Genomic DNA, 288,358 nt, shown 5'->3' with positions numbered 1-288,358 from the left:
TATTACTATATGGGGGCATAGCAGGAGACATTATTCCTATATGGAGGGCACAGCAGGGGACATTATTACTATATGGAGGCACAGCAGGGGGCATTATTACTATGTGGGGGCACAGCAGGGGATCTTACATACAGGGGACAACCCACATACCTACTAACTTTACTAGACATGACACCAAAAAGTGGAATTACTACTGTTTGGAACCTTATGGGTGGGGGAAAAGGTTGGTGAAAAAGTGCGGAGCTTAAGATGTTTGTCTGGCAGGTTCTGAAAAGATGAATTGTGGCTGCAAAAAATCATCATGGTGGTCTAGGTCAAATGAAAAGGAAAGTGACGCTTCAGATCAAAGAAAACGATACCTCTCAGGGGCAGGGTTTGGGCATAAGTTGTGGTTTTGTGATCTCTTGAAAGAGTATTGGAGATTGATATATAGAAAGATTGAAGAAAAAGACTGGAGATGGAACCAACAATGGGGATACTGGGAAATATGTCAAAGATAAAAGTTAAGAAAGGTATAAGGAAAATCATACAGGGAAAGTCGTTTTATAGTCGTTTAATAAAAGTTAGAAAATGAATGGCACCCTCTGTTCTTAGTATAGGTAATTGAGAAAATTAGGTTAAAAAGATGAAAAACACCAATGATGTTTGTTTTTTTTTGCATTTTTTCGAACATAATTTGGTAACGAATAATGCCCCAAGGTAAAAAAAAAAAAAAAAAAAAAGGTTGGGAAATATGGCTCTAAGCCAGTGATAGTGAACCTATGACACGAGTAGACATAGTCGCTGACACGCGACTGCCAAAGCAGCCACGCGGCCTTACAGTGCGGCCTCACCACATTACGTATTCCCTGCCCCACGTACCGCCTGGACGCAGCTACTGTGACGTCACCCGGCACAGTAGCTACGTACGGCTGGCCGCAGCGGTGCTGCGCTCCCGCCCTGTCTTGCTCCTGTCTCCAGTGGCCACAGCCCACATCCTGGACCGCAGCAGTATTGTAAGTGTGTGTGGGGAGGGATGGGGGTCGGGGATGAGTCAGATGGGGTAGTGTGCGTGTGGGGGGATGGGGTTAGGTGGGGTAGTCTGTATGTGGGTAAGGGGGTCAGGTGGGGTAGTGTGTATTTGGGTAAGGGGGTCAGATGGGGTAAAGTGTGTGGGAATGGGGGTCAGGTAAAGTAGTTTGGGGGATGGGGTCAGGTGGGGTAGTGTGCATGTGTTTGTGTGGAAGGGTGAGGTCGGGTAGTTTATGGGGAGGGATGGGGGTCAGGTGGGGTTGTGTGTAAGGAAGTGTCAGGTAGGGTAGTGTGTGTGGAAGGGTGAGGTAGGGTAGTGTATGGGGAGGGATGGGGGTCAGGTGGGGTAGTGTGTGTGTGTGTGTGGTTTGACACTGCTCCGCTTCAAACTTCTCTCAGCAGCAAAACACAGCGCTATGCAGTGCTAAAGTCTTTTAGGAGAGGACTAGCCTACAGATAATCTCAACCCACGCCGTGGATTAGGAGTTACAAACGTGCAGGACAGTATCCACTACAAAAGCCAAAGAGCTAGGAACTGATCCGTGTGGAGCAAAGTTACTGGAAAGTCTATGAACTCCATCTCCCAGCACGAGTGTCAGCCAGGAAACCCTCAGCACTCTGTTCATCCCAGGTAACTAGGTCTGGGGCCTGTGTCACCCATTAGTACTGTTCAGCCAAAGCTAGTGGGCATGAGGTGGTGTCAATACACAGGCACAGGTTTTCTCATTCTTCTTCTTCTGAAAGTATTCTTATCTACACTCCAACATCCCAGCAGAGCACATTTCTACTTGGGTTGAGACTCTCACGGCACCCTGCTCTCCACTACGCTACCTCAGTACAACTCTACCAACTAAATCCTACTCAGCACTTATCCTGCAGATCTGGTGGTTCTATGTTCAAGTATGTATTGGAACTTTATTCAGTGTACCTCTCAGATGTATTACTTGTTGCATATTTGCCAATAGTAAAACCAGTCAACATCATATAAGGAGTCTGTGATTATTCACTACCACCTACACAGCATATACACCGCAACCTTGGGACACTTCCCCTTTCTGTGGGTGTCGGGTCCTACTATTCAGGAGGATCATTACACTGCTCTGGCCACTAGTGACTATACCCTCCGTGACTACACTATCCCAAGGGACCCGATAGCAACCCGACAGTACACTGACCACAGGGGAAAAGGGTACAACCGGCCTTACACCTTAAAAGCAGGCGTGCCATCACCCCTGTGTGCCCACCAGGCACTGGTGTCACGTGACAAAAACCTTAAGGTCCAGCTGTATCTCAGCCATCTGCAGTGTCCCAGAACATGCTGTCAGTTTCTCACTTTAAGTTACTTTTATTGCTATAGCCATGCCTGTCCTGGAAACTATATGCACTGCAACTGTTTACCGTGTAATCCCTATTACTCTCAGGTTCATGTGTATATCTTGTGTGCATAACTATGTGCAGTGGTATGCAAAGGCTGGTGATCACGTGACCGTGCCCCGTAACCATGGTTCCTCCAATGGCCGTCGAGCTTTGGCCAGGGGTTACCATGTGACTTCCTCTTACAAGTCAGTCTATTCCCTTCCCCAAAGGGGATAGGTTGTCTGTGTGAGTTCTGCCCTCTACCTCAGAGAGGACAGATGTGTCTCTGCGGCCCTCTTCACCTTTAGAAGAGTGGCTGGTGCTCTGCTGTAACAGTTCCTAGCTGTCCGCCTGCTCTAGTGCCTGGAGTATCCTCTCATCTGGGTGTCGTTCCGGACTCAATCTCCTCATCAACTCAAGATATTCACCGCAAGTATTATAATCCACCAAGCCTCACTATTCCTCTATCACTACTACTCCTATCATCCGGCACGCTTCACCTCTGCAGCCTATGCAGCACCACCTTTGCTCTGTCTGTTTAAACCTGCTATATACCCGGTTGCATCCGGAAGAGACTGTTGCTACCAGTTACCTCAGTTACAATAAACTTGTAACCACCGCTGTTACTGAACCCTGGCATTGGTGTCCCTTATCTGGTGTCCCGACTAGGTACAGCGAAGAATCGCATGCCCAGTATCCTGCATAGAACCGCAGACCGGACTACAGCTGTGCCACCCTCGTGCCAGTACCGTGACAACTCTATATCCTGCAGCTGCCCCGGTTCCTGCCTGCTAGTAACACCTGCACTGCGGAGTGGCCCTCACGGGTCAGGGCAAAGCACATCCACCATAGGAGTGGCGTCACACTTCCATCTAGCTAGTGACCGGACGTCCCACCGCTACAACATCATCATCTGGGGGCTCACCACACTGGCATCTCTTGCTAAAGACCATCACATACACAGAGGAGGATGCTGAACCAGGAGAGAGGAAGGCTAGGTGCTAGGTCCCCTACAGTAAGCAGCCATCTGTATAGATCACTGTATAGGATATATATTTATTTTTTTTGGGGGGAGGGGCGGGGAGGGGGTGTACAGGAGGTGTTCCAACAAAATTGTCATCCAGGGCCTCCACAAACCTTAATCCGGCCCTGGGCGCTAAGTGGGGAGCAACAGTAAAATGGCAATTTTTCTTTTTTTATGTATTAATTTAAGGCTACATTCACACAGAGCAAAAGGGGCGGATTACGCGAGGAAATATTTCCGCCTGAAATCAACCCCACCCGTTTTCCCCCCATATTTGCTCTGATTCAGCGCGTAATTTCCGCTTGTATTGCGCTTGTATTACGAGCTGAATACGCGCGTATTCCACGCTTAAACACAAAATCAGAGCCCCACTGATTTGTATAGGCTTCCGCTAGCGGAAGAATGAACATGTTCATTCTTCTGGTGGAAAGCGGATTAGCCGCGGAACGTTCAGCGCAGAAATTCCACCGTGTGAACTGCAGAGCAGAATTTCCATTCAACACAATGGAAATTAGCTCTGCACCTATTTTAACGGCTGAAATTTCAGCGCTGATTCAGCACAAAAATTCAGCTGCTTTTGCTCTGTGTGAACGAGCCCTAAGGGCCTGCAGTTTTTACTTGTGGTGGCTTGTGGCCCTATGGTTTAGGTGGTGCCACAATTTTAATGGTGCGGGTGTGCTAAAGTAACACAATCAGGTAGGAAGAGGAGGTAGGGAGGGCAGCATAAGGTGTCTTTGTACATAGTGGAAGTAGTGGAATCTTGTTCACATGTATAGAGTACCCATTTACTCATATAGTATATAGTATAGTATTAGCAGTCTACAGAATTCACCTCCCTGTAGCGGAGGTGAAGGGGCAGAGCACAAACTCCAGCGCGTGCCTGCCCCTTCGTTCTAGCGATCGGCGGGGTTCTCAGCAGCCAGACCCTGACTGATATGCACTTCTGACATGTCGCTATGACGTGTCAGAATTTTTTTTAAAATGATAGTTTCACTTTAATTTTTATTAGTAATACTATAATAAAATGAGAAACCAAGTGAAATTAAAACTGGGGATTCTGTATTTACCAGTCTCAAATATTTCTGCTTGACCAGCGGGTTGGAATAAAAATGAGATCTTTAAGTGTAGCTCTTAGTTGGGAAACATGAAGCTGTTACTCTTTGTTCGCATACATATTCGTCAGTACTAAAAGTTGACCACAAGGTGGCAGTATATCACTGTCCTTTGTAAGTGTGACTGCTTATTTAGTGTTAATACAGTTTATAAATTTCGATTGATTAAGCAAAGATGTATAGTTTGAATGATGTGCTGAGAAACAGTATTTAGGGATGTTATCACTGAGCAGTAAATTATTCTGTGATTCAATAGGTACCTAGACAAGGGAGAGAGAAAAAAGCCAGGCAGCAGCGCCTCGTTTGATACCGTACAAACAAGTCAGTTAAAAATGCAAGGTGCTGATGGGGTGCTCACCTTCAAGCCCCTTGGGCTTTATGCATATCACCCAAATGGGTACCAGGTCTTCAGAAGATGCCAGGATATGGCGATTCGGTGGAGAGTGCAGGGCTGCAAGCCAACTAGGATAGCCCAAACGGGATGCTCCCAAGTGGGGGCCCGTGGGAATAAGGCTAGTCTAGGTACAAAAATGGTGCACTGCTATTCTGATGAAGAGGACCTCTGTTCCTCGAAACGCGTAAATATTGTGCACTTTTAATAAATATTTTTACTTTATTCAGTCTCTATTTGGAGTCTTTTGGGCAGCGCTAACATTCATGGATTAGCCACGCACCATTTTTGTACCTAGACTAGCCTAAATAGGTGCCTGTCATAAAGACCTAGGGCACCCCTGTGATTGAGCCCTAAAAAGCATGCCACATCCAGTTTGGATTTTCTTTGACATTGCTGTAAACTGGTGACACACACAGTGGTTTATATTTAGATTGCACCAGATTTATCACACAGCGCTTCCTGCTTCCACCTTTGTCCGTGCCACGAACAGTCCAGAGTAGCAGCAAATACCCATAGAAAACCTGTTCTGCTTTGGGCAGTTCCTGACACAAACAGAGGTGGCAGTAAGGAGCACTGTCTCAGATCGGAAAAATACTTCCTGCAGGGGAGAACTTTCTGCAGGGCATACAGCAGCTGATATGGCTAGGACAAGATAAGCATTACAGCTCCTTGACATTTAGCAAAGCTTAATAGCTGCAGGGGACCTCATGTGATCCCAGAGCAGGTCCCCAGCAGTTACATGTCTGAACCTTTTACACAAGTTGATTATTGACCAGGAGCGTTGCTAGAAACAATCCCGCGGCCAATGATTGTCCCGTGTTAAAGTGACACTGATCAGCTGAGGACAGGGAAAACGTTCAATTCTCAGCTAATCGGGTCTTTAGAGCAGGCTTTCAAATTTTTCTTTGTCGGACACACATCTTCCTGTGTAAACAGGGTTATGTGCAGCCGGCAACGATAAAAAAAGCCCTGACAGCACAGATATGTGTACTGTATATTGGGTTCAGGGATATGTATATATCGGTGCTGTCAGTTTAAAGATCACAAGCAGCTTACTTATAATTCAGCACGTCTCCTTCAGTCCAGCTACATCTTTAGGCCCTGTTTTCTCCATCTATAAATAATTCTGGAGGAGGCGGGGCCTGAAGATACAGACAGCGGCCAAAAAGGAGGACAAGTGTTGGATCACAAGCAGTGCGGATGTAAGTATACACTGCTGCTTGTGATCTTTAAATTGACAGCACAGATACATCTATATCTGTGCTGTCAGTTTCCTGGGCTGCACAAACAATACAAAGATCATTCATGCAGCCTGGGCTCCTTGATTTGTGGTGCTGTGTAAAGACCCTTAGTCAGTGATTTCTGCTGTTACACCTATCACTGTGCTCCTATCTGTGTTTATAAAAAGGGCAGTGCTGGGAAATGACCTGTGCTTAACAGAAATTCTCAAGGTGGCCATACACCTTCAATAACTGATGGCCAAACAATCGGTCAGCCATCAGTTATCTCTCCCCTTCCTCCCCCATACACAGGAATGTTCGGCAAAGGAGTTATGTCTATCTCCACCAACATCATCTATCAGCAATCAGTCGGGAGAGACCCATACACCTTTTATAATATAGACAGTGAAATGGATCTAGAAGACATCACCACGTTTATGAACTCTCAGGTCAGATTCAATAAAACAAATGACAAGAATGAGGCATTCAATATTTTTAATTTACAAATAATCCGGCATCTCTCTTGATGATAGAGTTGCATCTCAAGAGCTTGGGATTTTCTTCCATCACACTTGGACGAACAACCACTTCTGACTGGACAGTCATAGCTGCATGGAAATCCAAGCTCCAGATACTGTACTGCTCAACCATCCTCTGGCTAAATTTACTGTAAGAAACATAGAAGTTTGTCAGCAGAAAAAGACCACATAGTCCGTCTAGTGCACCCATCTATTATTACCTTCATTATTAAGGGAGGATAGCTAAAAGTCTATCCCAGGCAGGTTTACATTTACTTACAGTACATTTGATAACTGCATGTGCTTGGAAGCTGTTCCAAGTATCTACTACTCTTTCAGAAAAGAAATATTTTCTCCTATTGTTTCTGATCTTTGCCCAACTAACCTCAGATTGTGTCCCCTTGTTCTTGTTTTCAATTTGTTATTAAGGGCCAAAGTCTCAGGAACGCCACAGACGCTTCCAGGAGTCATATGGGCCTTCCAGAACGCTGTTTCTCTCTTCAGCTCGCCATGAAAGAGGAACATTAAAAGATAGTTAGCTCTTTCAATAAGACACACTACAAATGTCACACAAACAGCCAAATCTACACTGCTAAATGTATTAATATGATATCATCTATTTACCCAAATGCATATATATGTATTAAAGGCAGGAATAGGTAAGAAAAGATAGGCAAGATAAAAGCCTTCACTTGTAGCTGATATTTTGCCCATAGAGAAAATTGACTTTCCCCAGATGTTGTGTGTTAACACATTTTTATTCTTTCAATGCATAATTTGAGAAAAATAAATACCACAGCTACCCATAGGGCATGATCATACACATCAGCTACACAATGGCTAATGGTAACAGTCTTTATCCTCAGGTAGCTTCTCATCATAGAAAGGTGGTCATCTCTCCCAGGTCTTCTTTGTTGTTCTATTTCTTTCTGGCTTCTGCCTCTTCTAGCAGAAAGACGTCCACAGCTACTTCTAGCACATGATCACAGACATAAGCCACAACTATCACAGATTATACACCATTCACATGTGCAATACTTGGAAGATAGTCTGTGGTGACAACAGTCTTTATCTTTAGCTGCCTTCTTGCCCTAAGAAGATGGTCATCTTTCCCAGGTCTTCTTTGCTGTTCATTTTTCTTTCTGGCCACTTCCTCTTCTTGTAGAAGGACGTCCATAGCTACTTCTAGCACATGATCACAGACATAAGCCACAACTATCACAGATTATACAACATTCACATGTGCAATATTTGGAAGATAGCCTGCGGTGACAAAAGTCTTGATCTTTCGCTGTCATCTTGCTCAAGGAGGGTGGTCATCTGTCCCAGGTCTTCTTTGTTGTTCCATTTCTTTCTGGCCACTTCCTCTTCGTGCAGAAAGTCATCCACAGCTACTTCTAGCACATGATCACAGACATAAGCCACAACTATCAAAGGTCATACAACATTCACATGCGCAATATTTGGAAGATAGCCTGTGGTGACAACAGTCTTCATCCATAGCTTGCTACTTGCCCAAGGAGGTTGTTCATCTGTCCCAGGTCTTCTTTGTTCTTCCATTTCTTTCTGCCCTCTGCCTCCCCTTGCAGAAAGACATCCACAGCTACTTCTAGCACATGATCACAGACATAAGCCACAACCATCACACATAATTCAACATCCACATGTGCATTATTTGGTAGAATGCCTGTGGTGACAAAAAGACTTCATCTTACACTGTCTTCTTGCCCAAGGAGGGTGGTCATCCTGTCCCAGGTCTTCATTATTGCTCCACTTTTTGGGCCACTGCTTCTTTTGCAGAAAGAAATCCACAGCTACTTCTAGCACATGATCACAGACGTAAGCTAAAACCATCACACATCATACAACATTCACATGCGCAATATTTGGAAGATAGTCTGTGGTGATAAAAGTCTTCAACTTCAGCTGCCTTCTTGCCCAATGAGGGTGTTTATCTGTCCCAGGTCATCTTTGTTGCTCTATTTCTTGTCTGTCCATGGCTTCTTCTTGCAGAAAGACATGTACATCTACTTCTAGCACATGATGCCATACATAATCCACAACTATCATACAACATCCACATGCGCAATATTTGGAAGATAGCCTGTGGTGACAACAGTCTTCATCTTTCGCTCTCTTCTTGCCCAAGGAGGGTGTTCATCTGTCCAAGGTCGTCTTTGTTCTTCCATTTCTTTCTTTCTGGCCTCTGCCTCTTCTTGCAGAAAGAAATCCACAGCTATTTCTAGCACATGATCACAGACATAACCACAACTATCACCAATCATACAACATTCACATGCGCAATATTTGGAAGATAGCCTGTGGTGACAACAGTTTTTATCTTTCGCTGTCTTCTCGCCCTAGAAAGGTGCTCATCTCTCCCAGGTCTTCTTTGCTGTCCTTTTTCTTTCTGGCCTCTGCCTCTTCTTGCACAAAGATGTCCACAGCTACTTCTAGCACATGATCACAGCCATAAGCCGCAACAATCATACACCATTCACATGTGCAATACTCTTTATCTTTAGCTGCCTTCTTGCCCTAAGAATATGGTCATCTCTCCCAGGTCTTCTTTGCTGTTCATTTTTCTTTCTGTCCGCTTCCTCTTCTTGTAGAAGGACGTCCACAGCTACTTCTAGCACATGATCACAGACATAAGCCACAACTATCAAAGATCATACAACATTCACATGTGCAATATTTGGAAAATAGCCTGTGGTGACAAATATCTTGATCTTTCACTGTCTTCTTGCCCAAGGAGGGTGGTCATCTGTCCCAAGTCTTCTTTGTTGTTCCATTTCTCTCTGGCCACTTCCTCTTCTTCCAGAAAGAAATCCACAGCTAGTTCTAGCACATGATGCCATACATAAGCCACAACTATCATACAACATCCACATGCGCAATATTTGGAAGATAGTCTGTGGTGACAACAGTCTTCATCTTTCGCTGGCTTCTTGCCCAAGGAGGGTGTTCATCTGTCCAAGGTCTTCTTTGTTGCTCCATTTCTCTCTGGCCACTTCCTCTTCTTGCAGAAAGTCATCCACAGCTATTTCTAGCACATGATCACAGACATAAGCCACAACTATCACACATCATACACCATTCACATGTGCAACATTTGGAAGATAGCCTGTGGTGGCAACAGTCTTCATCCATAGCTTGCTACTTGCCCAAGGAGGTTGTTCATCTGTTTGGTAGAATGTCTGTGGTGACAACAGTCTTCATCTTACACTGTCTTCTTGCCCAAGGAGGGTGGTCATCCTGTCCCAGGTCTTCTTTGTTCTTCAACTTCTTTCTGGCCTCTGCCTCTTCTTGCAGAAAGACATCCACAGCCACTTCTAGCACATGATCACAGACATAAGCCACAACTATCACAGATCATAAAACAATCACATGCGCAATATTTGGAAGATGGTCTGTGGTGACAACAGTTTTTATCTTTCGCTGTCTTCTCGCCCTAGAAAGGTGGTCAACTCTCCCAGGTCTTCTTTGCTGTCCATTTTTCTTTCTGGCCTCTGCCTCTTCTTGCAGAAAGATGTCCACAGCTACTTCTAGCACATGATCACAGCCATAAGCCCCAACTATCATACACCATTCACCATTCACATGTGCAATATTTGGAAGATAGCCATGGTGATAAATTATGAGTATGATATGAGTCTTCTCCTTTAGCTGTCCCAGGTCCTATTTATTCTCTGATGGGTACTTTAACAGTGTTCATCTCTAGCTGCCGCCCTGCCCTTAGTGTATAATAACTTACCCCAGGTCTTTTATTACATTCTTTTCTATTTTTCATTCCTCATAAAGCACTTATGCCTGGTGTCAACGAAAATTATAGTCTGTAAGCTCCAACGAGCAGGTCTCGTTTATACTTAGTATTTTTGTTATTTTTATTTATTATGTTCTTATTTATTCCAATTTAACTGTGTATTATGTACCTCTGTACTGTATGCATAGAAAAAAAAAAAAAGCGCTGCGGAATCTTGGCGCTATACAAATAAATTTATTATTATTATTATTCCTCCAGTACAGTGTTTAACATATAAGAATCCTAGATCGTGTGCCATGTTTAGTTGTGATATTGTATTTTGTTTTTCCAAATATTTTTTTTTTCTTTCTCCCAATCATAAGTTAAGTCATAAGGCAACAGTGTTTAGAACAGATTTGCCCAATCCCCCCTCTAGTAATGTTAGATAGACGTCACCTGTAGTCTTGGCCCCAGGATCATTCTCTCTCCTCAGTGTTCGACATCTTTGAAAAAAAAAAGAAGAAACATTTGTATCAAAACTGTTTAACAGAATTGTCGTCCCCATAGCAGCCAATCAGAGCCCAGCTTTCATTTTATAACATTATTTCCAGCAACCATTATCATTGAACGTCTGGTTTATCTCAGTGACCACTACATGTGTGTGTGTAACATGGGTATAAGAATAAATGTTATAATGGATGTGTCCATAACCATACCTGGTGTAATCCCAGTACAGCCATATCCAGTCACTGTGCAGAGCCATGGCGTCTGATCCCTGTAATAGAAAACAACATTATAGGGTGTAATCTTACCCATGCCCCTCCCCCATTGTCTTCATCACTTCATCACAGTCTGCATAAATAGACCCACCTGTATTGTAGGTCAGTGGTCTTCATCCTGTGGCGCTCCAGCATACACATGTAGGACGTTGTTCCAATCATGTCCCAGGAGGAGTTCTCTATGTAGCAGGAGATGGAGGACGCCCTGTGATGAATATTGTGCGGTGTAGTTTCTCTGATGGCAGCAAGTTGTGTATCTGATCCCTGATTCTTTGCTCCTTTAGATGTTGTCATGTCAACCAGAGGCATGGTGACATCGCTTTGTTTGTACTACTACTGTGGCAGCCAATCAGATTAGTGCTTATAGGTTTGACAATTAAAGCAATGATCTGATTGGTTGCTAGGTTAAATTGCTGTGCAGCCAATTAACTTAGTGCTTATTGGTTTCACAATTGAAGCAATGATCTGATTGGTTGTTAGGGTGAATGGCTGTGGCAGCCAATTAGATTAGTTATTATAGGTTTCACAATTGAAGCAATGATCTGTTTGGTTGCTGGCAATGTGGATACTTACCTGTCTGAATCCCTATTGCAAGAGCTGTCATCACCTGATGTCCTATGGGGGAAGGATCCTGGGCAATACAATGTAAATAGTAACAATTAGTGACAGTGTATCTTGCTGTGTAAGGCCCCATGTGTACAATGTGACTATGACAGCACATAATGGAACAGGGGAGACATCTCACTACTGGGGAGACCATTAATAACTGTCTACTAGTAAATCTGTGTTTTTTTTCTCCCATAGCAACCAACTAGAGCTGAACTTTCATCTTAACAAGCTCTGATTGGTTGCTATGGAAACAGGAAATGGAAAATAGTTTGGAGGGCGATGAGCAGCAGTCTCTATGGTGGGGTGCATGAGCAGCAGTCTATTTAGGGGGGGGATACGTGGCAGTATGTATCTGAGAGACGGCCATAAGGATCAGCCAATGTGAGAGGAAACGGTGGAAGCAGTGTATGAAGAGTGCGGTGTTTCGGTCGATTTTTTTGCATAGAAGCCTAGGAATCAAAGCCATAATAGTTGCAATGTGTAGATGTAAAAAAAAAAAAATGAAGTGAGCGAAACATACGTCAGGCTGTTGTGCCAGACGGAGAGTAAGGTTTCAGTGTTGGTTTATAGTGCTCACTTTCCTTTTTCTTTGTATGGCTGGATATGGACTGTTTATGTAGGGCTCTTTGTGGGATTTTTTCACAGTGATTACTAGTCTGAGATTGCCCACATGGGAGGGGATACATACAGTTCCCTTCTTGTAGCTGTACTTATTTTATCAGCTATTTAACAATATCCACCCTTACCACAGGTTATATATATTTTTCAGTACTTTTCTGTTACAGACTGCCATATAATAAGTTACCACTAGATGGTGGTGTTGTCTATACACTCACCATAATATACTAAATTGTACTACTTGTGTTATACAACACTGATTTCTTCCTCTCCCTCTGGTTTTTTGACGTTTGTGTCTATTCCATACATTACTTTTTATGTGCTTTTATCTAACGAACTTTAATATTTGAAATAAAGAATTTTTGTAATATTTCTATTTATCTGTTCGATTTTCTTGGATTTTGGTTGCATTATATGATACATGGTTGGCAGGACTTTTCTTGGGGCTGAATGTGTAGATGTAATCAGGGCCAAAGATTGTTTCTTTATCCTTTACACCGTATGTAAAGTGAGTTAGGCAGACTTGCTTACACAGCCTAGAGACTACATCATTTCTAGAAATAAATGGCAAATCCTGCCTTGTGGTAGTCAGGTCCCCAAACCAAACCACTTTCTATTTTTATACCTTAGCTGTTTTTATCCAGTGGACTTTTTTCCCTATTAGTGCGGGGAGTTTAGGGGACACACTACATGCGCTGTTACTATCTGGGCTCAATAATGTCAAACAGCGTCTCTATGAGAGGGCTCTCGCGCCTCCACTCTCCTCCGCTCAAAGAATTGACATTCTAGAGGGTGTGTCAGTGGCTTATCTGTACATATGTTAAGAGTGCCTCTGTGTAAGTCAGTGGTGTGTGTGTGTGTGTGTGTATATGGCTATGTTACCACAACATCTTTTTTGGCCTTTTTTTGGACAGCTGTAAATTTGGCACCAAAATGTGACTGGTTTATGAAAAGTTTGGTCATAATTTGCCTAAAACAGCTGTGTTCTGGTGTCAAAATTACAACCGTCCAAAACAACAGCAGTGAAGTGACCAAAAAAAGATATTGTGGGAACATAGCCTGTGTGTGTGTATGCATATGTGTGTACATGTGTGTCAGTGTGTGTGTTTGGGTGTTGGTCCCCACTATTTGGAGCCCTTTGATACTAGTGTATGTAACCCACTCTGTGTAACACTAGTATATCTAAGCCATGTTGTGTTGACCAGTGTAACTAAAAATAGAATTTTTTGCTTGGGGGAGGAGTGTGCTGGCATGGTTTGCTTATAGGGGGGCCCAGGCACATTTGTTATGTAGGGGCAGCCTCTGCCGCTGCTCTAAAAGATATTTTATCAATGAATCAGTGAATCAATAAAAAGAAATTCTACCCCCAGATAGCACCAATGAATAAACTATGCCCTCATATGGCTACAGAAACGGGAGAATAACTTTTGGATTTCTACAATGAAAAACAAAACGAAAATCACTGAAAGGACAGGAATTCTATAAATGAAGAGGTAAGATCTGTGTATTCGTGTAGGATGGGCCCCTGGAGTAAATTACGCCTTCTGTCATGCACATCTTAATATAATTCTAGGCCAGAGCAATCAGTTTAAAGTCACTTGGAAGCTGAGGTGGTGCCATGAATGTATAATGAAGCCGGGGTGACTCTTTTGACATTGCGGAGATGTGGCCAAAGGCAAATAAAATTGTGAATGAAAGTTCCATACTGAAGTCGTCAGAGCAGTGGAACATACCAACAAATACCCCCATCTATGCCTCCAGCTAGTTAGGCTAATAGTGTTTTTAGTCTTAATATGTATTATTATAAACAGCCAATGTTATTATTTCCCGGCTTTTTATTTTACAATGTGATATTCATGTATATTCAGGTATAAATAAGCATTGGGAGATTGGAAATACTGGAAATTATGCAGTGCCTCTGATGGAAAATATCATCACCTTATAGCTGATCAGCCATTTAATCTTTTAGGTTGGCTTCACACTGCCTTAAAATTTTGGGAAAACACCAATAAAAATGCCATGATGTTTTTTTTATTTTTTTTATTGTTTTAAAACGCCAGTGGCCTAATGTTAGCTGGAAGTCAACGGAAGTTTATGATCTGCCTAACACACAAGGTGTTTTTTTTGGGCTGCTTTTTTCTCTCCATTTCTGCTCCACTAAAAAAATGCCATAACTTATATGTATAGGTTTTTTAGTGGCACTTGTCTGTACAGAAAAAGCCACAGTCTGGTCCCCAGGGGGTTAACTTAACCCCCTGTGGGCTAGATTGTGGTCCATAGGGGGTGGATCCAGGGAGTTACAGTCTGATCCCCAGGGGGTTAAAGAAACCCCCTGTTGGCCAGACTGTGCTCTGTTGGGGGGGTAGGGGGTAGAGTTAACTTACCCTTCTGCAGCCACTGATTGGCTGAACAGAGACTTGTGCAGTGTCAGCTCAGCCAATCAGTGGCTGATGTAAGATTTCCCCCCATTTCAATAACCAAGCAGCAACAGCCTAGTAGTTCCAGGGTGGGAGGAGCCATCTATTTTGGCCTTCTCCAGCCTAATAATACCAGCCTGCCACTATCCACTCCAGGTGCACCAATTTTGATGCTCTGGATCCTTGGTGCGGTGAGTACTGGGGTAATAATGGGGAGGTTAGTGCTAGCCATTTTATACAGGCTAACAGTAAGTCCCAACTTATAATGGATGTCATCTATCAAATGGCTTCCACAACTAAGCCTGTAAAGTACAGAAATGAAGACAAGACACAATTGAAAATATGTTTTTTTCCAACCCCCCCATACCCCCTATTCTATAAAAAACAAACAAAAAAAACACACTGGTCATCAATGTAGTCAGATACCTGAAAAACAAAAGGGGAGACAAAAAACAGGTGTTCTGCCTCTTACAGTATGCAGTAGCTTTCCAGATGTTGTTTCCAAATAGTTTGGCACAGAAGGAGTCAAGTAAGGATGCATTGCCATACTGAACAATGTGGCCCCCAGGGGGTTAAGTGAGAAATGGGAACATCCATACTCAACTCTGATGTCTTCATTCTTCATCAGAGCACGGCACATTGACCATCAAGTTTGCCGGACTCTGGCTCTACAAATTAGCGATCAGTCAATCAGTGGCTGAGGCGGGACATCGCTGCAGCATCTGATTGGAGGAGGTGACACTGCAAAAGTCTTTGCTCAGCCATTGAGTAGCTGCAGCAGGGTCCCGGGACCGGGAGAAGACTTGGCTCGTAATCCAAGGCACCACTGTATTGGGATATTGTGGCCCCTTCATAACCTCTGTACTCAACAAGGATACATGGCACTGGGTTTTTAAACTGGCCACATCTTTATGCGATTTATCATTACAGGAACCAATGGTATGCCTGCAACAACCAAAGCTGGGGGCATGGATACCACCTCTAGGACTAATACCCTAATGGACAAGAAACTCTGGCAGCTCTTGCCAATAAATCTGTGGCAATATTAATTAAATATCAAAGGGAGTGATGTAGATAAGGCTGTGTTCACACATGTTGGCGTTTCATTGCAGTACTGTTGCAGTAAAGCAGCATCTTCACAGAACTGATGCAGTACTGCAATGAAACTACAATGTGTGAACGCAGTCTACTACTTTGCATCTGATACATTCCTATCTATCCACTAGGTGGCACTGTGGTATTGTTTATACATGAAGCTCTTTGCAGTCACTGAAGCTGGATGCTCACTTTGGGGGAAATTTATGAAGGTGAAAGTCTCTGCACAAAATGTTTTTGCAAAGCCCCATGCTACAGAAACCTTTATTACAATGCATGCATTTTTTTTAATAAATTCTATGGAGCAGACATGGGGTGGAGGGGGAGGGAATTCACAAAAGAGCAGTGTATGAAACGCTGCTCTTCAATCTAAACTGAATGAAAACTATTTAAATCAGCATCAGTCCTTTCCCCACTTACCTTAACGATCAAAGAAAAAGGCACAGAAAAAAGAAGCGATTCATCACGTTATTACTGTATAAAAAGACGTTAAATGTAGACGAAATGCTCTAGGCTATGTAACACTTAATGCATCATATGACAGCTTTGGTTGGACAGTAGATGTATGACAACAAACAGGGTGTAGAGCAGAGACAAATCACTTATAAGGTGATTAAACCTCCCCAAATGTTCATAACATTGATTATGTGTGTGGGGGGAAAGGGGGGGGGGTCTCATTGATAGCACAAGGGCGTAATATGGATTCTCTTAGGGTGTTTCTACCAGGTGGTTGGTGGCCGGGGGCGGGGGGGGGGGGGGGGTTAGTGGACGGAGTGGACGGTCTCTGCAAAGATCACCCTGCAGTACCGGACGGATGATCTTTCCCGCCGCAGAGTTCTGATCAGAACTCCCCACAGCACACTATGAAGCTTGCGGCCGCCGCCAATCGCTCCACAGTGTGCACTGACATGGTTTCCTATGGCCGCTATTGACTGAATAGCGGCCGCAGAAAACTGCCATGTCAGTTGTTTGCGGCGCCGCTAGGTATCCCGGCCATAGCGTATACTATGTGTATACGCTCCGGCCGGGATCCCATAGGCACCCAGCCAACATATTTTTTGGTATTTATACTCCCATTGTTGCAATCGGCAACATCGGCCGTATAAATACAAAAAAATATGTTGTGTGAACATAGCCTTACACTGCCTGTGGTTGTAATTCCAGGTGTAGCTGTGTGTGCACCTACTGTATATGCATAATTCCAAAATTAAGCACAGTACACAAATCCAATATTATGGCTGTGTTTCTAGTACACCTCAATTATCAATAGCCAAATCACAGAAAGGGGCGTAGGACATCTAAAATATAACTTTTAATTTATCTATGTTAAAAAGAACCCCACAGACCAACAAACCACAAAAAACACACATATGTGTAGCCACTATAATATATATACTGCTACTAACCAATATACCTTATACAACCTATTGGGTATGCCGTTCAGGTGCTTCGGAAAGTAGGGTTAGTAGCATTGAAAATACTCACCTCAGGGTAGGGACCAACTCACCCTGTTTTGCCCTATTAGGATGTTAGTGTATGGCACTACCCCTGCTCGCACAGGGTGGAGCGGAGCACTCGCCCTAATAAGGGCGACCCCTACCCTGATCTACCCCATGGTACACTCCCTATTACACCCTATATTATTAACCGCAGGTCCCTTACCTCCGATGCGTTTCCTCTGGGTTGCCGGAATCCTCAGGGAGGTGGGGGTGCATGAAGTGGGGGGGGGGGGAGACAATTGCTTAAGGGCTTAACAGCTACTGCAGTGGCAGGACGCCGCGTTGCCCTCTGTGCACTTTGCACAGAGTGTGTCCTATAGCAGTGTCTACAGGCAAAAAAAGCCACTGCTATAGGACACACTCTGTGCAGGGTAGGGGCACAGGGTAGGGGTCGCCCTTATTAGGGCGAGTGCCCCGCTCCACCCTGTGCGAGCAGGGGTAGTGCCATACACTAACATCCTAATAGGACAGAACAGGGTGAGTTGGTCCCTACCCTGACGTGAGTATTTTCAATGCTACTAACCCTACTTTCCGAAGCACCTGAACGGCATGCCCAATAGGTTGTATAAGGTATGTTGGTTAGTAGCAGTATATATATTATAGTGGCTACATATATGTGAGTTTTTTGTGGTTTGTTGGTCTGTGTATGTGGAGTTCTTTTTAATATAGATAAATTAAAAGTTATATTTTAGATGTCCTACACCCCTTTATGCATAATTTGAGTTGGATAATTTACCAACTTTCCACTAGAGGTCACCCTATTATTAGGTAAATATTCCTTGTGTAATGCAATGCCCATGGTCAAGTCTGACTTAAAGGCAACTTTCTCTGCTGTATAAAGCTGCACCAGACTTCTCTTTTAAATGATTTGGATTGCGAAGACCTTCCTTGTAAATACATTTTTTTTCAATATATCGAAAGCCAACACAACTCTCATAGGAATATACTGAGGGGTGGGGGCAGATACTAGTAGTTCACCTCCCCACTACCATGCTACTTGTGCATGAAGAAAGTAAGTATAACTGACTGTAAAAAGTGTTGATATTGTTTTCATGAATAATTTAGCAGCGTTTCAGGCTAGGCCCTTCTTCAGTCTGTAATGGGCAGAGAAGTAAAGTATCAGCATGTAATTTATGCAATTTTAGCACTGATCACCCAGCTAATATTTCTCTGAAACCTGACTCTGACTATAGTAATGCACTTACTCTCCACATAAATACATCGCACCCAGATCCTATAAGATGTATGTGACACATAAAAGTATTACAAATGACTAATACTGGAGTGCACAGGTCTGATGGTATCAGCTACTGGAGCTCCCAGTCTGTCGCTAACTACAATCCAGACAGAGATTCTTCTGATGTCAAAATGAAATTACTCACAGGAGTTATATCTCACAAGTTGCAGCTATATTTACCCAGCAATGAGAAGCATGCACAAGAAACAGGCACAAGAGCGCAGAACCACCATAGAATATATGACCAGTATCTGCTTACTAAATAACTTAAGAGGCTCGCATAGTATTCCCTAATTTACAATCAATAACCTGCTAAATCCATGGAATTGCAAGTATATCAAGTCACAGAGTACTCAAATTTCATCTGCCTATGTATTACATATCATTGTGTCACCCCCCAGAAAAAAAAAATTAACAGGGCTATAGGACTCGAGGCAGCTGAGGCTATCAGGTTATCTGGATGTGGTCGTGCTTATAGGGACTATGGTAAGGTAGTGCAGGATTTCCACAATCTATATTTGCTAGTTATCAAAGGGGCAGCATACAGTTGAGGCTATTCCTGCATGTTATCAGTCAACTAAATACCCAAAAAAGCAGCAATTATTTTTCATTATGATTGATTTGTGAAGGTCTTGATGTTGTATGAGAGACAGATGGGTTGGGGTAGAGAGTTCCAGAGTATGGGGGAGGTTCAGGCAAAATCTTGCAGGCAGTTGTGTGAGGTAGGAACTGGGGGATCGGAAGTTGCGTTGGTTAGGGATGGTATCAGGTTAGGGACAGGTTGTGGATGGCCTTGTATGTCATGGTCAGCAATTTAAAATGAATTTGTTGGGTAATAGGGAGTCAGTGAAGGGATCGGCAGAGGGGAGAGGCACAGGCTGAGCGAAGGGAAAAGGTGGATTAGTCGGGTTAAGGATAGACTGGAGGGGGGCAAGGGAGTTAGATGGAAAGCCAGAGAGGAAGATGTTGCAGTATTCCGAGTGGGAGATAATGAGAGCATGTACCAGCAGTTTTGTTGAGTGAGGGGGAGAAAAGAGCGGATTCAGGAAATGTTTTTTTGAGGTGAGGGTGGCAGGGTGGAGTCAAAGGTGACACCTAGGTAGCGGACTTCTTTTTACAATTCTTCATTTCATATGGAATTATCACTTGATCTTATATTTATTTATTTATTACTATGGTATTTATTTCTTTATCTATTATTTATTTATTTACTTTTTTCCTCACTTTATTTACAGAATTATCACTATTCTTATCCCTTCTAACAGATTCCTTTTTTAAGGGACTCCATGGAACTATGTAAGATGTATAGTCAAGAGCCAACCTTTAGCACTAAAAAAAACCTCAGTTGTATGGGGAATTCAAAAAGCTTTTCTTCTACCTAATGTTGTTGTAATGGATCCACCCTCTCCATAATACCCAGGTACATACCTGTACATGAGTCACTTTACAGCTTTTGTATGTTAGTATTGCACAGTAAACATTCCACCATCTTTGATATCTTCCTTACCTTTCTTTAAAAAAAATATATAACCTTTCCGTGACTGCAGTACAATAAGAAATCCAGCTATGGAATGGCACATGGTTTACTTATCACCTATTTCCATAATACAGGGTTGGGGAAGTGCATGTTAGAACACTCTTTGGTATGTCAGTGCCCATCACTTCTTCCCATTGTTGACTACGGATGCTGTTCAGTCATTTTACTCCCACATTGGTTTGAAGCTTAGATTTCATAGTAACTATGGCTTCAGACTCCTAAACGTTCTGGCCTAAAGCAGACATGACCTTTTCTGAAGAGCTTCAGCTCCTCCAACCCCCTGCGCCCACTCACATAGGTTGAGTTACAAACGGTCACAGCTGAGCTTGGGCGAGTCAACTATTTTCAATTAACAAAAAAAACCTACATGTGATTTGTAGCCTGGGCTTCCCTCTTTGTTTTCCTATACACATTGAACACCTCTAACTGTATACACAAACGTTACTCCTTCCCTCCACTTACTGTAATATAGTAGAGTAAATCTGTCTGTCCAGTTCAACCAATCATTGACCCTTCTCCAGAATCTAATTATTATAAGCTCTAATATTACACTCCAGAAATGAATGCTACTTTGTCAGAGTATTTTACACTTACTGCTCTTACAGTAAAGACTCCCTTTCTATGTTGATAGAGAAATCTTTATTCAGCCTGAGGTATAAATAGTTCTTTTAACTAAAAATCTTTTCGCTTTTTAAATTAAAATTAGAGATGAGCGAACCTCAAGCATGCTCGAGTCGATTCGAACCCGAACTTTCGGCATTTGATTAGCGGTGGCTGTTGAACTTGGATAAAGCCCTAAGGCTATGTGGAAAACATGGATATAGTCATTGGCTGTATCCATGTTTTCCAGACAACCTTAGAGCTTTATCCAAGTTCAGCAGCCCCAGCTAATCAAATACCGAACGTTCGGGTTCGGATCGTCTCGTCTCGGGTTCGGATTCGCTCATTTCTAATAAAAATCACAAATTTTTAGCACCTTTCTGTATACTGTAGTCCAGCCAATGCAGTTTTTGCCATTGAACACAGTCATTTCTATGCATGGTACTAACCAGCCATTTGCACAGTGGTAGAACTGAGCATCATGCACATCTCTGTCCCTTGGGATGCAATCCATGATCTTATTTGCCTTGGCAGCAGCTGCCTGACACTGGTTGCTGCAATTAACTTTACTGTCAATTAAAATTCCTAAGTCCTTTCCTTTTCAGTTTCACCCAGTGTTTTCCCATGTAGCGTTCAATGATGACTTCCCATGACCTTACATTTGTCTCTTCACTGTTGCAATTTTGAAAAATAGAACCTAAAAATGGCACTAAACGGTGAAAAATCAGCAAAACAAAAAACGCCATATGGGTTTAGAGTTTCATATGTCTATTAATTCCCAGATAAATAAATGGCATGCCTTGAATTTGGTGTTTTTTTTAATTTCCTTTAATTGGAAAATATATATATATATGGTTCAGCCTTTGGGTGCGTTCACACGTACAGGATCTGCAGCAGATTTTATGGCACAGATTTTAAGCTGCAGATTTGCTTTGAATCTGCAACTTCAAATCTGCATAATCAAATCTGCTGCAGATTCTGTACGTGTGAACCCACCCTTAGGCTATGTGCAGACTTAGTATGAGACCGGCCGTTCTGTGACCCGGCCGGGTCATGAAACGGCCGTTCTCAGAAAAGATCATTCTGGCCGGTACTGCAGTACTGGCCGGATGATCTTTAGCGCTGCAGAGTTCTGATGCGGGCGCATCCGTGCACGCCTGCATCAGAACTCCCCACTACACACTATAGAGTGTGCGGCCGGAGCCGCTTGCCTCATTGTGTGCACTGACAGGGTTTTCTGCAGCCTCTATTCAATGACATGTCAGTTTTCTACGCTAGGGATTCTGGACGGAGTGCATACTATGTGTATACACTCCGGCCGGGATTCCCTCGGCCTGCAGCACAACGTAAGTGCTGTACCAAGTGCTGTTACAACGGCCGTGATTTGTACGGAACTTACGTTGTGTGAACATGGCCTTAGGGTATAAAGATCTAATGTCAAACTGCACTTTTCCTGAAGCTGATTTGGCTGCCAGACTAGTTTATCACTCACATACCAAGTGCCCAGAAGGAGGAGCCAATTCACTTTATGCCAGCACAGAAAGGGCTGGGAGGTGAAGGCAAGGGAGGAGAGGTGCCAGACTTTGACACTTGAGCAGCTCAACTCCGCCTCCTTGACATTTGGCTAGGAAAAATATTACATTTTAAGCTTAGCACCCACCATCAGCCCCAGGAGAGGTACACTTTCCTTTTATACTCTAACAGCAATCTAATGGTGTCTTCAGCACCAAACAGAACTGTCAGGCTCCCTCTAATTACCAGTGTACTTTATCCCTTTGATTTTCATTTAATATTTCAAATTTCATTTTCTCTTCATCACCTTCTATAATTCCTTTCTCATTATTTTTTAGTTTGGTTTCATTTGATTTTCACCTGTTTCTAAGGGCCGTATTACATGGGCCATTTAATTGGTATAAGGAAGCACCGATCTACTATATCAGCTCTCACTTACTAAACCCATATATGGCCCGATAATCATGCAGCAAGGATTCTATATATATTTTGTTAGTGATGTCTGTGCAGCCCTTGTAAAGTGTAAAATAATAAACTATATATACCTCTTCATGCTCCCTGATGTGTCATCACTTGATTGCTGTCTTAATACACAGAGCCATGATCTGCTGAATCAAGCTGATTATTACTACTTGTAATAGGGCACTAACATTTTTTATTTCCATTAGTTCCAAAAAATGTAAAATCCTTTGATCCTTTCATAAAATGTTGAGTTTATTGTCTGTACTCTTTTGAAGACATTGTCATAGTCAGCAAGTTTAAAGGGAATCTGTCAGGACTCAGACCAAGCGAGCGGCCCGTGGCATGAAAATGGAAGCTGGAGGGAGTACGAATGGTGGCCGGCCACCACTGATTATTCATGGAGAAAAAGGAGGAGGACAGAGTGGTGAGGCGTGCAAGAGTACTCCCTCCCTTCAGGCTCCCTGCAGTCTCTGCCAGCCCTTGTGTTTCCAAACCTCTCCATTCCTGCTATAATGTGCCTGCCCTCACACTCAGCTATACACACTGCTGCTATAATGTGCCTGCCCTCACACTCAGCTATACACACTGCTGCTATAATGTGCCTGCCCTCACACTCAGCTATACACACTGCTGCTATAATGTGCCTGCACTCACACTCAGCTATACACACTCCTGCTATAATGTGCCTGCACTCACACTTAGCTATACACACTGCTGCTATAATGTGCCTGCACTTACACACAGCAATTCACACTGCTGTATACAGAAGTTTCTGTCACTCTCCTCCTGCACAGCTCTGTGATTCTCACTTCCTAATTGATCAATGCTGAAAACCCTCTCCCCTTCCCCATTGCTGTCATGTGACCACACAGACCTCTGACAGCAGCCCTGCTTCTATTCTAGCCTGTTGTACTACGCTACTGCATTATGGGGATCTGCAGTTCCATCCTGTATCTACAAACTGCTGCTGTTTTTTTTTCAGGTTTATGCACTTAACATTATACTCCACATGCTGATTGCTATACTGTACAGTAACTTATAATATTGCATATTCAGCTGTTTCTCATTGTTTCATTTTGTTTTACATGTTATTCAGAATAAAAAAATCATTATTTTGGGGTAGGGAGCCAATTTTCTGCATTTTAATGATTTTTATGGGAAAATTTGCCTTGATTTAAGAGTGATATGGAATACAAGCACGGTCCCGGAATAAATCATACTCGTAATCCAAGGTACCAAGGTATTTATTTTTAACAAATCTCCAGCCATAAAAAAAACATTTGTTGTAAAACCCCATTTAAGGGCCTTTCCAAGTTAATCAAACTTTACTTTGAAAAGTTCAGTGTTTTTGTGGTTCCTTGAAGTCTATTCTATTAGACTGCAAATTTATTGTATTATAAACACCATTTCCTAGGTGGACCCAACCTGCACATTATTTATTCTGTCAAATTTGTTGGTTAAAATCTCCCAGGGTGGGTCCTGCCCTAGCAAGTGACAATAATTATGTTAAGTTAGTTGGGAAAAAAATCACTTTCTCCATTTTTAGCAGGTACTTAAATCCCCCATACTAAGACTTCATTCATACCACCACTGTAATTATAATTATAAAAAAAAAAAAACATTATTAAACCACAGACAGCAGTGGTGCCTGCCCAGCAGACCTTAGTAACGTATAATGGGGTCTCTGGGGTTCTGTCATGGTATTTGTTGAATAATGCTGCATGCTGTTTTATTTTCCCCATCACATTTTACAAAACTTCTGACAGAGGCTTAGCACTAAAGTTTTTAATTAATAGGGACTTTTTGTTTTACCCCTTAGGGACTATTACTTGTACATGTATGCCCCTATAGCTACACCCCTAGTCCAGCACACAGCCAAGCCACATGCACAGACCTTAGTTGGCACACGGGGTCCTCATTGTTCTGTAATCCAGCAGTGTGTATGTGGCCTAACTTTAATGGCACATAAAGGGAGCCATTATAATATAGGTTAATGAATAACGGATAATCTTCAACTTGGCCTCTATTAAAAGTAAAGGAACTTCATTGACTTCATTATGAGAAGAAGCCAGGTTTAAGGTGATGGAAAAGTCATTCCTATGGCAACTGCACAACAGTCCAAGCCTTTGTTTTAAAATAGAAACGTATAGGTAAGATTTCATGCCCTTGAAATAGTTTGGGGTTTATGTAAGTTTTGGCATAGAAGGTCTTACTTCATGACACTTGGCTCCATAAGTTTTGGATTTGCCCTATTCTCCAAAAGAACATAAAGTGGCCTTAAACTCTTTTCATTAAAATAACAAGCCCTGTTGGTTTTCATATACAGTACTCCTGATTTCTGCCACGTCTCCACTGTACCATTGTTAAAGCTCCCTGGGCTATTGAACAGACGTCATGCATTATTTAATATGGCATGGCCTGACTATACTATAAAAATACATCAACAAGAGGTTTTTACTCAATAGGAAAGTGGGACTTGCATGAGATCTGACAAATAAAATCAGGGTCTGCGCTTCACAGATTTTCCTATATGAAATATAATATTACTGACATTGCTACCAAGAATTGTGACATCATAAATAATGTAATTGCCACTTTAAACACAGATGCTGATATATTACACATACTGTAGGTTGTTATAATTGTCTTATAATTTTACTAATCTTTGCTTTAGAGTCATTTAGGGTGGGTTAGGGATGCACAAACCCAGAGGTGATGGGACAGTTTCATCTTTTATAGCTCCCTTCCTCCACTGCAAGGGGGCACTATTTTTTTTTCTTCACAGTTCTTTCATAAAGTTATTTAATAAGCATACAGCATTAGTCATACTAAGCGTCCCCTAATGTCTATTCTAATGCATATTAGCCTTAGAATAGACATTAGACCTAGGGAAACCACCGCACTTATTTGTGCCCCTCTCTCTTTGCTTACCTTCCAAACGTATGTTAAGGTCCTTTTACGTGGCAGAATGTGGGGCCATTAATGGACCCAAACGAGCGCTCATTTTGCAGTGTCTCTATACAGCACATCTTTCAAGCAGCCGGGCCGCATGAATGATTACTGTATTGTTTGTGGACCTATTAACATTCATTTGTATCTTCTGTTTACACACAAAGAGGTGTGCAACAAATAACGATAAATTTTATTACTGTCCAAAAGATGTGAGCGGGCGTTTTCCCACTCATTGACTGATCGCTGGCAAATTATTGGCTGAATGAATGTTTATAGAAACACAGTTGCCAGTAATCGGCCCTGCCCTTAGTAAAAATAAGGCTGGGTTTACACTTCATACAAAGTTGTATAGTAAACGACAGTAAGCTGGGAGAATGGGATGAAATTCATTCCCATGTGCTGAACGTAGTCTATGCAAGTGTGAAAATACACAAAACAAGATGCGGTACCATTCTCACTGTGTGAATTTGCCCTTATAGAAACTAGTAACTTACACTCTGTGAGTCGTGCAAAAACATTAAACATTGTATTTTATGACTAGCAACTCTTACCTGAATCGTCCACTCACACTGAATACACTATCTCAGTGTGGCTTGGGGCCATACGTAACAGACGAGCAGATGGAGTGTCCGGTTTGCATGTGAACCTGGGGGGGGAGTTATGATTGCTCCCCTCCAAAGTGTGAGCACAAAAATCTTTTTTTTATCTTCTGTTCTATTATTGAATTGTGGCACGGGGCCCAAAGCTTACTCTTCAATTTTTTTTTTTTTTCTTCCCCTGTATTTCTATGCATGTACAATTTTTATGGGACTCAAATACAACATCGATCACGCAAAAAAACAGATAAAAAGTCAAATATGTCAAATGTGGTCACTACATACAAGACATTAAACCGAATGGATCTTGCGGGGGCACACTGGGATATATACTAGTATTCTCTTCTCCTGGCTTAGGGTCCTCTTAGATAAAGCGATTTTTGCTTTTTGCAGATTAACGATAAACGATCTGTCACAGCCGCGGCGGCGTCCCGCGTTCCGGGCCGCCGCCGCGACCGCTTCCTGCCCCATGCAGCAGCCGGTGTCCATAGTCGGGGACCCGGCGCTGCTATCACCTCGGCCCCGGGGGGCGCCTCACCTCTCCACGCTCCTGTCTCCCGCTGTGCCGGCCGGCGCGCGCGTCCCCGCCTCCTAGGGCGCGCGCGCGCCGGCTGTCTCAGATTTAAAGGGGCAGTGCGCTCTTAATTGGTAGTTGCACCTAATCACTCCCCTATAAATCCCAGCATGCCCTGTCCCCTGTGTTGGAGCCTCTACATGCTTCCCATAGCGTTTGGCCCAGCTCCCTGTTGTTCCTGATACCTGTCCGCTACCTGGTCCCTAGTCCTTGTTCCTGATTCCTGTCCGCTACCCAGTCCCTACTCCTAGTCCCTGGTTCCTGCTTCCCGTCTCTCTGCTGTTCCTGTGTCCAGCCTGTCACCTGCGGTACGCTTTCACGCCACTGTCAGTACCTGCTCCTGCCACGCCTCGCCTGCCGTCACCAGCAACCAAGCCAGGGATAGCGACCTGGGGGTCGCCTGCCGCAGCAAGTCCATCCCGCCTTGCGGCGGGCTCTGGTGAAAACCAGCGGCCCCTTAGACTCCGCTCCCTGGTGAGGTTTGTGCCATCGCTGGTGCCGGTCCAGTGGATCCACTACTCCGGGCGTTACACGATCACAAATGAGAATTTTTAGAAATGACCTGAAATCGTTCACCATAGCACACTGATCAAGTTGTTAGTTACCATTGTAATTACGATTGTTTACTCCATCTGATCCCAGCAAACGAACAAATGATATGCACAGTACATACACTAAATGATTAGTGAACCATTAAAGATGTGTACATACACCAAAAGATTAGCAAACGATTAGTGAACGAATAATGATGATTTTATTGTCAGCTCAAAAGATGTGTTTAAGGACACATGAACGATTTTTCGATTGTTGCCTGTATACACACAGAAAGATTATTGCTTAAATTCGATTGATTTAACGATTATTCACACAATAATTGCCCATATCATAGTGCCATTACCAACATAGACTACAAGATTTGCTGTGAATCAAGTGTGAGCTTCCTTATTGGTACTGATTGACTGCAAGATCAGACTACACAAGATTTGTTGTCTGTTTCCATGGAAACATAAAGGCCTGTATAGGACCTATAGACCTAAATGAGAAAAGAAATGAGAAAATGTCATTGTTATTTTTTTTCTTTTCATTTCCTTTTTTGCTTTTAGCTGCATTGTAAAAAAAAAGAAAAGTGGTTGAGAAGGTAGACATATTCTTTATCATTTGTGAGGCATGAACAATGTATCACTACCAAGCTGTATAAACATTGGGCTGGGCTGCAAATGATATCTATAACAGAGCTGTAGGTTTCCCATGGGTAATCTGGGCAGATAGCTTGTACAGGGTGATGATACACATTACTCTATGTACAATGTCTATACCTACTGTAGTACTCCCCAATTCCTCCCATACTTTACTTATGAGCTTTCTTTCTTTTCCCATAAAGAATAAGAAAAAATAGCAAATTCTATAAACATTCCATTCATCTATAGATATGTGGATTAGACCTATCTACAGGTTATAAGAGACAACCCTAGCTGCTATGTGATTGATGTGTGACACACCATGGTGGTATTACACCTCCCGAAGCTGTGGTTGACCAGACCAGCATAGCAGATTGATGCAGTCATGGCTACCTAGATCCATCTTTCTGTACGGCTCTGAGATAATGCACTATGAGACATGTCTAATGGAATGTATGGCCTGACTGACACCCGGCATGAAAGCCTTTTCTAATTGAAACCCCAATAATCTGCACTTACCAGCCATGAAAGCTTTAGGTAATTAGAGAATATTATCCAAAAACAACATTATAGGTCCTTGACCTTCCCAATCACGGCAAGCCATCACTCCTTCACCATAAGACCACTTATTCTGTTCACCGGTTACCATGGAAACTCTTATTTAAACCTGGGAAGTGCCTCCGATGGGCTCCAAAATCTAGACTTTGGGTTGTAATTGTAGCTATAAGAGGAATTATGCTTAGAATTAAAGACTCCTGTTATTATGGTTTTCCCATCAGCATGTAACTGAGGATAGCGTCTGATAAGATAACGTCCGGCTATCACATTTACTAGAGATATATTCTATAATAAGTGAAGCAAGGATTGAGAACTGGTAAATTAAACACTAGAACAATACATGTGCTGGTCAATTCTAATAAGACTATTCTCAGAGGTGTAAGGGAAAACATGGATTAATGTCTATATAATCTACTCATAGAGCTTTAAAAATATTTGTCTTTCTTTTTTTTTTAATAATTTATGACTTTATGAGTTTTTGGACTTTAGCACCAAGTACATTTTGTGAACCATTGCAAAACCCAGTGCAACGCTATGTAAAGGCACCCATACATATTAGATAAATGTCAATGAAACCCATCAACCTCAGTATGATTGAGAATGCAGGACATTAACTAAAATTTGGTAATAATTTCCCAAGTTAATAGGGGGACATCAGAGAGAGACTTGGGTAGAAAGCAGGACTGTCCCTCCAAAAGAGGAAGGTATGCATATAGTAGATATAGATATGCATATAGAAGGTTTGCATATAGTAGATATGAAGGTCACCTGACTCCCCTGTGATAGCAGATAGCAAGGAAAAGAAAGAGTAAGGGCGCTATTACACAAATCGATTATTGGTCATACTTGCCTGGTTACCGACTGTTCCGGCCCATAGTCGCTTGGTGTATTAAGGGTTATTGAAAGGTCACGATCAGTCTGCATGCATGATGTCGGCTGATCAAGATCTTTCAACAGACCTGCGCTCTCTCCTATGGGCCACCCGGGTGACCTAAAGAACTTCCAAGCAGCCCACACACACTCTTCCCTGCTCAATGTCTGTGAGGGTAATAAAACAGGCAGAGAGTGGGGAACAAGGACAGGTCGGCACTCGCTTTCTCCTCAACTTTGGTCTGTTTAATAAAGCCTTAAGGGTCCTTTTACATACAAAGATTTCTCAGCCGTGGGGGCACAAACGAGCACTGATCAGTAAGATCAGCAGCTGGTTTGCAGTGCTTTTACATGGCACTAGAAATCTGGCACATGGGCTGCATGAACAATCCTTGTATCACTCATGCAGCCCTGAAAACTGATAGCACGGATATGCTAGATCACGAGCAGTGTGGCTGGTAAGTATAGACTGCTGCTTGTGATCTGGAAACTGAAAGCACAGATATATACATATTCCAGATTCTGATATACATATCTGTGCATCAGTTTCTCTTTATTTTTCTGGGCTACACAAACCCTTTTACACGGGAAGATGTGCAGCCGATAAAGATTTTTGAGCATGGTCAAAAGATGCGATCAGCAATCACTCTTCGGCTGATCGCTGCTCTTTTACATGGCCCGATTATCTCTAGCGATGTTTTTGGCAAATATTTGGCCCGTTTAAAAGCCGCTTTCTTCCAGAAACAGCACCACTCTTGTTCTCAGTTTGGGTGTGGTTTTGCCCCTTTCATTGAAGGGAATAGTCTTGAACTGTAATTTCACACACAACACGTGCTGTAATGTAGCTGTGTTTTTCCAGTCCTGGATAACCCCATTTAAAAACCATGCAGCACTTTAAGAAATATGCAAATTTGTCTCAGCTAAAATTGAGCTGAAGTACCAGACTCAGCCTATTGGCAGGTGTGGCACTATTCCTAGAAGAAAGTAACGAGTTACTCTAACCCAAGGAAACCTTCCAGGTAATGCCCATAGCCTTGGCATGTATATTAAATGGACCACCTTCTAGGTTCAAACCTTAGGGCTGAACTGCCTAATGAACTTAATGTAGTGGCCACTGAATCCTGCAACAAAGACAAATGACTGTAGTCAATCCAATAGACGGCATCAATTAACCTTTCATGTTAGGTTTTTACATAATCTGTGTAAGCCCCCTTTCTCCTTTTACACTAGCTGTAGGTGGTCCTTGGCTCAGACAATAGGTTTTCATTGTTTCGGCCTTTTCAAATGGATTGTAAAAGTATGTGGCTAAATCATTTAGATCTTTTGTCAGTGCTGTCATATAAGGATAATGTAATGGTACGCCTCTCAGCTACCTTTACACAGGAGGAGAGTCCTGATTTTCAAGGTCCAACATGAAAGAGATTTAAATAAAACAGCTTAGGATGTCGGCACCCTGACAATCAACTATTAGTGGCCTAAGCTGTAGACAGACCAACAATTTTTCCCTGGAAAACCCCTTTAAGCAAAAGATTTCGATAATTTGTGAATCTTTCTGGAATCTTGGCACAGCCAATTTTCGGTTAGGTTCACACCACGTCTGGCTATGCTTTGCTAATGTTTTTTCCAAACTGATCAGTTAACAGATCCTTCGTTTTTCTATAGGGCCCATGTTTGACATGTTCCATGCATTCTGGTTTCATCCTGTTACACCATCCTATTTGATATCCTTTCTATTCAATGGAAGGATGGAAGATGGAAGATTGTGGTGTGAACCTATCCTAAATCAAATACAATGGCAAGATTTCATATATAAGTTACTTGTTTCCAATGCTACCAGCATCTTTGTTGGTTCAGGAACATTTAGTAGTCTGTCCAAAGCTTTTATTATGGGAAAGCAAATGAGGGCAAAATAACAATTAAGAGCAGACATTTAATACGCCAAGGTGTTCGAAAGTTAATTTAAAGGGGTTGTCTTCATTGCACTACTTTGCATTTAGTAGGTCCCACACACCATGGCTGACTAGAGGGGGGATGTATCCACTAATAAAATTAAGAATTACGCAGAACTTTTTGAGGTCAGAGGCTACCCTGCAACTGCACAACACAGTAGCATCCTTCAATGACAAGAGCTATGAATAATGGTTCTCTTAGCAAATAGTTCTCTCTCAAATAGAATATAATAGAATAATCTCTCTGAAAAGAATAAAGACAGAGGGCGCTCGGGGGCGAATCTTTTATGTTCACAGTTGTAATGCATTGGCATCGAGATGTATTTTCTATGCCGCTGGCCAGTTCATGTTTTGGATAATGGTGTCCTGGAATGGACAGCTGTGTGTAGGTAGAGCCACCTTCTTTACACATGGCTGTGTGTGGATCATAAGACACATTCATCTTCCATAAACTGCACTGACCATGATACAAGTGTGGGAGTGACTCGCATTATAGTCAGTATTTCAGACTTCCACATCTGATAGGCCTTGTTATGCATGACCATTGGTTCACTTCATAATGTGTTATGGCATTTTGCGGTACCTACTTTCATGACCATGCAGGATACTGATAGCAAGATGTGAAGCCATCATAGAAATAGACTATAATATTATGTTTCATGGAGTCCTATCTTAACGGTAAAATGCGGTAAAACTTTTGTTATATAACCCAACTGTATATCTGGTATTGATGTTGTATACCCTATATTTTTGTTACTTTTTGCTTTGACTAAAATTGTGTGGTTGGGTCCTCTGCTGGGTGCTGCCTGGTCCAGGCTGAGCAATGATATCATTATTAGCTGCTTTTGTTCACTTGTAAGCCACAGGCCTAAAGCAGCCTACAAGTGGGGATCATGGAGCAGACACAGACCACAGAAATGCTTTAATCCAGCGCTCATCTGGGGATCCAGGGAATGTTCCCTTCTAATTTTTTGTAATTGAATTAATAAATAATCCATATTTTCAGTTACTCTTTACTTTATATCCCTTAAAAATAAAAGTGCTAAACTTCTGAGCCCCGATACACAATCTTTATCAGAGTCCTCCATTCACCATGTGCCATTCATACTACAGGTGACAGAGGTTCAGGCCCAGGTTCAGTGGCTACACTCTTGCCGTAACCAATATGGCTGCTCATCTCTATTTCTCATACATAGACAACATGACAGCACGCTACTGAAGTTCTGCTGTCTTCCTGTTTCAGACCATTTCCTGATCATTGTTGACTGATGCCTTCCCTGACCTTATCACCCATGCCTGACCCTTTCTTATCTTGTAATTCAGTATCATATTACATGTCTGGTTTTGACACAGCTATTATTCTAGTCATTCTACACTGATCACACTAGACTGCCCATCCTCCTTATTGCTCTCATCTCATAATCCAGACTTGTTTGTTTCTCCTGTAAAGTTTACAGGAACCATGATATCAGAAATTAGACTTGTCCTGTCCTGTACTAAACAATGAAAACATAGGTGACTAAATATGCGGAGTGATGATGGTGTCCAACCTCAAGTAAACCTAGAAGTATCTGAGTAAAAAAAAATACCTAGGGCATGTTCACACGGCTCATAACTGCATGGTTTTTGATGTTGCTCGGACCTCTAAACTAAAATCCACACCCTGCTCCCATTCATGTTAATGGGAGATAGGGAACCAAACATAATGACACTTCTTATTCACACGGTTATGCACTGAAGCTCCCACTCAAGACAAAAGAAACTCATGGCTGCCTCATCCTGCTCACGACTCAAAGAGAGCAATGGCACAACACTGCAGTGGGTGCAGATTATGGCCATGTAAACTTGCTGTGTTCATACCCTCATCAGACACTTAGGGGCCTATTAGATGAAATGATTTTTAACACTAAAAGATCGCAAAAGAGATTGTTTATCGTTAAACTGAAATCGTTCACCACATTACAAAGACCGATAGTCCCAAGTAACGAACATTACTACAATCGTTATTTTGATCGTTTACTCCATCTTATCCCAGCAAATGAAGGAACGATGTGGAATTACACTGAACGATTAGTAAACAAATGCAGAATTGCCGGAAATGATTAACAATGATTTTGGTGTCAGCTCCAAACGATGTACAATTTCTGGTTGGTAGTTTGATCGTTGCCTGCATTTACACAAAACGATTATCGTTTAAATTCGAATTTGAATTATCGTTTTCATTTGCACGATAATTGTCCTGTGTAATAGGGCCCTTAATCCAACGCCTCCATTAGTAGTTCTGTCTTCTGTCACATTTAAAAGGAAGAATAACCCACCTTGCACCATTATTGTTCCTGTTAAAGTAACAGAAACCATAATGGAACCATTAGCCAATGGGATCCATTGGGCACTAGTGTCTGTTTAACCAATCTAGTACTGGCATCAAGGTTTGTGTTATAACAGAAATTATTATGGTGGTGTGAACAGAGCCTCTAGTGACACACATAGAAGATTAGCTTTTTTTCTATTGGTTATAAGAACAGGATTAAGAAGAAGATGTATTGCCTATCAGGGCTGTCGTTATGTGGAATGGTACCCTTTGCACGATTTTCTTTTGGTGCTTCCACCTCTTTACCTCTGTGTGACACTCCACAAAAATTATTATCAGACAAGAAAGAAGAACATACATCCTTTTGTTGCTCCATTGGGGAATCCAATCTCCAGTGCCAGCGCAGCTAGTCTTTATAATAAACACATTTTCTTAATAAACAAAAAGTGAGGACGTCACAACTCATTGCCTACATGCATCTAATTTATACCAGCCTCTACTTACATTAGCATTGTATCTGTATATAGTGTTAGGTTTATGTGAAGCAGACTGTGCCTTACAAATGCAGGAAGTCAAATAAGCAACCTTGAATGCATAAGAAGTCTGACTTATATTTTCCAAAAATGTATTCAGGATGTGTTCAGATCCCATCTATCAACCAAATCTACGAAGCAATTAGATCCAAACAGAGCAAGATCCAAACAGATCGAGAGAGCAAAGTATTTTATTAATAAACAAAACAGCTGATGTATATAAAATACTTACTTACTTACTAACGTGCCCCTCGACACACTGAGCACTCCTCTACTTTTGCATTAAGATTAAAGTTCAGTTCATAACATATCATTATGGGGACAGGACTCAGAGAGGTCCAAATCCTCTGCTTACCTTATATTGTGGTGTCCCACCACTGGTGTTTTTTCTCCCCTGAAGAAGGAGTTTCACTGGTGGAGGAAGTGCAGTTCAGTCTTATCCAGATTGTCAGAGAGGAAGGACACAAGAGACAACAGTCCCTGCGGAAGTTAAGCTGGACCCCTGTCAGGGACAAAAGTGCAGTCTAGTCTAGCCATGTGTGTGAACAGATGCAGCTAGAGACCAACAGTCCTTCTATAACTACCACTATATCTACTATGCAGTGGTAAGCACACCCAAGGGAAAGTAGTAACCAAGGAACACCTTGACCCACACTAGGAACACGTCTAAAAAGAGTAGGGCAGTACCCTGAACAAGAGCGGAACTAGCCCCGATAGAACAAAGCAGCCAGTACAGAAGGCCTACGTATCCTATCGCGTAATGCAGGTAAATGGGAAACCTCAGACACCTAGCTACACCCAGATAACCACGGCTGGGGCTTGTGCTACCCTACTGGGATGGGTTCTACGATACCAGGGGGCAGAAGGTGGTCAGACACAGTCTAAACACAAGTACAAGTAATGTTTCACGAAGATATCTACAGGTTCCGGCCAAGTACATAGCTACACTGGGTTAGGGCTCCTCTGGCAAACTCCTCTCCTCACCTCTACTTTCTACTCTACAAGCACCCCTACAACTACCTCTCTTGCTTCTCTCAAGCACCTCCTAAAGCACTCCAGTGTGTTAAGATTACTCTCTGTAAAACCGTGTTCTGTTATACCGAAAAGCTTTACAGTAAAGCTGTTATATTTTTATACTAAAGCAAGGGACTCTGTCATCTTCTATCCACACCTGCACCTATACAAACCATTGCACACTCTGGGTTATTTTGCCCCCTTCTGTGGGTAGCGGTACCAACAGTCCAGGAGGGTCATTTGCCACTCAGGACATGCCGTGACAAGAGCCCAAGAGACCAACAACCACACGGCAGATTACTGACCATTTAGATAACACTATCGGCCAGATACAAAACAGGTATCAACATCACACCTGTGTGCTGGACTAGCACTGGCGTCACGACAACTAACATCACCACAGAATTGGCGTCACGGGTTATCTCAACTACTGGCAAAGTACCACAATATGACAAAACTTCTATGACCACTGCTAGATGAAGTTGACTGCACATTTATACATCTATTGAACTCCCCTACACGATGCAGTAACCGCATGCATTAGCTTTGGGCAGTATCTGTAGTTCAACTGTACTTTATTTAGATGTCACAATTTCAAGAAGCAAAAACAACTAACTCAGTGTTTGGCCCCATTAGCTGACTGGTCTCATCTTGTTAGATATAGTCAGGAGAGATCTTATACATGCTGTTTTTTTAAGTGAATTTCTGTGGATCCAAAAGTGGGATAATGGGGTATATTGGGAGGGTTTCCAGGACCTCAAGTGGAACAACATTAAAAAATATACAAAGCTAAGAAGATCCTAGCCTAAAATTGGTAGGGAAAGTAGCCTCCGGAGGTACAAGAAGTAGTTGGGTGACTACTTATCTTGAGATAAGATATAAATTAAAAGGGGATAATTTCACAAATTTGATAAGCCATGCAGTTAGTGGCCCGAGAAATTTCTGACTACACAATTTATTTGTATTCAAATTGTGATCATGAATTGAGTCTGAAGCCTAAAGGCCCTATTACATACACAGATTATCTGAGATATTTTTTTATACCAAAGCCAGAAATGGTTTTGAAAAGAGGAGACATCTCAGTCTTTCCTTTATGTTCTGTTCTCTGTTTATAGTCTGTTTCTGGCTTTGGCTTCAATGATCTGTCAGTAGAGATGAGTGAACCTGGAGCATGCTCGAGTCCAACCGAACCCGAACTTTTGGCATTTGATTAGTGGTGGCTGCTGAACTTGGATAAAGCCCTAAGGCTATGTGGAAAACATGGATATAGTCATTGGCTGTATCCATGTTTTCCAGTCAACCTTAGAGCTTTATCCAAGTTCAGCAGCCCCCGCTAATCAAATGCCGAACGTTCGGGTTCGGATTGTCTCGTCTCGGGTTCGGATTCGCTCATTTCTAATAAAAATCTAAAATTTTTATCACCTTTCTGTATACTGTAGTCCAGCCAATGCAGTTTTTGCCATTGAACACAGTCATTTCTATGCATGGTACTAACCAGCCATTTGCACAGTGGTAGAACTGAGCATCATGCACATCTCTGTCCCTTGGGATGCAATCCATGATCTTATTTGCCTTGGCAGCAGCTGCCTGACACTGGTTGCTGCAATTAACTTTACTGTCAATTAAAATTCCTAAGTCCTTTCCTTTTCAGTTTCACCCAGTGTTTTCCCATGTAGCGTTCAATGATGACTTCCCATAACCTTACATTTGTCTCTTCACTGTTGCAATTTTGAAAAATAGAACCTAAAAATGGCACTAAACGGTGAAAAATCAGCAAAACAAAAAACGCCATATGGGTTTAGAGTTTCATATGTCTATTAATTCCCAGATAAATAAATGGCATGCCTTGAATTTGGTGTTTTTTTTAATTTCCTTTAATTGGAAAATATATATATATGGTTCAGCCTTTGGGTGCGTTCACACGTACAGGATCTGCAGCAGATTTTATGGCACAGATTTTAAGCTGCACATTTGCTTTGAATCTGCAACTTCAAATCTGCATAATCAAATCTGCTGCAGATTCTGTACGTGTGAACCCACCCTTAGGCTATGTGCAGACTTAGTATGAGACCGGCCGTTCTGTGACCCGGCCGTGTCATGAAACGGCCGTTCTCAGAAAAGATCATTCTGGCCGGTACTGCAGTACTGGCCGGATGATCTTTAACGCTGCAGAGTTCTGATGCGGGCGCATCCGTGCACGTCTGCATCAGAACTCCCCACTACACACTATAGAGTGTGCGGCCGAAGCCGCTTGCCTCATTGTGTGCATCGGGTTTGAGTCCATCCGAACCCGGTTCGCTCAGATAAATCTGTGTGTAATGGGGGGTGAGGGGTGGGGGTGTCATTGGATGATATTTTCAATGGTTGTGTTATGAATATGCCATTTTACATGATGTTTAATAAACCTTGTCTAATAAGATATAAGAGAAGCAGGTGCTTATATTCTTCACTTTCTGACTTGAAGGAGATGGACTCCATTCTAAGAGCCGTATTACACAGCCCAGTCATGCGCATAAACGAGTGATGATCTGCTAGATAGGTGCTCGTTTATTGAGCCAATTACACAGCTGAACTATCATGCAGCAAGGGCTGTATGGACATCATTAGGGATGTCCATGCTGCCCTTACCTGCCCTTACCTCTCCACAGATAAGATACATGAATAGCTGTCTGTTGCTGGATACAGCATCACGTTGTTCCCATATATATTTATATCAAACATCTTGATTTTTCATTCACACCTCACCTCATTTCCGAGCAGCTCCAACATGGACACATTCTAATATAGCCTATGACTTGTCTGTTGTAGGACTAATAGTTCCACATTGCTCTGGTGCCAGCTGCTGTTGGTTAAGCACTATCTGTACTTCTTGGTTTAATGGACAACTATTTTGGCAACAGAAATGTCCTAAAATGTCCGTAATTAGTTATCTGGCAATGAGATCAATATCAGCAGAGACAACGTGATTTATACCAAGGATAAACATTATACAACGTGTTCAAATAACATCCAAAGCGTTAATGGAGATGTAAGCGTGCAGCGTGCCAAGAAGTAAGGCTTAGTTCAGACCAGATTTCTTTTGCATCATAAATGCTGGACAGTACCTAGTACATGCACATTATATCTACAGGGCCCTGTGCACACAGTGTATGTCACAAAACACATCTTCTCCATAAACATTAGCAATAGTTCTGGACATGCATCTAATGTTACATCAAAGCCTGGCACATATGTTAGAATCAACTTGGGGCCCTATCACACGGAGCGATAATTGTCCAAACTGGGCTGATTCATCCGATTAATAGAGACCGTGTAATAGAGACAAAGATCAGCCGATGACCTCATCAGGTGTCAGGCGCGCATTGTTATGGCTGACGATTGAACAAAGAGTTAATACATTACCTGTCCACGCTCCTGGTCTTCTGTCCCGGACATTGATTGGCTGAGTGGCCTGTGAGCTCAGAGACCGATCTGCATGCCGGGACACATGCAGAGTGCAGGAGAAGACAGGCAGCATGGACAGGTGACGTATTAACTGTTTGGGCAAGGGCTGCACGGACATCGCTAACAATGTCCGTGCAGCCCTTGCTAAACAATTATTGGACCGTGTAATAGGCCCAGTAAATGAGAGCTGATTTAGCAGATCCTGCAATTATCAGGCCGTGTAGAGGTTCCATCCACAATTCTGTCAGATATAATTGCAGGTCTAAGCTATTAACAATTAAAGTGGTAACAAATGAAAAAATGTCACCACGTGGTATACAAGTAATATCAACCTCATGCAACCAAGCAGCCAGTTGCTACCATGCAGTGCATGAATTATCATTTATTTCAATGGCAAACTTGTAATCCCACAGTGGCTACTGTAGGGGCCCTGTGTGGTTAGCCGTGGCTTATCCCCACCGATAAAAGCTGATGCCAACATTGGATAAGCTGGATTTGCAGCGATTAGTTGATCAATATCCCAATTTTTTTTTTGTCTTTAAGAACCTTCTTATGTATATTTGTAGCATGCAGCTAAGTTTTCCGTGAAACCCAAAAAGCATGACGAAATAGGGCCTCCAACTTCTTTTATTTATTGCAAGCGTCTTGCTCTGCAGATTGGAAACACAAAGCCTGTGATGATAAACAGATATCTGGAAAGACGCCATAGTAACTGAGCTGTTCACTTAAACAGTGATTAAGCTGATGAAACCATCGCAGAAAACTGAGCTACTACTCATTACATAAGTGTGAATGCAGACAAAAGACAAGTAAACACGGCATTCGCAGGGCTTCACGCTTGATTTCACCCATTTGGGTTTTTTATTTTCTTAACTAAACAAGGCCTATCCCGGCTTGTAAACGTCATAGGGTTATATTTTGCTGCAGATATGTGGTGACGTGCGCTGTGCATGCGATAGAAATCTGGAGAACAAGACTTCTCTGGATATTGTCCCATGGTATATAAAACGTGTTGCAAAAATATCAGTTTCAATCGAGTCTACTATAGTTATGCTTCATGCACGTGATGGTATTACAGTTCTGTTTTGTACGGAGCCATAAAAGGGCCCCATAGAGGTGTATGTATCCATAACTAGATTGCCATATGTCTCTGGTATCACAAACAGGAGGGAATTTACTAAGTCCAGCATCTCACGCACTGGTTTGATCTTTGCACAACTTTGCACTACTTTTTTTATACACCAAAAATAGATGCATACTGGGTGATAAATTCACTGTAGGTTTTGTATTCCTGAGTAAGTCCATGCAGAGGCACCACTGGAAGCCACACAGCAGTGCGTAGGGCTATATAGCTCCATATTAGAGCTCCATATTAGGGGTACAGCAGTGTATAGAGCTATATAGCTCCATATTAGGGGTACAGCAGTGTATAGAGCTATATAGCTCCATATTAGGGGTACAGCAGTGTATAGAGCTATATAGCTCCATATTAGGGGTACAGCAGTGTATAGAGCTATATAGCTCCATATTAGGGGTACAGCAGTGTATAGAGCTATATAGCTCCATATTAGGGGTACAGCAGTGTATAGAGCTATATAGCTCCATATTAGAGGTACAGCAGTGTATAGAGCTATATAAATCCATATTAGGGGTACAGCAGTGTATAGAGCTATATAGCTCCATATTAGGGGTACAGCAGTGCATAGAGCTATATAGCTCCATATTAGGGGTACAGCAGTATATAGAGCTATAAAGCTCAATATTAGGGGGTACAACAGTGTATAGAGCTATATAGCTCCATATTAGAGGTACAGCAGTGTATAGAGCTATATAAATCCATATTAGGGGTACAGCAGTGTATAGAGCTATATAGCTACATATTAGAGGTACAGCAGTGTATAGAGCTATATAGCTCCATATTAGGGGTACAGCAGTGTATAGAGCTATATAGCTACATATTAGAGGTACAGCAGTGTATAGAGCTATATAGCTCCATATTAGGGGTACAGCAGTGTATAGAGCTATATAGCTCCATATTAGGGGTACAGCAGTATATAGAGCTATAAAGCTCAATATTAGGGGGTACAGCAGTGTATAGAGCTATATAGCTCCATATTAGAGGTACAGCAGTGTATAGAGCTATATAAATCCACATTAGGGGTACAGCAGTGTATAGAGCTATATAGCTCCATATTAGGGGTACAGCAGTGTATAGAGCTATATAGCTCCATATTAGGGGTACAGCAGTGTATAGAGCTGTATAGCTCCATATTAGGGGTACAGCAGTGCATAGAGCTATATAGCTCCATATTAGGGGTACAGCAGTATATAGAGCTATAAAGCTCCATATTAAGGGGTACAGCAGTGTATAGAGCTATATAGCTCCAAATTAGGGGTACAGCAGTATATAGAGCTATAAAGCTCCATATTAGGGGTACAGCAGTGTATAGAGCTATATAGCTCCATATTAGAGGTACAGCAGTGTATAGAGCTATATAAATCCATATTAGGGGTACAGCAGTGTATAGAGCTATATAGCTCCATATTAGGGGTACAGCAGTGTATAGCGCTATATAGCTTCTCATTAGTGAGCTGTACAATGACCTTATGTTGCAGCACATGCTTCATGCACATGGCTTAATTAAAAGGGAATGTGTCATCAGAAAATAACTTTTAAAATAACGTTTAAATAATGTTTTTATGTTAAACATATTTTTAAAGAATTTATTAATTTTACTATCCTTAGATTAGGATTATTATCCTGGAATATTGCAGTATTTGTTCTCACCACTGGGGAAAAAATTAAGCTGTGACTTAGGGCCCTATTCCACAGTAACGATAATCGGCCGGATCGGCCCCATTTGGTTATCGAAATAGAGAGAACGATCAGCCGATGATCGTGTCATCGGCTGATCGTTCATTTAGGGCCAGACCTAAAATCATTGTTCCCCCACAGCGCATCGCTACGGTTGAATAGCGGTGCACGGTGGGCGACCGACGATTTGAGAAGAAGAAGCAGCAGCAGCATACATTACCTGTCCAAGCTTCTTCTCCGCGCTGTCTTCATCCCCTGGTCCAGCGCGCTCTATCTTCAGAATGGCCAGTCAGCTGACAGGCCACACTCAGCCAATCACAGGCCGGGACCGCCGCGGCCTGTGATTGGCTGAGTGTGGCCTGTCAGCTGACCGGCCATTCTGAAGATAGAGCGCGCTGGACCCGGGGATGAAGACAGCGCGGAGAAGAAGCCTAGACAGGTAATGTATGATGCTGCAAGGGCTGCAAGGACATCGGTAACGATGTCCTTGCAGCCCTTGCTCAACGATCATCGGGCCATGGAATAGGCCCAGTAAACGAGCGGCGATCTAGCAGATCGCCGCTCGTTTACATCGTTGTTCGGGCCCTCCTCGGCCCATGGAATAGGACCCTAACTGTGGTTTCTGTGGTGATAAGAAGAGGCTGCTGGATAGTGATATGTACAGCATTGCAGCGTCATGTGACACCAGTACATAAAGGAGACAATAGCAGCTGCCAGTGGAAAGACCTCTTCACAGATCACAGAGTGCGCTCAGTTATGTTTCACATTCATCTCAGAAGGACAGACTGTCTATTGTTGTGTATGTCCATGAGTTTTGCTGTAAAGCATGTTACTTAATGCTGTTAAAACAGCTCAGGCAAGATGGCAGCACCCATAACATTGTACAAAAAGTGAATCAGAAAAAATTATAATCAGAAAATGGAAACAGATTAGAATAAAAGAAGTTTTAGTATCTGATTCTAATCAGTGAAAGAAAATGTAGGTGATAAATACCCTTTAAAGGGAAACTGTCAGCAAGAATAGCTACAACTGCCTGCAACACATAACGGGTGTGTTAATAATGATTCCTTATGTTTGTAAAGGCCTCCGAGAGTATACATTCGTGTATAGTAAACCTCTGTTTCAGCACTATATGTAAAGTAGTGCTAACAACTTATTGGGACAGGCATCTCATTGCTGTTATTACTACTCAATAGACATGATTGACAAGTTAGACTCTGCTTGTGTCATCCTTTTTTCTCATGAAATCTTGGGCATGCCCATAAAGATTAATTTGCTGAAAAAGCATGCATAAATAAAAGTATTTATAAATAGTAGTACACCTATTATATGTTGTGGACAGTTCTATCATGCTATTCCTGCTGACAGGTTCCCTTTGAGATCTAAATTTACTGAATGAAATCAGGGTCATACACTGTAGTTGTCGGCTGAGCTGAATAGAAAATCCTGGTGTATAATCTCCATAAAATTGATGCATTTTCTGCCTGACTCATCTGAATAAAGTCGGCCTTAGATGTTATGCTCTCAGGTAATAACTTAAATTTTTACAATAATCATCACCAATAATTGTCGTATTGAAACAATTACCTGCAAGTGATGGAAATTGTAGGCAGCATTAGACATCATTTCAGAAGCCCAATACAAGTCAACATGGCTTAAAGGGGTTATCCAGCGCTACAAAAACATGGCCCCTTTTGCACCACTCATGTCTCCAGTTCAGGTGTGGTTTGCAATTAAGTTCCATTTACTTTAATGGAACTGAGTTTCAAGACCCCCACCCAAACTGGAGACAAGAGTGGTGCAAAAGGGGCCATGTTTTTGTAGCGCTGGATAACCCCTTTAAATCCTATGCCTGCCACATCAGCTATAACAGGTGAGCACAAGGCACACACAAGAACCTTTGCACTACTCTCTAATAATGCTGTACTATGCTGTACTATATAAGTGAATACATATGGGAGTGCTTCTTTACCAGCATTTACATACAAATATATTTTACAGCAAGACCCATTGACATAGACAACATAGACTGGAGGGGACCCTATTCACTAGAATGGAAGCCGTTCCTGTGCTGTTTGTAGTGTAATCCTGTGTCAGGTAAGGCCATTTGGAGCACTGGGGGCGGAGATACCGCCTCTCTGAGCACTGATCCAACCCCGGCCGGCCTGCCCCTTTTAATTAATAGAAACAGATCACTGATCTCAGGGAGACCAGTCAAACGATAACACTGCCAGCTGCTAGTGAAAGTGTTCAATGCAGTGAAATCCTAGGTGCATTGCTCCCTGGGAAACATAAACATGCAAAAGAAGAGCCCGTGGAGTCTCATTGAAGATTCTTGAAACACAGGACTAGCCAGATATCCCTTCGGGAAGGACCCAGCCAAAGGGTGGCTTCTGTAAGGAAACCGCCAAAACCACCATATTAAGTGGCCCTATAAGTTAACGTAATGACAGGGGAAAAACCAAGGCCAGGTATCCATCCACATACAGCTGTTTCGGGGTGTTGCCCCTCATCAGTGTGGAGCAGGATTCTGGCTAGGGAGGAGCAATGCCCAGTAAAGCCATAAGAGAAACAGATCACTGATCTCAGGGGGACCAGCCAAATGATAACACTGCTTGCTGCTAGTGAAAGCGCTCAATGCAGTGAGATCCTAGGTGCATTGCCCCCTGGGAAACATGAACATGCAAAAGAAGAGCCCGTGGAGCCTCATTGAAGAGTCTCGAAACACAGGACATTTTATTTAATATCCACTGGTGTGTTTAAAGGGGAACGGTCAGCAGGTTAGATTATTCTAACCTGCTAATAGCTGCCTTTAGCGCATGGGGCGCTGAGGATGAGGGCAAGTCTCTTACATTTTTCCTGGGTGCCGTTCCTGTGCTGTTTGTAGTGTTATTCTGTGTCAGGTAAGGCCATTTGGAGCACTGGAGGTGGAGATACCGCCTCTCTGAGCACTGATCCAACCCCGGACGGCCTGCCCCTTTTAATTAATAGAAACAGATCACTGATCTCAGGGAGACCAGTCAAATGATAACACTGCCAGCTGCTAGTGAAAGTGCTCAATGCAGTGAAATCCTAGGTGCATTGCCCCCTGGGAAACATGAACATGCAAAAGAAGAGCCCGTGGAGTCTCATTGAAGAGTCTCGAAACACAGGACATTTGGACATTTGGAGGTGGACTGGATTGGTGCTCTAGGAGCGGTAGCTCCATCCCCAGTGCTCCAAACAGCCTTACTAGAGACAGGATTACACTACAAACAGCACGGGAATGGTGACAAGGATGAAAGTAAGAGGCATACCTTCCTTCTCAGTGACCCGTGCGCAATAGGGAGCTATCAGCAGGTTAGATTCCCCTGTTGAGCAGTCATCACGTACCCAACCTTAAAGGGGTTATCCAGCAATACAAAAACATGGCCACTTTTTTCCCCTACTGTTGTCTCCAGCTTGGGTAGGGTTTTGAGACTCAGTTCCATTGAAGTAAATGGAGCTTAATTGCAAACTGCACCTGAACTGGAGACAACAGTAGGGGGGAAAGTGGCCATGTTTCTGTAGCGCTGGATAACCCCTTTAATATATGTAAATACGTATATTCAGCTAAGATCTGCCAATATCTCTGTAGTAATATGTCTAGGCAGCATTACACTATCTTGAGCATCAATAGCTACAACACAAACCCTGTACACACAATATACATTTTCCACTTGATTTCTCATATGGAATTCCAGGTATGATTACCAATGTAAAAAAAAAACTCCTTGTCCTGTGCTCTGGCCTATCATTCATGCTGTCCGCCTGCTTCTCCCTAGGCTGCCTGTGTTTATTGCCTTATCAACCCCCTTTCCTGACACTTTTGATAACATAAGGGCAGCAATGCTTTGCATTTCTGATCTATCAGATCCTTGTAATAACAGGCAGCTCTCCTATAAACACCAGACAGCTGTCATAGAGCGCTCACACTTAATGGTATGTGATAAGAGTTATTCTCACACTAACAGCTACAGTACATGTTACAGAAACAAGCCTGAAATTTATCACTGTTAGATAGAAGAACTGGACCCAATTGTGTGGATTCCTTACACCATAATTCAATTTGTGCTAACACGTAAATGTTCTGCATAGCCAAGGAGAGAAGCAAGCCGCAGACAGAGAGCCCTGTCATTGGCTTATCTCACCAAGAACAATAGGCTTGATTGTTGAAACTCTATCATGCCTGACTCTTCTCTTGTTCTATTCATGCACGTCATCTGTTGTTGGAACCTACTCAAGGCTGAACCCACAAGCGGCAACTATAGTAGGTTTGAGGGAAACTTTAAAGGGAATGTGTCACCTAAATTTTGTGACTTAAATTCTTTTTTTCATTTTACATTTTGTACATTGTTATGGAGGCTGCATTATTGCCTGGGCTGTTCTTAGCACCATTTAGTGACATGCTTTTTAGCAAGACTCATGGACATAGATGACAATAGACAGGCTCTGTCCCCTTTTGCAGTGCCATTACATGACATGAGAAATCTATTACTGTATTGTTCTTGCAGCCTTGGAACTGAAAGCACAGTCTATACTTACCAGACTGCTTGTGATCCGGCATCTGGCTTCTCCAGTGCTCCGGCCACCAAGGAGTTGGGGCCTAAAGATGCAGCCAATAACTGTTGGACTGGAGAAGCCAGATACCAAATCACAAGAAGCCTGGTAAGTTTATACTAGTTTAATATGGGAACTGACAGCAGGGATATATGTAAATACATAATTCATTGGCCTCACATCCCCTGTTTACACAGGAAGATGTGTAGTAGATGCCGATAAATTTTAAAGGCTGCTTTGAACAGATGGTCTGCCGAGGAACGTCCTTGGCAGATCACTGTCACTTTTACACAGGCTGATTATTTCCTACAGGAGTGTTTCTTGCAACTCTCCTGATCAATAATCAGCCCGTGTAAAAGGCCCTTAAAGGAGAAGTCAGGCGAAAATTTTTCTTAAAGTATTGTATTGCCCACTAAAAGTTATACAAATCACTAATATACACTTATGGGAAATGCTTGTAAAATGCTTTTTTTCTCTGCACTTACTACTGCATCAAGGCTTCACTTCCTGGATAAAATGGTGATGTCACGACCCGACTCCCAGAGCTGTGCGGGCTGTGGCTGCTGGAGAGGATGATGGCGGGGGATGCTCAGTGTCCCTCCAGTGCCCTGTGTCCCTCAGTGTCCCCCTGCCATCATCCTCTCCAGCAGCCACAGCCTGCACTGCTCTGGGAGTCAGGTTGTGACATCACCATTTTATCCAGGAAGTGACATCACCATGTTATCCAGGAAGTGAAGCCTTGATACAGTAGTAAGTGCAGGGTAAAAAGCACTTTATAAGCATTTCCCGTAATAAGTGTATATTGGTGATTTGTATAACTTTTGGGGGGCAATACAATACTTTAATAAAAATTTTCGCTGGACTTCTCCTTTAAGGGCTTATCCCCATATCCAAAATTCTACGGACATGGGAAGCCCTGCAGTGTAACACCACCCCAAATCTTACAATCTTAATTAGTAGTTTTGCAAAATACAAATAGATAAAGTCCTGTATGAAAACATCTCCACAAGGGCTTTACTGGTATGACAAACCCTCGGACTATCAATTGCATTGACATGCTTTTCCGCAAGACTCATGGACATAGACGACAATAGACAGGCTCTCTGTCCCCTTTTGCAGTGCCATTACATGACATGAGAAATCTATTACTGTATTGACATGAGACATGAGAAATCATGACATGAGAAACATGAGAAATCAATTGCTATACAATATTTATCATCACTCCATCTAAGAAATAATAGTTTCATGGGCCTTAGACATGTCAGAGTACTACCAGGAGGAGGGGGTCACCATAGAGCTGTTCTGAATGAGTAAACACAGATGATTCTTCAGATGAATGCACTGGGACCGCTCTCCGACATACATACCTAACAAAGTTATTAAGGGTACAAACACACACAGCAGATACGCAGCAGATTTGATGCTAGTGCAGTTATTTAGATCTAATCTGCTGCGTATCTGCTGCGTATCGCAGCAGTAAATACGCAGCATATATGCCGTGTGTGTTTATACCCTAAATGTGTATGAAGTAATAAGTACAGTGTCCACATATAGGTATTCCTACGACCATTTTTGTGTTTTTAATCGTGCATATGAATAGTCCCAGTCTTACTAAGTGTTATTTGTTATCATGTGACACATGTAACGTTTTGTACCTTTAAAAGGGAGTACCTATGGAGTGGTGCTAGGGGCCGAGGGGAAGCTAGGAAATGTGTGCTAGTGCACAAAACAGTCCGTCACCCTTAAGTTTCAATCCCACAATTTCACTGATTAAATAAAGTTAATTGAATTGAACTCAAATCAGTGCTGTGTCTTTATGTCTTCGCTAATGAAAATAGGGTACAACAGCACAAACCAGGTAGATAAAGTGGATGCCCATCTCACCACAGCGGCCCAGGAGTGGTAATGAATCCAGCAAAAAGGGAAGGAGACAGCACGTCCAGATGAAATTCAGTGATTTAATAGCACAATGGTCTCCTTCTCTTTTTGCTTTATGTCTTGGCTAAGATATAAAATTGCACTATACTGTGTGTAATGAGTGAATATATAAGGTGAACAAACCACATACTTAAGTATATAAGTATACTTAAGTACATAAAGTGCAAATGTTTTGTGCTGTGCAACACCTAACATACTAGATAATGATGTGGAGTTGAATTCCGCTCAACCCATGCCTTACATCAGACAACACTGACTTCATTGCCATAATAAATCCTATTATTAATCACTTGGCCTCCTATTATGGGGCTTAGCACTGGTTAAGCAGGAGTGAAGGGTTTACTGACAGAGCCCTCGACCGACCCGCTTCATTGATTATCATTAGAAAGGGTGGGCTGGCTCGAGGATTGGCGCTATGGGGGCCGGGCAGTGCTCCTAACGGACTTACCAGACGAGGCAGCGCTGCGCGTTGGGAACTCTCTCTCCCTGTTGCCTCCAGGTACCCAGTTTGCAGGTCGTATTTTGTTCATATTACTGGTATCCTTGTTATATTGTATGTTTACAACACTGCAAACATATGTGTATATGCTTGATCCTGGGCCCTGGGCCCATTTGGGGAGTGTATATATATTTGTTCTTGGCAACATGGTGTGCTTATCCCATTACTTTGGGATGTGCATGAATTTATTGTCTGTTCTTAGTGTTTTTATTCAAGCAGTATAATAAATGAAGTTCTGTTTTCCATCTATTGGTGTGCACTAGAGATGAGCGAACCTGGAGCATGCTCGAGTCCATCTGAACCTGAACTTTCGGCATTTGATTAGCGGTGGCTGCTGAAGTTGGATAAAGCCCTAAGGCTATGTGGAAAACATGGATATAGTCATTGGCTGTATCCATGTTTTCCAGACAACCTTAGAGCTTTATCCAAGTTCAGCAGCCCCAGCTAATCAAGTACCGAACGTTCGGGTTCGGATGGACTCGAACCCGAACCTGGTTTGCTCATCTCTAGTGTGCACAGCATTAAGGCTCCGGGTTTTCTTCTTCTTTTTGATACATTTTCTTTAGTTCGGCACAAGAAAATGCCATGGCCATTGAGTAGGTTATTTGAACAGTGTCCATTATGAACTACAATTTCCTCTTGTATGTTCCTGAGAGACGTTCACTTTCCAGAACACATCCAGGATGAAATATTAGTGATTTTTATGTAAACCAACTGACCATAATATGACCATCTCATAAGAGTCCGCACCCCAGAAACATTAAATAAAAAAATCATCAAGCCTGCTGGGATTCCTTGACTCCAAATACAACAGCTGAAGTAGGAAGATTTCACAGATACTTAGTATAATGGTATTTCCACAGATACAGGAATTTAAATATCCTCCTCTTATGTCATATGGAAGATGTACAAATCAGAAAGACAAATTGGCTCAGACAGATGTGGTAAGAGCGGTAACAGATGTCAAAAGGAGAGGTTCCTTTCCCTGTGTGGGATTCTCTAATTACAGAAAGGTGCAGAATGGTGCTTCTTTCTGTCACCCTAGTACAAAGAAGAGATACCATTTTTTACACATTGGGCACCATTTATTGTATATATTTTACAAATTTTCTGCATGTTGGCTGGACCACACAAGAGTGTAGACATTGAACAAGTTCACTATTTGTAAAAGTTCATTAAAACACTCTGGATCCATATGATCTGCAAGTTGGAAAGGCAGGCACCCTTTGCAAATTTGGGTATCATGGACTGGAAATTTTTGGCTATGATATTGATTGTGTAGTTGTATGTCTGTAGGTAATTGTGTAGGGGCACCTTTTGTGTAATTTCCAGGTGGGTGTGTCACTATCTTAGGTTGCCATAGGGATGGATTATGTCATCGGCCTTAGACCTAGACACATGCCCAGGATTAACATCTGTGGCGACTCTTGGTTCCTTGCTCTACCAACCAAGTAATAGAGTCTTTTTTGCATATGATACAAGATTTTGCCTATACTTCATATTTGTGTACAATATGATGTCTAGACAAAGTTATATAAAGTTATAGTAATAGTAATCACTATATCACTGTGGAAACAAAAAGTTGACATAGTATGATTTAGCAGTATGGTATCTTATTGTGGGCACGTTGTATCCATAAAAGAGTGAGGGGTCAGATATAAAAGTCCACCCTTTTAGACCATGTTTCCACATGCCAATGAAAGCATGGATCCAACACCTTGGGGGAGATTTATGAAAGGGTGTAAATATACACACCAACCAATTACAGCTCAGATTTTATTCTACCAGAGCTGAAAGCTGAGCTGTGATTGGTTACTGTGGGCAGTTTACACGAGGTGTGTATTTACACCCTTTCATAAATCTCCCCCCTTGTCCTCATACACTCACCAATGGGCATGAAATGTTTCTGGGCTTTTAGGCAAAACTGCACAGCCATTGGTGAAAACATGGGGGCATGGTTTGGGTTGTGGTTGCATGCATTGACTGCCATGTGGGATTGGGCGATATTATAGTGCCGGTCTAAAGCCCCTATTCCACGGGATGACGAGAGGAGCAAACGAACGCTGCCAGCGATCGTTTGCTCCTCATTCCCCTCTCGCTGCTGCCGCTATTCCATGCGGCAGCAGCGAGCGGGTGAGTGCGGGAGGGGCCGCGGGGAGGTGCGGGGGGGCTGCCCAGGTGATCGCTAGATCGTCCGGGCAGCCCATAGAGGATAGTGGCGGTCTTCTGCCGCCGCTCCTATTCCTCGGAGCGACAGCAGCAGGTCGCTGCTATCCCAGTCGTTTGTCTTTCGACATGTTTGAAAGACAAACGACGCAGCGATCCACTGACATGAATAATGTCGGCTGATCGTTGCCTTCTATTGCACAGGGCGATTATGGGCCACAACGGACGATATCGGCCGAATACGGCCGATAATCGTTCTGTGAAATAGGGCCTTAAGTTTTTCTACAAACTGAGCTGGTGCTGTTTTTTTTTTTTTTGTCTTATGCTTAATCCTCTGTATCTGTCAGTGTATAGGGTACACTGTATCTGTCAGTGTATAGGGCACGCTGTATTGGTGGTAAAAACCTATAACGTACAGTATCGGTAACAGAATCAGCAATCTGCAGATGAAAACCCCCAACATGCTAATAATTCCATGTGATAATGTCTGCATCTTCTGTGTGATATTTGTAGATTCTCATTCACTTGACTGCTATTTTAATCTGCTGTAGATTTTACCTGTGAAAATCTATAGGTAAGAGCTAAAAAGTTTCCACCTTGTGAAATTCAGCCTACGCTCATACATCTTTTCCTCTATGGAGTCAGTAAAAGTCAGTCTTCACAGCCAAACACAGCATGCATATACTGCACAGGTAGGGTGGAGCTGTTTAATAGCAGGAAGCGTGGAGGTGAGTCGCCTTGAGTCATAGTGGTATTTTTCATGGACCTCATTACGTATGTTTACATACTGTTAAACAGGGATTGTGCACCGCCATGAATGTGTAGGGCCCACATTAATAAGAAAGATTTTCTTTTATCCAAGAATCAAACAGTCCATCACATAGCACATTCCAAAAGCAACTCCCTACATACCACACTCATGATGGGACTTACACACCTCCAAGACCCTAAGGATTTGATGGAGAAAAAAGACTGACTGACAGGGTAAATCCTAGGTGACATTTATTACATGAAATTCATCTTGGATGAAGTTTTGGAAACTCTTTTTTATTTTAAAACAACCCAAAACTTATGCTTGCACAGGACTGTTCTGTATCCTCGATCCACAAGATGGTGCTATCTTCTGCAGTCCCATAGACAGTGAGTGGAGTGGCAGTGCACACAAGTGAGGGCGACACAGGACCCCCCCTACAAGACATATATGTACTCCCAATTGGCCCAGTTGCCTACCTGCAGATTTTGGTGGGGCTTGACAACCATCTAATGTTTACAGGGCTCTGACGACTTTCTCCCTTTGGAAAGTGTAGGGTGAGAATGGGATTGGGAAATTAGATTTCATCATGCAGGGTAGTTATTCTTCTGCCAGAGGTGTCTGGTATGGACTTAGGGGGACATTTACAAAGGGTCCATAATAGATTTGCCCCTTCTCCCCGGCGTACGTCTGTCGCATGTCGCAAGGGGAGCTGGGAGGGCGTGGCCTCCTCCTGCCCCTCATTTATCATGATTTACGCCTGCTAGGAAGACTGAAAGCGGGTGGAGATTTGGTACGCCGGCCGCAGGTTCAGGCGCCCGACTATCCAGGATCACCTCTTAGTGAATTCGGCCAGGGAAAAGGGGGTGGGGCCTAAGTTAAATTCATAAATCCCCCCCTCCCTTAGTTTATTTTCTCCATTAAGAATACATGTATAATTGTTTGAGCCAATCAAGTACTCCACTTGTCTAAAGATTCCCATTCACCTTGCAGCGGGTTCGGCCATCAATATAGAGATATGGGAGAGATAAGCCACAGCCAGAACTCTCTGGCATCAGCTTGCCCCTCCCCACAAAGAACAAATAAACGTCCAGTCGTCAGTTATTGAAGTTTTATGGCCACCTTAAGCAGCAGTCACATTTAGGTTCTGCTTTAAGGCCCTATTCCACGGAACGATTATTGTTCCTAAACTTGCTCCAACGACAGCTCGTTAACGATAATCGCTTCGTGGAATTGGTGTAAACTAGCGAACGACAAAGGCGAAATCGTTATTCTGTCGTTCAAAATTGTTTTTCAGCATGTCGAAAAAAAGTCGTTGGTCTTTGAAAGATAATTCGCTTATCGGTTCGTAAAATTAGAAATCTTTCAGTCGTTCGTAAAAAGGTTTAAAAAAAGTAGGTGTGTCGTATGGTCATGATCACCCCGGCAAACGTTTTAAACGACCATGTAACGACCGCAAAATAATTGTTACACTACATATATCGTTCACGTTAAGTGTTATCGTTCACTAAAAAAAAACATTTAGTGATCGTTAACGAGCTGTCGTTGGAGCGAGTTTATGAACGATAATCGTTCCGTGGAATAGGGCCTTTAAACAAAACCAGGATACAGATTTTCAGGGATTACATAGGGTAATGTTTTACAGAGAACCCCTAGTTATATTAAAAAAGGATGTTTCTGATGGAAACCACTGACAACCTGTAAATTGTAGTTCCATGGTGAGAAACCAGAACATAGTCATTGTACAAGGTCAGAACAGAGCCCATGCAACACAATAAGAAAGCAGATGCATGGCAAAAAAATAAATAGTCCAAAGGGAGAGACAGTCTAGGTCAGATCCAAACTAACTAACATACACCCTAACAAAAGACCAGGAACCAAGGAGCCTTGTTTTTCAGGCAAGATGTAACAGCTCTGAGCAGGTTCATGTAGTCATAGGTATTTGGCTGTAGGCTGAGCACCAGGAACTGATATCCCCTGTCTCTTTAAGATGATGCTCAGTCAGTGAATAACACTATGGAGAGGTCAAAGGTGATGAAATAAGAAAAGGTACTGTAGGCAGTGCAGCCAGCATATGTTATGGCGCATTTCCCTAGGGCACTTATTTCTCTCCAAAAGCATATTGAAAATTCAATTGGATTTCTAGTGCACTTACAGGATACAGGTGTGAGATAAGGAAATTAGATTGTGAGCTCCATGGGCAAGGACTAATGTAAGATGATAATCTCTTTATAGCCCTGTACTATACAGATAAAGGAAAGATAATGGTCAGTCATGACGCAATATCCTGATCTCATGGCACACCATGCAGCTGGAGAAGCCTTGTTTTCTGATAGTATAATCCAGAAACATAGGTAACATAGGTAATAGCATTTCACTAGCTTATTCAATAACAGTTCTATTGGTGTGCATCTAGCCAATACAGTGCTGCAATATATTGTTGTTTTTTTATGGCCTCAGACCAGTTCAAAATGGCCTTCTGGGACCTTTTAATTGATGACCTTTCTTTAAGGATAGCTCAGGAATATTTAAGCAGTGGGGGTCCGACACAGGGCTATTCCAACAATCAGCTGTTCTACAGAGAAAATGTACTGTGAACAGAGCCAGAGGCCTGAAGTATATGGGAATTGAGCTGCAGACATCCAGCCTGGTGAGCTAAGCACATTGTCACACATATTGATGGCCTATCAATTAAAATGTGCCCCAAAAAATCCTTAAAAAATACAAGATAATCTCTTATCCGATCCCTGTCACTGCTGCACTAGTAGCGTCTAGTCCCCACTGATCAATGTTTCCTTGATTCACAAAAAAAGTGGTCAGTGCTTGTCTGAATGAGCATACTGTATATTATTTATATTCTTAAAGGGGGTATTAGAATGACATAGCTGCCTTGTACCAGAACCAGTGTCACTCCTGCACTCAGTTTGTGTGCAGTATTGCAGTTCTGCTCCACTAAAGTGAATGGAACCAAGCTGTAATAACCACACACAACCTGAGGACAAGTGTGGAGCTGTTTATAGAACAAAATAGCTGTTTTTAGAATCCTGGATAACACACCTCCAGAATAATGGTTGTAGTTGATAAAGTGGATATAAGCATAGGTGTCACATGCTATGTCCTTTCAGGACTAGAAAGTATCCCACATACACCTCTAATACATCTATAGCGGAAACAGTATGATCCAACACAGGGCAGGGAATTTTGGCTCTCCAGCTGTTGCAAAACTACAACTCCCATCATGGTTTTGGCTTTCCAGGCATGATGGGAGTTGTAGTTTTGCAACAGCTGGAGAGCCAAGGTTCCCTACTTCTGATCTAACAGACTGAAATCTAGCTGATCACAATCCACATGCTGCACAAAGGTGTAGTCACATTGTGGCATACAACTTCAATATTTGAGGGCAACAATCCAAACGCTGGATTGTGCATTGTGGTATGGTAATGTTTTCTCGTGACTTACAGATTTTTGTTTCTTTTTCTAAAAGGAAATATACCCAGAATTGTTTATATGGAAAAATAAAAAGAGAAGTAAAAAGCAACATGTGAATAGAGGTTTCCATACTTCCTTTACCCACATAAGTTATTTGTATATTGCTCATTAGTTTTGAAGGCCAAGTTCAAAATACAATCCCTACTTATGGAGCTGCTGTCATGGCCATGCGAAATGATTGTAAGGCTGGGGCTACATTGTGACTTTATCCGCAAGATGGGTCACATGACTAAAGATCTCCATGTTGCACTATTGCCTCTCAGGTCAGTGAATGGGTACATGTTGCGGTCCCCAAGTTGCCATGCCAGTGACCTGAGAGTCTCAATTAATCCTTATCGGGCGGACAGCCCTGTGTTCTCTAGGGGAAGGGGTAAACTGCAATCTCTGGCTGCAGCTTACCCCTTCCCATAGAGAACACAGGGTTCTCTATAAAAAAAAATCTTTCAAATCAACTGGTGGTGTAAATTGCCAGATATTTGTAATTTACTTCTTTTTTTTTTTTTTTTTAACTTGTTGTAGGCATAATTACATATAAACATTGTTGTACAGTAATATTTAGCCTAAAATACAGCAACTGTAGACGCAATTGCGTCATCACAAAACAAAATATATAAAACAATTTAAAAGGGGGGGTAAACATAGCAGAGAAATTGAGTCGTTATGTCATATAGCTAAGTATAATATTTCAATAACACAGGTTTACAAGTATATGTCATTTGATGTTGTTATTACCTTAAATTTTTATATCAAGGTGAATTGGTAATTCAGAAGCCAACGTTAGAGGGGATTGACACCAAGGATCCCATACTTTATTAAACTTTTTAGGGCACCGTCTATTTTTATATATAACTTTTTCGTATGCAGATATTTTATTTCTATTAAAAAAAATCTACAGTCTTTCTGTACATTTGAACTGCTGTATTTCCTGCAGGAAGTGGTGTATTCTTTCCAGTCTGAAACACTGCTCTCGGCTGCCACCTCTGTCCATGTCATGAACTGTCCAGAGCAGCAGCAAATGTCCATAGAAAACCTTTCTTGCTCCCAAGACCAGAAAGAATACACCACTTCCTGCAGGACATACAGCAGCTGATAAGTATGGGAAGACTTGAGATTTTTTAAATAGAATTAAATTACAGATCTCTGGCACTTTCTGGCACCAGATGATTTGAATGCTTTACCCCTTTAACTTTCCCAGGACAAAGGGGTCAGGCCATGATTTTCTATCACACCTGACCTCTATCTCCACCAACATCTTTCCGTGGATGGTCAGGAGAGCCCCACACACTTTATACTGATAGCTAAACCTACCTCGGGCAGCTGCATTCACATGTTCCGTGATCCGTGATGTTCCGGATCCGTGAGCACGGACAATTTTACAGACCATCGCTTTCTATTGGGCTATTCAGACATTCCTTGATTTCACGGATCCGTAATCCGTGCCGTTAAAAAATAGGACACGTCATTACTCGGAATTGATGCACGGAAAGGATTCCCCATAGAAATCAATGAGATCTGTGTTTTTCACGGATGTACACCAATGTGACATCCGTGTTCGTCCGTGAAATACACGGATGTGATGTAATCAATGTAATTTAAAATGCTTTAAAACAGATTTGTGAAAAAAAAAAAAAAAAACAACATTGATGCAAAACATGGATCACGGAGGTAGCTTTTAGACCACAATCCCGGACCAGGAAAAACACCGAACATGTGAATGCAGCCTAAGGTGAATGGGGACCTTTAGCTATGACCCAGTGCAATCTCATGGCAATATTAGGTTATGTGATCCCTGTTGCCCTATAAATCTCTGCAAAACCCTACCAGAGAAGCTTCCCTCCAATTTCCACTGTACTTCCTGCAGGATTAGCCCTATGTAAGATTGCAATGTTTTTCATGTTATAGCCATTCTGCATTGCATGTGGTTCACTGTATTGCTATGATGATGAATAAAGTCATTGGAGATCCTAATGCAATCCCATTGGCACTGACTGCTGCTGCTGCTGTACACAAGACTTAGACAGCTCTATCCATACAGGAGTGGAGGAGGGTCACACAAATGTAGCTATAGGGGGCGGGGAACAGGCTTCAGTGTGCAGGCAGCTCAGCTCAGGAGCAGTCCTGGGAGACACAAGGACAGCTGAGCATATACAGCCAGATCAGCAGCACATGGCCCAGGAGGCAGCAGCACATGGCACTGTAACCAGAAGCCTGCAGCAGCACCCCAGCCTGCCTCTGCCCCCAGCTCCCTGACTCTAGCAGCCAGCTCCCTCCTTGTATCAGCAGCAGCAGCAGCACATGGCATTGTAAGCAACCACAGTCAGCTTCCTGTCCATGGTTCTAGTTCTCTGCAGCTCCCAGGAATCATGTCATCTTCCTAGAGAGTTCCAGCCTGCTGCTCACTGTGCACTCTCTCTCCAACATGATGTCTTATGGAGTGGTGGATGTGTGTGTCCAGGATGTGCAGAAGAGGAGGAACCCCTCCAAACATTATGTGAGTACTAAGATAAATGTTGACAGCTCTGGGGTTGATTGTATTTAGAAACATAAAATGTGCATGGCCATATACATATACAGTGTATACAGATGGCATTGTGTCTTTAGATTGCTTACCATGTGACTGTATCCATTATTATGTAAATACACACATACACGCCTCTCCTTGTCCTTTGTTTTGTATGTACAGTATGTATTTAGTATTATATGTTTGTAGGAAGTACTTACTATATATGTGTTTGTGTTTTATTGTATCATATATTGTTAAACCTGCATTGGTGTAACGTTTGCATTGTGTCTTCCATAACAATTGGATGTAATCTTCTGAAATCCAGATGCTGAGTTGTGTCACATACTTTACCATATTGTAATCCTGGGATATGAATGGAAATCTGAAGGAATATAGGATTGCCATGTTCACCTATTAGAGGCAGTGGGGATGGGGCTAGCAATTCCTTTACTAGTTCCTGAGAACGGCCATGGGTGACCACAGATGAGAATGTGACTTGTTTACATAGCTATGTCCCCCACTTGTGACCGTAAAGACAAAATATGTATATAAAATCAATGTATGGGAAGAAAGACAGCTGCGTCCTCTTATGTGGTCTGGAAGATCAGCTGTTGGGTTCTGTATGTTACTGCCATATAGAACTCATTGCTTCCTACCAGTGGATTGCCCTTTATTTGTGTTTCGCACCAGTGAGTGAGGACAGGACTTCTGGGCTCCTCCCCAGCCAGTTGCTCTGGGTTGTAACAATTGATATAAAAGGATTATAAATGGAGCAGTAAGCTGCCCATTGGTTCCTCACTATGTGATCCTCTTTGCAACCTTTCCAGCTGCTCTTCATATATCAGGCTTGAAGTTTGTGACAGTTCGTGGCCGGAGGTTACAAATAAAGGAGTTTTATCTCCTTCCACTTCTACTTTCCTGATGCCAGGTCATTGTTATTTCAGTGAATGGGATTTATTGTACACACACTGGTATATGTATTCAAGTCACATCCTGGCATGCAACCGTGCACCAAATGTCCCATTTCCTAAATCACAAATATAATGCAGAGAGGAAGACAGGCATGGCTGTGTAAGATTGCATGCATATTGTTGGCTATGACTACAAAGCGGAATAACTGAGCTCTGTCCAACACTGCCTTATTATGTCGTGATAATGAAAGACTACACAAGGAAGCCTGGACGATGGACAAACGTGCTGTCAGGCAGTATGATGGGGGGATTTTTTATTATAGCAATGGCTTGTTAATATCTTGGATCATCTCATTTTTAATATAACCATAGAGAGGTGGGGAGTCCTGGGGAAATCTTTACGCCACAATAACCATTTCCTTGTAGCTTTACAGATATACAGTAGTTACCTACTAAGTGCTGTTTCCTTCATTTTGCTATACCCTATATATACTTCCATATATATATATATTTCCATATATACTTTATAAGTTTTCTTCTTCTGCATACAGACATGTTGAGGTCACTGCAGGCTTCCCTGTAATGTCAATGCCAGACCATCTAACGTCTGCATGAGCAGGTGGTTCTCTGTGGCCTGCAAACTATGGGACTCTTGTAAAGAAACTGGTGGAGTAGAATTTGGAACAGTCGTACATTACAACCCTAAGATTCCAATTCCATTTGTCCAGTGACATTTGGAAAAGTAAATGAATCTGGTTCCATTGCTATGGACAACTGGAAGACGCTTTGCTGATTACATAAGACAGGATGTGATCCCATTCTTGGCACTAGATATACAGCGGCTGGATGGAATCACATTACAACCATGTAAACACAGTTAGTATTTGAGCTACAATATATGGGCCCCCACTTCTACTAAACCTCACCTATGGTTCTTTCTGGGTAAAGCTAATTTGCATACTTTTTCCCCGATAGAACAAGTGCCCATCCATCCCTATAAGGTGCCTAAACACTTTATACTCTAGTCAGCTGATCCTGCCACCACTGCCGGGTGCAGGCAATTGTATAAGGTATATGGCAGCCTCTGGTCTCTCCCCCAACAGGTGTCAGTGAAGAGAAGGGTAGGGCATGCTGGATTTTCAGTGCCTGAAACTTTTCTTCTCAGATGGATGGACAGACAGCAGAGCAGTCTGGCTGCAGCTTACCCTTCCCCTCCCCATAGGGGACACATTAATATTTGGCTTTGCCAAATGTTTGTGTATGGAGACACTGGGAGGGATACCTGCCAAATAAATGTTTGGCCTACAGTCATTGAAGGTATATGACAGCCATCGATGGTGATTGCTTCTAGGGAAGAATACACCTTTAAGTCCGGGTATTTTGCAAATGCGGTAGCTAGCAGGGGGGAATTTGATAGCAAGTACCAACTTACCTGTTCCTGTGCCTGCAGTGAGTGGTGGGACCGGCCCTGGGACCACCTCTGGGCTCCGTAATTTCCACAGTGTCCATGTCACAACCCAGCTGATGGACGCCGCTCCACTCACTGATTGGCTGAGCGGTCAGTCCCATCATCTGGGACAGGCATTTTCCCCCTAGTTGTGACGTCATCACACCTTGGGGGAAAATGTCTTCCGGCAGAGGTCTTGAGGCTGGTCCTGACGCTCACCGTAGGCACAGGGAGAGGTAAGTTGGTACTCATTTTCAAATTACCCCCTGCCGGCTGCAGCATTTGCAAAATCCCTGAACTTCTCCTTTAATACACTTAATGGACTATGCCATAATATTGTTATAGAATCAGGAAAAATAGAACATGAGCCCATAGATTTTTATTGTTGACATTTTACAAATTTATACTATATGGGACTGTAATGTGGACAAATTCATGAGCCCCAAATTGCATCACATTCAACAACCTAGCCGAGTCATGTAAATTTACATATGATGTGATAATGATGTATATGGCACACACTCTAAAAGCTCAGTATTGCCAATATTGGTAGGTATGCCCTGTTGTGTGTCATACAATAGCTGTGTATGCAGGTAGCATGATAAAAAATGCATTGATTTAAGAAAATTCATCTCTGCTTCATCAGTTCATCATAAACGTTTGATACTATCAGTTATATTACATTGCTATGTCTGTTTCTAGCCCATGAGTCAAACTAGCAGTAAGGCTCAAAGTTCTGCCTCCGACCTATTTTCTTTTGTAGCCGTGCAGTGTATGTAAAACACTGAGTAAATAGCCAGAACCAGAGCAAACATTGCAGGTCTGCAGTATCTTCTCCTCTAAGGTTAACTGGCACCATATGGTTTGGTAAATCGGGATGTGACCTTATGTTTGAAGAGTTGTTACTCTAATAAAATGACATTGGATAAGACGGGTATTAAACCCAGAGCAAACACACCCTTATTATGGAACACAAGATAATCCAGCTGTAAAAAGGTGAATCTGCTATTATGAAGTCTTATCAAAGGTCTTGTTGTGTTGGTGGATGGTACAATTTACAGTTTGTTATTGAATAATGTTAGTTAAAGGAGACTTGTTCCAATCCTGAGTACCCCTTTAACTCAGTATAGGTGCTTCAAGCCTGGTGGTTGCAATAACATATATGCAGCTACACAGGTTCTCTGTAGAGGCATATTAGGCTTAGTGGTTACATCAACATAAATTGGTAGGGTATCTAATGTGATGTGAGTCCACTGCTGATTTCATAGAAAGATCTACCACGGATCTACATAAACTCTGTAGTAGTGGATTTGCATTTTCTGCTAACCTATTGAAGTCAATGGATAGCCAAATCTGCAGTCGATCTCCTACAGTGTGAAATCCCCAGTGCACATTTAAATATATCGATTTAGTGGTATACAGTTCTTAATAGACAGGTGCAGGCTGATGGTAATAGAGACACTGGGGGAGATTTATCAAACATGGTGTAAAGTGTAATTGGCTCAGTTGCCCCTAGCAACCAATCAGATTCCACCTTTCATTTTCCAAAGCGTCTGCGAGGAATGAAAAGTGGAATCTGATTGGTTGCTAGGGGCAACTGAGCCAGTTTCACTTTACACCATGTTTGATAAATCTCCCCGAAAAACTCTAACTCTTCTATATCGAGGCAAACTCCCTCTAGTCAGTGTCTCTTGTAACCTGGTATATAATTGCTGACTCACTACACAGTCACCAGTCTGCCTTATTCTGCAGATTACCAGTGTCCCAGCGCTATTCACATAGATGTCACTGATGTCTTGCATCTTGTTCAAGGAGTCTTGTAGCCTAGTTGTCACTGTGGCTATCCTTGGTGGGAATCACGCAGTCCAATCACACCATCCACACAGTTCATGGTTCTACTATATGCATTAGGCCTAACTATTCTAAACCATGCATTAGGGATCCACATTGCACTGTGTTTGATCCTTAGTATCTGCTTCCCTTTAAGTCTTTGCTTTGGATGCATCTGTTTACAAGCGAGCAACACGTATCTTCTCTCCCAGGGGGATGAGTCTCTGTAGGAGTTCTGTTTTGTGCTCTTTCCTTTGTATACAGGACAAAACGTGTTGTATACAAGGTAAATAACATAGAGGAAGGGACATCAGACATGTATAAAGAATGTGTGACGGGGGTGATAACAGCTGCCCCAGGGTTCATTACCAGTCAGTGTAGCTGTTTCTGGCAGGCTTAGGCTAGACGCTTTCCCTTCTTAGAATAATAGGAAAATCACTTGGTAATGGTTCTAATTGCTTCGTCAGCAAAAAATTGTTAAATCAAGGGGAATTTACACTCTTCTCCATTCAAAATCTAAGACCGAGATGAAGATACATAAATGCTTGCTCCAGCAGTCCCATATACTTTAAATAGAGCAGGAGGGTGCGTGTCCCTTTCATATGGGGAACATAAAAATATTTGGGAAATGGCTGTAAACATTGAGTGGTCAGATTTAGGCTTCATTCATGTCTATGTCGGAGGCTTCACATCTCTGTATATAACGCTATATGCAGTATTTTTTTTTTGATCTGTTGGAATCCCGCAAAATGACGACAGGAAACCTGATGGACCCTAAACCTGATAGGTTTGTCGGGTTCCATTGGTGGTTGCCATGCAGTGGCCTGGCCAGCTCCGTTTTTTGCTGCCAAACAGAATCTGTAGTAGGGCCTGAATGAAGCCTCCAATGCAGCTGGAAACTTAGCCTTATACTGTACATACAGGGCACCAGCTTGATTTAGAACAAGATGAATGTCCCTTAATCATCTGAGCCTTTAAGTACAAGTTCATACAACCTATCCTTTTGGGAAATGTAACATTGTCATCATTTTTAAAGAAGAACTGCGGCTAAACCTAAAAATCTGGTGCAAGGGGTGGGTGGAACATAATAAAGAATTTATACTTACCTGTCTCCCAGGTCCTTGCAGCGCAAAGTCAACAGCTCTCTGACAGCAGCACCCACTTCAGTTATGTCACATGCCAGCAAGTCACTGACTGGCTGAGCAGTTACTTCTCACCGGGATGGGATGATGCAGGAAGCCAAGGGAAACCGAAGTTGTTAGTAAGCTGCTGATACGATGTAACAGGGACTTGGTGGCAGGTAAGTATAAATTCTTTATTATGTTTTTCCATCCCTCTGCCTGCATTGGAATTTTAGATTTGGCCGGAGTTCCCATTCAAAACCCCCCTAATGCAGGACAGGGAGGGTAAATGCTGAATTTACTGTGGAAGCAAAGAATAAGAACAACCAAGTTCTGATTTAGAAAAATCAAAGCACCTCACTGGTTTTTGTGAATAGTCACACAAATTGCAAGGGTAGTTTCTTCTACTGAGCTCCCCTGCTTTATTCTCACCACATTGCTGATGTTTAGTATGGGGACTTGTGTCTACATCAACCACATCTAAGACAGAAACCAGACTGCTGTGCTACGCTGATACCAATTATACTAGTCTGCTTGTACTTCAGCCAAAAGTGTCATTTTCAGCATGGACAATTGCCTGACCACATGGAAAACCAATGGCTGACATTTTACAGACTATACATCTTCAATCCCTCGGACTATATGCAGTCTATTCTTGTGCTTTTTTGCTTGTTTTACAGATGTTAGGTGCTATTCTTTAAGATTTTTTGGCAACAGTGCCATACCTTATAAGACTGTGATTTGCAGATGTAGAACTGGACTGAGGACCTGTGTGCAATAACCTTGTTGGCATGAAGTCCTTATAGATCTGTATTGCAGAAGCAGCTTTAGGAAATGTCTATTGAATACATTTCATAGGGAATTGCATTGTAATGCTGCATCAAAAAATCACAATATTTATATTCAGTTTTGTGCTTTTGTTTGTCTACGTGAGAAGTTGTTACTCTATAGACTATAAAGCGCCTTTACAGAGATTGCATTGCAGTGCAACATTTCACGCCTTTGGACTTTATGGGTCTTCACTTTGAGGGTTGTCTGAATCTTGTACATTGTAACCCGCGAGTTATTTGCATCCCTATGAATATTGGGAACCACACCAACCACAATAGTTATAATACACTTGATCCAGCACATGAGTAGCATTTATCTCTTATAGGCTACATCACACTTGCTAGAATTATTATGTGTCCTGCAGATGAAAAACATACAGGGCATTATAGTATTATACTCGTGGGTGGGATATTAACAAATTTCATTTATAGGTGGAGAAAAATATCCTCACGCATCGTTTCCATCCCACTTCTATCAGTTTCTATATTGGAAAGTGGATTTCTTGGAGGGTTTTCCCACTGAATTTAATAAGGAAAAAAAATCCACGAATGTGAATCAAAATCTGTAAATCCAGATAAAAGATTAAAAATAAAATAAAATAAACACTCAACCTTACCAATCCTGTGGCACTCATGTGGCAATGCTTCCTTGGTCATCTGCTTGTCTCTACACCTAGGCCCCATCAATGACATGTCATGACTCGGGAGCACCATGCCATTGTTAAAGTGAGTGTACTTTAAAAAAAAAAAAAAAAATCTTTTTAATAAAGTGTCATTACTGTGTCAAACAGTTGACTCAGACATGCTAGGTAAAAGAGTTTAATAGGTTCCAAAAGAGTGGAAAATCTTTAAAGTTTTATTAGGTTCCCAAGTACATGTGAGGTACATTTCTACCCCTCAGAGTCTTTGTCCTGAGGGGTCAAAACCTAGTTCACATGCACTTGGGAATGTAATAAAACTTCTAAGATCTTCTGCTATTTTGGAGGCTGTTGAACTCTTTCACATTGCATGTTTCCAAAGCCTTTTCTCTCTGGTGTGCATCCATATGGATCCTTACTCAGTGGTACTGTTGGACCCCTTATGCTCTTAGTATGTCTCAGAGACATGTCAATAGTAATGATCAGCTGTCAGACCCCCCTCCCCCCAATCCCCAAAATGATACGAGAAAAGCACTTGGCTAGGCGTTTACTCCCAAGCTTGCTTCCCTATTACACAGAACGATCATCTCCCTTACTTGGCCAGTTACCCAAGCATGTCAGCGACAGTGTGTAACAGGAGCGACTGCAGCAGACCAACGCTGACTTCGGTGGGCAGCCCAAACAATTTAAGGATCGTTGGGGCAGCCCCTCCAGCTCCTCCCCGTTTGCTGTCTGTGCATGTCATAGCACAGGTAGCAAGTTGGAAACCACAGGTCCACACTTGCTTCCCCAGGAAAATCATGCCATATAATACGGCCTTTAGTCCAAGAAGCTCGTCTGGTGCCTTTACATGGAAAAGGCAGTAAGCTGCATGCTTTTCCAACTTGCTTTAGAGTTCGCTTGGGTCTCAACACTCAGACCCCAACCGAACAACAAAAAACATCTCTGCGACATGTCAGAGGCTTTATCTAATGACAGGAACACTTTAAACTTTCAGCTGTACTTTACTCTATTAAGAAGTGCTAAATTAAAGGAGGTCTCCAGGAATCATCACATCTTGAAACTAGATGACTTTGCAGTTTCTATACTTCTGATCCGTTAGGTTTGTGAAATTCCTTAGTCTGTTTGGGTTCACTGTTTATATATCCATGCACATTATGGATATACCCAGAAAACATAACAGAGATGAACTGCAGGATGCTGGGAACAGAAAGACCTTAAGAGACATATTTATGATGGTGTTTTCCATGACTCTACAATCCTTGGCCTTGATGTCTTAGAAGACAGCAGAATCAGCTCTTGGGTATTCTTAGTGTCAACCATTATACTGAATACCTACTGAGCAGATCAAAGGCTTTATCTAAACCTCATAGAAGTGGCAATGGCTCATTGTATGGATATAACTGGTGAATCATTATCTGGGGAAACCTATAATGAGGAAATAAATCTTTTTCTTGTCCAGTGATATGCAGGAAATGTCATGACTAACATATCTCTAAGTACATAGCGATGGCCCCAGGCTGGCTGGGAGGATTTGATATTGGCAAATAGGGCATGGCAATGAATGCGAGCTTTTGTGCCACATGCAGTTAGTTCATTGTCACATTGAAGGCTGACTGTCTGGAGTCTGAGTACACAGATGTTGATATAGCACATTACTTGTTCTATATTATAGACAGCCCTTTATGATTGTGCTCGTATAACTGTTCTACTACTTTTATTCTGCACATGTCTGCTCTGTAGATTTCTTACATACATAGATCCTTCTGTATATATAATAGTAACTTGTAAGCCTAATGCCTCAGGTTCCTGCCACGTACCAGCCCAACGCTAAAGCAGATTGGTATTAGATGACAGAAATAATCAGTTTTTAAGTGTGAGGTCCAGATATATACAGTGTAAAGATGCCCAAACTCTTTATGCCATAGTCAGCAGAACCCGATGCTGGCGGTATATTGCACCAACAGTATAAGGTGTATGGGGACCTCTCAAATCTCCACCAGTGGAAAGAAGGGTCGGACGCCCTGGATTAGCCAGTGCCAAAGCTGTCTGGCTGGCGCATACTCCTCTTCATAGAGAGCACATACATTTTTGGCATATCCAAATGTTCATGCGTATGGGAAGGAATTATTGTTTGCTGAACATTTCCTTCAGCATTACGACAGTTGTGATAGTTGCAGTTCTCAGTAGAGGCACATAAGCTTAGGGAAGGTGGAGCAATTTCTTAAAGAGATTGTCCTTTCCTTGCTCCCTAGTGGCTCACATCCTGCAGTTGTGGCTGTGTCGTCGGGGCAAGTTCTATGTTGCACTGCACACCATCACGGGTGGGTGTGTTTTTGGCAACATCAAGTGTTGAGCTGATCAGTCAAAATGTTGGGGTTCTGCAACGTTATCTGGACCTGAATGTTTAGTGTTTGATTGCCCACAGCTGGATGCAGCCCTGGGGCTGCCAGGAAAACATGGATGCAGCCTGTGTTTAGCTTTCAGAACTCCCTAGACTGTTCAGGTTCACATAACCCCAACATTTTGACAGATCCGCCTAACACTATCCACATGCCTGTCCTACCAACACAGTCTTCCATCTTCAAGCAGAGAGTAAGTTACAGGGCTGTGTTGGCACAGATCAGAAAGTGAGCCTCTGAGGGGCGTAGAGGTAGTAGAGGAAAGGTAATACTTTTTTCGGTCCACAAAGCAGTCTATGGACTCTAAGGGGCAGTGACCTCTTTTTCCCCCTTACAAGCTCTTCCATACTTGGGATGTAGTTAGACTGTTCGGCTTTGATATTATACCAGACTGCGTTGTTCTCCTGTGTAAGCAAGCACCCAGTGATCTGTATGAAGTGCTATTGAAGTGTCCCAGCTTTGGATGCATCCAGATCAGGGGTTGCCAACCTCATTATTTCTTCTTTTCTGGACAACCTATAAAAAGCAGCTAATATTTTTTCTAGACAAACTGAAAAACAGAAATGAATCATAGATTCACCAAATTCATGTCTCTCTAAATGTCTACAGAGCGGTGGCAACCCTTGTGCACATGAGTGACATATGCCTTTCAGTTCTACCAGAAGAGGGATGAAGTAGCTCAGAAACAGCATGATGCTTCTCATGTACATTGGATTCCTGTTGATATTTGTGGCCAGATGCTGCCGTCAGTTTTAAGTGATATGTTTAGGGATAGTCTGACAGCAGGGGTCAGACAGGCTGGATTGTAGCTCATCTGATACTTTGCTTATAAGCAGCATTATGTAGGATTGACATCCACCTTTTTCTACTGAAATCTTAGTGGCCTGATACTCCCCAGGAGTCCTTTAATTTAAATATAGTGGTGGCCATTGAAATGCCCAAAAAGTATTTTGTGCATTTAATTTATAGTCTGTGTTTATTGTAGTCGGAGTTATTTTAAGGCAGCAATGAGAAACCTTCGGCCCTCCAGCTGTTGCAAAACTACAATTCCCATTGGCTGTCCAGGCATGATGGGAATTGTAGTTTTGCAAAAGCAGGAGGGCCAAAGGTTCCCTATCCCTGGTTTAAGGGAACGCAAGGGTCCATCCCATATTCAAAAGTCCTGTGTTACTGCAGGGTAGTATTTTCGAGAATCAAGTGCATTGTGCTGGGTCTCTTCCCAAGACACTTACTGTATGTAGTTTACTTGTAAGATTTGAAGGGTCCCGGGGAGGAAGTGACATTCTTGCTGGCTGAATTGACCTATTTTAAGGAAACAGCTGCAGTTTTGGTATATTGTCTTTTATCTGCGCTCTCTACCATTTCCTGTTATTTGTAGACAATTATTCATAAATAAACAGAAGCCTGAAAGCAAAATCAAGTTTATTATTCTGGGATGAGAATTGATGTTGTTACATGTGCTAATAAAAGTTATACCATGTTTCCTAAGCTGCTAAACGACACAAAGTGCAGCTCTGTTACCTCCCAGGTGGGGCGCTATATTATTGAGGGATTCTCCTATAGAAGAAATACCGAATATGAGAAAACTCTGAGTGCCACAGTATGACTGTGTAGATGAGCCTGGGCTTTCCACCAGACTGATAAATGCTATTTGCCGGTGGTTTGCTTTGGTCCGAGCAGATGTTGCCTATAAATGAACCACTTCTTTACCCAAGTGTTATCCTGGCTGCGGGTCACTCGGCAGGCTGCACCCAGTCCTACGCCTTATGTTTACAAGTATTTATTTAATGGGAGTTTCAAGACATGAGCTTCCATTGAGGTCTCGAAAGTGAGAAAATGAGGTCAGTCTAGAGTTTGTTTCGATGATCGTGCTTACAGTTCCTGTATAGCCACAATTTATATTAAAGATCCATAGATGGTAGTTGTATGCAGCCTTGTTCAGTACCAGGACCCATAACCGTGATGAGGGGGAGAAACCCACGTTAATTTATACAACATTTTAAAGCTTTAATCCATGTTTACATTGTACGTAATTTGGTTGAGTTATTAGCTGGTTTTAGTTACCTTGTATTTTCTCCTTTTTTTGACCAGCTCTAATTTAAAATTCCCCACTTTTGTGCCACTGTACTTATCAAGAGGTGCAGGTTTCTTGAAAAATCCAGCATAGCGGAGGTCTCTGCGCAACAGGCTAAAAAATATACAGCAGCTCCGAGATAGGCAGCTCCTTTTTTTTGGCTGATCTTGGTGCAAATTTTGATACCCACTCGCAATGTCAGGCCCCCTCCCTGCCTCCTCCCCGCCCATATGGAGCACAAGGCGCAAACATGAAAAAAAGAGCGCACAGTTTTTGCACATAGGGAGGTCTTGCACAATCATTTATGTTTTTTTCCCAAGTTCAAGTTTTCTGTTACTAGAGTCCAACAAATGTTTGCAGAATTGGATCCACCGTATATGTATTTGTGGAATTCGGCCAATAATTGCTTGATGTAATAGGCCCTTAAGCCACCCCACAGGTATCTAGACTGATGCAAAACAACACTGTTGCTGCAAACATGCAAGATCTTGTATTGGCTATGGCTCATCTTCACTGTTGATGTTGGGAGGGGACTTTAGACTGACGTCTGACTCCGCCTCAAATGCCAGGTTTGACCGACATAAGTCTAAAGTGTATGGGGACCTTACAGTAATTGGGGATCACAATTACTGTACAGTTGCCAATAGTTTTATATGGCCAAAGGAGGTGATAGATTCCCTTTAACTATGATAAATTTGTTCCTATCATTTATTATACATGAGCTGTTTATAAAGTAGTCCAAGCTGGAGTCGGAAGTATGGGAAATAGAGGAGCTGGAAGTTTGGCTTACTGACTCCAGAGCTCTGGTTCCAGATACAGTCGCACATACAGACATCTCATGCGCCTGTATAAACTGATGGGACCCTTCCACTAAACAGTGGCTTACCCTTATGATAGATTACCAGTGTTGTTCTCCCAGAAAACATCTTTAACATCAACTGTGTTCTTTTCCCCATCAGGACAGCTCTTGTCTATTTGCAGTTATCGGGTATATGGCAGTCATAGTGCGGGGAGGGGGGGGGGGTAACCTAATTTACTTTTGAGGTAAACCTTTTTAGTCTCACTCCCCTGCTTTTATGTGCACATTAATTTACTGACTAATCATCCATAAATTCTGACATATCATAAATTTTGGTTCCCGGTGCACTTCTCTCAGCAGTCCTTATTAATGGCCGAAGACCACAGGGGAGACAACGTCTTTGGATTGCTTGACGATAGTCGGGGTCCCATGGAAGTGACCTGTTGCTCTGGCATGTATGACCTGTCTGCACTCTGTTTACGAGGAACAATCCTCTGCTTCATTGGCTCTTTGGGGAACGACGCTGTCGTAAATTCTCTCTGTTTGAGAGTAAATGTCACCATTCCATATTAAGAACAGTGCACCATTGTACAGTTCTGGAGAATGTCACTGCCTATCTAGAAACTGAACAATTGTACCATAAATATCCTATTTTCTAGGTTTGAGAGTTTGTAGAAATACCAGTGACATTCTGAATAAAGTCCTGAAGTGGATACTGTTAGAGAACATATTGGACAGTGCTGCTAGTGGGCTGTATATAGTTGTTTATATTGGGGATGACCACAGCTACGTCATTCTGAGTGTCGGTAGCCATGCCCAAATACTTTGCTCTGGCTCTGTATTAATCCAGAATATACATTAACTCCATATAAGGCCGCTTCACACACAAGAACATTTCAAACTACAGACAAACATTGAAAAGTCATTGTCCGGCTGACAGATTTCACTGCCAGCGAGGAACAGTTTTCTCTTTCCTGGATGCTGTCAGAGCAATGACTCTATCAAGGTCCAGAGAAAAGAATAGTGATTGTAGAGGAAAACACCATCCGTGAAGTGGAGCCCCAGTCATACCTACATGGCCCGCATTTGTAGTATATGATATGTTTTCATTCTTTTGAATTTGTTTGGCTGATGTTTGTTCTCAGAGAGAGAAGCAGCATCCTGGTGTTCTGCCGCTTTGTATACCCCCTGCCTTATAACTGGTTGGGGGTGGTAAATGGTAGTCAGATAGTTATCTAGAGACTGCTTTTAATCTCCATTGGTGACCAGAAGTATTTAATGCAACAAGTATAACATATTGTTTTTTTTTTACATTTTAGACTATGCATGACAGTTTTATGTTTAGGATTTCAGTTCAGGTTTATGCCAGGAGACATTGTCTTTCCTATTACATGAAAAACAAATGGCCTCATTGGCAACTATTACTACTATTACTATTAAGTCAATGTTGATTCACAAGGAGGCAGCACACAGTAAGGGTATATTCACACTGCGTAAAAGCCACGGAATCCACCTGCCTCAGTGTCCACCTGTGTCTCTATGGGAGGGCTTGTGTTCCCCCGCTTCCATAGCCTTCCGCTCAAAGAATGAACGTGTCATTTCTGCTACTTTAACTCAGTGGGAAAATACCCTTAGTAAGGGTATACAGACCTATGGAGGGTTTTATTAAATCAAGAAATGTAGAATATTGTCGGCAGAAAAAGACCACCTCATCTATTCTGCTAGTGGAAGGTAAACATGATACAAAGGTATAATATCCATGAAACATTTTACTAGGGTTCAGATGAAACAGACCAAATGTGTTTCAGCAATTGAAGACTCATAGATTGTCATATGCACCCAACTAAATGTAATAAAATGTACTTGTAAAGACGGCCCACTTTCAGGTCAGTGGTGGGGTCCTCTGTTAATCCAGAAGTTCGGGAACTTCATAGATATGTATATGCACGTTTCCCCCATTCACCGGGATTACACACATTATGGTCTCATTGCATCTCAGTTTCCAGGGAAACCCGAACTTCTGGATTAACTCAGGATCCCGCCGCAGATCTAAAGGTGGCCTGTCATGACAGGTGCACTTTGAAGGGGTATTCCAGGAAAAATAAACTTTCCACAGGATAGGGAAAAAGTAGGAGATTGAGGCAAGCCCCCAGCTTCTGTATTATGAATATAGCCGCATGTACAGCATGTGACCCGGCTCTATTTATTCCTATGGAGCGACAGAAAGAGTGCACAGGAAGAGTGCTGTACTCTGCTCTTTCCTCTGCTCCATAAGAATGAATAGAGAAGTGGGTCAAGTGCTATATATGTGTGGATAGGAGAAAAGTTTATTTTCATGGAATACCTCTTTAAGGAAACTGAAAACCCATTGATTGCGATATGCTGTCAGTAAGTAAACACAAGATTTCTTATTTCCCTAGTATTATTATCTCTGTGTAGCACATAATTCCTCTATATCAACTTGGCTATTATACACTTTGGGTCTCTGTTACAGATCACCTGAAATGAAGACCTCCTGCAGAGTGTGCACATATTTGTTTTATGGTACATTGTTCTGTATGTTTGTCTAGGTTATGACTGGATTAGTATTAACATAATGTGCATACCTGATGTTCTGGAAAAATAAAACACTATTGTAGCTACAGGATAAGGTGACTATAAACAGGTGGCATGGTGGAACACAAGGAGCTGCACCTTGTGCTTGACCCATTTGAGGCTGAAATAAACAAGTTGGTCTCCGCTGGGTGCTGATCTCTACTGGACGCTGGTCTCTATTGGATGCTGGTCTCTATTGGACGCTGATCTCTGTTGGACACTGGTCTCTATTGGACGCTGGTCTCTATTGGATGCTGGTCTCTATTGGACGCTGATCTCTGTTGGACACTGGTCTCTATTGGACGCTGGTCTCCATTGGACGCTAGTCTCTGTTGGATGCTGGTCTCCATTGGACACTGGTCTCCATTGGACGCTGGTCCCCATTAGATGCTGGTCTCCATTGGACACTGATCCCTATTGGATGCTGGTCTCCATTGGATGTGTCATTACAATATTCTGTTTTACTGTACAGCATTATCTGTGCAGGACACCTGCAAGACATCTCCAAGCATTACTTTGTAGTGAATTCAGATCTGTAATCTCTCTCCGCTCTAACAAAACAATGTCCAACTATTGTAACTTTTGTTTGTCTTTGCCTTTTGGATGCCAAGTTAAATGAGTTTATGAGAGTCCCTTGAATCTCCATAAATAAGAAAATAATAAAGTTCATAGTTCATTTTGAAAGTCTGCTCTTCGGTAGCTGCAGTTTACGATAATGTCATGTGATATAACACTTTATTATAGCGGAGATTTCTACATTGGATGGTGGAAATAAAACACAATTTTAAGGAAGAATATTACTTCATTATTTATAGCCCTTGATTTTTTTAATGAATAATTTATGGTATTACAAGACGTCTGCTTTAATCCTGCTTTAATTGCTGTAGGCCATATAACAGGGAATACGAGAATACAAATTTACTAGTCTTGTGCCATATTTTTTAAACAGTCATTCGGGAATATGTCATCAGAAAATTACTTCTTATTGTTATCAGGTTATTATGGAATATATATATATATATATATATATATATATATATATATATAGTTTTTACTAATTTAACATTATTATTATTTTTAAATTTATTTCATCTGATTACCATGACAGTTAGTATTACAGTGACACCAGGCAGCATCAATATATAGAAAACCCTGCATCCATCTTTCACAATAGGTGATGGTCACAGCTCCCCTCCTGCTTTTCCCAATACTGTTCAGTGGTCCCTCAACTTACAATGGCCTCAGATTACAACATTTTCAACATACAATGTTCCTTTCTGGATCATCATAACTTGAGACCAGACTCAACATACAATCCTACTGGCAGTCATGATCTGCGGCACATATGAATAACTAGATGATCAACCAATAGAAGGCTATTTTACTGGTAAAACCCCAGTATTACTGGAGTACATACACTGGTTGGTTATGTAGTATCTCCTCTCTACAGTACAGTGTGATACTACATGTCCTGTGCTGCTCTTTACCTGTGCCAGGATGTGATGCTCCTATGGGGACCAGGTGAGGGTGGCTTCATTTTATATTTCAGGGACTCTGTGATCTGTACAGGATCCTGGAAACACTCCAGCTCTCTACATAGAAAGCAATTTAAAGTCTTCAGTAGCTCCTTCTTATATTAGGACTTGCTTTATCCATATTATTTATCACCTTATTTTTCTTAAAATCTTTTTTCTTATTTTGGAATTACATTTTGGGGGTCACCATACCAGTTTAGAGTTTTGGTCTCAAGATACTATATTTTCAACATACAGTGGCCATCCTGGAACCAATTAATATTGTAACTTGAGGGACCACTGTATTAGGGAATTGTCCTTCAGCATTGCATATAGAGCAGCTAGTTTTGCATGATTAAAGACGCTGGTAACAATTACTAACATATTCGATGGTTTTTAGCTTTCAGCATTCCTCTTACAGGAAAAAAAAACGGTGAGAACTGTTTTGTTATAAATTTGCATTGACAGGCTATTTGTCAAGGAACCTTCTTTTGCTTTTAATCAGTTTTCAGGAAAATGGGTGTTTTCTTTGTAATAACCCTACATGGGTTTGAAGTTTATGAGTTTTGCCAAGTTTATTTTATGAGGCTGATGGAGCTGGAGCACTGAGAAGGTAACGGAATATCATTATAAACATAGCCAGGCCCTGGCGCTTAAGTTCAGTGCAGGACAAGGTACAGTTCTCCTAAATACACAATGAGATAAATCTTTAGGATACAGTAAAACTTCTCATGTATACAGTGGAAGTTCCAGAGTCCCATCTGCTCTGTAAAGATGTGAAAAAAAATCTGCTTTCTGTGACTTGTTTAATGGGGTCCATTGTGTTATGTTAATACGGCTGTAGTAAGGCCCTCTAGCATTCAGCTACTCTCTTTGGAGTCACTGGCAATATTAGCTGCCGGTTGTGGACTCTGCAGGGGGACGTTAGTATTACATACCTCCTGTTTAGAGTAATAGGTGACAGACTAATACACCAGTGTGGAATCTGCACTTTTCAGGGTTTTATTGCTCTAGCGATGTGTAAGAATCCCTTCTGGCTATAAAGTTGTAGTTTATATGCACCATAGTTCCCTATGATTGGTAAAATATGCCAGATGTATGTAGAAGATTTATCTGTTCATCAGAAAGGGGAAATAGAAGTAAAGCGAATCTGTCAGGTCCCTGGTGCCAGCCTCAGCACTTGATATGTGTTCTGACACTGTCCTCTTCTTTCTATGTCATGTTGCATAGAGCAAAAAAATAATGTACTCAGGTTGCATGGAGGGTTTGGGGAGCATGGGGATCTGTGTCTGGGCTCTGTGCAGAGAAGAGAGCCTGGGCTATGTACCTGCATGATTGCCGAAGATGATCCACACTGTTCCTCTAAGGTAAATTAAGGCTTTCTTCTAATCTCTCACTACCCATAAAGGTCAGGACAGCTGTCCTATGTGTAAATACCAGTGTACCTATTGCTATATGTATACAGTGCGGCAGTGTAATCTTCCCCTTTATCCTCCTTTTAGTTTCTCAGCATCAGCAACAGTAGCTGATGTAACCCTTTATTGCGGTTGTTTCCAGCTTTTTTGCTCACATAGTATCCTGCAAGCCCAGTGCATTAGTAACCACTATGATATAGCGTCAACTTAAATGGGTGAATTGCATGCAGTGTCGGACTGGGGTATCTGGGGCCCACCAGAGGAAATGATCCTGGGGGCCCACCAATGAAGAACCAGGGAGAAACATGTCAGTCAGTGTTTGTGCAGGTTCTAAAGCTGTGGACCCAGTGTAGGACCTCCGGTCCTCTGGTGGGCCAGTCCAACACTGATTTCATGGTCACCTGTGTTCACAGACAATGATTTATGGAAATGTTTCTGAGCCAATATAGTGATCTCCAGTACAGAATCCTGTCTGTTCCATCTGAGGGTCCATAGAAGCATCCAATACTCACTGTACCACTTTGCACACATGGATTTCTCCAAATGATAAATCTTTAGATGATATTATGCACTGTAGACATGCGATATTGATAGTCTTAGGAATTTTACTAGAGGAACATTTTTTTTCTTAAAGGGTTCCTGTCACCACATCCGCTGACCCCATCGAAGATGAATTCCACTAGGCAGTTAGGACTTTACTGAAGACGACCATGCCAAGGCGATAATGTGCAATTTAAATGGGGGGGGGGGGGTATTACCATCATGGTGTGGTCATCTTGATGGACACCTGAACATCTGTCTGCCAACTTAAATTGTTCCAAAATGTTTAGGGGCAGTTTTCCACAGATGGGCTGCTCCTGTGGTCCGCTTCTCGACAGGTCCCGCGCGCTCTAGCTTCAGAGTGGCCTGTCAGCTGACAGGCTGCTCAGCCAATCAGCCAATCACAGGCCGGGACCGCCGCGGCCTGTGATTGGCCGGGCGGCCTGTCAGCTGCCAGGCTGCTCTAAAGCTAGAGCGAGCGGGACCAGGGGAGAAGACCCCAGGAGCAGCCCTGGAACTTTGATAGGTAATGTGTATCGTCAGTCACCGGCCGCTCACCACTATTACACTTGCGGTGTGCGGTCAGCGCCCGATGTAAATAGGTCAGAACCTATATTAACGATCAGCCAATGATCGTTGTCATCGGCTGATCGTTGTATTTATTACATGGAGCGATAATCGGACGAATCGGGCCATGTAATAGTACCCTGAGTCTCTACTAGGCTCTTTATATCATGTTTCTTATTTTTTTTTATTAGTACCACTTATTTTTCTTAGGCTCTTGTCATCTCCATCCCAACATTTTTTGCTGCCATCGTGGTTACATTTGCCACGTCTCACCCTTACTATCTGATATGTGTTCTCTGCTCCGTGAGAGTTGCAGATCTTTGCATTGTGTTTGTATCTACATTTCACACAATATTTTTTTAAATTTGGGATATATATATATATTAGTCTTCATTTATTAGTATTCATTGGCTGATAAGTCTTAAATAAACCTCCTAATCCCTAGTTGTATTGAGTTTTCCTTTTAAGAAAAGTGTGTTCTGCAGTGTTGTTGAAGTTTATTTAGCGGTATAATTGTGCATATTGAAAGACAGAAGTAGCAGACTTCCATCTGTGGATACAATGACAATAAACATTTCCATCTGGCGGTGAGACAGACCAGGGTTTAACATGAGTATTGGAAATAAAACTTGGAATGGAAGGATGGGAATATGCTGCTTGATGAGAAGTATACTTTTCCCCTGAGTAGCAATCACTTTACAAAGGATGTGGCCAGTACGGGGGAGCACAACACAGCTGGACCACTGGGTAGTCAGTGATACTTTGTAACCTGAGATGACTCCCTTATCCACTAAGGTTTTCAGATCCCATTGATTCTGTATACTACTTCCTGAAATAGTGTTGGATTTGTGGAGTGTATCTGAGGAATTCAGATAGGATCGAGCTAGAAGACCTTCCAGGATCTTTTATTTAACTTTGTGCAAAATAATTATTTCCTATAATAACACTTTCATTTCCTTATGTTAATTGTCTTTTTTATTTAAAAAATTTCAAATGAGAAGGGTTTGATCCATTTCTGAGACTGCAGAAAATAGTATTATTATAGTGGTAAACCACGTTCAGTAGAGTCAATTGTATAAATAGAAGCATTTGTGGAAGCAGATTTTTTGGCTGGCTTTGTTGCTACTGTTACGTGCTGGTATAACAGCATGGAAATCTAAAAAAAAATCTACAGCTTGTCTGTCATGTGTGAATACACCCTCAGGCTATGTTCACTCTACGTGAGAGACCGGCTGTTCCGTGACCCGGTGGGGTGACGGAACGGCCGGTCTCTGCAAAGATCATCAGAACTCCACACAGCATACAATGAAGCAAGCGGCCGGAGCCACTCGCTTCATTGTGTGAACTGACAGGTCTTTCTGCGGGCGCAATTGCTGTTACAGAAAACTGACATGTCAGTTTTTTGCGGTGCCGTATGAGATCCCGGCCGGAGCGTATACTATGTGTGTACGCTCCGGACGGGATTTCATAGCAGTAAAGGCAGTGTTCCACACCGTACAAAGTACGGCCATTGTTGCTGATGTGAACATAGCCTATTACACGGGCTGACTACGGGCCGATCATTTTATTAAAAGAGCTCTGATCTGCTAGATCAGCGCTCGTTTACTGGACCTATTAAATGGCCCGATAATTGGGCAATAAGGGCTGTATGGACATTGTTATTCATGCAGCCCTTGCGCAAACACCTGATACCTCACCTGGTTCCAGTCTTCTCTCCTGTGCTTCACAGCTTCCCGATCCCTGCCACGCTCCCTGTGTTTGGCTGCGGGGCCTGTCAGCTGCCGCCGGGACCGGAAGGTGCGGAACACAGGAGAGAAGAGCGGGAGAAGTAAGGTATTAAGTGTTTGGCAATCGTCAGTCATTCGCCACGCATTGCTCTTACAAGTAGCGATGCGCGGTCAGCACCCGATGATTTTTGCGTGTTTCCCAATGTCAGTGAGCTAGCCAGGCCTTCTACCGGGAAGGAACAACCAAGTCAAGGGGGATCTTCAGTCAAGGAAATCACTTTCCAACAAACCACAGTAAAAAATAACATGACTTTAGAAATACCCAAGAAAGGCATCCATCCACAGACAGCTGTTTCAGGGTATTTGCCCCTCATCAGTGTGGAGGAGGATTTTGGCTAGTGGCAGCAATGCCTAGTAAATGCATTCAAAAGAATCAACACCGCAGAGACACCATCACGTTTCTCAACATCAGTGAATCTAGGAATCTTGGGAAATCAAATATGCAAAAATATTGCGGAGACACCATTTCATGTTTCTCAACATCAGTGAGCTAGCCAGACGAGGTGCTTGGGTAATCGCAGTCCTGCAGGTAAACCTATTGTCCACATGTATGAGGTCGACTAAAGAAATCTCAATATTTCAACTTCTCCATTTGAGTCCCTTTTCCTTTGAGTCCCCTTCTATAATATAGCCTAATCTAATTGGTACCTAACTGGTGTTAATTCGTAATATTTTGCCTTGATATGTTACAGAGGGGGTCTTTGAGCTCTCTTAGGCTTCATTGCTCACGTCCATGATCTAAGGAAGGGGAATTGTGATCTCCAGGTACCTTTTTTGTATTTCACATTACCTATCATTGGACCAATCCCTAGTGGGACTTCAGATACTGACCTGTGTGAAGACCACCATGGTGTTCTACTTGGAGTTTGAACTACTAACTGGTGGAGATGTGCTTGTGGGTGTTGTGGCTCTGGTTTCCACAATTCCAAAAGGTGAGTGGTGCCATTATACTCTATATGAGTTGCAAACTGGTTTTGACGATGCTACTCTACAAAAAGTCTTATTTTGTTTCTTTCCCGTTGCAAGTTAAAGACATAGCTGTACTTACATGACACCAACTCAAGAGCCAAGGTGAGGTAATGACTCCATTACACATTCTCTTTTGGATGGAACATTTTAACAATAGTCAATAAGGGATGACACTGTATGCAATGTGCTTACCTCAGTGTTAGTGATCGTGAGATGACAGCGCTATTGTTGTGCGGCTTCACTTGTGTATGATACTTCCTGAACAGCAAGGAAATCTCTGCATAGGCCATCACTACACAAGGTTGGCCGGATGAATAACTTATCACTCTCATTATCAGAGGGCATATGAGCATTCACATAGAAGTTATGTACATCTCATCACATTTTCCACTGAAGACCACCTTTAGGTTCATATTGCATACATGAAGGGAAATGGTGAGAGTGGATGTCATTCCTCCACTTGTTTATGAATCATCCATGGGTAATGTATCATTGTTTTGTCAGTTACTTTAATTTGTCCAGACCATTCGACTATGATGGAATGATGTGCTGTGAATGTGTGTTTCTGATTCCTTCCCAGTGATCTTCAACATTACATATGAAAGTATTCTCAATGCCAAAGGCAATGATTGTAGCTTCCATCGAGCAGTGCCGCTGTAGTCATGTTGTATAGAAAAATTATGATAGGAGTTACCTAACACTACTCTGAGCTTTAGGTGGCAGTTGTCTTAACCATACAGTTGCATACCTCTGCTATTGATTTATATGGCATGACACTGTATTAGAAAGCATAAAGGCCAGATCTGACTCCTATTAAGGTTAAGTTCCTATTACACAGGCCGATGATGGCCTGATCAGTATTGTAAACAAGCTCCAATTTGTTTACTGGGCCTATTACATGGCCTGATAATCATTTAGGAAAGGCTGCACAGACATTGTTAGCGATGTCCGTGCAGCCCTTGCCCGAACAGTTTACATTAACTGTCCACGTTCCTGGTGTTCTCCTGTTCTCTGCTCCCTGAAGCTGCAGCCGTGGGACTGGGGAAGAAGCAGAGCGCATGAGAACACTGGGAGCGCAGACAGGTAATATTACACATAGCGATGCACGGTCAGCAGCCGTTGAGTTTTAGGTCTGGACCTAAAGAAATGATCAGCCGATGATCATTTAATTGTCGTTATCTCTATTACACAGAGCGATAATCTTCTGAATCGGGCCGCTTATCGCTCTGTGTAATAGGGCCCTTACACAGATGTGGCTTTGACACAATGGATATTAAAGACCCAAACCACAAAACTGAATACAGAAAATACATATGTGAGTGTTTGGTTGCTTATAATCACATGGATGCAGACATTTGCAGAGAGTTGAGCCGAAGTTCAGAGTGTGGGAAAAAGTATCCACTCATCTTCCCTAGAGAGATAGAGAAACAAAGAAGAATACAGGAAGCATCATCTCTTAACGTCTGTATCTAAAGGCCCCCATAATATTCGAGAAAATTCATCCAAACTCAACGATTTCGCCAGGAGCGGACACCTCCCTTCTGAGTACGAGGGCCTCTCCTGATAGATAAAGTTGAGGGGAAAGAAGGCTAGGGCAGGTCTAATTTCAACACTAAGCTACGTGTTCTTCCTAGAGGTCAGCCATTGCCCGAGGTGGTTGGCTGCGGTTTAGGCTATGTTCATAAACAGTATTTTGAGTCTTTGAGACATAAAACAGCTGTTTTACTGGCTGAAAAAATATGAAAAGGCTTAAAAGAATTACAAAAACCAACAAAAGTGAAAAACAGCTAAGAATACAGACCAGTTGGCCTTTGGTCTATTTTTTCAGCCATTTTCTGAGCTTTAAAAATTTTTTTGTGGAAATATAGCCATATTCCAGTGAAACCACCTGTATATTCAGTCGCGTCAAGAATTCATGTGCATTGAGGGGTCGGGGAGGAACTGTTGTCAGGCTTGAGCCCAGCCATGCATATAAGATATTTGCTGGCTGGTATAACATAAGCATTCACATTTATTTCAGTGGTGTCAGGGAAATATATTTCTTCCAGTTTATCTCCTATTAGAACGAAGGCATAGACATGGTGAAATCCAGCATGAACAATCCTTGTTCTCCCTCAACCTCATTCCTCAGGGGACTATTTTTACACATTATATTGTCAGCCTATCCCTGCTAAACTATACGATTTTTAAAGGCTTTAATCTATTCCATATGGCCTATAGCCACCCCTTAGCCAAAACCCATAAAATACTCCAATAATATAAATAAGTTACAGGAATATTCCTTCTTTACAATCAATGTAATAAATGTCTGACTGTAGGGGAAACTATCTTCTGGCTCCCTTTTTTTAGAATAGACCCCAGGCTATGACATTATGCCATTACATTATAGCACATTATAGATGTGTGCTGCCGTACTGCTTGCCTTCACCTGCCACGTGCCATTCACAAACCAATGTCTTCTTATGTGGCGGAGGGGTTTATTTTCGGGCCCCCTCCGGTACCAACACCTAGGTGTGACTGCTACTACTGCGCCACCTATAGCTGCTATGCCCCAATTTATAGGTCATAAAGTAATCTGGTGGGAAAAATTTTCGAGCCAAAATCTAACTAATCTCGACCTGCCACATGTGTATTTAAAATATTCCTCGTCAATTTTTTTTTTTTTTAAGGAGCCGAAGTTTACTTCATTTTTGAGTTTAAGTGGCTATAAATTGTGGGCGCTGCGGCCTCCTCATTATTTGATATGCACGTTCCTCGGGTTTATGTTGTTTTATATAAGTACAATATGTATACAGCACTCATGATGTATGTTATGGCAAAATTATGTTCGAGAAGGTGTTTACTGGCTTTTAAAACTGTACTAGAAAGCCAAGATCAGCATAAAGGCAAACATGACGCGTTGGGCTGTGTGCCCTTCACACTTGATGAGCCTAATATACCCCAAATATCTCTGCTTTTACTTGTTGCTTTTGGCTCTAAGACCTGTAAAGACCAATAAACACCTTTTTAAGCCCGATTTTTCCTTAATTAACTTTTTAAGGTGTGTTCTTATAGTTTATTTGTGTTTAGTGTTTTTTCTTTACCTTTTTATGCTTGGCATCTGCTGAGATTCATGCCTTGGCACTTTATAAATGCTTGTTTTAGGGCTGAAAAACTCCTATTTAAGATGTCTAGCCTCTTTTGAGGATCTTTTTACAAGGCTGTACTGCTGCTTGCAGGACATAGTAGGTTATTTCTTTACCTGATGTAGTCCCAGACGAGCGACGGCTTGGATTCTAGTATTGCAGTACAATTTGGGCTTAGACTGGGATTGACGTAAAAGCTGTGTTGGATATCAGTGCTGTCTGGTGACTTGTCCTACTGGGCTCACCACATAGAGTATTCTTCTCTCTATATGGCATTATTATATGCTTCCTATCAGCTTATAGGCGTTAAGTATTTGTGCAGATCGTATGGCTGAAGAAAAGTAAAGGGGCTCCTCTGAGGTTTAAAGGGAATGTATCACTTAGATTTTTTTTTTTTTTTTACTTATTAGAGCCACATACAGAAACACGATCTATTTTTCTAATTGGTTTATAATTTCTGACTCTATTTTTTTATTTTATTGTTTTGTACATTATTATAGGGAACACCATCTAGCTTTAGATGTTTTACCAGCATTTAGAGATAAGCTTTACAGCAAAAACCCATGGGCATAGGCAATAATATACTGTGGCTGTCCCATTAACGTGAAAAGGAAAGGATTCTGGGCAAGCTCTGTGACCTTTTGCAGAGTTCAGTCCACAGGGAGGGGAGTTGTGAACATCGTTTATTGATGATGGATAGGCTATTAATGTTGAGTTCCTGAACAGTCATATTTAGCTGTTGGTTTATCACTTGTTCAGTTGACAACTTTTCCTAACGAAAATCTTGAAGCCCATTTACTGGTGAAAACACAGTTGTGATGTCACATTAGTTTACCTGTATTATGGTGGCCATATACCTTTAATAACTGATAGCCAAACAATCGTTTAACCATCAGTCATCTCTTCCGTCCTTCCCATTTGGCTGTGCCGAACATTTTTGTGTTCTATATGCAGAGAGGAGGGGTAAGCTGCTGCCAGAGAGCTCTCAGGCTGTGGCTTATCTCTCTTAGACCAAAGGGGTCAGGCGGTCATTTTCCATGACCCTTATAATGACACATTATCTGTTGTTTGTGATTTGGGAGAGCCCAATAACCCTATATTAACAGGCAAAACCCTCTGCGAGCAGGGAATTGACCGACTAAAGTATAAGGTGTATGGGGACCTTTACTTTCAATTAGGTAGCAGTTAGAGCTTAGAATGTATTAACCTGGAGCTTGGTCTGTTTAGCACAAAGAAGACTGCTTAGGCCAGATACAAGTATATCTACTTTTTATATATGAAACACAACTGCATAATAACTGCATAATACATAGGATACATGCCGATATTTTGTACAGTAATAGCACCAGCGTAATCTGATGTGCTGAAGTTGTAGTTTATAAACACCATCAGCAGTCCTATTGACCTTAGATTTGCGATGTGTATGGCTAGTTTTGGTCAGAAATGCTGCAATGAAGGATAATTTGTGGACATTAGGTGAAAAGGAGACATATATATATAAAAATGTGCAATATGCTGTCTAGGAAAAAACATCTTAGCTGATCCTTCCTGGATATAGACTTTGTGGAATTTGCTTGTTTAGGATGCAGCTTTGATGACCTTATACTTCCTGTCTTGAGACGTGCATTCTATGAAGATAATGGTTGCTATTTCCAGTGGTCATCTGCTCTTCTGCTAGCATGGCCATTCTCAAAAAAGATAACCTCAGCTTTTAAATGATTGTGCAAAAGGTCAGTGTGAGTGCATCACCTCCAATCATTGCACCATAGGTAAACAACTAGCCATTAAAGGTGCCTACCATTAATATACGGCAGGGGTTCTGGTCCTTAAAGGGGTATTCTGACTATTTTTTTCTTCTTTAATAAAGTTTACCTCTGTAATATAACTTTATTAAATAAAATGTAACTTTTTTTTTAACCTCTGCAAGGGGCTTCAACCTTCAAGAATATAGACAATCCTTTAGGAAAGTGTACATTCAGCCATATTGGTTGGGATTCTGCTTTCAATGAACTTTATTTACTAGTGCTTAATTTATTTTTTTTTCTTGTGTAATATATAGGGTCACTGAGCTTGTGTTTTACTACCGTTGTAATCTGCTACATACTCTCTGTATGCAAGCTTTTACTTCCTGGGAATATACATTAAGGAAGGGTAGATCCCATGAGACTATGGAGGATGAATGAGTGTTGGGGGAAGGGCGATCATGAGAAAAAGCAAGTTTCAGACACTTGTGTTGCTTTGATAAACCACAGACTGTTCGTGTATTTGTTATTGTCTGAGGCTTGATTAACAGAATTTGCTGTGGACAAAGATGGAGCACAGACATGGTTGCCCGCCATGTTTTTGCCATGATTAATATAATAAGTTAAAAAATAATAGCTAGCACTGTTACCGACAGCATTGGGGCCTGGGTTCATATGAGGCCGAGGACAACAAATGCGTGGAAAGTGTACATTCTCATCGAGTTGGCCTGGTTTCATCCCATGCTCTAAAAACATAATGATGGGTAATACTGTATAAGAAATAGTTAGTATTTCACTTTGCAGCACTGTAGATATTTTCCTGGATATGAAAACATTAGAGGCTTAACATCTGTCCTGACCTGACATAAAGTATATAGCTGTGGAGGATTACATACAATAGACTGAAAAACTTCTTGAGGGTTCGTCCACACTACGTGCCCCCCTGTGCTTCCACTTGAAGTTCCGCCATCCACCCAAAAAATAGACAGGTTCATTCTTTGGGAGGTCAGTAGAATCTACCTCAACATAAGTCTATGGGATGGGCAGATTTTCCGTAGTGTGGACGCACCCTAACAGTTTTGGTAGCCCAGCAGCTATTGGACCAGACTAGGGTGTTGTATGTTGGCTTAGGATTGCAGGTTAGGCTAGACTTTTACATCTGTATAGGATACATGCTGGTCCCACCTCTGGGACCAACACCTTTCTAAGGATCGAGGGTCCCCCAGTCCCAGTGGTTGCTACAACTGGAGGTGGCTGGGAAGCTACAAAATGGCCATACCAGCTGTTTTAGGCGGTTTGTATAACTTTAGTTGCTGTTAATAGAAGTTGCATAACAGCAAAGTAAACAGTTTCCATAATTCCATAGTAGTCCGGAAAATAGCATAGCTCGGTCTCTTTACGTAGCTCCCAATAACCTCTCTAGGAGTTATGGAAACTGCCTGTTTGGCAGTTTTTGGTTTCCCAACCATGTCCTCTGACCATTACCAGGCCCTCATTCTCAAGATGTGGAGACCACATCTAGAAGACATGTTTGGCATATCCTGTGGTTATACCAAAAATATCCCACTTTGGTCTTTACAAATTCATGATGATTATTTTTTAATTAGTTAAATTTATTACATTTAAATTTATTTCAAACCTGGCATCATTTTGCACATTCTTCTCGTGAACACCATATAACAGGCATGTCCAAACTTTTTTCGAAGAGTGCCAAATTTGATGAAGTGAACATGTGCGAGGGCCGACCATTTTACATGCTACATGCTATATGCTTTATAACACAGGCAGATAATAGCAAGCTGGATACCTGGGGGGCCGTAAAAGTTCGGAACGCGGGCCGCAAATGGCCCTCCGGCCGGACTTTGGACATGCCTGGTCTATAACAAAGCTTTTGTTATTTAGCTCTATAGCCCATGACTGTGCTGGTGGCCTCTATTCTTAAGCACAAGCTGCTCTTGTTTAAAGGTATTTCACCAGAGTGGAACAACATTTTGACTTGTGGTGTAATGTCATGTGATGTAGAAACGCATGCTTCTCTAAAGAAATGGCTACAATGCAATGGGAAAATCATAAAGAGATCTGTACATAGCTAGGAGAAGTCACTACCATAACATTGTTAGTGATTTGAGCAGGGTGACATATACAGTAGCCTATTACATGGGGATATTGACAGGATACTTGCACACTTGTTTGGTGGGCTGATGAGAAGCCACAAGGAAATTGTGTTCCCTGCAGCTGCCTTACAGTATTATGAGTTTATATTGTTGTAAATTGGGCAATTCCAGTTGACGTTTATTGCTGGCCACCACCTATGAGTAACCAGTATACTGCTATATAGAAAAAAAATCTCGTCTTCTCTGTTTGAGCAGTACAATTTGTGATATAGAAGAGTAACAGTTTATTAAGGTACATGAGTAAGGATTTTAAGATGAAGGAAAGTCCACAACCTGTCCCCTCCGTACATTTCTGACCTGATTTCCTGCTACCGTCCCTCACGCAACCTTTGATCCTCCAGTGACATCCGTCTGCGCTCCCCCCTTGTTCGTACCTCGCACAACCGCCTCCAAGACTTTGCCCCAGCCTCCCCCATACTCTGGAACTCACTACCCCGACACATCCGGCTCTCACCCACCATCAAGTCCTTCAAAAGTAACCTGAAAACCCATCTCTTCAAAATAGGCTACAACCTATAATTCTGCATCATGCTTGACTGGCTGCACTTTACCTCCTGTTTCTCTCCCCGTTCTTATAGATTGTAACCCCTCGCGGGCAGGGTCCTCTTCCCCCATGTACCAGCCTGTCTTTTCCCTTCATGTAATGTGTCCTGATCTTGTACTAGTCCTGCTTGTTACCCCTATCTATTGTATAGCGCTCTGGAATTAAGGGTGCTTTATAAATAAATAATAATAATAATAATAATAATAATAATAATAAGTGAACTTGAATGACATGGGAAAAAAGGATGTTTGGTTGTAAATATTTGATATATGTGACCTTCGAGTCTATGTTTTGTCACGTGCCAGCAAAGTTATTTATTGATTTTTATTGGCTGTTCTTACAATGTCACTATTGTATGTGGAGTTACATACAAAAGGAAACAAGAAACAAATGTGTGTTGTAGAGTTGTAGATGGCTTTGCTGTTAAAGGGGCATTCTAGTCCCAGAAAAAAAACTAAGAAAGTGAACCAGAATGATGTAAAAATAAATAAAAAGTACAATACTCACCTGTGCTGTTCCCCTGCAGCTGTCATTACAACATTTCTTGGTTCTTGACTTCTGCTTCTTAGGCTCCGTCTACACAGAGTAAAACTAGCGGAATTCTGCAGCGGAGAATCCCGCCAGCCTCCGTGTCATAATGACAGTCTATGGGAGGCTCACATGCTGCGTCTCTCTGCGATGAAGAATGAACATGTCCATTCTTTAGCGCAAAGAAAGGGGGCACGCGAGCCTCCCATAGACTGTCATTATGACACAGAGGCTGACGGGATTCCATGGTGGAGAACTCCACAGTGGAACTCCGCCAGTTTTATTCTCTGTGAACGGAGCCTTAGCTCCTGTGATGCGTTGAAGCCGCAAAAACTGCCTATTCAGCCAATCACTGATCACAGCAGTGACCTGTCTCACAGAGTGACTGTCTGGGTGGGCATTTTATGTGGAATCATTGGAACAGCTGCTGTGGGGTCATTAGGGGCAGGTGAGTATTGTCACTTTATATATTTTTTTTAATAAATAGTTTCTAGAATTTTCTGGTGCTGAAATACCCTTTTAAACATGGGCCAACAATGAAGCGTCACAGAGCTGTCTTGGATTTACTTCCTGACTCTGTGAACCAACTTCCAGACATGAAAAGTCTTCTGCATCGGTATTTGATGTGGTATTCTGTCATTGGAGTGACGACAAAGGTCATTGTGATCTGTGCATTCTGTTAACATTGAGTCCCCACATTTGGCAAATTCAATAACTCCTATTCTTTTTAATGCAAGACCAATTTGGGGCCTGCCTGGGTGTCCAGTACACATACTGATCAGTGTTTTATGACATGCTCAATGGGCATTTGTTTGGGACACTTTTAACCCCTTAACGACATCGGGCGTAAGTATACGCCCCCGCAGGGTGGGCTTTAACGCAAACGGGCGTATACTTACGCCCGATGTTTCCCCGATCGGTCGGGGAAGATGGCCTGCTATAATGTATAGCAGGCCATCTCTGCTCGTCGGCACGGGGGTGATTAACCCCTCCCGTGCCGACGATCGCTACTATATGCTGATCAATACAGATCAGCATATAGCAGCTAAATTCAGCTTTCCGGGTCATCGGTGACCCGGTGACCTGGAAAGCAATGGCGATTGGTGCTGTCCGAGATAGCACCAATCGCCATTAGTGTCCCCACCAAAGATGGCCGGCCCATCACGGCGATCATACTGTAAAAACACAGTTTTGCCGGGTTCTGCGCTAGGTAGCTGAGGGGTGCAGAACAGGTGTGTGTGGTGCAGGTGTACCATACTCGCCTGATCTGGGCGTCAAGAGCGAAGATCTGCGGTCCGCGCCGTCCTCGCGTCTTCTTCGCTTCACTTCCGGGTTCGGTCGTCCAGCGTTGGAAATCTTCGGAAACGCTCGGGTCCTCGGGTTCGGCGGGTCTCGGCAATCTCCGGCAGCGTCGCTCTAATGCCCCCTAGCGGCTGATCAGTGAATATCATTCACTGATCAGTTACTTTGGGTTAATAAGATTTTTTTTTTTTTCCACATTTTTTTTTCTTCTTGTGCCCTAACGCCGCTGAGTGCTGATCAGCATCGCACATAAGTGCGCCGCTGATCAGCAACTCCTCCATTTTGGCGTAGGGGTGTTTTTTCCCCCCTATATCCTACCGCCACTGTCTGCTGATAAGTGCCGCACATAAGTGCGGCATTTATCAGCAGCTCCTTTCTTGGCGTAGGGATATTTTTTCTTACAGTCAAAAAAACACGTAAAAAACACTACACTACACCACACTACATGGAATAAAGTTTTACACTACACTACATTACACATTTACATACCCCATATACCAATCCCCGTATAAAGATGGCCCCCAGGGTGTTTTCGGCATCAGAGGCATACGCTATTATTGCCTCCGACACCGAAAAAGCCAGTGAGGATAAATGGGGGGATCCTTCGTTCCTCCATTCATCCTCATCGTCCTCATCATCCAGTGACGTGTCTGGGGGTAGCGTAGCGTACGCTGCCTCCCAGACACGTCTTTTCCGCCAGAACCATCCCAATAAGAGATCACGGTATCGCGTGAAATTCTACAAACTCTGTGAGTGTACCTCAGGGTGCACTTACAGATATACGGTACGTGCACACTGCGGAATGGCGAAGGATAACCCTTTGTGCATTCCGCAGCTGGCACCCGCCGGCGGACTGATGGAGGCGCGCGTCTCCACCCGTGTCATAGACTCCATTCTATGCACGGGCGGTTTCCGTTGTCCGTCTAAAGAATGAACACGTTCATTCTTTGGACAGAGGGTGGAATCCGCCCGTGCATAGAATGGAGTGTGACACGAGAGGAGACGCGCGCCTCCATCAGTCCGCTGGTGGGTGCCAGCTGCGGAATGCACAAAGGGTTATCCTTCTCCATTCCGCAGTGTGCAGGTACCATTACAGTGTATGAAGGAAGGGACACCCGAATCCAGCCCCCAGATGCCCCCCCATCCTCGGAGTTAGTGGGGAGATCTTTGGGAACTGATCTTCCCACTGCTGGATAAAGGTTACCACCGGTACGGATAACTTTTATACCAGCACCCCCTCTTCCGGTCCCTCGCTGCCCGAGCTACTGTAGCTTGCGGCACGATCCGAAAATATCAGAGGCAGTAATAGAGCGCTAATATTTAGCAGCCATGAAGCGTACCCAGCGCTTCTGGATATGAAGGACCCCGTATCGCAACAGGACAACATTTTCCAGGTGACGTCCCCCACACTGGAAAACAGGAGACCCCAGAAGAAGCGCAGAGTGTGGTGTAACAGGGGGATCAGGAAGGAAGCCATTTTCCAGTGTGACACCTGTCCTGATCACCCCGGCCTCTGCATACTGGATCACTTCAAGGCTCACCACACATCATCGGAGTTCTACATTATCTAAATTCTGTCCCTTATTCCTATTTCAGGGGTCACGTTGATCCAGGGATTATTCTGACCTTATAAATTTATAATTGGCCTAATACCCCCAAATAAATTAGAATTGTCCCTTTTCCCCAGCTAAATAGGTATGGCCGCCATTCCCATTAGAGGATGCCATGATGCAATTACAAAGCCTCTGTGCGGCCAGGACAGTAGAAACCCCCCACAAGTGACCCCATTCTGGAAACTACACCCCTTAAGGAATCTAACGAGGGGGGCAGCGGGGATATGGCCCCCTGGTGACGGGCACATTTTTGGTGTGAAAATGAAAAAAATTTATTTTTTATTTTCACGGTACATGTTCCACATATGTGCCCGTCACCAGTGGGGTCCATATGCTCACTGTACCCCCTTGTTCGATTCCTTATGGGGCGTAGTTTCCAGAATGGGGTCACTTGTGGGGGGTTTCTACTGTCCTGGCAGCACAGAAGCTTTTTAATTGCGACATGGCCTCCATCCTCCATTCCAGCCTCTAAATGGCGCTCTGTCCCTTTGGTGGCTTGCCCTGTGCCCATATGGCACATTATGTCCACATGTGGGGTATTTTCGTACTCAGGGGAAATTACCCTACACGTTTTGTGTTCACTTTCTTTTTTAACCCCTTGTGGAAAAGGAAAAAAATCAAGGCTAGACTAACATATAGTGTAAAAAATGTTTAATTTTTACACTAAATTATTGGTCTTGTCTTGATTTTTTCATTTTCACAAGGGGTTAAAAGATAAAAAAAACACTAAATGTGTAGAGCAATTTCACCTGAGTACGGAAATACCCCACATGTGGACATAAAGCACCATGCGGGTGCAGGGTAAGCCTCCAAAAGGAAGGAGCGCCATTTGGCTTTTGGAGGCTGGATTGGATTTCGAGGGGCCATGTTGCATTCAAAAGGCCCCTGTGTTGCCAAGACAGTTGAACCCCCCCACAAGTGACCCCATTATGGAAACTACACCCCTCAGGGTATGTAACAAGGGGTGTAGTAAGCATATGGACCCCACTGGCGACGGGCACAAATGTGGAACAATATGGCGTGAAAATAAAATATTAAATTTTTTACACTATAATGTTGGTTTAGCCTTAAATTTTTCATTTTCACAAGAGGTTAAAAGAGAAAAAAACACACATAATGTGTAGAGCAATTTCCCCCGAGTGCGTAAATACCCCACATGTGGACATAAAGCGCCATGGTGCAGGGCAAGCCTCCGAAGGTAAGGAGCACCATTTGGATTTTGGTGGTTGGATTTGGCCAGAATGGATGATGAACGCCATGTCGCATTTACAGAGCCCTCGTGCTGCCAAAACACTGGAAACCCCCCACAAGTGACCCCATTCTGGAAACTACACCCATCAAGGAATCTAACAAAGGGTGCAGTGAGGATATGGACCCCTTGATGACGGGCACATTTGTGCCGTGAAAGTGAAAAAATGAAAATTTTCACTTTCACGTCACATTGTTCCACATTTGTGCCCGTCACCAGTGGGGTCCATATCCTCATTGCACCCCTTATTAGATTCCTTGAGGGGTGTAGTTTCCAGAATGGGGTCACTTGTGGGGGGTTTCCAGTGTTTTGGCAGCACGAGGGCTCTGTAAATGCGACATGACCCTTGAAATTCATTCCAGTAAAATACAGCTTCCAAAAGCCAATTGGCGCTCCTTCCCTTTGGAGGCTCGTCCTGCGCCCGCTTGGCACTTTATGTCCACATGTGGGGTATTTCCGTACTCGGGAGAAACTGCGCTACACGTTTGGTGTTTTTTCTTTCTTTTATCCCCTTGTAAAAATGAAGGCTAGAACAACATTTTAGTGTAAAAAAAAGAATTTTTCCTTTTTTACACCACATTGTTCTGAAAATCTGTGAAGCACCTGTGGGGTCCAAATGCTCACCGCACCCCTTGTTACATTCCTTGAGGGGTGTAGTTTTCTAAATGGTGTCCCTTTAGGGGTGTTTTTAATGTTTTGGCACCCCAGAGCCTCTGCCAACCTGAAGTGGTACGGTCAAAAATGACCAAATATAACGGAGGCGTTGAAATTCACTAGGCGCTCCCTTATATCTGAGGCTTGTGGTTGCGTCAAATAGCGCAATAGGGCCACATATGGGGTATTTCTATAAACTGCAGAAACGGGGCAATCAATATTGGGGTGCATTTCTCTGCTAATAGGTTTATCATTATGAAAGATATTGGATTACAATAAAATCTGAAAATAAAACAGAAAATAAAAATTTTCAAATTTCTTACACACTTAGCTTTTATTTCTGTGACTCCCCTAAAGGGTTAAAAAACTTTCTGGATGTGCTTTTGCAGAGTTTGGGGGGTGCAGTTTCTGAAATGGGGTGCTTTGTGGGGCTTTCTAACATACAGTCCCCTCAAATACACTTTAAGGCCAGGTTCAGACTATGTAACTGTGCGGCTGTATTTGCGGCTGTAATTGTGTGGCGGTATTTTTGGTGGTTTATGCGTACGCTGGAAAGTATAGGATATACGGCTGCACAGTGCACACTATGTATGAATCTACGGCCCGATCGTAAACGGACCCGTAAAAAATGAACAAGACCATTGTTTGCGGCTGGACATGCGGCCGAGGATTGACAGGCAGTCCGTACGGAGTACTTCAAAAATAGCCGGCAATGATGCCGAATGCCAATGCCTCTAATAGTTAATATATTAAATTAATAAAACACATTTTCGTTGTAATAAAGTCCCTTTCGTTGGTCAATAATTTAATTCTAACGAATCCATTATTTGGCAATTAAATATAGTGTTAAAATAAATAGATATATAAATAAATGTATATTTATATATATAATTATTTTTTGACAGTATATTTAATTGCACAATGATGGATTCGTTAGAATTAAATTATTGACCAACAAAACTGAATTTATTTAATCGAAAATGTGTTTAATTAATTAAATATTAATTAGTACAGGAAGCTCCATAAGCCGTTAATTCATATGCCGGCAATAGAGCTTTCTGTACTAATTATCACTTTACTTTAATGAAAACGTCAAATGTTTCTTCTAATTATGTTATCACAATAGCATTATTAGAAGAAACATTTAGAATTATATGTGCGCTCAGCTGATTGGCTGATCGGCTGAGCGCACATATAATAAGCCGGTCCGCAGCACAGTGACTTCATTGTGCTGCGGACCAGCGAAGAGGACACATCGGGGTGAGTATAGAGCTCTCCCCACCCCCTCCCCAGCACTGCACCCCTCTCAGCAAGGAAGGGGGGGGTCAGTTAACCCCTTCCTTGCTGGGATGGGTGCAGTCTGACATCAGTCTGGCCCCCAAGGGGTTAAGGGGGATGCAATACATCCTCCCTTAACCCCTTGGGGGCCAGACTGTAAGCAGCGATCTGTAAAGATGCTGCATACTGTAAGGTGCACAACACCGCTCACAATGATGGGTGTTGTGCTCCTGTTTGTGTGTTTTTTGTGTGTTTCTCCCTTTTTGTTTTTCAGATATCGGTATCCTGGGGATTACGTCGGATTCCGTGTACTACGTCGATGACCAGCGTTTTTTTTATGTTTTTTTTAAATAAAATGGTCAATGAGGGGTGTGGGGGTGTTTTTATTTGAATAACATTTTTTTTAAACTTGTGTCTTGTCTTTATTTCTTTACTTTATAGACTTAGTAGTGGAAGCCGTCTAATAGACGGAATCCATTACTAAGTTGGGGCCTAGTGTTAGCCGGTATAAAATGGCTAACACTAACCCCCCATTATTACCCCAGTACCCAATGCCACCAGGGGTACTGGGAAGAGCCGGGTGCCAGTGGTCCCGGAGCGTCAAAATTGGCGCTCCTGGACCGGGCGGCAGCAGGCTGGTAAGATTTAGGCTGGGGAGGGCCTAAACCAATGGCTCTTCCCACCCTGGTGTTACCAGGCTGCTGTCGTTTGGTTTTTAACCCGGCTGGTTATAAAAATAGGGGGGACCCTATGCGGGTTTTTTTTAAATAAATAAATAATTAAAAAAAACCGCATAGGGTCCCCCCTATTTTTATAACCAGCCGGGTTAAAAACCAAACGACAGCAGCCTGGTAACACCAGGGTGGGAAGAGCCATTGGTTTAGGCCCTCCCCAGCCTAAATCTTACCAGCCTGCTGCCGCCCGGTCCAGGAGCGCCAATTTTGACGCTCCGGGACCACTGGCACCCGGCTCTTTCCAGTACCCCTGGTGGCATTGGGTACTGGGGTAATAATGGGGGGTTAGTGTTAGCCATTTTATATGGCTAACACTAGGCCCCAACTTAGTAATGGATTCTGTCTATTAGACGGCTTCCACTACTAAGTCTATAAAGTAAAGAAATAAAGACAAGACACAAGTTAAAAAAATTTTTTATTCAAATAAAAACACCCCCAAACCCCTCATTGACCATTTTATTAAAAAAAAACATAAAAAAAACGCTGGTCATCGACGTAGTCCACAGAATCCGGCGTAATCCCCAGGATACCGATATCTGAAAAACAAAAAGGGAGAAACACACAAAAAACACACAAACAGGAGCACAACACCCATCATTGTGAGCGGTGTTGTGCACCTTACAGTAGGCAGCATCTTTGCAGATCGCTGCTTACAGTCTGGCCCCCAAGGGGTTAAGGGAGGATGTATTGCATCCCCCTTAACCCCTTGGGGGCCAGACTGATGTCAGACTGCACCCATCCCAGCAAGGAAGGGGTTAACTGACCCCCCCTTCCTTGCTGGGAGGGGTGCAGTGCTGGGGAGGGGGTGGGGAGAGCTCTATACTCACCCCGATGTGTCCTCTTCGCTGGTCCGCAGCACAATGAAGTCACTGTACTGCGGACCGGCTCATTATATGTGCGCTGAGCCGATCAGCCAATCAGCTGAGCGCACATATAATTCTAAATGTTTCTTCTAATAATGCTATTGTGATAACATAATTAGAAGAAACATTTGATGTTTTCATTAAAGTAAAGTGATGATTAGTACAGAATGCTCTTTTGCTGGCAATATGAATTAACGGCTTATGGAGCTTTCTGTATTAATTAATATTTAATTAATAAAACACATTTTCAATGAAATAAATTCAGTTTCGTTGGTCAATAATTTAATTCTAACGAATCCATCATTGTGCAATTAAATATACTGTCAAAAAATAAATATATATATATAAATATACATTTATTTATATATCTATTTATTTTAACAGTATATTTAATTGCAAAATGATGGATTAGTTTAAATTTAATTAGTGAACAACGAAAGGCACTTTATTACAACGAAAATGTGTTTTATTATTTTAATAGATTAACCATGAGAGACATCGGCATACTGCAGAGGATCGCAAACCCCGGTAATAGCAATTCATGTAAACTGTGTTCCCTGCTTTCCCAGATGCATCCAGAGGTGTTTGCATCACTTTCTTAAGATTTTATTTGTTATTTTTAGTTGAACCAGATTTCCAAGTAAATGACCATATGTTTTGAGCCGCATGTCTATTTTTTCCCACGGCCGGAGTTTCATCCGCACATTTACAGCCGCATAAAAAATACAGCCGCACAGTTACATAGTGTGAACCTAGCCTAAACCTGAACAGGTCCCTAAAAATATCTGATTTTGAAATTTTACTGAAAATTTGGAAAATTGCTGCTAATGTTTTAAGTTTTTTATTGTCTAAAAAAAATGAAATATAGTTTAATAAAAGCTACCAACATAAAGTAGACATGTTGCTAATGCTATTTAATATATAATTTATGTGGCATAACCATTTTCTGTATAAGCAGAAAGGTTTCAAAGTTGGAAAAATGCATTTTTTCACAATTTTTCACGTTATTTTGGTGTTTTTCATTAAGATTTGTTATCAGTATTGACTCCATTTTACCAGAAATGTAAAGTACAATATGTCACGAGAAAACAATCTCAGAATCGGCTGGATAGGTAAAAGCATCCCGAAGTTATTAATGAATAAAGTGACACTGGTCATATTAATAAAATTTGTCTCTGTCCTTAAGGCCATTTCAGGCTCTGTCCTTAAGGGGTTAAAGAGGACCCATGTCCTCCCCTGGCCTTCCTGGTTTAGTAAATACATGAATTCCCCATGAAATAACTATTCCTGAACCTCTTTTGTTATAGTTCTGTGCTGTGCCATTCCTACACATTAGGGCTATGTTCACACAACGTACATTTCTTTTAATCACGGCCATTGTTGCAAATTGCAACACCGACTGTGATTAATAGAAAATGTATGTTCCATTGAAGTCAGAGGATTTCCGGACAGAGCGTATACACATAGGGGGAGATTTATCAAACATGGTGTAAAGTGGAACTGGCTCAGTTGCCCCTAGCAACCAATCAGATTCCTTCTTTCATTTTCCAAAGATTCTGTGAGGAATGAAAAGTGGATTCTGATTGGTTGCTAGGGGCAACTGAGCCAGTTTCACTTGTTCACCATGTTTAAAAAAAAAATTCCCCCATAGTGTACACTCAGGCCAAGATTCCTAGCGGCCACAGACAAAACTGACATTTCATTTTTTTGTGGACGCTATTTATTGAATAGTGGACACAGAGAACCTGTCAGTTCACACAATGGTAGGTGCCACTCCATTGTAGGCTATGGTGAATTGGGATACGGGTACACATGGAGGTGCCCGCATCCCAATTCAACAGGAATAAAGTTCATCCGGCTAATACTGCAATACCGGCCGGGATGAACTTCACTGACATTGGCCGTTCTGTGATACGGCCGGGTCACAGAAAGGCCCGTGTCTTACTGTGTGGAACTCGGCCTTAATGTGTATGTTAGGACCTTTCCTGGGGTCCACATTAGATGTTTACTTGATGCAAAGAGGCTGCCAAAGTCGACAACAGGGCATTGTATGGCTGACAGTATACTAAAAGTACAGAGATCAGCGTCAGTAATGAAGTCTTTCATATAGAAGTCATGGAAAACTTGAGGCATAGCAATCCTCCTGGTCTGTAGTTGGTTACTGACACTTCAACACAATAACGTATCAGCACATGGCAAGTGATTATAAAAACTCGTTTTATAGTTTTGGCAAACTTTGGCAGTCAGTTTGCCAGGCTAACAAATACAGTACCAACAGCATGGAGTATCAGGACTGATGTGGTGCCAATGAGGTCCTGAATGTGTGCGCCAGAGAAATATTGGTAATTCGGAACAATTTTAGGCAGCAGAGCTAAGTGCAGGTCTTTTCATTCAGCTCTGTTCCAGGTTTTCTATTAACTTGGCAGAAATCTGTTGGAATGGAAGTGGTCGCCTGTTAACTTTGTATTACTTGGCCCTAACTCTGCAGTAATGGAATGAGTGCACCTGTGCATAGCAACAAATAAAACACACAATGGAATCAAAGGGGTTGTCCAGCGAAAATCTTTTTCTATCAAATCAGCTGGTTTCAGAAAGTTTATATAGATTTGTAATTTACTTCTATTTAAAAAATCTTGTCTTCCCATACTTATCAGCTGCTGTATGTCCTGCAGGAAATGTTTTATTTTCAGTCTCACACAGTGCTCTCTGCTGACATCTCTGGCCGAGACAGGAACTGTCCAGAGCAGCAGCAAATTCTCATAGAAAACTTTTCCTGCTCTGGACAGTTTCTGTGTCGGGCAGAGATGACAGCAGAGAACACTGTGTCAGACTGAAAAGAAAACACCACTTCCTGCAGGACAAACAGCAGCTGATAAGTATGGGAAGACTTGAGATTTGTAAATCGAAGTAAATTACAAATCTATTTAACTTTCTAAAACCAGTTGATTTGAAAGAAAAAATTTTGCTGGATAACCCCTTTAATATGTGAGTGTGTGTGTGTATACATATTGGGTTATGGATGGATCCACACATTCTAGTTGTGACTCCTATATGAGAAGGTCATTACACTATAGAACTGAAAACAAGGCAATCTTTCTATATATTTCTATGAATGTATAGAAATATAAAAAAATCTATCTTCTTAGCAAAGTCACTAAGAGGCTGGGCTGAAATGAATGGGGCCTGCTGCTATATGTATATTCTGGTGTCCCATTCTCAGCGGGATGCAGATCAATACCTGTGATAGTAAAAATGCAGTGTGAACCTAGCCTAATCCCAAATGCTGGAGTGATGAAAAGAATGCATGAATAATGAAGAAGACAGAACGTCCTTATACTATATATAGTTGTCTTTACAGCTCTGTTCACAATGCATCCTTATTAGTTTATATTTATAGCCTAGATAACAGTGCATTATTGTTTTCTTCTTTTAAAAATAGGCATCACATTATTTTTCTCCTTTTCATATTAATAAACCCTTGACATGTCATAGTGACAATGTTTATATCTGTTGGGTTTCCTGGTGCCGAGAGGCAACCGATCACCACAGCAAAGGGCTAGAAGCTAAAGTAGGAAAAATATTATTGTTCACTATTCTAGCCTCAATAAATTCTTCATGCGGTACTAGCATATAAATAGAGGCAATCGTTCAACAAGTATATGAGCAGGTGAAACCAGAGCCGTGTAAAATTTGATAATTCATACTGGCATCTGTGTGGACATAGATGAAGTACATTCATTAGCAAAACCATAATGCACCCACATAGAAATGTCAGATGGCTTCAAAGCTCAGTGTGCAAGTATATATAGAAACATAGAAAATTGTCGGCAGAAAAAGACCACTGGGTCCATCTAGTCTGCCCTATATCTCCAGGTGTGATCTGATTAGACTCTCGGGGGGACATTTCGCCTCTTTTCCCTGGAGGACGCCTGCTGTATCCCCCGCTCACACAATGGGCGGGCGGGGAGGGTGTGGCAAGATGGGGAGGAGGAGTGGCTTTCTCCCATGCCGCATTTATCATAATTTATCATGATCCTAATCTACACCAGCGCGCGCCTCTTAGTGAATCCGACGGGGGAAAAGGCCTAAGTTAAGGCTGGCATACTCATACACCGGTCTTCATAACCCCCCCACCCCCGGTCTTGCCACAATTGGGTGTAAAAGTGCTTAACCCGCTGCCCTACAAAAATGGAGATTGTTGAGTGCTGGGCATGCCCTACAACACACTCAAAGACAATTTGCCCAGTTAACAGACCTTTAGAGGGGTCCGTCGTCTAGTCCATTCTGATCAAGCTGTTAGGACATGAGATGTTGGGAGCATTGGTTACGTGAAGGTAGTCACACAAAGCAAACAGGCTATGGATGGCTTAGACCAGGGATGGGGATACTTTGGCCCTCCAGCAAAACTACAATTCCTAATGATGAGAATTGTAGATTTGCAACAGCTGGATGACTAAAGTTTCCCCATCCCTGGCTTAGACAAACCACCAGCAGAGAGAATTGTGTGATCCTGTGACAAACACGACAACTCCCACAGATTCCTTCTCTACTATCCATGCACAGGTAAAAAATTGGGCATCATGGCGCATATTATGCCATTGACAGCCATTTACCAACGTTTTCACTTACATAGGTTTCGTGATGAGACTGCCTCTGAAGGGAATTTCGGATCTAGCGATGGTGGGGATTGAGTATTCAGTATAGGGGTGAATACTTCATTCCTGCCCTTGCTGTGGAGCCACACACTGCCCCATGCTGGTGTAATAATCTGGGGGAAGCCATTGCATATGACTGACGAAGGACACTAGCAGCTCAAAGATATGTGCAGGACAGGGCCGTCTTACCCATTGGGCATGGTAGGCGGCTGCCCGGGGGCCCTTGCGTCCTAGGGGGCCCCTGCCTGCTGTGACAGCGGGCAGGGGCCCCCTAGGACGCAAGGGTCCCCGGGCAGCCGCCTACCATGCCCAATGGGTAAGACGGCCCTGCGCACTCCCCCTTCACCTTCTCTTGCGACCGCAAGCACTTTCTTGCTTGCGGTTGCAAGAGGAAATCTGGCCCCAGCTGATGCGTCGCTCCCAGGGGGATTCTCCGGGAGCGCACGCATCAGGAACCTAAGTGCGCGTCGCTGGGGCTTCCTGTACCGGAAGTCCCGGCCTGGGCGCACACTGAGCTTCCGGATGTGTGCGCTCCCTGAGAATCCCCCAGGGAGCGACGCATCAGCCGGGGGCAGAAGAGGAGAGGAAGCAGCGACGGGGGAGCGCTGGTAGGTGAGTTGGGTGTTTGTTTTTTTTATCTGCTGTGCAGGGGGGAGCCATCTATAAGGGGGGACACAGGGGGGAGCCATCTATAGGGGGGGATACAGGGGGGAGCCATCTATTGGGGGGATACAGGGGGGAGCCATCAATAGGGGGGATACAGGGGGAGCCATCTATATGAGGGGGGGGATACAGGGGGGAGCCATCTATAGGGGGGGATACAGGGGGGAGCCATCTATACGAGGGGGGGATACAGGGAGGAGCCATCTATACGAGGGGGGGGGATACAGGGGGAGCCATCTATAAGGGGGAATACGGGGGAGCCATCTATAGGGGGGGATACAGGGGGGAGCCATCTATAAGGGGGGGAATATGGGGGGAGCCATCTATACGGGGGGGGGATACAGGGGGGAGCCATCTATACGGGGGGGGATACAGGGGGAGCCATCTATAAGGGGGTAATACAGGGGGGAGCCATCTGTAGGGGGGGATACAGGGGGAGCCATCTATAAGGGGGGAATACAGGGGAGAGATCTATAAGGGGGTAATACAGGGGGGAGCCATCTATAAGGGGGTAATACAGGGGGGAGCCATCTATAAGGGGGTAATACAGGGGGGAGCCATCTATAAGGGGGTAATACAGGGGGAGCCATCTATAAGGGGGTAATACAGGGGGGAGCCATCTATACGGGGGGGTACAGGGGGAGCCATCTATAAGGGGGGGGATACAGGGGGGAGCCATCTATAAAGGGGGGGGATACAGGGGGGAGCCATCTATAAGGGGGGGGGGGGATACAGGGGGGAGCCATCTATAAGGGGGGGGATACAGGGGGGAGCCATCTATAAGGGGGTAATACAGGGGGAGCCATCTATAGGGGGGATACAGGGGGAGCTATCTATAAGGGGCCAATACAGATGTGCAGTGTGTAGAGAGATGAGGATGGTGACAGAGTGTGGAGCCTAATATGTCTGTCAGGCAGATTCTGTGGATTTGTGGCTCGGAGAAGTTCTCATAATGGCACAGGGCAAATGGAAAAGAAGATGAAAAGGGAAGAACTCCGATCAGAGAAGACGTCTCATGTGAGTCACTTGATGTATCTGCACTGTAATGTATATGGTGTACAGAACCTGTGTAGAGCTGGGTACCTCTATATGACTGGATGAGGTGATAGTGATCTGTGTACAGTGGATTAGTCAGTAGCAGCGGTGGTGTTAGTCAGTATGAGGTGCATATCGTGGTAAATACTTCAAATCAAAGTATTTTAGGAGTGATACCTTTATTGGCCAACAAAAAAACTGTTAGAGCTGTGAGCTTTCGGGATTCACAAGATCCCTTCGTCAGACAAGTTCACAAATGAATGACTTACAGAAACAGCACAACATTTTAGGGATGTTACAAGCCAGAAGGGAGAGACATCTGTGAATTGGGGAGGGGGGGGGGGTGAGGGGGTATATACATCACATAGATAAGCCAGGGCAATAAAAAGGACTTGTTGTAAATTAAAGGTTATTTGGAAGTCCAAGATTGTTGGTCAGTTCAGTCTTATCTGTGGAGTGTGTCCATGTAGTGGGTCATAAATCCAGGTGCCAGGTTTAATCCATGTGTTAATGATTGGAATGTTTTTATCAATTTGAATTCCCACACTTTCCTCTCTCTGTCACTCTGGAAGTGACCTTTGAGGACCATAACCCTTAAATCTGTTATTCTATGGTCCAGTCCTGAGAAATGTTGGCCTACAGGGGTGTTGAGACTTCTTTTTATTGTATGTCTATGTAAGTTCATTCTAGTTTGTAGTTTCTGTTTTGTTTCCCCAATGTAAATCCCTGTGGGGCATCGTGAACACTTTATCATGTAGACCACATTGGAGGATGTACATGAGAAAGCATTTGTGATTGTGTAGTCTCGCTGTGTGTTGGGGATGCGGATTGTGTTTGTTTGTAATATGTGGGGACATGTGCTGCATTTTCTGTTGTTGCAGGGGAAGGTGCCAGTCTCTGTTGTTGATGTCAGAGCGCTTTTTACAAGGAGGTTTCTTAAATTCGGGGGTTGTTTGAATGAAAGAAGAGGTAATTCTGGGAAAATCTCTTTCAGTCTGTTGTCCCTCTGGAATATTGGATGTAGTTCAGCAGCAATTTTTTTTTAGGATCTTCATATTAGGGTTATAGGTGACCACCAATGGCACCCGGCTGTTCTCCTCCTTCTGCTTATATTCCAGGAGGCTTTGTCTTGGAATTCTTTTGGCTCTGTGGATCTGTTCATCAATGGTTATTGGATGGTAGCCTTGTTTTAGGAATGTCTCTCTTAAAGATGATAGGTGGTGTTCTCTATCTTTATCATCAGAACAAATCCTAGTGTATCTGAGGGCTTGGCTATAGATGATGGACTTTTTTGTGTGGTTTGGATGGAAGCTGTTCCATTTTAAGTATGCTGGGTGGCCTGTAGGTTTTTTGTAGATTGATGTTTGTATGGTGTTGTTCTCTATAGATATGGTTGTGTCCAGGAAATGGATTTTGGATTTGGAGTAGCTGAGTGTGAGTTTGATGGTGGGATGGAAGTTATTAAAGTTGCTGTGGAAGGTAAGCAGTATCTGCAATGTATGGGAAGTGCTATGGGAAGCAAAATGTCTCCTCAATATGCCAATCTCTTCATGGCCAAATTGGAGGAGGAGTTCCTAAATACTTGTATGATCAAACCTCTAGCTTATTTCCGGTACATTGATGATTTACTCATCATTTGGACAGCATCGGAAGAGGAACTGCTTACCTTCCACAGCAACTTTAATAACTTCCATCCCACCATCAAACTCACACTCAGCTACTCCAAATCCAAAATCCATTTCCTGGACACAACCATATCTATAGAGAACAACACCATACAAACATCAATCTACAAAAAACCTACAGGCCACCCAGCATACTTAAAATGGAACAGCTTCCATCCAAACCACACAAAAAAGTCCATCATCTATAGCCAAGCCCTCAGATACACTAGGATTTGTTCTGATGATAAAGATAGAGAACACCACCTATCATCTTTAAGAGAGACATTCCTAAAACAAGGCTACCATCCAATAACCATTGATGAACAGATCCACAGAGCCAAAAGAATTCCAAGACAAAGCCTCCTGGAATATAAGCAGAAGGAGGAGAACAGCCGGGTGCCATTGGTGGTCACCTATAACCCTAATATGAAGATCCTAAAAAAAATTGCTGCTGAACTACATCCAATATTCCAGAGGGACAACAGACTGAAAGAGATTTTCCCAGAATTACCTCTTCTTTCATTCAAACAACCCCCGAATTTAAGAAACCTCCTTGTAAAAAGCGCTCTGACATCAACAACAGAGACTGGCACCTTCCCCTGCAACAACAGAAAATGCAGCACATGTCCCCACATATTACAAACAAACACAATCCGCATCCCCAACACACAGCGAGACTACACAATCACAAATGCTTTCTCATGTACATCCTCCAATGTGGTCTACATGATAAAGTGTTCACGATGCCCCACAGGGATTTACATTGGGGAAACAAAACAGAAACTACAAACTAGAATGAACTTACATAGACATACAATAAAAAGAAGTCTCAACACCCCTGTAGGCCAACATTTCTCAGGACTGGACCATAGAATAACAGATTTAAGGGTTATGGTCCTCAAAGGTCACTTCCAGAGTGACAGAGAGAGGAAAGTGTGGGAATTCAAATTGATAAAAACATTCCAATCATTAACACATGGATTAAACCTGGCACCTGGATTTATGACCCACTACATGGACACACTCCACAGATAAGACTGAACTGACCAACAATCTTGGACTTCCAAATAACCTTTAATTTACAACAAGTCCTTTTTATTGCCCTGGCTTATCTATGTGATGTATATACCCCCTCACCCCCCCCCCCTCCCCAATTCACAGATGTCTCTCCCTTCTGGCTTGTAACATCCCTAAAATGTTGTGCTGTTTCTGTAAGTCATTCATTTGTGAACTTGTCTGACGAAGGGATCTTGTGAATCCCGAAAGCTCACAGCTCTAACAGTTTTTTTGTTGGCCAATAAAGGTATCACTCCTAAAATACTTTGATTTGAAGTATTTACCACGATATGGATTTTTCTGGCTAACACGGTACCATACTATACATTTTTCAAGAATCAGTATGAGGTGGTAATATTTGTTGCTTGTTATCTGGCATATATATAGAGAAGGGCAAAACAACATGTCTCATATAGACAGAGGGGCAACACCATGACTATTATATATGAGAACCATGTTGTTTCCCTGTATGTATACTGTATAATACAATATACAGGGAAACAACATGGCTTATATATAGAGAAGGGCAAAACAACATGTCTCATATAGACAGAGGGGCAACAACATGACTATTATATTATATATGAACCATGTTGTTTCCCTGTATTCTGTATACAGGGAAACAACATGGTTCATATATAATGTAATAGTCATGTTGTTGCCTCTCTGTATATATGAGAGATGTTGTTTTGCCCTTCTCTATATATAAGCCATGTTGTTTCCCTGTATATTGTATTATACAGTATACATACAGGGAAACAACATGGTTCTCATATATAATAGTCATGTTGTTGCCCCTCTGTATATATGAGACATGTTGCACTGGTGTGACAATAAACCCTGCAGATTGCTGTTGGAATTGCTGTCTCCATTGCGTTTTTTGGATACTTTGAAGCCAAACCCGGTCTAGTTTGGTGAGGCACGCACGGTTATTTTTTGTTTTTGTGCTGCTGAAAGACTGTAATGTGAATTAAAGTTTATGTTAACAATAATTTGTATTTTTTATTGTACGTAATTGTACTGGCTAGGGGCGGGGTTGCAAAGATGGGGGGTTTTCATGGCTGCGGCCGCGGGGGGTGGGGCCCAATTCGCACCTCTGCCCAGGGGCCCATAATGCTGTTAAGACGGCCCTGGTGCAGGACATCCTGTGGCCACATGTGTTCATCTCATGGCTTCCAGCTGCAGGATAATGCTTGCCCACACACAGCTAGGATTTCCCAGGTATGTCTCCTCCAAAATGCAATAATTTCTTGGCATGCCAAGTTGTAAGATTTATTGCAAATTGAACATTTATGGTGATGCAGCATTGGAAACCTATGAGTGTGTTGGACTTACAGGCCCAGTTACAACATTGGTGGGCAAATGTGCTGCAGGATGCCATATGGAACCTGGATGTCCCATGTCTAGTCGTGTAAAGTTTCACTTGATTACAAAAATTCCTTCTTGGTTATTTTGTGTCAATTGTCTGCAGGCAATTCACCATTATAATAGCTGGTCACAAGTAAATTCTTCACAAAGTCGTACTGAATAGGTGAAATTGGAGCAGTGTCAAATTTGACAGGTTATAATGGTGTCTGGCATCTCTAGCAACAGATGGAATTTAAGGAGGCCTCCTGTTCAATAGATTAGCAGCAGATACATGATTTTCCTTATAGAGCTATGAAACACCTTGAGTTAAATATTGTATATTCCACATTTCTATGGTAATTGTCTTGTTACGAAGGTCTGGACGTTCCCTTTTGCCTGTTTTCTAATGGGTCTAGCAGAACCATAAGTAGATGAGAATAACGCAAGCCTTTCTTCTGTATTGGTCACTGGAGGAAGTGGCGTGATCTGTAGTATACATGGCTTTCTACTTTACAGAGACTACTTGTTAAAAAAAATAATCATAAAATCCCCAAAGTAGAGCAAATTATTTTTTATGGTATTGCTCTGGACATGACATATACATTTTATGTAGGAGCTATACATTCATTCCCTATAGGGATTTAAAAAGGTTATATCATTATAAGAAGTCTTTTATATCTATGTCTCTGGTGCCGGTTACTAGTCCTCTCCTATAGCAGCCGCCTTCCTGGGGTGCTAGTAATGGCTTCCCATACTCCAATACTCTTAATAGTAGGACCCAGCAGTAATCATAAATAACTGCTGGGATCAGGGGCGTAGCTAAAGTCTGATGGGCCCTGGTGCAAAATTTTAGCTTGGGGCCCCCCATCTCACCCGATCAGGCAAAGTCCTATCTAACGTTATATCCAATTACTCTAATGTGCCACCATGTTCTAATGCACTGTCACTGCCTCCACCTCATGTACTGCACTACTGCCCCCTATAGATAATGGACTGTACTGTGTCATTGTCTAATCATTGTATTCCAATCTTTGACTCTACAGCTGAAAAACTACAACTCTCATCATGAACTGTCAGTTGGAAACGATGGGGGTTGTAGTGCTGCAACCTGAAGAGCCACATGCTGCAAAACTACAACTCCCATTATAAACTGTCAGCAGGGCATGATGAAGTTTGAACTTCTGCAACCTGGAGAAGTCACCTGATATCACCTGCAGTCCTATGTAACACCACAGATAACAGTGATATCCCTCTGAGTACAGATAATGTAGTAGTCATCTGCAGTCCTATGTAACACCACAGATAACGCAGTGATATCTCTGAGTACAGATAATGTAGTAGATGTCACCTGCAGTCCTATGTAACACCACAGATAACACAGTGATATCTCTGAGTACAGATCATGTAGTAGATGTCCCCTGCAGTCCTATGTAACACCACAGATAACACAGTGATATATCTGAGTACAGATAATGTAGATGCAGCACAAGCTGGAGCTCAACGCGGTAAAGATACGGCCATAGGACATAGCTTGGGCCGCGAAGGCAGATGTCTGGAGGAGGGGGCGCTGGTACTTGCTGTCATCTGATTAGGTAAGAGGCCCAATCAGATGACAGCATGTGCCAGCGGGCGCAGCGGGACAGATTAGCGCAGTGCTTCCCAACCTTTTCCACCTCGGGGCACCCCTACTAAATGATGTTCTACAAAATAAGAAAACCGTCATACAGTGACTCACCGGTGATGTCTTCTTTGATCTGAGGCGTCACTTTCCCTTTTCCTCTTCATCCGGCCCAGTCCTCCATGATGATTCCTTCCAGATACGTTTCATCCCCTTAGAACCTGCGAGACAAACAATTTAGGCTCCGCACATTTCTAGCAACTTCCTTCCCTTCCTCCCTCCTGTAGGCTCCCATAGTAACGGCACTGTTTGGTGTAATGTGCAGTAAAGTGAGTAGGAATGTGGGATGTCCCCTGTATGTAGGATTCCCTGCTGTGCCCCCATGAGCTAATAATGGCCCCAGAGGTGCCGCCATACAATAATAATGCCCCCAGAGGTGCCCTCATGAGCTAATTATGCCCCCAGAGGTGCCCCCATGAACAAATAATGGCCCCAGAGGTGCCCTCATGAGCTAATAATGCCCCCAGAGGTGCCCTCATGAGCTAATAATGCCCCCAGAGGTGCCCCCATGGACTAATAATGTCCCTAGAGGTGCCCCCATGAACTAATAATTCCCCCAGAGGTGCCCCCATCAACTAATAATGCCCCCAGAGGTGCCCCCATGAGCTAATAATGCCCCCAGAGGTGCCCCATGAGCTAATAATGTCCCCAGAGGTGGCCCCCATGAACTAATAATGCTCCCAGAGGTGCCCCCATGAACTAATAATGCCTCCAGAGGTGCCCCCATGAACTAATAATGCCCCCAGAGTTGCCCCCTATGAAATAATAACGCCCCCAGAGGTGCCCCCATGAGCTAATAGTGCCCCCAGAGGTGCCCCCATGAACTAATAATGCCCCCAGAGGTGCCCCCATGAGCTAATAGTGCCCCCAGAGGTTCCCCCATCAACTAATAATGCCCCCAGAGGTGCCCCCATGAGCTAATAATGCCCCCAGAGTTGCCCCCATCAACTAATAATGCCCCCAGAGGTGCCCCCATGAGCTAATAATGCCCCCAGAGGTGCCCCATGAGCTAATAATGCCCCCAGAGGTGGCCCCCATGAACTAATAACGCCCACAGAGTTGCCCCCATGAGCTAATAGTGCCCCCAGAGGTGCCCCCATCAACTAATAATGCCCTCAGAGGTGCCCCCCATATACTAATAATGCCCCCAGAGGTGCCCCCATACAATAATGATGCCCCCAGAGGTGCCCCCAAGAACTAATAATGCCCCCAGAGGTGCCCCCATACAATAATAATGCCCCCAGAGGTGCCCTCAAGAACTAATCATGCCCCCAGAGGTGCCCCCATACAATAATAATGCCCCCAGAGGTGCCCCCATACAATAATAATGCCCCCAGAGGTGCCCCCCAAGAACTAATAATGCCCCCAGAGGTGCCCTCATACACTAATAATGCCCCCAGAGGTGCCCTCAATAACTAATAATGCCCCCAGAGGTGCCCCTAAAAAAACAAACATCCTACTCACCTAATCGGCGCTGTGTAGCTGCAGGCAGCAGCTCTTCTTCCTCCTCTTCGGGCTCTTGCGAGCCGCAGGGACGGGACTTCTGGCAGGCGTGATGACGTCACATCATCACCCCTGCCGGAGAGGTCACGGCCCGGCCTCCCATAGGCTGCTGGTATGAATTGCCGGCAGCCTATGGGAGAGAATACAGGAGGAGGACGCTGACAGGTCCTTCTCCTGTATTCTGATCGCTTTAATGTTCCGCCCACTCACTGTGCGGGCGGAACATCAAAGCGATCTGTGCATCCCGAGAAGCTGCGCGACCGCAGCTTCTCGGGATGCTTAAAGTGACAGTGTCACAAGTGGCAAGGGGGGGCCGTGCGGGCCCCCCTAGCGTAGGGGCCCGGTCGCCATGGCGACCCCTATAGCTACGCCACTGGCTGGGATGATTGTGGCAGATGAGATACGATATATGTAGATTTGACACTAAGGGTCCTATTACACGGAGCGATTTTCAACAATTAACGACTAACGATAAACGATCGCAAACGAGATTCTTTATTGTTAACTTGAAATCGTTCGCCATATTACACAGAACGATGGTCGTTATTACGATCGTTATTGCGATTGTTTATTCCTTCTGATCTCAGGAAGACAATGGGCAATGTGCTATTACACTGAACGATTAGTGAAAAAATGCGGAACTTGAGCGAACAAACATGGAATTACAGCGAACGATTAACGATAATTTTAGGTTTAGATCTAAATCAACGATCAATGATATACGAACGATTTTTCGATTGTTGCCTGCAATTACACAGAACGATTATTGTTTAAATGTGAACGATATAACGATTTTTTGCATGATAATCGTCCCATGTAATAGGGCCCTTTTAGGCTTACTGCGTAACAGATCGGCCGTTCCATGACCCAGACGGTTCACGAAATGAACAGTCTCTAAAGAGATCATCCCATACGGTACTGCGGTACCTGCTGGATGATCTTTGCAGCCACAGAGTTCTGATGCGGGCGCATCCGTGCGCGTCCGCATCAGAACTCCCCACTGCATACGATGGAGTGTGCGTCCGGAGCCGCTCGCTCCATAGTGTGCACTGACAGGGTTTTCTGCGTCCACTATTCACTGACTAGCGGGTGCAGAAAACTGACATGCCAGTTTTTTACGGCACCGCGAGAGATCCCAGTCGGAGCGTATACTATGTGTATATGCTCCGGCCGGGATTCCATTGAAGACAAGGCAACATATCTTTTTGTAAAAAGTACGGCTGTTGTTGCCGATTGCAACAACGGCCGTACTTTTACGAAAAGATTTGTTGTTTGAACATAGCCTAATAGAGTATATAGATCTCACATGTATGGATAGTGGCTTAGATTCATCAAAATCTTGTGTCTGTTCTACAAATTTAGGCTATGTTCACACTAAGTAAAACTATGGCCGTAGTTCTCGCCACAGAACTACGGCCGTAGTTTTGTGGTGTGGACAATGCCTTGTTTGCAATGGGATCCCAGCTGGAGCGTACACACATCGTATACGCTCTGGCCGGGATCTGTGCGGCACCGGAAAAAACTGACAGGTCAGTTTTCTGCGGCCGGAATTAAGTGAATTCCGGCCGCAGAAAGACCTGTCAGTTCACACAGCGAAGCGAGCGGCTCCGGCCGCTTGCTTAACTGTGGGCTATGGGAAGCTCTGATGCGGGCGCGTGCTGATGCGCCCGCATCAGAGCTCTGCGGCTGAAAGATCATCTGGCCGGTACTTAAGTACCGGCCGAGATGATCCGGCCAGAGACCGGCCTTTCCGTGACCCGGCCGGGGTCACGGAACGGCCGGTCTCATACGTAGTGTGAACATAGCCTAAAGGAGTAAAATGAGTTCCAAACAGTGGGTAAAATACTGTGTGTGATCCCAGTCTAAGTAGCAAGGTCTTTAAAGGGGTTATCCAGTGCTACAAAAACATGGCCACTTTCTTTCAGAGACCACATGACTTGTCTCCAGGTCAGGTGCGGTTTGCAATTAAGCTCCATTCACTTCAATGGAACTAAGCAGCAAAACCAAGCTGGAGACAAGAGTGGGGCTATCTCTGGAAGAAAGTGGCCATGTTTTTGTAGCGCTAGATAACCCCTTTAAAGATGTCCTACATAGTGGGTGAATGAAAAAAAGGGCACATGCCACTACTACTATGTAAAACAGTATGATAAATAGAAATAATAATATAAACATCATATAATACAACTAGTAGGGAGGCTGGAAAGAAGAAAGTTACTAAGAAGGCATTTTAGAATAGACAATGAAAACGCAGATACACTCCCCACTCCCACCCTCTCCAACTTTATTTGTACTAGAAGGTCCAGGAGGGAATGGGGGGTAGACATATCTAGAATGATAGGCCTTGTCAGTACAGGGATGGAAGCCCATGAGAGGGCATTTACTGCCAAGTCGGAGAACTTACTCTCTGCAGTCAGGGAACCTTGCCCTAGTTGGGGCACTGACTAGATAGTGGTCCTTCTGCAAGAAGAGCTGTAACACACTGGGTCTTAATAAAGTGTCTGAGCAGTTAAGAAACGGAGTTCCTCTTCCTTCCTTAGAGCCGCAGCTGCTGGTGCGAAGGAAACAAGCCTAGTGTTTATTTACACACGTGGATAATGGAAGTTCCGAGTTCTCAGGGCCTATTTTCTTATTGCTGATGTAATCCTTATTGTTGCTTGCCCAGATGATTTTCTTTTCAACCTTGTCCTCTATGTAATATTCTGATCTAAACATAAACACATATGCAGTATACTGGTGTGTGGGAGTGTGATGAATGGTGGTGGGGTGAGGTTTTTCTTATCAGCCCATGGTGTGTTCTCAGTGAAGAATCTTATGGCCTACGTAGTTCACAGGGATGGTGTGAGGAAAAAGAACTGTGTATTGCATCTCTCAGCACCTTCATATCAGGTTATTTTAGGCATGGATACAAGCTGCCTTTGATGTGGAAGGATCGACAAATGAATGGAGGGGGAAAAAGAATTGCTGGACCTCGCTATGCCAAATGAAGGTGCTTACAGAAGCCATAGGCAGCAACTAAACATCCTATAGAAATAAGTATTGTATTTATCTTATAGACTGTCTCCAAAGACTTTCTGGATATTCAATTAAGATCAATGTGGTCTTCCGTAAATAATGGCCATTTTATGCCAGGAAATTGAAATTGCATTGGATTTCCTTCATTTGCCAAGGGATTGTTCTTATATGAAGTTGCTACGGGTGGGATTCCATGATGTATTCTTTTACGGTACTTCAAAGATGGAACTTTCATTTACTTCAAAGATGGAATTTTCATTTAAATGTTGCATCACAATTTTAAATTGGTTTGTAAAATATTCCAAGACCTCCGAAGTTATATAGTTTATTCACAAGCTGCAGAATTTCCTAGAGCTATCCTGTTCCTAGGAATTGGGCTAGCAGAAATCTGTGTGCTTGCTACTGAAGCGACCCCATTTAGTTAAGTGCTTTGCCCTGCATGAATGCACCCTTATTGATTTAGTGACAACCAGTCAAATCCGAAGCTAAACTAATTGATAAGACTAATAGGGTAAACAAAAAATTCTTGCACCCATTTATTTTTTAATTTAGTACTTCTCAGGTATCATTTGCTGGGGACAAAGAAAGCAGCTACCTTCCAGCTGACATTTCCAATTGCCTATTATTAGCTGTGTGGTGCCGGATCCAAGTGTGAGATCCTTGTGATTACACCAAGACACAAACATGTCATATGGGTCTTTTTATAACACAGGGATTGGAATATCAGTTTCACTCCTCTTTTAGTCTAAGTAGTTACTTTTCATCTAGGTTTATATAGACCAGCAGGTTAAAGGGGATGTCCACTCAGGGTAATTGTTAAAGGTACAGACATTGGAAGCACGCTTGCTTAGATTTCACTTGGATTTCTGTAAGTTGCTTATAGATATAGACAAGTACTTTTCAATCCCTTCAGTTTTCCGATAGGGTCTTGATAGCTATATATCAGTATTTTTTTTATCTAGATGTTAAGCTAAAGCTAGAACAGGGTAAGAAATGAAGAAGTATTTGTGAGTGTATTTTGAAAAGTAAAGAGCCTTTATTACACTTATTTACATGATGTTCATTTTGCTACCTATTGACTTCAATGGGTCTGCAGGAAAATCTGCATATCTGCCACAATTGAGGACTTTCTGCAGACCCATTGAATTCAATGGGCTATAAAATGCACAGCAGCGTGACATGACACTTCTGAACCTACCCTGAACCTAACCTGCATTTAATTTATATATTTAAATAAACGCTGCAGAATCTGTTGGCGCTATACAAATAAATATTATTATTATTACCCTCAAAATATATCAATTTTATGTCTGTATGTCTGTTTTTCTTTCAATTACATTCAATTTATATATTATACACTACTTGAATTATTTACCACTAGGCCTAAAACTAAAGGCCCTATTACTCTAAATGAATATCAGCCTAACTTGGCCGATTACTGACCGTTCAGGCTGATAATCGTTTAGTGTGATAGGACATGTTGAAAGGCCTTGATCAACCGACATGCTTGATGACAGCTGATTGTAGTCTTTCAACATGTTGAAAGATCCTGATTTGTTCAGCAATGATATTCTGCCTGTCACTCTGTGTAATAGGGGTGGAGTCAGACCGCCTCTGACTTCAGTGGGCTGTCCAAGGATCTAAGGATCGTTCGAGCGACCCCTCTCGCTGCTCCCTGCTCGCTGTTTGTGCGTGTAGAAGCACTGTGCAGCAAGTTGGGAACGACGGAGAAGCTTAGGTGCTGGCTTCCCCTGGATTATCGTGCCATGTAATAAGGCCTTTAGCTGAGACTTCCTGTTCTGTTTGTGATTACAATGACAATAATAATGAGGCTGCTATAAAGTGATTTGTACAGGTGACACTTCAATAGACAAAGCTCACAGCTCAGTCTTCCCCTCCCTGACCACCTTAGAGGTCATATAGTATGCGCTATAATGTTGCCCATTCTTATCAAATTCACAGGCCTCTCCATTGTTGCCTAAGTCTGTGGGTTTGCTGTAAAGCATATCACAAAGTGCTGTTAAATACAGCTCAAACAAAATGGCTGCCCCCGTAATAATGTATAAAAAGGAATATGTATTATTATCTGACTTTTAACCTCCTTTAAGGGGTATTCTTATTATCAGAAGTTATCCCACATCCATAGGAATTGGTATAACAAGCTGTTTTTGTGATTGAGGTGATAGGGACCTCAGTGGTCGGATTTAGCTTTATATTACACTTTGTGCACCTGTTCCCCTTTTTGCCATGATTTGTCTTTTATATTGAGCGGCTGTTCTAAAAATAATTCTTTAATTAAATTGATAACCTCTTAAACCGGAGAGGCAATTAAGAGCTATTATAGCTTTTACTGCGGTTATGAAGCCAAGATAAATCCTTTGGAAATTGTGCTTGTAAGCCCCCGTGGTTGCTGTATTTTCCATAAAACACCTATGGATTCTGTGAGGTTTCCTTTCCATGGAGATGTCTTTAACTGATCCAAAGCTGTTTGAGAACTTAACAGGCTGAAAGTTTTACTTTTTAATCCCGCTTGGCTGGGATTCTGACCCCTGGAAACGCAGCCTGCGGCGTGTTTTTGGCAGAGTAAGGTTTTAATGATAGTAACAGTTTTGGAAACTATGTCATTTATTGGTTGCTAGATAGTTTGGTCAGATTTCTAGTCATTGTTTCGAGGGTTTGTTGTAAATATCTTTTTATTATAACCTGAAATGTCCATCTTCACCTTATGTCATCAAGTCTTTGGCAAATGTAAGGTATCTGACCATATTATTTTAGAAAGTTTAGCAGGACACACACTGTAGGTAAGTCCTCGGAACTCACCGACGGGTTATCCAGGATCCATTTGGCTTAGGGTACCATCAAAATACTATGTGAAAAAGGACATACTCACTTACATGGGTCCCCCAAAGATTGTTCCTGCCTCCAAGACTGACTCATCTCAGCCCACTCAGCCAATCACTGCAATGGTGTCTGCTGTCACTGCTGAGAAGAGTTTATCTTGGAAGCAGGAAATAGAATAACAAGCAGGTGACTTCATAGAGGAAGTTGCAGGGGAGTATGTTTTATTCATTTTCTTGCCATCCCTAGTGGAATAAAACTTTGCTTGTCCCATCTATTGCGTATTGCAGCCTTCTTACTGTGTCCAGACAATGGATAATGGGGGGAAGGGGGATAAGGCCTCTTACATTTCATCATTCTATCCTTTCAATAACTCGACCTATGTTATTGAATTGGGTGAAATAGCTGTGGGCCAAACAAGTAACTTCAGTTTTGGCCTGGAGTTTAGGGAATCTTCAGTAAGATTTGCCAAACCTGAATATGATGAATCGGTCTATAATGTATTTAATCATATAAAAGTCCTTTCACTTTCACAGTGTTCCGTTTCTATGGAGAAGTCTGGGGAATTGGAACAGTTGACAAATTTAAGGCTTTTTATATGATAGAAAGATAGCTGTATAGAAGCTGCCATGGTTCATACATCAAAATTTTCAAGAACTTTAAAGAGGTATTCCGGGGAAAAGTAGGAGATCGTGGGGGGTACAGAGGTTGGGCCCCCCGTGATCTCTCTATTGGGCCTCAGCTTCTGTTTAATGAATAGAGCTGTGGATACAGCACGTGACTCGCGGCTCTATTCATTCCTATGGAGCTGACGAAGACAGTACAGTGCTCTTCCGGTGTACTTGGCTCTTTCCGTCACTCCATAGGAATGAATAGGTCACATGCTCTATTCATAATACAGAAGCCCAATACAGAGATCGGGGGGCGGGGGGAGGGGACCTTGATGGGCGGTTTACAGAGGTCGGACCCCCCCATGATCACCTACTTGTTCCCTATCCCGTGGATAGGGGAAAAGTTGATTTTTCCTGGAATACCCCTTTAAAATTATAAACGTACACTGGAAAAAAACACTCTATCTGCCCAATGCATGTTCTTACAAATCCTCTCTGCCCCTATAATTCTGGACAGAGCGCCAGATTTTAGTAATGTTCTCACCAGGAACCAGGGATGATCTGCCCTATGGTAGAAAACACGTGATGTTTAGACCGAATCATCTTGTTGTGACAGCAGGAAGTATTCTTTACATAGCGACCGTCTTGTTGAGTATGTCCAGGGTCATGTTTCAAGACGTTAATAATTGATTTATGTGTATTTAGGGGAGTTACTTTTTTCTCCTCTTCTTTTTATATATCTGACATCTGTCATTGTACAGCAGCAGACACTGTTTCAGAGGGGCCTACACCAAATACCCACCAGCCATAAGCATGGAACCAGCCGGTCATATGTTACAACAGCTGCTACCAGATAAATCTGCTTATGTGTTCTCAATGCTGTGATCTCGTCAATACCTACATGAGCAAGCTATACTGTTACCGTTCCTCTGGTTGGGTAATTATGAGATTAGGGGTTTTTTAAGGTTCTGCAAAAACTGAAGCAAGTGTGCAAATAACCTTTATTATAGAATAAAAACAATTATATATTTATTACCAGTGTTTTCTTTCTGCCGCCTTTTTTAATGTCTGTAGGTTAAGGGCCCTTTTTCACAGGGCGTTTAGCATTTAAACTATAGGCTGATATTTCCCTGATATGTAAGGGTGTGTTCACACAGCCAGGTTTTTATTTACAGTTATTATATAGGTTATACAGGAAAAACTCAAAATTTTCTTATTTTCAAATGTGTTCCTGGATTCATTTCCATTAATTACTACTAAAAACCTGAATGTGTGAACATACCATGATAAGCACAGTGATCAGCAGACAATCAGATTGAAGATCAGCTGATTGCCTCATGACATGTCAAAAATCTTTGTTCGTCGGCTTCACATCACCCAGCATAACAGGGAATGTACGGCCGACAAATGATAGAAGAAAAGAGCCGTATAAACATTTGCTGGATCGTTCTGCGGGTACCATAATCAAGCCGTGTAATAGGCTCCTTATACGATAGGCTCCTTATATGAGCACCAGTCATTGAGGCATTGTTCACACATGCAGTAACACAAATAAAATGCCATGGGAATGCATCATCATCATTAATGAATAGCGCCCACATAAGGCAGGTGTGGCCTCCTCCCACGCCTCATTTATTATGATTTATGCCATGATCCAAATCTAATCAGGGGTATATTTAGTATGCCGGACGCAGGTCTTTATAAATCCCCCCCAGTATGTTCTACTTTTAGTCACATGGGAGTAGATTTTGTTTGGTTTTACAATATATGCAGTGTAGAATAACTTTTTTTTCTTCTGTCTTCCCACAGGTATATATCATAAAGGTAACTTGGTCGGATTCCACCCAACAAGTCATCTATAGAAGATACAGCAAGTTCTTCGATCTTCAGGTAAATTTGTTGGTTACAGTACTTAGATGAGGACTACACTACTCTGGGCTCTCCGGACCTCAAAAGGAAGTTGTCAGAGATGATGGGGAAAAATGTATAGGTGTACTGCATATCATCAGTGCTGGCACACTTTTCTGTCATTTGTCCACCTCAAGAAAGTCATTCCTTTAAGGTGGTACTGTTATTTGTACAATCTTTTCTCTGTTGTCTAGACATTTTGTATCACCACTGCGATCATGAGTTATAGTCAGCTTAGGAGCACAGAAGCGCGCTCCACACCTCGACCAACAGTCCACTCTCATAGTGGAAGATGGGTTCCATAGACCAGTACTTCTCCAACTGTGAGGCGCCCCGTAGTTGTTGGTGAGGCCCAGCTGGGGAGCCAGTTTTCACAAAAGTAACTATGATCTGCACAGTCCTCTTGCTGTTTGCAAAAACCTCCATTTTAGCAACATTATTTTATTTTGTACTTGCTTTATTAGCATATAGATCTTGGGAGATGGGTGAAAGGCATCTCTAGCATAATTTTTAGCTTTTAAATGGACTTTCACCACAGATGGTGAGACCCAGGCATCCTCTTGGTCAGTCTGGTGAGGCCCAGGCATTGCCTTGGTCTGTTGGGTGAGGCTCCAGTCGAAAAAGTTTGAGAAGCACTGGTATAGACTATAAGGGAACCCGACTGTTATAATCCCTCAGATTGGAGAGCCTGCCGGGGAGTGGAACGGGCTGCCATGTGCTTCATCAGGCTTTAACTTGTTATCGCAGCCTGGTGAACCCATGCAACACATGCCTGGATGACGTGACATAGTTTGTACAAAGGACAGTAACATTCTAAAGGGGTAGTTCACCAAACCTTTTTTTCTTTCAAATGAACTGGTGCCAGAAAGTACCAGACATTTGTAATTTACTTCTATTAAAAAATCTCAAGTCTTCCAGTAATTATCAGGTGCTGTATGTTCTGCGTACGTAGTGTATTCTTTCCAGTCTGATACAGTGCTCTCTGCTGCCACCTCTGTCCATGTCAGGAACTGTCCCGATCAGTAGCAACTCCCTATAGAAAACCTCTCATGCTCTCCAGACTAGAAAGAATACACCACTTCCTGCAGGATATACAGCAGCTGATAAGTATTGGAAGGCTTGAGATTTTTAATAGACATAAATTACAGATCTTTGTCACTTTCTGGCACCAGTTGATTTGAAAGAAAAACATTTTTTGGTTAATAACCCTTTTAAGGGACACCAAGCCTTTAAATTATGGAATAAAAAGAAAATGTAATCTATAAATCAGGGGTCTGTCTCCCCTTCCTCTGGTGGACCACCGATGGGGGGAGTTTTGTTATAGAGGGAGAGCATAGTGCTTTTTACATTGCTTCCGATCTTGCGCTAGTGGCAAGTGGCAGAATGTTTTGGATTATAGGCTTAAAGGAATTTCAATGGACATCTATGAATCTATAAAATGACTGTATCAGGCAAGCGCAATGGTGACCATTACTCTGACATATACAGCTGAATGGCTCTGTGTCAGATATTTCTTCTTGAAGACTTTGTTTCAGAGCTTGCTAGCCTGCACTGAAATAGGATGATGAGCGTTGTGATGTAGTTGTGCAGTTATGCTGTTAAAAATGGACTACATGTCCCACACTGCCCAATGAAGGGGTTAAAAAATAATGAAGAAAGTCGTGCGTTTTAGACACAGCCATTTCCTTTACAAATACCTAGTGAAGCCTATCTTTATATTAGCATGACTGAAGATTGTGTGGGCTTTTGTCAACACATTTAATACCCTGGATCCATTTTCTAGAATACGTTCACCCAGTCTCCTGGTCTTTCCTGGTAGATTTGAAAAACTTCTCATCAGGCCAGGCCTGTCAATGGGGTTAGTGTTATGGGCAGGAAACGTTGTCTCAGTATTGGAGAATAAGCCTTGAAAGCTTCTATTGATAAGTGAATAGGTGCCTAGCGTCAATGGAAGGCACCCACTGCTTTAATGTTTTGCCCTATATCGTATGGAGTGAAGTTAATTAAGCGTTCAGCGTTTAACCCTTTTTGGCACATCTGTATGTTATATTCAGCTGCGACTGACATTGTGAGGTCTGAGTTATATGACTGATCTGTGCATTGGGCAAACACTGGGGAATGGACTTAAAAGCTCGATTCTAGGGCATAAGGGAGAGTGTGGAATTTTACTAGGAAATGGTAAAAGAGTTCAGAATGGGAATCCGGATTACGGAATAGGCTTTGAAATGTCTAAGTGAGTGAATAGACCCTACCATGGGACTGTGTAGTTTGGTAGCTGTTATATATATATTTTTTCTTCTTTCTTTTTTCTTCTTCTTTCTGTTTATTTGTTGCATTGATGTGTCGGAAGCAGGAAAAATGGGCATGTGTAAGGATCTGTTTTAAGGATAGCATTGTGAGGGCTAGATCAATTGGTCAAAGTATCTCCAAAATAGAAGGTCTTATGCAGGGCCAGCGTCAGCACAGTGCTAACTTAAGCACAGTGCCTCCCGGGGCCCAGAGAGGGGCCCAGTGTTCTGATGTTTAGCCTGCTCACTGTAGTGTAGGGAGAGAGCTAAACATCAGAAGACAGAGAAAGAGGAGGACCTGTGAGCGACCTGCAGAGGGAGGGGGATGAAGGACCTGATCACATGACCTGCAGGTCCTAAAACTACAGTGTGGAGATCAGCTGGGCAGAGTCAGAGGGAGAAGACTGAGCTGTTAGTGCTGTGTGTGTGTGTCAGTCAATAAGTGTGTGTGTCAGTCTGATGTGTATGTCATTAAGTGTCTGTGTCAGTAATTTGTGTCAGTCAGTAAGTGTGTCAGTAAGTGTTTCTGTTAGTAATGTGTATGTCATTAAAGGGGTAGTGCGGCGCTAAACATTTATTCACAAAATAACACACATTACAAAGTTATACAACTTTGTAATGTGTGTTATGTATGTGAATGGCCCCCTTCCCCGTGTTCCCCCCACCCACGCTAGACCCGGAAGTGTGGTGCATTATACTTACCGCATTCGTGTCGACCCCCATCTGCCATCTTGTGACAATGACGTCATCTTCGGGAGGCCAGCCGGACCGCTCCATCCGTCCCTCATGCTGGCCCCCCTCTGGCGCGTCATCAGCTGCTCAGCCGCGATTGTTGTATAACTTTGTAATGTGTGTTATTTTGTGAATTAATGTGTAGCGCAGCACTACCCCTTTAAGTGTCTGTTTCATTAAGTGTGTGTGTCAATAAGTGTGTGTAAGTAATGTGTGTTAGTGTATGTTAGTGGTGTATCAAGTGATTGTGCATAGTGGATGGATGGATGATGGGCTCGCTGAGGTATTGCATTGCCCCCCAAAAGTTATACAAATCACCAATATACACTTATTACGGGAAATGCTCATAAAGTGCTTTTTCCCTGCACTTACTACTGCATCAAGACTTCACTTGATGTCACGACCCGACTCCCAGAGCTGTGCGGGCTGTGGCTGCTGGAGAGGATGATGGCAGGGGCACATGGAGGGACACAGGGCACTGGAGGGACACTGAGCATCCCCCTGCCATCATCCTCTCCAGCAGCCAAAGCCCGCACAGCTCTGGGAGTCGGGTTGTGACATCACCATTTTATCCAGGAAGTGACATCACCATTTTATCCAGGAAGTGACATCACCATTTTATCCAGGAAGTGTACATAGTTTATTATGCTTCTCCTATCCAGTGGCTTTTTTCATGTTTTGACTCCGGAGCACAAACTGCTATGTAAACAGGTATCTGTAAAGTGACAGGTCTGTTCTGTAGACACTTCTGCAACATAAAAATCAATTTTATACATCTGATCACAATGGAAACAGGTACAGAAATGGCTGCCACAAATCTGCAGCCTGTGATCTTACCTCTATCATACACTCTACAAGCTGATGTCTGCAGAATCTGCACTGCGTTCCTTCTAACTACACTCACATAGCGGGGAATGTTGACGCTTGTTTAGGGAGACATTAAATATATGAATCTATGCTAAATAAACATTTCATCATCACAGACATGCTGTAATGGTAATTTTTGATATTGTAATTTGCAATATTTAATAGTCCTGCTTAAACTTGCAGATTACATGTTCTTTTATGTTGGAGACTGGTAATTAGTTTTGATTTTTTTTTCTTTTTAATGTGTTTCTGTTGCATTCACTTGCCCATGCAATGTGCTTGGTTTTGTTAAGGTGGCCAATCTCTTCTGTGACTCCATAATAAAGACAGTATGTTTTCATAATGATAGAGAGGAAAGTGGTTGGCAGTCTCCCATTCATTTTCACTGGTGTTGCCCATTCCTTTCATACTCCATGAAGCCTTGGGTTTTTGTTGAGATCCTCACATTGTAGAATGACCATGCCAGCCAACCCCTGTATTCTTAGCTTCATCTAGGGCTCGAGTGTGCATCAGCTCTGCTCCATTGTGTGTTCGCATCAGCTTTTCTACATCGTGCCGCATCAGCTCTGCTACATCAAATGAAACAGACCAATCGTTGAGAAGTAAGGATGGTCCGAACCTGCCGAGGTTCGGCTTCGTATGAACCCGAACGCTCGGCATCAGATTCCCACTGTCTGGCCGCTCCATGCAGCGGGTGGATACAGCGGGAGGACCGCCTGGAAAACTGGGATACAGCCTTGAATTAGGCTGTATCCCAGTTTTCCAGGCGTACTCAGGGGGACTTGGTGAGTAAGACCAGCTAGGTTTGGGAGCTTTTCGTTTTTTAGCTCTTAGGAATACCCCTTTAAGCTAATAATATAATCTTAGGCTTGTGGACAATCTGCAGGTGATATTAAAGTGATCTAATAATTTGCCCTTCCTCTACAGCATATTGAATTTGCTAGCAAGAATGCAAAGTCATGACTTGAAACTATCATTTGTGATCATGGATGTTGATACCACTTTAGGTTGACTCTAAATTGGCCTAAAGCTAATATAACTAAAAAGTAGATGAATAATATCATCATACAACATCTCAGGACCACTATTTTCAAGTGGTGGAAATACTCTTTTATAATAGTTCATATGCAAAGCACTTTCATACTGGGGATTATCCCAGCCTGCTGTAAGAAGATTGCTACCCCATAACCATCACTTAGTAGTGTGTCGGTGCAGACTGCTCCTCGCATTCCGTTATAGGTTTCTTATAATAGGAGGGGTCACTAACATGTATTTAATTGTTTAGCCTTGAATGCAGACAGTATGATGCTATGTCCCGTACTCTGAACCGCAAAATCCTCTGGATCTGCACAGGATATTATGACTCAAGTCCAGTAACTGATCCCAGGTGTGGGAGATTCTGATTCACACTATATGTACTTTCTACTATTACGGAAACACATTCCCCCCCCCCCCCCCTTTATGATAGTGATGAAGTTCCTTCTTAAATTGTCACCATCACATGCTTGTTTAGAGGAATCCATGTTGCACACAGCTATTTTCTGCATCGTGGCGTTCTGTCTTTTGGGAATTGCATCCCCCTGAGATAAGAACTGGTGTGATATGTGCCGGGCCGTCATAAGTCACGTCAGTACCAGAAGCGTCAGTACCAGAAGCTTTCATGCTGTGACTAATAGAATCCATTATGTTTCTCGACACCTCAGGACCTGGACTTTTACATCATCAGTGTTTTACAATGTCCATTTAGGGGTAATTGTATGTTAATTCTGATGAGGAGGAAATTTCACTGACTCACACTAGGAAAATGGTTCAAAAGTTTAAAGGGACCTGGCACAGGGACAAGATGTGTTACATTGAAGGCAACGGGGAACACAGATGAATTAGAATGGCTGTACTAACAAAGCCCATAAAAGACTGCTGACAACCTGTAAGTGCTCACAAAACACATTTCCCCAGAGTTACAATTCCTTAAAGGGCTTAAAAAACATGGTTTCCTTCTTCCGGAAACAGCTCTATTCTTGTCCTCAGTTTGGGTGTGGTATTGCAGCTCTATTGAAGTTAATGGAATAAAATTGTAATACCACACACAACCTGAGAACAGGGGTGGCGCTGTGGCATATACTAAAGAAGCTATCTTTTTCAGCCTCCTCTAAGCCTGTGTTATCTCGCCTCCCTGTACAGCCAATCACCACAAGGAGGGGATTCTGGAACAAGTAGCAATGGGATAAGAAGATAACTCTGATCTGCGCCTATTCACACCAATCATTGACCCTGTGACATAATACCTAGACTGCAAAGAGTTTTCTCATCTTTTCTGATTATCTTGTAGCTATATGAAACAATAGGTTTAAGTAGCTGGTATGGACTCTGCAGTCTTCCTTTGGGAACACTGGATATATAAATGGCATCATGACCTATTATTTGCCATTCAGAAGGCAGCAATTACAGCACTTTTATTACAAGAAAGGAAATGCTTGCATGTGGTACAGAAAGTGAGTCTCCATTTACTTCTTGCCAAGCACCACCCCACCAGTCATCACTGCGTCCTGTGCTGTGTATTACTCTGATTCTTCAAGCCTCTTCCTGTAGGAGGTCCATGAGAGCAGGAAGCTCTCACACTGCACCGACTCAATGGCAGCAGTTTATTTTTTTTTTCCTTTCCTATTTATAATGGTTAGATTAGGACTGCTGACCTATGACGCTGTTCACAACCTTTTGCTTTCCAGACGCTATCTACAATTACCATACTTTGAAACATGAAAGGATACCTATCTATATCATTAGTACTAGTGGCCATGTGGTTTTGCAATGAAAAAGTTGCACAGCGCAATTTTGGCTGCATTGCAGATACATCTTTTTTTGCAGTTGGTTTGCTGATACTGTATATTTTATATTCATTGGCCACTGTATCACATCTTGTACTGATCGCTTTACTGGTCAGATTTTTCCTCAGAGAGGCGGAGATAGTGACAAGTTGTCAACTCACTGAGAGATAAGGTTACAGCTGTTGCCTGTTGAACATCAGTTGATGGGGACGAGAAAGCTGCTGAAGGGAAAGAGAGGGAGGGACACAAATACCGCTGCTGCTTATAGTAAAGACCCTATTACACCAACAGTTTTTTTTTAAACAAAATTTTTTATTAGCATCATGTTTATTAATAACAATAGACCCACATCAGGAAAATAGGTTTATATATTGGATTCATAACATTGTTATGTATACATGAGTCCGCATTGCAGATGCCCCTAAGTTACTCCGAACAGATGTTCTTTCTTCCTTCCTTCCTTCCTTCTTTTGTGCAGGAAAATAAAAACCTTCCTTCCTTCCTTCCTTCCTTCCTTCCTTCCTTCCTTCCTTCCTTCCTTCCTTCCTTCCTTCCTTCCTTCCTTCCTTCCTTCCTTCCTTCCTTCCTTCCTTCCTTCCTTCCTTCCTTCCTTCCTTCCTTCCTTCCTTCCTTCCTTCCTTCCTTCCTTCCTTCCTTCCTTCCTTCCTTCCTTCCTTCCTTCCTTCCTTCCTTCCTTCCTTCCTTCCTTCCTTCCTTCCTTCCTTCCTTCCTTCCTTCCTTCCTTCCTTCCTTCCTTCCTTCCTTCCTTCCTTCCTTCCTTCCTTCCTTCCTTCCTTCCTTCCTTCCTTCCTTCCTTCCTTCCTTCCTTCCTTCCTTCCTTCCTTCCTTCCTTCCTTCCTTCCTTCCTTCCTTCCTTCCTTCCTTCCTTCCTTCCTTCCTTCCTTCCTTCCTTCCTTCCTTCCTTCCTTCCTTCCTTCCTTCCTTCCTTCCTTCCTTCCTTCCTTCCTTCCTTCCTTCCTTCCTTCCTTCCTTCCTTCCTTCCTTCCTTCCTTCCTTCCTTCCTTCCTTCCTTCCTTCCTTCCTTCCTTCCTTCCTTCCTTCCTTCCTTCCTTCCTTCCTTCCTTCCTTCCTTCCTTCCTTCCTTCCTTCCTTCCTTCCTTCCTTCCTTCCTTCCTTCCTTCCTTCCTTCCTTCCTTCCTTCCTTCCTTCCTTCCTTCCTTCCTTCCTTCCTTCCTTCCTTCCTTCCTTCCTTCCTTCCTTCCTTCCTTCCTTCCTTCCTTCCTTCCTTCCTTCCTTCCTTCCTTCCTTCCTTCCTTCCTTCCTTCCTTCCTTCCTTCCTTCCTTCCTTCCTTCCTTCCTTCCTTCCTTCCTTCCTTCCTTCCTTCCTTCCTTCCTTCCTTCCTTCCTTCCTTCCTTCCTTCCTTCCTTCCTTCCTTCCTTCCTTCCTTCCTTCCTTCCTTCCTTCCTTCCTTCCTTCCTTCCTTCCTTCCTTCCTTCCTTCCTTCCTTCCTTCCTTCCTTCCTTCCTTCCTTCCTTCCTTCCTTCCTTCCTTCCTTCCTTCCTTCCTTCCTTCCTTCCTTCCTTCCTTCCTTCCTTCCTTCCTTCCTTCCTTCCTTCCTTCCTTCCTTCCTTCCTTCCTTCCTTCCTTCCTTCCTTCCTTCCTTCCTTCCTTCCTTCCTTCCTTCCTTCCTTCCTTCCTTCCTTCCTTCCTTCCTTCCTTCCTTCCTTCCTTCCTTCCTTCCTTCCTTCCTTCCTTCCTTCCTTCCTTCCTTCCTTCCTTCCTTCCTTCCTTCCTTCCTTCCTTCCTTCCTTCCTTCCTTCCTTCCTTCCTTCCTTCCTTCCTTCCTTCCTTCCTTCCTTCCTTCCTTCCTTCCTTCCTTCCTTCCTTCCTTCCTTCCTTCCTTCCTTCCTTCCTTCCTTCCTTCCTTCCTTCCTTCCTTCCTTCCTCCGACTTCAACTCCAACTTCAACTTTGAAGATTTCCTTAGTATTGCACAGGTGATATAATTATACTCAGTGCATCAGGTATTATCACATGAGTTATTTGTATGGGATATCCTCAAAACATGACCTGTTGGTGAGGCCTGAGGACTGGAATTGAGAAGCATGGATCTCGGGAACAATCCCTCGCCCATTTAACACTATGCATGATAGAAAGATCTCCTTCAATATCATACTATAATAAAATAACTTACAACATAGAAAACAAGAATGAGCCGGCTCTCAGCCGTCTTCTTTGTTACTTTCAGGACCCCCAAGGTTCCTACACCATCAGTTTATCTGACAAATTTTTCTAGTCAAAGCCAGAAATTGATTTGAAAATAGTAGAAATCTCAGTCCTTTCTTTATAACCTGATCTCTCTTTATAGTCTATCGTCTATAGTTTCTGGCTTTGGCTACAAAAATTTGTCAGATAATCTGTTGGTGTAATTGGGCCCTTAGGGTTCTCACGTGGCGTTAATAGCAAACCTTACAAATTGACCACAAGGGTATACTTCAAGGAAGGGTGCCCTAGGGCCTAACTTTCTCAGATGAGAATACCCCTTTAAATAGGGGCACAGCATTAATCTGTATCCACCTGCAACCCCCCCAAACCACTGGTACGGTTCATTAGCTCTCATGAAGTCCTTTCCTGGCATGGGACTCACATCTATCCTGGTGCTGCATCTAAAAAAATGTTTTTTAATGCAGGAGGAGCGGTGTCAAAGAGGCAGGGCCTAGAGCGTCAGTACTGTAGGCCTGTGGTAGCTCTCATGGCGGGGAGGAAAACCTGAGAGGCATTGCAGGCCTAGGGTACGGTGTTTTTCTAATCCTGCCTAACCCAACCCATTAACAGTTTGGTGTGCCATACTAATACATATAAAAACTAAACAAGAAGTGGTTTTATAACCCTTTATAGTGATGAGGATATTACACACTGTTTAGTGTTTTGTCTAGAAGAAGATTCCTTATGCTGAATAGTATATTGTCATCCAGGACAGAGATCTGTGTAACGTACCCTGCGGGTTTATCATCCATGCTCATGAGCTCCCATGAGAACTGTTAACATGATGTCACTTTTTCCATAGCATCTGCTCATTAAATACATTTTCAGAGCATACAGTAAATGCAGCCAGGCCTATATGCATCTCAGGGTGGGGGTGCACCATGACAAATATCCTGGTTCACTCCCAGTTTACAGTAAGGGATTATATTTTTGTGCCGTCCTAATCATGTCCTTGTTGTAGATTTACTTTCCTGTGGATTTGGCACAAGATTCGTACACAATGGCGCACGCCGCACTCTCTTATATACGTCACCAGAGATAATTCTGTATCTGAGCTGAGTCTGGCTGGGCCGGAAAGTTTCTGCATGTAAGAAGGAAAGCCCAGGAGTCTTAAAGGGAAAAGACCTTATTGTGTTTGAGTAAGGAGACGCGTCACATTGCGAGCACAGATAGGAGGGGCACCGCGGCACAAAGGAAGTTAGATCTCCGCCAAGTAATGATGCACACACATTAGTGTCAAACACATTTAGCTCCCTCCATTTACCACCTACAGTCTTTTCTTTCCTGCAGAACTCCTTTGCAGTTTTTGCATGGGATGATTGAAAAGCAGGGCGCTTGTTTTTAGTCTTTTTATTCTTATACCATGTGCAGTGGTTTCTATAACTCCATAAAAGACAATGGAATAATTGTAATGAGTTTTCTTTTTGTCTGTCTTTGCTCTGTTTATAGTTCTTGTTCCCATCTGTTTCAGTCAGTTGTGTCCACCCATGAAGTGAGTGTCCCTGTGCCTGGACTATAGTGTGCAGATATCAGGGACATAAAGGACTCTCTCATTACTGTTGGATGGATACTGGGATGAGAAAATTGTTACTGACACTAGATTAGAATGGCGGCTAACACTGTTGTGTAAATCAGGCGTAATTCCCGTCTGCCCCGGTGTGACTCTATGGTAGAGCGTGTGCTCCTCCGCTGCCGCCGCTTTCCGCTTACAGAAGTGACATGTCACCTCCTTGAGCGGAGAGCAGTGGCAGCAGAGGAGCGCACGCTCTACCATAGACAGGCTATGGCACACTGAGGCAGGCGGGAGTCCGTGGCAAAGAGTTCCGCTGCCAAATTCCACCTGATTTACTCAGTGTGCACATACTGTATGGGAGACATGTGTCTGGCACTACATTGGGTACACACTGTGTCTGGCACTACATTGGGTACACACTGTGTCTGGCACTGTATGGAAAACATACACCTGACATTGCTTTAGGTACACACTATGGCTGGCACTTTATGGACTATAATTTTTATACTCTGTGGGGGAGATTTATCAAACATGGTGTAAAGTGACACTGGCTCAGTTGCCCCTAGCAACCAATCAGATTCCACCTTTCATTCCTCACAGACTCTTTGGAAAATGAAAGGTGGAATCTGATTGGTTGCTAGGGGCAACTGAGCCAGTGTCACTTTACACCATGTTTGATAAATCTCCCCCTTCAGAGCCTTACTTTTTTTTGCCACAGTGTGTCTGTCAGACATTGTTCACACTGCATTCACAGTGACTGTGCCATATTCACTAGCATATATGCTTAATGTGTCCCCAGACCCCCTTTACCTGATAGAGGCCACACTAGTGTCATTTTGGCTTCTGGGTGTTATTCATCAAGGCTTGCTATTCATGCAGAGAGCTGTGCTATTCAATTCAGCAGCGTACAGTAAAAGAGCAATAGGTTTTTATGTGTTTTATGTGTAGGGGAATAACTACCACCATCCCCGCCATAATGACTGCTATGGGGCCCAGCCATTTCTAGTTACGCCCTTACATCAGAGAATTCCCTTATGTATAGCTGTGGCCGGCATGACGATATGCAGTGTGAACCCAGCCTTATAGTAACAACATCTCTATACAGTACCAGTGAATCTAGTGCAGATTGGCACAATGTCATATATTTACAGCTCAGCTAATTTTGCATTTTATAAATTGTCAAGGAGCTAACACACTTTTGGTTGATCACAATGTGGAAACGATGTATAGATAGTGTGATATAGGATTATGTGATGATGCTTCTTTGAAGCAGTTTAGTGTTCCTGGAAATAATGTAGGAATGTTGGCATGGACATGTGTAAGTGTGGAATAAGTGGTATTATAATAAGCATATCTAGTATGTGACCCCCCCCCCCCCCCCCTCCTCCTGAAGCTGGAAAGACTAATTTTATTCATCAGAGTAAAAACAACAACAAGTGGTTCCAGCTTCTAATATTGGTGCTGTGCTGCGGCCTCACCCTCTCCGATTATTTGCACAACATTACAGTTTATTAATTAGGTCCTGACAGATTCAGACACGATCAGCCCCTCCCTATCATCCAAGATGTTTGGCAGCTCAAGCATCTCCTAAATGGGATAGCAGAAGGAAACTACAAACAAGAAACCCTCCGCTGTCAGCATTGGGCTGCGGATGGCTGGGCCCACCAGAAGAAATGATGCTCCATCCACCCTCCATCTCTACAGAAAATGTGCACATTCACTTTTCTTTCCTTTGTTACCTTTGTCATTAAAGAGGTTGGTCACCCCAAAAAAAATATTTTCTTTCAAATCAACTGGTGCCAGAAAGTGCCAGAGATTTGTAATTTACTTCAATTAAAAAAATCTCAAGTCTTCCATTACTTATGAGCTGCTGGATGTCTTGCAGGAAGTGGTATTCTTTCTAGTCTAGAGAGCAGGGGAGGTTTTCTATGGGGATTTGCTGCTGCTCTGGACAGTTCCTGACATGGACAGAGGTGGCAGCAGAGAACACTGTGTAGGACTGGAAAGAATACAGCACTTCCTAACATCTAATGGTGAAGAAAAGGACTGGCAAGACATACACCAATAGCAAAGACTGTGTTTTTTTTTTAATTTGAATCCATGTAAAAAGGTGTATGCCTCCCCAGTTGTCCCACCTGTAGCAGCAATATTGTCTATTGCACCTACTGTTTTTTGATGAAGTGGTATGTTGTTTTTTTCCCTATCCATTATCCATGTAAAAGGATGCAGTGTATGGTTTCTTCTGTGAGGTCTATATCATACTATGTATATCATACTATATCCTTCTGTCAGCTCTATATCATACTCAGAGATCGAGTGTCAAGAAAGCCTTAAATGATTGACCAACAGTACAGAGGGTGAGTCTTGTATGCCAACAAACCAAGGCAGGGATGGGTGGGGGAGTGGGGAGGCATGCCTGCTGCGGCTTGGCAATGCCTCCTTGACACTTGAACTCTATATTATTTGGCATGTTTATAGGGGATGTAAACATCCCCCCCCAAAAAAAAAAAAAAAATCTTATATGCGATTTTTTATTTTTTAAATCGATAGCCGTAGTCTAAAAAATTGCAAAAGACTAAAAAAACTTAAAATTTTCACAGTTCCATGGCCTTATATTGCAGCATGTGTGTGCAGCTGGACTATTATATGCACTGACATGTTAGATTTATAGGTTCACTTTAAGACAGGTAATCACGTGTGATAGGTTGCCTATGTTTAGTCCATCATTTACTATGGTGAATGCAAATTGCTATTATGTGCGGGTGTTGTTTAGTATACTAACTGTTAGAAATGAAATCACACGTCTATTTTCATACCAAGCTAACGCCCTTATGAAGGTGTGGGATGTTCTATATCCGGTTCTACTTTCCAAAGTATGTGAATTGCCCAGGGTGTCACTAACTGTGATTTTGATGCATTCATTGATGTGGAATATACAGAAGGTTAGTTACCTGTGTAGCTCTGGATGAAAGACACAGCTGAGATGGATGATGGGTAGCAGAAGAGACAAAAGGCTTCATAACTAACAGTAGTGCTGGGTAATGCTGACATCACCAAGATGGGAGAGGTGCATAGACGTGCTCTGGCTAGGAAGAAGATGAAGGTTAGTGAATACTGGTATCCAGCGCGGATTTTAGCATAGTGAATGGCATAGGCCGAATGTTCTGTCTTTGAGGACATACAGTATGTACAGTACATGGCTGGATTAGGTGTCTGTGTTATATGGATCTTTATAGTATCACCTATCCACAGAGTAAGGGAAAGTATGTAATTGGAGGGGGTCTAACCATTAAGAACCCCACTCATTAGGAAACAAGGGTCCCTTCTCCCCCAAGTGAATGGAGCAGAAGCACTCATGCACGGCCATCGATCACTCTATTCACTATTGGACCACAAAAGATAAGCACCAACTTTATTGTAGCACACATAGGGATTCCATGTGCAGGATCTGTTTTGGCTATGTGCATAGACCTTTACTTGGGTTGACCTTTTACTACTAAAAATCTGAACCCAACATCAAGACTGTAGCATACTGCTCTAGATACATGTATTCTATGTGCATATAAACAATGATGCATTAGAAGGGACCTGGTTCTTAGTGTCTTTTTTCTAAAAATGTTGTACAAATGCCATGTATTTGGACTAGATGCACAATGTGTTGTCTTCATAGTCATCCGGTATGGGGAAGCTGGTCCTTTTTTTGAACTGCGTCCCGGTTCCCGTGTGCGGCGCCGTTCTATTCATGGTTACCAGGCTGGGGGTGAGGCACTGGAGGCAGGCCGGCCCCTTCATGACGCGCTCCATTAGAATCAATGGAGCTGCGTCATGCAGAGTGACTCCACTGGTGATACTCTCATTGTCATCCATTGTTTTGTGTTGGCTAAAAAAAACAAATATGTAAATGACCTGCTTGGTGCACTGGGATGTTCCCCAGGGCCTTGGTACATCAACCCAACCACCCGCCAGCTTCTGAGCTTGTGCATAAAGTAGTAACGTCTTCTTCCCCAGCCCATATCCCGCACTTGCAGTATTCCCAGCTCAGCTAACATAGGTATACATGTAGGGCATTCATTTAGCAAACTAGTCTTCTCCTGATATGCTGCTTTTTTCCTCAATTTGTTGACAGCCACTCTGCTCTAAAAGCAGAAGTTTGGCTGGTGTATATATATATATATATATATATATATATATATATATATAGTAGCTCTATACAGCTTTCAACAATGGGAGTGAAAGTGCGACCATATCAGGAGACAGAGGTAGGTTCGCTAACTGTGTTAGCTGAGATTGGAATACCCCTTTAAGTCAGAATGGATTTTCAGATTTTGAATTTGTAAAAAGAAAATATAAATATTACATAACATTTCATTCTGTAATAATTACATATAAGTCTAGACAAGCCTTTAATGGGCTCTACAGGTGGAGCCTTGATTTTAGGGTGTAAAAGTAATCAACGCTAATGTATCTACAGCAGTTACTATTAGTGCCTGATAGTACAGCTCACATTGTGTCACATTGACTAGTGCAGGTTGTGTACAAAGGCAAAAGAAACTGCTCTAACTGGGTGATGGATCATGCAGCTTTATGTGTACTAGCTTATTCTTTAGTAAGAGTATGTTCACACTGAGCAAATGCCCAAGCGAATACCCAGTGTCAGACGGCATTTTTATGGGAGAGCTTGCAGACCTCCGCTCTCCGCTTAAAGAATTGACATGTCAATTCTTTGAGCGGAGAGTGGAGGATAGCGAGCCCTCCCATAGAGATGCCGTCTGACACTGAAGCAGGTGGGATTCCGCCCCATTTTCTCAGTGTGAACATACCCTAAAGATTGCTGGACAATTTTAGAAATCTTGCAACCCAATAATTTACCCATGTCTCGCTAGCCACTGTTAGGCTATGTTCACACAACGTCAAAAATTGAGAAAAGGCGCCCGATTTTGTTATTTAAAAAAAACGCGATTTAACTGACTGCAATGGCAATGCATTGAAGTCAATGGGAAGACAGACGTCCAATGCACACAATGTATTGAATAATGGATGTTTTTGCCACGGACGGCAAAATAATGAACATGATCATTATTTTCGGACGTCTTTTGCAAACAGCGGACGTTTTTTATTAGTTGTTCGTTTATACTATTACATTCAATGGACTTTTCAATTAAGCCGCATCCAAAGGCCAATTAGTAACTCCAAACTAGAATAATGTACAAACATCAGTCATTACACTAAGATGAGGCCAGGCTGCTAAATAACGTCCGTTATTTTAGACTTAAAATAACGGACGTAATTTTACATCATTTTAAACGGAGCTGAAAAAACGTTTTGTGAACATAGCCTTAGGGAATATTGCCAAATGCAGTGCCTTCCAATTTTAAAGGAGCTGTACAGGATTGGAAAAAAATGGCTGCTTTCTTCCAAAAACAGCACCACACTTGTCGATAGATTGCCAGTGGTATTGCAGCTGGTCAGACAAGTATGGTCATTCATGGAAGGTAGCAGCCATGTCTTTCTAATGCTGAACAACCCCTTTAAGTAGTACAGTTACTTTATCTTTAAAGTTGTGTTCCTGGTTTTAGAATCTGTTAATCCTAAATTGTGACACAAATTTTTTTTTTTTTTTTTTTTTTTTACAATTAAGCAGATTTATCCCAAAAGCTTTTAAAAGGGAACATGTCATCCTGAAGGCTCGTCTGTCCGTAGGACCTTTGTGTTACTAATATTTAGATTCCCTTGGCATGATTTACGGCTCACATGATGGATAGAACTTCAAAGGCTTCACTCCTCCATGTGAACTCCGTTGTGCACCACTTGTGCAGGCAGGGAAGCTAGTGCTGAAACAGACATGATCGAAGCGCTGCACCTGTCTCAAGCAACGCACAGGGGGCCGGGTGGTCTACAGTTTTTAGTTTGCAGCTTCATATTGCAGGTTCTTGCCATTTGGATATGGTTTCTGGACTCCAAACTTGGCCAAAGCAAAGAGAAAATGATTTGCTTAGGAACAAATCTTACAGCTGGACCTTAACAATGAAACTCTTATTGTAGTGATCTCCAAGCTGTGGCGCTTATAGAACTACAACTCCCAGCATGCTACAGAACTACCACTCCTTTTTGACAGAATACACTCATATAGCAGAATTGTTAAAAACATAATGTTAAAAACATGGTTGAGGCACAGGGAGTAGTAGCAAACAGCACACTCCGCTCTGCTACATTTGTGTATACTACTGAGTGATGATTTTCCCACAGTTTTGTGCAAAAATTAATACTACCTATTTATTGGGTGGAATTGGGTCATGATGCAGCCATCTGGATATGGTTAGGCAGCATATGAAATTAATACAGGGTGGTTAACATCCATACATGATGTTACTGAGGTTTCTTAAGGATAAGGTTGCAATCCACCTTCATAAAAAATTGGAAACATTGTCAATTACTCTGCTTTTTAAGATCTTTTATTCTCATTTATTATTTGAAACAATCTGAGGAAATAATTCTTTCTTCATGTTGGTAGAATAGTTATATGTTATGATAATATGCCACTCTGATCTGGGGGAATGCGTTCTATACATTGCTAAGCCTGGGATGGCGTGACTAAAGACCAGCATATTGCACTGTGTCGGTTGACCTGCATTGTAGCTAAGGTAATTAAAGGGGTTGCACTTTGACCCAAATGTGGCATAAACCATGACTAGTTGCAAGAAATCCATCTTGAATGGGTTTTATTGAATTTTTGGGTCATGGTTGTGGCCACCTGTGGGACACAGTGAGACTCCATACACTTTTCATAGGTGTGTGGCAGCACAATTACTGCACTCTGAAACGGCGCTCTATAACGCTATAAAGTGTTTTTTTCCCTGCACTTACTACTGCATCAAGGCTTCACTTCCTGGATAACATGGTGATGTCACTTCTTGGATAACATGGTGATGTCCCTTCCTGGATAACATGGTGATGTCACGACCCGACTCCCAGAGCTATGCGGGCTGTGGCTGCTGGAGAGGATGATGGCAGAGGGACACTGAGGGACACAGGGCACTGGAGGGACACTGAGAATCCCCCTGCCATCATCCTCTCCAGCAGCCACAGCCTGCACAGCTCTGGGAGTTGGGTCGTGACATCACCATGTTATCCAGGAAATGAAGCCTTGATGCAGTAGTAAGTCCAGGGAAAAAAGCACTTTATAAGCATTTCCCGTAATAAGTGTATATTGATGACTTGTATAACTTTTGGGGGGCAATAACATTTTTTAAACTTTTCCTTTAAACCGTCAATTCTACCATAACCACATATTAAAGATCCAGGGTCATTTGACTGAAGTGGACAAGTTCTTTTAATGGTAAAAGTTATATAAGAAGTGTCAAAATGGGTTTAAACTCAGCCATTCTGATCCCTCTTTACCCAACAGTATGTAGGTGCCTCAGCTACCCAGTGTCTCTTACATCAGGGTGAGGAACTGCATTAGGGATATGTTAATATACAAACATTACCCCACATTGTGCTTTCCTGTCCTTGCTATATTTGAATGTGACATGTAGATAAATGTATAGAACCCATCTAAATTACCAGATTTTAACATAACATTCCTTACATTTGCTTTATCCCCAGTGGTAAGGGTGTACATACTAGAGGCAACATCTGTAGCTGCTATGAAGTCAGTAAAAGGTTTAGTTGGGGTTGGCTTTCTTCAATATAGTTAATATTTTCCAAAGACGTAATACTGTTGGCAAAGAAGATCATGTTGCCCTCTATTCTGCCAATGGGTGAAAATTGGGTGGGTGGGTACTAGTCCTTCTTATCCCATAAATATTGAGTCAAATGTTTTGAGCCAGATGCACATATAGGTTAGGTTCACACTATGTAAAAATGATGATGGCCATCTTTCATAAAAACGGCCCTCATTGCGCAATTAATGTCCGTTATTTAAAAAAATAAATTGCGCTATTTGCACAACGATGGCCATAGTGATGCATAGCCATATACTATATATATATATTATAGGAGAACCAATTTAAGTAGTCACTATTAGGGATGGTCCGAACCTGCCGAGGTTCGGGTTCGTATGAACCCGAACGCTCGGCAGCAGATTCCCGCTGTCTGCCCGCTCCGTGGAGCGGGCGGATACAGCGGGAGGAACCACTGGAAAACTGGGATACAGCCTATGGCTATGGCTGTATCCCAGTTTTCCAGGCGGTCCTCCTGCTGGAATCATTACCGAGGGTTCGTACCATCCCTAGTCACTATTAATCACACAACATAACATGATAGACAGTGGGCGTTTAACACATAACAATTATTTTTACCCGTCCCTGTCTTAGGATTACACGCAGGTGGGCAATATCAAAGTAGACAGAACTGTGGGGTCAATGAGGGCACTTGTTCATCTCAGTTCACATTCACACACAGCTATTTTTTACCAACTGTTCTTGACGTATAGACACTTTCCACTCATCATGGAGATGGGTTCACCTTTGTTCCTAAGCGGCAGAGATTTTTTTAAATGATACGGGCCATTCATCTGTCAGTATAATGAACCTCTGCATTCTCCCAAGTAACGTAATGTTAGGTCTAAATGGGAACACTATTCATGCCAGGAACACGCCTCAGCTCTGGGATGAAGACCTACAGCTGGAACTTATTCTATTTAAAAGGTTCAACCTGCTGACTGCTGTACAGCGCTCCCACGAGAATATTACAAGATATCTGTTACATGTGCAGCTGGACTTGTCTCCATACTGTAACTGATGAGGTTTCTTGAAACGCTTCTTAATCACAACCATTTTACGGCTCTACCTGAGGAGCTGATTTCACATTGACTTGCCATAAAATTGATACCATGTGAAGCAGGCTAGGAGGCCAGTTCGTTGGCGTGCCATGACACTCATGCCCAGCTGCTAGGGTTAATTTCCGAACACGGGTTGTCATGTCTATAAAAATGGTGACATATGTATAAAATTGTCTGCCACACTAGGAACAATGTGTTATATCTACATGACCACTTCCAGTAGTTACCAAGGCCTGTAAAAAAAATCTCAAAAATGTTGGATTAGAATTATTTTGGGAGTTTCTTTCATGTATATGTATAGATAAACAATTTCTTTTTTTAAACATTTCTCACTCACATAACCTTTCCAGGTTCCTCTCCAAAAGACAATAATGGAAGGTTACTTCACCAAGATCTTCAAATGTGAGCGTCAGACCACACAGCTTGTCTTAAGGGAGCCACCATGGTTTGCACAGCAGGAGGACTTAAACTCCCCAGTAGCAATTGATCCGAGTATTAGAAAGTAATAGTGTAGAAAAGAAAGGTATAGTGTAAATCCTATGGGAGGGACCTCCATGTAGCTAGATGTTAATAAATAGGTTGCCGCTTGCAGATCTATTCCAGGGGGCCCCAGAGAGTGCAGTTACAGATGTGGAACCGCTTACTGAAGACAATCCATTATTATGCGAATGATCTTTCTTTTCCCCATTACACAACTTTGTATACGTGCTGTCGTGCTCATTTGGACTCAACCTATAGCATGGGTGACCCTTAGCTGTCTGGGTCAAGACAATGCAAATCTACAAAACTGCCTTAGTTTAAGACTTGCTAAAAAGAATAGTAAAGAGAAGTGTCAGGATTATATTAGTATATATACTGTATGTAACAATGCCTAAAGGTGGTCGGCCATACGCCTTCAGAATATTACTTTATTGGATAACCATTTCTCCGAACTCCCCATACAGATGAATGTTTGAGACAGCCAAACATTCATGTATACTCAATGGAAAGAGGAGAGGTCTCTCTAAGGACATAAGTTAAAATTCAACATGCCTAACCCTTCTCTTCCCTTATATCATCTGTCGGGGGAGACTTGGGCCCCTCATACACTTTAGACAGCTGACTGCTCCTATTGAAGTCGGCAGGTTTGACAGACTTTTGTCATTTAGTTCTGAGTGACAGTACATATGGGCTACTGCAAAGATTTTAATTTGTTTTTGAAATTTAGGGTATGTACACACTATGTACCTGGTATACATTGGCATAATGGCAGAAAGGTATGCCATTCTGTACTGTCACATAATCACATATCCTATTCAATTCACACCAGTTAATATAAAAAAAAGGAAAAATTTGCCGGAGTACTAAGAATAACATCTGAGCTATACTAAGGGACACACTTGGTACATATTGTACATAAATATAGCATCAAAGGAGAAACTATCACAGCTTAAAGGGAACCTGTCACCCCTGTGCCCGGGGCAGAATCCACCCGACCCCCCCATAGAGCCCTCCATACTTACCCCCTCCTGCCGACCTGCTCCTGATGCAGTGATTTCCTTTGGACATCGGACCTATCTCAAATACTTTGCATATTGGGCGCGCAGGAGGGGTAAGTATGGGGCGCTCTATCAGGGGGTTTGATGGGTTCTGCCCCGGATGCGGGAGTGACAGCAAATCTGGGTGGCTTACCACTATAGAACAGGCTTAGAACTCTAGTGGAGGCCCAATTTGATGTGGAAACGTCCCTGCCCAGTCAACTAGGGGATTCCTGGTACACTGCTACACTGGTTGCACATACGGTGTGACCTACACTGGATCTTTATACTCTTTATCTTTATGAGGAAGTGCTGCTGGTGTCTATAATAAGAGGTAGAACTTACTTCTTACTTCTGCCCTAGTTACATAGACTAATTTACTCCACTTTAGACTGTAGAGTTCTGTGGGATATTTCATCATCACAGTTTTGGTCTTTCCCTTCGACGTCCTTCATAAAGTTCGATTATTTTTACTTTCTTTTGGAAAAATCCCAGTGCAAAGTCTTCTCTTCTTCCAGATTGCTTCCCCACGCAGCTGAGTTCCTGCCGATGGTCAGGAAAAGTAAGTTATCAGTCAGACTTTATTCGCTCCAACTTTAGAAACTGCATTGTGGTTTTTCCGCAAAATTAAAGCCAGAAGTACAAAGGCTTTTAAGGTAACTTTAAAATACTAGCGAGCTATTCTCTTTACATTTTGAAGGATTTACATCGCTCTGGCCTTTTTGTTTTTTAAGAAGTACCCGGTAACAAATTGCTTTCTCTTCCATCAGGAAGTAATAAAGACTTGGCCAAAGTCAAAATAAAATTACATTAGATATGGTAGGTTCAGTACAGTTCAAACCGAGGGATTATCTTCTGGTCATTGATGTAATGTCATATGAGATATTGGAGACTTTCAGGGTAGGCCTCCGGAGGGAAGCTAGGAAGAACTGAAGATTGTATGTTAATAACTTAAGACCTGCAGTACATCACAATCACTGTTTGGCTCTTATACAAAAGTTTAAATTAGTTTGCAACTGGATACAGACAAACTGTATTATGTTTGTAGCCAGAGTTCAGGTTAATGAAAAGAACAGAGATTTCATTGACTACCATTCATTTGTATAAAAAAACTATTAAAGCCAAGGCCTCTTCAACGAGAAATCCCCACAAAATGCCCTTGAATGAACTATGTAACTCCTGGGGCTTTGAATCGATAGCCTAAAGAGCCTTGAATTGATTTCCTTGAAGAGAACGTGTCATAAAAATATCAACTGTTGTCGAAATTTACTTTTTTTTTTTAAGCAAGTGCTAGAGAGGTGGAGGATAAAAGAGATAACATGCTCTTACACCCCCCCCCCCCACACACACTCCAGCGCTGGTGGCTTCATACTGACGCAATGGTTCCTGGGTCTTAGAAAGCAGCCGGGGACCCGGGTCTTGACACGTGAGGTCTGCTGAGCCAGTCAGCAACCGAGGTTGGACCCCACTACAGCCGCTGACTGGCTGAGCAGGCCTTACACGTCACGACCTGGGTCCCCGCTCAGCCCCGGAAGTGGAGCCGGAGTGGCAGTTTACTCTGGTAAGAGCATGCTATTTCTTTTATCCTCCCCTTCCCTAGCACTTGCTAAAAAAAAATACGCTGCTGTGCACTGATTGTCTGACGAGGAGCGACGGGAGCCGGGGGCTTCACATATCCGCAGCGTTGAGCAGTTAATGTAGTGCTCTGGGCCGGGGGCAGCCCTGGAGCATACATCACTAGCGCACTGATTGGCTGACCGCCAGGGGATGCTGGGAGGCCCCAAAGCAAGCAGGAGCCTGGAGCAGGTGATGAATGCTCCAGGCCGGGCTGCGGGGGTTAAAGGGGCCAGGTTACATATCCGCAGTGGAATGAAAATTCCGCTGCGGATATGTAACTCTATAGCCCTTCACACTACCAGCATTTTTTTTCAAATTTTGGGATGACATTTTGGGGGATTCAGAACCAATTACCAGTTTTCCTTAGAATTTTGGTCTCAACATGCAATATTTTCAACATACAATGGTCATCCTGGAACCAATTAACGGCGTATGTTGAAAGACCACTGTATAGATAAGACTGGGTTGGGCTATTCACAATAGCTGATACTCAGTGCATGGCCCAAAGGAGACGTGTGCCGCCCTGACGTACAAAAGCAGGAAGCCTCTTCTTTTGTACATACAAAGGTGTATTCCACTCAAACATAACTTTTCATATGTTTCTGCCCATGGTGAGACTAACAATTCATTCCATACTTGCTATTATCTATTCAGTCTCCTTCCCTAGTTCTGAGCTGCTGCTTTCTGCTAAAGACACAAAAAACTGTGTGTGACTTTTTCTCTCCCCCTCCTCCCCTCTCCCTTCTGAGATGGCTGATATAAACGAGTTTCTGGCAGGCTGTATCTGTAACTTTGTAGCTTCTTTGTAATGCTGGGAGGGTTAATCTGAGGTCAGGTTGCTGATGAACTACGAATATCCCTCTGGAAACTGGAGGAAGGAGACTGAATAGTTAATAAGTATAATAAGTATGTAATGAATTGTTAGTCTCACCATGGACAGCAACATATGAAAAGTTATGTTTGAGGGGAATACCCCTTTAAGTAATATGTTACTAAGTGTATGTACAGGCAAGAATTTACCTCCCTGGTCCTCTGTGAATGGTGATGCGTGCATCCATGTACATTCTTAAGGGGGGGGGCAAATATTTGCATCCCTAAAAGTTAGTCTCTGGACTGGCACTAAACCCCCACGACCCAATCCTGATCTGCAGACTGGTGGTTGGGGACCCCTGTTTTTAAAGGATCCTTATAATAGGACATCAGTATAAAAACAAGGGCCGATTTTCTGCTGCCTGTGGCGAATCCTGGCGCCCCCAGTGCCCACAGCGCCCTTTCACCCCCTCCAAGCCTATTGAAAATTATAAGTAAGTAATGCGTGTGTGCAGAAAACCTGCAGCTTATAGTATTAAGTGCACACACAATCCAGCTCCACCATAAATCACCCAGTTCTAGCACCTTCCATCCTTGGTGAGGACAAGACAGCAAAAGTTTCAAAGTTTCCAATTCCGCGAGTGTGTAACCAATTCTTTAGTCTTTATTGCTTCTCCAAAAATAAAAGCACCTGACATATACAAGAGTCACTGCATTGTGACTACACACAACTACCAATGCTTAATATGGGCCTTTGTGTCTCCATCAGTGATGTCTTTTTGGGAAAGGTATACCATCTCAAGGACGTGGCCAAAAATTTTGAAAAATTTCTCCACATTAAGGCTCTAAGTTGCAAAGCTGATCTGTCTCCACTCTTGGAGAACCAGCTTGATGTACAATATGCGACCCAGGGGTTGTATAAAATAGGAATGCTAGTCCTTTATTGTATGGATTGCAGTTACTAAAATGCTGTACGTATATGCTCCTTTTCTTTAATCCTAGACAGTGACTTTTTTGCTAGACAGCCTCTGATTTTTTGGATGTCAAAATGCTTTTTGTTAAGTCTTTGGCAGCTATTAGGTTATGAGGATATTATATATATTTTCTGGAGAAAAAAATGAATTTCTCAGCTTCTTATTTTTTCCAGTAGAACGCCATCTATTTGACATCTCATAATTCTTATAAATTGAAGGGGAATTTTCTTGATTTAAACCGGTTTTATAGATCCTTTTAACATCTTCCTAGTGAAATTCAATCTGTCTGTTCATGTGTTTTTGTCAGTTTATATATCCTTTATAGTAAATGGTTGGAGTAAAATTAGACCCCAGCTATTCTTGATGTTTCTGTAATGCTTATAACATATTATTGTGGTTTCACTGGGCTTTCCATTTTTACAAAGTACCTTCTTGCTGTTAGTATCAGCTTGGCAGCAGATAGAAAAAGATTAATCATATGATATCCATTCAGTTTAGTGTCATAGAGCAGGACTTTTCAGACTTTGTTAAAGTGGGCCACACCAGCCTCCATGATGGTGCTGGGGCCTCTCACTGAACAAATTCTACCAGGTAGCACAAAACACCTTCCCAAGTGAAGTGAATGGGATGGTACAACCAATTCTGAATGGATGGAGCTGTGTCTGGTAGAAAATTAAGAGGCCGTAGCACTTGACCGCAGTCACGTCACTAAGCTGATGGCCCAAAAACCCCTTTAAGTGTAAACCTGAGTGCTACCAAATAAAATCATTTACTATTACCTTCTCTTTCATTTTTTCTACCTTTCTTTCAAACCTTATGATCTATAGAAAAGAGAAGACCCTGCCAAGGTGCTCTTGGACTGTCCATTTATCAACCAACAGCCTGTAGGGTGCATTTGTAGGGATTAGAGATGAGTGGACCTCGAGCATGCTCAGGTTCGTCCAAACCCAAACAACCTGTATTTGATTACAAGCGGCTGTTGGAGTGGCAGTTGTATGCAGCCCTAAGACTGCCTGGAAAACATGGATACAGCCTATGGCCAACTCCAAAGGTGTTTCACATTGTCTGCACCAGGCTCAGGGCCAGCTGGATTTACTAAAAGGCATGCACCTCTTAAGCCCCTATTCTACGGGCCGACTGACAGGAGCAAACGCTATAAGCGCTCGTTTGCTCCTCGTTCCATGCGGCTATTTGATGTGGCAGCAGGGGCGGGTGAGTCCGAACAATGAACAATGTCGAACATGAACAAGGTCGGCTGATCGTTGCCTTCTATTCCATGGGACGTTGATTGGCCGAATACGGCCGATAATCTTTCCGTGGAATGGGGCCTTTCGGCTGGTAGTCTTAAATCTGTCTGGTAAATTGGGGCAGGGCTTTATAAGATTGGCATACTTATACACCAGTCTTGATAAATGTCCCCCTATATTTTTATAGATGCTCTTTGCTCCTGTGAACGAGGGATGCATGTTTATATATTAAATATTTGTTGATTTTCTTTTTCTTGCATGCATATCCTTATACATCTGGCTTCATTTATAGTGTACTTTGTTAGGATCCCATTGGCTAATGGCCAAAGCTGGATTGTGCGACTGGAAATAGCTGATGTGACATATATGAGTTTGTGACATAAGGGAGCTCACAGAGCTTGTACTTTTCATCTTTACCAGTATTAATGCAATAGCAACACTGTTTGTCTTCATGCTCGTAAAGAGACTATCCAACCTATAACCTCTGTGATGATCAGTGATCGGCACAGGGAATTATTGTTATTGGTTCAGTTGCAGCTTCTGTGCTTTTTCCTACCTTATGTCCCGCACTCTGCTCAGCCACTCACATAAAATGGGATCGGCGTGTCATCGGGAGGAGGTGACCGGAAGTGGAAGCGGTGAACGGGGGATTTGACAGCGGCAAAGCAGGGAGAGGGATGTTTGGCAGCATGACCTTTAATAACTTTGTAAACAACCATTAGATAAAGGCCAAATCAGACAGGCCAACTTACCTTGCAAGCTAGATCCGTCTTCACGCAGCCCTTTCCTTTAATCAACCACGTATCTCTTATTATACGTGGAGATTTGCGGCCGACAGAGGATAATCTTTTGACATGTTCAAAGCCATCGTTTAGCCGACGAACGCCCTGATTTAGCGGATAATCTCTCTGTAATATTAGCTGTCATCAGTTGTATCACCCTATTAGCTATCTAGCCATCTTCAATGTCCTCGTTTTGCTATCTGTATTGATGATATTACAACTGATGTGTTTAGGACCACACTAGCAGGACTGTTCCACTGTAAACAATATTCTGTACCCACCATTTGGAGCTGACTTTAGTTCTGTACATCTCCGACTCATATAAAGAATCCATTATTTATTTTTAAGCTTAGCCTTTTTTTAAAGGAAGTTTTTCTTGCTTAGAACTCCTGCCCAATGTCCTGTCCCAGGGCTAACAAAATAAAGTTTCCATCATGTATTATGTAGGTCTGTGTAAAAATACAACTTTTTATGTTTTTAGAATGGGCCGACATCTGTTCTTCTGAAGTGAAATGCAATTAGGTGGGTGGTCTAAGGTATACAGTATTCCTTACATTACTAGGCAAACAAGTGACCACCGGTAAAAGACTGGATAGACTTTTTCTTTACGACTTTTACCAAAGTTGGGCATAAATGGACTGTACAAGCCTAACAGCTTCCATACGATTGTGAGCTTTAATCAGTCCATTTATATTAGAATTAAATATCCTCAGATCCTGAAAATAACATTTTGGATGATTTCCAGCTAGTTTCGGACTAAAAATACACATAGGTAAATAAACTGAGGTCTAAGCAAAGAACATGTGTTAGGACAACCCCAGCAAAACATATTGGAGGCTTGTTTGACATCTGTAACTACCTAAAATCCTAATGTTTTTACAGCCAGAGACAACATGATGGAGATACAGGCTGACATTTCATTTGAGCGGGGTCAAGTTTGCAGCTTCAGATCAAGTGCAAGTCGATTGATATTTGTTCTTTTATCTCCGTCTCTAATAACATAAATAGACAGTGACATTTTCCTAGAGCCCTTTATGTTTAAAGGGATTGTCTAGGATAAAAAAAAAAAAAAAAACATGGCTGCTTGCTTATAGAAACAGTAGCACACCTGTCCATGGGTTGTGTGTTGTATGGCAGCTCAGCTTCACTTTAGTAAATGATGCTGGACCGGTGTGGCGTTGTCTTTGGAAGAAAGCAGCCATGTTCTTCTAAGGGCGCATTCAGACTATGCAATTCTCACGTACAACATCCCTCGGATTCCACCGCTCGCCCTCACGCGCTCCCCCTTGACTCTCCACAGATGCCAGAGACTCCATTCTATGCTCAGGCAGATTCCGCCGACCACCCAAAGTATTCACATCTCAATTCTTTGGGCGGATGGCAGAGTCTGCCTGAGCATAGAATGGAGTCTATGGCATGGACGGAGAGCCAAGCGGAATCCACAGAATGTTATCCGCGCGGATTACGTAGTGTGAATGCACCCTAATACCGGGTAACTCTTAAACATCAGAGAATTACAAATTTTTCTTGTGATTTTAGATTTTAGGGCAAATCCCAGAACTATGTACAATTTTGTCCATTCATTCTTTTTTCTAATTTTATCAATTTTCCATTGCAGATGCAAGTTTTGGATAAATTTCCTATTGAAGCAGGACAGAAAGATCCAAAACAAAGAATAATACCATTTCTCCCAGGTAAGACAAACATTCTGCGTATATGCCAGTCATACTGCATGTAACATAGCATGTAGCTATAGTCATAGTGCATATACAGTATACTAATACCAATGTCGTGGCCATAATGCCCCCTTTTTGGTACTATATTTTCCATGGTGATACCTTTGCATGTTTTATGTTCTCACATGCCTCTGTTCTCAATGGGGTTATCCTAAGAAATAAAGTGCGGTTGGATAGACCCTCACCAATCAATACTTATTTCCTATAGATAAGCAATAACTACATTTTTGATCAACCCCTTTAAAGTATATATATATATATATATATTTATAAAATTGTATTCCACTTACTTATATTTTTGTTTTGTGTGTTGTATCTTGTTGCGTTTCATTATATTTTTACGGCGCCCTAGATTTATTAAGGTGTGTAAAATAGTAATTAGAGTAGACTTCTCACAACAACCAATCACAGCTCAGCTTGTAACATGCCTGAGATGAAAGCTTAGCTGTGATTGGTTGCTGTGGGCAGTTTACACTAGTTTCTAGGTTACACTTTGATAAATCTGGGCCACAATCCATTTATCCTCTGTGTGAACTTCTATGGTTTCTCACAATCCAGGAGACATTGATGCATTGTGTAAATTACCCCCCTTCAGCTTCTAGTTTTGCACAGGTCACTGATGGTATATTTATAGGATCACTTGGTGATCAGTAGGGATATTGCTGGCATGGTGCCACTAATCCTCAGTGTATGGGCAATAACACAAGTTTAGCACTGAAAGCCTTCAATGTCTCTGCAGTGCTGCACAGCACGGGTCCCAGAGGTCACTCTCTGCTATAAATAATGTTTTGGCTCCCAATATCTGATTGTTCTCATTGTTTCAACATTTTCAACCTAGTAAATAAGCTTCAAATCCAATTAAGAATCCTTATTGTCCATCTCCTGTTCGGCGATTCACAAGCATATAACTTTGTTGTACAGGCTATATATATATATATATATATATATATATATATATATATATATTTATTTTTTCAGGCTGTGGACATTACAGATTTTATTTTACAAAAATTTTAGTATTTTTTTAAACCCTCTTTCCTATATACATCACTGCTGTAAGAGGGTCTTTGTTTTTCCAAAGTCTCTTGCACCAGGTCTGTGTCTGTCAGGTTATTGCATCGTTGCCTCCCTTTGTGACGTGAGCCTTTTTCCTCTTTTTGTGTGATTTTTCTCTCCACAGCACATGTCATTGGTGTGAATAGTCAGGATAACAGTCATTGGCATACAGGATTGAGAGTGCACACAACAATAGGTCTCCTCTCCTACCAGGCAGGACAAGGGCAGCTTTTGGCTGTGGATGTGGCACGTGTATTGATTTCAGTTAATATTACTAATTTTGTTGTTCCCCTCTATCTGAAAATGCCTAGAATTGCTGCCTTCAGTTGGGCTCTTCACTCCCCATCTTGATTCAACGTTCTGCAGGACCTATAGGCCAGAGTTAGGGTCCTACTAGACAAAGAGATTTTTAACAATAAACTATCGCAAACGAGATTGTTTATCGTTAATCTGAAGTTGTTCAACATATTACACAGTATGATATTCGTTAGTCTCTATTGTTACTATGATGGTTTACTCCATCTGATCAATGAACAATGTGGAATTACACTGAACGATTAGTTAGAATGTGGAATTACAGTGAATGAATATGGAATGAGGGTGGTATTACACGGGCCGAGCAGGGCCCGATAATACCTGTAAACGAGCGCCGATCTGCTAGATCGTTGCTCGTTTACTGGGCCTATTACACAGCCCGATAATCGTTTCAGAGCTGCAAGGACATCGTTACCGATGTCCTTGCAGCCCTTGCTAAACTGGCATACATTACATATCCACGTTCCAGGGCTGTTCCTGCCGTCCGCTTTTCTCCACGTCCCACGCGCGCTCTAGCTTTACAGCGGCCTGTCAGCTGATAGGCCGCTCAGCCAATCACAGGCCGGGACCGCCGCCGGGATTAGCTGACAGGCCGCTGTGAAGCTAGAGTGCGCGCGGGACCCGGGGAGAAGCGGACGGCAGGAGCAGCCCTGGAACGTGGATGGGTAATGTATATCGTTAGTCGACGCCCGTGCACCGCTATTACACGCAGCGGTGCACGGTCGGTGGCCGACAAAAATAGGTTCTAACCTATATCAACGATCAGCCGATGATCGTTGTCATCGGCTGATCGTTGCATTTATTACACGGAGTGATAATCGGCCGAATCGGGCCAATTCGGCCGATTATCGTTCCGTGTAATAGTACCCTTACAGCGAACGATTAACGATGATTTTAGAGTCAGATCTAAATCAACAATCAACGACACACAAACGATTATTCGATCGTTGCCTGCAATTATACAGGGCAATTATTGTTTAAATTTGAACGTTTTAATGATTTTTCGCATGATAATCGTCCCGTGTAATAGGGCCCTTAGTCTCCTATCACAGGTTGGATTGACCAATGATTTGAAGCAGTATGAATGTGGTCTATTATCCAGAAGCACTTATCCAGCTATGTCATTTGTACAGTGTGCGGCTTCATTTGTCAAATGCAGTTCAGAAAGTCATACAGAACTTGTTCTCAGAATAAAGTTCCATCAGGGACTAATACGTTGTTCTTGCCTCTAATTCTGCAGTTCTTTCCCACCAAAATCAACACAATCAGCCCTTGTCGGTGGGAATCCCCATAACACTGATGTCACTTGGCAGAGCTCAGCTTGGAAAGGTCCACTCCCTACTTTTTTTTTTTTTGACATCAGGCCAAGTAAAATCTGCAGATTGTGGTGTCAACAATGTTTAATTTTGTTATACTTGATGTCTCTAAAATTTTAAAGTTTTTAAAAGCTAACATTTTGATATAGCTACCTATATATATATAGCATACATTTCTCTCTCGTTTATGGTAACATCCCTTATTCTGACCATTTTTTATTATTTACATGCTGCATCTATTAAAAATCGTTGTTTTTATCAAGAAAACAGAGCACAGGCATTTGCCAACCTAATGCTCACCTATTCATACAGACAGCATTCTGTCTATACTATGTATGGACAGGTAGTTGTCAGTCAGCGGTGGATGGGGAGGGAGAAAATCAGTGCACTTTGCTTACTGTATATGTTTCTGTTTACACTGAACAAAACGGGCAGAATTCCACGTGAAGCCCATGCCTCGGACTCTGCTTGAAATCTCGCCTGCTTTACTGTCTTAATGTAATGCTTTGCATGCCTCTGCCCTCCGCCGTTCTCCAATCAAAGAATTGACAGAGCGGAGGTGCGCGAGACATCACGTTGAGACAGTGAGGCAGGCGGGATTTCGAGTGGAGCCCACGGCGCAGGAATTTTGCCTGTTTTGCTCAGTGTGAAGTATATAAGCTTAGGCCAGTTCACATCTGCATCGGATGCCGTGCTGGGTGCCTCTGACAGGTTCCATTAAAAATACCGGACAAAAACAGCGTATATATTTTTTGGACATACAGATGGCAGATGCAATGCCGTGAACCTGATATACCCACTCAGGTCAGTGAGATTAGTCAGGCACCAGTGGCGTCTGGTGTGTAAGGCCATGTTCACACAACGTAAGTAATACGTAATGTAATACACTCTGGCTGGGATCCCTATCGGCGATATGTCAGTTTTCTGCGTACGCTATTTATTGAATAGCGGCCGCAGAAAATCCTGTCAGTGCACACTATGGAGCGTGGGGTTCCGGCTGCACGCTCCATAGTGTGCAGTGGGGAGTTCTGATGCGGGCGTGCACTAATGCACCCTCATCAGAACTCTGCGGCGCTAAAGATCATCCGGCCGGTACTGCAGTTCCGTGACCCGGCCGGTCTCATACTTAGTAAGAACATAGCCTGACACTGTTTTTCACTGTTCTTACTTATTGAACAAGGAAGATGTGAACACCGCCTCAGTCAGCAAGATTGTGTCTGTCCATCACTTAAGAAAACATTTTATTAGTTCTCAGTGCAGAAATCTCTGTAATTCCAGAGGATTCACTTACTTTTTCTGCAACTGTATACTTTTATAACCACGAACTACAGCAAAGAACTGGATACGGGACTTCTGGTCCCTAGAGTCTTGTCATTTATTATAGTGGTTCTGGCACTGTGTTGGGTTTCTTGGGAAAGGATGTGGGGCTGATGTTTCAGTTCCACCAGTAATGCCCAGTAATCATTGATACTTCCAGTGTAGTTCTATATCGTCAACATAAAAGGGTTACTAGACCAAGTGATTCCAGAACGGGGGATTATGAACGCTGCCCGCTGTCGTCACTGTTGACATCGGATAGAGAGGATGTGACAGAAAACAACTGCAAGTATCTGGCATGGGACTGCTTAATAAACCTCTGTGTGTAATAAAATACGTGACTGGTATCTCTAGTCTTCTGGCCTATAATTGAAAACATTAGTATTTCGGTTAGTTGTGCAGAAGCTTGGAATAAATAACGTCTGCCATAGGAAATAGGAAGCTGACTTGCAACATCAAGTACGCACTCCTTTCCTCATCACTGTCATATGATTATTAGTAATTATTTATATTGGCTTCAGTATACAATGCTAATATACAATATAATATGGCACAATGATCACCAATGGAGCCCGACAGACTGTACTGGAGTTTATCTGCTTATGATGCAGATATGGGCTGAGCCTTGAGCATTCATTTTTTGGTCATGAACTTACAGTGACAATACCCCATCTTTGAAATGAAACCGACGGATCATTACCCATCTGGTTTCAGAAACTCCCATCAATCAGCCATGGTGGCTGTTCTGTAGCGGCCACTGCTGGTGAAATATGGTTTCGCATGGCGCTCATTCAATTGAATGGTCACCCATGTAATACAATATATGGAAGGACTGGGTTCGTTGGTCAGCCCTTTTACTTTGAAAATACTACATACAGCTTTCTAAAGGTTTGCAGGTAAAGAAAGAATCAGTACCACAAAGTGGTTTTCCATATTATTTTGTAGAGACATTTTCCTAGACAAACCCTAAGGACAAAAGTGGAGCATACGTAAAGTGAATCTATCAGCTGCAATTCATGTTCCAAACTGCTGACACTGTTAGATAGCTGTTAGGTCAATGAGACACATAGTACCATTCAAATATCATTCTGTGCTTCCAGAACCTACAAAAATGGTTCTATTCTCTTTTGCAAAGAGTCAATAAAGCTTTCCCAAGCCGCTGAATTGCTGAGGGCTGTAACTCTTCCTCATTTCCTTTCCCATCCCAATCCCTGCTTGTTTGACAGTCAGGGAGAAGCTGAGTCCCAAGCAGGGTCAGGAATGGAAGGGGGAGGGAGGAGGCATTGCAGCCCTCAGCAATTCATGAGATTGGGAAAGTCTCTTTGACACTTTGCCCAGTCTCTTTGACACTTTGCCCTGGAGAATAGAATCATTTTCCATGTTATGGAAGCACAGATGCATAAATGAAAGGTACCATGTGTCTTCCTGACTTAAAAGCTAACAATGTTGGTTTGGAACCTAAATCTAAGTTTTCCTTTAACCTTCTGCACCCATCCCACGAGTGTTCGGACTTCTTATACTGTCTATTTGCAAAATTTTTCCAAAATGTTCACGTAACATATTTGCCTCCTCATTCATATACTATTTTTCTATATGGATGATTGTTGATGGTCTTCATTTTACCCAAACTGATTCACTCTTCAACTCTTCTTTCCCTATAGACCTACTTATTCCTGCCATTTATGTTGACAATAGTAATTGATTCTAAGATTCATCGGAATGCGATCATTAACCCCTTCTGGCTCTCAACTACTGTACACTATTGTCCCCTCCATTTAGCATTTTTCCCGGATTCGTATAAATTTGTATATAGGATGAAACCTCTGCTTGCCAGAATGTGAACTTGATGTATATTGCAACATAGATCCATAATATACATGTGTACATGTGGTCTAGAAGGGTTTTTAGAGTTCTTGAAGATGTAGCAAAGTAGATACAAAGTTCAATAATGTGTATTTCCATAAGGCCGTCGTATCTCCTTCACCAGCAGCATGACGGAATTATAGGTAGAATAACATTTTCTTGGGTGTCATAAAATATAAAGAAATTCATTGACATTGTTGTTCCATTTATTTAAAATGTAATAATTTTTTAAATGGGTCAGAATAATAAAGCTGTGTGTGGCATGTCGGGTTTGCAGTGCCACACTGGAGAGACTTTGGGTCTTCACAGGAAAGAACCTCTTTTGCCAACGTTCTTGTTGATGTCACATTGAAGACAGGTTCCTTGGTTAGTTTAGGAGGTGTTGAGAGCACAGTGGTGCATTTAGTCTGGATTTCTCTATGTCTGCATTTATAGCCACAGACGACCTGGGGAAACACTCTGCTCCTTGTGGTCAGCAGAGCCGTAAATCAGCCAATTATAATGGACTTCTGATGTTCAGTCTACAGCCGGACTGGACAAATTGGGATTTGTTACTTACTGGAAAGTCCATCACTCATTCTCTTTGTTCCTTTGCTGTCACCCTGAATTCACTGACATTTTTGCAATGTGTTTTACACTTGAACCCCCCCCTCTTCTGTGTTCCATACAGTTTGACATTTGGGTCATTTGTCTATACATCTCATTATATAAGGTTAAATTGTTGTGTAATGATTGTTTATGCTGCTACGTTGTGTTTCAATCTCTGTTGTAGCTGAATGGGAACATCCTCATATCTACTATGTTTTTAAGTCCTGCAGAGAAACAGGATCCATTTAGGAAATTAATCAGATATAGTCTCTTTAAAGGAGAAGTCCGGCGAAAATTTTTATTAAAGTATTATATTGCCCCTCAAAAGTTGTACAAATCACCAATATACACTTATTACGGGTAATGCAAAGTGCTTCTTTCCCTGCACTTACTACTGCATCAAGGCTTCACTTCCTGGATAACATGGTGATGTCACTTCCTGGATAAAATGGTGATGTCACAACCTGACTCCCAGAGCTGTGCGGGCTGTGGCTGCTGGAGAGGATGATGGCAGGGGGACACTGAGGGACACAGGGCACTGGAGGGACACTGAGCATCCCTCTGCCATCATCCTCTCCAGCAGCCACAGCCCGCACAGCTCTGGGAGTCGGGTTGTAAAATCACCATTTTATCCAGGAAGTGACATCACTATTTTACCCAGGAAGTGATATCACCATTTTTATCCAGGAAGTGACATCACCATGTTATCCAGGAAGTGACATCACCATGTTATCCAGGAAGTGACATCACCATGTTATCCAGGAAGTGACATCACAATGTTATCCAGGAAATGAAGCCTTGATGCAGTAGTAAGTGCAGGGAAACAAGCACTTTATAAGCATTTCTCGTAATAAGTGTATATTGGTGATTTGTATATTTTTTTTTTTGGGGGGGGCGATACAATACTTTAATAAAAATTTTCACTGGACTTCTCCTTTAAAGGTCCCCGTTATGTTTTTGTTGGCCATACTTATAGTTCCCCCGACGTCCAGCTGACAGATGATATCAGGGATCTGCAGTGCATCTCCATTCAAGTGAATGGGACCTGGACAGCCAGGTGGCATGGGAGGGAAAAGGTGCCTGTACATCTTCAATGAACTGTCGGCCTAACAAGTGGCCAACTGTTATCTCTCCCGTCCTCCCCATACACACAGGTTCCCTATAGGCATGGGAGGGATAAACCATAGCCAGACAGCCCTGGCAGTGAGACATCACAGAGAACAAGGAGGCTGGGCAGTAAAAATCCATCATGCCTGAACACTGTTTCCACCAACATTATCTGACAGTGGAGATCTAGAAGGCCCCCATACACTTCATAGGATGCACACACTCCGCTATCCATCCATGTCAGTTCTTTGGGCGGATGGCAGATAGACATTCTATTGAATCAGTGGGACAGGCAGAACTTCAAGTGGAGTCTGCAGCACAAACTTTACTTGTGTTTCCGTGCTGATTCTGTAGTGTGAACATACCCTTACAATACTCTTATTTAAAACAACAACAAGAAAACCTTCCATATTCTTTATTTTCCCCTTTTGTTTTATGGCACAATAAATGTTCTCAAAATCTGCAACCTTTATATAATAAGTGTTATTTCTTAGCAGCTTCCCGTCCACAAGTCACTTCTTTTGCATTAGTTTTTATGAAGTTGTTATCGTTGTCCTCAGTTGGACCTTGTAATTATGAAGAGTTTCTCAGAGATTTCCTCTTGGGAATGATTTCCTTGGAACATCATACAAGCCATTTTAACCCGCAGCAAATGAAGGCACTCTCTTTAGTAGATGACAGGCTCACAGAGTGTCTTTTGAAAACCTTCTAGTTAAAAGAGAAGACGGACATTATTACTGGATGCCCCTCGTATAGCGGTCAAAAACCTATCTCCAGCTGACGCAAGCAAGTATTAAATATGATGCACGCTGTGTGTCTATTTTGTCAGGGCATATTTATTTTGGAGAGACACCGAAAATCTTAACATCCCAGCGAGTATTTCTTTTTTTTTTTATATATACTTTCGAAGTTCAAGCCAATGGCATGGGGCCATTTCTGAAGGCTGAGACCTCAGGTTTTCATCTAACCACCTCTGAATTTATTAGCCTAGGATATCCACAATTGCAATTGTAAACAAGATGAGTTATAGCCACTAGCTTCAAGTAGATAATTCATTCTCCACCTTTTTCGGAAAGTTCTTGTGTGGCCAAGTTAGGGTTTATTTTTACATAGCCTAGTTTGCTTGTATACTTTCTCCTAGGTACACTTAGAACTCAGTTTTCATGGCTTCAGGCAGAGCTAAACCTATGGGCTAGTGTTCAATAAGGTTCTTTCATGATCTGTAGCAGAATTTATAAATGTGGATTGCTTCTGTACAGCTATAGATAATAAGTATATGGCTTATATGTGTGGCCTTATCACCCTTTATATGTGTGGCTGACGTCCGTAATCTATGACAAGAGGATGCTGGAATAATCCCGATGTGCAGCCTGGAAGGGGGCTGTTGGCCCTGTTGACTTGAATGGGCAGGAAATAGTCATTTTTGTGACTACTTTCTGTCTATTTCCTGGACGTATATTTCTTTTGTGCAGGACTAAAAAGTTCATAAGACGACACTTTTGAGACCTGCACAGAAGGAGTTTACATCCAGGAAATGGACTACCTCCCGCCCATTCAAGTCAACGGGGCCATGAGCCCCACGCTGGGCTGCACATCGGTATCTTTTTCTCATAGCTCTTCTTGTGACCCTTCAAAGGAAATGTGTCATCCAAAAATGGCCCATGAAGTTTTTATATCATACCTATTTTTTAAAGAATTTTTGGTCACCACTAAAAGCCTAAAACTAAGACTTCCTGATCCTGGTAATAAGGAGGAGGCTGCTGGAAAGTCATCTGTACAGCATTACAGTAAAAAGTGACACCAAATGATAGAAAAGACAATAGGTAAAGGCCACAGCTCTGCTACCCCCTTGAATAAGTTATGTCACAGAGGTCGCAGAGCCCTCCTTTGCCATTTATGTAAATGTTGCCCTTGTCAATAGGGCTTGCTGTAAAGCAGGGGTCCTCAACTGGCGGACCGCAGTCCAAACCCGGACCGCGGAGGCCAGCTGTCCGGACCCCGGACCTCCCAACCACCCGGATCCAGCGGGACAATAATGTCCCGCTGTACCGGGACGGCCCCCATGTGTCCCCACCGCACTGTCCCCCCCCCCATAGGCGTACTGTCCTTAGATTTCAGTACGCCTGTGGGGCGGGGGGCAGTGTCTGGCAAGCCCCCGGCTGATACGCGCTCTCTGGGGACGTCCCGGGGATTCCCCAGGAGGTGGAATTTTTTGTCCAGGTGACATGTACAAGGGGGCCATCTATAGGGGGAGAGCACACAGGGGGGCTATATACTACAGAGGGGCTATATGGGAGGGGTAGAGCACACAGGGGGGCTATATATTACAGGGGGAGAGCACACAGGGGGGCTATATAACACAGGGGGGGGCTATATGGGAGGGGTAGAGCACACAGGGGGGCTATATAATACAGGGGGGCTATATAGGAGGGGGAGAGCACACCGGGGAGCTGTATACTACAGGGGGAGAGTACAGGGGGAGAGCCCTGTGTGTTACAGGGGGGTTATATACTACAGGGGGAGAGCACACAGGGGGGCAATATAATACAGGGGGGCTATATGGGAGGGGGAGAGTACAGGGGGGAGAGCACGAGGGGGCTATATACTACAGGGGGGCTATATGGTAGGGGGAGAGCACACAGGGGCTTTATACTACAAGGGGGCTATATGGGAGGGGGAGAGCACACAGGGGGGCTATATATTACAGGGGGAGAGCACACAGGGGGCTATATACTACAGGGGGGCTATATGGGAGGGGGAGAGCACACAGGGGCTTTATACTACAAGGGGGCTATATGGGAGGGGGATCTATATACTACAGGGGGAGAGCACACATGGGGCTATATACTACAGGGGAGAGCACACAGGGGGGCTATATAATACAGGGGGGCTATATGGGAGGGGAGAGCACACGGGGGGCTGTATACTACAGGGGGAGCTATATGGAAGGGGGAGAGCACACAGGGGGGCTATATACTACAGGGGGGCTATATGGGAGGGGAAGAGCGCACAGGGGGGCTATATGGGAGTGGAAGAGCATACAGGGGGGCTATATGGGAGGGGAAGAGCACACAAGGGGGCTATATACTACAGGGGGGAGCGCACAGGGGGGCTAAATACTTCAGGAGGGAGCAACAGGGGGGCTATATACTACTAGGGAAGTCACCCCCTTTGTACCTAATTTGAAAGGGCTGGTGAGAGAGAAAAAATGCCAGTTTTCACACTAATTAGCATCAATTCTGTATGTAAATAGTTAAACAATGCTTGTGAAAAGTAACAAAACACGTTTCGTACTGATGTTCAGCTCGGACCTTCACCTGACAATAGACCCCGGTAAGTGGACCTTCACTAAAAATTGTTGAGTACCCCTGCTGTAAAGCATATCTCTAAATGCTGTTATAAACTCAGTTCAGTCCAAATGGTCTGCCTAACACCAAAGTAATAAGTAAAAATGGATGGACTGTTGTAGATTGTGGTATTGGTGAAGGATGTCTGGTTTATAAAACATATTTTCTATTCTGAAGTAATAGTTGGGTTTCAATGTAGCCAATGAGTGGTACAGCTACAAAAAATATAAACAGCATATGTCTGGAGGACCCAATAGTAATTCATAGCAATAAGAACTGTGTAATGCTGTTTCCTCTTTGGTGGTCCGGCATAGAAATTGAACACTTGTTACAGGGTGCCACCAAAGGTTAGTGAACAAGCCCTTTAAGGGGAATATGTTGAAAGCTGTCAATAAAGTGAACAATTCTGTCAAAGTAGTTTTTAGTTATGTTGGCAGAACATTTGTAAAGTGCTGCGGAATCTGTTGCCGCTATATAAATAAAAAAATTATTATTATTATTTGCTTACCGTTGTAATCTGTGTCTAGAAAACCAAAAAGATCATTTTTAACCTCTGGATTTTCTGTTTTTAGGTTAGTTAGTTAGATAAAGCTATTTTTACAATATACTGTATACGCTAGAAGCTTTCCCGGAGCTATTTATGCAGAAGAATAACTCTGTTTGAGGGACTGTAAATTTGTAGATTTCACGTATAAGCAATTGAAGGCTGGGTTCACGTGTAGCATTTTGGTCAGTATATTAGCAAAACCAGTAGTGGGTCCAAAACACAGAAGGAGTTTCCATTATACTTTTCTCTGTGCTGGTTTTATACCTTGTTTTGGTTACAAATTCTGACCAAAGAAAGGACCACATACTGACCAAGATACTACATGAACCCATCATAAAGACTAGAGATGTGACTATATGATGGGAAGATACTGTTATCAGCAAGGACCAGAAGCCGTTAAAAGCTTTCTTTGATGATCCACTGCATGGACAGATTTTTTCCCAGAGTCCAGCATCACTGGAATCCATATACTGGTCCCTTTTCCAGGTCACTGTGCACAGAAATCCTGCCAGCTTATCTTGGGGCATCTCTGTTCTTAAACCTAATGAAGTGACCCAGTAATTTACCTCTTGTTAACCTTTCTTGGAATGCAATTCTGGATCCTATTTATTCCTGACAGCAGACACTTCTAAAAGTAGATCCCATTGTGTAAGTGCTCAGCAGTGGGCGGTTTACCCTCCAGGCCTTATTCACAGCTCACAAGTTCAGAGCAATAGAATTGGATGACGAATACATTTTATACATGCTGAGCTCTGTTAGAGCATTGTGGACAAAAACTCAATTGGGTAATGGATGTAAGACAACAGACAAATATTGGAGGGTGCCTGGTTCAAAAAGAATTCTCACCTCTAATGTGTTGCTTCATTAAACATAAACAATATTGAATATTAAGTCCTTTGTCCATGTGATACCTGGCAGGATGAATAGGGTTCTTCCAGTATATAGTAATTTACTTATTGTATAAGGCTATGTTCACACAACATATATTTTCGTAAAATTTATACAGATTTATACAGAAATATACATCCATTGCTGCCTAGAAATCCCGGGTGGAGTGTATACACATAGTATACGCTCCAGCCAGGATCTCTCACGGTGCCGCAAACAACTGACATGTCAGTTTTCTTAGGCCTTTATTCATTGAATAGCGGCCACAGAAAACCATGTCAGTGCACTCTATGGAACGAGCGGCTCCGGCCGCTTGCTCCGTAGTGTGCTGTAACGGAGTTCTGATGCGGGTGCACATGGATGCGCTCGCATCAGAACTCTGTGGCCGAAAAGATCATCCGGCCGTTACAATCTTTTCAGAGACCGGCCGTTCCGTGAATGGCCTAAGTAAGACAGGGCATACATACTGATTGTTGGTGAGCTCTGGGGAGCAGGATCTACCTCCTCACTCAGCCAGTGATTGGTCCTGCTCCCCAACGCTCATCTTAGAAGAAGGAAGATAAAAAGAAGAAGGGAATGGACATAGCGACTTCCCCCTCGATCAGCAGTATATATATATTTTCATACAGGGGCCAGAATACTCCTTTATTATAGAGCCTTATATGTCAAGGATACAAAGACTGTAAAGGCCCTAATACACATAGAATTATCGACCTTATTTGGGCAATTATTGGCCATTACGGGCAATAATCGCTTTGTGTAATAAAAGGCGATGATCAGCCAACATGCACGATGTTGCTGATAATTATCTTTCGTTGCCTTTCAACATGTTGAAAGATAAACGACCTTGATAGCAACGACCTGCTGCCGTCGCTCTGCGTAATCAGGAGCGGCGGCAGCTCACCGCCGCTATTTCCTTTGGGCTCCCCATACGATCCAAAGATCATCCAGGGAGCCCCCCTGCAGCTCCCTGTGGCCAAATTATTCGCTCCTGAATTACCCGCTCACTGTTGGAGCGCGTAATCGAGGAACGTGGAGCAAGCGAGCGCTGACCTGACAGGTTGGCGCTCGCTTGCTCCCGAAGATCGCCCCGTGTAATAGGGGCTTTATTCATAGAACATTTAGACAGACAAATTGCTCTGTTTTAGGTTAAAACATTATAAAATGTTTCTGGACTGGGCAGCCATTAATTGTCGGAAAACGTGCTTGCACATATATTGTTTGGCTTTAGTTATCTCATATATCTCATGATGTCTCCCAAGATTTCCCACCCTTGACCTGAGCGTAGCAGATGTTTCTCTCTGTATAAGAAGCAAAAATAGACCATTTAGTTCTCAGATACAGCTTGAGGGAGAAACGCTGAAAGATGCCAGTATCACAATGACATAAGGAGTGCCGGATCCTCAATGAGCACTGTATACTCAGAAGTGGATGGTGGTGGCCACATGACTTAACTCAAGGTTTGTGGTGAGGTCATCATCATGTGTATTTTAGTAAGACAAGACTAGACACTGTGCATTATAAGTGTTAAAGTGGGTTTCCGAAGTTAGAAAGAGGTCTTTTTTTTATTTTCTAGAAAAGGCGCCATTTATTCATGGGTATCTCAGATTTAAAGAGGTATTCCAGTCATAATCAGTGATCGTCTGGCCAATGAATAAGTAAAAAAAAAAAATTCTTGTTTGATAGGGGTCCAACCAGGACACTCACTAAGTGCTAGAATGGGTCTAGGAGGAGAATGAATGACACAGTGCTTGAGCTTGTATACTGCTGCTCTGAATCCAGCACACAGGTTCCCCTTCTCTAGTGATTATGGGGGTCCTAGCAGTCATATCTCCCCCCCCCTTACCTATCTAACTTTTATCAAATAACCAGTGGGAACCAGTGCTGTTTGTGGCCGAAATATCCCTTTTACCAAACAATGAGGTCTTCTCTGAGCAGCCCGAGAACAGATAATCTGTGCACCATAGTGATGTTATTTATGAACCTCAATACAGCACATTGACAGTTCTTATGGTTTTAAGACCTCAGCAGTTTTTTATACTCTTGGATCGAGGCCTTATGTCACAATCAGTCATCTGTTATTGTGACACGGATCTTAAGCAAATCAACTGGAGTAAGGCCAATGGCTGCCAAATGTTGTCTAGATAGATTATTTATTAGGGAAACTAATAGTGAATGCTTGTAGTAAACTGCAGAGCAAGGTTTACATTTATTACACGTTTATGATGGCATCAAATTAATGTCATAAAAGTAAGGTTGCAATCCACCCAGGTTTATTCCACCCAATCAGGATGAACTCTGTTATAATGCAGTCCAATGTAATCAGAAATAAACAATGCATCAGCAATAGACATTGGATCACATAACATTAGGATGAATTCTTTAATATTAACCAATGTTCTTTGATATGGTAAGTTATATTCCTTACTCCTTAAAGAGACTATTTACCCACAATCTAAGCCCCACCGCCTGTACCTTCAGATAGCTGATTTTAATCTAAGACCTGTCCAAGGGGTCCGTTCGGCAAGTGATGCAGTTATTGTCCTAAAAAACAACTTTTAAACTTGCAATCCGGTATCAAATTGGTGGGGCCTAGAGTACCCATGCCATAGGCCTGCACCACCTTTCTGTCTCTCCTCCTCACCCTCTTCACCAGTAGTAATGCCCCAGGAAGGATTTCTCCTAATCCTCACCTGTCGGAACACTGCACATGTGCTGGATAGTTACCTGTGCAGTGTTCAGACAGGTGATGAATAGGAGAAATCCTTCTAGGGGTGTTCCTAATGGTGAAGAGGGTGGGGAGGAGAGACAAAGAGGCGGTGCAGGCCTATGACATACACATCAATTTGACACATCGCTGCAAGTTTAAAAGTTGTTTTTTAGGACAATAACTACATCACCTGCCAAATGGACCCGAGGACAAATCTTGGATTAAAAGCAACTATCTGAAGGTAAAAGTGGTTGGGGGGGTGCCAGATTGTAGGTACTTTAATATTTCAGTCCTCAAAGCGAAACTCTTTAAACGCTACATACAGCTATGACATGAAGTTGTATGGAAAGAACTCAAGAGTGACATCATCACATTTTGAGGGTGTGATCGCTTTGGGTCTTTTTTCATACAGTCCTTCTAGAAATTGCAGAATGAGTGTCTTTAGGTCAAATCCGAAATTCTGCCAACTCTTAACTGGTGCAAAGTTTTATTCCCTTGTGCAATAATTTTCCTATGTGCCCTAGGAAATTCTAAAGCACTGGTTGTCACTAGTTTACTAATGACACTTTCCATGACAAATATGTCTGCAAAGCATGAGCCAAATTCTCCTACTTTTTATATTTAAGTGTATATGGCACAGCAGTAAAGTACATGCTATAGAGGCAGCCCATGCATTAGACTGGGCCGTATGGAATTAACTGAATGATCAGGAAAAAAAATGGAGGGGTACAAAAAAGTTCCAAGTACTTATAAATGAAGTGGTGTTACTCAGCATCCATAGGAACTACAGGGTCTTCTCATGTAAATGTTACGTGAAAATTTTAGAAGAATCCCAACAACTTCCAAATTCCCCTATATATACAGCAGTCCCTCAACATACGATATTAATTGGTTCCAGGACGACCATTGTATGTTGAGACCAAAATTATATGGGAAACTGGTAATTGCTTCTGAGTCCCCTAAAATGTCATCCCAAAATGAGAAAAAAAAAAAGATTTAAAGGAAAATAAGCAGATAACTAATATGGATAAAGCAAGCCCTTATATATAACAGTGAGAAAGAGAGACTGTAGATTGTAAATGACTTAGAAGATGGGAGCGTATTCAGGGTCCTGTATGTATCTGTGCTGTCAGTTTAAAGATCACAAGCAGCAGTGTATCTATGATCCAGGTCTACCATCCTGCAGAATGATTGACAGACAGAAGGGGTGGGTCCTGAAGATACAGCCGGAGAATGAGAGACCTGGATCCTGGATCAAAAGCAGTGCGAATGTAAGTATACACAGCTGCTTGTGATCTTTAAACTGACAGCACAGATATATACTCATATGTGCTGTCAGTTTCCCTGGATGCACAAACAATACAAGGATCGATCGTGCAGCCCCGGCCCCTTGATTTGTCCTGCCGTGTAAAGGCACTGCAAACGAATGCCGATCTTGCTAATTGCGAGCCTTGCAGCCAACAAATTGTGCAATCTGAAAAGACCCTTATACCCCTATTCCACAGAACGATTATTGTTCATAAACTCGCTCCAACAACCGCTCGTTAACGATCACTAAACGATTTAGTGTAACGATTATTTTGCGGTCGTTACATGGTCATTTAAAACGTTCGCCGGGGTGATCATGACCATACGACACACCTACTTTTTTTAAACCTTTTTACGAACGACTGAAAGATTTCTAATTTTACGAACCGATTATCGAATTATCTTTCAAAGACCAATGACTTTTTTTCAACATGCTGAAAAACTATTTTGAACGACAGTATAACGATTTCGCCTTTGTCGTTCGCTCATTTACACCAATTCCACGAAGCGTTAACGAGCGGTCATTGGAGCGAGTTTATGAACGATAATCGTTCCGTGGAATAGGGCCTTCAGTCATGAGTAAGTAGAATTCTTCTTTCCTGGGTCAGCCCCCTTGGAGGTTACTTTTACCTCTATTTCCATACCTAAAAACTATTGAGCGCAGAACCCCACTACCATAATAGTCATCTTCAATGCTCTTCTATAGGTCAGACATCGGCCTACAAGGTAGTTACCTCTAACAGGTGGCAGTAGAGAGACAGCTTTCTTCCTTCTCGTGCATACCAATGTTGACCCTTGGCAGAATAAAGTTAAAATGCATAGTGTGCTAAAGAAATATTACTTGTATGAAATGACATAGCTAGAGACTACTTTGAATTGAGGATTACAAAACCATAGGTTTCATAGGTGGCTTTAATTCAACTCTGAACAGTGTTTGCCAGTTGGACAAATGATTTTCATATAAATGCACAGTGGTCCCAGTGTCGGTATAGATGGATATTGTTGGACACCATCATGCACCTAAGTTCACGTTAGCAAGGTTAGGACTAGTTTTAAAAAAAAACTTGGCACTTTTCAGTGCAAGCAGCATGTGATCTTTTTGAATGGAATCTTTGTAATGTCTATTTACTACTCAGTGGGTAGAAATGATAAATCTAATGTTTTACTTATATAAATATTTTGCCTACTCAGTTGCTTTTGGCTCCAACATATAGTATCAGGTTTAGGATAATAAATTAAATAAAAAAATATCAATACTTATCTCAATACTTATGACTACAGTTTTTTACGTGTACTCCACCATTCACCCGTAAATATAATGATGGTTGGTCTTAACCCGTTCACTGCCAAACGGTTACAAATCACTACTTTTCCAATACTTTTCCTTAGCTTCTTATGAAATGACCCCAGGTGTGTGTGTCTAGCATGGGGAATTTAGATCATGAGTCCCTATAGGGGGACAAAACCTGATGTAGAGCTGTACAATATATATTGGTGATATACAGGTCATTGTAACTAGGCCGTTTTACTTGTTTTATTTGATATTGCAGCAGTAATAATTTCTTTTGTTCTGTTAGGTAAAATATTGTTCCGGAGGAGCCATATACGTGATGTCGCTGTGAAAAGACTGAAGCCTATTGATGAGTATTGCAGGGTAAGAACAAGTCACTCATATTACAATACTAAACATACTTTACCTTACTTATGTTACTACAGCATTATGGGTTTTACTTTCTGTGCAGGCTCTTGTCAAATTACCGACACATATATCACGTTGTGAGGAGGTCTTAAGGTTCTTTGAAGCTCGGCCTGAAGATCTAGATCCACCAAAGGAGTAAGTAGAGATTTTCTTTTAGTGCATTTTTTGTTTTATTTTATGCTTTAACACGTCATATTGGTGAATGTAACAACATTAAAGGGGTATTGACCTTATTTACTTGTTTGGTATGGAGCTGCAGGTCAGCACTCGCGCCGCCACTCCATTCAATGTTTATGGAGCCGCTGAAGAGAGTGCTGGCTCCATCTGCTCCAATGGACGTGCCTAGTAACAGATCAGCAGAATTCCTAGTGTATCTTTTTATCCATTGACTTTATATAATTTTATTCCAAATCCATAATAATAACTTTAATAGAGCAATAATCATTTCATTTAAGTAATATGTATACCTTTTATTAGACAGTAGACTCTAATGGACGAGGGAGAATGTGCTTCTGTCATGATCAATAAAAATGGTGCCCAAAAATGAGATACCAGCAGTTACGGTGTATCAATGCATCATGGTTATTAGGCCTGGGGGAGGTATTGAGGCCAGAAGCTTCCATAAAAGCAAAGCTCTAGGTGAAATGAGAGGAGTCATTTATTATGTGTCTGTAATTTGTGTTTTGGGACCATGACGAGATCACAAATTACGAATGTGGATAAGAGGACACATATACATTGTTTTAATTCTGATTTATATATGAACAATGTATATTAAGGCTTTTAGTTATCATATTACAGATAGAGGAGAGGGTCTGTCTGGTTTGCAAGGCAATCTGCTTTCAATAATGGAGACAACTGATTTATCTCCGTGTGTTTGTGGATGTCTACAATCTAAGTTTGACGTATTATCTTTTGGCTTATTGCTATGAGTTCTCAATACCAGATGTCTAGATCAATAAACTGCTAGATTAACTGTTTCTACTACTATGTGGCAAAATCCACTTTATTATTCATTTTTCCAATGGCTTTATAGAGATTTGGGGGGGGGAGTTCATGTATTCTTCTTTAAAAAGAACCCTTCGCCTTCCTGTCAGACAGTTAAAGGGGTTTTCCAACAAAGCAGAGTTGGTAAATTCAGATGTGTACAACATGTATACATATATGTAATGGAGTATAAATGTGCTGTTTTTCTAAGTAAAATGACCTCCATCATTGTACTGTTAATGACCCATAAGGATCTAATCGTTTCCTTTTTGAACTGTGTTTCTGTTATTGCAGTGTAAGAGCATACATCTTCCCATAATCCCTCTTGTTTGCTTACACAGTAAAGACTAACAAGTTAAAGTGAGCATGCTTGACCATCTCAGTGGATGCCCTAAGATGGTTATAACCAAGGGTTTATCAAGAAAATGAAAGTCCTTAAGTGTCCCATGTGAATGGAATGTAAGTGACCTTGCATGGCTGCCACTTCATTCAGTGCTATGGGCGGACTGATTGCATTCTGTTATCACTGTCAGTCACATAGCCATAGTTTACTACCACTCCATTTACAAGAGGCGTTGGAAATCACTGTTGTCTTCATTGGTGTGAATTCTGGAGGTAGGACCCATAGTGGTCATATATTTATCACCTGTCCTGTGGCCGTCTATTAAATTATTTATTTATTTATTTTTTTGCAGGCTGGGCTCAGGGCAAATGCTTGGACTGTGGTATCTATAGACCTTTATAGATTAGACTTTCTTTAGGTCCTTTTCTGTGCATAATTGTAGACCACAAGATACGACTGTGTATAAGTGGACATAAATATTACAATACAGTCTAACATTATCAAAAAATCTGAATATCTGGCAAAGCTTTCAGGGGGTTTTACTATTATGTCCTGTTATTTCTCCTTACATCCTTAGGTCATGTTCACACAATGTTTTTTCCCCCCACAAAATAACAGCCGTTGTTTGATAATAACAGTCACTGTTTTACAATGACGGCCCCGTCAGGAATGGTTATGAACATTATTTATGGCCGTCATTATCAAAAAACAACCCTTATTTTGCAGAAAAATAGACATGTGAACATAGCCCTAATGATATGTGTTAAATTTTGGTCCCCAGGAGCAGAATCCTATAAGCTAGGTTTAGAAAATAAAAGCAATTATAATACTAACTTTCATAAAGTATACCAATATGTTCATATACATTGCTTTTTAAGGGTGCTTTCACACACACCGTATCCACAGCGGATCCACAGCGGATTTTACAGTGCGGATTTAATGCTGTGTTCATTCATTTAGTCAAATCCGCTGCGGATCCGCTGCAGATCCGCAGCAGAAAATCCGCTGCAGATCCGGTAGGTGTGAAGGCACCCTAAGGCTATGTTCACACACAGTATTTTTGTTCAGTATTTTGGTCCTCATATTGCAACCAAAATCAGGAGTGGATTGAAAACACAGAAAGGCTATGTTCACACACTGTTGAAATTTAGTGGATGGCCGTCATTAAATGGCAAATAAATGGCATTATTTTAAAACATCGGCCATTGTTATAAAATAACAGCCATTATTTGTCATAAAATGGCGGCCATCCACTAAATTTCAACAGGGTGTAAACAGAGCCGTTCTGTGTTTTCAATCCACTCCTGGTTTTGGTTACTATATGAGGACCAAAATACTGAGCAAAAATACTGTGTGTGAACCCAGCCTTATACAGCAGACTATTTTGCTAAGCTGGTGGTCTACCTTTACATATAGACACATTGGCACATGGAGGTCAAGTAACTCCTATTAGGCTATGTTCACACTATGTAAAAGTACGGCGGCCGTACTTTGCACGTTGTGGAACAATACCTATTGTTCTATGGGATCCCGGGCGGAGCGCATACACATCGTATACGCTCCGGCTGGGATCCCATGTGGCGCCGCAAAGAACTGACATGTCAGTTTTCTGCGGACGCAATTCAATGAATTGCGGCCGTAGGAAACCCTGTCAGTTCACACAAGCGAACGGCTCCAGCCGCTTGCTTTATTGTGTCCTATGGGTAGTTCTGATGCGGGCACGCGCTGATGCGCCCGCATCAGAACACTACGGCCATAAAGATCATCCGGCAGGTCATCACCGAACGGCCGGTCTCTTACATAGTGTGAACATAGCCTTATACTGTATTAGGATGTCAGCATTTCTGGGGGATTCCTCCTTCTAAACCACTGAAGCATCTCAGAGTAACTGCCAAGGAGATGAAAGAGCCCAGCCTGGAGTAGTTCTCCTAACCATAACAGAAGTTACAGCTCACTCTGCCCTTAGGGGGATTGAACAGTGATCAGTCAGTTGTTACAGTCCTAACCTGACTTAATTAGAAATCTATTACCATGCAAATATCTCTTGTGGCGTTTGATGCCGGCTCATTTATCTTCACTTCAATATCCTGTTCTTTTCTATATTCTGGAAGTAATTCCATGGTAATGTTTTTAAGTTGGCACATACCAAGTGCTTTGGTGCTTTACATTTCCACATTTGGGCCCAAGCTAATTCTTGCTGGTGAATGTCTTTGTAAGATGCAAACTATGATTAAGAATGTCAGTTTGAAACACATGAGTCACTTCGGCTCCGGTTAGGGTGTGCAGAATTAGTACACTGGACCATTGGTTTTTGATTATTGATAACTTGGTCCACAATCATCCTCAATTTTTAGCTTGCAGTCCTTCGTCTCAGATTTATATTCTAGAAAACCTTTAAATGATTGAGTCAGCATACTGCTGTGCTGTAAGAATGCTTTTTGTGGTCCCATCAAATCTTTGGCCAGAAGCCAATTCCACTACTTACCTGTCTGATATTAGTATATGGTGATTGGATGGTGACCGTAGGTTCTAGAAAGTCTTCCAACAAACAGGAAAAGTGTAAGCCTCTGTTTTTTTTCCACTACTGTTGGAGGTATACTGTACATCAGTAGTTTTCCTAGACATATACCGTATTTTCCGGCATATAAGACGACTAGGCGTATAAGACGACCCCCAGCTTTTCCAGTTAAAATATAGAGTTTGGGATATACTTGCTGAAATCTGCGGCAAGTTATCCATGTGATTTACATAGTGTGCACATACCCCTAAAAAGTAGTCTTATAGGCAGGAAAATACAGTACCTCCAAAGGAAGGCTACAGTATATACCACAATATAGGCATACAGTGATATATGTTGTTTATTGACATCCATTGTATTAAAAAAGTATGCTATGCTCTTCAGACTATATATAGGAAAAAAGGTATGTCTCTACATTCTGCCTTGGTGAATACCAATATAACACCTTTTTGCCATGCGCAGGGTACATAGGGCTATGGATACGTTTTGCTTGGTGGCTTCCACCGAATATATTCAGATACCAAGATGTGGACAGAGTTTTATTCAAGGAGAAAATATGTTATGTAGTTATAGATGTTTTGTGCTGTTCTCCTGACTTTACAGTGACTACAGTTCTCAAATAACTATAATCTGAACATCTTTGTGAGACAAGACAATGAATCACTAGACAAAACCACAAGACTTAACATGAAGATTTACGATTACAATAGCAAACTGGACACTTTTCACATTGGTTGTTTTGTGAAAGCCACCCAAGATCAGAGACCCTCGTGTTCTGCCTTCTCCTATAACCCTCTAATCAATCTATCAGGATCCATTTTCGTTGAGATTTTGCAGACAACCATACACTTGCTTTCATGTCTGTAGAAATCCTTTATCAGTTGAGTTTTCTCAAGTGTCTGGGATGATCTTCTTACTGTATGTGTGGGAAAATGTCTTGACCGTTGAGTTAGAGGGGGGCTGTCCTTATTTTGTCCTATGCCCATCTCCTTTTTTTATCAATACCTTATCTCTGCTGTCTGGGGGCAGTCTGGAGGCTCCATACCTCTACACTAGATGGTCAGCTGAGCTCACTGAAAATGGTGGTTTTGGTCAACATATTGTTAAAGGAGAAGTCCCACCAAATTAAATAAAGTCAGGAAGTCAGGGGGGTGCAGTAAAATAATAAAGTAAATGTACCTATTACCGTGTCCAGTAGCATCTCTCCCACTTCCCGTTGACAGCCGCCAGTGACCTGCTACTCTTTCGGCTGCAATGTCATGTACCTGGCTGAGTGATTCAGCAGGGATTTGACAGTGCGGCTGGAACAACCGTTTAAGTGACGTACCTCGTTTTCAGCAGGTAATTACGTCTGGGTTCACACTACGTATATTTCAGTCAGTATTGTGCTCCTCATATTGCAACCAAAACCGGGAGTGGATTGAAAACACAGAAAGGATCTGTTCACACAATGTTGAAATTGAGTGGATGGCCGCCATTTAATGGCAAATATTTGCTGTTATTTTAAAACAACGGCTGTTATATTGAAATAATGGTCGTTATTTACTGTTATATGACGGCAATCCACTCAATTTCATCATTGTGTGGACAGATCCTTTCTGTGTTTTTAATCCACTCCTGGTTTTGGTTGCAATATGAGGACCACAATACGTAGTGTGAACCCAGCCTCAATGTGTATGGTCAACTTTGACGTAACATTCTTCACTTCAAATTTATATCATTGGTGGTTTATTTTGTCATGTGTGGCCAAGTATAATAACTAGATTGTGCCATATCCATATGTATGCAAAAAAGTCTGTGAAGTCTCAAAACATGGGACAAGGCAGATATCCCTCCAGGGAAGGACCCAGCAAAAGGATGGCTCCTGTAAGGAGACCACCAAAATCACCATCATAAGTGTCCCTTTCAGTCAAGATCCAACTCAATTACGAGGATATCACAAGGGAAATTCCAAAGTCTACACAATATCCATGTGTACTCTTTCTTTTATGCTGCACACTTCTTCCATTAGTTTGTGGAACAAAAAATATCTAACAGCTACCTTCACCATAGAGCATAGTGTATCCCTAACAAAGGGACCTATTCAGGGCAGGACACTTGTATAGGATATCTGTATCTCAACACCTTGATAGTAGAGGAATTTAGAGCCACATTTACTGGTGTATTAAGTAGTCAGATGTAGCTCCTCAGGGGTATAGAGGCAATGGTCCATGGACTCCTAGGTCTCGTATTTTAAAGAGGTTTTTGTTCCAGTCTCTGGCAAAACCCTTTAAATACTTGAATTAACTTGGGTTTACATGGAAATTTGAAGATTTATTTTTTGTGTGTTATTGTCCTAACACACTGTGCATGTGTTCTATGACTTTACTGAGAGCAGTGAAAGTAATGGCAAAATAAACTGGGCCTGTTCCTGAGTAGCGGCGTAGGTTAACAGTCTGGATGAGGCTGCTGTGTTCCCGGCAGTGAGGTCAAGAGGAGTGGGAGTTCTGTAAGGGACACAAGATAAAGACAGGCTTTCAGGCATCTGGTATTTAGCAGATGTGCCATTTAAATGTGGAGGCGGGGAGAGCTGCCAAACTGTGTTGGTGAAGAAGGTTCCTTTGTGATGTTTCTTGGCTTGTAGAATCTGATACTTTTAAAATAGGTGCCTTTAGGGTATTGAGGCAGGGTAAGTAAACAGTCAGCAAAAATGTTTTTGTACTTTCATTTTACATGTATTACTACGTTTTTGTTTTTCTTTCTTTTTTTGCCTCTAAGCCTATAGATTTACTTAGAGCTTAGGAGTTTTATTATTGTGCTATACTGTGTAAAATATTTCAGTTTAGGACCTTACAGTGATGCAGACATTATGTCATGAATCTTTTTTTTTTTTTTTGCATTACGTTTAAAGCAGTTAACAAAACTTAAAGGGGTTTCCCCATCTGAGACAATGATGGCATTTTGCCATAGGATATGATTATCTTACCAGTAGAGAGACAAGCTTTGGAACCCAAACCGATCCCTAGAACAAAGTAGCTCATTGCATCATCATTCTAAGTAGCATCATACAATAAAAATTTATATAAAGTAATTTCATAAAAAGCCCATTGAAGGTAAACTCCAATCAAAGCCTAAAAATGTTTTTTTTTTAGAGTGAAATATCCTTATGTCGAGACCCTCCATTACTATGATTAGTGGGTTTGGACCTATCCCAATAAACATTGATAGTCTATAGCACAGGTGTTAAAGGAAAAGTCCGGCAAAAATTTTTATTAAAGTATTGTATTGACCCGACTCCCAGAGCTGTGTGGGCTGTGGCTGCTGGAGAGGATGATGGCAGGGGGATGCTTAGTGTCCCTCCAGTGCCCTGTGTCCCTCAGTGTCCCCCTACCATCATCCTCTCCAGCAGCCACAGCCCACACATCCCTGGGAGTCGGTTCGTGACATCACCATTTTATCCAGGAAGTGACATCACCATGTTATCCAGGAAGTGAAGCCTTGATGCAGTAGTAAGTGCAGGGAAAAAAGACCATTAAAGAGGTTATCCAGTGCTACAAAAACAAGGCCACTTTCTTCCAGAGATAGCACTGCTCTTGTCTCCAGTTCAGCTGTGGTTCACAACTAAGCTCTATTCACTTCAATGGATTGGAGTTACAGAACCCCACCCAAACTGGAGACAAGAGTGGTGCGGTCTTTGGAAAAAAGTGGCTATGTTTTTGTGGCACTGGATAACCCCTTTAAATCAGTACTGCAAACACAACCTTAGATCTCAGTTTCTTAAAAGACATTTAAAAAAAATTCTTTAAAAATCTGATTTAAGCAATAGGACATTCTCTGATGACGCATCTTTTATAAATGTTCAGATTTTTAGTGGAACATGAAATCTAAAGCTACCTAGTAATATTATTGTAATACATGCGTTCATCAATATATACATTAAACTGTTTCAAAGGGATGACACAGAGGCGGAGATATTAATATGGAAAAATAGAGATTAAAGCATGGTATCTTGTAACGTTATATGGGTGAAGTCATCATTCCAGCTGTGCAGTGATCACTTGTATTTCATGATACAGCTGTGTGCTACCCCATAGGACCACTGTGTTCTGGAGTAGGAAGACCCTCAGATGTTTGACCAATTACTATTTATCAGTCTTATCATGCAATCTGATTCCAACAGAAATCATTGAAAGATACTTTATAATATTACAATATGTGTTGGGATTTATTAGCCAATGTGCAAGACACAGAGACCTATTGTGCGCCATACTGTACTAATAGCGTACTTACTGTACATACTGTTCATATTAGTACATACTGTTCTAATAGTGGAGAGCGTTTTGTGCTTTCTGCAGTAATAACTAATAGCTTCCTATTGGGAAATAAGCCAAATATAACATCCTTATTAAAGATCATATTAGAAAAGATGGCTACTGACGTTACAATAAATCTGCAAGCCATTAGAAGTGAATGTATTGTTGTAAGCAATGCTGTCTTTGTTTAGTTGTCATGCTTGATAGGTCTCAGTTAGATACTCACATAGCTGACAGCCCCCTGATACCCCATAAACTCTAGGATCATCTGCTTGTACATGTCTATTTCAACAAGAAAACTGGGAAAATTTGCTGTCACACATCCAACGCTGCTCATCTTCAAGGAAGCGGATGCTTGATCAGTTTATAATCCAACACACTCATCCTCCTCATTGTACATTAGATACAGTTTATAATCCAACACACACACCTGAAATGGCGTATAACTGTCCGGTGCTGATCGAAACCCATTGCAGACAAAGGGCCTAATGCCATATTTATCAGAGCAAAGAGAAATAGGAATACACTGAAAATTTTTTGCTTCTATTCCATTCACATTTTTGGTGTGTTCCTGCATTTAGGTCTCTTTTGATGGTTTTATTTGCTTTAGCAGCTCAAAACTACCCTTGAATAGCTCAGTACCCCTTTTTTATCGCCTTTAGTGTTAGAGCCGAATTATGCTGCGTTTACACGGAACGATTATCGTACGTGTAAACGCTGCGAAAGATCAAACGACGAACGAGAAATCGTTTATTTTGCTCTTACAACATGTTCTAAAATTGTCGTTCGCAAAAAATTTGCAGATCGTTCACTGTAAACTGTCGTTCGCCGATTTAACCAATGTGTGAGATATATCGTACCGTCTAAATGCTTACCGTTATGAAAAAAATCGTTACTCCGACATTGTTAAACGTACGATCGGGCCAATTATCGTTTCTTGTAAACGCCGCATTACATAGGGCGATTATGACTAGGCCAAAATTTCATTGTGTAATAAGGTCAGCGATCAGCTGATGAATGAGCAAATGCACATTTGTTGGCTGTTTGCGTCATTAAAAACCATTTCTTGCCAGTCTTACATCTCCCTGTGTAATAGGGAACGAACGGCTGTTGAATGATACAGGCAAAGGGCCGCACAAACAATCCAAAAGTCGATCAGCCCTCCTTGCATGATCCTTATGTCTTGTAATAGGCTTTTTAAGCAAGATTGCAGCTTATTTTTACCATTTGAAGGGTAATATAGGGAGCTCTGTAGAAGACGTAATACCTTCTGCCGACAACATTATTACAATGAATGGTTGCTAGGTGTCTCCCTAGCAACCAGTCTGTATGATATGATCCAACATGGATGAACAGTGATTAATACCTAGGGATGTTTATCTGACCATACATGTCGGTTGAACCCACCAATTTTAGCAGGACCATGCAAGCATCTAATATGTATGGGGGCCTCTCTACCCTACCCTGACGGCAGACGTTACGGAAGAAAATGATCAGGCAGTTTCAGCTGTCTAATCCTTTTATTCTCGCAGAATATATAGAGGTGGTTTACCCCTCTATATGAAACACATACAGGAGGGCTGCCCGAATGATCGCTAGATCGTCCGGCAAGCCCATAGAGGATAGCAGCGGTCTGCTGCCGCCGCTCCTACTCCACATTGCCGCGGCAGCAGGACAGCAACGATCGCTGCCTTCTATTACACGGGATGATTAGCGCCCGATATTGTCCGAATACAGATGATAATCGTTCCGTGTTATAGGGCCTTAAGCATGCATGTCTTTGGGTGATTTGAATGGGGGGTTCAGAAAGAGCTTGAGGCTCTAGGACTCCAATGCAAAGTCTATAACAATGTTCACCAGGCTTGTAATGTATAGCTCCAATTTCTTCATATCTACAAAGAAACCAATAAGGCTTCCTCGCACCCCAGTGTGTAGGTGCAGCCTTATAGTTACTTACAGTTACTTACAGTTATTGCACATGTTATAGGAGAAAGAGAAAACCTGCAATTCCATGAACTACCTTGGGTGTGTATGTTTCCTTTCCATGGCTGGTGCCAGAGAAGCCATTTACACCCTGGGTAGCTGGACTGTTGTTGCAGCAGTTAGTGAGAATATTTATGGCCACAGTCTCCCATTGACTTCCTAGGAACTGGGATAAAATAAGGGATTTCTATCCTTGAACTTTCTCATCTCAGCACAAGCCATAGGAGGGCTTGGGGCGAAAGGCGATTTTGATTAGGCCGTAAATAGCCGCTTCCTGACCTTTTTTCTCCTGCTTCTTGCTCTGTTTTTTTTTTTTGAAGCAATGAACTTGCTTCAAAGTGACGTCAAGTTTTGTTATCGCACCAGGAAGTTTTATAGGGTTTGGACAGGAGAATGTGATCTTTGCTATCGACAAGATGTGCAACCCTTTATAACATTGGATATATGAGAGGAGTCATGTGCTCTCAACACTTAAAGAAGAAAGCTCATTTGAAAGCAATTAGGAATGGAAAAAAATCATCTTACTAAGGAATCCACAATCCCCTAGTGATGTGAATAATGCCTTTTAAGTGTGTCTATTCGGTAGCGACCTAGAACAGGCGTGTCTTATATGCTTTAGTGTGGACTTTTTTCTTACACCCACTGTGAGAATGAGTATGCCAACGTTATTCTCTAGCCTTTAACAGCCAAATATTTGGGTATAAATAGGAAAACTCTACTACCCACCAAGGATAAATAAGATGATGAGCCAAAAGCTACAACTACCCACTATGTGGGATATTAGAATGTTCAGCATTGCTGTACAGTATACTTCCTATTGGGCCTGTCACGCTTTGGGTGGTTCACCCTTATCTTGCCCAGGCATAGTTTTCCAATGGAGTCATTATTACCTGTTCTTCTGGTCTGCCAGCGTTTTGTATACCCTGAATACCATATTAATCTGCTTTGTTATGCATTACATTGTGCCCATCCCCCAATCTGTTTGTAGTTTGCCAAGTGTCAAAGTATTTTTGGCACAGGATAAAGTTGACACGGTACATTTATAGTGTTTTGTTCTAACATTTGCATTTATGAACCAGGAAGCTCTGGCTGAAATATATTCCCAGCATGTTCATGTTATTTTGCATTATGAGAGTGTTAGGACTCGGGCCGTATGTTCGGCTCGGCGTCCAATTCAGCCCTAGCCATTCAGCCATTCAGCATAGCCAGCTGGCAGTCTTCTTTAGAGAACCCCACCCGCTTAGACCTACTTTAGAGAATCACTACCCACACAGACCTACTTTTGCTGTATAATCGTATAATGCTCCCTTACTTTTAGGATTTTTTTTTTTTGCCCCAAATAAATGCTGCAAAACTGCCTCATTGATGATGAATGTAGTGTTTCCATCCACCGAAATTTCCCAGATAAGGTAGAATACTGCTGTCATAGTGGCCAAAGTCCTTCCCCAGACCTAGCAGCAAGTGATCATTGTTTTAAACTAATGATTCCACCAGGCTGCTTGTTTTGCTTACAGATGAAGAGTAAGTGATTCTGTACTTTTCCATATTGATCACCCAGGGGTTAAGTGAACATACATGCTCGCTCCCATGCAACTAAAATCTGGGTGGGAAACCGAATACATCATGTGCTCTTTGTTCATGTTAGTGAAATCCAGACCTTCCAACAGCACAGAGACGTGGAGGGAAGACTGTATATATAGGGATGAAGCACGCTGCAGCCTTAAACTGCTTTGTAAATGTCAAACAGGAAGATCCAGAGACACAAAAGTAAGTGATTGATACCCTGCTTCCCTGAGAGGCGGAAGGGGGTTATCTGCACTGTCACCGGTTCCTCTCTCTGTATCTTCTGCTCATTGTCTGCTTGATATTCTTGGAGTATATCACTTGTTATTATAGCAGATACAGCATGTTCTGCCTGGAAATGTGCAAGTGAAAGCTGTGTTTTTAAATGTTGGGCCTCGACGCATAAAGGAGTCAATATCTATCTATCTATCTATCTATCTATCTATCTATCTATCTATCTATCTATCTATCTATCTCAGTTCTGCCAATCTGACAATAACCCACAAATGTAGAATGTATTTTTGGGATTCTTACGATAATGTTAGCTAGCTTATTGCATTATCTTAAAGGGCTTGTCCTGGATGGACAACCCTTTTTAAACTATGAGTCCCCCTGGACAACTTGGAAACTGTTATAAATGCTCATTTTTCTCTAAAGCAATGCTAATGGTCTTTGCAGACTTTCTCTTGTTTTTGTTGTTCTTGTAATAAACTTTGTGACTTCCACCCTTTTGTACCATTACACTATCCAGCCTGATTTCATGTCACCTGTAACAACTTGCATGCTCAGTGCAGAAGCCGATATGCATAGTCCTGTAAGACCTAATATATATATATATATATATATATATATATATATATATATATATATATACACACACCTTAGGGAGATTTATCAAACATGGTGTAAAGTGAAACTGGCTAAGTTGCCCCTAGCAACCAATCAGATTCCTCCTTTCATTCCTCACAGACTCTCTGGAAAATGAAAGATGGAATCTGATTGGTTGCTAGGGGCAACTGAGCCAGTTTTACTTTACACCATGTTTGATAAATCTCCCCCATAAATTATGTTGGCAATTTTGCATATCTGGTCTTTTAGGGTAGAAATCCTTACAAGTTGGTTTTGGCCCTTTAAGACTACTTGTATACTCTTTTCACTCACAGAAGTAAGTTTTAGTTGGTGGGACTAAATATCACATGTATATATCTAGTTCACATTAATTTCCAAGGAACTCTTCTATGTAAACCAAGTCAGATGTACTAAAAATTGCTGGAACTTGACAAAGGACCAAATCATTATAAGAACACAAACCTGCTTAAAGGGAACCAGTTACAATGAAAATGCTAGCCACTCTACTTAAATCATGTTATAGAGCATGAGGAGCAGATTAATATTTATCTTTGTCGGATTCAGTATAACTTGTCATTTATTAATTAAATTCCCTGATTTTTCCATTCTTAGGAGTCCAGTGGGTGGTCCTATTGAGTCACTGTTCACTGGACTCCTAAGGGTCCTATTAGACAGGCCGACAGCAACCAGATCAGTAATGTAAACGAGCGCCCATCTGCTAGTTCGACGTTCGTTTACTGAGCCTATTACACGGCTCGATGATTGTTTAGCAAGGGTTGCACAGACATCGTTAACGATGTCTGTACAGCCCTTGGCCTAAACTGTTATACATTTCCTATCCACGCTCCTGGTCTTCTCCTGCCCTCTGCTTGCACTCCTGGCACCGCTGCTGTAGCTTCAGAGCAGCCTTTGAGCTGACGGGCCACTCAGCCAATCACTGGCCAGCACCAAGCTGTCAGCCGCACATTGCTACTTGTATTAGGCGGCCGTTGATTTTAGGTCCGGATTCGGAGAATTATTGCTCCGTGTAATAGGGCCTTTTCTTAAAATATAAAGCCTTTTCTTAAAATTATGCCGATAGATTAGATTAGTATTTTCATCATGACAGATTCCATTTAGAGTAAAACGCAGAAGCAGCCGGGACCGGGGGACTAAAGCTCAGGGATACTGGCACCAGCGGTGGAGCGAGGAGTATGAGAGCATGTTACTTCTTTCATCCTCCCCAGCGCTCTGCCAAAATTCATCCCAGCCCAGAGTTCTCCTTTAAGGGATATTACAGGTCTAAATAAAAAAATAAACATTGCTGCTTACTTTGTGGTGTTGCAGCTTAACTTATGCACTGTAACAGAGCTGGGCCGCAATACCAGACCCAACCAATGAACAGATGTTGAGTCAATCTGTTTTGAATTGCAGTAGACCCTTACTAGGTAATGGTGCAAATTTTGCCAGGACAGTCTCACAAACTTGACTGTAACAGGGGTATGGTTTGTGTAGATTTAGGCATTTCTGGAAGTCAGGAAAACACCTGCACAGGGTGTTCCCGGCAATCTTGGGGCATAATATTGGTTTTATGTATACATACATGGATCTCATTGGCCTTGGAAAATCTGACCCCCCACAGCATCAATGGCTCCCATCAGCCCTGCTAAGTACTGGTGAAAAAGTACAAATTCTGTGATCAGATATCTGGGGTAAAATACAGATTTGCAGGCAAGTGACTGTTATAAAATACAGATCACAAGACAGGAACATGGAGTTCCCTACCAGTCAGCATACTACATTAGGTGTTATTTAGTGATGTACATCTGGGAGGTGGGGGGGACGGCACGTATTTCCCAGACAGACTTCTAGAAATAATCTCATCGGGGACTATGTTATAAATGCCTATGGGCAAGTGTTACACCGCCTGATATATATATATATATATATATATATATATATATATATATATATAGCCACTTGATATATATATATATGTCCATGGCGTTCGCACAGTACATAGAAACCTTGCCAGAGCCTAAATCTCTCACCTTTCCTCCCACTTTCCATGCACAGCTGGTTGAAGGCATTTTTTTCTTTGTTGTGAATGGTAACTATGACTATAATCTGCCTCCACTGTGTTCTGGGACACCACTCTCCATTCCTGGGTGCTAAGTAGGGCCACGCTTGCCAAGAGCCGCAATGAACGTGGAAAGAAAGACAGCTCAGGGAAATCAAAGTAGGTGGTGGAGCATTGCTTTCCACTCCAGCCTTGCACATCACATAAGTGCAATATCTAATCCTGGTGGGTCACACTGGCCACCGTTCAACTCTTATAACTTTCTGGCACTGTCTATTTCCAAATGTTTATTGTGCCATTTCAGCTTTTAAAGGCTTTTATAGCACTTTCAGTTTTCATCTGGTTAAAATAAATGTCTTCAAAATGCGTCCTGTTCCTGAAGTTAAGTGATGATGCACCTGGGGAGCCTAAAAGCTACTGCACATCATGGAGATCATTTAAAGGGGGGTATGTCTGGAATTTCTTGTTATATGATTGGAGGGAATATCGACTGGAGAAAGTCTTCATTTTAATGTTTGTTAAAAGGGTAAAAAAATTAATTGGTGCCAGAAAGTTATACAGATTTGTAAATTACTTCCATTACTTAAAAGCTTCTAGTCTTCCTGTACTAATCAGCTGCTGCATGCCCTGCAGGAAGTGGTGTATTCTTTTTAGTCTGACATAGTGCTCTCTGCTGCCACCTCTGTCCGGGACCGGAACTGTCCAAAGCAGTAGAAAATCCCTATAGGAAAACCTCTCCTCCTCTGGATGGTTCCTGACATGGACAGAGGTGGCAGCAGAGAGCACTGTGTCAGACTGGAAAAAATACAACACTTCCTGTAGGACATACAGCAACTGATAAGGATGGGAAGACTAGAGATTTTTAAATAGAAATCATTTACAAATGTGTATGACTTTCTGACATCATTTGATTTAAAAACATTTTTTCCTCTGGAGTACCCCTTTAAAAGTGAATGGCTATAAGGATATTTGGACATCATAGAGGGTATCCCCTGCTGGTGACCCCCATCTATTGGCCAAGGTGGAGATCCACTAACAAACAGTGACTATTACTCACCATGGTCTTATATTACATCTATGGGCGCCATCTGCCCAATACTACATCCGCTACACACTCCATACCAGGATGTAAGAGCCTGCCACTTGTTCTTCCCAATCCCTTCCATTGCTTGTAGTATAGTAAGGTGGGGTGATCTTCTAGGTTTAATGCATCCCTAATGCCAGAGAACTGTCCTGGCATCCTGCTCAAGTTAACGCCACCAGTGAACAGTAGGTGGGTCACACTGTTGCAGCCATTATTAGAAGCCGTGTCTCTTCTGCTGTTGCAAAACTACAACTCCCAGTATGTCCCGACTACCGGAATGTTGGGAGTTATTGTTTTTATATAAAGAAAAATGTGTCTGCTTTCAAGGTATAAAACCATCTACTGATACCAAACGTCTTCTATTAGGCAAGAGGCACCAGTCTTTTGACCTTGTCATTTGCTAAAACCGATGCTTTTATATGAATGAGTTAATATTGGTCATCCCTGACTTCGGTGCCCTCGGTTAATTCCCTTAAGACTCTCTGCCTGATGCCTGTCCTTCCAGTTAACCTCTTTGGCCTGAGCACTTTAAAACGCCTGACTTTAAAAGGATTAGAGGTCGTATCTGAAATCAACACCAAAGGAATTATTGCTGTAGATTTAACGCTCAATTTCAAGGTGATCATCGGCTCTGCGGGGGCATCTGCCATGAATTTATCTACACAGACCCTGCCTGTAAAAGGTTCCCTGCTAACTCCCAACTGGACTCAGTTCTGGATTGTATTTACATGGCTGCTGGCATTTAGTTTATAGGATCACTCTTATGTCAAACAACTTCCCTCTATGCGTTTCCTATGTGATTACTAACCTTTCTGTATTTTTTATCCATTAGTACAACATGACTCCTTACTTAAGGAAAAAAAAAGCTCGTCTTGACCACTAGGTGTCTCCCTTCCCTGCCATCTGTCCACTCACTGTCTGTTATTAAGGGAACTTTGTCTCTAGTAACAGAAAGAGAGAGGCAAAATACAGGAATTGGGCCTGTTGCTTAGCATGTGCTTTGTGTTGGAGAGGGGGGAGAGAAAGATTATGTAACTGTAAGATTGGTCTATTCTCAGGAGGGTCCTGTCTATGCAGGGAAAATCAAGGTGTCTCCCTCATCTCAGCAGCAGTTGGCAATTTCTGCCTCCTGTATCTAATACCCCCCTTCCCCTCCCTGTAGTCTGCAGATTAGTGTAACTCCCTCCGTTCTGTGCCGCTGCTGTTTCCTTAATTTCTTGCAAAGTCAGTGCATCAATATCCACATCTCCCTTCATATACCTAGAGTTGTGTACTATGTAAATCATCAGTCTAGCACAGTGCTCGCCTGTTCAATGCACTCTTACTAGCACTATGTCATGGCGAAGTAGAGAGAAGTATGTGCTGTTCTGTGATTGAACAAGCAACAAAGGGAGGAAGTCCTGTGTGTGCACTACTGGCACATAGCTCAGCTCTAGTGCCATCCCTGGAATGGAGAGAATTAGAGACCGCTAAGCATAATGGAGAAGGGGCCCCAGCTTATTAAAGGTCCATTTACACAGAAAGATAATCTGACAGATTATCTGCCAAAGATTTGAAGCCAAAGCCAGAAACAGACTATAAACAGAGATCAGGTCATAAAGGAAAGCCTGAGATTTCTCCTCTTTTCAAATCCGTTTCTGGCTTTGACTTCAAATCCTTGGCAGATAATCTGTCAGATAATCTTTCTGTGTAAATGGACCCTTACATACTTCCTTTATTATGGATATAATACAACATTTCCCCAGCAGGAGGCATTGCAGGGAAAAACACATGATCAGCAACAGGTCCCTGCAGCAGCAGCTCACTGTGTTCAGCTAAACAGTAAATCTACTGCACAGAACAAATAAGATGATTCAACCCCTTTAAAAGTTTATGTAAAAAATAGGGACAGTGGATGTTCCTATATCTCCTGAAGAATTTCTGGAAACTATAAAAAATTGTGTGCAAATTTTTAGATGTTTTTCTTAGTACCAAACATGACCCAGGTTTAGTATGGGTATTAGTCACGGCATCTTTTTCTGGAGCTTTATTGCTATGAGCCACATCTTTTTTTGTAAGGAGCTTTCTGAGCATTGGCTCCAGTCCCTTCAGTATTCACTGTTTCCTTCAAATAAATTCCGCTCAGTTTGCTGGTAATCGAGGAAATGAACCTCTCTTATGTCATTTCCTTCTCCCAGCCACTTCTACTCTTATCTTTAAAGATTTATAAATAGAGCCTTTTGGACCAAAGTTTTCTTAGGAAGATAAAATGGGAAAAGTAAATGACTCCTGCCTGGATATTAAAGCCGGTTAATGATTGTTGGGCTGGCTCTAAAAACATAGAGCTGCAGCTTACTAATGTGCAGGTGTATTCATTTATTTATGTATTGTGTGTATGTATATACTGGGTGGGCCATAACCAGAATCATATATATGGGAATTGACACATTTTTTTTTTACCTTTGTCTGCCATAGTTCGAATACCAAACATAGTGCACATACACTAGCATCTAGCATCAGTAATTGTCATGTGTAACAGCATGGATTGTTGCATTAATAAAATGCCTCTGTAGGAGGGTCAATGATAATGCATCTATATTGGCATCAGTAGTAGTGACTTTGTAGCAGTGTCAATGATAATGCATCTATAATAGCATCTGTACTAGTGCCTCTGTAGGAGCGTCAGTGATAATGTATGTATAATAGCATCAAGGGGTAGTGCTTCTGTAGGAGCGTCAATGATAATGCACGCATAATAGCATTAGTGGTAGTGCCTCTGTAACAGTGTAATGGATGAGGCATGTATAATAGCATCAGTGGTAGTGCCTCTGTAACAGTGTAATGGAAGATGCATGTATAATAGCATCAGTAGTAGTGCCTCTGTAACAGTGTAATGGAAGATGCATGTATAATAGCATCAGTAGTAGTGCCTCTGTAACAGTGTAATGGATGAGGCATGTATAATAGCATCAGTGGTAGTGCCTCTGTAACAGTGTAATGGAAGATGCATGTATAATAGCATCAGTAGTAGTGCCTCTGTAACAGTGTAATGGATGAGGCATGTATAATAGCATTAGTGGTAGTGCCTCTGTAGGAGTGTAATGGAAGATGCATGTATAATAGCATTAGTGGTAGTGCCTCTGTAACAGTGTAATGGAAGATGCATGTATAATAGCATCAGTAGTTGTGCCTCTGTAACAGTGTAATGGAAGATGCATGTATAATAGCATTAGTGGTAGTACCTCTGTAACAGTGTAATGGAAGATGCATGTATAATAGCATCAGTAGTTGTGCCTCTGTAGGAGTGTAATGGAAGATGCATGTATAATAGCATCAGTAGTTGTGCCTCTGTAGGAGTGTAATGAAAGATGCATGTATAATAGCATTAGTGGTAGTGCCTCTGTAGGAGTGTAATGGATGATGCATGTATAATAGCATCAGTGGTAGTGCCTCTGTAGGAGTGGAATGGATGATGCATGTATAATAAAATCAGTGGTAGTGCCTCTGTAGGAGTGTAATGGATGATACATGTTTAATAGCATCAGTGGTAGTGCCTCTGTAACAGTGTAATGGAAGATGCATGCATAATAGCATCAGTGGTAGTGCCTCTGTAACAGTGTAATGGATGATGCATGCATAATAGCATCAGTGGTAGTGCCTCTGTAACAGTGTAATGGAAGATGCATGTATAATAGCATTAGTGGTAGTGCCTCTGTAGGAGTGTAATGGATGATGCATGTATAATAGCATCAGTGGTAGTGCCTCTGTAGGAGTGTAATGGATGGTGCATGTATAATAGCATCAGTGGTAGTGCCTCTGTAGGAGTGTAATGGATGATGCATGTATAATAGCATCAGTGGTAGTGCCTCTGTAGGAGTGTAATGGATGGTGCATGTATAATAGCATCAGTGGTAGTGCCTCTGTAGGAGTGGAATGGATGATGCATGTATAATAAAATCAGTGGTAGTGCCTCTGTAGGAGTGTAATGGATGATGCATGTATAATAGCATTAGTGGTAGTGCCTCTGTAGGAGGGGCATTGATAATGCATCTGTAATAGTATCAGTAGTTGTGCATGTATAGGCAGGTCCTTTATTGTGCACATATAAAACTTAAGCCATACTGTATACACAATATTCTCTATTATGCCCCTATACACCTGTACAATGGGCAGTGACTGATCATGGTACCTATGTTATTACCTTCCACTAGTCACCTCTTTCTGGATTTACAACATTGGTCTAGGAAATAGACGGTGCCACCCTTACTTATATTCCACATTGGTTAGCCAGTAGGGGGCTAGAAGGATTCTGATGTCATTTTAATGGTGGTGTTACATATATTTTATATAAATATACAAGACCTAGATTCAGTATAATTCAGCTTGAAACACACAATGTCCCATTGTTAGTGAAAGACATGGCTTCATAATCTTATGATCTACAGAGACCATTAGTATTTGTTTTATGTAGGATAAATATTATGGTGTAAATGCTGTGTATGTATTGTGTTTGCTATGGTTTGTATGGTTTGTTTTCTTCCTATTGTATGACATTGTATCCCACTGTGATAAACTATAATTACTATAAATATTTCTCTATTCTCATTCAAAAACACAAGATCTCTGGACTCAGTCCCAGCTTTTGTTCTCTGTAGTTATAGTCAGATGGCGCCATCTAGTGGTTCCAGCTTAAACCTACATATTCTGCAGTTGACTTGTAGTGGGTTATTTCACATTTTTTTTGTCTTGTCTCACTACCTGTGCATGTTTTACTATATGAATTTTGGTGTATAGTGAGGCAACACCTGTTATTTTTACTTGCTTCCATCTAAATCTCTGAATTACACAATCTCTCCAGCCTGTGTGCATTGTCCTCCGTGGTCCCCCCTCTACCTGAGCTGGTGTGTAAACCCTCCATCCCCCTGCTGTTATGTCTAAGGCTATGTTCACACAACATCAAAAATAAAGAAAAGGCGGACAATTTTGATATTTTAAAAAACATCAGTTTTTACTGCGATTTAACTGACTGCAATGGCAATGCATTAAAGTCAATGGGAAGACGGACGTCCAATGCACACAATGCATTGAACAATGAACGTTTTTACCACGGACTTCAAAATAATGAACATGATCATGATTTTTGGATGTCTTTTGCAAACAACGGACGTTTTTTTGTTAGTTGTTCACACACAGTTTTTCTTTTGTCACCGTTCTTTCTCCGTTTTAACTACTAAATTCAAGGGACTTTTTAATTAAGATGCACCCAAAGGCCAATTAGTAACCCCAAACTAGAATAATGTGCAAACACCAGTTATTGCACTAAGGGGAGGCCAGACTGCTAAATGACATCCATTTTTTTAAACAGAGCTGATAAAACGTTGTGTAAACATAGCCTAACACTGAAAAAGCAGAAAGTCTGACAGATTTATGTTCTTTCTGAGTAGCAGCTAAACGGTAGAAAATTTCTAATGGATGAAAAAGAAATTAGGTTAATTGTTATTAAATATTCCTTAACTAACTAACTTTATATATATATATATATATATATATATATATATATTCATGATCTGCCAGGTCCAGAAGGAAGGCAGCCGTAATACCGAGCAGGCAGACACACAGATGTTAGGTCACATCACTGACTGGGAGGACTGCTGGAGGCAGAATCAGACCTTGGTCAGGATCTTCTCTCTGATTTATACGAGTGACCTCAGATTTCTTTATACCTGTAAGTGCTCATCAGCTGATGTCTGTAGTAATGACCCTGAAACACATACAGATCACTGATTTGGAAGTGTGCTAGCCCAGCTCGTGATTTGTATATATGCCAGACAGATACTGTGACTGAGAACAGACGCCCCTTGCCCCCAACCTGAACTGTGCCCATGACTTCTGCACCAACTGCCTCCCAGCTACACCTGGGTATCTCTCTCCCTGTAAACTTATTACACAGCAGCCAATCTGGACGTGGAAAGCTATGGTGTAATGGTACTTTTACACAGAGTGATAATTCGCCTGATCGTACGATTAACAATTTCGAAGTAACAAATTTTTTTTATATAGACGGAACGATATATCGTATGGAAAAATCGCTTTGCGATCGTTTTGTGATCTCTTAAGCCTATCTCGCACAAAGGTTAAATCGGTGAAAGACTGTTTACACAGAACAATCTGCGATTTTTTTTGCGAACGACCAATGACGATTTGAAACTTGCTGAAAGATCAAAATGAACAATTTCTCGCTCGTCGCTTGATCGTTCGCAGCGTTTACACGTACGATTATCGTTCGAATTTGATTGTTATCGTGCAAAATCGAACGATAATCGTTCTGTGTAAAAGGACCATAAGCAGGCACTTACCAGGTGGTCACCAGTCCTATAATAAATAATAGCACATGTAATAATAATAATAAGGTCCTTATATAGTGGCGTTCTTGTTGTTTTTGTCGCTTCTTGTCTTTACTAAGAAACAACAAGTGCAATCTAATCGGCAGAATAATGAAATCTCCTCCTAACACCATTATTGAGAATAATGTGGGTCCTGTCACGGATCCAGCCTCCACGCTCTATTATAGATGGTAATTTAAGGCCTGAGAAAGCTTTTACCTAATTGAGGGGAAGATCCGCATTAACCTCACCGGAGATTTCTCATAGGTGGAATACACATGGGGGTGATTTGTAATCTGACCTCTTTGGGCTTTAAACTTTGTGAAATCCTTTCTCCTCGCTGTGCTATGAAGTTGCACGCTGCTAGCCTTACACAACCTTATACCGAGTCCTGGTTTCACCTTATGTGTGCATGCTGGAGCCTTGTGACTCATGAGAGGTATCCATCATTGTTAGAAGTGTTTCGGTGGCTCAGTGGCTAGCAGGCTTCTTTTTGTACCACTAGAGTCCCAAGTTTGAATAAACCCCAGCGATCATCTGGAATCCATGTAAGAACCCAGCAGCAAGTGTTTCATTTCCCCGCAGCGCCACCACAGGAAAAACAGAGTATTACATTGTGCCCATTGAAGAGGTGCTCTAAGATAATGAAGAGCATACTGTGCACAAAGCAATATTACCTGCCACGGTTTTGTGATGCGGTTTTCAGGCTTGTGGTTTGGACAGGTAAAGCACATAGGCTCAGATTTGCTAAAAAAAAAAAAAGCACTGTGATAAATATTGGGCATAGATATGATCCCCATAGACTTTACAATCACCACCTTCAGCGATTTTCGCCAACTGGGATGTGTATGGTGAACTTCCAGCTCACCTCCAACATACCCAACATCCCAACCGTTTTGTTCTCAGAGAGATAAACTGCCACCAGAGATGTCTGACCCCTCTTTTCTCCGTAGATAACTTTTCAATTTAAATTGTTGGCCATGACATACAAGGCCAGCCACAACCTGTCCTCTTCGTCTATATATTCATTTTTCCTTTATGTGGAGAGGTAAACCGCAGCCAGACAGCTCAAGTGGTGGCTTATCCCTCCTAGAACAATAGAGTTGGACAGTGAAAATCTATCTCACCTGACCTTTCTCTTCACAGACAAAATGATTATCTCTCGGTGGAGAGTCTGGAGGTCCCCATGCACCTTATACTGTCGACCATTTAGGACAAGGACTGATGGAAATGAACTGCTTTGTGGAATATGTTAAATTTGTATCATAGATAGATAGGTAGATAGATAGATAGATAGATAGATAGATAGATAGATAGATAGATAGATAGGAGATAGATAGATAGATAGATAGATAGATAGATAGATAGATAGATAGGAGATAGATATGACATAGATAGATAGATAGATAGATAGAAGATAGAGAGAGAGAGAGATAGATAGATAGATAGATAGATAGATAGATAGATAGATAGATAGGAGATAGATAGATAGATAGATAGATAGATAGATAGGAGATAGATAGATAGATAGATAGGAGATAGATAGATAGATAGATAGATAGATGATAGATAGGAGATAGATAGATAGATAGATAGATAGATAGATAGATAGGAGACAGAGAGAGAGATAGATATGACATAGATAGATAGATAGATAGATAGATAGATAGATAGACAGACAGACAGACAGACAGACAGACAGACAGATAGATAGATAGATAGATAGATAGGAGATAGATAGATAGATAGACAGACAGACAGACAGATAGATAGATAGATAGATAGATAGATAGATAGATAGATAGATAATAGATTGGAGATAGATAATAGATAGATACTGTAGATAGATAAATAGAGAGAGATATGACATAGATAGATATGACATAGATAGATAGATAGATAGATAGATAGATAGATAGATAGATAGATAGAGTGTATTCATTCAATATGTTAATTTACTGCTGACAAGTTGAATGTCTGTTCTTGACTTCTTTATGAAATATGTTTATGACCCGGCGACGTGGCGTCCACACAGATCTCTTTATGGGATTTGGTCAAAGACTTCTCATTAATGGTTTCTGGTGAGAAGGTCTCGGATTCCTGACAATCGGGACATTCATGGAGACACAAGCCTTCTAATGATTCCTGATAGCATATTTCCATCATGTTGTAGGACGTCAAAGAGACTGTTGTGTCTTATCTGAATATGAAGCTACTGGACATATTTTGTCTTCAAAGGAAAGGAAGCTGCAAGAACCATTCCAGATTTTATATCCATTGTCAATACAGATTCTGGAATACGTCATTACATAGAGTTTTAGGATCTAGAAAATGCCTCCATTTATGATGTTGGAATGTGAGCTTCCCATCCCATTGTGCACCCCAAGAGAATATTTCACAGTACTGGTGTATGTGGACTGAAATGTATCACCCCAATAGGTTCTTATCACCAGTCTATTCTGTCTCCTTTAGTTAATGATATTGGAGGATCTGAAAATGCTTGCTATACTGACACTGATTCTATTCAGGGGCTGCAAAAAGCTGAGTGACTACCTGCAAGGGTGATCACACTTGTGCTTCAATGGTCTGCGATACCATCCACCTTGTATACTTTTATTTCTTTTACTTATGAATAAGCCTACACACACAAAAACGTTGAATTAATATCCCCCATTTATTTTATTCACATAGCTCCCTTTTAGTGTGCTGGTTCACATCTTTATATATCCTTAAAGAGTCACTGTCGTATTTTTTTTTTTTTGCAGAAATCAATAGTCCAGGCGATTTTAAGAAACTTTGTAATTGGGTTTATTAGCCAAATCTGCCATTATCTGCATGTAAAAAGCCTTTTCCCAGGTCCCCCCCTCCTTCCTCTTTTTCATCCACTCTGAAAAATCTGAAAATTGTGACTTGTTGCAGGAGACGTCCCCTGTCTGCTCTAGGGAGAGGGGAGGGGGGAGGAGGAAGGAGGGAGTTAGCCGGCAGCAGAAAGCAGATAACAGAGGATTACAGGCACGGAGCTGGGTGACAGCTGTAATCTGAGCTCAGAGAGGTCACTGGTGACTGTCACAGGAGATATCCCATGAGGGATTTGTAGATTAACTCTTTGTTGTCCTGTTTTGGTCTTTTCTTTAGCTCTCTCCATAGGAGAACAATGAAGACAGGGGGGAGAGCTTCAAACTGCTTTTTCATGATAAAAATGCATTTTTCGGATAATAAACCCAATTACAAAGTTTCTTAAAATCGCCTGGACTATTGATTTCTGCAAAAAAAAAAATTCACGACAGTGACACTTTAAGGTGGTTGGAGCTTGATTTTTCTGATACAGGGTTCCAAAATTCCCATAAATATAATTATGACTGCTGACAGCCACCACTAGGGGGAGCTGAGGAGCTTATTTCAATTGTGTATATGTTGAAGTCAATAACAAAACATTATGCAATTTGCTGCCCCTAGCGGTGGCTGGTGACATCTGACCTAAATGAATAAGGCTTCATCCACACATCAGTTTTATCCATGCTCTGATCCGCACTAGAACATTCACACTGATTCCAGCACATAAAGATTAATCTGAGCATAATATATAGGAAACCATAGTAGCATTCTGCCCTCTTGTGCTTCTCTATATTTAGGGCACATCATTTAATAAAACTTGGCAAAGCTGTAAGATAATGCTGGTGTTCTATCCTCCATAGCCAGGTATTCAGTTTCATCCCTAATGAAACTTCTGGCATAGTTGGTGGGTGCAGTCTGTCTCTAGAATCGTATAAATCATGTTATCAATTTAGTAAATGGCAGAGAGAAATAATGTGTCTGGCAGCGTCTTCTAACATCCTAATGTTATTTCAATATACAGAGTCTTATTTCATTGTAATGACTGGATCTGCAATCTGGAATAAAGCGATTGAATGGATGAATGGATTCTATACTTGCACATCCTGCTCAACCACTTTTTTTTACCAAGTTTTTAAAATATTTTTATAGAAATCCCTCACATATTTAATTTAAGCCAAAAAGTGGTCTACAGTCAATGAAACTTGAATGTGATTGCATTTGACTGGCAGATCCCACATCAGTCTATAGCGTGCTGGACGATACACTATATTACCAGAATCTCTTTAGGGCCTACGTATGAAAAAGTAGAAAAATAGAATCATAGTAATTATAGGCTAGGTTCACACTATGTATATTTGAGGCTGTATTTGTGAGGCTGTATAGCAACCAAAACCAGGAGTGGATTGAAAACACAGAAAGGCTCTGTTCACATAATGTTGTAATTGAGTGGATGGCCATCATTTAATGGCAAATATTTGCTGTTATTTTAAAACAACTGCTGTGGTATTGAAATAATGGCCGTTATTTACTGTTATATGGCGGCCATCCACTCAATTTCAACATTGTGTGAACAGATCCTTTCTGTGTTTTCAATCCACTCCTGGTTTTGGTTGCTATGAGGACCTGACATGAGGACCAAATACAGCCTCAAATATACATAGTGTGAACCCAGCTAAAGGAGTATTCTGGAGAGAGGGAAAAAATGTTTCAAATCAAGGTATCAGAAAGTTATACAGATTTATAAATGACTTCTTTTAAAAAATCTCAAGTCTTCCAGTACTTATCAGCTGCTGCATGTCCTGCAGGAAGTGGTGTAATCTTTCCAGTCCGACACAGTGCTCTCTGCTTCCAGCTCTGTCCATGTCAGGCACTGTCCAGACCAGGAGCAGCTTTCTTTGGGGATTTGCTCTTGCTCTGGACAGTTTCTGTCACAGACAGAGGTGGCAGCAGAGAGCACTGTGTGAGACTAAGGAGAATTCACAATGTCCTGCAAAACATACAGCAGCTGAGAAGTACTGGACTACTGGAGATTTTAAAATGGAAGTAATTTACAAATCTGTATAACTTTCTGAGTTGATTTGAAAAAATGTTTCTCTCTGGAGTACCCCTTTAACTTATGATTTTTAACTTGAATTAAAACCGGTGTAAATAAATTGATGAATCTCCACCATGTCCTTTATGACAAAACTGATCTGTGGAACAAGCAATTATGGGACCACAGGATGACAGCTGCTGCAGGCCTTGTGCCTGTAGCTACAGATATCACTATCTCCGCTTAAATAATCCTGTATATAGATATTTTACAGTTTCTAGTTTTCCCTTAAAATCTTACATTCTACCTCTGTGTGTAAATAGTCATTGTGTAATTCTTGCATATTTGACCCATGAAGTCACACGTAATTCAAACTTGAGGACCCTCCAAAACTGCCAAGATATGATAGAGAGTCCTTGGCTTTGTTGGTCTTATTGCAGGTACGTTTTGTGAAATCTTCATATAATAGGGATAATATATACCAGATTTCTTTTTAAAAGTTGGAAAGAAAAAGTAAATTGTCATGCAATGGACTAGAACACCTGCTGCAGAGCTCTAGGAGATGGCTACTAGGGGCCCTATTACATGGAGTAATAATCCGCCAAATCAGCAGATTATTGCTCTGTGTAATAAAGGCAATGATCATCGACTGATCGTGTCTTTTGGTCCTGACGAAAAATCATCGACCACCGACTGCGTATCACTACAAGTAATAGTGATGCATGGCTGATGAATGTGTAAAGAAAATAATGAAGTTCATACATACCTCTCTGTGCTCTCCGGTGCTTCTGCCCACTCCATGGTATCTTCCTGGCTTCTGCCCGCAACCGCCGGTGGAACTTCAGAGACAGCCTCTTAACCCTTTGAGGACCAGGCCCAAAATGACCCAGTGGACCGCGCAAATTTTGATCTTAGTGTTTCCGTTTTTCCCTCCTCCCCTTCTAAGAGCTGTAGCACTCTCAGTTTTCTATCTACAAGCCATGTAAGGTCTTGTTTGTTACAGGAATAGTTGTACTATGTAATGGCGTCTTTCATTTTGCCATAACATGTATGATGGAATTCCAAATATATTATTTATGAAGATATAAATTGGTGAAATCGTAAAAAAGAATGCAATATGGTAACGTTTGGGGGGTTCCTGTGTCTACGTAATGCACTATATGGTAACAGCGACATGATAATATTACTCTATAGGTCAGTCCGAACACAACCATATGCAGGTTACACAGATTCTCTAATGTTATATATGTATTTTTTTTATGAAATCCTTTTTTTTGGCAATTAAATATTAATAAAATGGGCCTATTGTGACGCTTATAACGGTTTTATTTTTTCACCTACGGGGCTGTATGGGGTGTCATTTTTTCCGCCATGATCTCTAGTTTTTATAAATACCATATTTGTGAAGATCGGACGTTTTGATCACTTTTTATTGATTTTTTTAAATATATAATGTAACATAAAATCGCTAATCTGCGCACTTTTTTCCCTCTTTTCGTGTACGCCGTTTACCGATCACAATGACGCTTGTTATATTTTAATAGATCGGACAATTACGCACGCTACGGTATATTATATGTTTATCTATTTATTTATTTTTATATGTTTTATTTATATAATGGGAAAGGGGGGTGATTTCAACTTTTATTGGGGGAGGGGTTTTGGGGTAGTGTAATAGTGTTTTGAACTTTTTTTTTTTTACACATTTGAAGTCCCTTTGGGGGACTTTTACATTCACTAGTTTGATTTTTACACTGATCATTGCTATGCCATAGGCATAGCATTGATCAGTGTTATCGGCGATCTGCTCATTGAGCCTGCCTGTGCAGGCTCAGTGTAGCAGATCGCCGATCGGACCGCACGGAGGCAGATGAGAGACCTCCGGCAGTCCGTTTCAACGATCGGGCCCCCCGCAGTCACACTGCGGGGGTCCCGATCGGTAAGTGACAGGGGACACCCCCTGTCACTTACACTTAAACGCCGCGGTTGCGCCGCTTAAGGGGCGTTTAAGGGGTTAATGACACGCGTCAGCGCGATCGCTGCAGCGTGTCATTACCGGTGAGGTCCCGGATGCTCACTGCAGCCGGCCCCCACCTCCTATGAAGCGCGCTTCGCTCCGGAGAGCGCTTCATAGCGGGAGAAACACCCAGGACGTAGAGTTACATTATCGGTTGTCTGGGGACAGACTTCCATGACGTAACCCTACGTCCAGGGTCGTCTAGGGGTTAAAGGAGAAGTCCAGTGAAATTTTTTTATAAAGTATTGTATCGCCCCCCAAAATCACCAATATACACTTATTATGGGAAATGCTTATAAAATGCTTTTTTCCCTGCACTTACTACTACATCAAGGCTTCACTTCCTGGAAAAAATGGTGATGTCACGACCCGACTCCCAGAGCTGTGTGAGCTGTGGCTGCTGGAGAGGATGATGGCAGGGGGACACTGAGGGACACAGGGCACTGGAGGGACACTGAGCATCCCCCTGCCATCATCCTCTCCAGCAGCCACAGCCCGCACAGCTCTGGAAGTCGTGACATCTCCATGTTATCCAGGAAGTGAACCCTTAATGCAGTAGTAAGTCCAGGGAAAAAAGCACTTTATAAGCATTTCCCGTAATAAGTGTATATTGGTGATTTGTATAACTTTTGGGGGGCAATACAATACTTAAATACATTTTTTTGCCAGACTTCTCCTTTAAGAGACTTTAAAGTAGAAGTCTGGCCAGATCCTTTTTTTTAGCAAGTACTGGGGATGGGGAGGATAGAAGAAATAACATGCTCTTACCTCCCCCGCTCCAGCGCTGGTGTCTGCATACTGCCACTCCGGTCTCCGGGTACCTGGTCAATTCCTGGTCTGAGCAGGGACCCGGGTTGTGACCAGGGTCCCTGCTCAAGCCAGGAAGCGGACATGTACCAGATCGGCGATGTGTGGCCACCAGCGCTGGAGTTGGGGAGCATGTTATTTCTTTTATCTTCCCCATCCACAGCACTTGCTAAAAAATGGGTCTGGCCAGACTTCTCCTTTAAATCACAAGGCGCTCAGCCAATCACTGGCCATGGCAGCCTGTCACTTCAGAGACAGGGCCCTAAGGGAGGTCAGGGTGGTGACGGCCTATGGCCAGGGATGCCGTGCGTTAGATTGCAACTGTAAACAGTGTGTTGGAGCAGAGGGATAGCTGGAGGTTCTATACATGATGCTCTGCAGTAGGGGGCCATGTTAAAGATTTAGCATCAGGAGCCAGTAATTTCATTCCATGCCTGAGTCTTAGGGGGCCCCACCTAGTCGATCTCCTCTAAGAATCGCTATGGGTGATATAACTCATGTGCATGCTAATAAATCCATGTACAGATGGTTTCATTGCAGGGCATTGTATCTCAGATGTGCTCCGTATGTATCACCATTATTCCTCGTAGATGAAAGCTGAAGCCTACGTCAGAGTTCACTGCGCACTCCCTCTTTTTACTAGCGCTAGCCTTTTAAAAATACAACCAGAGCAGTGGGATATCCCCAAGCAGAGTCTAGCAAGATGCGGAAAAGATGAAAGAATTTCTGCTGAAAGCTCCTGTCTTTTTCCAGACCCTCACATCCAACAACTGTTACATCTCACCGGGGGACCCTCTCCCTTAACTGGAAACTCTGGGCCCCTTTTCTTCACATTTTTGCTGGAAATTCTGCAGTTTGCACATTTTTTCAAGAATTGTGCTCATATTTCCCTTTTTCTACATCTCTGAACAGAAGGCGAATTAGGCTCATGAACAATAAAGTAATACAGATTTTTCAGATAAATTTTTCATTGAGGTCGGTAAGTTTAGGGTACTATTACACGGAACGATAATCGTCTGAATCGGCCCTATCCTGCCGATTATCGCTCCATGTAATAAAGACAACGATCAGCCGATGATCGTTGTCATCGGCTGATCGTTAATGTATATATGATATATAATCGTCGGGCGCCGACCGCGTGTAATAGTGGTGCGTGGCCGAGGCTGACTATATGAAAAGAGGAATACATTACTTTTCCAGGCTGCAGGGCTCCTCTTCCTCTGTGCTTCTCCCTAAGGCTAAGGGCCCTATTACACGGGACGATTATCGTGTGAAAAATCGTTATATCGTTCGAATTTAAACCATAATCGTTCTGTGTAATTGTAGGCAACGATCGAAAAATTGTTCGTATGTCGGTGATCGTTGATTTAGATCTGAATCTAAAATTATTGTTAATCAATCGCTGTAATTCTACGTTCTTTCGCTCAAGTTCCACATTTTTTCACTAATCGTTCAGTGTAATAGCACATTGCCCATTATTTTCCTGAGATTAGAAGGAATAAGTTATAGCAATAATGATCGTAATAACGATTTTATCAAACGATTATCGTTCTGTGTAATATGGTGAACGATTTCAGGTTAACAATAAACAATCTCGTTTGCGATCGTTAATCGTTAAAAATGGCTCAGTGTAATAGGACCCTAAGTGGTCAAGTGGGCGGTCCTACTAAATTATTGACAGCTCTCTCTTTTTGGGGGTAAAATCTTTAAACCTGAAAGGGGTACTCCGGCGGGTTGGGCATTTTTTTCCTGGGACTGGGGAGGAGGTGGCTGAGGGAAACAACGTCCACTCACCTCCCCAGTTGCAGCGGCGGGTCCCGCATTGTGGTGCTCCGGTCCCCGGTTCCCGGCCACTTCCTGGTGTATGACGCGGGCCCGAGACGATACGTCTCGGGTCTGCTCAGCCACTCAGTGACAGAGGCGGGATCTGAGCGGACTTGAAACGTATCCCGCCTCCGTCACTGACTGGCTGAGCGGACCTGAGACGTCACGTCTCGGGCCCGCATCAGACACCAGGAAGCGGTCCGGTTCCGGGGACCGGAGCGCCGCGATGCGGGAACCGCCGCTGGAACCAGGGAGGTGAGTGGACGTCGTTTCCCTCAGCCACCTCCTCCCTGGTCCCAGGAAAAAAATGCCCCCCCGCCGGAGTACCCCTTTAAACAACCTTCAGATATAAACCCTCTATAAATATGTGCAAAGACAAACTGGAAGGGTCAACCATTGCCTCCAATCAGATATTCTAGAATCATAGATATTATAATCAGAATATTATATATGTATCTATTGCTCTATGATTCACCATGGGCATGAGTTCTTCAGGTCAGCAAAAACTGAACCCACCCTCAATGAAGGCAAATATTATGTGAAAAAACAAGACTCCCATCCTCCCAAATGTTTCTATCGGATTGAACAATAAATAGAAGCGGGGTCTATTGTTCTGGAGTTATTGAATAAAGCGATGATGAAATGTAACCCCTGTGTCAGGTTACCTCACCCTCAGCTATGACACCGAAAATGTAAATGCGAAACAGACCCCCGAGAGCTTCAGTAACATCTGAGGCAACTTCTTTTTAGTTCAAAAGGAATGTTATTCTATTCCAAGGAGTAGATAGAGGCCAAGAAACACTCAGCTATAGGGTGAATAAAGAAGGTAATGGACACTATGTCATGCTGCATGTTGTGCAAACTTTGTTCTCTCTTCCATCGATAAAACAAAAGGAGCAACAGATGTGTCTTAGCACACACTGGTTCACAGTGGGTCTCTGTGCCCCTTACACACTTTACAGTTAACTCGAACCAGGCAGTAGGGGATAACCTCCCAATGATGCCGAGCATGTGATACTGGATCATCCGCCCCATCCAGGTTGCTCCATTGTAGGCTATGCAGCTTTTTCAGTGGAATGAGGGTGACAAACTGAATTGAGCAGCACATCTGGTTCTCCTTTTTTTTGTTTAGACTCATTTTCGGGAAGCAGGCATTCCTATACACTGACTTAGCCGTGTTACACTAAGAAACCAACCAGCTAATATTAAAGGGGTTTAATGCGTGGATTGTAACTGTGGCTAGGAATAATGGGAATAAATGCGATTTTATTTGTGTATTAATCATGTTTACATGCTCCATTGTAATATGTATGCTGTTTATAGTTGTTGCCTCCGGTAAAGGTTAACTAAAGTAATGTATTAAGGTGTTAATTCACAGGCATCTAGTGCTATGGATCAAATTATACACCTCATTCTGAAAGGCAGAATGTGAAAAATTGTGGGCGAGTGGAATGAGAACTTTCATGGCTGTGCATTCAACCAGATCTGTACCCATCGAGAAGACTAAATGACTTAATAAACAGGTTTTCTGATTAAAAAAATAAATAAAAAATAACCACCTTTCATGCTTTCCTTTAGTTCTTTATGAGAACTGTCTGCTTTATTTTTCCCCACTACTGAATCAGACCAATTGATCCTGTTGTACACTCTAGTTGGGAAATGAGTGCAGAAATGGGTGTAGTGGGCAGGGTTATAGTCAAGAAAGAGATAGAGTGGGCTGAAATACCACCTAGCATGTACAGCAGGAACAGGAAGTCAATTTCAGAATGTAAACTAGACAGGAAGTACAGAGAATGGAGCAGACGGTTTGCATCATGAGCAGAAGTAAAGTGTGAGAGACCACAGAAAAGAAGTAAAATGACTTTATTATCAATATATGATCATTACTAGAGAGCTGAAAATAGGTTTCTTCATTGGACAACCCTTTTTTTAGCATTCTAATTCTATAGAATACGTGTCTAGTCTCCCAGACTGTCAGAGGGACACTAATAGAAGATACATTTTGGATTCCAGGATCCTTTTCTCGCAAATTATTGCTGGTTTATTGATGGGAGAGGGTCTATTTTTTCCCATGATGTCTGCATGCATGAGCACACACAAATACTGTTTCACTGGACCACCATTGGAGTCAGACAGGAAACAAGCAGAACCTTTTCAAGTATATTGATGATAGCGTTATTTAGATCGCTATCGCGGGGATGGAGAAAGAAAACATGAAATGAGGACGCCTAATAGCCAACACATTATAGCTGTTGAATAAGGGCATGTGAGTCTGAAAGGCATTGGAGGGGGTTTCCCTACCCTGGAGGTTGTGTTAATAAAGCCTTCATCATTTAAAGGAGAAGTCCTGCGAACATTTTTATTTAAGTATTGTATTGCCCCCCCCCCCCAAAAAAAGTTATACAAATTACCAATATACACTTATTATGGGAAATGCTTATAAAGTGATTTTTTTTCCCTGCACTTACTACTGCATCAAGGCTTCCAGGATGAAATGGTGATATCACTTCCTGGATAACATGGTGATGTCACTTCCTAGATAACATGGTGATGTCACGACCCGACTCCCAGAGCTGTGCGAGCTGTGGCTGCTGGAGAGGATGATGGCAGGGGGATAGTCAGTGTCCCTCCAGTGCCCTGTGTCCCTTAGTGTCCCCCTGCCATCATCCTCTACAGCAGCCACAGCCCCACAGCTCTGGGTGTCGGGTCGTGACATCACCATTTTATCCAGGAAGTGACATCCCAATGTTATCCAGGAAGTGAAACCTTGATGCAGTAGTAAGTGCAGGGAAAAAAGCACCTTATGTGCATTACCCGTAATAAGTGTATATTGGGGATTTGTATAACTTTTGGGAGGCAATACCTTAATAAAAAAAAATTTGCTGGACAGTACTTGTTTCCTGTATGATGTGTGATTTCTAGCGCCTCCCGGTGGTGGAGCTGTATAACTGCTGGAGAAAAGAGTAAAATAAAAAGTCTTATGTCTGGGGAATCTGACTGCAGAGGGGGTACCGTTGCTATCAGTGTTACGTGTTAAAGGGCCATACTTTAGGCTGGGCAGGAAATGTTATATAATACACAGAGCAAATCATTCTTCAAAATCAGGTGTGTATGAACAATTAGAATAAGCTTATTACACTAGATGTGCACAAAGAGCTAAACACAACTACCGGAGCTTTGCAAAAATAAGGGAAGTGTGCATTCACTTATTTTTGTGCATTCGGGCAGAAAATGTTCATGTATGTCTACATACATATCCTATATCTTTTAGGAATAATAATGTTACATCTGTGAACTGCATCAAGTCCAATGTTATATAATATTGCGAATCCCTTTAATAAGTTACTCCATTCAGAGAACATTCTAGATGGAGAGCGCTCTGGGTGAATGCACAGCGTAGTAGAAGGTACAGGTTGCCTATAGAGTAATACTGTGATGTACTCAGAGCAGGGAGAACCCTTGAAGCATCTCGCAGTGGCCGGGGAAGCTCCCCTGTACAATCAGGGATGGTTCATTCTGTCATCACATCACATGGTCCTCTGCCTCTCAGTGCTGGCTGCAGCAGCTGTTTGTAGTGCAGAGATGCTGCTCTGGTCCTGTCAATCGTCTCTCTGTCAGGATTCTCCCAGCCCAAGCCTCCAGCTATAGCAGGGATAGAGGATTGTTTCACTGCATGGGTGGGGCACCTGCATTTTGAAGCCCCCCCTAAACCACCTGACTAATAATGTCTATTTGCTGCTGTTTCTTTTTTAGGGATTATGGCTCTTCAAAGCGTAAATCAGGTAAGACTATCCATTTCTATTATTTCCTCTCCTGTTGCATGAAATATTTTGCGTTCTATTTGCCAAAGCTGTAAAGCCAAGTGCATGCAAATGTATGGTGTCCTGCTGTATATGTCCCCTGGTCGTGATTTATTCTAGTAGAAACCATATTCTTCAACTTATCCCAGAATCTCAGCTTGCTGATGGATTCCCCCTCTTCTCCTGCTCTTGATGTGATGTCGACCATCCTCTAAGGGTTATTTGTTGGATATACTGTATCCAGGCCTGCCATAGGGATTATCTTCTTTCCAACCTTTATTTATCCTTCTTGCTTTATTAGTATTTTCTTTTTATTTCTTCTCCGCACTTGTAATTTGTTCCCATAATATAAATGATATCTCTTCACTTCAGAGGAAGCTTTTAAAATTCTTACCCTCTTCCTTAGAGGAATATCATGCAATAGATTATTTCTGCTTCTCCAGGCTTTCCATAGCATTGATGGCTGTTTTGGAGAGTGCTTTCTTGGATGTGATGAGAGTGCATCTACTTTTGCCCTTTTTGCAGTGTCCAGAGATTATTTACAGCACCCACTTATTGGAAAGGGTTATTGATCCCTAATCTCCTTAGTGTATTGGAGCACTCAGTCTTCAGTGGATTCACTGATATTCCTTCTGTTCACCCGAATAGATGAAATATCAGTATCAATAGTTGGTATGTAAAGGGATATAATGTGACTCTCTCAGCTGTGAAGCTGCTCTATAGTTTGCAGTAAGAGGACGTCTTCTGTTCTTATATTTATTGTTAAAATCCATCCTTCATTATTGATATGAAGAGAAGTGGCCGTCCATAGGGGGTGTGTCAGGTTACAGACATCATGGGTAGCTTACAGAAATACAAAGACCGCTATGGTTGATTCCCCCCCCCCCATGAATTTTGGTACGGTGTCCTTTAAGAGTCTGGAGCAGCAGATGTGTTAGCTTTATTTACTACAGCTACAGAATTAGGCTTCTGAATAAGAGATGTATGACTGCAGCTCAGCGTCACTGCCAGGCGGCAGCTAAAGAATCCCTATGAGTCACCCCCTTGACGGTGGCACTGACTTTCACCGGTCTGTAAAGAAGAATCCTCATTCACTCTGTAATTACAGATCTCTGCATATTATCTATTGCTAATGGGAAATCTTTTCATCCTTCTCATAAAGCTTCCTTGTCATGACTAAAGTTCACATTTTACTTTGCCGGTCCCTAGGCTACTCCCATCCTTGCAGTATTTTAATTATGAGTATGCTGGCTTGGTACTTTATTGTGTTATCCCTGTATTAGTCATTGACCTGCTCTACTGAGAGGTTTCTGCACTGGCAGGAAGCTGCATTTGCTTAATAATGTTAGGATCTCGTCCGCCTTGTCTCCAGGTCTCCAGCACTGATACTAATCAGAATTATCGTCTTTATTAAGTGATGACATGCTGAAATGATACACCATTACTGGCCCTACACTGGGACCCTCATAGTCCTTTAAGGCTCTACTTCTGACCCAGCACTGTACAACCACATCATAAGTTCTATTCACACTTTCATGCTATAGATCAGGGGTAGGGAACCTAGACCCTCCAGCTGTTGCAAAACTACAACTCCCATCATGCCTGGACAGCCTAAGCTAAAGCAATAACTCTCCAGGCATGATGGGAGTTGTCGTTTTGTAACAGCTGGAGAGCCAAGGTTCCCCATCTCTGTTATAGATCCTTATTTATTCAGGTTTTTGTTTTTTTTAAGACGATTCATTGCCAATACATTTGCATGTTATTGTGCATAGCAGTTATTTCAATACAAAGCATGTTCCAGTGAATACCATTCTTATCCCATTGGAGTTCGTTTTGTCTTTACATAGTCCACATGTGCATATTGGGATGTGTTTATTAGGACCGGCATTTCATATGCTGGTCTATAGTAAATCCCTGCCTGAGTAGTGCCATGCTGGCTGTATTAAAAGGCTTACAGGCAGTCAGAGTTCCACTACAATATTATACTTTTGTAGTAAATTTGGTGTGAGAGGGGGCAGCCCCCTCCCCCCACTAAGTCCTGCCCCCTCCCCAGTAAGTCCTGCCCACTTGACAAGCAAAGCACAGATCATCAAAAATCAGGTAGTTGCACTACATTGGCGACTTTTTGCCTAACTGCGCTAAATGCAAATATAACTGAATAACTTCTCCTTGTTTCTTTTATTCTAATAGACAACAATGTTGTCTATTAACTTTTTTAAAGGGGTATTCATAGCGTATTTTTTCCTCTGAATTGTGCTTCAGCTCTGAAAATAAAAATACAATTATAATTATAAGAAGAATACAGCGGTGCCTATAGCCTTTAAAGCGACTGTACCACTAGGTACATCGCTTTGTGTTTTTTACATTAAGAGACTGGCACTGGCACAGGGATGCTGCGGTTTTTTGAACCGCCACCTGGTTCCTGTACACTGCACTGGTCTGTTCCCGAGCATCGGTCATCGTCGGGGGCAGGCCCGCCGTACCAGTGCCAGTCTGTTAATGTAAAAAACATAAAGTGATGTACCAAGTGGTACATTCGCTTTAATGTCATCCGAGCATGCCAATTTTAGTCGGACAAACCTACCATCTAATGTGTATGAGGGCTTCCCTACTCTTTTCTGATGGCAGAAGTTGGGGAGAGGGAGATCGGGCAATTAGATTTCCGCTTTCCTGATCATTATTGTTCTGAAGGTAGATAGGCCACCACTAGAAGAGTGTGGAAGTAGCTTATTTCCATCTCCACAATTAAAACACATACATGCTTGTTCAAACTGAATGAGCTGCTGTATAGTGGGTTGGACAGGATAGCTGTCGCTGAAGTAGCTAAAGTATGTGGCCATCTTTAAAGGGTATCTGTCAGCTCTGTGTCATTCTCAGAGCTCAAGTGTCAAGGAGGCAGTACCAAGCTGGAACATGCATGCCTGCTCCCTTCCTGTCCTGCATGATTGATGTACAAGGATCAGTGCTGGAAGCTAAACCCTATGTAGGTGGGGAGGGAGGATGCATTCTGCAGCTCAGCATAGTCTCTTTGACACTTGAGCCATAAACATGCCATAGAGTTGAGAGATCAAGCCATATGCCTAAAGCATGGTCAAACAAACATTAAGATATGGCCCCTAAGGTCTATATTAGACCACTAGCTGCCACATATAATCATTCGCCCTCAAGATCAGTTTACGGAGGGTTGGCGTATAGCTGTCAAAGAAAGCCAAGGGACTTTATTTATAGTCCTTGGGTGCAGTGTTCCTTATTGACTGCCATCTATGGGGGTTAAACAACAGAGTTGGGAGTAGTGATTCATAGGGAGAGCGTCTGCGTCAGTGCAATGAGCCCTATATCTATAGTATAGTAGCGTGCAGGAGGGGGTTAATCTAAATTGCTTACCTTTCCTGATGATATTTTCAGGCTTTTGCTCCAATCGCACCTGGTAAAAACCCATCTATAGTAGTAAATTCCTCCTACAGCATTAATCATATGGTACAGAAGTATCCACTAAACTGAGCTTAAGCCGAACTGTTAAATATCCATACTAGTGTAGCTACATTACCTGTATAGTGTTATTGTGTCATTGGGTCAGAGGTTACCATTTATTATACACCACTCACGTTCAGGTTTCTGTTCTTTTAGTGTTTTTTTGTACTATTCCACTTGTCTCTTTCAGTTATGGTATGAAGGAGATAAGTGGTTATCTTGAAAAATTTATCACCCCTAAGAGATTAGAGAAGTGAGACTGAACAGAAGACGGGAGGACGGAACAGGCATATTTGCAGTGTTTTAGGATTTATATGTATTAGCATTAGAAGTAGTGCAAATACAAATGAGCCATCTGGGTAGAATGTAATGGACTTCATTCACACTATAGGTTTATGTGATTATAAAATATTTCTTGCCCATTGGGGCAGCATCTAGGATTAGTTTTATGATTTCCCATGGAATATGGTCGTGAACGAGAGCTATCCTGGATTATGAAGAGTGTCTGTTGTTTTCACTCTTGTATCACTCTTGTCCATGGGCTGTGTCTGGTATTGCAATTTACCCATTCACGTGAATAGGCTATAAGGAGACCTTTTGTAATCCCAGACTAGTCCTTTAAGAGGGCTTAAATCTTTTTAGATGTTTTTTTTTTCAGTAGACCTTAATTTTTTTAAATTAAATTATAAGTAATCAGTCTAGAGATTTACATAATGCTCGGCCTTTGGCTACTGGTGTCTGGAGAAGATGGAGGCAGCCCTAGGACTGCTTGGAAGACACCATTTTATAATGGTGCTTTATACGCTTTATGCTTCCCACACAAAACTGCTTCATTATTTCAGGTTATAAAGACCCTTAAAGGGGAAAAAATTATTTCAAATCACCTGGTGTCCGATAGTTTTATTGATTTGTAATTTTCTTCTATTTAAAAAATCTCAAATCTTCTAGTACTTATAAGCTGCTGTATGTGTATTCGTTCCAATCTGACATGGTGCTCTCTGCTGGCACCTCTGTCCAGAGCAGAAAAGGGTTTTCTATGGGGATTTGCTACAAGCAGAGGTGGCAGCAGAGAGAAATGTGTCAGACTGAAGAGAATACACACCACTTCCTGTAGGGCATACAGCAGCTGACAAGTACTGGGAGTCTTGATTTTTAGAATATAGGGTGAGATTTATCAAACATGGTGTATAGTAAAACTGGCTCAGTTGCCCCTAGCAACCAATCAGATTCCATCTTTCATTCCTCACAGATTCTTTGGAAAATGAAAGGTGGATTCTGATGGTTGCTAGTGGCAACTGAGCCAGTTTCACGTTACATTAGTTTGCTAAATCTCCGCCTACATGTTCAAATAGAAAGAGTACAATTCTATATAACTTTCTGATACCAGTTAATTAAAAAAAAAAGTCACCCCCTTCAATACGATGCCCATACTTAATTGTAAAAAATGTGACTGTGGCTCCATACAGTGGTATACAGCATGCCTAGGAGCCATAATACATAGCAGCACAGGCTCCTTGTGTTCCCATATAGGATCTTAGAAGAATAATCAGCTGACTGTTGTGTATGATTTCAGCGTAACAGTAATGCACATGGATCGAACATGTGGTGTAAGAAACACAATAAGAAATCAGCTTCATATCTCTTAGAATGAAGATAAGCTTTAGCACGCATAGAGTCTTTAATTCCTAACATATTGTACTACAGCTCTGCTCTGTGTTTGCCCGGATCAGCTGCCAGGAAATTATGGTAAATAATTCTCCATGTGGTTTGTTTTGTTAAATAACAAATACTCATATGGACAAAGCATGTCCAATATGTGGGGCAGGAAGCTGACGTACAGTGTGATGCACAGAATGGGGGGCCAGGCCCAGATACAGTGTTTTTCATCTTTCATCCCCTGCAGCATTTTACTACTCAGATAGTTTTGTCTTTTAGAGTCATTCTGAGTGAATCTGCAGTATACAGGGCAGTTATAGGGGTGCATGGATGAAAGTCACAGCCATGGGGCCCCCAAGAGTTCCTCTACCATATAGAAAGTCACCAGTATTATAAATGGAAATGGTAGGCGGGGGTCTTGTTACAGATTGTGCAGTGGGGTCCAAAAGTTTCCTACGGGACACAGTCTGAGATTAGTTGGGGGATAGATGGGGAGTATGAGAAAATATTACTTAAAGAGTAGTAGATGTCTGGAACATGCTTTGAGTAGATGTGGTTGGCAAATTTAATTATAAGACTAGATGGACCAGGTGGTCTTTTTTTGCTGTACGCTTTCCAGGAAATTGATGATTGCAGCACTTTATTGTAGAAAGTTGTATAAGGGTCATTTTACATTAGGCGATTTCTTGGCCACAGGTGGCTGCAAGTGAGCGCCAATCAGTGAGATCAGCTCTTGTTTGTAGTGCCTTTACATAGCACAAGAAATCGAATGGTTGGGCTGCACAAATGATCCATGTTTCATTCGTGCAGCCCTAGAAACTGACAGCATGGATTTACATATATCTGTGCTGCCTATTTCCAGATGGAACAGCAGTGCATACTTACCTAGTGCACTGCTGCTGTGATCTGGCATCCTCTTCTCCGCCTCTCCTGTCCAGCCCCTGTGTCTTCAGGCTCCATCTCCTTTGGCTGTCAATCATTCTGGAGGAGCCAGGGTCTGAAGATACAGCGGCTGGACGGGAGAGCAGAAGGGGAAGCCAGATCACAGCAGCAGCGCACTAGGCAAGTATGGACTGCTATGTGATGTGGAAACTGACAGTACAGATATATGTGTCTTTGTCTTTATCGTTATCGGTCTCACATCCCCTTTTCACACAGGAAGATGTGTGGCTGATAACAATAAACTTTGAGGGTACGTTCACACTTACCGGATCCGCAGCGTATTTTCTGCCGCGGATCCGCAGCAGATCCGCAGAAGATTTCATTTAAATAACTGAACACAGCATCAAATCTGCACCATCAAATCTGCTGCGGATCTGCTGCAGATCTGCTGCGGATCCTGTAGGTGTGAACGCACCCTGAAACAGGTTCTAAACACAGAACCAAGGATCGGGCTTTTTCCTCTGCTAATCGCTGTCACCTTTACATGGGCCCATTATTGCATTTCTTAAAATACTTTCTCAGTTGTTCTTACTAGAAACCCAAACCCATGGATCACTTCTTTTTGTAGCTCCATGTTGTGCTTTTCCTAAGTTATTCTTACTAGAAACCCAAAAGATCTCTAAAATGATCTGCATGTTTAGTGCACTGGGCAGAATGACTAGTAATCAGTTATACAATGGCCACTGCAAAATCTATGCTAGTTGGGATCTTGGTCAAACCCTGACCACCTGTCCCCCGACCCCTTCCTTTACCAGCAAGATGAGACCTAAACCTATATAGAATATTGATAGAATAAGCCTTCGAATCTATCCCTCCCTGGCTTATCTACTGAGTATACATGTCCTTCTGTGTGGAGATAACTGGCTTTGTTATGGGCTGTATTTTCCCTTTAAATGGTTCTACATTTTCTGACATTTTCATACAAGCGGCATATTGTCTATTTACCATTGTAATGTCACAGATCTCATACTAATAATACAAAAGGGCTATTTGACTAGAGACTTTTTTTTTACGTACATAGTGTCTTCAATGGTGATTATATCCCGTGAAGAGTTGTGTTGTCTCATCCGCCATGTCACATGGGAGGCTAGCAGGATTCAAAACAAATATGAACCCGGATGCCGGGACCACAGAGATGTTTTCACACAGTATTTGGAAAGGCTTGTTTTCTAAAATTTGTATGGTGCAATAAACACATGAACTCTACAAACACATGCCCCACAGACAGCCAGGCAGCTGAATGAACCTCTTGTTGTCCAGGCCGTAGAGTACTCTGCCAGCCTGGCTTCAGTGTCTCCAGTTCCAGAGAAGAGCTGTCCCCGGGCTCAATGTGTAATGAAGAGAGGTCAAATATTTGTCTGCAATGTTTGCCCCATTACCATATTTCATGAGCAATCATCACAAGCTATGATATTTATAGGAGAATTATAACATTTACCTCTGGTTGTTTGTATAGGAAAAGCCAATTCAGAAGCAAGATACAATTGTAGCTCGCAACAATCAAAATGTTTCATTACCTTTCTATTCAAACGGATCTTTCATTATAATATGCAGTATGATTAAAGGAAAATGTCCAATATCCTATTTGACCACATGGCAAAGCAAAACTAGTATACGACATGGAGAGCATGGAGCTGGTGCACATCACACCTATGGCTGACACTAATGCCACTCGGCTACATTTAAAAACCAATGCCAGGATGTTGGTATATAATTTGATCAAACCATATTGCCCCATGTACCACGTGCCGGTCTCCTGCTTCACATGGGTCCCTACACTAACTCCACACTGTGTCGGTCAGTGACCGCCAACCCCGCAAAGCGTGCACAAACAGGGAATGGCATGGAATGGCCCTACAACCCCAATGTCACAGGACCAAACCCAAAGTGCCCCTCCAAAACCCAGTTGGCACCACTGGCGGAGAAAGCTGCCGCCAAACAACACAAGTGTGAGTATGCTCTTGTACTCACGATTAATGCTGCAGACAGAATGGGAAAGATAGGAGGTACTGACATGTGAGCACAGGTGTATCCTGCCAATTTGGGTCATGTGGGTCTTACGAAGGGGAGTGCCAACTGCTCAGAAAAGGGAGAAAAATAAAACACGACATGGAGAGAAAGGAGCTGCTGCACATCACACCTATGGCTGACACTAATGCCACTCGGCTACATTTAAAAACAAATGCTAGGATGTTGGTATATAATTTGATCAAACCATATTGCCCCATAATGTACCACGTGCCAGTCTCCTGGTTCACATAGGTTTTGGGGGGGCATTTTCGGTTTGGTCCTGTGACATTGGGGTTGCAGGGCCATTCCATGGCCTCCCTTCCCTGCATGTGCACGCTTTGTGGGGTTGGTGGTCGCTGACCGTCACAGTGTGGAGTTAGCGTAGGGACCCATGTGAACCAGGAGACCGGCACGTGGTACATGGGACAATATGGCTTGATCAAATTATATGCCAACATCCTGGCGTTGGTTTTTAAACATAGCCTAGCGGCATTAGTATCAGCCATAAGTGTGATGTGCAGCAGCTCCTTTCTCTCCATGTCGCAAAGCAAAAATAGTAATAATAATAATAATAAAAGCTTCTAAAAAATAATTATTGATCCCACAGTATGTATGAGGTATGTATATAATATGTAGTGCTATAAAGTAGAAAAAAAAACTCCATCACTACCCTCATTGGTATACCCGGCACAATGAAAGGATCTCTTTCTGGATAGGTACATAGAACAAGCAAGGACATATGCTGGATGGCTCTCGTGGTGCTCAATTCCTTGTAGTGGGAAAATGTATTAAATAGAGGTAAGAAGAATGAGTGGCACTCAATGAGAACACTGGGTGGCGTTCCACTAAGGCAACAGCCATTTAGTTTTTATAAAGTGGCGCTTCCTCTGGCCTAGTGGGCCTTCTCACTAGACCAGAAGAAGCGCAACTGCGTGAAACAGCTGCTGCTTTAGTGAAATGCGACCCGCTGTTCTCGTCTCCCACAATGCTGTTTGGTTACCATGCTAAATATTAAAAGGGACCGGTGAGTGCCACTCATTTTTCTTCCCTCTATTTGATGTATATAGTATGTAGTGCCCCCACTTTTTTACAGCTCTTGATTGTTAATTGTGATTGTATGAGTTGGTCGGAAATTAGCAGGAGCCAACTTACAATGATAGATTTGTAGCTGAGCCCTGGGTGTCCCTAGACTACATGATCTAAAAATGCACCAGATCTTTCACAGTGGCTAAGGCTATTTTGTTAAATCCATTACATTTTTAGATGTCTAGTCTAAGTTTAGACTAGACCAACTGTTTGTTTGAAGAGTACCTGTCACCTCTCTTTTTTTTTTTTAAACAAATACATGCAATGCCTATGAAATGACAATACTGGACTACCTCCTATTGTAGCCCTGTGTTGTGTTGTTCCTCGGTTATTCTTACTAGAAATGTATGACTCGATAACCAACTGGGTGTTACCAACTGGGGTCATGCTCATACACTCTCTGACACTATCCAATCAGAGGTGACAGTGTCAGACTGGGGCCACGCCCCCAGCTGGTAACACCCAGTTGGTTATTAAGTCACATAGTAAAGACCCTATTACATGGGCTGATCAGCGAGAGCAGGTTGCTCCTCACTCCCTGCTCGCTGCTGGCGCTATTACACACACCAACAGCGAGCGGGTTGGTGCGGGGAGCAACAGGAGGGGCTCACCTGACAATCTTTAGATCATCTGGGGAGCCTATAGGAGATAGCGGCGGACTGCTGCTGCTCCTATTACACAGAGCGTGTCGGCTGATCGTTGCCTTTTATTTCACAAAGTGATTATCGACCGTAATGGCCGATAATCGTCCAAATACGGCCAATAATCGATTTGTGTAATAGGGCCTTAAGAATACCAGATACCAGGGGGATCTTCTTCTTTACCACTAGGTGATATATGGTAAATGGGTGACGACATATTTCTTCCATCTTCTCCAATGTCAGCGTTGAAGCACTTTTATAAGAGTGAGTGTGTCTTGTTAGTGGGCACCTTAACCACACGTGAGACAGAAGTGAGGAGAGTGTAGCACAAGAAGACTGTGGAGGGAGGGCTGTACTGCCGGGAACAGAGAGATGCTGTGGGTGCCTCTTGGATAAAGAAGGTGCAGCAAATCAAGCCACAGCAATGACGGGTATCAGTGAGACAGGAGAGAGAGCGTGTCCTGGAGAGCGGTGGCCAGAGAGTGGCACTTACTGTGCATTATGACTACAGCTCAGGTACCAGCCAGTGAATGATCACTACTCTCTATAGAAGTTTCTAGAAATAAAGGTTGTATTAGAGGAATAGCTGTACCTGGTAATACCCAGTGAGGCTCCTGAATGACAGCTTTATGCTGCACAGTCTTTTAGGTATTACCATTCCAAACCACAGCAAGTTGGAGAATGCTGACATAGGCGGCCATTGACTGAAGTCTGCTCAGCCTTTACTTTTTACAGCATTTTTACTCATGTAGAAATCATAAAGGTCCTATTTTCTTTAAACAAGAGATCATAGCTCCACTCCCATAAATATATCATGCAAAAAAAAAAAGCCGGAATTCCTTTATTCTTCAAGCAGCGTTTCAGTTCCTCAAGCTGGGCTCCTTTAATGCCGTAGTAAATCTGAATATCTGTGTAGGCCTTGAAATGTTTTCAGCCCTAGATCTGTTTTCTGTTATAACGCTGTTTGCGAGATAGAGAATTTTATAAGTCTTAGCGGTGCCTTGACTTTCCTATCGCCCTCCTCTTTGCTGGAGAAAACCAGATGTACAGCTGCAGTAACTTGCACTACTCTGGTACAAGACACTGAATAATGTAAACCATCTTTCACTGCAAAAAAAGCCATTGATAGTATATTCCTGTTAGACAAATAGCATTGCTATGGGTAGAAGCAGGCATCAGGCCAAGCCAGATGCTGAAGACTATCTCCAAACATTGTTAAAGGGGTTGGCCATTTTATAGTAAAATTGTTCAGTATATAGTATTAGTAAGTGTACTCACTGCACTTACTGACAGCAGCTCCCTGTTACTATCAGACTTCCCTCCTCCAGGCTGTGCTGCCCTGCTCTGTGGTGAGGCTGTTTAATGGCGGACATGGAGGAGCATGTGACCATGACCCGCCCCCCAGTGTCCTCCATGAGCATATACAGGCTCAGGGGTGGACACTGGGGGTGGACCATGGTCACATGCTCCTCCATATCAGCCATTTTATGGACAGACTCACCACAGAGCAGGACAGCATTGCCTGAAGGAGGAGTGGAGCCTGATTTTAGCTTTGTGAGGTACACAGGAGCTGCTGTTAGTAGAAACAGTGAGTACACTTACTACTGTACACTGAAATATTTTACTATAAAGTGTCCAACCCCTTTATTAAAAGAACTGGAACACGGGGTATATAAAAGGGTTACTTTGGACTCTGCATGAAGTCTCAAAGGGGTTATGCAGGATTACAAAAAACCTCAGCTGCATTCTTGTACAAACAGCACCACCCCTGTCCTCTGGTTGTGTTTGGGTATTACAGTTCAGCTCCATTCACTTCATTGCAACTGAACTGCAAAACCCACACCCAAACTGGGAAGAGTCACGATGTCTCTGGAAGCAAGCGCCCATGTTTTTCTATACTTAGACAACCCCTTTTAACTGTAGTCCTCTGGACAGAAGACTGTTGAAAATGCGGCTTCCTCTGTTACTACTTTCTGTTAGCGAGTTATATTATCGGTTGTAGCTTTGTATATACAGAGATTTCTCCGGGCTGGCACTGCAGATCCTGACTCATTATGTCAAGTATCCCTCCCTCTATTGCTCTGCCAGTTGCACTCTCTTTTTGTAACCGCAAAGCTCCATTCCGACTTCCAGCTTTGGACATAATTCTGACATATCTGTATAAAAACTCAATGGGCCCCGAGCTGGAGGGCTTAATAGTGATCAGCATACACCATGTAAGGGCTGGAAAGTGATGTGAATACTCCTCGAGTCTGAGTCACTGACAGCAGCCTTCTTAGAAGATAACACTGGGGCAGCACCATTCAGTATCATAGTACAACTTACATTTTGCTTAGTCAGTCAGTCAGTGCTGAATGTATCATCTTTTGTTACGTATACCTGCAGGCCTGTGTAAAAACTTATTATACATCATCATAGCATGAGAAGTTTTACCCAATGACAAATTCAGCTCTGCAGCAACTAATAAACCTATGTCCTTTATGCTGTATATGACAAAGTACAGAGCTTAGTGTGGTGAGTGATATAGTGTTTGCATAGTCCTTCTCTTGTAATGGACTATTGTACTGTATATGCAGAGATGCAAGATGACCACACAGTTGTGTTCTCGCAGAAGGACCCGCAGTACGCATGGCAGCTGTCCATGATAAATAATCTTTTGTGAGTCCATATAGTTCTGTCCACAGCACCTGCTATGATTCCAATGTCATAGGCAAAGGACTTTACAGTAGTTTCTTTATGGTGTCAGCTCCTGTTATGGGCCTTCAGCTGTTTAGCTGAATGGAAGCTCTACCAGCCTCTGCTTCAGAAGTGTCATGTTCTTCTTGTGTTACAGTAGCGAAGACAGCTAAAAACAGTATACCCACATGGTGCCACCTCTTGCCCAGCTGATTCCTAGTACTTGAGGCTGCACTTTTCCAGTAGAAGGAAGCTACTAAAGATGTACAGAATGCTATTGACCTTAAAGGGGTCACATGGAACGGAACAATTTTTCAGTTGGACTTTTTTTTTTTTAAATACAAATATTGCAGTTGCATACCCTAGTGCCACTTAAAGGGAACCTATCACCTGGCATTACGGGGCGGAGCCCGTCCGACCCCCCGGTGTAGCCCCGGATACTTACCCTTTCCTGCAAGTCCCGCTCCTGGACCCGGGCCCCGGATGGAGATATCTGTGCCAGAAGGTGAGTGCGCGCTGTATGCTAATTACCAGAGATGAGTCTGATGCCCATAGAGAATGACTGGAGCCGTCATTCTCTATGGGCGTCGGACCCATCTCTGCAGCACGCGCGCACAGCTTCCAAGGCGAGATCTCCGTCCTGGGACTGGGTCCAGGAGCGGGTTTTACAGGAAAGGGTAAGTATCCGGGGCTCCACCAGGGGGTCGGGCGAGCTCTGTGCCGTAATGCCGGGTGATAGGTTCCCTTTAATGTGTCGAGTGGATGCACATGCGCAGTAGCTCAGTACCATTGCCTGAAATCATGCTACTGTGCAGACAGGTGGGAGATGCCATTGAAGTGGACATTCTGAGAAAGCAGTTAAAGGGGTTGTCCAGCAAAAATATTTTTCTTTCAAATTAACTGGTTTGAGAAAGTTATATAGATTTGTAATTTACTTCTATTTAAAAATCTGAAGTCTTCCTATACTTATAAGCTGCTGTATGTCCTGCAGTAAATGTTTTCTTTTCAGTCTGACTCTGTCCTCTCTGCTGCCACCTCTGTCAATGTCAGGAACTGTCCAGAGCAGGAGAGGTTTTCTATGGGGATTTGCTGCTGCTCTGGACAGTTCCTGTCTTGACAGAGATGGCAGCAGAGAGCACTGTGTCAGACCGAACAGAAAACAATATTTCCTTCTGCAGCTAATAAGTTTTAGAAGACTTCAGATTTTTAAATAGAAGTAAATTACAAATCTAAATAACTTTCTGAAAGCAGTTGATTTGAGTGAAAAAGATTTTTGCAGGATAATTCCTTTAAGAGAACAGCAGAGGGCACCATGTCAAGTATGTAACGTCAACAAGTGAATTAGACATATCCCTATCTGCATCTTGAATATAAAGCCTACATTTTCTTCTGGAACTACTTTTAATAGTGAAAATGACTTCAGCATAATATGGAAAATAGAAAGCCAAATCCATCTGAATTCCAGTAAAAAATAGCAAAACTTTCTATCTTTGCCCAAGCCCGGCCCCTGCAGGCACATTCTTCACCGAAAGCCCATGCCGTAAAATAATAACGCCTCTCGCTTTGTGTATTGTTTTGTTTGCAAGGCGCAAGCATGTTTTCCTGGAGTCTATACGTCACACGTGTCAATGATAAATCTTTTTTTCTTCCCCTCTTAACACTGGGAACAATTTATGTTGAAGTTTTTAAAAGGAAATCCAAATGCAAACCAGATGTGGCAGAACTGCAGGAACACTTGCTGACTTGTTTGTTTCCCTATTTTTTTCTTTCTTTCTTCTTTTCACCTTAGTTTGGGCCCACCAAAAAGATTTTCTACAGATCAATTACACTGACTTTAGATTTTGCATGTTACCATTTGAATGGGATATGAGTTACTTTTTTTTTATTTAGCCTTCTGCATACTAAATCATATATAGAAATACTCATTCAATCGACATAGACCGCCATTTTTTATGTATGGCTGATCTGTGCCTTATGGAAAGTACTATATGACACTGCAGGTTTTGCAACAACTGGCTTATTCTTACTCTGCTATAGGTTTATATGAAGAATGCATCTTTTTTTTTTTTTTTTTTTTTGGGGGGGGGGGGGGGGTAAAACACTAACTAGTTAATTCTTAGTATAGGCCAGATAGCCCTTTAACCTCGGGTGGTCAGAATTTAAGGGCCATGTCTCTCCAACAGGTACTGTATTCCTTTCATTCTGTACAGAGGCACAAGGGCTTGTCTGTACTAGTGATTGTGTCTGGTACTGCAGAGAATTGATGTAATAAAAGGGGTTATCCATTGTTAAAAAAACATGGCCACTTAATTGTCTCCAGTTCAGATGCGGTTTGCAATTATAGGACAAGTGCCATGAAAATTTTTTTCCCAGTAATTGAAGCACATTACAAAGTTATATAACTCTGTAATGTGCTTCAATCATCTATCTGCCTTCATTCCCTGTCTTTTCCCCCCTCCACCCCCCAGCAGGAAGTGTCCTGACTCACACAGACCTAATGACTGCCGTCACCGTCACCAGGCAGCTCCTTCTTGTGAGGATGAGTCATCAGCAGGAGGGCTGCTCTAGGTCCTGTTACACCAGCCTCCCCCTCCCCAGTCCAAGTGATGGCTTGGAGTTGTTCAGCCAATGGGAGCGCAGCAAGCTGAGTCACCTGACAAGGCAGGGGAGGGGGGAGGCTAGTGTAACAGGAGAAGGAGCTGAGAGAAGAGCTTGGTGATGGTGACGACAGTAATCAGGTCTGTGTGAGTTAGGACACTTCCTGGTGGGGGGTGGAGGGGGGAAAAGACAGGGAAGGGAGGCAGATAGGTGATTGAAGCACATTACAGAGTTATATAACTTTGTAATGTGCTTCAATTACTGGGAAAAAGTTTTTCATGGCACTTGTCCTTTAAGCTCCTTTCACTTCAATAGTACTGCATTGCAAACCTGCCCAACTTGGAGACAAGAGTGGTGCTGTCTCTGAAAGATAGTGGCCATGTTTTTGTAGCTATCAAAAGTTTAGATCTGTGGGAGTGTTCAGACCCTAGAAGTGTACATTCTCTTACAACTCTGTGTCATGTGACTGTGAGGGACCCCTAATGTGAGTTTGGTGAGTTGCCTTGGTTGCGCACATAGTGGTCAGGGAGGGAAGGGCTCAGCCATGCACTTCTCTTCCTGACCATTGCAGCAATTGGTCAGGATTTGAACACTCCGACCTCTGCCAATAAAAACTTTTGATGTCTCTATGATATGTCAAAAGTTTGCAGACATGAAGCCCAACCTGGACCAATCCGGCTTAACGATTTGTTCACAGAAACCAAGCGCAGGTTAGTATATATACCACAAACAGCATTGATACCGTTACCATGTAGTGTGCACGGCGCCTAATGCAGTAGCAATGCCAGGTATAGTAAACAACAACAGATTTATTTATGGCAAAGCGTTTTGGCTCATATATAAAATAGAGCCTTTCTCAAGCTGCAGCTCTATAGATCTTCATTTCTGGATTGTCTTTTGTAAGCAGTTTTTATCAGCAATATTCGTTAATTTGCGGTTATTCAAGATGTAGATGGTAATTTCTTGATTTTAGAGTTAACAAAAAGTGATAAGAAACCTAACCAAATGTCTTTGCTGACTGTTTAATGCATCTTGTGTAATTCTTTTATTGCTGCCTCTGGATACCTGAAGTTTGGATGTCCAGTTTATGTGAGATTCCAAAGGCTGAAACCAAAGGTAGTCCACTTGTGTGTGCTGTGTACCCTAGTGTGTTACACGTGTTCTGTGAAATTACATTACGACTGCTGCTTATTGCATGCGGACAACTACAAGGAGATGTGTACCATGCATGATGTTACCACCACTAGAGTTCTCCATGCCCTACAAATTATCAAATTTACCTATTGGTCTGTAAAGATTTTGTCATATTGCAGACTGTCCCTAGTATCTGTGATACATAAAAGCCTTCCAAGCCCCCTGACAACAGCTAAATTTACAATATACTTTTTTTTCTGTAGCCACTAAAATGTAACATTACAGGCAGCCATTAAAGGGAACCTGTCATCAGTTTCACGCTAAATGAGTCATCAGGAAGATCCCTGATGGCTTCTCTGTACCCCGCCGGCCTTGACTAATAGGTCTCTTCAATACCCAAACAGGAAGACATCTATCGATCAAGGCTGGTGTGTCGGGAGGATCTGGCATGGACCACTCTGATGACTTGATTTGGTTAGCATAAAAGGGATGACAAGTTCCCTTTAAGACATGAACATTGATTTCTCAAGTCCCTAAATTCAGTTATTCAGTCCCCGTCCCCCCCACCCCCACTAGATGGAGAACCCAAGCAAGAAGCAGGCCTCAGTAATGCCCTTATACCGTAAAAGTCCATATGGATGGGGTTATACTGAATAGGCCAAATCTTGTTTTTCCATATAATGAAATTTTAGAGGCACGGTCATTCAACCCACAGCATGGTTCCTCTATGCTGTCAGAATGTCCTTGTGGTTGTCCACCATGTGTGTAGAATACATATATTACACCTTTGGACTAATTCCATTGTGATTTTGCAGTCCTGGTGGTGTGCAGAAATTTCTTTACTTTGATTTTAGATGTGAAATGTGCATAATAAAAAAATAATAATTCCACCACCCTTTCTGTGATATTATTTCTATTTGGGGAATAAATCAACAAATCATGTTTGTGTAGACAGTGTGTGTGTGCAGTGTTAGTTACCATTAAGCAGGACATTGTGTGGTCACGTAGCATTGGGATATAGATTTTGATTATTTTATCCAAAATCCTAATGTCTTTAAAAATTTAAACAGAAACAAATCTAGCAAACACTAATAGGCCCTGTAAGCTCTTTGCATTGTCCTCTCCTGCCATTGGTCTAATCTTCAGTCCATCACATAGGCCGTGTTTTAACTAGAGATGAGCAAACCGGCCGAGGTTCATATGAACCTAAACTCTCGGCTTCTGATTCCCGCTGTCTGCCCGCTCCATGGAGAGGGTGGATACAGCCTGAGGACCGCCTGGAAAACTTAGATACAGCAGGCTGTATCCCAGTTTTCCAGGCGGTCCTCAGGCTGTATCTACCCTCTCCATTCATACAAACCCGAACCTCGGCCAGTTTGCTCATCTCTAGTTTTAACATACCTAGGAACACATGCGGACGAAACCACATTCCATGCATTTACCAACAGCTGCATGAGTTTGCCCATCAGTCCCAGCAACGTCTTGTGGCTATTGGTGAACACATGGCAGCGTAGTTTCAGTCGCATGTGTCTCTAGGTATATGATGATGTGGCCTTTCTGTGGATTCAGTTGATGTGTCAACTAGTTATGATCATTATTAATTATTAATATTAATCATGTGGGAAAATCTCTTTGCAATAACCTACCTTAGGGTACGTTCACACTTACCGGATCCGCAGCGTATTTTCTGCTGCGGATCCGCAGCAGATTTCATTTAAATAACTGAACACAGCATCAAATTTGCACCATAAAATCTGCTGCGGATCTGCTGCAGATCTGCTGCGGATCCTGTAGGTGTGAACGCACCCATAAAGTGAGTTCTCTGAAAGTTTATATTTTGGGGGCCCAACTCCTAGCTCCTCATGCCTCATCTCTTCATATCTCATAATTACTGTGCCTGGTAATGCAGCTTATTGCCCTAAAGTCAATGGAACAAGTTGCAATAGGTTGTCTGGGCAAAGCAAACATTTTCTACTGGGGTGGAGGTTGTATAAAAATAATAAGCAACCCATACAGTACTTGCCACCTCTGGCTCTGTACCAGTACCATACTGACACTTCCAGTCCTCCACTGGTCTATGCTTCTTCCAGGTTCTGTGACTTCTTGACCCTACAGGACCTGGTCGCTAAGCCAGTCACACTAGGTACTGTATAGCCAATACTGAATGCACCATGCTGCAATGCATCCCCTTTAATCAGCTAACGATAGACTATCAATGTAAAAGTCCCAGAAAACCCCTTTAGCTTTTTTTAGCCTCTGGGGTTGCCAGCCTAATTTTCCTTTTTTTTCTGGTCAACCTTTGAAAACCTCATTGACAGCTGACAGTTGTGGATGCCTCCCAGACTACTGGTGGTGGTGGGGGACTCTTCCCATGTATAGCCATATTGCATCTGCATTGTAAATCAAAAAACTATTAGTTTTGGATATAGCAGAATGCAAAGAAATAAACTAAAACTGCACAGGGCACTGGGTACCATCCGCCACCCTCCACCAACAAGGCTGCCATGTGCTGGCAGGGAGTGACGGTATCCAGTTGTCCATTGATATTAATCAGCAGATGAAAGACTCCTCAATGACTCATTTCTTATAGAGACTTCAGTTATGCCAGGGTTTCCCACTGCATTCCCTTTGTCTCTGACATAGACTCTTGTTTCTATTGCATATCTAACACTATAAGGCATTGAGGCCTGTTTATACATAACTTACTGTGTATTGTGAGAAAGCATAAAACCATCTTCCTCCACATAAACATACGCATTATTTTCAGATACTGCAGATGGCACTTATTTTTTATATCTAACAGCAATAATACCTTATAAACATGTAGACTAAAGCTAAAGGCAACTTTCAAAAATGACAAAATAAAAAACATCCAACGATATTCCATTTCCTTCTGTTGCTATGTGACTTGTCGCAATGTTCTGCTTCTCGATTGTCTACGCTTTCTAGAGAGCATGCAGTAAAAGTTTACGGGGTTATGCGTTTCATGATCATGTGACCTCGGGGAAGGCTGATGTAAAAATTTTTACAATGTGTTTATACAAATATTTCTATGGGGACGGGGTACACACAAGGACCATGTTAATTCTAGTGTAATTATCCTACATTGATGATAGCCTTAATTGATAGCAATTTGCTTTAGGTCTTTCCTACTCCTGGTGTCGGAAAATCTGATGTAGATTTTATCCTTAACAAAGGAAATGTTCTATTCCCAGTATAAATATGTTATCAAAAACCTTTACATTTTCTTTTAGAAGAGTCAATGATAGTTCTGCTTCTATTTCTGTAAATGGAAATGAATTCTCTTTCTGTAAAAGGAGATTTCTATAAGTGTCTCTATCACAAAAAATTTTTATAAAATTGGACATGGTTGGAGTCTGGGTGTTCAGACCCCCCACCGATAGCTAGAAACAGACTGGAGAAGCATTCAGCTCAGTGCCCCTCTCCTTCTTTCACTTGTTGCTGCACAGGATGGACTTCTATGGAGGTCGCCTTGTGCATTGGTGATCAACCAGGGGAGGGAAGTACCTAGCTGAATGCTTCTCCCACCTGGTTCTAGCAAACAGTGAGGTCTTAATCAACATCTACCTTGTGGTACAATAAGATTGTGTGTAGATGTTTGCAACAACTGGAGTGCCAAAGGTTTCTTGTAACTGTAGAGACCTAATAAATTTCAACGTCCAATCCTTTTTTTTAGGCCACCAACGGCTGTGTTTTCACACGTTACGTTTTTAACGTGCGTTTTCTGTTTTAAACATCTCATTTCTCAAAAATGTTAAAAACTGAACAAAAACAGACAGTGTGTACACAGCTTATGGCTGCTAGTATATATCTGTGGAGAATGCATGGCTGTGTGCATGGTGTTACACCCCTGTTAGCAATGTTCATACCCAATCATAAGGTGGGCTGTTACACTGTACTGTCACAAGGAGCCGCGGCAGCGGGGCATGTTAGTTGATGTGAGTAAATGTACATGAGGTTAAACAAAATTTCACTGAATGGAAACTATTTGACGAGATATAAATATTATCTGTCTATTCAGTTACACTGACATATATGGGCAGCCTATTCCACAGCACTGTAGATAGAATCTTCTAACACCAGTTCCTGCCCCTACAGGGCTTATAATTATATAATTACTTTCTACAATCCATACCAGTTTGGCCTTTTTGATGCCTGGGCCCGATTCAACTTCCATAGTGACGTTAGTTAAAGTTATTGTTCCTTTGTCTCCCATTGGCATCTACTGGGTTGGTCTTGACCGTCACCCTGGGTTGGCCAATGAGAATGGTACCACAGCCACTTCATTTTAGTGACCAATGCCAATCCCGCTGATCAGACACCCCCCACCCCCCCTTATCAGACATACTTGGTAATCTTACCAATATATCAGAGTTGTAAATAAAGGGAAACCTCTAATTCCTAAAAGAAATTGTATACTACAACTCTGAACCACCGTTCTTATATAGGTAAATGCTGTGTGGTATAGGTAACAAAGCCAAAGAGGTAGGAGAAGATTTATCAAACTGGTGTAAAGTAGAATTGGCTCAGTTGCCCCTAGTAACTAATCAGATTCCTCCTTCCATTTTCCAAAGAATCTGTGAGGAATGAAATGTGGAATCTGATTGGTGGCCAATTCTACTTTACACTAGTTTGATAAATCTCCTTCATAGTGTTCTTTATATTGTATATATTCACTGTGCAATGGATAGACCCATTACTCTGTCTGTGTCTTTTAAACATGCAGAATGTCTATTATTTTATATGCAGTTTATCTAAAAGGGTTAAATTGAGGGAGAAAATAAGTTTGGAGGACTGTTGCGGAATATATATATATGGAAAATCCTCTTTGAAAGAATCTGGCTCTGGGACTTTACGTCTGCTGCTTGAAGTAAACAGTGTGCAGACCTTCTCCTCCTTCCTTTCTCTCTCTTCCCCCCTCCTCCTTGCTGTTCCCTCCCCTCCCTCCCTCCTTACTCAGTTTTACTCATGTGTTTCTGTTTAAGAACTCCAGTGCAAATGAATATGATTGGCGTCTACAGTCCCCTCTTGACTTCCAGCTGGAGTCATAAGAGAAAGCACTTTTCCTTGCAGAGTAGAGCCGCTTACTTTCTCTATTAGTTTACATGGGGCCCTAGCTGCAATTCTACTCTAGCTACGTTTTATTTTTTTTTTATTATTTCTTACCCATTGCTTGTTCTACTATGAGGATCTGAACTAGCTCCGACATGAAGCCCCATGACTGATTAACCCAACTTTCCCCACCAGTGCTTTTTTTTTTCTCCTTTTCCATCAAATGTTTCTCCTTGCTCCTTTTTCAAGGGCCAGAAAGGGAGACATCTATATGGCCAGCCCTTTGGACCTATGCTGCAAGCCAAGATTGTGTTCTGATTGGCTAAAATCCGTCGACAAGTTGGCCTATCATGAATCGGATGGAAGTAGGTCGCTCTCGAGGAGCGATGTCTGGAAGGTGGCTGACGGCTTGCTTTTTCCCATCCCCAGGTGCTGATGGCAACTCCGAACCCATGATCCTGGAACAATATGTCGTGGTGTCCAACTATGAGAAGCAAGAAAACTCCGAGATCAGCCTTAAAGCCGGGGAGCTTGTGGATGTCATAGAGAAAAATGAAAGTGGTAAGACGTCTCTGTATTTTTTTTTCTTTAGCTTTTTGTCTCTATTCTTACAAGTGTGCTCTGTGCTCCCTGTTCATATGCAAGGCTGTACATTAACTACATCTGGTACTGAACTTGGCTCAGGAGGTAAAATGTTTCCCCAGTTGAATTGGGCTCCGAGCCAAAAATATTGCCTTTCTCTGTAAGAATGTCTCCTATGCCTTATGTATGGATTAGTAATATTGCATCACCGTTTTAACTATAGGGGTACCACCTACTTATTTGTATGGGTGTCAGCTGCCAAGTGAAACAGCTGTAATAGTTTATTCATTGTCAAGTAGTGAATAGTTCACAATGTAGCTGCTTCTTCTTCTTCTTACGGAAGCCACCTAAGAGCCAGGCATTGTATCACTGAATTGTGCAGGATCCTCAAGCTACGTGTATTGGATGGGAGGCTCTATGAGGCCAAAGGGGATAGCTGTCATTTTTGGCACACACTGTACAGGTTTCTATTACATTCGAGGCCTGCAAAACCAATTCCTGCATCAGGTCGTGTTTTGTCACTTATTTACTGTTACGATACAGCTCTGATTGGTGAACATTGTGTATTTTCAACCATAGTGACATAAGCAAACAGTGCAGTTGTTCCGGTTGAGCATTTAGTTAATGCCATGTGTGTTTACATTCTAGCTACTTGGTTTTTAGTTCTGCAAGTATCCCATATCACTTTATCCCCTGCACTACTGTACTGAATGTGTATTGGGCTTTGTTGCTACATGCTGCCGAGCTGTCTCATTGTGCACATTGCAGGCCATCTTCCAGAACTCCTGTAAATGTGGCAGTCTGTCTGGAAGATCATTTCAACCATGTTTTTTTTTTTCTTCCTGCGGTTGGGATGGAAGCAGTGGGTGGAGACCTGAAATCAAAGTGTCAGCAAACGTTTCTGCTGCCTGGGTTAGAAAAAAAATGTATTTTAGGAAGAAGGGATTGGCAATTTGTTCCATACAGCATGAGCCAGTAATGTTTGAGATTTCGCCACCGCAATGGAGAATTCCAGAGATCATGCTAGTTTATATGATAGTCCATCACGTGTTTCTGACATGTTGTTATTATTGAAATCCATTTCCTTGCTTATAGCTGTTTAGTCGTGCATTGTGCTATTGTTGTGCAACAGCATGTAGACTTTCTAATAGGGATCATTAACAGGACTTAAAAGGGATTGGATCTTCTAGATTTATTTAACACTGATAGATTTTTCTCTGATTTTTTTATTTATTTTGTTTTGTATATGGTTATGGGGCGGCAATATCTGCATAAAAACTTTTTTCCAAAAACAGGCCATACCTGTCCTCAGGTCGTGTGTGATATTACAACTCAGTTCCCAGAACTGAGCTGCAGTACCACACACAAACTCAAGACAAAAGGGTGCTGTTGTAAATATGTGATTTCAGTCATTTTGGCCAGGTGGATATAAGAAGCTCCCCTCTCCATGTAGTCTCGGTCACTAGTGAACCACATTGTACCATAGTTTATTTTAGAGTTTGGATGAGTTGATATATTGCAGTTATGAAGAGTGAGACCTTGAGAATTTAAACGTTTTATCGCTATTGGTTTTGGGGTCCTTCAACTTGTCAGATCTTATAATGTGTTCTGGACTACATGAGCATTACCAAAGGCCGACTAGCCAGGGGTGCAGAGGTAGCAGGTGCACGCTGATCTGGTCTGTCAAATAAATGGAACCGAAAAGCACCAGATAGTTGGGCACACTTTTACATTTTGTATTAGGGGGGGCAGAAGATTTAAGTTACACCTCTAGAGCCAGGATACATGGGATCAGAGTACAGGTAGGCCTTGGTGAAATGTATTCATATGCAGAAACTTTAGAATCAAATGTCTTTCCTAGTTGTACTGAATGTTCTTTGGGCTTCTCCATCGTGTAATGTGTGTTATTAGATAGGAAGGTCCTATTGTGGTCTAATTGTGCAGGAAATCCGGGATGTACAAGTACTGATCGGCAAGTTGGAGGTTACCGCATCAAAGATTAAGGCAGTCGTGACGACTCCCATCATCTTTGATGCTGTAACCTCCAACTTGCCGATCAGCGTTTGTACATCCCAGATCTCCTGCACAATTGGACCTCCTCCTACATCAGTCTTCCCGGTCCTGTGGATGGGCAGCAGATGGTTATATTTGTTACATGCTACTGGTGGTACTCCACTCAAAGCATGACCGACCAGTGAAATGTTTAAAGCATCATACAGAACGTGTTCAGGGCAGTTATAAATGCATTAGATACTACTGGAACCACTGGAACCATTATACACTCAGGGCTTTTCTTTTAGAACCTTACCAGCCAAACCCTGGTGGTGCCTAGGCCACACCGGCAGTCTAAATTCAGACAACAAGAAACTTTGGGAGTAACTTCTGTATCCCCACCCAGTGCAACGCTTATTGTAGCTTCTCCACAACATACCTCTTTTGCTGGAAGGAGAAATCCAACTTGAAAATTCCTTTTCCTGTGCCAATCTTCTAAGAAATTCTTGGTGTCTTTTAGGAAGAAACAGTCTTTTATAGATCACATCTGTCTTTACATTCTAGAACATTAGGGCAGGCAGGCAGGATTCAGGACACTCAGTAGGCATGCCGCGCCTTATCTAGAAGAAGATTGCCTAGTGATAGATTATTTATGAATTCACCAAAAACACCAAAGTTGACTTCAAACTTGATTGAATTCATGGGTTCTGTCATAGTAAAGTAGTTGTCAGAGGTTTTCCTGGGGTAATCGGCTGATCACACTGGGTCACACTTCTAGAACCACTGGCAAAAAGCCGATTTTGACTGGAAAGCTGCTGACAAGTATCCCATTTTTGTAGTATTAAGTGGAGACTGTTTAGATGAATGTCTGTCCTTACAACATGGACAAGAATGGCTCCAATCCGCCAGACAAAGGAGACCTCCATACAGAGAGGCTTTTACATTTATCTGATCTAAAGGGGGGGGGGGGTCCTGAGAGGAGTACCCCCTCTTTGATGTACTTATGACCTATTAGGGCACATAGGCAGGATCAACTTAATAGGACAAACTCTTTAAGGCCTCTTAATGGAATGCACAGCATCTGACATCCAAGGAAGGCAGGATAAGACCCATGGGCAAACATTCAACCACAATAGTCATGACCTTTCCATTTCTTGAACACACTGCACATGGTTGTTGGAGCATAGTTGGATCCCCAAGTCACAAGAACTAATATGGGGCCATGCTTACAGTACCTGTTATCTATATTCTAAATACTTTAGAATATAGATTTCCATAGAAACAAGATTTTTATTATAAGTTATTAACCATATATAGAACTAGCCATATACCTGTTAATTTTTGTATACTTGCTCATAGTGTACCAGTGTTAGCCAACAAACAGACCCCCCCCCCCCCATGCCACTTCCCTAGAGTCTGACTTTGTTTGCATCAAGGCTGTAAACTAAAGGCACGCTACTTGTTGTATCCAGGCAATTATATTGTATTGGAATAATGTGTCTTACTCCACCTCCCCGACAGTAAACAGAAGGTAAACCGGCACACAATATAATGACATGTTTTCACTAGTTCCTCCATTAGATCTACAGACAGAGCACATTCCTGACTGTTTACTGGCCCACTGGCTGCATCTTTACAAGGGTCCCTGCTAAAGCGTTCACTTCTATACTTGGTGTGCTAGTGGATGGTTAGGACCTACTAGTCTAAACAAGACAGAAACTAGAAAATGATATCACTTCTCCGCACAGACTCCGCTGCCTGAGAAGATGTGCGGTGGTCTCCATAACTTGGGTCACTGTGTCTGTTCTCATCCAGATTTATAGTGTCACATCTCACTGGAAGGCCCATGCTCCATGTTTATGCCTTGCCGTTAACCACGAGGCTATTGACTCTACAGCCGAGACCCTGTTTAAAACAATGGCCGTTGCATGGAAAGTTCAGAATGACAGGGATTTACTTAGCTGCGGATTCCTTCCAATAACTCTAGAAATGTAACTTTTCTTTTGTTAAGCAAACTCCTGGCAAATGTGCTGCATTCTGAAAGATAAAGTCAAAGAAAGTAGGCCAAGTGAAAACCACAGGGTCCACCCAAAGAAAATACAAATGCATGTAACAACTCTAAAACTAGTTGTCTCTCAGTACTGAAATGTTGTACTAGGAAAACCGGCAGTAATATTGATTTTATTTCTTTTTCGCTTTTTCCATCCTGACACATAGTAGTTAAAGGGGTACTCCAGCGAAAATCTTTGTCTTTCAAATCAACTGAGGTCATAAAGTTATATAGATTTGTAATTTACTTCTATTTAAAAATCTTAAGTTTTCCAGTACTTATCAGCAGCTGTATGTCCTGCAGGAAATGGTCTATTTTTTTTCCAGTCTGACACAGTGCTCTCAGCTGAGATCTCTGTCTGAGACAGGAACTGTCCAGAGCAGCAGCAAATCCCCATAGAAATTCAGTTCCATTGAAGTGAATAGAGCCTAAATGCAAACCACACCTGAACTAGAGCTGTCTCTGGAAGAAAGTGGCCATGTTTTTGTAGCGATGGATACACTAACAATAACTGATGGCCAAACTTTGCCGCCACCCTTCCTTCCCATGCGCAGCTGAGCGTTTCAGTCTTCTCTACGTGGAGGGGAGAGTTAAGCCTCAAGCAGAGTCCCTTTGCTGTGGCTTATCTCTCTGAAAACAAAAGGGTTAGGCAGTGATTTTCCATCACGCTTGACCCCTATCACCACCAACATCATCTATTGTTAGTTGTTCTGGAAAGTCCCATACATCTTAGGGTTCAGCCAACTAAAGTCCAAGATATATGGGGACCTTAAAAGGAACCTGTCACCCCCCGTGCCGGGGTAAAGGCAGCCCGACCCCCCGCTAGAGACCCTTATACTTACCCCTTCTCTCAAAGTCCCGCGCCTGGAGCCGGTCCCGGGATGGAGATATCCCTGTCGGAAGCCGTGCACATGCGCTCCTGACATGAGTCCGACGCCCATAGAAAATTTTCATTTTCTTCGGGCGTCGGACTCATCTCAGGAGCGCGAGCGCCGGGCTACCGACGGGGATATCTCCATCCTAGGACCGGCTCCAGGCACGGGACTTGGAGAGAAGGGGTAGGTATAAGCGTCTCTAGCAGGGGGTCGGGCGGCCTTTACCCCGGCACGGGGGGTGACAGGTCACCTTTAAATCAGTTTTCCTAGACAGACCAGAAACTGGCCATGTCTGGCCTACCGTAGTGGGTGGTAATAAAGAGCATCAGGTTATCCAAACAAAGCAGGCACATGGGGCATTAGCGAGTCTATATCTCTTAACTAGTACATTTTCAGAAGTGCTTGTAAATTTGAAATATGTTTCATTTCACATAATGCATCAATCTAGACCTAGTTAGCTTTGAGAAAACCCCCTTTAAAATCCTCCTGGGGCCAATAACTAGACCTTCCACAGGTCTGCTGAGTCTTGTGATCTAAGTTCAGTTCATCATCACTATGGGGGGTTATTGTATTGTGGCATTGCCCCTAAAATGAGACCTTGAAATAGTAGCTGTATTTATGTATTTATATGTACATCCATCTATCTATATGGCTTCTTTATACTTTTGTAGTATAATTGTGACAAAGAGACGTTGTTTTCCGATCTGGGAACTTTTCATAGAAAACTGACCCGAGTGCCTGGAGTTTACTGCGACTTCTTAGTTCTAAAGTTGTTATGCTTTGCATAAATATTCTTTGCATTTCCTGATTTATTTGCTGACCTCTGGCTCAGAAGTTCATTGCACTCTATGTCCATTAACCGACTTTCCAGTCCAAGTAACACAGTCCTTACCAGCAAAAAATGCTTAGTAATATCTTTTGCAGATGGATACAAATACTGTATACAATAGAGCAGAATCCAGCTGAACCATAAGACACAGCTAGAACCCGAGCCTTGTTGTGACTGGCCTAGTATCTCATGAAATGCTTTTTTATGTGTTTCAGCCTGAATGTTTTTGTGTGTTGTTTTTACAACTTGGAGGATTTTGTTGACATACTAAAAGCTGAATATTAACCAACATTCCAGTATTTTGCAATAGTCATGTGCTGGTTGCATAGTATTGGGCCCACACAGGAGAGAATAAATTAGGAACATGTTTTTTTATGTATTATTTGGGTGGACCCTCCTTACTCTAACCTTGCCCTTTAGGTGCCATCACAAGAGGCAGGTGCTTAGCTCATCATCCTAAGCTTCTAGGTCAGAAACATTCCACTTATTACCCAAAGGGTTCCAAAAATACAGGAGGTAGATATGTATCATTCATATGAAATGAGATGACTGATATGTTATACCTGTATGTGCTTGTCATAGCTTCTGCAGCAAAGGCTACAGGGTTGTCAGATTGTTCAGATCATTGCACTTATATTTTCTCCATATTGACTGATTACTAGAGATGAGCGAACCGGGCTCGGGTTTGAGTCGATCCGAACCTGAATGTTCGGTATTTGATTAGTGGCGGCTGCTGAACTTGGATAAAGCTCTAAGGTTGTCTGGAAAACATGGATACAGCCAATGACCATATGATTTCCACATAGCCTTAGGGCTTTATCCAAGTTCAGCAGCCACCGCTAATCAAATGCCAAAAGTTCGGGTTCGGATCGACTTGAGCATGCTCCAGGTTCGCTCATCTCTACTGATTACCATAAATGAAAACATTATATAAGCAGAATTATCTCATATAGTGATGACATTAGGCCTGGGAATCAAATAAAATGGGGAAACCCAGCAATGCCCATGTAAATATTGCTCCAGCTCTAACTCATGTTGTGACCCTTCAAATGACACACCCTGTGGAACACATTTACACAATTTGGATATAGGGGGAGATTTATCAAACATGGTGTAAAGTGAAACTGGCTCAGTTGCCCCTAGCAACCAATCAGAATCCACCTTTCATTTTCCAAAGAGTCTGTGAGGAAAGAAAGGTGGAATCTAATTGGTTGCTAGGGGCAACTGAGCCAGTTTCACTTTACACCATATTTGATAAACCTCCCCCTTTGTGTCTATACTGTTATATACATGAGGCTACAGAGTGCAGATGCCTGTTATTGTTTGTCTCTTATTATCTGCGAATCTATGGTTAAAGAGATTTTCCAGGCAAATGTTTTTATTGTCCAGGCCATCAATATTAGATCGGAGAGGGTCTGACACCCAGCTCACCCACTGATTAGCTTTTTGCCTGACCTGTGCTGCCAATATACACAGTGAAGCAGAGCAGGAAGCAGATAGCTCCGTTCACTGTATAGTGGCCAAAATCGATTACTACAGCCCTGCTTCCATTCACTTCAGTGGGAGCTTAGCTACAGTAACCCATCCTGGCCACTACGTAGCAAACAGAGCTGTTTCTTTCCTACTCTAATTCCCTTTGTATACCAGCAGTGTGTGAGATCCTTACTGACCTTATATTGATAAACTTTATTTAGGATAGACCAACAATACATTTTTGCCGTTAAAATCATTTAACTTTAACTTCTGTAGGCTGCAAATAAAAATAGGGTGTGCACTTTACACCAAGCTCAGGGGGCCCATATGTTCTTTGTACCTCATATGAGTAGACCATTATTTTAGGTGATGCACAATTGTCTGGGAGACTCTGTTACTGATTATACTTTGATGCCTAGGAGCTTTGAGGTGCAACACTCTACATCCAGTCTGTGGCCATGTTCACACGGGTTAAGACAATGTCTGTTATTAGTCAAACAACGTCCTTTGTCTTACATGTGTCACCCGGCCGACACTGCAGTATTGGCCAAATGAACATTACTTAAGGTGTGCCCTTGCTCCAATTTGCCATAGACCACAATGTAAAGTACAACCAGGAGCCGTACTTTACATGACGAGCACACGGTGAGTCATCTCGTACAGCTGCTGTTCACTGAATAGCGGCCACACAAAATAGACCTGTCAATTATTTTGTGCGGCCATAGAGAACCACGCTCATATTGTATACAAGGTGTACACTATGGCTGCGATTCCATACACCATAATTTCATTGATCAATGTCATTAAACAATGTTTGCAGCATTGTGCCCCTAACCTTAGCTGCCCCCTCTCTTCTTTTAGTCTTACTCATCGCTGGACCAAGAGCTTGTTACACTTTTTAACATTTTATTAGTTTTTTGCTTATATTTATTACAACCTATAAAAGTGAGCACATTTCTTCTGGTTTCTTTATTTTCGTCCCATGAAGCACTTGTGTATTTCTTCTACTCCGCCCTGTAACTACAACTTCATTTTTTCACCATCTGGCACCGATGTTTTTGGCTTTTAGCACACCAACGTTTTCTCCTATAAGTTTTGTAAGCTCTAAGTTTCATTATTAGTTATGAAATATTCTCTGTCCGTTGCCATCACCTAGAATTTATTGTGGTACTTGCCAGTAATTACTTAACACCACCTACCAGCCCTCCCTTCCTGTGCCCTGGAAAATTGGCTCTGTCCGATTCGGCCATACTGAATGCACAAGATGCTTATTACTATAGCATCAATAAACAGATCTAGAACTGCCAGTTATAACACTACGCTGGCAGCCGGGAACATGACGATGTTTTGCCTGGAGTTATTGAAGACCCCATTGTACTTGGGCATCCTCCCACTCCCCTGGTACTTCATGTTGTAAAACACAATACGTTTTCTTGATGGAAATATTGCTGAATAAGGAACCGCAGCAAACAATCCGGTCTTTATAAAATGTTTGGCTATTACTGACTAAGAAAGCGTTTCCCTAAACTGTTTACCCTGGACTTGGGCTTCTTTGCCGCCTTTTATGTTGGAAACTTAGAAGTGTAGTCTTTGCAATGACGCTCAGGGCGTGATCTGCACCAGTGACTTTTACAGTTATGCTGGGAAAAAGTTCATTTCATGTCTTGTCTTCTCCCCTTTCAGTTCTTCACAATTCAAAAAAAAAACTGTGCTCTGCCCTAAAGGGAATCTGTCAGCTCTACATCATGCTTGTAGTTAGAGACATGAGTGTATTGCTGATCAGGAGATAAAACAAAGGCTACCTGTCTCTTAAAGGGGTACTCCTGCAAAAAATGTTTTTCTTTAAAATTAACTGGTGCCAGAGATTTGTAATTTACTTCTTTTTTTAAAAAAATCTGCAGTCTTTCAGTACTTATCAGCTGCTGTATGTCCTGTAGGAAGTGGTGTATTATTTCCAGTCTGGAGAGCAGGTGAGGCTTTCTATGGGGATTTGCCACTGCTCTGCACAGCTCCAGTCGACAGACTGGAAAGAATACACCACTTACTGCAGATAAGTACTGGAAGACTGGATATTTTTAAATAGAAGTAAATTACAAATCTCTGGCACTTTCTGTTACCAGTTGATGTGAAAGACTCCCCCCCCCCCCTGCAGTACCCGTTTAACTAATGGGTGTTTGCAAAGTTATAAAGTCATGTTTTCCCTCCAAGCACAGATGTTGTAGAGGTCGATCTGAGCTGTAGCATGTATGCCTCCTGCCTCCCTTACCCTTTTTTTGCCCTACAAGATTAATGCATAGGGTTTAGTGCTGGTAGCCAGGCAGAGAGGGGTGGAGGAGGGACGATGCATGCAAAGCTCAGCACAGCCTCCCTCCGCAACTTTTCAGCTTGGAGGGAAAATAAGATCTTATAACTTTGTAAACAGCTATCAGCTAAGAGATCTCTCACAGCTTCTTCTCTATGTCTGGTGCTCTGAGCATGATACAGCGCTGACAGATTCCTGTTTGCTGAAAATGTTCTTGGCACTGGGGTATGATGAAGCCGGTGGAGCTTACTACATATATATGGTAGAGGGGATAGATGACCCTATATTCAGAACCACCATTTTGGAGGTAAATTGGGAGTATAGGTATTATATATTAACATTTCTAGGTATAGTAAGGAAGAGGGTCATAAGTAGAGATGAACGCAACTCAGCATTTACATGCCTGTGACTATATCTATGTTTTCCCAGACTTCCTTGGGCTTCATACAACTTCAGCCACCAGTATTCAAATGCCGAACGATCAGGCTTGAGCATGCTCGAGTTGCGCTCATCGCATCAGCTATCATGCTGAACCGCAGGTCCTGGAGGTGAGGGAGAAGATCCTGCACCCTCTGCCTTCGTGAACCAGGAGTGCTTGTCCCACAGTTGTTTACATGTTGGGTATATTGTTGTTTACATTGTTAGGCCTTATTTTCACATCCCGTGAAACTGTCCATGATCGCGGATCGGCACCCACGAACAATTTTAGGGGATGTTCAATCCTATTAGCCTATTCAGACAATCCGTGCCGCGATCCACACTGCAAAAGAATAGCATATGTCCTAGTGCGTAGGCAGATCGCATATGGATCCCATAATAGAAGTCTATGGGATCCGTGTTTTTCACTGATTCAACGGATTTAGTCTTCGTAGTAGTATATCTGTTTCTGTGTTGGGTTTTTCCCTTTAGTGGTATATTTTGTTGTATATTAGAGATTGTTGTGTACTGTGCATTTAGTTTTGACATTTTTTAAAAAAAGTTTAAGGGTGCCTTCACACCTACCGTATCGCAGCAGAAAATCCGCTGCGGATCCGCAGCAGATCCGCAGCAGATTTAACTAGATGAATGAACACAGCATTAAAAATGCACTGTCAAATGCGCTGCGGATCCGCAGCAGATTTGTAAGTGCGGATTTGATGCTGTGTTCATTCATTTAGTTAAATCTGCTGCGGATCCGCAGCGGATTTTCTGCTGCGATACGGTAGGTGTGAAGGCACCCTAAAAAGGAAATGACTTTGCTTTTAGCCATCATGGGAGTATGAATACCAGACATTTGTCAAGCGTTGCTCACAGAGAACAAACACTCCACCATGTACAGTTAGACAGCGTCTGAACTTTTGCTCTCCGGAGAGCTGCTCTTTGACAAGTACATGAAAAATTAAGACTATCAGAAAATACAAAAATGTACTAAGGTTCTGTGACCTTATAGCCGTCACCAAAAAGTTCATATCAGGCCAGTATATCAGGCCACCGAGGTTTGTTAATCTTCAAGTCTGAACAAATGCTTGAAGTAAGTGTTTTTGTAGTGTTTTGTGTTTGTAGTGTGTGCTTTTCTATTTAGTATATTACATTTAAATTTTGTTCTCTGAGTACATTTTTTCCTTCTTGAATAATTCGGTCAAACTTCGGTGTTTCTTTTCTCAGTATTATTGTCTGATGAGAATATTGTCAATTACAAATGTTATCTTCTCAAGGACTCGAGCCAGTACAAAAGTGATGGCTTTCGGACAAATGATTACATGGCCAAATACTTTTTCTTCTTAACCCTTCATTAACATGTCTGTTGACCAATAAGAAGATAATTTGGCTTTGCTTATTCCCTGGAGGAATAAAGGATTTGGCTTATTAAAATCCACATGGAAGACTGTCAAGCTGCCCTCATACACATTAGATCATCACCTGATCCCAAAAGGTTAAGCTTATGTCTTTCAAATATTTATGTCCAACTTAAAGGGAATGTGTCACAAGGTTATTAAAAAAAGATTTGGCTATGACTACATTTTGTATATTTTCTGTAATTTATATTTAGATTTTTTCATGAGAGCTTCAGTTCTTTAGTAAAAGTTAAGTCCCAAGGCCCTTTTGTAGCACTTACCACTTTAAATAAAACCCTGCAGTGTGACCATTATTATTACATTTGATACAAAACTTAATTTTGTAGTTCCTTACAGTGTTGGACTGGTTTCTTGGGTCCACCATAGGAGATAACTTAAAGAGGATGTACCACCAGGTACATCCTCTTTAACCTGAAGTCACGGATCGAACGGCGCCGGCACATTCATTCTAAGGGAGACGCGTCATTGAGGGGAGGGAATTCCCTCCTACTGGGGGCGGCCCAGCCGGCCTCCAGTGCTTGAGCTTGAGCGCAGTTCGATCTGTGGCTTCAGGTTAAAGAGGATGTATCTGGTGGTACATCCTCTTTAAGAGCCTACTCTCCATCTAATTTAAACACATTGCATTGTAAATATTGTTCATATGGTTAATATGGGAATTACCAGTCTGAAAGATACTCTAGTGGCTAGTAATTGACTTTCAAGTCGGCCCCCAATGAGCATAGTCTACTAGACCTTTGGGGCCCATTATTGTGTTAGAGTGTGAGCCCACCAGAGGCGCGGTAGGTTCTCTGCTGAGACTGTCTACTGAGCTACTCACTGCCACTCAATAGAGATTGCATCCCTTCCAATAAGTGTTTGACCCTTAAAGAGCCTTTAAATGTGACTGGAGATTATATGCCAAGCCAGAATGTGGTATAGGGCAGTGGTTACACCAATATATATGTACATTCCTTCTTTTCAGTCATACACACTTAGGCTGGGTTCACACACTGTATACTTCAGGCAGTATTTGGTCCTCAAGTCAGGTCCTCATAGCAACCAAAACCAGGAGTGGATTGAAAACACAGAAAGGCTCTGTTCACACAATGTTGAAATTGAGTGGATGGCCGTCATATAACGGTAAATAACTGCCATTATTTCAATATAACAGCCGTGGTTTTAAAATAACAGCAAAAATTTGCCATTAAATGACGGCCATCCACTCAATTACAACATTATGTGAACATAGCCTTTCTGTGTTTTCAATCCACTCCTGGTTTTGGTTGCTATACAGCCTCACAAATACAGCCTCAAATATACATAGTGTGAACCCAGCCTTAAGTTGTATACCTCTTCTTTGGAAGGACACGTGCTCACGATTCATAGCTTGAGCGCCAAAGATGATTAATACCATGGGCACAGAGTACAAATGATTGCTCACAGGCTGACATATTCACTCTGAACATCCAAACCTTTCACTCTCCCATGGACATTTTGAAGGAATAACTCCTCCTTCCTCATGGGCCTTGCATTGAAGCTATGAATTGTGAGTACTTGTCTTTCTAAAGAAGAGTTATATAGCTCAAATGTGCATAATTGCAAAGACGCTACATACGTATGTAGTGGTGTAACCACTGTCCTAAACCACATTCTATATGCAGATACTTCCAGTAGGTGGCATTGAGGAGCAACCTTACAGGGAATGTGTCATCTGAAAATTACTAATTGTATAAATAATGTTTTCTTGTTAAACATATTTTTAGAGAATTTTTGTTGACTTTTTTTATTTTCCATTTTTATAGCTATAGTAAAAAATATTCCTGAAATCTTGCAGTTTTCGTTCTTACCACTGGGGCTAAAACTGAGCTGAGACTTCCTGTTGTATTTTTGGTGATAAGAGGAGGCTGCTGTAAAGTCATCTGTAAAGCATTGTGACACCAGTAAATAATAGCAGCTCCCTATGGAATGATCAAAGGTCACAGAGCATGCTCAATAATGTTTCATATTGATCTCAAGGGGACAGAGTCTGTCATCTATGTCCATGAGTCTTGCTGTAAAGCATGTTACTAAATGCTGTTAAGAACAGCCTAGGCAATATGGCAGCCCCAATAACAATGTACAAAAAGTATAAAAAATAAAATACAGTCAGAAAACAGAAACAAATTAGAATAAAAGAACAACTTTTAGTATCTGACTCTAATCAGTAAGAGAAAAGCTAGGTGACACATTCCCTTAGGGTACACATACATTTTTAATAATTGTTGGCCCAACTATTTTTCCATTGATATCTCCTGGGTTTCCCATACACTTCAATGTTTGGCAGAGCTGAACATTCATGTGTTCTGTATGGGGACTATATTATCCACACCACATTATTCGGGCCGTGGAGGTAGTGCCGGATGTATTCACAATAGGCTTCTTTAGAATGTCACTAGGCTTGATATGTTATATGAGTTTTAATTAAATAGGGATGTTACTGTAAGTTCACATGAGCACCCAAGCTGGAGTGAAGTGTGGTGTTGTTTCTGAAAGAAAGCGGCCATGTTTTCTAATCCTGGACAACCCTTTTAAGAGGAAATGAGTAGATGGACCCATGAGGAGATAATAGGAAAATAGATTGTACGCCTCTGCCCTTTTATTTGGCAATAAGCATTAAGATGCTTTTATCTTCACTATATCTATATAGCGGAAATATTTATTAAAGGAAAGTTGTACAATTTGTACCGTAAATCTTGTTGCTTTTCTGACATTATTACACAATGTTTAGCAAGACAGTTCTATAAAGCCTTTTTTATTTAGCTCTTTTTACTGATGTCAATAAAGTTTGGCTAATCCGAAAAACAGATGTCCCCTGCTGACTGTTGGATGCATTAAGTCTATCGCTAATAATGTTGGAGCCGGCTTGTTTCCCACTGGTGCTAGGAAGAAGGCAGCGGCTTTAGAGGGTAAATTATTGCAACACAGGCCTCACTCTTCACGTGACTGTTTCATCTGGAACTACAGATAGCTAGAAGGTATTTTTTGTAGTCGCTAAGCAAATATGGACTCACATCTGTTGAACAGGCTTTCTCAGGTTAGGAAACAGAATAAAAATAGGTCTTGGTCCCAGCTCATTATGGGAATGTATTGGTAAAGAGTGGAGAGTGTACTGGGAATTGCTGGTTATCGCTATCATCAAACCACCACAAGAATTCCTTGTTTTTGGATGACTTAAGTATCATACGTAGCTTTGTACATGTTAAAGCCTAATAGCCTGTTAGTAAACCCTGGAGTAATAAATGTATAGGAAAAAAATGAATGTATCTGCTAATAAACATACAGTTTGGATTTCATTACCTAAATAACCAGATCAAACGGTCTACCTTGAAGTTGAATGTAAATTGAGGAGCACAGCTGAATACACAGGCCTGGGTTTAACTGTACATCCGTCCGCTATACTATATTACCTTGCTTCAAGGCAAAAACCTGGTGATTCTAATCATCTTATTGCATTTCAAAAGTTTTTCCTATGCTTGAAATAGCCATCACTTAAGGATGATAAGCTGCTTCTGTAGGATTCGACATCGTCACCATGGCGGAGCTGTGTTTGGGGATGGGTATGAGTACAGTTTGTGCAAGCAAACAATATGAATATATGCAAATTCAGTTATTGCTTTAGATGAAATGATCTATTCTATCGGTTAGAAAATTTTGTTTTTCCATTAGGAAAAACAAAGCCGATTTAGGAAACACTGGCTAATGTGCATGTGGGCCTCCTCAATCTTCCCTGACAGATTATGTTGGGGCAGAAAATGATCTGGTATGTTGGATTCCAGCTGTCTGGTGGTGGTTTACCTTACTTTTTCCTCATTCAGAACATTTGAATGTTTGTCCGTTCTGAACGTTGAAGAGATGAACCAGATAACCGTTGGTTAAACAAATGTTAAAGAGGTCGTCCGTCATAAACTCATACTATGATGCTACCAGACATAAGAGGGATAAAACAGTGCTGTATAGACAGCAATATACTGTGCTATGCACTATAAGGCTATGTTCAGACCTCTTATGAGACCGGCCGTTCCATGACCCAGATGGGTCATGGAACGGCCGGTCTCTGAAAAGATCATCTCAGTCGGTACTGCAGTATCGGCTGGATGATCTTTGCAGCCGCAAAGTTCTGATGTGGGCGCATCCGAACTCCTTACAGCATACTATGGAGCGAGCAGCTGGAGCCACTCGCTCCATACTGTGCACTGTGCTCTACGCGGCACAATAAGCTGCCCACTTTTTAGGAATTAAAAGCTACGTTCAATTCTGTAATCCACATGTACCGTCTGAGATTAATTATTTTCAATAGAGGAGGGAAAAAGAATTTGCAGAAAAACATTGAGGAAGCGTAATAATATATAGTATGTGTTGTGTCAAATGAGGACAGTATTATTAGCATGCTGAGGCAGTAGTTTTCCCTGAGCCATACAGAAAATAAGCAGTTCCAGTCATTTTTGGCAGCCAGTCACCGGCCATAATCACTATCAGACAAGGTACTGCAAATAAAATAGTGATATTTGAGATTTTGGGGATTGTTTTTTTCCTTTTTATTTTTCTTTTTTTCGGCTGGCCTCTTATTGCGTGGAGTGGAGCTTTGGCATTGGCCATAAGTATTAATTCTTTGCTCCATAAAATAATCGTGTAAACTTAACAGACATTTCAAGCAGTCACATCCCCGCCAACCCTTCTCAAGGAAAATACTGAAAGATGCCACAGCTGGCTATAGATTCAACTATACAGTTGTACCGGGATTCTAGGAAAGCTTGGCGCAAAAAGAGTTTTATGGGCTCAATGGATAGAAATAGTTTTTTCGACCCAACTATGAGGTCTGTCGTAGGGTTGGGCGTGCTTTTCAGTCTCTGCACCAGGACTTGGAGCTGGATTCCTTTTTTCCTCCCTGCTGTTATAACAGCTCCGCACAGCTGGACTTAAGCTCTCCTGGGTAATTTGAAGCTGGGTTAGGCAACTTTCATTCTTGCTAAGTTTACTGTACTACAACTCTCATGCATCCTGCTCAACAGCTGATTCTTGAATTTCTTTCTTATATAAGAGCCAACTGGTCACTAACCATAACCAATAAGAATTTTCCTCTACAAACAAAGACCTTTTAAAGAACGCTTCCATCAAAATATGTATGTTTGGGTGCAGTCCATGTCTTAATGCAGCAAAATTCCAGGGTTTCTGGTTCTACATGACCATGCTTATATCATGCGGCCCTATAGTGATATAAATTTGGTTCCATAGAGTGTCCAATGGTTCTGTTGTTACAGTATTTATACCGACCTGAGGATATAATAACTAGAAGTGAGCAAACTTACAGTAAATTTGTTTCCCATAGTTACTTAACCCTTAGCATGTTATTCCCGATGCCTGGAGAAGATGGTTGCAACCCTAGATCTACCTGGAAAACGGATACTTGAATACTTACTGTAAGTTTGCAAATAATAACTGGCGTTGAGTAAACTTGATAAACTGTTCGGCTTTGGCAATGTTCTCCGAACTCGACCACTCGGCATTTGACTCTCGTCATCTGAAGAGTTTGGATGCCTCTCTAGGGCTGCCAGGAAAAGTTAGACACATACCTTAGGCATAAGTACAGACCCTATGACTATAGTCATGTTCTCCAGGACTTCCTAGGATGGCATCCAACATCTCCAGACGCTGGGAGTCAACTGACGAGCATTTGGGTTTGGAGAATGTTGCCGAAGCTGAACCTTATAAAAACTGTTCTATTTTAGTATTATGATGCATCAAATAGCAGCCAAAATTACAATTTCCTTGGAATGTGGGATACATTGAGTGGCTACCTTTATTGTTGCCTAGTATTTCTGCCCGGTTGCCTTGAGGTTTGTTCTTAATCACATAAGTACAAACACAAGTTTCAGATCTTGCAAAGGCACACAGCCATATTACGACTTTTGCAAAGCCGTAGTTTGGATGTCATAGAGGTGTATGAGCCTCTTGTATAACTGTTTATGCAACTGATGTCCTGTGTAGGCAGTAGGTTTTTTCTGTGTGATTCTGTACATATCCAAGAGCAAGAATATTTCATAGCGATGTACAGAGTTTGTCATGACTCGGATGGGTTCCTGTCCCTATTGGGGCTGAAAATCTACATTCAGTAGGTTTTGGATGTGGGGGAAACTCACACAAGCACAGGCAGAACAGTGCTAACCACTGAGCCATCATGCTCCTTACAGCTGTTCTCCATTCATTTAAATGGAGCTTAACTGCAATACCACACACAAACTTAGGACTAGAGTGGCTCTGTTTCTGAAAGAAAGAAGCCATGTTTTTCTAATCCTGTAAAAAACGATCATTGACTCCATTTTGCTATTACGGTGAGCTGTTTCTGGACAATGACAAATGTCTGTACGTTCACAATTTAGTTTCCCACCACTAATGGAAGCCATTTTCTTGGTGTGATGTAATTGTTATGATCTGTCATCTAGAAGCCTGTAGAAGACGGTCATCTAGAAGTCTGTAGAAGACGGTACAAATGACTTCAGCCAAACACAAGATAACTATGGAAGCATATGCACATAAGTCTGCAAATATTATTTCATATAAAATTAACATAATATTTTTGTACATAATCCAGGGTTTCTACTATACGGCAAGAGAAACGCATGTCAGATGAACTTTAACACTTACACACATGACAGTCATTTTCTTTCCCATTTACCAGCATTACATCATTCCAAACCCAATCAGTTCCACTCCTTGCATTTCACCTATAGGGAATTCATTTTTTTGTACTCCAACGTTCTGAGTCTTAGGAGAAAACATGACTTAGATTGAGTAGAACTTTTATTTCCAATTAAATAGTCATCTTGCATGACCATGTACTCCAATTACAGTAACTCGCCATAAGGGAAATGTTCTGATTTTACTTATTGCTCGTTGTTTGACCAATGTTCATGGAAGCATTGAGTGATTAAGTGATTAAAGTGAACAAAACTTTGCCTTATTGTAATGCTTCACTAATCAGTAGTGATTTATTCAGTCATTATTACAATGAAGTCAATGGTAATAGCTTTCCTGGAAGTGTGTAAGTGTCTTGGATAGTAACAATAGCTCTGGAGGTCTCAACGTATCCATGCACAACACAAACAGCCCATTTACTGTAATAAGCAATCTGTAATGCCTCATTTCCCCTGTGGTGGTGCTGCACCTCCTGTAAGGTTCCCAAAAGAGAATAGGCACTCGTTTACAGTGAGCATTGAGCTGTGTGTTAGAGCCCTAAGGGTCGTTTTTCAATGGGCAGACCCATGCTAGATACAAGTACCATTCTAATAGATAGGAACTCATTTAACAAGCCTTTTACATGGCTCAGGTATTGTACAAACGATTGCTGGATGGCTGGATCATTAATGCATTTCTAATATTACAGTTCAGTTCCAGTGTTTTACAATTTAGCTCCAGTGTTTTCAGAGGCTGAAGTTGCAGAGGAACTAACTTGCCCATTTAAAGTTGAATAAAGGATCTTAAAGAACTAAAATCTGTGATTGCTGATGTTCCTGATGATTGGAGAACAGCCAATGTTATACCCATAGACATAAAGGGTGGTAGAGAAGAGCCCAGTAACTACAGGCCAGTTAGCTTGACATCTGTAGTAGTAAAAAATAATGGAAACTCTACTAAAAAAGAAGATAAGGGATCACCTAAGAATCAACAATTTTATCCAAACCAGCATGGCTTTACTGAGGGCCAATCATGTCAGACTAATCTCATTGATTTCTTTGATCACGTCACATAAGTGCTGGATGAAGGTGGTGCTGTGGATATCGCCTATCTGGACTTCAGCAAAGCCTTTAAAACATTTCCTCATAAAGAGCTGATAGAGAAGTTAGAGAAAATTGTATTTAATCCCTGGATAGTTCAGTGGATTTGTGGTTGGCTGAAGGATAGATATCAGAGGGTTGTTGTTAATGGTGTATATTCCGAGCAGAGACTGGTTACAAGTTATGGCCACAAGGGTCTGTTCTGGGTCCTATTTTTTAAATATGTTTGTAAGTGACTTAGGAGAAGGTTTAGTAGGTAAAGTTTGTCTGTTTGCTGATGACACAAAAGTGAGCAATAGGGTTGATATTCCTGGAGGTGTCAGTAATATGAAAAATGATTTAGCTATACTAGATAATTGGTCCAAACAATGGAAATTGCAGCTCAATGTTTCCAAGTGTAAAATAATGCACTTGGGGAGAATGAATCCTCTATACAAGTATCATATCTGCAGTTCTGTGTTGGCAAAGACTGCAGTAGAGAGGGATTTAGGGGTAGTGATTTCTGACAGCCTTAAAATATGTCACCAGTGCAACCAGGTGGTAGGAAAAAAAAAGTATGCTGGGTTGTATAGCTAGAGATAAGAGTAGTGAATGCTTGCAACAAATTTCCAGCAGATGTGGTTGGTAAATCTACAATAACTGAATGTAAACCTGCCTGGGATAAACATATATCTATCCTAAGATAAAATGAAGGAAATACTAAAAGGGCAGACTAGATGGACCAAGAGGTCTTTTACTGCCAACAATCTTTTATGTTTCTATGTTACATTATTGTCTCCCGTTTACACAGGAAACCAGTGATGATTTTTAGGGTCGCACATTGTTCAGAGCAATAAATCAGCCTGTTTGCCCAATAACGGCCCATATTAATACTAGACAGTTCTGTGGGTCAGCTGTAGAGAAGGAACATGCATGAACAATAAGTACAGTAGCATGCACGGTTCTTCATTGACGGTAGAAAATATTGGAAAGCTGCTGAAGATTGGTCAATTTATTCCATATTATTATCCGAACCTGCCGAGCTTCGAGTTTGTAGGAACCCGAACGCTCGACAGCAGATTCCCGCTGTCTGCCCGCTCCGTGGAGCGGGCGGATACAGCGGGAGTAACGCCTGGAAAACTGGGATACAGCCTATGGCTGTATCCCAGTTTTCCAGGCGGTCCTCCCCCTGGATCCGCCCGCTCCTCAGAGCGGGCAGACAGCGGGAATCATTACCGAGGGTTCGGGTTCCTACGAACCCGAACCGAACTCGGTTCGGACCATCTCTAATCCCAAGTTATCATCCGTAGACCACAATATCCTGTATGTGCTCTGTTAAAGAACACAAGTGACTGGTCAACTCTGGTGGAACAGTCCCAGTTCAACTCTTCAATTCAGTTCAACCCAGTTCAGTTGCACAAGGGCCACTCGGTGTTTGCCCTTCAACCAAAGTCCTTGGGTTGAAGTGCAGATGATGAATAGTACATGTAGATATTTTCTTTCTTTTACCTGAAGATGGAACACTGCAGATTCTGCTTTGCTCATTATGGTGATTACCTCATACAGTCTGTTCACGTCTATGCCAAGAAACGTGAAGGGAGTGAAACGGACATTCCTGAACCAGCAACTCACTTGCCAGCTTTGGAGAGCCAAACTTAGTACATGGGCGTTTGCCAAACCCATTAAAGCTGAAATATGTTTTACTTGTTAATTATTAAGATCTTATTAAAGTATAGTTGTAGTGAACTATGCCTACTTTACCATTAAGTCTGTTGCATCTCCATATATCATTGACTGTTAACAAAGGTAATAATTAAAGGGGTGGTCTTCTTCAGACCATTATTTTTTGTATAAAAGTTTTCTTATTGATTACAAGGACCCCTAGCGTTCAAGTGTTCAGTTTCCCGACAGCACCCCCACAGGGGAAGTGAGGCATGGCATGTAGATCATTCAAATCAACAAGCTTCCTGTCTAGTGTATGGTTATAATAGGTTTTCCAAAGAAAAAAATTGTCGGGTGGCTCTAAATAATCAGTGGATCTCTGGAGGGATGGGACCTCTTGTGATCAATTTAACTTCCAGGACCCCCGATCATTTTAGGCCTTGTTGAGGATCCTGCAACCATTGTGTAGTTTTACAATGTGAAGTAAAGGTTAGCGAATCATTTTACCTGTCTTGTCAGACACAAGTATTGCCCTAGGCTTTATGTCGTTCCAGTTATTCAGTTATACGGAAAAGCTGCAAGGATTCATGCAAGAGTTTTCTGATGTTCTGCTTGATTAACCCCATTGTTCATAGTTGTTATCTGGTCCATTAAACAATTTGCAAAGATATGAAGGTGCAAAGATACGAAGGTGAACAAGTGTTTCTATTGTTTAAAGGGAATGTGTCACCTAAATTTTCTTTTACTGATTAGAGTCAGATACTAAAACTTGTTCTTTTATTCTAATCTGTTTCTATTTTCTGACTTTAATTTTTATTTATTTCACTATTTGTATAACGTTATGGAGGCTGCCATATTGCCTGGGCTGTTTTTAACAGCATTTAGTGGCATGCTTTACAGCAAGACTCATGGACATAGACGACAATATACAGACTCTGTCCCCTTGAGATGAATATAAAACATTACTGAGCACGCTCTGTGACCTTTAAATAGTTCACTCCACAGGGAGCTGCTTTTGTCTATTTTGTCTCTTATCACTACAGAGAGAACAAGTCTCAGCTTAGTTTTGAGCCCTAGTGGTGAGAATGAAAACTGCATGATTTGTGTATTATTTTATAATATAGATAGAAAAATAGAAAATTAGAAAAAATGTCACAAAAAATTCTTTAAAAATATGTTTAGCATTTAAACAATAAGTCATTTTCTGATGACACATTCCCTTTAAGATACTTATATTTGAGAGTTAGGGACAGTTAGCGGCTAGACAGTTATTGAAAGCGTATGGCCAGCTGAAGATTGGAGTCAAGCATTGATTTGCAGGGATGCTGTCTCCAATAGTTGGCACCTATTGTTAGTGATTGTTTGCATCACAGGGGGTATTGCTATTAGCTGATGGATCTTAATGGATATGATTGTTGGCAGATTATAAATGTTTTAAATGTAATAATGGAAACAAATAGCTGCCAGAATATTTGTGGCGTGACATTAAGAGAGACCTAATCTTTTAATGGCTGGACACTGTGTCTCCCTCATCTGGGATAACCACCGCTATAACCAAATGTACAAAACTCTAGGTCCGCTCGAGCTGTACTGCATATAGGACGTGGTAAGAGATGTGCTGACTCAGCATCCATCAGCAACTAAATACAGAATACAGCAACCAAGTATTTGATGATGTCATTGGAAATGTTCTTAAATTCTCTCGCATCACATGATGTAGCAGTACCATAACATTTACTGATAGGCCTTGGTAACCACTCTCTACCACTTTTTATAAAAAGTAGAACTTTCGGCAAAAGCATTAGGCTGGCAATCTACAATAATAGTCCCAGCTAATAGTAATCTCCCAGGACTGGAAAATTAGAAACCTCTGGCATGAGGAGCGCTGTTACTAGACACTGGCGAAGATGAAGCCCCAAGCACCAAGTTTCAAGTGAGAGTTTAATATTAACTGAAGTCATATGTTATGAAATCGTAAATCCTATTCTAATGATTCAAGAGGAATACATTTTATGGTTCCCGGCAGGCTGGAGAGCAGGGTAGTCAAACTTATTTGGATTGTAAAAGTGGTGATTGCTGAGTAAGATCATTGGTGAAGACCATATAAAGCCAATGATATTCAAGTATTTGCTGTGGAAAGGATGTAATTGTACACCGAAGTAACAAAAGATGCCTGGGGCTATTCAAGAGGCTCTTTAGTGCTACTGTTCAAAAGGCAACTCTGGTCACAACTTATAGCGGAATCAGCCATACTGGTATAGAGTCACATGTAAAATACATTTTACTAAACATGGTTTTACGATCTGAAATTAATAGCAAGTCAAGTCAAGTCGGGGCCTTAAAGGAGAAGTCCGGCGGATTATAAAAGCCGGCAGCAGGCAGGGGGGAAACTGATTACAAGTACTAACTTACCTCTCTCCATGCCCATGGTGAGCGCCCGCACCAGCCGCAGGACCCAAAGGCCTGTCCCATCTGTTGGACTGGCTGCTCAGCCAATCATTGACTGGAACGGGATCCCGCGGCAGGTCCTGCTGCTCACTTCGGGCACAGGGAGAGGTAAGTTACTACTTGTAATCAATCAAAGTCTTTTTGAATACAGAAAATTGCATATTTGCCTAAAAAACCCAATTACAAAGTTTCTCAAAATTGCCTGTACTATTTTCTGCAAAAAACAAAACAAAACACGACAGTGACACTTTTAGACTATGTTTACACTACGTAAAATAATGGCCGTTGTTTTCAACGGCCGGACTTTTGCGACCAAAACTATGGCTGTAGAATTACGAACGTACAGGCTAGTCGTGAAACTACAGCCGTTGTTTAATTTTGATTCCTAGCATGTTTATAAGCGGGGTGAAACAGGTCATTTACTTTAAATACTGCGCCCAGCCCGAGAAACCACTGAGAAAATTTTTTACATCAAAATCAAGTTCCGCAGATATAAGTTTTACGTTCGCGGCCGCATTGAAATCCACGGCCGTTGTTGCAGTATTACCGGACGGAAATAATTGACATGTTCATTTTTCACGGGGCCTTATAAAAAACGGCCGTTATCTGATACGTAGTGTGCATTCAACAGCCGTAGTTACATTGCATTGCAGTCATTATAGGGATCCTCAAAACAACGGTCGTAGTTTTGCGGCGCGGACAACGGCCATTATTTTACGTAGTGTGAACATAGCCTAATACTAGATACATCCCATAGGCCGTGTCTTATCTCAGACATCCCCTTAACCACAGAATCTGGCCTCCACCGTCTGTATGTGACTATTTTTTTTGGTTCACGGGTACTAGCAAGTTTCAGAAGTTTTGCTGCTTTGCGTCCTTCACATACTGTATGTTATAGAACACTGAGACTACTCTATGACTGTGCTTTCTGCTTGAGGTATTGCATGACTGGTTCTGCCTTCTGTCAAACTCCCTGGCTGCCCAGCTGACACAAAGCTTATTTTCATAGTTTGGTTTGGAATATGTGACCTTTTTTATTGTAGATCATATTTGTGGATGGAAAATATATTTAACATCTTAGGAACTGGACGTGCTTAATGTATATTAAGAAATACTGTCCAAGTCTGAAGACATCATATGTTCAAGATTACTTAGGTAAATGGACATTTAAAGAACCGAGCATACCTGTACATTGTACACAAGACACAGTCATTATATGCTCAGTAATATCTATATAACAATGGGAAGTTATCATGGTGAGATTGTTACTTCTCTCCATATCCCGGACTTGATCCATGGCTTTAGGTCACTACATGCAGATGCCTGGGTTGTAATAAGTTCTCTGTGTCCTTAATAGATTAATACAATTGCCCTATTCTACCATGTAAGACAATACCAATATTCAAGAGATAAATATATGCAGTGAACTGGTTTGACTCGTGTGTCACAGCGATTCGTAGCTGCCAAAAGACTTTCCAGCAAACAGAGATGTGTCCAAGCTAAATACATGAAATGAGACAATCTCCAGAAGATTAGATTACCCTCCTTGCAGATGGTTTATATATTTTTCCATGGATGTATGCAGAAAAAAAAGCACTTTTATTATTGAACATTAATATCTTGCTCAGGAATTGTTTATTATGCAGTTTGTCGTGTCGAAACAGAAATCCCATCAGGATCAGGCTGGTATGGTGTACCCTGGTAGGGCTGAGGTAGATGGCCCACTACTTATGTATGGTATGGAAGTCTCCTACTAGTTTGACATGTCCATGCAGTAGAATAGACCCTTTATAACCCAGCAGACTTGTGTGGTATTCCATTTGCAGAACTTACCACCTGTCCACCGGATACTAAAGGTAATAAATGTTCGATCAGTGAGGGTCCAACTAATTGCAAGATAAAGGGGGTCCAGTGTCTCTCCATTTGAATGGTGGTCAAGCATGCATGCTTCCACTCTGATGAAAACTCTATGGGACTTCCAAAAGAACCTAAGCTACCGAACGACTGAGATTATTTTTTTGGCAGTCCTGCAACATTGAAATTGCAATACCAAGAAGGAGAAGTCGGGGAATTATGGAAATCACAAGATGAAGATACATATTACACAGATTATGTAGAATGTAAACAAAATATTGCAAACATCTAGATTTATATTCAGTATCAAGTATGAGTACCACCCTTCAATACACACGCTTGTGTGCATTTGCATGTCTGAGGAATGGTCGGCCATGTTGAATGGGCATGCATGCTTTGCAATCGCTGGGAAACGGGGCCAGAGATGCCGCAGGCCATGGTAGGGCAGTCGTCTGGTCATCGTAGCATGAGCAATATGCAGCCTGGCATAGAAAAATGAGAATTGCTTTTAGAACAGGTTGGAGAAACGATAACACTGGTTCCATGACCAAATCAATGTAACAGTAAGATATTAGTGCACCTGGAATAAAGACTAGAGGAGTCTGACTACCCTACATTATGCAACCCTACACCATAATCATGGGAGAAGGACCAGTGTGACATCGGGAAGGCCTCTTTATGGCATTGCCTATGTGGTTTCCAGAGGAATCTCTGGCTATTATTGCTTCTAAAGGGCCTATTCCACGGGTCTTTAAAGAGGAGCAAACGAGCGCTCTCAGCGCTCGTTTGCTCCTCGTTCCCCGCTCACTGCCGCCGGTATTCATCACGGCTGCAGCGAGCGGGTGAGTGCGGTAGGGGCGGCGGGGGGGCTGCCCGGGAGATCGCTGATCGCCTGGGCAGCCCATAGAATGTAGCAGCGTCTGCTGCCGACGCTCCTATTCAATGGAGCGACGGCAGCAGATCGCTGCTATATCAGTCGCTTGTTTTTCAACATGTTGAAAAACAAGCGACTGCAACGATCAGCCGACATGAACGATGTCGGCTGATCGTTGCACTCTATTCCACGGGATGATTATCGTCCGTAGCGGCCGATATCGGCCGAATACGGACGATAATCGTTCCGTGGAATAAGGCCTTTAGACTCGCATTGCTGAAGAGGGTAGACTTCAACTCCAGCCTCTATTCCTGTCTTGCTTTGCACTATGATAGCCTTTGAGATTGGTGGAGTGAGGTCAATAAAACTCCTGTGGCTGGATATCTGACTCATAGTCCAATGCTGTGCAAGTGCCTTCCGATGACTGAGTGTAGACAGAGATGTGGAGGAATGTATTTCTTATATAAAATCCCTTTTAGTGTAAAAAGTCTCTCTTTCTATTTGTTCTTCCTCTTTATCTGTGTAGATTATTACTATTGTTATTATCTATCTTGGGCTGCGCCACATAATAGAATAGCTTGGCATCCTTGCTTTTCTGCATGTCTTAGTAGGGTTGGGTCCAGGTCATCACTTTTTCAACTCCCAACAGTGAGAAAATGACATCAACAGATATGGGGGTGGTGGGGAATAGGTGGAGCAGAGCAGAGCACTCCTTATTTCTATGGGCCATACACTATAGTATAATGATGATCCACATCTGGAAGAATTATTACATTCCCCTGGCTGCCACTGGGACATCACCACTTTATACTGGAGGAAATGCAAATTTATGAAACAAACCTAAGGCTTCATACAGCAATGTCTTAATATCTATATCTAGTGCATTCTCCAGTGCCCCAGAGGTTGAAAGAATATTTAAGTGGCTTTATGACATGAGCTGCAGATTGTACTGGAAATGACAGTAAGGCGTTAATTCTATACTGTCAAGTTTAATCTAAAATAATGGATTTAGATTTCTCATCCGCTCTGTGCGTCATTCTCCATGTGGATTCCGTCTGAATTGTTTCCTCAGCATGTGGATGACATATTTTAAAATATCATCCAGGTTGCTGCTTCTGTGAACATCCACTACATTTACACCACCTGTGCCATATCCTCATAGTATAGAAGGGTACATTTACACCACCTGTGGCCATATCCTGATAGTATAGATGGGTACATTTAAACCACCTGTGGCCATATCCTGATAGTATAGATGGGTACATTTACACCACCTGTGGCCATATCCTGATAGTATAGATGGGTACATTTAAACCACCTGTGGCCATATCCTGATAGTATAGATGGGTACATTTACACCACCTGTGGCCATATCCTGATAGTATAGATGGGTACATTTAAACCACCTGTGGCCATATCCTGATAGTATAGATGGGTACATTTACACCACCTGTGGCCATATCCTGATAGTATAGATGGGTACATTTACACCACCTGTGGCCATATCCTGATAGTATAGATGGGTACATTTAAACCACCTGTGGCCATATCCTGATAGTGTATATTAGTACATTTACATCAGTAAGAGTGGGGAGTTGAATTCTCAGCAGATGGGAAAATCCATTTAATGTTCTATGAGATTTTAGAAAAAAGGATGATAGGAGTTGTAATTTTAAAACATCTAGATGGCCATATACTAGAGTCCTCCCCACCATATAATATCAGGACTCAGTTTTGGGGCAGGAGGCCTAGCTAGTGCCCAATGAGAAGGCAGGGATACCGTACCCAGTTAGGGTGGACCATTAAAGTAGGTACAGACAGTGGTTGGGGTGAGAGGGGGGCTGCACAGTTTTCTACCTAACGTCACATGTTATTACAATGTTCTTTTCCGCTTTGTTCTTGAGGTTACTTTTTAGTGTGTTCTGATTCTTAAATTAAAATATAGTGTTGCGACAAGGTGTTTTTCACAATGGCAAAGAGAATAGGTTACAGCCACTGTCCTAATGAGTAATGGTGATACTGAGATACTGCTAAAATTAAGCTCTTTACAAATGTTTGGCTGGTTCCTGACTTTAATATAACCAATGTTAGTATAAAGTTTAGGTTTGTTCCTCCTATATAGTATCATTTACCAGTTAATCATCCGAGGAATTAATGAATGTAACAGAGTAAAACATTAAGCTCTCAGTTATCAAGTGCTAAATATATAAGCTGTTTTGGATTTGAGTGGGTGTAGGGGGAGTATCTAGTTTTCCTCTTCCGTCCAGATTTAAGATTTATGATGGCGGATATATCCAGGTATGCTGTCTGTGTTTCCATTCTCCTGTCCAACAGTACTGTAGATATACAAAAGAATTGCTAAAAAAAATGCTGTGAAGCAAAGCCTTGCAAATGTCTTGCTATTATAGTCTAACATGCTGATTCCCTTTCTGGCAAACGCTCAGGGTTCATCTTTGACTACAATGTTCTTAAAGGAAGCCTTTTATCCTGGCAAGCGGGGAAGAGCCTGTCCGAATCCCCCCCCGGTGGAGCCTCGGATACTTACCCCGTCCTGCAAATCCAGCTCCAGAAGCCGGTCCCACCGCAGATAAATTGTTGCCCGGGTCGGGCAGGCTCTGCCCTGGGTGCCAGGACGAAAGGTTTCCTTTAAGTGCTGGCAAAACATTGCTGACTTATTGTCACCCATTCTGGTGTCTATCCATTGTAGCATGGCGCAAAACTTTCTGGTTACCTTGTGTAGTCTGGCCTTCCCCCTTTGACCTGTCGGAGGATGACCGCTCCAAAAGCATAAGCTTAGCTCAATGGATCCCCAAGGCACGCAAGCTCCCTTACCTCATCAGAATGAAGTCAACAAAAGGGAGTTGACTATAATGCAAACCAAATTACCCCAATAGGGAGCCGTACAGTCTAAATATACGGTGCTATATGCATGTGTTGCTGCCAAGTAGATCTTTCATTGATCTGGTAGAGATGTGATATACAGCTAGATTCTGTACAAGTTTCGGTGGTGGTGTACATTATGTCTTCTTCACCATTATTCTTACTTAAACCAATTCAAGAAGAAGTATTAACATGTTTTTTTACAGTGGTTGTAGCTCGCAACAAATGCCAATATTCATTGTCCCCCACTTACAACAGTGGTGTGCACCCAAGGAATTGGGAGGCCCTAGGTGCTCTCCTTGTAGCCTAAGTACCATAAACTACTCAATGTAACTTTACTGCATCTGTGTCATTGAGAGTGATACATCACTAATGTGTATAGCTGTCTCACAGATGCAAATGGTAAATTTAGGAGACATTGATAGTAATGTATGGCCTATGAATGAAGTCAATGGTAACACCTGTAGCCCCATAATAAGGTAGGTATACCCCCACTGGCCTAAATGGTGTGAAGTGCACATTGTGTACAGTGATAGTCTAGCTGTATTCATGGAACCCTCATGGTTCACCTATGATCAGTTATGTACTGTATATGGCTATGGCTGCCTGCACACCAGGTATAATTTTACAGGGAATGAATAACAGCTAACCATGCATTTTTTACATTAGTTCTGCCATCTACCCCCCATTGACTACAATGTAAAAATAATGCAATGCTTTTTTTTTTTTACAATCCATTGCTTGCTGGTGGTCTTAATGCTGGTCCATAGAGTCTGGATTTACTTTCCACCCTTGGTAGCTTCACTACAATTGCTCCACCTAATGGTTTCCATGCTCAGCCATTCTGAGCAATAGAAACGCTTAAGCCAGAAACACATTTAGGCTATGTTCACGCACTGTATGAACAGCGTTTAGGAGATAACCCTATACAGTCTACCTTTTAGTTTTAGGCTATGTCCACACGCTGTATAAACAGTGGCCGTTCCGCTACCTACAGCGAGAATTAATGACCATGATCAGTAATTCCGACCGTAGGTAGCATTAAATAATGGCTGTTCAAGGCAGAATAGTAGTTGTTTATACAGCGTGTGAACATAGCCTAAGGCTACATTCACACAATGTATATTTTCAATAAATCACGGCCGTTGTTGCTCAGGCCACACTTTACATTGTTTGCTATGGGTAATTGGAATGCAGGCACTAATTCTAAAGAAATGAAGTTCATCCAGCCAGTACTGCAGTATCGGCCAGGTTGAACTTCACTGACATCGACCGTTCTGTGACACGGCCATGTCACAGAACGGTCGGTGTCTTATGTTGTGTGAACCCGGCCTAAAACTGAAAGGTAGACACTTAAAGGGGGAGATTTATCAAACATGGTGTAAAGTGAAACTGGCTCAGTTGCCCCTAGCAACCAATCAGATTCCACCTTTCATTCCTCACAGACTCTTTGTAAAATGAAAGGTGGAATCTGATTGGTTGCTAGGGGCAACTGAGCCAGTTTCACTTTACACCATGTTTGATAAATCTCCCTCTTAGCCTGTAAAATGAATATCAGGAATATTCCTACTTTATATAGTGCAATGTTCTAAACAATTCAGTAGGATGCGGCTGGCCCCTGATGTGCTATACAACAATTCTATAGTACAGTTTTCTCTTATGTACATATCACCCTATGTGTTGCACTATAGCCTCTTTATCATGCTTAAATGTCCCAGAAAGTATATAAAATAACAGGGATAGTCAGTTTCTATGTCCCTGCCTGTCTGTGTGCTCCTATGTGCCTCATTTAGGAGGCTCCAGAAATGCTAGACCTGTACTGTACTGAGTGTCCATAATTGAGCCAGTGTAAATCAATATGATTTCATTCTCTGGCTCACTTACTTCCATCTTTCGAGCAGTGTATTAGATTGTAAACACTTCAGGTCATAGGAATCCTACCAAACCTCAGCTGACAATGAAAGTGAGTACATGAAGCTGCCTTGTATGAGACAAGACTAGAACATTTCCCTAGGCTCCAGAACTGCTCCAGAGAAATCCATCATAGCATTTCATTGATGTATACCAGCATGTACAGTATGCTTGGAAGCTGTTCATTTCTTCTATCATGTTAGTCGATATATTAGGAGTGAAAGCCCTTTAATTTTGGCTTCATGCTTTGTATCATGTAGCTTGTTAAAGGGGTTATCCAGCGCTACAAAAACATGGCCACTTTTCCCCACCTCTTGTCTCCAGGTCAGGTGTGGTTTGCAGTTAAGCTCCATTTACTTCAATAGAACTGAGTTTGAAACCCCACCCAATCTGGAGACAAGAGAGGGGGAAAATTGGCCATGTTTTTGTAGCGCTGGACAACCCCTTTAAATAATTTTATCTATCATTAACGGATAACCCTTTAAATAATTTTATCTATCATTAACTTGATGCTCCAGATTTTGAGCCTAGGGTGGTGATTTATGGCTTATTGGATTGTAGATCATGGCCGATAGTGGACATCTGCCCTTTGCTGTGAATGACCTGAGAAGCCTGTGCTCTACATGGACAATCCATTATTTCATCTAGATCTGTGTAATACTCCATTTCCCCTGCGGTGGTGCTGTAGGAAAATTAAACACTTGCTGCTAAGTTCCTAAGCAGGTTAAGACTGATCACTGGAGATCGTAGCTTCAGCTGTTTATTGTGAGCCTATAGTTGACAGATATGTCTAACAAAAAGGGATTCTCCAAACTGGAAAAGCTATTTGAAGAGAAAATATTTTTTTTTGTTTCAGAAAGATTTGTAATTTACTTCTATTTAAAAATCTTAAGTCTTCCAGTACTGTATGTCCTGCAGGAAGTGGTGATTTCTTTTCAGTCTGAAACAGTGCTCTCTGCTTCCACCTCTGTCCGAGACAGGAACTGTCCAGAGCAGTAGCGGTTTTCTATGAGAATTTGCTCCTGCACTGGACAGTTCTCCTCACAGACAGAGGTGGCAGCAGAGAGCACTGTGTCAGACTGAAAAGAATACACCACTTCCTGCAGGACATACAGCAGCTGATAAAAATGGGAAGACTTGAGATTTTTAAATTGAAGTCAATTACAAATCTATATAACTTTCTGAAACCAGTTGATTTGTAAGAAAAAGATTTTTGCCGGAGTACCCCCCTTTAATAATTTGAAGATCTCAAGTACAATAATAGGAGTATTTAGAAAAACTTATGTATTCATAGCTCCAGAGCCCTAGTATGAGACAAAGTGATATAGGAGTTGGTCAAGGTGTTCTACAGTGCCGTCAGAATGAAGACACTTACTATGGAAGCTTCAATTATATGAAGTGTGCAAAAAAAAAAAAAAAGATTCTTAGCATGTATTGCATGTATTTATGTAAGTGGAAGGATAAGGACCCTGTTATTACACTCAGCTGACTGTCATCCTATGTCCCTTTCTTCATTTCCTAATTATAAGTGAATGTCAAGCAATATGTGAATGGTTTGTTGAATAAAAATAGGACGCAACAATGGAGTTCTGTTTTCAATAACTGGAATCTGGCATTCCTTCCACACCAGCTTTTTTCCAAATGGTTTGCGGACGAGTGAAACAAATCCTTTATGTGTAACAGATAAACATGAAACAGCACATTCTGCCGATTCTGTTGCCTAGTTAAGAGCAGGGTTATTGGGTGACAGTGACCACTTTAAGACCATACTGTATAATGATGGGTAGCACCATTTGTTAGAATGGTCACCTGTCAGTAACTTGATAGCAGGGTATCTTTCTGACACCTGCTAGCTATGGTTACTGGATTTGTGGTGGAAAGTTGGCCCAATGATCTATTATGATTGCCATGTTTAGAATAAAGAAAGAATTCTTCCCCTAGTGTTAGGCAACTACCATCTGAATCATAAGGGTTTTTGTGCCTTCCTCTGGATCAACACAGTGCAGTTATAAGCTGATGGCCTTTTGTATTTTCTTTAAACCTTTTCAACTATGTAACTGTGGTTATCATGGCAGCAGTTGTATAGTCCTCCTACAGCACCTCTAATAGGCTGTCTATGGCCTCCTGGGTCCTCCAGAATGAGTGGCACCATTTGTAGCCACTCTGTATTTTGTGTAATAGGAGGGCACTGGGCAGGGGAAGTAGTTTTTTTCAACCTCTTTAATGTGATGTTTTCAAACTAGATATCAGAATATACCATAAAAAGTGTAATAGATGTGGGTCGCACCCCTGTGATTCTTAGCCACCTCTAGAGTGGGGGCCCAGTAACCCCCATCTTGCCTAGCAAGGAACTCTTTAGGTGCTGCATCCACATGTATCTATTTGTTTTTCCATGTACTCCTATGGGAGTCACAGAAACGGGTGTGCTCAGTGGTCTCCTTAACTCTGATAGAAGTATATGGGGAAGCCCTGTGGCCAACTTGCCATTGACTGGATGGTATGATGAAGTAGAGAAACCCTATTCTGGAGGTAAATGCAGGTTGCACTTCTATACATTGTTAATATCCCAAAGACATCTAAGGTGGAATATTTACGTGTGCTTTGTCTCTTTCAGGCTGGTGGTTTGTAAGCACAGCAGAAGAACAAGGTTGGGTTCCGGCCACCTATTTAGATTCCCAAAGTGGAACCAAAGATGATTCTGAAATTAACACTTCTAAATCGGGAGATGGTGAGTTATACAAAGCGGACATCTTTTTGTCACTTCATCTGCAATGTAGCCTCCTCAGTAAGACGTTTGTGAATCATTGATATGATGAAATACCAATAACTGAACTGTTGGGCCTGATATCATTTTCTATTAAAACTCTACAGTTATATATGTTTATTGGCAGTGTATATCTGCTGGGATGGGGATGGCGGTGGGTCGTGCACAAAATATTTTATACAACAAAAATGATAAATGTTATTACATTTTTGGTGGTCAGTTTTAATTTTATTGTATTAACTGGAAGGGTATTGATTGGTATTCATACTACTGCAGTTGAATGGTCGATAGCGTGACCTGATCTGGTTACCTAATCTACAGAGTGATGGAAAAGAGAGCATTGAACTACGTACTGTATTAAAAGAGTCCTCTGATTTAGAAAACAATCAAACTGGGGCCAACTAAAAGTTTAAAATGTTGAAATAAAGCATACTCAACTTGCCAAGTTGCGGTGTGCCCAGGTGCCTCTGTGTATTTACCCAATGTCATTCTGGGCCCATAGTGGCCAGTCAGTTAACTGTAAGAGCGCATTATTAGAGTTCTATTACATGGAGCGATTTTTAGCGATTAACGACTAACGATAAACGATCGCAAACAAGATTGTTTATCGTTAACCTAAAATCGTTCACCATGTTACACAGAACGATAATCGTTAGATACGATCGTTACTACAATCGTTATTGCGATCGTTACTTTGATCGTTTATTCCTTCTAAATCCAGCAAAACAATAAGCAATGTGCAATTACACTGAACGATAAGTGAAAAAATGCAGAACTTGAGCAAACGAATGTGGAATTACAGCGAACGATTAACGAACGATTAGCGATAATTTTAGGTTCAGATCTAAATCAACGATCAACAACATACGATACGTTGCCTGCAATTACACAGAGTGATTATCGTTTAAATTTGGACGATATAACGATTTTTTGCATAATAATCGTCCCGTGTAATAGGGCCCTTGGAGTAAGTACCCTGAGGCATTGGGGAGGACCGGAGTGTGCTCTACTTTCTTATTTCAATCAATAGAAGAATCCTTTTAACCCAGTAAATTTACAGCCTGATAGAAAACTCGGGAAAATATGATCGATGTTAGTTAGCCAAGAAGAGAGAAGTCACTGTTGTGGCCTGTATACTTTTACATTGCTAAATAATGTGAGCCCCATGGGATTGTGGGTCATTCCAACCTACAGTATGCTGTATTACATGGTGTGCTTTTCATTTCAATAAATTGGCCCCTCACATGATATAATACACTGTGTTCCTTCTAATCTCTCTTGGATCCTAATCTACCTACATGATCATTTTAGTTTGATGCCTTCTTGGCTCCACTTATTTTGACCAGCTAATCCATGACATCCTCCTGGATGTACACGCTGTAGTTTTTATAGAGTTGTTCTAATTTTTTACTGATCTTAAATGGACAGTTTTGTGACTGGAGTCAGGCTGATAAAGTATTTTCTGGTTAAAATAACAAGAGCTTGGCCTCTAGTGGTTGTCTATAAAATGATTTTAAAATAAAATTTGCTGAGACTAAAAAAAGATTTTATGAAATATCCTAAGCCACTGGTCTTTGTCACTTCACTGCTCAAGGAGTCACATATAGAGTTTGTTGTTTTTATAATTACATTTTTAACAAATTCTTTAAAATTGATATTGTCATCCCCCTTACTTTATGGGCCATTCTCCGCACCATCCACAAGCTTAGATGCTGCAGATTATATACCTCTATAAAAATCGCTTCATTTCATCGGTGGACAGTGTCATCTAGTGTCATTTCTGCTGAAGACACAAAAATCTGTGTGTGAGCCTTTCTCTCTGTCTCCCTCCCCTCCCTTCTGAGACGGCTGATGTAAACAAGTCCCTAACTGAGTTTATCTGCAACATTGTAGCTTCTTTGTAATGCTGGGAGGGTTATTCTGAGGTCAAGTTGTAAATAAATTCACTGTGATTAAGGGCCCTATTCCACGGGACGATTATCGTTCAGATTATCGTTAAGTCGTTCGAATCTAAGTGATAATCGTTCGGTTGAATAGCAGTTAACGATTAACGACCGAACAAAAAATCGTTGATCATTTAATAAGACCTGTACCTATTTTTAGCGTTTCTCGTTCACAAATCTTTCGTATTGAATAAGATGTCGTTCGAGTAGTGACGAACGCGATAGTGACGACATGACGACCGCAAGAACGATCATAAGTAACAATTATGGTTCCATGTAAATAGGTGAACGATTTCAGGTCTTTTGAAAAAGCTATAACGATAATGATAATCATCCTGTGGAATAGGGCCCTAATCCTCCCAGCATTACAAAGAAGTTACAATGTTGCAGATAAAGCCTTCCAGGGGACATCATCCGTCTCAGAGGGGAGGAGAAGAAAGGAGGGGGAGACCAAAAGAGAAGCTTACACACATTTTTGTGTTTTCAGCAGAAAGCAGCAGCTGAGAACTGGGAGAAGGAGACTGAATAGATAATACCAAGTTTGGAATTAATTGTTAGTCTCACCATAGGCAGCCATATATAAGTAATGTGTGAGTGGAATACCCCTTTGATTGTTACTGTAACTTTTCTGCCTTTCAGCTTTTGGCTGCTTTCACACTACGTATATTTCAGTCAGTATTGTGGTCCTCATATTGTAACCAAAACCAGGAGTGGATTAAAAATACAGAAAGGCTCTGTCCAAACAATGTTGAAATTGAGTGGATGGCCGCCATTTAATGGCAAATATTTGCTGTTATTTTAGAACAACGGCTGTTATATTGAAATAATGGCCGTTATTTACTGTTATATGGCGACCATCGACTCAATTTCAACATTGTGTGAACAGAGCCTTTCTGTGTTTTTAATCCACTCCTGGTTTTGGTTGCAATACTGACTGAAATATACTGACTGAAATATACATATACTGACTGAAATATACGTAGTGTGAACGCAGCCCCAAAGTGTATAATATTTTCACAGAGTTTCTCATTAGCCATAATATAACTCTAGCACCAGATACAAACATGTGACTCTGATTTTGTAGTTGAGCCTATTCTTTATCCTGTAAAGGCTTCACACGTGTTCTTTTTACTACCCCATCCAGCTTAAAGTCAAAAGAAGATTTTTATGTGCTTTGAAGTCTTAAGACAGGCAGCGTTCAGCTTTTAATTTAGTCCAAGAAAAAGCTACTCTATCATTTTACTGTCAGTACTCCTCCTTAGTGCGCTCTTATATGCTGGTTCTTGGTGCACTCTTTTGTCATTTCTGAATACCCATACTGCCCAATAAATTTAGATGGGATGTAGGTGGCCAAGAAATTGAGATAGTTCATTTTGGACAATCCTTAAAATCCTGATCCTCTTTCTTTGGTGGGTTTGCACTTGTGGAGTATGCAGGTGCTGAGCCCCCTCCAAACACAGTGGGTGCCAGCTGCTCTCCGACACTCACCATTTTTGATTGATTCCAGTCATTTAACTTCCTTGATGCCACAGGTAATAACAATTGCAGCATCTAGGCAGTTAGATGACAGGTGCCAGTCCTGTCACATGTCTGATCTCTTTATGGAGTTCATGGGAATGGCAGTACACTGCAATACATAAGGATTACAGTGTACTGTATAAGTACTGTACAGTGTACTGTATAAGTACTGTAAAGTATAATAAAAATGTATGGTTAGGTTCACACTGCGTTAACAGATCCATTTTTAAATATTTACTTATAACATACAGAAAAAGCATAGTCTACCTCAGTTTTGTGAACGCAGAAAAAAAAATGCATTCCTTTTTTTTTTTTTAAAAAAAGGGTTTTAGAATAAGACTAGGTTCCCACATCAGGAAAATATCGGGGAAGGCAACCTTCTTGTTATATAGACGGCCACTAATAATGATCTTCGGTCATCTTTACCTGATATATCCCTGAATTTGGAACATAGCCTAAAACTTAAATTGCCCCCAATTCTAAACTACATATAAAAACATAACTACATAAAAAACAATAACAAATAACAAAACATAATGATGTATTAACAAATCCCAACACAGTTTCACCCCCTGTCTCTCAGAGCGGAGAGGCTAGTTGGAGGATATCTATTGCAGAGGATCCCACTGCATGTTTTTAAGCACAGCATGTAGTGTCACCCAGTGTCGGGCTGGCCCACCAGAGGACCAGAGGATCCTCCACTGGGCCCCCAGCTTAGAACCTGCACAAACACTGACTGACATGTAGCTTCTCACTGGTTCTTCAATGGTGGGCCCCTAGGCTCATTTCCTCTGGTGGGCCCCACATACCCCAGTCTGACACTGGTGTCACCATCTTCAAAGTATGTATATTCTGCTTTACCCCTAAAATCTATCTATCAGTTTTGTGAGGTACAAAGCCCCTTTAAGAGTGTCTGGGGCTGCATTTGAGGGCCCCATTATTTGTTAGATTAACTATCACATGTAAAAGACAACATAGATTTATTGTTACCCAATGTGTTTTGTGCTAGTCCAGATTTGATGGAAAATGAAATGTTTAAAGCTTCGAAGCATCTTGCACTGTACAGTTTAGAAAGTGAGATGTAATAAATATTTTACTGTGACTGAAGGATACTTCCTGCACTGCAGAGTCTGTCATGAGTTAGAAAAACCACAGTAGATAAGTGCAAGTGTTGAAAAATACATCATGTCGACTGGAAATGCGTGGATTGTGTGTATAGCAGATGTATTATTTAAATGTTTGTATTTCTGTCTGGATACATTACATTCTATATTTTATTCATCACATTCAGCTAACTATATCCAAATGTCTCAGCTAACTATGCCCTAATAGAAAACTGTGAGAAGTCATGTGTCAAAACACTTGATAAGCCGAGGGCACCCTCTGTGATCTCTGAGCACTGCCCTCCCGCTAGCCCTGGTCCTAGGTGAGCTTAGGAAGCCAATGGATTGTCTATAGCCTGCACATGGCTAACCGCATTATTATTCTTTTCAAGGACATTTACTGAATTTTTGATTATTATTAACCACTTACCAACCAAAGACAATATGTACTTACTGTCACTTATATGGGGGTCTTTTTTATGTAAAATAGTATTCTAACCTGGGGTAGTTATGCCTTATTCAGAGTATGCACAGGATAGGGCATCACTTAGATAGCAAGGGGTCCAACCAGCTTCATAGAGAATGAATGGAGCTGCTGCTCGCATGCGCAGCCTGTAGCCCTTTACAGTGAAGATCTTCAAGTCTGTGTTCGGGAGATTGCACACGGGGGAAAAGAGAGATGTCGGACCTCTGAGATCTTAGTTAAGGTCTGCTGTACATCTTAAGGTCCCTTTACACGGTGATTATTAGGCAAATGGGCATTCAAAGGACCGATCTTTCCTGATAATCGGCCATGTAAATTGAATGCCTGTTCATCAGCTGATCGCTTTTTTTTGTGCACCAATAAAATCATTATTATTGCCCCAGGGTAAACAGGAAGGGCGGCCAACAAAGATGAATTTAAAATGCCACATAATTATTTGAGCCTTTTTAAATCTCAGTAAACAAGCACCGATTACAGAGATCAATGCTTGTTATCAGTGTCTGCTCAGCCCACCTAAAAGGGCCTTTAGACTATTTTGGTCAAACTCTGATAAAAGTCTGAAAGTGATAACAGGTTCCCCTTTAGTGTAAAGTGGTAAAAGTGAAAAGTAGTATTACACAATTACAATGAGATATGTACAGTTTGGGTTGGTTACGGTAACTATAATGTGTAAGTGCAAGTCTACAATTAAGTATTGAGTATTGAAAAGAAATGGAATTTAGCATTTTCAATAAAAATGTCTTTGTGGTTTGTCATAATTGTGATGGTTGTTAAAATGGCTCACATTTTAATGGCTCTTCACATCTATAACTAGAATTCCTAATTCTACCATAAAAATGCAAGATATTGTGTAAACTAGATGTCAACAACATTATGTATGGTCAGATATTATGGTACTATTCATTTAAACCAGGGATGGGGAACCTTTGGCCCTTCAGCTGTTGCAAAACTACAATTCCCATCATGCATGGACAGCCAAAGCTTAAGTTTTACAACAGCTAGAGGGCCGAAGGTTCCTCATTCCTGATCTCGGCTATGTTCACACATAGTCAGTGTTATGGTCGATCTTTTTTCAACCAAAATCAGGAATGAAACTGACAAGGCAAAATTATAATGGAAAGATTAGCACAGTTTATGTGTTAAGGACCCACTCCTGGTTTTGGTTGAAAAAAGACTGACAGAAATGCTGTGTGTGAACATAGCCCTAAAGCGAATGTACCACCAGTACATCATTTTTTTTGTTTGTTTCTTACATGAATGGAACAGTGCCAGCACGGGGATACCGGCCTCCTTTTATTAAACCGATGAGAGGTTCCTGCACACTGGCCAAGCATGAAGCACTGGGGGTGGCCCGGCCGACCCCCAGTGTGACGAAACCCTCTCCCCTCTGTGACGTAGCTCTATTAGAATCAATGGAGCCATGTCTCAGAAGGAAAAGGAGATTGTCACACTTGGGGCCGACGGGCCTGCCCCCAGTGCTTCATGCCCGGCAGGTGCTCAGGAATAGACCCGGACTGGTGAGCTAGGTGGCGGTACAAAAAAAGGACGCCGGTACCCCTGTTCCGGCACCGGTCCATTCGTGTAAAAAACAAAAAAGCAATGTACTATCGGTACATTTGCTTTAAAGTGTAATTTAAGCATCCTGGCTCTCAAGGTAAAATATCTAGCAGGGCCCTCTGCCTACCATGTGTGCTTATACCCTGGTGTCTATCAGAGCAGCCTTTGTGTCCATTCACAGCTATAAGCCATGTATTTGTGGGACAAAGAACATGTGCAGTTTCTAGAACTGTTTGTGACTTTTCTCTCCATATAGTGTCCAGTAACCCCATTACGTGTCGGTCATCTCCTCATCCCTACTCCAGTGTTATACCGCCTCCTTTTTACCAACTTTTACCATTTTAACCAACTCCTATATTTTACGTTTAACATTTTTAATGGTTCATGTAATTTAGTTTCTTTATTTTTATTCACATCCCTCCTGTCATGTTTTTTTCTTTGTTTGTCTCCTCATGTTTACCTCCATTCACATTAGTAACTAAGAGGCGCAAGGCTCATCTACGGCGCTTGGACCGGCGTTGGACGCTGGGAGGCATAGTCAACAGGCAACAAAGCCGAGGTGAATAGAACAATGATAGAGTGTGCTGGTTGTGCTTGTATATATTGACACCATCAGCTTTGGCTCAGGGATTGTTCATTTACATGCATGTTGATGCTCTATTTCAATTCTGTTGTTACTTTTATTTATTATTAACTATTTTTTATGTTTTACCACTTCTACCTCCTCACATGCCCTATCACTATACACCTCTATGACGCTATAGCTGAGTACTTAGCACAGATACCTTTGTTTACTATTAGGAAAAATGCTCACAAAATGAATCTGCATGGGGAATATCCGCAGCAGATCATACTACCAGCAAAGCAGATGTGATTTCTGAAATTGTATCTACGTGCAGCTGTGACCTGCGATGTGGATTTTAAAAGGGTACTCCAGGAAAAGAAATTCTTTGAAATTATCTTGTTTATAGATTTTTATAGATTTGTAATTTACTTCTATTTAAAAATCTCAAGTCTTCCCATACTTATCAGCTACTGTATGTACTGCAGGAAGTTTGTATGTCCTGCAGGAAGTAGTGCTTGCTTTCCAGTCTGACACAGTGCTCTCTGCTGCCACCTCTCTCCATCTCAGGAACTGTCCAGAGCAGTACCATGCTCCCATAGAAAACATTCTCTACCCTGGACTGTTTCTTTTTTGGACAGAGGTAGCAGCAGAGAGCACTGTCAGACTAAAAAGAAAACACCATTTCCTGCAGGACATACAGCAGCGGTTAGGTACTGGAAGACTTGAGATTTCTAAATAGAAGTAAGTTACAAATCTATATAAATTTCTGAAACCAGTGGATTTGAAAGAAAAAGACTTTTGCCGGAGCACCCCTTTAAGCTGTAAAGCATGTCAATTTATGTTGTGGACCTGTTACAATGTGATTTATCTTTTGGGAAGTATAGGGGGAGTATGTATTAGCCTAATTATTTTGCCGCTTGTGCACTTTTTCTGTGTTGTGCAAAAATCGCTGTACTGTGTGCAAAATTTATCATTAGGAGCACAGGCCTGGATAAATTGTGTGCGCTTCTTTTTATTGGTTAACAGCTTGGGTAAAAAACTATGCAAGGGCTTAACTGTAGTACAATTATTTTGCACAAAAGTTCATATTTGCACATGAGAAATGTGTCTAAAAAGAATCTAATATTAACCATGCCCCCGTTATAAACTGCTCAAAAATAGCACAAACGGCTTGATAAATGCTGCGTAAAATATATGCCATGCGCAAAACACCTTTTTCGCCAATATAATGGTGCAAAAGGAATGATACTTTTGCCCTATCCTCTATAAAAGTACATAAGTATGAGAATCAGTACCATCAGTTTATGGCCTTCATTGTCACATTTCAGCCATCGCTGTAGTGATTTGTGATTTTCTTGGTTTATAGGCAACTTATAGGGGCTTTATATGGGGTAGTTAGCCCAACTGTTGTTGGCCTAACAAGTTATAAACCAATAAATATCTCAGGTTTGTGGTCACCTTTTAGATTTGTTACATAAATCAGACAAATAATATAGACAGGATATTTACAAGTATTGTGCAATATGTCACTGCTGTAAAACACATGGGGTTCATACAGTATATTCCAAATTAGCTCCAGTCCCTCTGCAGTTCCTCCTTTACACCCACATCCCAGCCATAGCAAACACACAGCTTCCTGATTAACCATTCCTCACTCCCCTTTGTTTTTCAAATAAGGGAAACAAAAATATGCATAAAACCGCAGTCTCCATGGCTTGTGTATCCATTCAGCTCTCTCTGGAGCAGGGAAAGGCTTTCCCAGTACAAAGTGTCAAACAGGGATATAAAAACGAGGCAAGATTGCTGACTGATGGAAAGTATTGCAGAATAAAGTCTTGCTGCGGTCTTGAGCACAACATAAGTTTTCTGTTAATATATTCCGAAAACTCAACATCTTAGATGGTTTTATGCTCCGTCTGTAAAACTCATGGTTGTGCATCTGCTATTGAGGGGGTTCAGGGATTAAGTACCATGTTATTGATAGGAAAAAACGTTAGTATGAAACTTCATTTACCCTTTCCTGATATAGAACCTTTGCTAAACGGCTCTGCTGGATTACTATGTAAATCATGCTTAACAGTCTTATTGATGGTTTAGTGAATCGTGGTGCTTTATATTATGTTCGGCCCTTAAAGGGGTACTCCAGAGGAAAAAATATTTTAAAATCAAGTAGTGTCAGAAAGTTTTACAGATTTGTAAATTACTTCTATTTAAAAAAAAAAAAAAAAAAACTCAAGTCTTACCTTTCAGCTGCTGTAGGCCCTGCATGAAGTTTTCTTTCCAGCTTGTCACAATGTTCTCTGCTGCCACCTCTATCTCAGGAACTGTCCAGAACATCAGTAAACCTATCCTGCTTTGGACAGAGGGGGAAGCAGAGAGCATTGTGTCAGACTGGAGAGAATACACCACTTCCTGCAGGACATACAGCAGCTGATAAGTACTGGAAGTCTTTAGGGTTTAAAATAGAAATAATTTAGAAATCTCTATAACTTGATTTATTTTTTTTCTCCATAGTACCCCTTTAAGTGACAACATTACATTACGATCACTAGTGTAGCATTAGGTGAAGGTCATTCAAATGAATCCCCAACTATGTAATACCATGTAATAGATGACACCTACACGTGGCCATGTCATCAACAGAGAAGTCACAAAAAGTACATTTCAGTTGATTTCACAGCAATCTTAAAAACAACAGCTGTTATTAGTACAATAACGCCCGTTGGTTTAAAATGACGGCCGTTATTGGTGGCAAAATGACGGCCATCCATTGAGTGAATGGATGTATGGATCATGTAAGCTCCTGAGCCACTAACTGGAGGAAGAACTGTACATGCTCCTTATAGGGCTGGCGGTACACTAAGAATCTGTCTACAACTGGGGTCACGTGACTAAAGATTGCTGTGAAATCAACAGAAATTGACTTTTTGGGACTGCCGGGTCACTGACATGCCCACTTGTAGGTGGCATCTACTGCTTTTCAGTGCAAAACACAATGGGGGAGATTTATCAAACATGGTGTAAAGTGAAACTGGCTCAGTTGCCCCTAGCAACCAATCAGAATCCACCTTTCATTTTCCAGATAGTCTGTCAGGAATGAAAGGTGGAATCTGATTGTTTTCTAGGGACAACTGAGCCAGTTTACCTTTATACCATGTTTAATAAATCTCCCCCTATATCCCTGCAATGTGAAACAGTGATTAGTCCAATGACATTCAATAAAATCAGCCGCCATTTTTACCTAGTAGAAACATAACCTGAATCTAGACATTTAAGCCCTGCCAGTGGGACACCAGTGAGAACACCAACCAACCAACGGTGAGTGGCGGGCCTGGCCTTGGGACCCCTGTCCCCTGAGTTGTGATAACGTCACGACTTGGGGGAAAGGGCCTGTCCTGACTGGCTGAGCGGCCAGTCCATCAGCCAGGTCAAGATTTGCCAGCAACGCAGAGCCTGGAGTCAGGGAGGATTCAGGGACCGGTCCCACCGCTCACTGCTTGTTATCAAATTCCCCTCTGCCCTGTTGGCTGCTGAATTTTATAAAACACTGAACTTCAAATAAGTAAATGGTTCCCTCTTAACATCTTTATTCTCTCCAGTTGGGGTAAACTGGTTTGCACTGGGTCACAGCTGATCACTGTGTGGAACATTGAAGTGTTTTTGGAGTCCATAATTATAGTCATTTACAAACTCGGTGCTAGATTCTCAATACACTCTTGAAGAATTGCAGTAAAATATAAAAGTATGTGAGTCCAAAGCCAAGTTCATAAGAGCCTAATTGTTTCGTAATGAAGGAGGCCACATTGTCTGTTTATATAGGGCTTCTTTGTTTACCTCCTTGGCTTTTATGATTTTATTTTTATGACTTTTAATGCAGATGTAGGCAAAAGCAAAATTTTTTATAAATTGTGTGCTTCCTAACAATGAATAACAACCCTGGAATATGTTTACCACATGCTAAACCTTCCAAGTATGTCCTTGATGCTGTTCCACACCAATAATTATTACATATTCTGTGGTTGTTCTACCATGAGTGGCCCGTCCTGTCCTGCCATCCGTAATTCACTCAAAATCTATTTCTCTGGAAAGAACATGTAGAGAATGTATATAATGCTGCAGTTATGGAAGTAATATTATATAATGTCATTTCATTATTATAAAAACTAGAACCATATGCATGCAGCACATTGCCGAACAGACACAGCTGTAAACCAATACTGTTTGTGCTATGTTACCATCTTATCATTATAGTATAGGCCGCTTTTCAGAATACCATAAGGTATTGGAAGTGTAGGTGTAGTTTAATGCCGCCAGCATTGTGGATATGTACCTGAATATAGTAGGCAAACTTTTATTATTGTCACCCTGGCACATAGTGTATGTACATATATAGGGCTTGACAGATGACCATTCAGATGACCAGATGACAATTGACCATTCTTTAGTAACTTGCCCCAGAACCAAAAACTACTTCTGTGTCCAAGCACCAAATGCCATGTGCTCTGCCAGGTCAAATACACCTGACTTTACCTTTGCATCTAGTTCATTTTATGGGTGCAATGGGCTAGGGCCCGTCAATGGTACTATCTATCCATAGGACATTGGCTGTAGGATTTAGAGGGGACTGTATTACCAAATGCACATTTAAAGGGGAATGTATCAAGATCGATGTACCTGTGTGCCGGTCTTAAAGAGGTATTCCAGGAAAAAACAACTTTTCCCCTATCCACAGGAGATTGGGGGGGGGGGGGGGGGTTCCGACCTCTGTACCCCCCGCCGATCTCTGGAGTGGGCCCTGGCTTCTCTATTATGAATAGAGTTACGGGTACGGCACATGACCCGCGGCTCTATTCATTCCTATGGAGTGACGGCAAGAGCCGAGTATGCTGTAGAGCTCTGTACTCACCTCTTTATGTCGACTCCACAGGGATAAATAGAGCAACATCTCACATGCTGTAACTGCAGCTCTATTCACTATACAGAAGTCGGGGGGGGGGGGGGGGTTGCAGAGATCGGTCGGACCCCCCGCGATCTCTTTCTGTGGATAGGGGAAAAGTTGTTTTTTTCCTGGAATACGCCTTTAAATAAGGCCCCAGTCCCATGCACCCGACTGGATTTACTGAGAGGTGCATGTCTCTTAGTAATTTTGGCAGACCTGTGGCTGCCTCACAGTACTGTAGATGTAGAAATCTACACCGGCTCCGGAGAAAGTGTAGATGCTTTATTTAAACCATTGATAAGTTCACCCATTGGTTCTATAAAGTAGACTGTTCTTCTATAACCTACATAAATGCAAATACACACACAAAAAAAATTCTAACTATTGGAATCAATGTCTATTAGTCAGAACCAATACTTTTCCCACCGTATACTTAGTAGTTTGGTTGTCCCTAGCCAGTAGCAGGGCAGAACCTACATGTAATCATCTTCTTCTTTTTTTTTCTTTTTTTTTTGCTGTTTAACCACTTTGCACTGTTTTGTGCTTCCTTTCCTCTGTATATCTGACCAGCGCTCTCTCTGCATTTTTGCTTACGCTGGGTAAATGCAAGTTGTTTACATTTATTTTGTGTAAACACTTTTGTTTTTTTTTTGCTTATTTTAACTTTCAACATGCTAAAAATGAATAAAACAATCCCAGGCAAAATGTACAAGCTCTAGCAAAAGGTTAAGTAGTGTAAATAATTTAAGTAACAGCAATAGTTGGGGAATTAAATAGCATGGTGTTAAACAGAGGAATTGGATCCACCCAATGCTCATGTTAAACTAGATTGTCATAGAAGGAATCATGCTCCGATGCTTATCTATCTTCATGTATACTTATAGACTATGACAAGTCTAAAATGTGTCAGCAGTTTTCTATCCCAGTGTGTTATATGCCCATGTGAGTTTAAACAGGGTCATCTTTCATCCCATATGGGTTTATAACTAGATACTTGTTTGATATGGACTGGCACCAATCTATTGACTGTTACTTGGTCATACCCACCACATTGTTTTAGTATACTGATCACAGGAACTCCTATTGATTTTGCCCCCAGTGATCACCTCTAATCTGTAGGAGAACCTGATACCAAATTCTCAAATTCCCTGCAGCGCCACCACTAGGAGAACTGGAGCATTACAAAGTTTCACAGTTCCCATTAAATTAAATGGTCTGTGCGTAATGCAGTGATGTGTAAGATTCTCCAGAGGGAGAGATAACTATAACTACATAGCCATGCTACACTAGTTTATATATTATCCTGAACCAGGAAGCTTTCACTGCTAGGTTTATGGATCATAAAGACTAAGCTAATAGTTAGGCCGGCTGTTCTCTTACCCTAAATGTTACAATGTTACTAACAAGATTCTTCTTTTATCATTAGAAGAAAAATATGTTACCGTACAACCCTATACCAGCCAAGGAAAAGACGAGATTGGATTTGAGAAAGGTGTCACTGTTGAGGTTATCCAGAAGAACCTGGAGGGATGGTGGTACATAAGGTAAGAGAAGTCATTGGTACAGCAAATATATATATATATATATATTTATATATATATATATATTAGAACCGATTCTCCGAGTCACTGCAGTGTATTATCATCTCTCACTAACTGTTTACTAGACCTAAGTCTTTTGTGTAGCAGAAAACTAGTTGTCTAGTTTGTCCTTTCTAGTTGTGTATTGTACACTGTAAATCCTTACGTGTGTACAAGAATCCTGGGGGAGTTAGTAAAGGAAAACACAGCAGAAGCAAGAAAGCCTAAGTAGATCATGAGAGTAAAACATTTATAGAAGGCTGGCATGGCTTGTAAGACTTTACTTGGATGTTTATAATACCTGTAATCTTCCTGCCCTCGCATTGTGTATTTGACCGTTGTCCAGCACTTACATTGTGGCCTGCTCTTCTCCATAAGGTGATGGAATAGTCATTGTTTACATGGTCTAAATATATCACCCTGTGACAGATATTGTGAAGACTTCTGTTTTTCCTCTAACAATATACAGACAGTCTTTAAGATGTTAGCACAGATGTAGCTTCTGCCAACTTGGTTTGTGGCACGCTACCCTTTTTCCAGGACACGCTACTTTATCGACCTAGCTCACTGGTATCCAGAATGATCCCAAACCTATCTGTAATCTGATATCACTGAATGTTCCAGAATTTTCCAGCTACATATAAGGGTATGTTCAGATGAGGGATTTTCTTATCTGAAAAAAACCATTGTGGAATCCAGGACAGAACACCAAAGAGTACCCATGGATCTCTCTGCAGATTTTCACGTGGAGTAGTCCCATTCAGCCAATTTAATCCACCCTCTTTAGTGAAATAAATAGGAGTTATATAAAATTATTTCTCTGGGACTGTGGATAACATTGATTTTCACTTAACTGTACAGACAATATAGTATTAGGCTATGTTCACACAACGTATCTTTTCGTAAAAGTATGGCCGTTGTTGCAATCGGCAACAACGGTCGTACTTTTTACGAAAAGATAAGTTGCCTTGTACTTTATGGAATCCCGGCTGGAGCGAGCGGCTCCGGCCGTACGCTTCATAGTGTGCAGTGGGGAGTTCTGATGCAGAGGCGCACAGATGCGCCCACATCAGAACTCTGCGGCTGCAGAGATCATCCCGCCAGTACTGCAATACCGTCCGGGATGATCTTTTCAGAGACCGGCTGTTCCGTGACACGGCCGGGTCACGGAGCGGCCGGCCTCTTACATAGTATGAACATAGCCCTATACTGTGAAGATACTATGATAAAATATAGTGTTATACTCTTGTCCAATACAACCACTGTATACAGTCATTGCAATTTTATATTTTATTTATTATTTTTATATTTTATTTGCGGATTTAGGCTTTTGATAGGACAAAGGCTTTGTTACTCTAATTGCAGCATCATGTGGTAATCCTCTTCACATAAGTCTGCCCCATTCTGATATTTGCATTAAAATGTAATGTGGTAATCCACCTTAAGTATTACGACAAAGTCCTCCTTAAATATGTATCATGCTAACATTCCGGCACATGTGTTGATCCCCATTTCCTGCCTCTTTCGCCTTGTATCCCTCTGGAGTTATTCCCAAGCTGGAGAGCAGATGTTAGAAGCTGGTCTTCCCAGACACACTTACACTCTTTATTTTTGGAGCTTTCCTTTGATTTTTTTTTCTTAATCGGAATAATATTACAATTAACAAATTACATACACACATGCCGTTCCCTAATGGTTATTTCCACTCCAGAACATAAAAACTAGACAACAGTTCTAATTGCAAATGTATTTATTGTATCCTAGGTACCAAGGTAAAGAGGGCTGGGCCCCTGCATCATATCTAAAGAAGGCCAAAGATGATCTGCCATGTCGAAAGAAAAATCTTGCCGGGCCTGTGGAGATTATAGGAAATATCATGGAAATAAGTAATCTCCTGAATAAGAAATCTAATGAAAAGGAGACAGGGAATGAAGGGGAAGAACCTCATATTAGCAAGAAGGAGATCAGTCTGCCAATCCTATGTAATGACTCTAATGGGAACTCAATGATGACATCAGAGAAACCAACACTCAAAGCTACTCCGGGATCTCCGGCAGTGGCAAGAATAGCTCCACAGAGATCTGAAATAAGTAAGACCTTTATCTGTGTTATAACACTCTCATTATCACATACTGTACAACTCGATCCTTGGTCTGCACATTCCTCCCCTGCGGATGTCCTCAATATAGTGTCCACAATCGGAAGATTATAGCCACCATGTTTCCTAGACAGCGAAAGAAAAAGTAAGACCCAACCTACTGTGCCTATGTGACATGAACTCCTTTTACCCAGGTCGCTTATCAGCAGTCAGGAACGAATCGGACAGTGTAAAAGGACCGGTGATCAGCTTACTAATTAGATATCTCTTGTTCGTCAGCTGATCATATCTTCCGTGTCCCGGATTACGCCACTCCAGTCCTTGCTGCTCGGTCGCTTCCTGGTCTCTGCAGGGGCTTGAGACGTGACGTTTCAAGTCCGCTCAGACAGTCAGTGGCAGAGGTGGGATTGCCCTCATCCACCTCCTCCCCGACCATAGGCAAAAAAGCCCCCCAGCACGGAGTAACCGTTTAATAAATTGTTGAGCGTTTATAGGTGAGGGCCGGGATCTACTTCATACTGTGCTGTTGGGATTTGCCTTGCCACGTGCTCCACCCTTCTTATTCAGAGTGTCGTCTAAAAATAGTTTTTCGAAGTTGATAGACTGGCCATCATTGGTAAGGGTCGGCTGCACAATTGATTAAGCTTTGTAACGGCTTTGCAAACTAGCCCTGATCTCACTGATCATTGCTTTTTTATTGCAGGTTGTGTAAAAGGGCCCTTATGCTGTGAGAGGGGTGAGGGAGCAGGGCACAGTTGATTGGTACACAGCACAGCTTACCATGACGATACTAGGCCCTGCCCACTCAGCACAGTTATAGACAGTAAATTAACATTTACAGGAATTTAGCAGGAGGGTAAAACCTGGGGAAAAAATGCTAGTTAGATGAAGCATTTCTGATTACACTATTTTAAGGCAATTTTTGCAATGGCTGTATTTTTTAATCATATATAACATTTTTTATTTTTTCCTAATTTAATTGGTTTCATAGTATTATCATTGTTATTTTTGTTACCTGTTTTTTTTTTTTATTAATTAATTGCTTTTATTTTTAATATCAATGTGACTGTAGTTTACATTTCTATTGTTCCATGTCAAAAGTTTAACATCATTTCTTTTTGGAAAGTTTTGTACATTCTTTTAATGTATTTCTTTCTTCTGTACTTGGCAGGTTCTCCAAACCTGAGAATGAAACCACCACCCCGGAGAGAATCTAGTCTGGTTGGTTGTTCTACTTTCTTTTCTTGAGAATTTGATCGTTTTCATTTCTTTAATTGGCTAAATCGGTTTGACATCAGTATATGCAATTTACATAATGCAAAGACTCATTGCGGGGCTTATAGTAAGTGATATGCCTGTAAGGCCTATAAGCACTGTGAGTTGTGGAGAAAGAAGGCTTAGGAAACACAAAAGCCATTCTTAGCAAAGTCTGGAAACAATTTATACAACTCAAGATGTGGTGTGAGAATTTTAGTGAGTGGTACAATGAGATGTCCAGTATTGCAAGACAAACAATACATATAGTTTGTATGGTAAAAAGAACATGAACCTTACCTGGAGATTACTTTTGACTTTAAAGGGATACTCTGGCAAAAATCTTGTAATTTACCTCTATTTAAAAATCTCTAGTCTGTCTTCAAGTACAGTACTTATCAGCTGCTGTATGTATTTTCTTTCAGTCTGACACAGTGGTCTCTGCTGCTACCTCTGCCTGACGCAGGAACTGTCTAGAGCAGTAGCAAATCCCCATAGAAAAACTTTTGTTAGCACTAAAGTCAATGCTTAGAGACTTTCTCTTTTGTAATATATTCTTTAAAAAACTAATAAAACATTGAACCCAAAAAACTTTACTGCTCTGGACAGCTCCTGTCTTGGACAGAGGTGGCAGCAGTAAACACTGTGTCAGACGGAAAACTCCATTTCCTGCAGGACATACAGCAGCCCGATAAGTACTGGAAGACTGGAGATTTTTAAATAGAAGTAAATTCCAAATTTATATAACTTTCTCAAACCAGTTGATTTGAAAAAAAAAAAAAAAAAAGATTTTCGAGTACCCCTTTAATGATCTATACATCTGTCAAGACTAATATAGATTGAAATTGCAGGTTAGCAAATAGTAAAAAGATTGAATTGGCAATTTTCATTTATAGCAGTGTTACCATTTTATGGCTTGGTCACAGGATATGCCATACATGACTGATAGGTGAGATCCAACCACTGGGACCCCCATCTATTAAGTGAACAGGGGTTTCCATATCTTCTTTCCACCAAGCCATATCCATATAGATCCATAGCCATATAGACTTGAAAAGAAACAATTGCTGCCAGCTCTCTTACCTGGCAAAATTGTGTTGGTGGACCCAACATTTTCCCAATAGGTTTTTAGTAGTGGTATCCCAACTATTGGCCATGTATGACGTATCATGTGGATGTGGTTGTTTAATAAGATTTTTTTTTAAATATTTTTATCTATGTGAATACACTATGAATTATATATCACACATGTGCCATAGCTTATTATGTGTACAAGACCAAGTACTCTCTTTCTACTAACAGGACCTAAAAACAAACCTTTTGAAACTATATCCTTGTTGATTTATGTCCTCCAGGGATTCCAGTTGCCAAAACCTCCAGAGCCTCCATCAGTTGAAGTGGAGTATTACACCATTGCAGAGTTCCAGTCTTGCATATCTGATGGGATAAGTTTCCGAGGAGGTCAAAAGGCTGATGTAAGCAAAGAGTTATGTTCTTTGAAGCTTATATTGTAGTGACTAAATCCATCTATTAAGAGGGCATGACCTCAAATATGTCTACATACCATAATCTCATATTGTGGAAAAGTAAGTCCTGTAGGATTGACAAGAAGAGGTGTATAATAGCATAGTGTTGTAGACTATATATAAATTAATAGTTGTGATAATATTAAAGATTTCTTAGCCATTATAATATAAAATCTGTATAAATAAGGCATTTTAGATTTTTACTTTAATGTAAACTTCCATCTATTTGTTTCGTTCCACTACATTGTTCACCTAGTCCGTAGTGGGTAACAGTGTATTTTACGTATGTCTATTGCGTATGTGTTACTATTACTTTGTGAGGACCTCAAGCTTATACCTCTAATAGGAATCGGTAACATATCCCACATCAAAGTCTCCCTAAAGGAAGCCCTAGAGAAGCTCCGAGCATGTAACTGTCCATATGCGGACAATATCTATAAATAGGCTTTCTATATTTGCTGTATAGGGTAACTATTCTTATAAGGACACTCAGTTATATAATTAGAGCATCCCTGGAGAGGTCAGTCAGTATTCCTCACCAGTAGCAGTGTTGAGGTCAACAGCACCAATAGACCCAGTAGTGCCTTAGTATAGGATGGTAAACGCTGGTAAACCCACAATCCCTCCAGTGGGTAAAGGCAACATAGAATCGAGGAAGTCCAACAGCATCAACAGGAAATCTTCAATGTTTTATTGCGCAGAACAGCTTACATGAAATAGGATGTTTCGACCCTGTCCAGGATCTTTGTCAAGTATACTGTATAACTGTTCAAGTATACATGTAAGCTGTTCTGCACAATAAAACATTGAAGATTTCCTGTGGATGCTGTTGGACTTTCTAGTATTCCTCACCAGAACTCTCTCTAGAGCAGTGGTATTGCTGACAGCCATTGACGCACATTTTAATGTGTATGGGGTGGCTGTCAGCATCACCCTGGAGGCAGCTTAGGAAAAAGAAGTTATCCATTAAACAGGTATTTGGGATGGATGATGCATATTGGCATCCATCATCCCAAGGCTAATATGGATTTAAAGCATCACAAACTATGAAATAATTTAGTAAAGCACGCTATTCCATACTTAATTATTTGTGGTATACTAATGTATATCAGCCAAAGGGCAAAAAGACACTCTTTTTACCTCCACCTTACCATGGACCCCTAACTCCCCCCTCACCCTCTATAAAAGGTGATTGGCTTCATGGAGACGGCCAGTCGGGTGTGTATAGTGGAGAGTAGGTTGCAGCAGGCAGTTAGAGCAGGGAGAAAACTGATATTACGCCGCTGATCCACCAAAGTCCATGACTGTCCATAGCGGAAATTGAATGATTGACAGGCTGATTGAGTTTTTTTTTTTATTTACATTTTCCAATTTTGGCACTGTCACAGCAATAGCTGTTGAAAAATTGCTACTCTGTAATAGTCCCAGTATTGTAGCTACTATAGTTAGCCTGTTTTAATAAAAATTCATGTGTATGCAATACGTGAATATTCGCGAACTATGCAAAATTAATTTCCGAGAGATTCGCTCATCTCTAGCTCTAACTCTTTATACTACAAATTATACATTTAATGCATCCAAGGCTTATTTAATAATTCTAACTTTAAGTACTTTATCTCTATGGTTTGTACTTTGCATTAGGAATCATTTCAGGTGTAGACAATATTTTTTCAGGTGCCAGTGTAGTCTTTAGAAATGTAGAGGCATGTGGCCAAAAGTTTAATGCTAAAACTGGTTATTTTGATCTCTTACAGGTAATTGAAAAGAATTCTGGTGGATGGTGGTATGTACAGATTGGAGAAAAGGAAGGATGGGCCCCCTCTTCATATATTGATAAAAGAAAGAAACCAAACCTAAATCGGAGGACAAGCACATTAACAAGACCAAAGGTCCCCCCACCTGCACCACCCACAAAGTCTAAAGAGGTAGAAGAGGTGTTAGTCACTCGTCATAGCGGCTCTTTAGAGTCTAAAGAGTCACCAGCAAAGCAAATATATGAGGAGCCTGAATATGATGTTCCAGCTTTTGGCTATGATCCAGAAGCCGATTTGAATGACTCCCTTACTCAGAGCAATTTTGCTGATGAAATTGTTGAAAGTATGTTCCAGCCCTCCAAACCATCTCCAGTTTCTACTCTTCAGAGAGCAAAATTTCAAGTGGGAGAATCCTGTGAAGATGTCCGCAATGAAGAAGAGACTATCTATGAAAATGATGGTTTCCGACCATATGTGGATGACATGGCATCAAACAAAGAGTCAAGCAAAGAATCAAGTGGAGATTCTGATTCACTGAAAAGTTCATCATTGGTGCCAAGAACCTCTCCATCTGGAACCCCTTCTAAACCACCACTTTTAAAATATAAATCTGAAAGAAATGTTCAGGAAACCACTAAAAATGTTTCCTTCTCAACAAATGAAGAGAAAAAGCCCAGGTCTGTGTCTGATGCTGCTTTGCGGTCAGTGCCAAAGGTTGGAGCAAAGAAAGATCCTGAACAAAAACCCGGAGTTATTCCTTCTACCAAAGCAAAGCCTTCAGTTAAACCAAAACCCTTTATAAGCAAATCTGATTCTCAAAGCCAGGAAAAAATGGACATTAGCACTTTGAGAAGACAACTAAGGCCAACAGGACAGCTACGAAGTGGGCTTAAAGGTTCTAAAAGCGAAGAATCAGAAAATCTCCCAAAGAGTGCATCAGAGGATATGGAAATAACCCCGAGGAGAAGTTCAGTAGATAATCCTTCAAGTTCTTCACAGTCATTGATATGTCCAAGTAATAAAGACAAATCTGAGGATAGTAACGAGAAAATCTTTTATACTGCCACAAGCACTTATCAAAAAGTTATGGATACAGAAATTAGCTTTCCAGCAGGAGTGAAAGTAGAAGTCATAGAAAAACAAGACAGTGGTTGGTGGTATATAAGATATAAAGATTCAGAAGGTTGGGCACCCTCACATTATTTAGAACAAGTAGATAATAAGCAACAGGAAACCTTGGCACCTGAGCCTGAATCTATGAAATGTAAAAAGAATGAAAATAAGTCAAACAGCCTGGAAAAGATTGAAAAAAGAGTGCAAGCATTAAATACGATTAACCAAAGCAAAAGAACAACACCACCAGTTCCTTCTAGGCCACCCGGAGGATTCTCAAAACCTACAGGGCAAAATAGCAACGTTGTAAAGTTAAGAAATGGAGTAAAACAAATTGCAGTAAGACCCCAGTCTGTATTTGTTTCCCCACCACCCAAGGAAAACAACATTGCTTGCCATCTACGCAGGAATGAATCGCTGTCCGCCACAGATCATTTGAGGTCTGTTCGAAGAAATTCCTCCTTTAACACCGTCCGCTCTCAGGTAAATGAATCTCGATTCAAGCCTACTGATAAAACAGAAGTGGACCCACCCCAAATGGAAACTCCCATACGCTCTCCTCAAAAAAATGGAATCCCAGTGTCTACCGTTCGACCGAAACCTATTGAAAAGTCCCAGTTTATCCACAACAACCTTAAAGATATGTACATCTCTATTGCTGACTATGACGGAGATGATGAAACCGTTGGATTTCAAGAAGGGGTGTCTATGGAAGTCCTGGAGAAAAACCCTAATGGTTGGTGGTATTGCCATATTCTTGACAGCGTAAAACCATTTAAAGGATGGGTGCCTTCAAATTATTTAGAGAAAAAGAACTAATAGTGCTTTATGTGGAGATAATAATATAACATAGACACTTAAGATATTTTCTTAATTTAAAGATTAGACTGACCCTCCATGTACTTGGAAAGCCAGCAATATGATCTCCATGTAAAATCAAATTCTGTAAGAAAAAAATGATCCTTGTGGAAAAAAATGTTTGGAAATAACACAGGGTATTGCATTGAATTATGGTCATCAAGTAGTTTAAATGAAAACCATATTTGTGTGCCTTCACTTCATTATCTGGAACACTAGAAATGTCCCAAAAGTCCAGGGAACTTCTACTGGCACGGTCTGCAGAATACTATGTCTGTGCTGATTTTCCCTGACCTCTCGTCTTTTTGCCAACAAGAATAGACACTGTTTAGTGTCTGAAAAAATTTTGTAACTCAGACATAGAATGCTAGACGTTGTAATTAAATGTTTCTATCCGGTTTTTGACTTTCTATCCCATGTTCTAATTTGTGTTTATTTTTGGCTTTTGCATGTTTGTGTGTATACTTTCAAAGTCCGAAGATTGTGTGTAAAAGTAAACCCTAGATTTTTCTTTTTTTTTTAGTTATCGACTATTGACTATTTATATCAACTAGATTTTCCCCCTCTAACTTGTAATATTTTTTAATAAAATTAGGTAGTATTTGGTGTTGCTAGATTTGCAAAAATCACATAATAAAAGCCCAAATATCCAGGCCAGTTCAGCAAAAGTAACTTGCCCTTATGCTTAAAGGGGTCCTATACCTAGTATAAAGAAAAACACTATACTGCTCTGGGCGTTGTATTATAAAACATAGATGCACAGGGGTGTATTTGCACCTTTGTAGATGAAATGTATGTGAACCAACGCTTATCGCTATGATTACTAAGATAACACTCCAAAAATATTTTTGAAAAAGTGTATACTAAGAATTTAAAGGGATTGTTTAAGATGGCAAAAAGGTGGTATGTGGTATTGCAGATCATCACTATTCAAGTAAATGAGACTAGAGTGCAATATGTTATACAGCCTGTTGTCAGATGTTTTTTTTTTTTTTAAAGCCATTTTTTTATATACATATTCTTCTGGACTTCCCATTTATTGCAGTGAAAATGCTCTGTCCATTTTAAATTTAGTTACAAGAAGGTATAGAGCCCCTTTAAATGACCACTAAACTTAAATCCAAATAATTTTTTAGTTATGGTTAGTATTGTATATATGTACAATAATTTTTATGGGGTATAAACTTATGATTGGGAACATATGTTCTTTACGAATTCAAATTATTGCAACCAGCCACTTTTGCATTTCAAGTTTTGGGAAACTACCGGGTCCTTGAATGTAGTCAGTTTTGTGCTATGTTATGTAGCTTACGTTTCGTGGCCCATTAAGTGAGGTATATTCGGCCTGTATATAATGTATACACTAATGTGCCCTCTTCTGAACACTATTGGAAATCGAGAGATTTGCCTTTTTTTTGTCCTCATACGCATTGTTTACATAACAATTGATTCACACTCTGCAATTTTTAGATTTGTATATATTGTCTTTTTTTAATTATTTTTTAAAGTTTTTTTTATTATATTATTGTCATCATGAACATGTGATGAAGAAAGCAGAAAAAAGCAGAACAATGCAAAGAATATAAACAGATGGGAGATTGTTGGAGAATGGGCAATCCTATGTACTGTTGACTCTATACCAAGTATAGGACACTCCCAAGTAGTGCCTCTTATTGTGTTATTACATGAATGCACACCTTGGGAAAGAAGAGCAATTTGCTATGCAAGGGAAGGAGACATCCCCCCTCTGGCACCATACTCCGGAGGCAGAGGCTAGATAATTTCATCTTGGTGTGCTCTTGAACGTGGATACATCATTGCAAATATCTTAAATGTTCTAATAATGTGCTTTTATGTATATTTTCTGTGCTAACAAATGGTATTGAGTTCCTTAGTGAAAATTTCAATTATTGGTTTAAACTCCTTTTCTTTGTGTGTCCAGATCAGTAGCCTATCCTATCATATACTGTACTTCAGTGCACAGTAATGCAGTGTCTGTACTACCTGTACCAGCTCTTGGGCACTATGTGGTCTCTAGTATATGTAATCATTGAACAACACAGAAAAACTTGTAAGCCATTTTGTAAGATTTGTAGCCATGTGGAAATGTGTACAACCTCAGTTATATAAAAGAAAATATATTTAGTTACACAGGTAACTCAGATAACTAGGAGCCTAGAGAAGGTACTGTACCTTTAAATTAAAGGGGGGTTCCAGATGAGTTATACATGTACATGAAAGCGAGTTTCCACCTGAACATCATGTAACATGTGATCAGAATTCACTCTTGTTTTCTGCACTTTGTTGGCAAAATGAAGCAAGACCTCTTCTTACGTGAGGTCCACTGTGTTTGTCGTAAATAGTCACTAATGTTTTGGTTACTGTTACTAATTGCTGGGGGAGGTGTTCCCCTTTAAGAAACAGACAGAACAATTTCAGCTAGGTAAGAAGTTGTGTTACGACATCTTCCGTCTTCTTACAGAAACTGCCTAACCGGTATTACGAACTTGAGGCTTTTGATTTTTAATATTTTTTTTAGAAGCTCTATATAGTTCTGCTGGACAGTATTACATAGAATATACATAGATTACCTGCTTGACTGCAGTACTAATAATAGCAATGATTTTAGTGGTTATTAATATTATAACTATGATTATGTTTTATCAATAAGGATAAAGAAGTGGTTCATTATTGGAAATGGTTGCACTTTAACATCGCCAAATCCTGCAGGCCATACAGAACATACGTCAGCGCATTAATTTATATATATAAGAAAAGGTTATTTATAAGTATTTATAAATATTCACAACTGGTAAACTCAAACTCTATGGTTTTGCAAATTTAGTTTGAACCCAACATGGTCGATGCTTTGTATACAGCCATAATGTTTACCTCACAGCAGTGGCAGCCATATGCTGGGCTAACTTAATCTCCATTGAGTTGGCATTTAAGGCTATGGATACTATTAAAAGCATTTTTTTAAATTCTCGCTTTGTGCTTATGGTACACAAACACTTTGGGGGAGATTTATCAAACATGGTGTAAAGTGACACTGGCTCAGTTGCCCCTAGCAACCAATCAGATTCCACCTTTCATTTTCCAAAGAGTCTGTGGGGAAAGAAAATTGGAATCTGATTGGTTGCTAGGGGCAACTGGGCCAGTTCTACTTTACACTAGTTTGATAAATATGACCTGATATACCCTATAGAGCTATTTATAACATTTTGACCTTCAAGTTCATGCTAGAAATAGTAGTGATGGGTCTCGTTTAAGGTAGCATGTAGGTCAAAAGACAGCAAGCACCCTCTAGTACCCCAGTGGCCGTAGACGATGTTTCCATATGGTAAGAGGTTGTCTGACAACCAGGGCTTTATCATATATTTGCTATTGGCACTTCACTATACGTTCTGTGGACTAGAACATGAAAATCGGATAAACTTTGCATGGCTTCTCAATTAGAGATGATCGAACATCAGGAAATTTTAGGTTCGATCGAACTCAAACCTTTAGCATTTGATTCCCGCTGCCTTCCCGTTCCGTGGGGAAGGTGGAGACTGCCAGAGTACCGCCTGGAAAACAGGGATACAGCCTGTTACCTATACTTTGGCCACAGACAACTAATGCAAATGTGACCCCCCATGTCCCCCAAAACTAGTTTAGACAATACAATACTTGAAACTCTAGTTAAATATTATTGAATACAAGTGTTACTGTGATAATAGAATATATTTATACCATCAGAACCAGCCCGTCCCTCTTTAATAACATATTGAAGTTAGTTTCACCGAGCCAAAAAGATTTGAAGATACTAGATTTAGTGATAATGACCAAGAATCGTATATTGGAAGTAGAGGTTCTGCCTGTGAAAGTGTAGTTTATAGAAATAGGGACAAACAAATAAATCCAGCCTTGTTGGAGGATGCCCTCTAGTGGCCGCTTTCTGAAGCTTAAACAAAAAGTTTTTGATGTATACTGCAACTTTATTAATAATGTGCACTTCTGAGTTCGATATTGACTGTTATAAAATGCCTGATATAGATTTTGGTTTCTATAGTTGATACATTTTTGTTTTTACTTTAATTCTGCATAAATTACATTGGTAGGGCGGATTACTTTCCCTTTACATAATGGTTAGGTTACTGTTTTTTAAAAAGTTTTTTTTTTTACATGTATTTATTAGAGAAGGGATGGGCACATTTTTACTGTAATTTGTTAACACAAGTGAACTGATAAATTTTAATGCGTCATAGTCATCATGTAAAGCAGGGATGGGGAACCTCTGTCCCTCCAGCTGTTGAAAAAGTACGATTCCCACTAGATATGATGGGAATTGTAGTTTTGCAACAGCTGTAGGGCCGAAAGTTCCAGATTCCTGATCTAAAGTAAGGGTAGTTGCATTTGTCGTGTGAAGGGAAAGACAAAGGGATTTCTGCACAAATGGTAGAGAGGTTATGATGACAATAGATTGGACTAGAAAGGTCTATATTCATTATGTTAATTATGTTTTCCAGCATTTTAAATACTATAGCCTATGTTCAGTACAATGACGGCTGGCCACATATGCTCATTCAGATGATAGCTTTCTCTCCCGATCCTCCCATACACCTGCATGCTTGGCCGAGCGTGCACATCCTTTCACTGTGGAGATGAGGGAAAGCACCAGCCTCGTCTTAGAACACAGTGATCAGGCAGTTGAAATCCAACATACCCGATCCTTCTTTCTCCCAACATTTGCTATTGGTAAGAGTTGGAAGGCCACCATTTAGATTAGTCAGCTAATCCCTCCTAAATTGGCAGGCTAGGGCGACCCATCTATGTATGGCCATTTTAGGCTTCCTCAATGCAAACATTATCCTGAGAAGGAAATTCTCAGAGACAGGTAACATTGACTTTAAGTGAATTCATCCACAACCTGTAGTTATCAGATAAATATATGATATCAGGATCTATGGCCACCCATGTATGAGGATCGGGATGGTAGACAAATATGTAACCCATATAATCTTTCTCTCCATGGCCACGTTGTCATCTTTAAGCACAACATCGACACCAAACTTTTAAGCCCACCTTATATATTTTATTCCTCATCCATTTTTTTTACACATTTCCCAAACACCTAGATATCTTATTGAGTGCACAGACCAAATAGTAACCCAACTCTTACAATACCCCATTACTTCCCACCTATAGGTTCACATCAGGACGACGGCATTTCTATAACGTTTGAAAACCCTTTTTGTAGAGCTGCGTATTTTTTAGTAAAATGTATATTTATATATCTTATGCTTTAATGAAAAAAAATATATATATACTAGGCTATGGCTTTAATGATATATACCACACAAGGGAATTTGCAGGGCTTATATTAGCCATGTATGTATCTTTATGTAGTAACCAATATTTCGTTCTAGGTAGCCATTGGTAACATTATATGTCCTGTGTTTATTATTTTTATTTTAATCCTTGTTTAAAATTCTCTCGGCTAAAACAAAAAAAAATCCATTTATTGGATATGTGCAATATAGAAATATATCAAATATGAGTACAGGCTTCTCATCCAGGACCTTTCTTGATGAGGTGTTTGATAAAGGGAGGATGACCAGATGACCTGTAATTAATCCCTTTAAAAGGTGATTCCTGTGTTGGCTATAGGATGGGCTTTCCTCTGTCCCTGTGACAACACTTCCTGACTCTCAAAGGTCCCTCTGATTGTAAGGATACTAGGCCTCATAATGACCACTGTGGATCTAGTTCTCTACGTGTCAGAGTGAAGGAAGAGTTGTCATTGGGAAAGCTGGATAGTAAAGTCAACCTCAACATGGGAAAAATGTATGGGGCCTATAGGAAATCTGGTAACTCTTCTTTAAAGGTGTTGTCCAGGATTAGAAAACATTTTCCAAAAACAGCGCCCAACCTGACCATAGGTTGTGTCTGGTATTGCAGTACAGCTTCATTAAAGTGAATGCTGCTTAGCTGCAAAACCATTCAAAACCTGTGAAACCTGTCATACATACGGAGCTGTTTTTGGAAGAAAACAGACATGTTTTGTTCTATCCTGGATATCCCTTTAAGCAGGGAATGTGCCTGTGGAGAATATTTATGCTCCAAAGAGCAAGCTCACTGCTTTATCAACTTACCTCTTGGAGTGGTGTGCACAGTGTGAAATTCTCATTGAAACCATGCACTCAGGAAACTGTGAGCCAGACCAGTGTGTTTTAACCCAGGTAGGTTTTGGTGCTCAAAAAGTCATGGAAGAGCCTATATGCATTGTATTTAGCCCCATCTTGTTAGAGGGGATCACAGTGCACAGTGCAGTCTTCCAGTTGGTACTGTGTAAGTTATATTGGCTACTAAATAAATACTCATTTTGAGGTAGTTTCAGGAAAGCTTACGTTTTTTTCTTTTTTCTTTTTACTAAGTAGTAGTTGCAGCGTTGCTACCTCAATTCAGGGAAAACGCTTTGCATGGGAATACAAAATGTTCAGATAAAAAATTAGAGCATTATATTTACAACTGGAGTTTTGCTGCTAGCACTTGGACTTTTTTTATTATTACATGAGGGATATTATAATGCAATTTTTTTATCTTTTTCTTTTTTTTTTTCTATTAATAGTGGCACTACTCAGTTTTTCCACGCAATAAACTGATGAAATGTCAGGCAGCTGATGTTATTTTTGTATATTGGTTGGTTATATTGAGAACACAGTTATGCATTCTCCCTCATAAAGACATTTTTCATATTGCTTATGGTATTTTTTGTGGCTGTTATATTAATAGCCATTCTTGTAACTTTTTTTGTATAATTTTGTTCAGCAGCACCTCCTAATTTTTTTATTTTTATATTTGTATTTTATACAGTATATCACCTTCTTGATTAATTTTTCACCTGGAGGTAGACACAAAATACATCCTTCTATGTGTCATAAGAGTTTCCCTGATTGTTTTAGATCTTGCACTGGGCTGGTCCCAAATTTTTTTGTATTAATATCATATGTGCAATCCAGTTAAGCAGGTTTTAATTCGAGTGCAGTTAATATTAGATTTTATTCTTAGCTTCACACTGGCTCCAACAAATCTATCCTCTACAGCTTCGAGCCACCACTGTCCTGAGTTGAGCTTCCTGTTGATTCCAAGCTGCAGTCATAGCTATTTATACCTGGTATAATTCATACCTGAAATATTATTTTTCAAAAACTAGGTTATAATAGTTATAACTGTGGCAATGGAAATGCGAGTGTTGATGGGTCTGAAAACCCTTTGGCACTACAAACATTTTTGAGAGCCTCGATGATAAAAATTGCCAACTTTAACCAAAAGCAAGGGTAAACTGGAAATCAAATCATTGGAGAATTTTCAAAAAATTGCCAAAAATTAACTGGCAAAATCATGATAACTGGAGCTTATAAAAACAAAAAAAAGAACTCTATGCAGAGGCAGAATTGAGTTTGGGGTCATTACAGTATTTATTGCAAGGTTGTTTTTCTCTCTTGGAGCTATGTTTGTGGTCTTAGAGGACCAGAAGACTAAGAAGGTGGTTACATAGTACGGAGACATGTCCATCAAGTTTAACCAAGGGAGGGTGGTGATCTCAATCCTCTAGCTTGAGTAGAGTCCTATGAATGCTCCAATTTTCATTTGCCGTGAAACCTGTTTCATGTAAAGTGTAATGATACAACCTATAAGAGAACTGGGGTTTTACAAGCATGTAGTTAAAGGAGTTACTCGGAATTAGAAAAAGAACAGATACTTTCTTGAAAAACATTACCACTCCATTCTTAGATTCTATGTGGTATTACAATTCAGCTCCATTTACCTTAATGGAATTGAACGGACAAACCACACCCAAACTAAGGACAGGAAAGGTGCTGTTTGTGGAAGAAAGCGACCATGTTCTTGACAACCCCTTTAACCAAATTAAAAATCCTTCAAACTGGGGGAGTAAAAGTTAGAATGAACTTTACAATTAATTTTCCCTGAAATGTGATAAACTCATTTAGGTTGTCTGGTCAGTCCCTTCCCAAGAATTCTAGACACTTGAGGACTTGCTTATCAAAAATAAGACCTTGGTCGCAGAAGTGGATGCGTTAAGTAGGATAGGAGGTAGGATTTAAGGCTGTATTAAATGGGTTGAATATGAGCCAAATGGACCCAGCGATCAGCTAATGACAGAGAAAAATTAATTTGTCAGCTGATCTTCATAATTATGTGTGCCTAAAAATTGTATTCCCCAATAGAGTGCAGGTGATCCATTGATCTATGGGATGGTAAAAGCTAGGACAGCTAGATAAGACAAAGGTTCCTTTATACTTAGTTGTATATGGTCTTACTGCAGAAGGAGGACTGAGTTGGAGAGATTCCGAAAGATGAAGAATGTTGAGTTGTTGGTTAGTAAAGTTTTTGTACGTGGAAGTGTGTTGAATTTTGTTTGGCTCTATGGAGTGTTATACATAAGAGATACGAGGAGTTTTGAGAGAAGGGGCAGGGAAAAGTTGTTTGTGAAAGATTCTGAAGGAAGAAAAGGTTAGAAATGTGAGTTTGACAGTTGTGGATTTTTTTCCTAGTTCAGTAAAAATAAATCAATGTGTATTGCTTGAAAACATAAGTCAGCTCTTTATTATACATGGCTGTGTACTGTATACTGCACTTATGTGGAGGTTGGCCAACTTCTGGATCTGTTAATGTTCTTACAGTAGTCTTTTTATGTCTTAGCTGCCATACACACTCTGTTTGGGCCATCGGTCAGTAGTTCTGGCTGCTTTGATAAGAAGGTAAAGCATGGCACGATGGTCTGTTCTTCCCATCAAAAGGACAGACACCACAATGGACTCCTATTATAAGTCTGTAGAGTCTGTCGGGCACAGCTGTTATCTGTCGTTTGATGGATTGTAACAGAAGTCATGATGGCGTTGTGAACAGGGCCTAAGGGTTCATCCATTTTGTTGTTTTTAGGTCAAAACTCAAATGCAGGGACTAACAGATGGTCCAGCTGACATGGCAAACAGTGCATGTGTGACCATAGATCAGTGTTTACCAACCAAGGTTTATTGAACCTAGGATGTTCATGGAACCAGATATTATCACTTTTTTTATATGATCGTAAAAGGGCAACATTGTTTAGGGGTTCCCTGTGATAAAAAAGAGTCAGAACGATTGCCTTTAGATATCAGTAGGTTACTCTAGTTGGCAATGATGGGCCGAGGATGGTTGGAAAAAATTATAATTTGGAAATCTGCAACTAGAAAAAAATGTGAGTGAATATTTCTAACTGGTATTTTTCTTGATAATATACTAGTACATGTACTGTGTGGTATATTCACATACCAACCCATTTTTGTGATCACTTTTATTACCTCATTGATCTAACGTTTTGGTCTACGATTATTGTATAGTATGTATATTTTTTTGCAAGGTGCCAACACAATGTGCGATAACCATCTATCAACTCAATTATTGGAAATATTAAAAATACTAATATGGGGTCCTTTGTAACTTTGTTGCATTGGTGTGTTAGTCTTTGACCCAATGGGTAGCCCAATGATGTACATTATCTCTGTAAAATTGAGATTGTTGTTTATACTCCATCTTCAACTATTTTAATTTGGACTAAACCAGGGGTAGTTAACCTTCAGCCCTCCATTTGTTGCAAAACTACAATTCCTATCATTCCTGGATAGCGAAAGCTTTGGCTTTCAAGGCATAATGGGAATTGTACATTTGCAGCAGCTGGAGGGCCGAAGGTTCCCCATCTCAGGGTTAAGCAAATATGCCACTTAGGAATTACTGAAATAATAATAAAAAATTTAATTGCCTGGTTCCTCAAATATGTTAGAAATTCTTTGTTAGCAAAAAAACAACTGAACATATATAGAGAAGACATACAGTAGGAAGGAATTCTATTTCAAGTTACAGAGTCTTCAGGGACAGGCATTTGGAGTTTTCAGGGAGTTGTCTGTTTTGGACTATGTCATTTTGATTGAATGGTCTTCAGTGATGATGGGATCTTGCACTGCCAAGACCACCGATTATTAGATGTAATCTGTTGGCTTATTTGAGTATGAGGGTAATAGGTTGACAATGGGATTTGTAGACCAGACGGCCCATTGAACTGATGTGTAAAAAATACAGATGTGCCATTGACCAAAATTTTTGTAAATGTTTTGTAACAATTTCATTACATAAGATCTCTTAAGAGTCATTTTTACGCAAGGAGGTATATGGTTCTCGCATTGGCTATTTTTCAACTTGTATTTAAAAAAAAAAAATATTTGTGATCGTCTCCCCATTGAAGTATGTCTTGGACCAAAGTGGTGCTAAGGATCTTATATATTGTACTATTTATGTCTACATGAAAGCAGCTTAACATATATTCCATTTACGGCAAAGAGAAAAGAAAATCCAAATTTTAGATAGGCATGTATGTAATATTACTTTATGGTAATAAAATGTCCTGCCAATAGTGGTTAGTATGAACCCTACCAAATTGAAAACTTGGAAACTGTAAGATAGAATTTGTCTTTTTTATGTCTTTTATGTTTACATTGCATCTTACATTTCTCTTGAAAAATAAAACTTTTTTCTTTTTTTTTCTTTTTTTGGAAACATGTTTATGTTGCGTGTACATTTCTTCACCTTGTTTTAGAAGAGACAAAGTCATTACCTTTTATTGTAATACACAATGATAATACACAATGTTGCAAATGTACCTAGAATTCTAGGAAAACTTTTGCCTAAAATGGCTTATATGCTGTGCACCATGTTGCTTCGCTTTAAGAGAGCATGGCTTAAAATGCGACACTGTGCATAAAAAGGTGGAATTCTGATGCAATATTATGAGCAAACGTCAACGAGCATCTGACATGCACAATCTCGGCTAATCTTTATCTTTCAACATGTAAAAAAATTGAATGATAGCAATGGTCTGCTGGCCATCGCTCCTTGCAACAGGAGCCATGGAAGCAGACTGCCACTATCTCCTGTGGGATTCCCGGATGACATTTAGACTCCCACAGCTTCCCATGGCCTGCCCCGCTCTTACCTCGGCGCGAGTAATAGCGTGAGCAGGGAATGAGGAGCAAGAGAGCGCTGATCTGACAGGTCGGCACTCACTTGCTCTTCCAGATCAGCTTGTGTAATAGGGGTCTTAAGGCCCTATTCCACCAACAGATCTGACGACAGATTATCTGCCAAAGATTTGAAGCCAAACCCAGGAGTGGATTTGAAAAGAGGAGAAATCCAGTCTTTCCTTTATGACCTGTTCTCTGATTATAGTCTGTTCCTGGGTTTGGCTTCAAATCTTTGGCAGATAATCTGCCATCAGATCTGTTGGTGGAATAGGGCCCTTAGGCTATGTTCACACTGTGTAAAGAAAAAAAAGAGCAAAGGCATTTAAAAAAAAAAGTCCATTATAATTAGAATTCCATTGACTTCAAAGTATTATTGAAGTCAATGGAATGCAGTAAAGTCAATGGAATGATATCTGCTCAATACACATAGGGGGACATTTATCATCTCACGCCCCTGGCGTACACCACGGAAAAAGGGCAGATTTGCGGCTTCTTCATGCTCCTGATTGCTGATGATTAACACCTGCTCACCCTATTCCTGGGCAGGTGTAGATTTGTTGCGTTATGCCTGTGCCAGGTGCAGGGTGGGTCAAATTTACTAAGAGACGAGCGCCAGAGACGCTCGCTTCACTGTGAACTGACAGGGCTTTCTGCGGCCGGAATTCACTAAATATTGTGCTGTTCTTCAGTATTAATAGCTAAGTGACAAAATTGATCCACCTTCAACTTAACACTCTGTTAACATAAACTTCCAGATGAGGAAACCCATTGTTCGGTTTAGGAGCTTGATGTACAATAATGTAGACCCTTCCTATGAATTATCAGTCTGAGGACTGTATAGAGTCCTGACCAGCATGAATCACCTCCCACACATCTTTGATCAGCAGTGAGTCGTTCCCAATCTACAACTCTTTTAAGCGATGACCCTGTTCCCACTGCCCTTGGTAAAAAAAAAAAATGTTCTTTGATCTCCAATTAAGAATGGTCTCCCACTCTTTTCCTTGTATTACTTCACAGGACTTCTTACACAGTAACAATTTGACACACAAGTGTGCAATGCATAATTTGCAGCTGACTCGTATCCAGGGTTGCCAACCTGATTATTTCTTATTTTCTGGACAAGTTTTTAAAAAGAAAAATCAGACATATATTTTTATGAGAAACTGGAAAGCCATAAAAAGACATAAAAATTGTAAGTGATAAATGTCCATCCATAATCCAGAATACTGAAATAAATTCATTCACAGCATTCCTTGTGACCATCAAAATGAAACTCCTTTAGCTTCAATAAAATCATGGATGCTTTCATTTTTCCATTAATATTGATTAAAAAAAAAAAGATTTTCTTATGGACTGTCCAGGACTAAATGGGTTTTTGGTAACTTTGCCTGTATGTTACCCCTGGCAAGAAGACGCTTGTACATATGTTATTTAGTGCACATTGTATAACAGATGTAATTTCATTTTTTGCACACTTCCCTTTACGAGGACTCAGTTGCCTATAGGATATCTATAGCAGTCTTCTTGTAGTCTTCTTTTCATCACTCTAGTTTTGTGTCTTTACTGTAATAGAGACCTCTCCTCCAGCAGTTCCTGCATAGTT

The 288,358-nt window shown here is 41.7% G+C and overlaps 1 protein-coding gene and 1 long non-coding RNA gene across 4 annotated transcripts; one reads left to right on the top strand and one right to left on the bottom strand.

Annotated features, from left to right (window-relative positions):
- Positions 1–6,633: 6,633 nt before the first annotated feature.
- Positions 6,634–11,446, bottom strand: LOC138799287 (uncharacterized). Its single transcript, XR_011364235.1, has 4 exons — positions 11,251–11,446; positions 11,097–11,155; positions 7,021–10,883; positions 6,634–6,784 (listed from the first exon to the last, which is right to left on the bottom strand). It is a non-coding gene; the product is annotated as an uncharacterized lncRNA (long non-coding RNA).
- A 45,618-nt stretch (positions 11,447–57,064) lies between these two features.
- Positions 57,065–276,684, top strand: SH3PXD2A (SH3 and PX domains 2A). 3 transcript variants are annotated; one of them, XM_069980238.1, is made up of 15 exons: positions 57,065–57,454; positions 116,583–116,663; positions 144,480–144,555; positions 162,537–162,613; positions 162,702–162,793; positions 197,967–197,995; positions 214,165–214,209; positions 219,730–219,861; positions 253,251–253,364; positions 260,481–260,564; positions 266,936–267,053; positions 268,854–269,179; positions 270,359–270,408; positions 271,797–271,916; positions 273,722–276,684. In XM_069980238.1, the coding sequence occupies exons 1-15, from the start codon at positions 57,383–57,385 to the stop codon at positions 275,651–275,653; spliced, it is 3,348 nt and encodes a 1,115-aa protein (XP_069836339.1). In that variant the 5' UTR covers positions 57,065–57,382; the 3' UTR covers positions 275,654–276,684. The 3 variants fall into 3 exon arrangements, with proteins under 3 accessions (XP_069836339.1, XP_069836340.1, XP_069836341.1); XM_069980239.1 differs by lacking the exon at positions 214,165–214,209; XM_069980240.1 differs by lacking the exons at positions 57,065–57,454; positions 116,583–116,663 and adding an exon at positions 130,146–130,235.
- Positions 276,685–288,358: the final 11,674 nt, after the last annotated feature.

Source organism: Dendropsophus ebraccatus, chromosome 8, assembly GCF_027789765.1.
Source record: "Dendropsophus ebraccatus isolate aDenEbr1 chromosome 8, aDenEbr1.pat, whole genome shotgun sequence".
Taxonomy (NCBI): Eukaryota; Metazoa; Chordata; class Amphibia; order Anura; family Hylidae; genus Dendropsophus; species Dendropsophus ebraccatus.
The sequence above is the reverse complement of the archived record's forward strand: the minus strand, read 5'-3'. Positions and strand labels throughout refer to the sequence as shown.

What these genes read in the sequence shown, in the direction of transcription:
- SH3PXD2A (XM_069980238.1), top strand. Translation starts at nt 57,383, where the DNA reads ATGATGTCTTATGGAGTGGTGGATGTGTGTGTCCAGGATGTGCAGAAG. An exon ending in CTCTTCAAAGCGTAAATCAG is followed by an intron (nt 197,996 to 214,164) that starts GTAAGACTATCC and finishes GGATACCTGAAG; the next exon opens with TTTGGATGTCCAGTTTATGT. An exon ending in CAACAGGCAACAAAGCCGAG is followed by an intron (nt 260,565 to 266,935) that starts GTGAATAGAACA and finishes TTTTATCATTAG; the next exon opens with AAGAAAAATATGTTACCGTA.